General features: G+C 38.9%; 13 protein-coding genes, 1 long non-coding RNA gene and 1 other non-coding gene across 43 annotated transcripts in view; 7 read left to right on the forward strand and 8 right to left on the reverse strand.

Annotated features, from left to right (window-relative positions):
* The window catches only part of LOC113532988 (oocyte zinc finger protein XlCOF6), a 6,896-nt gene extending 1,879 nt beyond the window's left edge, over positions 1-5,017 (reverse strand). The window contains exons 1-2 of the mRNA XM_026924755.3: positions 3,464-5,017; positions 1-1,065 (exon numbers count right to left, since the gene is read on the reverse strand). The exon at positions 1-1,065 is cut by the window's left edge and continues 1,879 nt beyond it. Coding sequence (XP_026780556.2) covers positions 1-1,065; positions 3,464-3,938 — 1,540 coding nt within the window. The 5' untranslated portion in view covers positions 3,939-5,017. The remainder of the gene's footprint in view (positions 1,066-3,463) is intronic.
* Positions 5,018-8,806: 3,789 nt separating this feature from the next.
* megf8 (multiple EGF-like-domains 8) lies at positions 8,807-56,811 on the reverse strand. Of its 4 annotated transcripts, none has more exons than XM_026924131.3 (45): positions 56,365-56,811; positions 53,795-53,975; positions 51,756-51,919; positions 49,627-49,842; positions 49,057-49,237; positions 47,284-47,372; positions 46,969-47,182; positions 46,062-46,242; positions 45,391-45,536; positions 44,584-44,694; positions 44,013-44,164; positions 42,770-42,871; positions 42,486-42,633; positions 42,067-42,230; positions 41,593-41,796; positions 41,148-41,351; positions 40,607-40,849; positions 39,972-40,090; positions 38,661-38,792; positions 36,187-36,300; positions 35,582-35,665; positions 34,202-34,447; positions 32,404-32,588; positions 32,095-32,308; positions 31,654-31,894; positions 31,392-31,524; positions 31,012-31,265; positions 29,724-29,834; positions 29,232-29,350; positions 28,222-28,459; positions 27,952-28,123; positions 27,676-27,839; positions 27,436-27,571; positions 25,687-25,918; positions 25,404-25,530; positions 23,728-23,938; positions 22,435-22,485; positions 17,610-17,824; positions 15,462-15,657; positions 14,953-15,121; positions 13,900-14,092; positions 13,591-13,761; positions 13,373-13,503; positions 12,422-12,554; positions 8,807-12,071 (listed from the first exon to the last, which is right to left on the reverse strand). In XM_026924131.3, the coding sequence occupies exons 1-45, from the start codon at positions 56,386-56,388 to the stop codon at positions 10,611-10,613; spliced, it is 8,676 nt and encodes a 2,891-aa protein (XP_026779932.3). In that variant the 5' UTR covers positions 56,389-56,811; the 3' UTR covers positions 8,807-10,610. The 4 variants fall into 4 exon arrangements, with proteins under 4 accessions (XP_026779932.3, XP_026779931.3, XP_026779934.3 ...); XM_026924130.3 differs by having other exon boundaries at positions 42,456-42,633; XM_026924133.3 differs by lacking the exon at positions 22,435-22,485.
* A 3,402-nt stretch (positions 56,812-60,213) lies between these two features.
* On the reverse strand, positions 60,214-62,552 carry LOC128317200 (uncharacterized). Its single transcript, XR_008300732.1, has 2 exons — positions 61,541-62,552; positions 60,214-61,367 (listed from the first exon to the last, which is right to left on the reverse strand). It is a non-coding gene; the product is annotated as an uncharacterized LOC128317200 (long non-coding RNA).
* A 46-nt stretch (positions 62,553-62,598) lies between these two features.
* Positions 62,599-69,240, forward strand: trim35-28 (tripartite motif containing 35-28). Its single transcript, XM_026924762.3, has 6 exons — positions 62,599-63,290; positions 64,774-64,869; positions 64,983-65,213; positions 65,337-65,359; positions 65,449-65,567; positions 66,942-69,240. Exons 1-6 carry the CDS (start codon positions 62,868-62,870, stop codon positions 67,472-67,474), a joined length of 1,425 nt encoding a protein of 474 aa, XP_026780563.3. The 5' UTR covers positions 62,599-62,867; the 3' UTR covers positions 67,475-69,240.
* A 1,039-nt stretch (positions 69,241-70,279) lies between these two features.
* On the forward strand, positions 70,280-74,722 carry LOC113532663 (uncharacterized). Of its 4 annotated transcripts, none has more exons than XR_008300730.1 (10): positions 70,280-70,407; positions 70,803-71,188; positions 71,394-71,488; positions 71,592-71,707; positions 71,867-71,980; positions 72,295-72,421; positions 72,534-72,831; positions 73,013-73,075; positions 73,415-73,548; positions 73,751-74,722. It is a non-coding gene; the product is annotated as an uncharacterized LOC113532663 (transcript). The 4 variants fall into 4 exon arrangements; XR_008300729.1 differs by having other exon boundaries at positions 70,803-70,971; positions 71,139-71,188; positions 71,867-72,421; positions 73,751-74,720; XR_008300728.1 differs by having other exon boundaries at positions 71,867-72,421; positions 73,751-74,721.
* Positions 74,723-80,738: 6,016 nt separating this feature from the next.
* On the forward strand, positions 80,739-99,086 carry epb41b (erythrocyte membrane protein band 4.1b). Of its 6 annotated transcripts, none has more exons than XM_026924146.3 (25): positions 80,739-80,890; positions 82,904-82,976; positions 83,079-83,183; positions 83,366-83,408; positions 83,506-83,581; positions 85,277-85,495; positions 85,820-85,907; positions 86,031-86,183; positions 86,521-86,615; positions 86,836-86,990; positions 87,433-87,537; positions 87,665-87,802; positions 87,998-88,117; positions 88,731-89,492; positions 93,234-93,377; positions 94,160-94,357; positions 94,458-94,601; positions 95,526-95,753; positions 96,000-96,125; positions 96,218-96,310; positions 96,489-96,661; positions 96,896-96,925; positions 97,079-97,141; positions 98,046-98,228; positions 98,351-99,086. In XM_026924146.3, the coding sequence occupies exons 2-25, from the start codon at positions 82,914-82,916 to the stop codon at positions 98,378-98,380; spliced, it is 3,534 nt and encodes a 1,177-aa protein (XP_026779947.3). In that variant the 5' UTR covers positions 80,739-80,890; positions 82,904-82,913; the 3' UTR covers positions 98,381-99,086. The 6 variants fall into 6 exon arrangements, with proteins under 6 accessions (XP_026779947.3, XP_053083904.1, XP_053083901.1 ...); XM_053227926.1 differs by lacking the exon at positions 80,739-80,890 and adding an exon at positions 82,269-82,490; XM_053227928.1 differs by lacking the exon at positions 80,739-80,890 and adding an exon at positions 82,269-82,490 and having other exon boundaries at positions 93,237-93,377.
* Positions 99,087-102,669: 3,583 nt separating this feature from the next.
* Positions 102,670-107,235, reverse strand: LOC113532661 (uncharacterized). Of its 2 annotated transcripts, none has more exons than XM_053227931.1 (2): positions 105,811-107,235; positions 102,670-103,843 (listed from the first exon to the last, which is right to left on the reverse strand). In XM_053227931.1, the coding sequence occupies exon 2, from the start codon at positions 103,840-103,842 to the stop codon at positions 103,048-103,050; it is 795 nt and encodes a 264-aa protein (XP_053083906.1). In that variant the 5' UTR covers position 103,843; positions 105,811-107,235; the 3' UTR covers positions 102,670-103,047. The 2 variants fall into 2 exon arrangements, with proteins under 2 accessions (XP_053083906.1, XP_026779952.3); XM_026924151.3 differs by having other exon boundaries at positions 102,670-103,846; positions 105,811-107,234.
* A 2,276-nt stretch (positions 107,236-109,511) lies between these two features.
* l3mbtl1b (L3MBTL histone methyl-lysine binding protein 1b) lies at positions 109,512-125,654 on the reverse strand. Of its 6 annotated transcripts, none has more exons than XM_026924835.3 (21): positions 124,916-125,654; positions 122,780-122,896; positions 120,834-121,005; positions 120,504-120,681; positions 119,901-120,015; positions 119,755-119,806; positions 118,614-118,708; positions 118,402-118,506; positions 116,664-116,799; positions 116,280-116,371; positions 116,024-116,175; positions 115,863-115,939; positions 114,555-114,640; positions 114,367-114,477; positions 113,817-113,931; positions 113,570-113,669; positions 112,948-113,148; positions 112,783-112,844; positions 111,967-112,115; positions 110,791-110,853; positions 109,512-110,682 (listed from the first exon to the last, which is right to left on the reverse strand). In XM_026924835.3, exons 2-21 carry the CDS (start codon positions 122,888-122,890, stop codon positions 110,554-110,556), a joined length of 2,301 nt encoding a protein of 766 aa, XP_026780636.1. In that variant the 5' UTR covers positions 122,891-122,896; positions 124,916-125,654; the 3' UTR covers positions 109,512-110,553. The 6 variants fall into 6 exon arrangements, with proteins under 6 accessions (XP_026780636.1, XP_026780637.1, XP_034154132.1 ...); XM_026924836.3 differs by lacking the exon at positions 124,916-125,654 and adding an exon at positions 124,475-124,906; XM_034298241.2 differs by lacking the exon at positions 124,916-125,654 and adding an exon at positions 123,541-123,754.
* A 4,526-nt stretch (positions 125,655-130,180) lies between these two features.
* sgk2b (serum/glucocorticoid regulated kinase 2b) lies at positions 130,181-134,663 on the reverse strand. Of its 4 annotated transcripts, none has more exons than XM_053228072.1 (12): positions 134,432-134,663; positions 134,262-134,337; positions 133,608-133,671; positions 133,309-133,346; positions 133,143-133,200; positions 132,920-133,003; positions 132,704-132,835; positions 132,486-132,598; positions 131,310-131,529; positions 131,026-131,181; positions 130,850-130,939; positions 130,181-130,685 (listed from the first exon to the last, which is right to left on the reverse strand). In XM_053228072.1, exons 1-12 carry the CDS (start codon positions 134,496-134,498, stop codon positions 130,542-130,544), a joined length of 1,242 nt encoding a protein of 413 aa, XP_053084047.1. In that variant the 5' UTR covers positions 134,499-134,663; the 3' UTR covers positions 130,181-130,541. The 4 variants fall into 4 exon arrangements, with proteins under 4 accessions (XP_053084047.1, XP_026780383.3, XP_026780384.3 ...); XM_026924582.3 differs by having other exon boundaries at positions 133,608-133,674; XM_026924583.3 differs by having other exon boundaries at positions 133,309-133,349; positions 134,432-134,662.
* Positions 134,664-146,173: 11,510 nt separating this feature from the next.
* ptpn3 (protein tyrosine phosphatase non-receptor type 3) lies at positions 146,174-186,121 on the forward strand. 4 transcript variants are annotated; one of them, XM_053227766.1, is made up of 28 exons: positions 146,174-146,698; positions 155,970-156,013; positions 161,483-161,520; positions 162,354-162,516; positions 162,805-162,912; positions 163,413-163,455; positions 165,342-165,420; positions 165,587-165,631; positions 165,935-165,987; positions 166,361-166,478; positions 166,644-166,731; positions 166,872-166,960; positions 167,660-167,723; positions 167,833-167,963; positions 168,061-168,186; positions 168,283-168,396; positions 168,503-168,596; positions 169,734-169,811; positions 169,916-169,972; positions 170,057-170,213; positions 171,832-171,995; positions 172,119-172,209; positions 172,662-172,726; positions 180,162-180,302; positions 180,654-180,782; positions 182,453-182,598; positions 184,771-184,906; positions 185,029-186,121. In XM_053227766.1, exons 4-28 carry the CDS (start codon positions 162,373-162,375, stop codon positions 185,104-185,106), a joined length of 2,538 nt encoding a protein of 845 aa, XP_053083741.1. In that variant the 5' UTR covers positions 146,174-146,698; positions 155,970-156,013; positions 161,483-161,520; positions 162,354-162,372; the 3' UTR covers positions 185,107-186,121. The 4 variants fall into 4 exon arrangements, with proteins under 4 accessions (XP_053083741.1, XP_053083742.1, XP_053083740.1 ...); XM_053227767.1 differs by lacking the exon at positions 161,483-161,520; XM_053227765.1 differs by lacking the exon at positions 155,970-156,013 and having other exon boundaries at positions 146,175-146,698.
* A 44-nt stretch (positions 186,122-186,165) lies between these two features.
* On the forward strand, positions 186,166-221,861 carry epb41l4b (erythrocyte membrane protein band 4.1 like 4B). Of its 2 annotated transcripts, none has more exons than XM_026924476.3 (23): positions 186,166-187,142; positions 202,077-202,181; positions 202,399-202,441; positions 203,837-203,915; positions 204,555-204,599; positions 205,301-205,353; positions 205,504-205,624; positions 210,591-210,678; positions 210,905-210,993; positions 211,080-211,149; positions 211,611-211,780; positions 212,059-212,168; positions 213,591-213,621; positions 213,717-213,750; positions 213,919-214,031; positions 216,691-216,830; positions 216,919-217,034; positions 217,180-217,263; positions 220,169-220,239; positions 220,525-220,620; positions 220,818-220,941; positions 221,027-221,076; positions 221,341-221,861. In XM_026924476.3, exons 1-23 carry the CDS (start codon positions 186,891-186,893, stop codon positions 221,402-221,404), a joined length of 2,148 nt encoding a protein of 715 aa, XP_026780277.2. In that variant the 5' UTR covers positions 186,166-186,890; the 3' UTR covers positions 221,405-221,861. The 2 variants fall into 2 exon arrangements, with proteins under 2 accessions (XP_026780277.2, XP_026780278.2); XM_026924477.3 differs by having other exon boundaries at positions 186,171-187,142; positions 220,169-220,233.
* Positions 221,862-223,751: 1,890 nt separating this feature from the next.
* esrp1 (epithelial splicing regulatory protein 1) lies at positions 223,752-241,542 on the reverse strand. Of its 2 annotated transcripts, none has more exons than XM_026924724.3 (15): positions 241,173-241,542; positions 240,753-240,881; positions 239,604-239,717; positions 239,357-239,471; positions 238,506-238,601; positions 238,340-238,394; positions 238,111-238,221; positions 237,774-237,906; positions 236,622-236,664; positions 236,216-236,517; positions 232,863-233,099; positions 231,635-231,821; positions 230,147-230,351; positions 227,277-227,445; positions 223,752-225,276 (listed from the first exon to the last, which is right to left on the reverse strand). In XM_026924724.3, exons 1-15 carry the CDS (start codon positions 241,302-241,304, stop codon positions 225,166-225,168), a joined length of 2,139 nt encoding a protein of 712 aa, XP_026780525.1. In that variant the 5' UTR covers positions 241,305-241,542; the 3' UTR covers positions 223,752-225,165. The 2 variants fall into 2 exon arrangements, with proteins under 2 accessions (XP_026780525.1, XP_026780523.1); XM_026924722.3 differs by having other exon boundaries at positions 231,623-231,821.
* Positions 241,543-248,551: 7,009 nt separating this feature from the next.
* Positions 248,552-271,697, forward strand: virma (vir like m6A methyltransferase associated). Of its 2 annotated transcripts, none has more exons than XM_026924322.3 (23): positions 248,552-248,693; positions 250,994-251,106; positions 253,791-253,877; positions 254,124-254,172; positions 255,350-255,515; positions 255,702-255,821; positions 256,997-257,227; positions 257,651-258,839; positions 260,000-260,533; positions 260,626-260,780; positions 261,584-261,666; positions 263,638-263,731; positions 264,389-264,930; positions 266,109-266,344; positions 266,526-267,005; positions 267,122-267,254; positions 267,384-267,500; positions 268,676-268,836; positions 268,973-269,069; positions 269,307-269,473; positions 269,900-270,246; positions 270,347-270,490; positions 271,164-271,697. In XM_026924322.3, exons 1-23 carry the CDS (start codon positions 248,631-248,633, stop codon positions 271,349-271,351), a joined length of 5,496 nt encoding a protein of 1,831 aa, XP_026780123.1. In that variant the 5' UTR covers positions 248,552-248,630; the 3' UTR covers positions 271,352-271,697. The 2 variants fall into 2 exon arrangements, with proteins under 2 accessions (XP_026780123.1, XP_026780124.1); XM_026924323.3 differs by having other exon boundaries at positions 256,997-257,197.
* A 134-nt stretch (positions 271,698-271,831) lies between these two features.
* Positions 271,832-282,504, reverse strand: rnf41l (ring finger protein 41, like). 2 transcript variants are annotated; one of them, XM_026924324.3, is made up of 7 exons: positions 282,079-282,504; positions 281,528-281,759; positions 279,360-279,499; positions 277,552-277,578; positions 277,278-277,440; positions 272,313-272,433; positions 271,832-272,129 (listed from the first exon to the last, which is right to left on the reverse strand). In XM_026924324.3, the coding sequence occupies exons 1-7, from the start codon at positions 282,173-282,175 to the stop codon at positions 271,881-271,883; spliced, it is 1,029 nt and encodes a 342-aa protein (XP_026780125.2). In that variant the 5' UTR covers positions 282,176-282,504; the 3' UTR covers positions 271,832-271,880. The 2 variants fall into 2 exon arrangements, with proteins under 2 accessions (XP_026780125.2, XP_026780127.2); XM_026924326.3 differs by having other exon boundaries at positions 281,528-281,734; positions 282,079-282,166.
* A 5,188-nt stretch (positions 282,505-287,692) lies between these two features.
* rad54b (RAD54 homolog B) overlaps positions 287,693-288,358 on the forward strand; it is a 22,738-nt gene continuing 22,072 nt past the window's right edge. The window contains exon 1 of one of the 2 annotated variants that reach the window (XM_034298213.2): positions 287,693-288,163. The gene's annotated coding sequence lies outside the window, so the exon portion shown is untranslated. The remainder of the gene's footprint in view (positions 288,164-288,358) is intronic. The other variant, XM_026924866.3, reaches the window with a different exon arrangement.

Genomic DNA, 288,358 nt, shown 5'->3' on the forward strand with positions numbered 1-288,358 from the left:
CTGTGTGTGTGCGTTGGTGGTTGGTGAGGTGCTGGATGCGATTGAATCTCTTGCTGCAGACAGTGCACACATATGGCCTCTCGCCGTTGTGAATTCGGAGGTGCTTCTTCAGCACGTCGGGCCTGGAAAATGTCTTCCTGCACTCGGTACACTTGTGGATCCTCTCCTGGTTGTGTGTCAGGAGGTGCACTTTTAGGTTGCTCAATGTTGCAAAAGTTTTCTCGCAATCCACACAAGAGAATGGCTTTTCTCCAGAGTGAACGCGTCGATGTAGACGCAGCGTTGACCTGTGACTGAACCTCATACCGCACTCAGGACACGGGTACGGCCTCTCGCCTGTGTGTGTGCGCAGGTGCGTGCTCAGGTGGCTCATTCGAGCAAAGCTCTTGTCACACTCGGGGCACGAGTACGGCTTGACGCCAGTGTGGATGACCATGTGCTTGCGCAAGCTGCCCACCTCTTTGAAGCTATTCCCACAGTCCGTGCAGATATACGGCTTCTCGCCCGTATGTGTGCGAGTGTGTATGGTTAAACACTGCAGCGTAGCGCAGTTCTTTCCGCAGTGCTGACACAGATAACCGCGGTCTGTACAAAGCGGTTCCTTTCCATCTATTTTTGGTTTGTGATCTTCTTCTAGCTTGTTGCACTGATGTGGTCCGAGGCCCCACATTCCTGCAAAGTTTTCGCCACATGAAGCACAGCTCAGCTCTCCGTCAGTACACACAGTGGTCAAATTGTGGCACCGACGACAGTGGTTCTGCAGATTGCCGATGTAGTCAAAGCTGCGGTCGCACTGTGGACACGTGTAGCGTTTCCGGGTTGGTGCAGGCGTGGGAAGGTGGGCACGCCGCATATGCACCTTCAGCTGCTCCTGGGTGAAGAAGTGGTGGTTGCATGAAGAGCAGCTGAGCATCTGGGAGGATATTTTGATGCATTGTGGTGCTTTTTGTGTTTTTAGCCAAACAAGGTAATTACTCCGATGGGTCCATTTGAGGTGTTTCTCAAGGTAAGAAGCGTCAGTGAAGGACACAGCGCAGTAAGGGCACGAAAAGAAAGACTCTCGGCCTGGAGATGGATACAAATGAAATACAAAAAAATTTATATTTTAGGACTTGTTTAACATTGCATTGACAGAACTTTTAGCTTAATGTAGCTACAACTCATGATAATGTCAAAACAAAAAGAATAGACAATAGGTAAATAGACAACGGGTAAATAAACATTTACCTAAAATCAGACCGTAAGTAAGAATAAGACCATAAATAAGACCATAAATAAGCCAACACATATTTTTCTTTGGTAACCACTAAGCATGTGATTGTATTTGATGCAAGTCTTCAACTGCTTTTAAACACTATGGATCATTTCAGTTTTATTGTATAACACTTTTAACAATAGACAAATTTTTAATAATAAGGATCACTATTAAAAATTTAAGGGCTACCCCCAAACAAATGCCATGCTTGCAGTGGAAACATAGTTGTCAATGCAGAAATAAAACCACATTTAGGCTACATTTGTCAATAAAAAGTCATTATTTTCTAACTTGTATTTAACTTGTATTTAACTTGTATTATAACTTGTAGGAAATTGTATTATTTATAAGTGAGCATAAATAAAAAAGATGTTTTAGCTAGTCATATTTTATTCTTACAAGAGCATGGTAAAGGGACTCCTCTTTTCTTTAGTTAGTGTCATCACTGAACAAGATGCACACGTTATCATAACAGCACTGTCATGATTTTTGAAATTCTTTGTAAGTTCTTCATCGCCACAATGTTTTAGAACAGGGGCTCTCAAATGTTTTGCAGCCAGGAACACTTTTGGTTAAAAAAATTTCCCCTCAGCCTGGATTTATCTCAAAAACTATTCAATTATACTCATTACTCAAATGTGGATAATATATATATAATATAATATTCTGGCTATTTACTGGAGCTTTTTATTTCTAACTTTCCACCCACAGAACACGTTACAGAACATTTTGAAAACCAGGAGAGGATATGTGAATCATTAGTTATTAAATGTTATTAGTGTTCTCGTCAGTGGAACTTCTTGCTCGTGTTAGTGAATGGGCTGTGTGTTTCACCCACACACTCGAAGTGTAATAATGCTGCTTTGGTAGCCGACATAACAAGGAATCATCTTCATCTGCACTTCTACAGTCAGGGTACAAAATCAGGAAATATTTCACCACTTGGTTTTTAATTATTTTCCCATTTTATTGATTAATATTTATATTATTAATAAGTTAAACACAATCACTAATAAGGTAACCAATTGCTTTTATTACCTACCTATTTATCTATCTATCTATCTATCTATCTATCTATCTATCATTTTCATTCAGATGTTCAGATGACAGTTTGACATGCTACATAGTGTCTGCTGAAATAACCCTTTCAAGTCAACAGGTCTTGGTTGCTTTGGCTGGAATACAAACCCATGATCACACTGGTCCTTTGAGATTAAAACTGGATGCTGCCCTTGGTGTAGAAGCAGACAAGACAAAGCATTTCCAGCAGACACTGTAATCTTTAAATATTTAATCTTTTTCACTATTCAGGTAATACCAATACCATTCAATTAGTTGACAACTTTTTCTAATACTGGGGAAATGTGGAAAACAGGGTGTAAAATAACCATTGCTCAGTATTTTATTTTCAGCAAAATAGCTTTTAAGAGTCATATCACTGAACTGAAAAGACAACATAATATCGACATTACACAAATCCACATATTTTTTAACCACAACAATTATACTTAATTGTTAAAAGTGTAAAATGTTAGATTTTTTACAGACGTTTTTAGTGTTAAATAATAAATTTTTGTATACATGAAATAAAAGGATCATGAAAGTATCACTTATTGAAGGAGTCTCCAGTGTCAGCACTTTGTAATGGTCAGTTGTTTTACTTCAGGACTGAAGTTTACACTGTGTGGTTTCTCAGTAACATAAGCTGCGTTTTTTTTTTTTGTTTGTTTGTTTGTTTTGTTATTTTGTCTTATTAACTTCAAGCGAAAAAGAGGCTGAAGAGAAAACGACTGTTTATAACTTAAGTGATAACAGGAACAAACTTGTCTCATGGATGTTCCACAACATTAAATGCTACTATAAACGGATAAAAAGCACAGCATATCACTAAATATATTAAACAATTATATATTTCAATTGTTGACAAACTGGTGTCGTATAAAAGGTATAAAACACGGCAGGACATGCTGTTATAGAAAAATAACCAACTTCAGAGTGGTAAAAGTAGCACTTCAGGCCAAATTATAGCCTGTCATGGATTGTTTTTCTATAATAGCATGCCCCGTTGTGTTCCTTACAATTCCTTACATAATGTCTCACTGAAATTAAATACCATTTAAGTGATGGATCATTACTGGGAAAATGTGTCTGATTCCACTTTAACTAGGTCGATATTTTGTCCCTGTGACCTATGAAAAGTTATATTACCTGCTTCTTCATCCTGTCTGAGATCACTCTCCTCTTCTGCTGTCTCTAGCTTGATCTTCGTCACATCCTCTTCCTCCTCCTTCAAGGGGAAATATACCTCACCATTCACCACATCATGGATTTCAGACTCAGTTTTTAAACCGAAACTCAAATTTACTGGAACACAGTCCGGCTCTGTCTTCACGGATACGGTGGAGTCTGTAGATTGAGGCTGTCCATTTCTGTTCTCTGTTTGCATGCAGTCTGTTTCAGAGAGGCCTGGCTCTTGTTTTATGTGGAGAAGCTCTGAAGAGGTGTTATCAGAAACAAAGTCTTTAGCTCCATGACATGAATAAAGTAGCTGTTTGTCTGTGTTTGGTTCCAGGTTATTTAAAGCCCCTTGTATAAGACAGGGCTCAGTTTTGATGTGTGTGTCTGGTGCAGCCTTGGCCGTGGTGCAGGATGAGCTTGCACACTGTGAGCTGATCTTCACCATGACGTCACAATGCACCAGTAACACACTCTTACATTTCCGTGTATCAGAAACAACAACAACAACAACAACAACAACAACACTGATGATTACTTCATCACTGCATTTAAATCGCAAAGCTAATGCATTGCTTATTACACCCTATACAGCAGCGCTGGAAGTGCCCCTATCTCGAAATAGCCTTTAGCATTATGATGCTAAGTGAAAAAAAAAAGGCCTGTAACGTTAATTACTTCATTCCTCAATAGCTAACTTCTTCACATTAACTCTCCCATCATGTGTAACCATGAGAAGAATTAGCCTGTTCACAGCTAATTATGAAAAACATGCAGGAACGACTAAATAGCTGCCAGCAAGAAGGAGCGATATGTTTATATACATAAAAAGAAGTCTGTCATTCAGTTAGCTATTAGCACAACGTTAGCATAACTACACGAGAATATCTATTCCATTAAATTTAAACAGTCATTTGTTTCAGTGTTTCTCACACGGCTTATATTATAGCTAACAAACCGGCTTGTTTTGACAAAAACAAGGTGTACAAGATAAAAACCACAGAAACAGCTTGTGGTGAAGAAGGAATCAAGCAGACTGTGTCAATATGGCCGACGCTGGCCTGCTTTTCAAAATAACTGTAGCACGTCGATGTTTGCTTCAAGCTTCACTGAAAGCATACTTCTCATGAATAAACACTTAAAGCAGCCTAATACCTGGCGGTGGGGTCATGAAACCCCATAATACTGTCAAAGACTAAATGTCAAAGAGTTACAAGGCTTGTTTAGTGACATACTGCAGTGCTGAAAAATCCAGCTTGGAACAAAACACAGGTTGAGCTGGTCAAACTATACTGGTAGACCATCTTCACTGAGGTTCTGACAGATTGTCCTACACACTGAGATGTCCTATCAAGGGTTTCTGTGCACAAGCACATTCATATATTCATGCTATTCATGTCATATACACTACACAGATTAGCCATAACATTAAAACCACCTGCCTAATATTGTGTAGGTCCCTCTTGTGCCACCAAAACAGCTCTGACCCACTGAGGCATGGACTCCACAAGACCTCTGAAGGTGTGCTGTGGTATCTGGCACCAAGACTTTAGCAGCAAATCCTTTAAGTCCTGTAAGTTGCGAGGTGGAGACTCCATGGATCAGACTTGTTTGTCCAGCTCATCCCACAGATACTCAAACAGGTTGAGATCTGGGGAATTTGGAGGCCAAATCAGCACCTCAAACTCTTTGTCATGTTCCTCAAACCATTTTTGAACAATTTTTGCAGTGTGGCAGAGCACATTATCCTTCTGAAAGAAGCCACTGCCATTAGGGAATACCGTTGCCATGAAGTGGTGTACTTGGTCTGCAGCTATGTTTAGGTAGGTGGTAAGTGTCAAAGTAACATCCACATGAAGGCCAGGACCCAAAGTTTCCCAGCAGAACATTGCCCAGACCATCACACTGGTCACCAGGAACACTCCACAAGACCTGCCGTTTTGGAGATGCTCTGACCCAGTCATCTAGCCATCACAATTTGGCCCTTGTCAAAGTTCCTCAGACCCTTATGCTTGCCCATTTTTCCTGCTTCCAACACATCCACTTTGAGAATTGACCGTTCACTTGCTGCCTAATATATCCCACCCTTTGACAGATGCCATTGTAACAAGATGATCAATGTTATTCACTTCACCTCTCAGTGGTTTTAATGTTATGGCTGATGGACAAAACTTTGTGGAAATCTGACCATCAGGTCATGTGATCAAGCACTACTAATGGTTCTCAGATCTAGATTGAAGGTTAGAGGTGATTGTGCTATCGCTGTAGCCAGCCCCAAGCTTTGGAATAGCCTAGCTGTACACATTAGAACTGCTCCTACCCTAACTGTTTTCAAATCCAAGTTAAAACTTGACAGCCAGGATGTCTTTGTATGCTGTAGCATTACAATTTCCCTTCACTGGAACTAAGTGACCCAAACATGTTCCAGCATTACAATACCTGTGCACAAAACGAGCTCCATGAAGACATGGATTGCCAAGGTTGGTGTGGAAGAACTCAAGTGTCCTGCACAGAGCTCTGACCTCAACCCCATTGAATACCTTTAAGATGAACTGGAACGTGGACTGCACCCCAGGCCTCCTCTCTAGTGCTCTTTTGGCTGAATGAACAAATCCCAACAGCTATGCTCAAAAATCTAGTGGAAAGCCTTCCCAGAAGAGCAGAGTTTATTATAACAGCAAAGGGGGACTAAATCTGGGATGGCATGTTCAACAAGCACATATATGAGTGTTATGGTCAGGTATTCACAAGGTTTTGGCCTTATAGTGTATTTTATTGCTGGAAGCATTTTCTGATAATAAGATGCTATCTATAGTTTCATTTTCTAATGAAGTTACAATAATAGACAAAATAGCACAAAATACTTGCACTATTGTTGCATTATTTTCCAGCATCCTTATTAGTTGATTAAACTGATCAATAAACATTTGAGCTTTTCTGATTGTCTTACTATTCATATTATTAAAAAAAAAAAAAAAAAAAAAAAACTTGTCTGTGATGCTGCACTAGTAGCATTAATTCAGAAACTGTTCCCATTTACCAGTTTGACCAGTTCTGCCTGTGTTTTGGTAGCTGGTCAGACTATTTTTCAGCAGCGATATACCATATACTGTACAATTCATTGTACTAGTAATCAGCCTGGTATGCATATGCAAGAATTATCATTTGGAGGACTATGAAATCATGTGACTGGCAATCAGATTCACTTGTGGAAGCAGTTCCCTCAGACTTCAGACTGTTTTATTTTTGTGCAGTATTTTCTGTCACTGGAACCCAAAATGTGCTGCAACAAGACAGCAGATGAAACCGTTAATATATTAACATTCATTAACTGACAGCTACAATGAAATATTAGTTTGCTTGTTTAAAATAAGCTATTTATCAACTAGTGTTCACTGGTTGCCAAAAATTACCAGCTTATCTAAGGAACCTTTTTTGGTTAAATGCAAAACTTTTAAAGAAAACATACAATATGTTAGAGCCAGGATGTTGACATGTATGCTTGTGGCCTTTGTTACCTTCTTTGCCACTGATTTCAAGCTTTTATTTTGAAAATGAAATGAACACATTGCATTGTGGGAATGCAGCTATGATAGCTCTGGTTGCATACTTGGAAATCGGCCAAAGCAGGATATCATCAGGGTATACACTCACCTAGCAATTTATTAGGAACACCTGTACAGCTACTCATTCATGCAACTGCCTAATCAGTCAATTGTGTGGCAGCAGTGTAGTGCATAAAATCATGCAGATACGGGCCAGCAGCTTCAGGTAATGTTCACATCAGCCATCAGAATGGGGAAAAATGTGATCTCTGTGACTTTAACTGTGGCATGGTTGTTGGTGCCAGACAGGCAGGTTTGAGTATTTCTATAACTGCTGATCTCCTGGGACTTTACTCAGTATGGTGCAATAAAGAAAAAACATCCAGAGAGCGGTAATTCTGGAGACGGAAACGCCTTGTTGATGACAGAGGTCAACGGAGAATGACCAGACAGGCTCCAAGCTCCACTGACAGAAGGGCTACAGTAACCCAGATAACCACTCTGTACAATTGTGGTGAGCAGAAAAGCATCTCAGAATGCACGACACATAGATCCTTGAGGCAGATGGGCTACAACACCAGAAGACCACGTCGGGTTCCACTTCTGCCAGCCAAGAACAGAAAGCTGAGGCTGCAGTGGGCACAGGCTCACCAAAACTGGACAGTTGAAGACGGGAAAAATGTAGCTTAGTTTGATGAATCTGGATTTCTGCTGAGCCACACAGATGGTAGGGTCAGAATTAGGTGCCAACAGCATGAATCCATGGACCCAACGTGCCTTTTGTCAACAGTCCTGGCTGGTGGAGGTGGTGTAATGGTGTGGGGAATGTTTTCTTGGCACACTTTTGGCCCAACGATACCAACCAATCATCACTTGAATGCCACAGCCTATTTGAGTATTGTTGCTGACCATGTGCATCACTTCATGCCCACAATTTACACATCTTCTAATGGCTACATCGAGCATGATAATGCACCATATCACAAAGCAAAAGTCTTCTCAAACTGGTTTCATAAACATGACAGTGAGATCAATGTTCTTCAGTGGTCTTCCCATTCACCGGATCTGAATCCAATACAACACCTTTGGGATGTGGCAAAACGGGAGATTCGCAGCATGGAAGTGCACCTGAAAAATCTGCAGGAACTGTGTGATGCAGTCATGTCAACATGAAACAGATTCTCAAAGGAAAGTTTCCAACATCTTGTGGAATCCATACCACAAAGAATTGAGGCTGATTTGAGAGCAAAGGGAGGCCCTGCCCAGTATTAGTATAGTGTTCCTAATAAAGTGCTCAGTGAGTGTATGAACATGATTACATGGATGTCATAATTAGTACATAATTTACTTGTTGTCCCAAGTAAAATGATTAACAGTCTGTAATGCAGAACTTTACAGTCATGTGTTGGCCTTGGCTATGAGAGCACAAATTCTCTCACGTCAACTCTCAGTGCTCGTCAACAGAAGTATTCCCATGTGCAAATGTTTTGGTTTCTATGAAGCCCATATTCATAATTCCTTGTAACTGTGCTTATAATTATGACAACTGACTGCAATCCCCAAAGTTCAGGCATGCCCAAGTCTTGTTTGCTTTGGGTTCTGCTGTCTGGAAGAAAAAAAAACAACAACAAAAAAAAAAACATGTTCTGACTGAGAAGTAGTGATAAATTATTGAAATTTCTGTCCCAGTTGTTTGATGATTCCAGAATACCACATGAACATGCAAATTCATACAAAGATTCTGAAAATGAAAAAGAAATCAAACACAACATTACAGTATTAACCACTATTAGCTGAAGTTTAATAGGGTCAAACTGGTATATACACAGAATGATTGAGCATGAATCACGTAATATAAAAGCATATGTGCAGGACTGAACAGAATACATAGCATCCACATACTTCAGACATTTGTACACGTTTTGGTCGTCAACTCCTTCTAAATACTTTGCTCTGTTTTATAACAGCACCACAATAAATCCAGGACAGTTGTATCTTGACATTGGAATTGAACTGCCAACCCAGGCTGTTGCTGCTTGAGGTTTTTGTGGCATTTTTACAAGGTGCAAAACACTTTTCATCATTCAACATTCATTGACTCATTTACAGTAACCGCTTTATCCCAGTCAGGGTCACCATGAATCCGGAGCATATGCCAGAAACACTGGATATAAACGTCAGGGACAAACCCTGGATAGAATGCCAGTCCATCGCAGGACATCACACACAAACAAATTAATTCACAGCTAGGGCGAATTTAGTGTCACCAATGTTTTTGGACAGTGTGAGAGGGAATCCATGTGGACATCCAGTAGGACACTTATGACCTTGTAGAAAAAATGAACACAAACTTCAAACAAAGGAAATACTGACAAAGGCTTGTCATGGTCTTGTTCTTCCCTGTTACCTTATTTAGTAAAATCGTACTAAAATATACAATTTTTTCCACTCGACATTTTCATTGCATTACAATGGAGAATACAATTTGTATACAATTCAATACTTTCCACCAAGAAGCCCTTTTCTGACACAACTTTTAAACCATTAGAAATAAATACTGTTCAGTCAAAAAAAAAAATGTAGCTGGATTAAAATGCACAACTGCATCTCCCAATTCTTAAATAGCATTAAATATTAAAGCATTTCCATTATTGTACACTCCAACATTGCCCACTGTAACAGTGACCAGATAGCAGGTGATTCCTTCATTTGTAGGCCATGACTTAACATTATAGCACATCAGTCAACATAAATCCCGTTGCAATTAAAAGTCAAAATCTGCTAAAGATACTAAGCAAAATGACTACAGGAACAAACCATTTAAATACTGTGAGTGGGAAAACTGCAGAAACACTAAAATGCAATTTTTGCCAGGATAAATATGTGTAAAACTAACCACATGGTTCACCATTGTTTCTGTTAATTTTAGTATGGATTACGTATATTGTCTGTTGATGAACATATTACAAATATTTTCAGCCACAACTGCCCCATTTTAGTAGACGATCAATTTTTTTTAATTCAGTTGAACCAGTTGCAATGATCTTGTAAACGACAGTTCAGATTGTCCTTAGTGTTTTAAAGCATGTTTTGCTTCTGTAACCAGGCCATCATTCTCAATGGGCAATAATAAAATTCAATCCAAAGTCTTTCTCTGTGACAGTGTGTGCCACTTCAGCTTCAGTGGTGTATATAGGACAAAGGGAGGCTGCAGCAACAAAATATGTAGTGCATTTCCTAAATGCTTCTGCTGCCAAGCACACAGAAAGCTTTCCACAAAGGGCAGAAAATAAATCAATGAAAGATGCTTAATACTTAAGTGTGTGTATATGTACAAGAATAATCACATCTATTCCACAAAATCTGTTCCACTGTTTCAATAAATACAACCCTTATAAAACACCCACACACACTCTTCAAGTAGCTTGGCCCTTTCAAGAACATCCATTTCTGAGAGTTCAGAAATTGTCCGTCTTGTTTCACTCTCTTCTCTTACACATGGTATTAATTTAACCACCCCCCACTTGAAATTCCCATCTGCCCATCGCTCTCTCTTCCACCTTTCCTCCTGCTCCTCACATGGCCATTGTGGTAAGATGTTGGTGGCCCAGGATGCCCTTTCGGCCAACGCCAACCCCTGGATGTGTGCCTGCTCCACCGTGCCCACAGTACTCCTGCAGGTTCTGTCTCAGGGTGACCAGGGCAGAGCCCAGACAAGCTCGGTTAGGTGCCAGGATACCACCAGGCAGCTGAAAAAGGACAGTGGCAACTCCTGCCATGCCATCGTCAGTGGGCTCTAGGGTGATGGGTCCCACCTTGAAGGAGGAGTAGGAGAAGCCCAAGAGCTGTGACAGGAAGGGGTCAGAGCGGCAGAACTGCTGGTAGCTGCCATGCGAAGCTTGATGGTGGTGGTGGTGGTGTGATGTTGGATTGGTGGCAGAGCTGGGAACATACTGATGCGTATTCAGGTAGTGCAAAGAAAGGTGCTGCCCACTGTTGCCTCCTCCGAGGGCAGGGTGGTGGTGATGGTGGCGAGTCACACCAGGATCATGCTTGTAGGACGGAGCTCCAGGTCTTCCTCGACTGACCATGCCACCTATTTTGCCTGTCCTAACATGTGCCAGTGAGACAGCGCTTCCACCTCCAGCTGACGGCAAATAGATGAGCTGCGGCTCATCAGGCTCCAAGTAGACGGTGAGCTTGGCAAAGGGGCGTGATGCCATCTTGGTCATCTCTTGAATGTGACGCCGCTGTTCACGCCTGAAGTCCAGAAACTGTTTGACCTTCCAGAGCAGCACGCACACAGACAGGAAGAGGAAGAAGCAGGAAAAGAAGACTGAGAAGAAAACAAACAGGTCTATGTGTGCCTGGTCTTGGCGCAGGAACAGCAGGCCTTGCGACTCTCCGCCATGGCTGTCTGTACCAACACCACGCAGCGCAATGAAGAAACGGCTGGATTTGAGCGAGTGCACTTCATGGGGGAAGGTGATGACGACACGATCACGCACACCACGCACAATCAGCACCGTCTGTGGCTTCCACACTGTGATGTACGTGATGAGGCCCTCTGACCGCTCTTCACGCACTTCCCTTTCAGCAGTGTGTGGTTTAGTGTGCAGACCAAGAATGGCAGAGGAAGACGAATTTGCATTCACTTTTAACGGTGACAGCGCTAAAGGGACCTCTTTCTCTCCTCGAGTCATGGGCACGGAGGCAACATCGTCTGCGATTTTAATGGTGTGTACACCCGTATGGCGGTCAACATCCACAATGAAAGTGTCATGGGAATTAGACACATACACCTCCACCTCGCCGAAAGTAACGTCGATAGTGACGCGGATATCCACATTAGTGAACTTGGGCTGAGCTGCGAAAAACACTGTACGTCCCATAGGCAGATTGCGGATATTAGGCTCGTGGAAGCAGTTGACCTGTGATGTCGGATCAAAGCAGCACTCGTTGTCCACATTGAACTGCCGGTAGCACTGACGGCCATTGATTGGTGTGCCATTGAAGGCGTCTTTGCACTTGGCACACTAGGAAAACAACAGCATTGAAAAGAAAATGGTTTAAAATTTTTTTAATTCAACTACACTTCGTCCTCTGTATGTTAAGTGCTACTATGAGTTCTATCATATAACCAACATAATTAAACTGTTACTGTACAATCCTTTGAATATGATTCTGAATGTGTGAGAAATTACTCCAAATCATGTAGGATTTCAAAAAAGTTAACAAACCTACACATTAGACTGTGATTATATATTCATAATTGTGGAGAAAAGTGCAGGTTTACATCACTGGATGATTATCTCTATAAGTTTTCATTAAAATTAAATGTAAACATTATTAACAGTGTAAAACAAACCAATATAACTAATAATACCTGTTGTCTGTAACACTCCTTGCGATCATTCTGTGAGCTGCTAAGACAGGATGATGTTTCTGTGTTGTTCTGGCAGGGGCAGCCTGTTCCATCATGCTCATTACAAGTGTCTGCATGGCCATTACACTGACACCTACAGACACATACAAAGATTTGCACTGCAACAAAACCACTTCCAAGGCCTGAGGTATTTTGTGCCATAAATTAGATTAAAATTAAAAATGGAAAAATTAAAATCTGCCATTTGCCATTATTTTCTCATATTTGTGTATAAAATGGTACCAAATGAAACACAAAATCTTCATCCTGACAATCTGCTAAATCCATTAATTCCCTAGCCATTTCTTGCATGCTGCTATAAGCTGCACTCCCATCATCCATATTGTTTTAATTGTTTAATTCAGCATTCAGAGTATAAACGTGATTAAGTCTTAACCACATCCATAGCTACCTAGCATATTGGGTGAACTTGAAAATAAAAGTGGGAAAGGAAAAGTAAATAACCAGCAGCTGGTGCCAGTGATCATTTGCATTACCCTTTTCATTTTGCACATCCATGCTGAAAACAGAATAGCATACTTGCACTTTGCAATTGATTTAGAGTTTATTTATCCATTCTATTTTTAATTTGCATTTTGTCAGGTATGAAGCCTAACATTACGAAAAAGAAAGGACAAAGTACACACTGCATTTTCAGTTTAGCAGTCATTTTGCATTTTGTCCAGAAAATGAATTTTTTTCCTGTGAATTTTAATTATGCCACAAAATACTGACATGATGAAGAAAATGAAATGACAATGTTTTGATTTTATTTTTATTTCTGACTATAATGTTGCACGCTTACATGGAATGCAAATGGTGTTTAAATTTCAAACAGTTCTGAAATTGCAAACAGTAACTTTTGTTTTAGTCATTTATGTGTTTTAGCGTTTGTCACTCCAGCTCACTCACTTTTCACACTTGCCCTGCAGCAGAAAGTAGCCGCTAAGGCAGCTATCACACTTGTCCCCAAAACTGTTGTTCTGACAGTTCACACACACAGCATTATCCTCAGCAGGGCCCTCTGTTACCCAGTGGATGATCTGAAAGACACATGTAACAGAGTTATAGCAACATTAAGAAGAGTTGGAGATAAAAAAAAAAAAGGGGAAAAAAGACAGCAGACTTACACCCTCAGGATCTAGTGGATGGTCTTTTGGGTTATCCAGTGCCAACTTATGTTCATCTTTGGACAAACATACATCACTGTTTCCTCTACAGAACTCCCGACATGGACGACACACTCCGCCACCTACTGCAGAGCCTACATACAACGGCTTACACTTCTCACAGTGCTGACCCTAAGTGGAAGAGAGAAAGTATTGAATAAACTAGTGAATCACCATCTCACATTTCTCATGAAAAAAGGTTGTTTACAAATATTACATATGGGAACCAATTTTTAAAAAACTGGCAATAGATGAGAAGACTTCCAATACCTTAGTGTGGTTCTGGCACTCCAGACACGTATCCAGTTGAGTGACGCCCTTACAGTTGCTGTGCTTGTTACAACGGCACTGAGATGAGCAGTTCTCACCCACGAAGCCAAAGTGACACTTGCACACTCCCGGTGACACACATGTGCCGTTAACGCAGCCCTGCACACATACCGGTTCACACTGCCCGGATACACTGAGAAATAGAGAGAGACAATTTATTTATAAGCATATACATACAGTTGAGGTCAAAAGTTTACATCCCCCTTTCAGAATCTGCAAAATGTTAATTATTTTACCAAAATAAGAGGGATCATACAAAATGCATGTTATTGTTTATTTAGTGCTGACCTGAGTAAGATATTTCACATAAAAGATGTTTACATATAGCCCACAAGAGACTATAGAGAAATGACCCCGTTCAAAAGTTTACATACCCTTGATTCTTAATACTGTGTTGTTACCTGAATGATCCACAGCTGTGTTTTTTTGTTTACTGATAGTTGTTCATGAGTCCCGTGTTTGTCCTGAACAGTTAAACTGCCTGCTGTTCTTCTGAAAAATCCTTCAGATCCCACAAATTCTTTGGTTTTCCAGCATTTTTGTGTATTTGAACCCTTTCCAACAATGACTATATGATTTTGAGATCCATCTTTTCACATTGAGGACAACTGAGGGACTCATATGCAACTACTACAGAAGGTTCAAATGCTCACAGATGCTCCAGAAGGAAAAACCATGCATTAAGAGCCGGGGGGTAAAAACTTTTTGAATTTGAAGATCAGAGTAAATTTAACTTATTTTGTCTTCTGGGAAACATGTAACTATCTTCTGTAGCCTCTGAAGGGCAGTACTAAATGAAAAAATATGATATTTAGGCAAAATAGGAAAAATGTACACATCTCCATTCTGTTCAAAAGTTTTGAGTTGAAGAAATTACTGTCCCCATGTGACCATGAAAAATGTATTCAGTGTATAATATAAAAAACAAAAAAGGCTGTATATTACCAACACACACAAGCACATAAATGCAATGACCTAAGCCTTTGAGTTTACCTGCTGAGTATGTAGCCCTTTCTGCAGGTGCAGTGGTAGCCATCAGGTAAGTCATGGCAGTCCTGGGTAACATTGCAACGATGGTGCCCATTGGCACACTCATCCTCTTCTGGACAGTGCAGGAAGGACCAGCTGCTGTTCCAGTGGGGACAGAGAGATTCGCTAACGCCTACAAAAGAGGTCCAGCAGAAGCCTTATTGACTACACAGTGAAAACCTCGGCAGGTGACTACTACACTGTCTTTTTTTTTTTTTATAGGCACATATTTCAGAAAAAAAGTATTGTACTTAAAACACTGAAATGTGCAGAAAATATGTGTATATAATATGAATCTTTGTTATATTTAGCACTTTGAGGCTAATTTAAAGACAAAAAGGCATGCAGTAAAATTTTTACAAAAGTTCACACTAAATTTTATATTACAATTTTATTCAGTGTTTACACAGAACCATCATCAAGCGCAAAATGGCAATGGTATTATATTTGGGGTGTAAGTGGAGAATACATACCATCCAGCCCTCCCTGCAGGCAGTGTCCTGCACCGTTAGCCCCGCGGGTGGCACACCAGCCGCACTGTGGCCGGGCAATGCACTGAGAGCACTGGGTAAGCTGAGAGCACTGGGGAGAGCAAGAGTCCCCACCAGAGAGCAGACGACCACACTGACCAGCTTCACAGCGCAACGGAACAAACGAAGGACTCATACACTGACAAACAGAGACAGATGGTGTTGTGAGGGAAGCAAAATTTAAGTTATATATAAAAAGTTAAATTTTATGCAGCTTATGCTTTTCAAGGGCACATTGCTTTTAGGCAAGTCAATTAGGGCAACTACTTTGTTCACATCAGAGGTCACTTTCAAACACCTGATTAGAGACAGATTTATTTCAGCTTTAGTTTACTATATCAAAATTCCAGTGGGTCCAAAGCTTACATACACCAAGTTGATTGGCTCTTTAAACAGTCTGTCAGATTCCAGAAACTGATTTAATGACTTTTAAAAGCTTCTGATTGGTCAATTGTCATAATTAGGCATTAACTGTGAGTACACCTGTATTTGTAAATGGGCCTATCTTTAGAGACAGTCAAAGTACCACAAGTATCAGTGCAAACAAATGTATGCAAATATAAAAATCTTGGGACCACACTGCATCATTCAGGAACGAGGCACAAAATAACTCGCAGAGATGAACCAAAAGGTTCACCTGACCCCCAAGACAACAACAACAAAGAACTTTAATATTTACATCCATCATTAAGTCCTTCATTGCCATGGCATGCCAAAAAATCCAGACTGAAGTCTGCAGGTGATCCAAAGCCTTTTGCAGGAGTGTTCTCTGGTAGGAGAAACAAAATTATGGCCAAACAATTCAGCTTATCAGCGCTGTGTGTGGAGGAAAAAGGGCAAGGCTTTTAATCCAAAGAACCCCATCCCAACTGTGAAGCATGGGGGTGGCAGCATCATGTTGTGGGGTGTTTTTTTTCCTGGGAAAAGGGACTGGTGCACTTCAGAAAATCGATGGCATCATGAGGAAGGATGATTATCTAGAAATACTGAAGCAACACCTCAAGACATCTGCCAGAAAGTTAAAACTTGGTCACAACTGGGTCTTCCAGCTAGAAAGTGATCCTAAGCATACCTCCAAATTTGTAACAAAATGACAAAGACAACAAAGTGAAAGTATTGGAGTGGTCATCACAAAGTCCTGACCAGAGTCTCATAGAAAATTTGTGAACTGAACTGAAAAGCGTAACTGAGCAAGGAAGCCCACAAACCAGACTGAGTTATACCAGTTCTGTCAAGAGGAACAGGCAAAAATTTCACAAGAAGCTTATGGAAGGCTACTCCATGCTTTTTAATTAATTTCAAGCAATTAAAAGCCAAAGCCACCAAATACTAACAGTATATGTAAACTTTTGACCCACTGAAAATCTGAGAGAGTAAATAAAAGCTGAAAAATCTGTCTCTTAGCTATTATTTTGAAATGACCTCTTATAGAAACAAATTAGATACCCTAATTGACTTAACACAGGAAATGTATGGTAACATGAAATGTGTGGAGTTGTGAAAAATTGAGATTGAATGCCAAGGTGTATGTAAACTTTTGGCCTCAACTGTATGAGTAACCTTAGCTAGCTAGCAATTTTTCTTTAGGTATGTGCCAATGATGCATTAAAAAACAGTGAAGCTAAAGCGTCCATTTATTTTTACCGACCAAAGACACCACAGTCCAGTCTTGTTTTCTATTGGCTCACAAGAAAAAGATAAACCCAAATAAAGTCGGTCCAAAGCGAAAATAACCACTACCAGAAGTAAATGCGCATCTTCCTCATTCTGCCTGGCTATTCCACCAGGCAAATTTATTCATGTTTGGTCTGACAGCTGCTTTAGCTGAGTAAGCAGAAAAGCATCTTTCAGGTGTTGTAGCTGTAAATAATACTAAACCGTAGATGTTGGCACCTCTGGTGTATTAGAGAAGAATGATGTTACTCTGTTCAGAAATATAAATTTGCTCCTCAAAAGCACCATCAGCACATTTGATAAAATAAAATCATTTCTTTAAAGTGAACCCTTGACACTTAGACCTGACTGTAGCCACCTGGGAAAACAGCTGATGTGGTTGGTCTGATAAGTGGTTAATGTTGGTAATCCTCTCACCTGCTGCAGAGCCATGCTCCAAACACAGTGCTGCCAGCCCCCATCTGAACCATGGGAGCTGAGACATTGGGTGCACGTCTGGATTTGGTGGCAGGGCTCAGGGCAGGGCATAGGGGGAGATGATTCCACCTGCATGGGTGACACGTTCAGTAGCGCATAGCTAAAACACGTCCAGTCGTATGTCGGATTGACACTCAGAATGCGTCTGGTCTCCCCTGGGAAGAAAGTGAATTTTTTTTTTTTAAATAAATAAAGAAATAATAAAACATTGTGGTACATAAAATCAAGGATAAATAAAACTTATTAGTATTTGTTTTAAAAAATGGGTTAAATACATATCATTTGCATTTGGTACAATATAATGGCAATTTATATTTTGTAGCATAAGGAACTATACACAGGTACAGAATTTAAATTCACATTGCATCTCTTATTATTTCATTCACATTTTAATTAATTCAGCTCCTTCAAATTGTCATCAATAACCTGGTTAACACTGTAGCTGATGAGCTTGTCAGCAACAAAACAATTATAAGATTGTAAGTTAATTATAAGATTATGTATAGTATGAATAAGATAGTATGTGTTCGTTTTTATTACCATCATTGAAGAAAAAAAAAATTAAATTGTCAGAGTAAAAATGTTTTAACAGAAGTTCAGTGTGCTATGTCTAGATTGTAATATTGCAATGTCATATTAAAACTTCAAGTTCTAAATTCACTTGCCAGGATCCAATGATTTTCCTAAAACTTTAGAAAATCTATATGTAGCCCTGAATATCTGAGTGAGCAATTATGCGTGAATGCTTGAAAACAGCACAGTTCCATAAATATTCTAATTATTAACTTGCATTACATACCATGCATATTTTAATGTAAGTAATATGTGAAATGTAGATGCACTTACATACAGTCAGGTCAATAAGTATTTGGACAGTACCACAATTTTCGTAATTTTGCCTCTGTACACCACCACAATGAATTTGAAATGAAGCAATCGAGATGTGATTGAAGTGTGGATTTTAAGCTTTACTTCAAGGGCTTTAACAAAAATATTGCTTGAACTATTTAGGAATTACAGCCATTTTTTTTTTTTTACATAGTCCTTCCATTTTCACAGGCTCAAAAGTAATTGGAGAAAGTAACAATTATAAACATAAAGGATTATTTTTAATACTTGGATGCAAATCTTTTGCAGTCAATGACTGCCAGAAGTCTACAACCCATGGGCATCACCAAATGCGGAGTTTCCTCCCTTGAGATGCTTTGCCAGGCCTTTACTGCAGCTACCTTCGGTTGCTGCTGGTTTGTCCGTGCTCAGTTGGGTTGAGGTCAGGTGACTGACACGGCCATTTAAGAACATTCCATTTCTTTACCTTAAGAAGCTCTTGGGTTGCTTTCGCTGTATGTTTTGGGTCATTATCCATCTGTACCGTGAGGCGCTTTCTTATCAGTTTTGAGGCATTTGACTGAATCTGAGCAGAAAATATAGCTCTATACACTTCAGAATTCATCTTGTTACTTCTATCTGCAGTCACATCATCAATAAACACCAATGACCTAGTTCCACTGACAGCCATACATGCCCATGACATAACACTTCCTCCACCATGTTTGACAGATGATGTGATATGCTTTGGATCATGAGCCCTTTCTTTCCTTCTCCATACTCTTCTCTACTCATCATTCTGGTCCAAGTTAATCTTGGTTTCATCTGTCCAAAGAATCTTGTTCCAGAACCAGTTAGGTTTTTTTTTTTTTTTAGATGTTTTCTAGTCTAATCTTTTCAAAGTCTAATCTGGCCTTTCTGTTCTTGAGTTTTATCAGTGGTTTGCATCTTGAGGTAAATCCTCTGTATATACATTCATGAAGGCGTCTCTTGATTGTAGACTGACAATGATACGCCTATCTCCTCGAGAGTGCTCTTGATTTGGTTAGAGGGGTTAGGGTTAGCTGTGAAAGCGTTTTTCTTCACCAAGGAAAGAATTCTGCGACCATCCACTTCAGCTGTCTTCCGTGGTCTTCCAGGCCTTTTGGTGTGGCTGAGCTCACCAGTGCATTCCTTGTTTTTAAGAATGTACCAAATTGTTCATTAGGCCACTCCTAAAGTTTCTGTTACCTTTCTGATAGTTCCGTTTTGTTTTTTCAGCCTAATGATGGCCTCCTTCACTTGCATCGACACCTTTTAGGACAGCATATTGAGAGTTCCCATGAACGGCTACCAAATGCAAATTCAAAACATGGACTCAACTCCAGACCAATCTCCTTAATTTGTCACGAAGTAACGAGGAAACAGGTCACACTTGGCCATGAGTCTGCTTATCAGTCAATTGTCCAATTACTTTTGAGCCTGTGAAAATGGAGGTACCATGTAAAAATTGCTGTAATTCCCTAAATGGTTAATGCAATATTTTTGTTAAACCCCTTGAATTAAAGCTGAAAGGCTACACTTCAATCAGATTGCTTCATTTCAAATCCTTTGTGGTGGTGTACAGAGGCAAAATTACGAAAATCGTCAATTTCCAAATACTTATGGACCCAAATGTACATCCTAATAATTTGATGGTAATTTGAGTGATAGTACAATAAAAAACACCAGGTATACACCTAAATCAGATTAAAGTAAACTGAAAATTATTAACTAGAAATATCTATCCAAAAATATCTATCCAACCATCCAACTAGAGGAGAGAATAATGTACAGTAAGTTTAAGATGACAGTAAGACTACAAAAGCTTCTTAATGTTATGATAACATTAATACTAAATGCCTTTTGTTTCAAATTAAAAGCAACAAATATCTAAATAAAGATTTGCCATAAAATCCAAGTTTAGAAGTAGTTCAAGTCGTTGTTCAGTTCTTTGCATTAAAAACATTGCCTGAGGAAGGAGCCAATGAAACTGGTTACATTATTTAAAATCACATTACACTCTCTGACAATTATGAGTCAGATCAGGGGTGTCAAATAAATTTTAGGTAAAATGTCATGTGGGCTGGGCCAAAAAAAAAATTCAGTTCAGTAGACAGATATCAGATCAATAACTCATCTTAAATGTGTTCATTTATCAACATTTACCTGAAATGTACATATACACTCACTGAACACTTTATTAAGAACACCTGTACACCTACTCATGCAATTATCAGCCAATTACAAGCAATCTAACCAGACATTCACGTTGCAGCTGACCAATGCATAAAATCATAAAATATAGGCCAGCAGCTTTGGGTAATGTTCACATCAACCATCAGAATTGGGAAAAAATGTGATCCCAGTGATTTTGAGCATGGCATGATTGTTGGTGCCAGATGGGCTGATTTGAGTATTTCTATAACTGCTGATCTCCTGGGATTTTCAAGCAAAACAGTCTCTAGAGTTTACTCAGAATGGGGCAATAAAGAAAAAAACATCCAGTGAGCATCAGTTCTGAGGACAGAAGCACCTTGTTGAAGAGACGGAGAATTGCCAGATTGGCTTGAGCTGACAGAAATGCTACAGTAACTCAGATAACCACTCTGTACAATTGTGGTGAGCAGAAAAGCATCTCAGAATGCACAACAACTTGAACCTTGAGGCACATGGGTTACAACAGCAGAAGACCACTTCAGGTTCCACTTCTGCCAGCCAAGAACAGAAAGCTGAGGATGCAGTGGGCACAGGCTCACCAAAACTGGACAGGTGAAGACTGGAAAAATGTAGCTTAGTCTGATTAATCTGGATTTCTGCTGAGCCACACAGATGGTAGGGTCAGAATTTGGCACAGACAGCACGAATCAATGGACACAACCTGCCTCGTGTCAACAATCCTGGCTGGTGGAGGTGGTGTAATGGTGTAGGGAATGTTTCCGTGGCACAGCCTATTCGACTGTTGTTGCTGACCATGTGCATCCCTTCATTGCCTCAATTTACACATCTTCTAATGGCTACTTCCAGCATGATAGTGCACCATGTCACAAAGCAAATGACATCTCAATCTGGTTTCATAAACATAACAATGAGTTCACTGTTCGTCAGTGGCCTTCCCAGTCACCGGATCTGAATCCAATAGAACACCTTTGGGATGCGGCAGAACGGGAGATTCACAGCACGAACTTGCACCTGAAAAATCCGCAGGAACTGCATCATGCAATCATGTCAACATGAATGTTTCCAACGTCTTGTGGAATCCATGCCATGAAGAACTGAGGCTGTTTTGAGCGCAAAGGGAGGCCCTGCCCAGTATTAGTATAGTGTTCCTAATAAAGTGCTCTGTGAGTGTTTCACCTACAAAACGAATGAACAGATTTCAATTCATTACCAATTTTTGGTTTAGCTAGTGTGGTGTTACAACCTTTGTGTCATCAATCTACAAAAATAGCCCATGATACTGAAGTGCTGAATTAAAATAAACATCGTTTGCAAAATTATTTACAATTGAAAAACCTAAAAGTTTTGTTGTATCCAACCCATTTCTGTAAATACACTAAACTAGCTCTTTTGGAAAGAGACATGGTTACAGCGTCAAATTCTTACATGCTAATGAAGAATTACATCATTAGCACATTTTGCCTACTAGTTGAAGAACAGAGACTAGCTCTTTTTAGAATCTTTTAATTAAATTATGGCAGTGGCAAAGTTACGGGGGGGCCAGGGTGGGCCTGGGGCCTGGGGCCTGGGGCCACCCATTTAGAAGCCTGGCCTTTTGGAAGTCTTGTTAACATTATTCACAAAAACCAGTTCTCTCTCGCTAGGAGCTGCCGCATTGAGTGAGACTGCTCAGCAACTGGTCTAAGCTTTTCTGCGCGATGTGTAGCCGTGTAGCAGGCTAGTTCAATAAAGAGTTTACCTTCTCTGAAACGGACGCCACGCCGTGCCTTTTCCCCCTGCCACTCGTACGCTGTAATTAGAGGATATAATAACATGAAATGTATTTCAGTTTCTGTTAACACTGGAATGCGCTGTCAGAGTGGTGATCGGACTCATCCGAAAGTTGAAGAACAGAACTGTTGTTCGTTTGAGGAATATGCATGGTGCAACGCTAAAATAGTCATTTTTAACTGATGTAATAAAAATGCTTAAAATTACATCTGTGTACTGTACACAGCGATTGTCTTTAATCACAGGAATTAGAGTAGAACTGGTTTCCTTTTTTTTTCCCCAGTCGAAATCTGAAGGCTTGTGCTGTAGTTTTGTGTGTGAATGAAATAACTTAATACAAATCTGATGAGGCAGTGGGCCATTCTGCCTATTTCTTCTGTTAAAATCCTTGAATAAACTTACTTTAAATGTCACCACAACCAAAGATGGACTTTTATAATATTTCTCCTAACAGATTTAAAAGAAATCTTGGCTGAAATAATTTGTTTGAAAAAATATGCAGTCCTAATTTCTTTGGCTTTATGTTCACTCGCAATTTTAGGTCATAAGCCTATTTAGCCTGTAGAAAATACGTTCAAATTAAAAAAAAATAATAAAAATTACATTTGAACTGATAGGCCTGCAAATGGTAACAGTTAAGCTGTAGCTAGTAGGAGTTATTAAGAAGAGTTTTAGGAAATTAAATTCTAGTCTGACTTACTGAAATGTCCAAAATACCTGTAAAACACAGCAGTATGAACATCCCTAATTTTATTAGTGATTTACTACAACCAGTTGTCTTTCATTTTCTGAGTTTCTGTTCTGTTAGCTGTGATGTGTTCAGCTGCTGGATTTACTACTCAGTGCATTTTGTGCCAGCCCCTTTTTGTCTTCATGTTAAGCCTACAGATTGGCAACGGTGATAACAGTACTAGGCGTCACTGCTGTGAATTAGCCCACAAGTAGGTTTACCTAACTGGCAAAAAAAAAAAAACCTTTTGAGTCACAGCCTTTCAACTTGATGGCCACTTTCTGTAGTCATGCAAGTTCTTTTCAGTGACTGCTGGTATTTGAGTTTTCTTTTCAAACCCTTACCCACCCTGCTTTACCCTGGCCCAACCACTGTTCAATTTCTGGCCTCGCCACTGAATTAGGGTTCAGAAGAAGATTTTAATTTAGAACACATTTTCTAAATGAATTCGGTGGGCCATATTAGAACAGTATGTTTGACACCCCTGTATTAGACAGACTAATACAATCGGTATTATCAGGTCATACGTACCTGTTCGTTTAAACTGACGGGTCCACATACACTTCCCTGACGCTGTGCACTTGGGGCAGTCAGACGCCTCACAGCTGGTTTCAGTGCAGTTGCTGGAGAGGAAAATCTCCCTTTGGTTTATCCTGCAGTCATGTTCTGAAGTGCAACTCACAGAGCTGCTAATACATGCTCCTTCAGGACAGTTAGTGCACCACTTACACTGCAGAGTGTTCTATATATACAAGAGAAAGAGAGAAATAATGTGAATCAGAAAAAAAGTAACACTTATGCAGGCCTATGTAGTCCGATGTGTTGTCTTGTACAGTCCCATCCAAAAGCAAGGCCAATTCTATTGTTTTTGCTATACATTGAAAAGATTTGGGTTTGAGAGCAAAAGATGAATATGAGACAATGGATCAGAATTTCAGCTTTCATTTCCTGATATTTACATCTAGATGTGTTATACAATTTAGTGAGTTAAACAACTTAGAACATGGCACCGTTTGTTTGAACCCACCCATTTTTCAAGTGATCAAAAATACTGGAACACATAACTGACAGGTGTTTCTTGTTGCCCAGATGTGCCCTGTTAGATTGATTGTTTAAACAATTAAATACTCTTGGTTTGAGCCGTGGGTTTTGCATGTGAAGACAACATTTTGTAACATGATAAAAGAGGGAAAATCGATCAGAGCCATTGCACAGGCAATGAGGATAACCAATACATCAATTTGGATTATCCTGGAAAAATAAAGAAACCACTAGTGTACTAACAACCAGACATGGAGCAGGTCAGCCAAGGTATCAGGTATCACAATCCACTTCGGAGAAGACTTCGAGCCATACCACAAGATGCAAAACACTCATCAGAAGTAAGAATCGGAAGGCCAGAAGGGAATTCGCAAAGAAATACAGAGATGATCCAGAAAAGTTCCGGAACCAAGATTAACCTCTACCAAAATGATGCCAAAGTGTGTAGAAAGAAAGGACATGCTCATAATCCAAGAACATACAAGCCCATCAATCAAGAACGGTGGAGGTGATGTCATGGCTTGGGCTTGCATGGCTGCTTTTGAAACAGACTCACTAATCTTTATTGATGATGTAACTCATGATGGTAACAGCAGAATGAATTCAGAAGTCTACAGAAACATTTTGTCTACCAATTTACGGAGAAATGCATCCAATCTAATTGGTAGGAACTTAATCACACAGCAAGAGAATGACAATGAATTCAGCATGCATTTAACCTCCTGAAGAGAAGACTGAAGTAAGAAACCTGCCAAAACAAACAACAACTGAAAAAAGCTGCGGTACAAGCCTGGAACATCATCACAAAACAGTTTGGTGATGTCAGTGAGTCACTGTCTTGATGCAGTTATTTCAAGCAAGGGATATGCAACCAACTGTAGTAAGTGTTATTTACATTAGTTGACTAAGACCATCTGTTCTAATACTTTTGCTCACCACAAAAAATCAAGTGGTCTGCCACCAAACATTATATAGATGTAAATATCAAGAAATGAAAGCTGAAATCTGATCTATCAGCTCATATTCATAATTTGGTCTCTAACCCAAATGTATTCAGTGTATAGCAAAAATTGAATAATTGGCCTTGCTGTTCCATTACATTCAAAGGGGACTGTATGTTGGAATGCAGAGAACTACAGAACTGCTGTGAGCCACAACTCTGTTACCTGTCCAGGGCTGGAAAATGTTTTGGGGTGTCGGGCCAGACATTCACTGCATGTTTTCAACCTTCGACACTGATCAGGGACACGGGGAGTGGGAAAGCATGGGGAATGGCCAACAGGACAGCCAATTCTGAAAAAAGAAGTTAACAAGTTAACAAGTGAAATAGTAGAAAATAGTTACAACATAGGAATACTGATTGAAGGTTTTGACTCCCAATGGGTCTTAAAAATGAACTCATTCAGTATTCATTCAAAGTTTTCAACTTCTCTAATCCTCAAGCTGTACCTCTCTGCTGTGTCTGAGGAGGTGCAGGTACCCCTGCACCACACACAGCTGCCTGTGCTGTTGTTACAGGCCTCGGGTGTAGGCAGAAGAACGCAGGGGTCTGAGGGCACAGAGAGGGTAATCAAACGCCCCAGCATGACCCCATTAAATCCACCTAATATGAACAGGTGATTCCCCCAACTAGTCATGGCCAAGGAGACGGAGTGATTAACAGGTTCGCCGACTGAAGATACTGTAAGAAAAGAGTAAACAAAAAAATCTCAGAACAGTGAGAAGAATTATTTGCATTTGTCTGCAGGTAGTGTACGGTACAACTGATGCCAAAAAATATACTGATATCAGTTCTCATATTGTAAGTGCACTTCAAAAGGGTGGTGGCATTAGCAAGTGACTACTGGTTTCCAAAGTAAATATTTGTGAATGAGTGGATAGAGAGGCAAAGTGATTGCTACATGGACATTTTAACATTTGGTTTAATAAATACCATCTAGGACTTACTGCCACTGCAAAACTGAAAAGCATTTGCACTCACCAAATACTTTATTAGGAACACTATACTATTTCTGAGTAGGGCCTCCCTTTGCTCTCAAAACAGCCTCAATTTCCTCATGGATTCCACAAGATGTTGGAAACATTCCTTTGAGATTCGGTTTCATGTTGACATGACTGCATCATGCAGTTCCTGCAGATTTTTCAGGTGCACATTCATGCTGTGAATCCAGTGACAGATCCGGTGACTGGGAAGGCCACTTAAGAACACTGAACTCATTGTCATGTACATGAAACCAGTCTGAGAAGACTTTTACTTTTACTGTGACATGGTGCATTATCATGCTGGATGTAGCCATTAGAAGATGGGTTAACTGTGGCCATGAAGGGATGCACATGGTCAGCAACAATACTCATACAAGCGATGATTGGTTGGTATTGTCAGGCCCAGAGTGTGCCAAGAAAACATTCCCCACTCCATTACACCATCTCCACCAGCCTGGACTGTTGACACAAGGCACGTTGGGTTCATGGATTCATGCTGTTGGTGCCAAATTCTGACCCTACCATCTGTGTGGCTCAGCAGAAATCCAGATTCATCAGGCTAAGCTACATTTTTCCAGTCTTCAACTGTCCAGTTTTGGTGAGCCTGTGCCCACTGCAGCCTCAGCTTTCTGTTCTTGGCTGATAGAAGTGGAACCCGACGTGGTCCTCTGCTGTTGTAGCCCATCTGCCTCAAGGATCTATGTGCCGTGCATTCTGAGATGCTTTTCTGCTCACCACAATTGTATGGTCATCTGAGTTACTGTAGCCCTTCTGTCAGCACAAGCCAGTCTGGCCATTCTCCGCCAACCTCTCTCATCAACAAGGCGTTTCTGTCTTCAGGACTGCCGCTCACTGGATGTTTTTTCTTTATTGCCCCATTCTGAGTAAATTCTAGAGACTGTTGTGTGTGAAAATCCCAGGAGTTATAAAAATACTCATACCTGCCTGTCTGGTACCAACAATCATGCCACGATCAAAATCACTGAGATCACATTTTGTTCCCATGATGACGGTTGAAGCGAACATTACTCAAAGTTGCTGGCCCGTATCTGCATGATCTTATGCACTGCAGCCACACGATTGGATGATTAGATAATTTCATTAATGAGTAGGGGTACAGGTGTTCCTAATAAAGTGCTCAATGAGTATATGTATTAAAAGTAAAACAGCTGTATAGTGTATGTATATGTATAATGATGTTTGTGGTAGGGTTACCTGGCTGTATCCATGTGTTGCAATTGATCTGATAGAGGTACACACTGTTGCTGTAATCTTCTGCTCCTGTCCGTCCTCCAACAATCACCATGGTGTCTTTCAGAAGGGCTGCCGCATGGAAGAAATGCGAGAGAGGCTGTAGGGAGAAAAGCATGCTAATTAGGCACAGGAGGACCTTATTCACAAACATTGCTAATGGGAGGAAAAGGTAAATTTCTTTGGCCCTGTCTGTTCAATCACCTTGTTTCCCCGGGAGGGAACCAGTAAAGACCAGGTGAGGTTGGGGTAGTAAAGGGTATAGAGTTCTCCAGAAGGTTCTACTGCCTCCACATGGAAACGGTAACCTCCAAACACATATATAGCATCAGTCTGCTCATGATAGACTGCAGAATGTCCGTAAAGACCTGTGGAAAAAAAAAGAATTTACTCCAGATTAAAACTTTCAGATTCAAGACAAGATCTACACTAGCCTCAAATTCAGACATGATCTTTCAGTGTCCAGTGTCCAGATTGTACCTGTAGGTGGTGTACCGGTGTGTGGCAATACAGTCCAGTTCCCAGACTGTGGATTAAACTCTAGTAAGTGGTGATTGAAACCATTCTCTTGAGAGTATCCTCCAATCAGTAGCACAGAGGAAGTTCTGCGCACTGTCAGAGTGTGACCAGCCACAGGGGGCAGCACTGAGCTCTGAAAATAAAAGTAGTTATCAGTTCAAAACTGATTTTTTTTTTTAAATAATGCAAATGCTGGAAACCATTTAAAAAACCATATCTAGTATTCCATACCTTGTACTCTGTCCACATCAGACTGCTAAGATTGAGGCTCCATGTATCACTCATAACACTGTTTGGTGTTATCCCACCCACCACAAGCATTAAGTGGTGACTGTCTGTCAGAGTACTAGACATATGGTCATGAATGGCTACCACAACAGAGGCATGATGGTAGCGGGGCAAGGGGCTAGATCCTTCCTCCACTGAACTGGTAAGCATCTGAGTCCAGCGGCGCTCTTGCACAAAGTACCTAAAGTCAATCCAAACACAATTTAGAATATACATGCGAGGAGGATAAAGCAATGAGTAATCAGTATTATGCCACAGTGCTGCTGAATTCTCCAATCTGATTTATTGTTGATTAATTTTCAGTAACAGTCTGACAGTAGTGCCGGCTGTAATTCAAATCAGGTTTATTTTAATGTGTTAGCGTTTCTATAGTAAAAGCTCATTCACAGCGTTGCTCCACAATAACCAGATAAATAAACAGATTTTTAAAAATGTGCTGTATTACAAAGGAAAATGTATGACTGTTGATAGGGTGGAGCTTTCTCATATTTATTTAACATTTATGGATGGGGTCATGGGTGTCAGTGGAGGAGGAAAGGAGTCAGTTTTTTAGTAACATGATAAGCTGCATTTTTTTGTTGTTGTAGTTTTTTGGGTTTTTTTGTCTTAACTTCAAAAGAGAGGAAAAAAGAGAGGCTGGTGAGCAAATTACTGTGTATAGGAGGAAATAATTATTTCACGGACATTACAGAACATTATATGTAACAGTTAAAAGTATGAGTGTCTTTCATTATGAAATAAACAGACAAATTGTGGTATAAAAGGAATAAAACACTTCAGTATGTGCTGTCATTGGAAAATAATCAACTTTCAGGGTGGTAACAATAACATCACATCATGCTGTTGCTGATTATTTTCTTACAATTTTCTATCACACCGAGTCATGTTTTATTCCTTGCATATATCATATTGCTTAAATCTACTTAAAATTGCCATCTTAAAATTGTTCATACCTGTAAACGTTTCCCAGAATTCCCTCTGAGAGAGAGAGGCCACCATATAACCAGAGCGTGCCCTGGGGCCCAGAAACTAGTGAGTGCCCCATCCTCTGGAGAAACCTGTAAGACGGATTCTGTGGGCAGGAAAGAGGGGGAGAAAAAAAAAAAAACAGTCAGTGGGAGATGGGGGAATTATGTTAAAAGTCTATGCAGTTTTAGTACTGTTCATCATAACAAATATCAACTTACAGTAGAAAAATTAATTACCAAATCAATGAAATTACAGTTATTCATGTTTTTCATATTATACTTGTTAGTCTCTCTCTTGTCAAAGCAACCGAGTATGCAAATTCACACACCCTCTGTGTTTAGCTAACACTCAGGAATAGGTAAGCGGATCATCACAAATATGGCAATGCGCTTATGATGGAGTCATAGATAAATTGAGGGAATATATCAGGGTTCACTCCATCTCTTCATAGAAAGGGTTTGATGGAGATGTCTCACCACTGTGAGCTGTGTATCCAGCAGATTCCTCCACACCAGGCTGTTTGCATCTGCGACGGAGGAGCAGTCAGATCCAGCCCAGCCGAGAGTGCAAACACACACTCCTAGAGTCTGCAAGAACACAACAATACAGGAGTTAGGATAAGGTCACCTAAAATTATTAGCAGTGGCCTGACACAGTGTTGTCCCTCAAGAACACGCTGACAATGTTTATTTGCAAAATCTGCAAACGTACTTGGATTTTAAGATTCTTTAAAGATTTAAGACGGTTTTAAGATTTTTATGATTCTTAAGATTTTAAGATCTTTTTATAATATGCAATTACTTCATATACAGAGTTATATGTATGTTCCGTTCATGCATTCATCTTCAGTAACTGCTTTATCCTGGTCAGGGTTGATCCAGAGCCAGTTCCAGAAACACTGGGCACAAGGCTGGAATATACCCTTGACAAGATACACCACACACACAAACACACTCAGGCCTGATTAATACTTCTATACTTGCATATTTCTGTACATTTGAGTGTGTTGTATATAGGCAGTCACATATATGTGTGTCTTAAATTTCTGCATCTTATTAAGTAAATTTGCCTTTTTTATACACTCTACCTTATCGTGTAGAGTGTCTACAACTCTACCAATTTCAGGATACATTGTGCTTATTATAGCACTGTATCAGAGTGATGCCAGGCTTCTCTACAACCCTTGATAATACCCATGAGATAAATAAAACACCCAAAGATTGCACTGAAGGAGAGAAACAATCTAACTATCTTTTTAGGAGCAGTCCATTGTTTACTGATAAGGAAAATTGGCATATTCAATTGCAGTATATATAGCTCATGAACAACCAATGATCTGATGAGTAGAAATCAATAAGATCAGCAGAAAACAAAGATGGCATGGTAGTGCAGCAGGGAGTGGTGGTTTGATTCTGGATTCTGGTTACTCTCTGTGCAGCGCTGATTTAGCCAAAGGTGTGAATGAGTGTGTGAAGCCTGGTTTAAATTTTTGTTCTGAAGCACAGACTTTAAGTGTATTGACGGGTTGATGTGCTTCTGATTTTGTGTATCTACGGTGCTGTGCATCAATCTCTCAGGCAAATGTGTGCATAGAGATGCATAACTGGAAGCCTTGTGGCAAAACTTTGTGAAAAATTAAAGCTATCACAGAAAAGTAAAAATCTAAATGAAACAGTTCATTTTCCCGCAAGGACACACTTGCAAAATCCTGCAGTAGCTGTTTATCTAATGTAAAACAATGCACTTGTTAACATTCAATCTCACCGTGTTGCAGATGCCTCGGCCCTCTCGAGTGCCACAGTCCTCCGGGCAGATGGGCCAATCACAGAGTGGCCCACCGTAACCACTGGGACACTGGCAGATTCCATCGCGACACCGACCCAAGCCCTGGCATTCTGATGAGCCATCAAGGCCCTCTTCAGATCCTCCCTCAGTGCAACGCCGCACCCAGAAGGAGGCATTAAAACCCTGAGGATGAGCCGAAGACACATTCGCCTCAAAGTAGACGGAGATCACACCTGAAATGATATACGTATAATATTTTTAATATAGAAATTATAAAAAGCAAAATTAAAGCAGCTTCAACGACAAAAATAGATCTTCCATGCAACCTGAAGGTATGAAAATGTGGCAAAATTTATTACCAGATGTGGCCTCTACTGTGACTGGTTCATTACGAGTTGTGCCACAAAAAGCTCCAATCAGGTTGTGATCCGAATGCATCACACCATCGCTGAGAAAACGTGGCAGGCCATCAAATACATACACGTATGATTTCTGTGTAACGAAAAAAAAAACCAGACACATCATTTTGAACCCGTAACTTCAATAACAGATTCAATGTTTTATCTTTTTTAATGCAGCATTTAATTCACGTGTTGCTTTGATATAGGATATTGCACTTACTGTGCAATGTGTATAAGAGTCTGGATGCAGGGTCAATGCCACAGGTGGGCACATCTGGCCTGGCATGCATGGCGCCAGATCCTCAGAGACAGAGAGAACCCACAGGCAGTGTGAGAGACCATCCTGGCCTCCTGCTGATCCATGCCAACCAAGAGAGGACGAGAGGGGCAGTGAGGCAAGAGACGATGAAGAAAGGGCAACGGAGCGACCTTGACACTGCCTGAAACATGTGCCATTGCTCCTGAAAAAAAATTAAAGATGAAATTTTAAATATAGCTTTAAATTAATTTGTATTGAATTTACGACGCAGGAAACCCTAAGAAAAAATATTAATATTTTCCATTAGACTAATCTTACCACTTTTGTGTAACTGATAGCTTTTTATTTGTCTTGTGCAAACTCTCACAAATTGACAATCATAAGACAACGCTGGTGTCTCACCGGGGGTCTCCGTAGTAGCCAGGCAAGCAGAACTCGCAGTGTACTCCATGGGTATGGTGTGTACAGTAGCACTGGCCTGTCTGATTGTGGCAGAATCCCTGCAGTGGGTCACCATGTCCATTACACTCACAAGGCACACAGCCTCCACCACCAGCCACTGCTGAACCGAAGCTACCAGGCCGACAGTGCTCACAGTGCGGTCCTGTAGTCCAATCTGGCCAAAAAAAACAAAAACAATGCTCAAAGAAGGTACACAAATGCACGCACATGCTATAAGAAGACTGAGAGTGGAACAGAGGAGGTATTCACCCTGGCACTGGTCACAGATTCCTGGTGCTGTGATGCAGGTGCTGTGGAAGTTACAGCCGCAGTCGACGTCACACTCCACACCACTCAGCACCAGAGTGGCCGGGTCCGAAGTCCAACCCAGAGAGCACTCGCACTCAAAAAGCGGGCTGCCACTGCACTTGCCCTCACGGCATTCATTATAACATCTAAGAAGCAGGAAGACAACCAAGCATAGCCATAAACACATGAAGATATTATTCCCTTATTATATCTTGGAAGAGCTTAGCATTGTGACACGCCACACTAACATACCACACATCTGGGATACAAACAACTAGTTGGGGTTAAATAAATAAATAAATAAATAAATGACAGAGACATTTAGATCATTCAGAGACAGGAATGATCAGAGTGGATGTAAATGAGAGATACTTTTTCCATCAGAACAGCTCACATCCATTTTTGAGCTGGACACAGTCACACCTAATATAAAGTACATTTGTCATTTCCTTTCTTCCCTTAACAACTGTTAGGTAAGGAATCCACCTGTGCACTGAGATAGTTCACTTTATTTGTTCCAAATAATCCAAGTTTTCAGTAAAGTTTAAACTTAATGCGCTTTATGGTGATGCAATGTACCTCAATGCTGTAACCATAGTGCAAGCTATTCATTTCCAATCCCACGGCCTGCATTACTAGCTGATGATGGAATGATTTTTACTATGCGGTTTAATTAACTAACATCCCTCGTTTGGCACATCAGCTTTTAACAAAACTCAACTCAATCCCCAAGCAGTGGCTTTTACAATCATTTTAAATAAATAAATAAACAAAGGCCAGTTTTTTAAAATTACTTTTTAGCCCTGCTTGAGTTAATATGAACCCATGTTACATCTGGCTCTGTGTTTCTGCCATTTTTTCTGTGACTGAATACCAAATGGTGTGCACTACATGTAGACAATTATGCTATACCCAAGGTACAGCACAGGAAATGCAGGAAATTTTGTTTTTTAAATATTTTAAAATTGGTTTACATCACGTGCTGAGGTTTTCTTTATTTTTATTTTCTCTTTCTCTTTGTTTTTTTTTTTTTTTTTTAGCTGATCTTAAATTCTATTATTTTTATTAAATTGTCCTAATTTACTTCAGATCTCTACCAACTGAACAGTTATGGGAGATTTTTGGAGTGACACCAAATGGTGGTTGGAAGAATGGTGTTCATCCCTCCAGGTCAGCTCCAAAGACTTGCAGAATCTATGCCTTACTAACTAATTAACTAAAGTGCTTAATAAATAATTAACACATTCCGTTGATTTTTCCTTTTAATTTGGCACACATCTATATTTCACGACCTCTGATGTACTGTGTCTCAAATGTCTGATATTTTTCAAAAAATTTCAGTTCAACATCCATCCAAAAGAAAAAGAAGTCAAAGAAATTCAAATGCTCAGTGTAAAAATGACTAATTAAATAGCCATTCAATAAAGATAATGACATTTTAAAGACACTTTAAAATCATAACAAGTGTCTCCAAATGATCTCACACACATTTCATCAGAATTCCAATGAGTGAGAGCAATTTCATATAAAAATCAGTTGCATCCTTATCCAATCAGATCAGTTTCAGACTGAGACTGTGTACACACACATCAAATGCCATCATAAATATACCTTAGGTGGAAGTTTGGCTTTGCACAGAGCTGAATGTAGGGAGCTAGCCAAATAATGTTAGCTAAACGTCAGGCTGAAGAACATAAATCACATAAAATATACAGTGGTCATAATCAAACAGACAGTAAGTTACGTGATAATGACTCACGTCTGATTGCAGTAATGCTCTCCATCTCCGGTGAAACCCCTCTCACAGTGGCACTCATACGAGGTGGGTGTGTTCACGCATGTGGCTGAGGGATGGCAGGTGTGGAGGCCCAGCCTGCACTCCTCCACATCAGGGCATGACGCATAGGACCACACAGCCTCTCCATCAACATCCACCCCCTCCAGCAGCTCCATCTCCAACTCCAGCTCCATCGGCCGTGGTGGGGAAAGGGTGCGTGGCTCGGGGCTAACAGTGAAAAGATGGTGTGGATTTTTTACCGCTATTTTTAAAGGAGAAATCCACCCTGATACAGTCGGGTCTATAAGAATTTGGACAGTACCACAATTTTAATAAGTTTGCCTCTGTACACCACCACAATGGATTTGAAATGAAGCAATCAAGATGTGACTGAAGTGTAGACTTCAAGCTTTAATTCAAGAAGTTTAACAAAAATAGTGCATTAATTGTTTAGAAATTACAGCCACTTTTTTTTTTTTTTTTTACATAGTCCTTCCTTTTTTTTTTTTACTACATTTTAATTAAACCTCTACATCACAATCCCTCTTCTCCCATGTATGTGAACTCTCGCATTACATTACTGTGTTGTATGATGTCCCTGTTTGTTTGTTATATGCACTTTATGATTACTGTAAGATTGTGCCACTGCAGCACAAGAATTTCACTGTTTCTCATTTACTTCGTATTCTGAAAACATTTGACAATAAGGCAAAGTTGAATTTGAGCTTAATAAACATCTGGTCTTCAGTGGCATCCAAGATTTATTTTAAATGAAATTCATCAGAAACTCATCTGTACATGAGGACATGAGAGAGCTGAACAGACTAAAGGTGTATAAGCTGTGCTCATGTCCTCATGTACAGATGAGGACATGAGAGAGCTGAACAGACTAAAGGTGTATAAGCTGTGCTCATGTCCTCATGTACAGATAAGGACATGAGAGAGCTGAACAGACTAAAGGTGTATAAGCTGTGCTGCATTGCTCTCTTTAGGTAGAGATGCAGCACAGCTTACACCTTTAGCCAGTTCAGCTCTCTCATGTCCTCATCAGTACATTCTGCTCAAACTGATGTCTGCTTGTCATCGCATAGATTGCCAAGTAGCTGAGACGTGTCTCTGCCCCTAACTCAGCACACGTGTGTTACGCTGCATTCTGTGTTGCATTCTGGAACTACCTTTGCTATCTGGACTACTTCAACAACAGTGAAACCTGACTCTTATCACGTCTGTTTGAGATTCATGTTTGAGAAGTTTTTTCTTCTATTAAAACTCTGGAACTGGCAGAGCCATTCCCTGCTTGACATCAGCGTGGTGGACAATCGCAAACTCTGGCAGGAGCACAGAAATGTGTTGTAGCTTTACCTTGAGGCCTTCACTTCAGCAACGGCAATAGTGCAGTTAGTCACAGATGAGTCAATTATTCCTCCCCAGTCTCCTTTTAGACACCTGCCATAAAACAGGGTTTGATAAAGCAAAATAAAGCAATTGAAAAAAGGTAGACAAAATGGAAACATCATGGTTGTTTCCATGTCCACTTTCATTTCAAGAATTTATTTTTGCTGTTTTCTGTGCGTTGATTTACTGTTTAATTTATAATTATACAGGAAATACGTAAAATGCCATCATTAGCATGGGAGCAATCGCACTTATATTTATACAAATCACTAATGTTCATACAATTATTCTTAATAACCATATGGTCACAAACGCACAAAATTAATCAAACTTGTCCCTTTGTGTTTTACCCATGAAACATATGGATCAGAAATATCACTCTCATTTGATATGTAGGAAGGATGAAGTAGTTTAACACTTGATTACCAGCAGAACTAACAGTTTTGCTTGTTTCAAGTATCATGAATGATTCAAAATCTCACAGGTGTCTGATATTTCAAATGAAACCCTTATGAAGTGCGACAACAGTTATTTTAGAAATCAGTTTAGTGGTTAATGAAAATGTGTCCTACCTGCCAAAGGTAGGGTTGCTGTAATCCCCACACCAGCCACACTGAAAGGTCTGCAGGCATTCTGTACATGTGGCTAAAGCAGAGCACTGCTTACACTGGGGAACCGAGTGCACGCTATAAGTAGAAACAAAGAACTGTAACTTAATTTTGATTCCAGCCAACATATACATCTCACATTAAGAGCAAAATTTATTGTTTTGCATCATATTTTGTGGAATTGTTCACACTACTGTAAAAATAATACATATAGACTAACTAATTAACTTGGGCAACTCTTTTAGCTCAGGTTAAATCACTGGGACTGGGATCCTTATTTTGGTTTAATTTAATTAATTTGAATCTATTTACTTCTGTAAAGCTGCTTTGTGACAATGTCCATTGCTGAAAGCGCTATACAAATAAGACTGAATTGAATTGAGTTGAGTTGAATCCTGCCCGTCAGACTCCACACACTAGCTTCCCTCTCATTCACGTGGAAACAGACAATTATAGCACATGATAAAGATAAAGAAAGCAAATAGCCTAACTTTGCCAAAACTTTATATTTAGCAGCTCTTCTTTCCTTTTAAATGGAAGATAACACATATTTTGTTTGCTTTTTGTTGACTCATGCATTCAGAATTCACAAAGAAAAGCTAATCACTACTGGTTCTTTTTTCACATTCTTATCTCCTCTTCCATTCATGTGAACTGACTTTATTTTATTCCTGTTCTGTCTGAACACTCCTGACTTATGTAGCTTAAGAGGTAGCATAAATGTTGCTGTCACAGCAGGGGCATGGTCACAGCAATCCAGACTGAGTATGGAAACGCTACATTTGAAGACTTTCAGATTTTCCATTTTCTAATTTTTAATCTCTCTCACTCATATACATTCAGATGCCTAGAGCTCCACAGCGTCATGTAATTACACACAAAGAAATGATGGAATGTGATTATAAATTTAAATTCTTTTCATCATCTACACTGGTCTAAAGTAAAGTAGGCTAAAGTTAAAACAGGCACTGATCAATTGTCTATTGTTGATATGGTGTAGCCAAGCACTCTCTCACTTGCTCTCACTAGCTCACTTGCTCTGGTCGTCTTTAAAACTGATGAATTTCTGGCAATTCATTTTTCATTTTTTTTCTTTCACAGGGTTTAGGAGTGATCCTTGAGCCCACTGCTACCATTGCAATATTCACAGAAGTTCCAGAGGAACACATGCAATTCTGCTTAAGTCATGATAGTATTTGATACCCTCAAAAAAACATCTCCTCAACCCAAGATGATGTCAAGAAAATGCTTCAGAAACAAGTGACTTTTATTTGGGGTTAACCAGAGTGTAGATCACTTCGTTGATGCCCAGTGTATGATAACATATAATATATTTTTAAATATTGCTTTTACTTTTTTACATTCGGACAAGCCACATTTAAGTTAATATGTTCTAATAGGAAAACGCTAACCAGTTTTCCTATTACAGTTAATGTTTGGATTTTAAAAACCTCTCATTTCGCCTTTCTGTTCCGTTTCAATTACTTTTGAATTTTCGTACTTATTAAATACTTCTGAATGTGAGTTTTTGAATCGAGAACCGACATATGACAATAATTATGACAATAATTATGACGACAGCGACAGAAGTGACAGAGCTCATCAGTATGTTTAATATCGCTGTGCATAAAATTGCGTTTTGCAGTTGGACTTGAAAACCTGACAAACATGGATGTTTTGGCTCCAGTATGCAGTCTAGTAGATACTGCTTTTAAATCTTCAGGACTTATGTAAGATATGCAGCAAGGGTTTGAATAATAATGCTGCTTGCATTACCACTGCTTCTGCACAAGCAAGCAAAATCATGTGTCAAAGTATACCGATGGGCCGTATCACACCACCCTGGTGTGGATTTTCCTGTAACAGCACAACACTTCCCACTAGTCTAGTAAGACACTGCAAGGAATATTCCTTTGGTTTTCAGTCACTTGTGTTACGTGTATATATGTTACTGACATAATAAAATGTCATTGGGGTTGTTTGCTCAAAAAGTTTGGGAACCCCTGGCCTAAACTTTTTATATCCACTGTAAATGAACCAAAAGGCGGGAAAAAAAAAAAAAAAAAAAAAAAAAAAAAACATTGGTTGAGAGGTTAAAAACATACAAAAAAAAATGTCAACAAACATTTCCCACAGAAATCACAAAAACTACCCAAGCACAGTGAACACAGAACTGGCGCTTAATACATTATTAGAAAATTATATATAAATAACTAATTTAAAACCTTTTTTGCATGTATCCTGTATTTACTCTCTCTTCCTGTTCATTTGAATATTCCAAATATCCAGAACACATCACATTACATATGTGATAATACATATTTAAATGACTTATCTTGGCAAACTGGACCAACTGAATATTAGAAAATATTCCAAAAAAAATAATAATAATAAATACGTTTTTAAAGATGTATTAATTTGCAGATGCAGCAACTTACCTGTCATACCAGTCTCTGCACTCCCCATAGGGGAACTTGGTGAGATAGGCAGCAAAGTAAAAGCAGGTCTGAGCAGACTCGCACCACGCACACTGGCTCGAGTTTGACAGACACTCCGCGCATGTTGTCCTCCTTTTACACACAGAAAAGAGGAAGAAGAATGTTTAAAAAAAATTATATCATAGTTTATAGCAATCTGGCACTTCACAGTAATGAAATGGTCCATGGCAATGAGGCTTGGGAAATGATGTCTATGATCTGCCATATTTGTTGTAAACTCTTTGTGAATAGGAAGCAGATAATAATGGTAATGGTGTCAGGGAAGTCATCAAGTAGCCTATTAACTAATTTTAAACACTCGAACAGTTCATGTTGGTTGGTGTTTAGTAGACAATTATTAGTCGTAATAATTAGATAATTAATAGTAATTTATACATACTCTACAGACTATCACACTGTCCCCTTTTCTTCCACTTTATTTGGTTAGTTCAGCTTAGTTCATGATGATTAGTCAGTAATCACTTATATGATAATTATATAGATAAGATATAAATAGATAATTAACTTATCCACAGTCCTATCACAATTTTGAATTCAGTTCATGTTGATTCTATGGACACATTTTATATGATGTTTTGGTAAGGTAGTTAAACATCATTTCATATGCTGATGAGTATCAGGTGATAGGTTGCTTAATGACAGTCTATGGATGGTTTGTAGAGTGTCAATCCAACATATTAAATCTATCCACATCTGTTAAAAATCAGTCTAATTAAAGATGTCAACCTCTACCTAACACTGAGTGACCTAATGAAGTGTGACCTCTTTTTACCTTTTTCCTAAGGAAACATAAATAACTGACATTTTTAAGGGAAACAGAGGAAGTTAACACGAGAGAGAGAGAGAGAGAGAGAGGGGGGGGGGGGGTGCAGAGAGAGAAGGGGGGTGGTGATGGAAAGTCTTATGAGCTCACAAATGTAATTTGACCTTTAAATCTAGCTGTGGAGCATCAAGTAAATTTCCCAAAGTGAAAATACTGGGAGTATGCTGCAGAATAACGTTTTAATAATCAAACACAAACTTTTGCATTTCTGTCACTTCAGAGACTTTACTGCTCTCCTCTTTTTTTTCTCTATCCATGAAAAAAATGACATTTTTCACTGTCCAATTTTTTTTTTTAAAACCACAGTGACTGTACCTAGAGCAGAACATGTAACTCACTAGATAAGGTAGACTAGTGATCTTAGTTTACTGGACGGCATCACAGCCCTATAAAAGACCAATAAATTCAGGTGATCAATTCACACTCACTGGTTACAGACTTTAGGACACCCCAATGGATCCCGAATGGAGCCTTCCAGCCTCCCACGGCGACTGCATAAGTAATCCCCCTTCTTACTGGAGTTGATTTGCCACTCACAGTAAGGGTCCTATGGGGAAACAACAAAAATTATAATTTACTGCAGTGTCATTATACACTACATGGCCAAAAGTTTGTGGAAACCTGACCATCACACCCAAATGTGGGTCTTCCCCAAACTGTTGCCACAAAGTTTGAAGCACACAATTGAATAGCATGCATGCTGTGGCATTAAAACGCGCCTTGATCTGTGTAGGCCACTAGAGTCGTTCCACTCCAATCTTTGAGATGACGTGGAATGCCAACATCAGTACCTGACCTCACTATTGCTCTTGTGGCTGAACAGGCAAATCCCCACAGCCATAGCCTAAATCTAGTGGAAAGCCTTCTCAGAAGAGTGGAGGTTATTATAATCTGGAATAGGATGTTTAACAAGCACATATAGGTGTGATGACAAACTATTGTGTCCACAAACCTTTAGCCATACAGTTTAGTTCCATAGGCCTCCGTTTAGAAACAAGCAACTACATATCTCTTCTGATGAAACACCGGTGTAATCTTGCATCATATGCCACCTGTGCTGTACCTGAGTGCAGGCCCTGCAGTCTCTGTACTCCTCACACAGTGTGCAGTGCTGGGGGTTGAGCAACAGGTGGTGCTCTTCTCCCTGTGGCTCTAGGCAGCGCTCGTGGCTGATGTTGGAGCGCAGCATGCACACGTTTGTGGTAGGGCACCAGCCACAAGACTGATCAGACAGACAGGCCAAACAGGAGTGGTACGCTGAACACGAGCCTGAGCGATATGGCTCCAGGAACAGAAATGAGATCTCCTGATGAACAATAAAAAATAAGAAAATGGATAAGTAGACATGAGTCAAGGCAACTGGACTTCTGGTACTAAAGCCATGATGAAAATGTTTTGCCACTCATCAGCTAGACTGCCTTACTACTATATTTTAAAGTACTGTATGTGTTTCAATAACACACACATTTCTATTCAGAACTTCATTTGTACTATACTGAAGATGGGAGGCCTGTACATAATATGCTACAGTAAAAATCTTCCTAAATTATCATCAGTCCAGACCCTGGACTCAACTGCCAGAGTTATATTGAACAAGCCCTTACACTTCCTCCAGGTATGGCAGTTCGGTTCCAGGTAAGGGCCATCTCACTGGTCTGGCCTGAGGCAGAACTGTTCAGGTAGCCCTCAGCCTGCACCAGATAACGATTCCCCCGGGTGAGATTCTGAAACAGACGAGAACCATCTGGACGAGACAGCAGGCGGCTCTCCTTTTCCTCCTGAGCTGACCAGCGTCCAAGAACGTCAGTCTGTGAGCACAAAAGATTAAAGTAAAAAAAATAAAAACAATGTTATGTAGTTTTGACACTGATGCCTCCCATAATCATGTCTAGCAGATCTACTTTTTTTTAAACGCAGGACATATATTTGGTTTGGCATAGGTAGAAATAGGTACATGGGTACAAAGTATGACAAATGCTTATAATAATGGTATAGAATAGGTGCTATTGGACTTTTAACAAACACCAGTGCAAAGGACTGTCCTCTTACCAGGTGGACTGAGTTTGGCCCTGCAGCCATCTTCACCGTAAAGTGAAACTTCTGAATCCTGGCCCACATGGCCACAGTCTCTTGGGGAGGTGGTGCAGGAGGTGGAGCCCCTAACAGAGGGTGAATAAAACCACGAAACTGCAGAGTAACGTCCATCTCAGTGGAGGGATTGAGTATTATGGAGGCACTCCTCAGAATGGACACCTGTAGAAGAGACATGGAAATAGACAAGTAGATAAAAATCTAAGTTAATTTTCTTAAAAAAAAAAAAAAAAAAAAAGATGAAAAAATAAACACAACTTAAAATGAAAAATATCAATACAGCAAGAAAAGTATGAAAGAACATAAAACCAGAGAAATTAAACTACTGTAGAAAACACAAAAGAGCCAAGACATGGGTCCAGCATGACTGCTGAACATGGGTGAACATGGGCCTATGGGGAAGTCAGAGGTTACAGTTGAGTCCTGACATACCTTGTCGGGCTGCGAGTTGTTGCGCGGGTGCTGAAAGGTGAGCAGGTGCAGTCCTGGGACATAGTTCTCGGTGCGACAGGAGGGGAGGGAAGTCAGGAAACTCGTCCGCTCCCCCCACCAGCCGTACGCCCCCGAGATCTGGTCCACGCGGCATGCACTACGCTCTGCGAGGGGTCAGAATTTGTTGTTACACAGGACTCTGTGACTATTATATCACCTGACACATAGCTGACACACTGGGCTATATACAGAAATGATCATGAAAACCAAACTACAACCACAGAAAATTTAAACAAGCCAGTATTTCACAGACACAGGAAATTGGGCATGTCATGAGATACTGATTTGCTACAAAAACTGTGGTTGCACATTGTACAGTAATCACTTACTCATGCTGCTTTCTTCTCCCCTGTTCATACCTGAGACCGGTAAACAGGAATCGTTCTGGACACACCAGCCAAAATCACCGGGAGCACGAGGGAGAGAGTTGGGCACGCCACTGAATACTAGACATGACTGGCAGTCGGAAAGGAACCGTGCCAGACCCAAACAGCCAGTGCTGCCACACTGTGGGCACACACAAAGATAATACTGCACTTAGTCAACAAGATGTAACAAACTGATCATGAGAAACTCAGTTGAAAAAGAACAAACGAGAAATGAAAGTAAAGGAAAAGAAGCAAGTAGGTATTTGATTTGTTACCGGATTAGTTGGCTGGTATTCCCGACAGCGACCCTCACACCAACTGCATTCTGGGTTTTTTAGACACATTCTCTCATCTGGGGCCTCAGCACATACTGCATCCTGTCATATACGAACACACACAAGAAATCCGCATTTTCATCACTGACCAGATAGAAACAGTGTGACTGGTTTCAGATGACTCTCCCATAATTCTTTACTATCAGTGTATATTTATGCTGGTTAAACCACAAAAGTTTAATTCCTGTCCCACAAGAGGAGTCAGTGTAGCCTGCCTCAGACTGCACTGCCGATACAACTTCAATTGGATTGGACATGCTAAAACTGAGACATTTATAGCCCAAGCAGTGGCAGTTTGGCGGTGCTGGAGTTTGTACTCATGACTTTCCGATCAGTAGGCCAAAGTCGTAACTACTGAGCTACCACTGCTAACATCATGGGGAAGTTGTTCCAAGAAAATGACACAACCATAGGGCATTTAGAAAATCTAAAATCTCTTAAATTAATAAATTTAGGCAATAATAAGGAAACTGGAAAATAACAACCAAGTCAGCCTGTGTTTTGGCAGCTGGTAGCTGGATTGAGTATTTTAGAACAGTTAGTCTGAAAAGGTTTTCCAGATAATGTTGTTAGCTGACAACAGGCCAAATAAAAATGTTTATCAAATTTGAACTTGTTTATCGAGTGAACAATGCCTGTGCTCCTTCCAAAAAAAAGCTTACTGTGAAACTCTTCTCCATGACTACACTATATGTAAAACAATAAGCATTATTTTACAAGATTGCACTGAATAACTGCAAATCAATTGCAGTTGTGTGTGTGCGTGTATATATATATATATATAGACTGCAAATCAATTGCAGTTGTGTGTGTGTGTGTGTGTGTATATATATATATATATAAATAATATATATATATATAAAATGTGTGTGTGTGTGTGTGTGTGTGTGTATGTATATATATATATATATATATATATATATAGACTGCAAATCGATTGCAGTTGTGTGTGTGTGTGTGTGTGTGTATATACACATACACACACACACACATTTTATATATATATAAAATGTGTGTGTGTGTGTATGTGTATACACACACACACACACACACACATACACACACACAAAACTGCAATCGATTTGAAGTCATCCAATGCATAAAATCATGCAGATACAGGTCAAGAGCTTCAGTATATATACACTGCATATTTTATGTGTAAGATTTTCCTAAATCAACTCACTCTGTCACCAGGGTCACTGCTGACAAACAGTGGGACTTTGTATGCCACCAGGTCACCAAGGGCAACACCACTGTAACCGCCGGCAATGAGCAGCACACGGCCATCCATGACAGCAGCAACATGAGAGTAACGGCCTCTCACAGATCGGCTTCCTATTGGAGAATAAACTAAAGAGTTTGAGCGCTGACACACAAACTGTTCCCAGCAACAGTCAGTAGGGTCAAGAAATTTATACAGGACTATAGGAATAATCTCTTATGCAACTATTTTAGAAGCTCATTCACTAAACACAACAACTTTCACTGCAACTGGCAAATTGGTCAGAACTATAAAAAAAAAAATTTTAAATAGCCAATTTATAGCAAGTGAGACGAAGACTGCATTCTTCTCCTTTACTCATTCTCTCCTCAGCCATCTTTATTTGGCTGGTGGACCGTTTTTAGCACAGCAGTGACACCGACATTGTGATATGGTATTACCAGGTGCAACAGCATTCCTAATGTCCTAATGTCCATAGCATCCTGTGGTCAGAAAGGAACATTGATGGCTCTCTGGTTGTTAAAACACTTACGATGTGTGAGACTTTCTCCTGCAGAAACCCACTGGTGGCAACCCAGATGGTAGAAGAAGATCTCCTCATCATAACATTTCTCCTCCAGGTAATGGATGTGCACATTTCCACCTGTAAGAAAAAAATATTTAATCAAGTTAACAGAACATACACACAATCCATGGACTCCTTCTGTCTGATGTGATGCTGGTGTCTGATCGTGAAACACCGCTCCTGCTGTGGCTCCTCTTGCCCTCCAGGCCAGCCTAATTCATCCTGATGCTTCTTCTGCTTGGAGCTTCTGCCCTTGTAATTCATTCTCTGCTGTTGTGTATGGTCCCGTATGGATACCCTAAAGACTGCACTTCCCAAAGTCAGTTAATGCCTAAGTCTCGCTCTTGCTTCAGTGGATAATCTCTCCTGGATACTGTGTGTACACAAGACCTGTTGCTGTAATCATAAAGAATATGTTGCTCCTACTGAACATCCTTTCAACACTCTTAGAACTGTTTGCCTTTATAGAATATAGTTGAAGAAGAGTAATCACTTATAATCTGGTGTCGCCCGGAAGAGGATGGGTTCCTTTCTGAGGCTGGTTCCTCTCAAGGTTTCTTCCTGATGCGAGGTTAGTGAGATTTCCTTCCCATTGTGGCCACTGGTTTGCTAATTAAATCTACATCTGGATTTCTCTAATGCTGCTTGGTAACAATGTCAATTTAACTGAACAAAATTATATTCATTTAAATCACACCACATTCACAATATATGCCAACATATATTCCAATTCTTGTTATCGATCAGTTTTGAAATAATAAAACCAAGACTCACCATATACCACCATGTAATTGCCAATTATGGTGGCCGAATGAAAGGCTCTCTCCCGAGGTCCGTTAGCAGGGTAACGTGAGCGAAGGGAGGTCCAGAAACGCTTGTCCACATGGAAAATGTCTGTGGAGTTTACCCTCACACTGAACCTGCAAAAGAGATAAGGAAGATACAGGCATGGCATTAAAAAAGCACATGGGCATCTTGGACAACTCCAAATTCTATCCAGAATAAGTATTCCACCTAATGTTGTCTTTATCAAAAAAAAATAAACATCCATTGCTTCTGATCTAAAGCGCCTGGCTAGCTCAGTTTGTAGAGCATGGGACTCTTGATCCCAGGATTGTGGGTTTGAGCCCCATGCAGCCACTGGGGTTGAACAGATTAGTGCTCTCTCAGTTCTTGATAAATGGGAAGGGTTGCGTCAGGCATCCAACGTAAAAACCTGTGCCAAATCAATATGCGGACAATGGAAGGTGATCCGCTGTGGCTTCCTCTAATGGGAGCAGGCGAAAGAACAACAGCATCACTGCTTCTGATCTAGACCAGACGAGGCCTAATACAGGTTTTGGGATGTCCAAGTAGAAAGTGGATGGAGCAGCTGTCAGTGTCAACATCTCAAGCAAAAATTCTGTGATAAAATGGTTTAGTGACACATCACCCTGTTGTCATACCTGGCTGTAGTAGGTCTGTGCCCTCCATATACCAGCAGAGTCCTGGATGGAGAGTGGAAGACCATGCTGTGGCCTGCAGTGGCAGGTGGCTTTCCCCCATGAGGTTGTACTTCCTCCCAAACCCTGTCCCCCAGCCGAAAACGATACAGAGAGGAGGAGAACATGTCTTTCTCTGTGCGCCCTAAGGACAGAGATACACACATAGGAAACAAGAGAAGTGTTAGAGTTACAGGCAGGAAAAAACCCCTTGGCTTTGAATGAACCAGTCAGATCCAGCCAAAGGATACTACTATAGCCTCAGGATGCAAGTTCGTCATAGTACATAATTTGTAAGTTATAAGTAGTTCTTAGCTAAAGACATCAGATTTCGTGTCCAGGATGATTTTTTTAAATTTATTTTTATATCAAATTGTCCAGTGGACAAGGCACATCAAAAAACAGAAAAAGAAAAAACTCTACTTCTTATTGACTTTTGCAATACAAAGGTTTTCATTTGGTATGTATCCACCTGCTGCACTAAACACACTGGTAAAGCAATTTTTACTAGGTGGATCAATTAACGTGACCAGATGACGGATAATCCTTTCAGAAATAAAGACATGCGGAATGGAGAACATGTGGAAACACTGAAAAAACTGAAAAAAAAAATAACGTTTGATGCAAATCATATAACTCTCCTGCTTACTACATGTGGTCACCTTGCATTTGACCGTGTCAAAAGAAGATAAAGATGCTATACAGACTCAGATAATACATGCAAGAATAATCATATACTCATTCATATCGCTTAGTCTGTATTAATGCACTAATGAACTAACTAACTAACTAACTAGTGTGCCATACATTGTTATATTAAGTTAGCTTCCACTTTTTGGCCTAATCGATTTCAAGGCAAGCTGCTACTTACCCCCAAACACATACAGATCATTGTCCACCAGAGCTGCTGCATGATTTGCTAGCCTTGGAGCACCTGGAGCATCTGACTGGCCAAGCTGCTGCCAATCATTTTGCTGCGGGCGGTACAACCAGACATCACTAGCCAGTGAGTGGTTAGAAAGCTCACCACCGTATATGACCATATTTCCCTGCCATTCCACTGCTGTATGAGAGTGCCTTGGGGCCTTGAACAAGAAAAGACAGAGAGAAAACCCAAAGTAAATCAATAAACATGTATAAAAATCACTGCAACTGAAAACGGCTCATTGAACAGAAAGCGTCTTACGGGGGAAATAGAGTGTAACAACTTCTCCCACCGATTGGTTGAAAAATTGTATTCCACAAGGTCTCCTAGTGCTTTGTTTAAGTCAAAACCTGAAAGACAGAAAAAATTAGTAATAGTGTCAAAAAGCTCCAAAACTATTTTCCTCAATCATAGTCTCTTCACTTTTCCATGTCATCTTTCAACAGCTAATTTTTTGTAAAACAATTATGTTTCACTTCTTAGATTAGCAATAAATACATTCAGACTCAAAGACTAGTGAAAGTTCTACTGACAAACTCTCCATGATACTTTCTATAAATATTAAAATGTCATCTTGTGTTTCAACTGCAAAAAATAAAAAAATAAAAAAACAGATCTGGGGTATCATTTATCAAAGCACGCTTAAAACAAATACTAAATTGGTGAGAAAAAAAAAAAAAAAACTCACCTATGCACACAAGAAATTAGATATTTTTCACACAGCTGTACACAATGGCCACTGATAAATTCCACACATTCTAAATTGAAGTGCTCGTGCATGGCTACACTTATTTGCCTCATATATGGTAAACAACTTCTCTTTAAAAAGCACAATAGTCTGCTAATGGTGCTGCTCGTTTCAGATGACATGGAACATGCCAAAAGAAGATAAATTTCATCGACAATGAAGTAAAGATACTTTTGCATGAAGTAGAGCAAAACAAAAAATGTTTTATTTGGGACGTTTACGAGTGTCTAACTTGTTTGTCTAATAAATACATACAATTTAAAAATATATATTTTATGAGTGTGTGTGTGTATTCTATTTCCCCAAATACTTGTAACTCAGTGATGGCATGAAAATTAATTTTTGCCGGTGCTGGTTTTGGAAATGTAGTAAATGAGATAAACTTACATTTCTCTCATTTATACAACTGGGCAGTTGAAGATTAAGAGCCTTAACTTGGCGGTGCTAGCCTTTGAACTCATGACCTTCTGATCGGTAGTCCAACGTTTTAACCACTGAAAAGTGTAATAGCAATTCCAATTTCTCTGAAATGCACCTGTAGCTAAAAGCCCTAGAATAGAGATCAACTAAAACTGCACTGGACAAACAAAATCAACTGACGATCCACGTCTCACTCTCAGCAAAGAGTTTCCAGTGGTGCTAAAAACACATTCCCTCCGCAAATCTGCATGAGCCAAAGGCATCATCCCAATCGAACTTTAAATGTTCCTTTAATATGATTTTACTTTATATTCCGCCTGTGTCATCTGTGTGTATCTTGTGAGCACTGAAATCGGTAATTACTCTCTCAGTTATGCCGATATGATAGACTGTACGTGATATAGAAGCTCCACATAGTCAGTTTACCTGCTATTACACTTTTCTACCACTAGGGATTCTTGCATACGCATGGTCAGGAGAGTGCGGAAATATACGCACATCCTCACACCTACGCAAAACTTGACAAATCCCATTCAATGCATAGAAACGAGTGTACACACGGTTTACGCACATAGCCATGCGTACGCACGGTCAATAAATGAGGCCCCTGGTCACAAGCAATTGTTAACATGTGAAAGATTTTCTCATTGCTTAGCAATTGTTAGATTAGTAGATATAGATTATCTGGCAAAAAGCCACTACCCTGTTTTCTAAAGTCAATAGTCCTAGCCTCATATTGGAAGATTTGTCTTCAGCACCACAAAATTCATCTCATGGATAAGCATGTTATAACTCTTACAAAAATTCGCATATGTGAACTTAAATATAACATCTAAAAACAAACATCCCTGCTTACTTCTGCTTACCTCCGAACATGTAGAAGGTTCTGGTGGAGGACAGGTAGACACCACCTGATGCAGTCCGTGGAGAAAACCTCACGTCCCAGGTGTTCACCTCCCACCACTGTCCCACACCACTGTTATCACGCAGGCCCAGCTGACAGCTCTGTCCCACAAAGCCAGAACTGCATAAGCAATGGTCTCCCTTCTGAAAGGACAGCGAGAGAAAACTACCGTTACATGTTATTATAAAACAAAGGGATTCAGGAACTAGTCTTCCTCTTTCCTCCTTCCTTTCATTCTATATCAAGGACATCCTGATATATAATAAAAGTAATATTTGCTGCCTCTCTATACCAAGCCTAGACATCACTCAAGATATAATGCAATTTTAGGAAAGTTAATGTAATAGACAGAATTCATGAGGAAGACGGTTAAATGGGACACCTGTAACAGTATTCAATTTTCAGTTGCTGTAAAATAACTTTAAAAAATAATATAATAAATTAAAAGTCTTTCATCAAAACCTTAAAATTAAAACTGGAAATTGAAAATATCACTGCCTACAACACAAATTTGGGGAAAAAAAAAAAAAACCTTATCACAACGGCCATGTCCATGTTGTGTGCAGTCCGTGGAGCAGACAGGCAAGGAACAGTCTGCCCCTCCCCAACCCTGATGGCACTGACAGCGAGATGAAACTGCATCACAGCGCCCATGGCCTCCACAGTCCCCAGGGCACAGAGAGAATGTATAGGTGGCATTGAAGCCTAGCAGGTTGTAGTTGGCATCACTGAAAAGGTGGAGCAGCATCTGAAAGAAGATAATCAAAAGCAAGAAGCTGAAGCAAGAGCAGAAAATTGCATAATTTATTCATTCTTCTTCAGTAACTGCTTTATCTTAATCAGGATCATGATGTCCTAGAGACGGGGACACAGCTGTGACGGGACGCCAGTCCTTCACCCACATGAACACAGGGAGAACCAGCAAAACTCCACAAAGACTGAGCTCAGGATCAAACTGGGGACCTTGTTGCTGTGAGGTCACAACACTACCCACTGTGCCGTAAACTGTACTTGTATTATATAGTAACGTTAACAACATTTTCACTAACGCACAATAAACTGTGTGTGAGAACAGTCTAACAGATGGTCCAGACATCAGAAATACAACAGAGAGGCCATAAATACATACTTTAAAGCGATATAATTGTACTAATTGTATTCAGAACTTCAGGCTGCATCACAAGCCAAATCCTCACCCTTTTAATATTCAGTTATACTACAAGCAAAAACACACAGTCAGTGTTTTGGAAACAGGTCCAATATGAGTACAAGATCTTATTTTTTAAAAGCCATTTATACTGTGGTATAAGAGGAATAAAACTCTCCATGACATGCTGATTTTGGAAAATAATCAACTTCACACCAGCCCATCATTGATTATTTCCCTACAACAGCATGTTGTGTTTTATACCTTATATATTTTAAATAGCAGGAAAAGCAGACTGATTTAGGGGGAAAAAACATGTTTTCAATATGTTTTAGAATAGCACATGAATTTTATCCCTGAATAAAACAGCTACTTAACTGAGATACAACCAGGGAAAATAAAAGTTCTACATGCACTTCTTGTGTCCTCTAGAGGTTTTGAATAGAATTAGGCAAAGTGATAACGTTGTATAGTGATACGAGGACTGAGTTACTATATCCAGAATGCTTTCTTCACCATGTAATCTAATCTCAAGCACGCCTCTCCAATTCACATTTCCCTGATTGCAAATAAGGGAAGATCAGTGGTCACTGGTACCTCTGAAACATTTATCAATTGAGAAGGTACAAAATAAGAAATTCATGCTAATAAACAGCCAAGTTTTGGTCTCAGCCTTTGTACCAATGCCAGTGCCTCATAAAGCTGTAACAGCACTAACAATTTTCCTATGACCGAACACGAGCGATAACCTTTTTATAGGAATAACGAAAATAAAGCAGCAACCAACGAATTAGCACCAGACTCGCTAATCACATCACAAAATGTCAACAGACATTTAATGTGTTTCAGAGTGGACTTCACCTGAAGTTAAATCCAGGTGGCTAGATGATGTAGGACAAAACGGTTCCAGTGCTAGTTGTAAATAAAAGGTACGGGACTGAATTTTCACCAGCACTCTGTACAAGACAACTGGCCACCAATCAACAATGCTTTATCTGTATGGAATTAAATTTGTCCCAAAAGTATTGAAAGGAACTTTTCAAGAAACAAAAAAAAAATATACGACGAGAAAGAAGAAAAACACTCTGAAACTGAAAACAATGAACTCGTGAAAGTTTACATTCGCCATTCTGGCGCAAAAACCTCTCGTGTGGGCGGGCTTAACAGCAATTTACTCGCATTGGCTAGTGAGATTTGCATCGACAGCTCGAGTGGCTAGCTGAAGAGGGAGATAATGATAATGACAACGCTCTGTGCCGCTCTTGAGAGCTCATCTCGAAGAAATAGTCATATGAGACTACCCAAACCTGACATGACATGTTTTTTTGGTTTTTTTAACTACTTGGACATATTGTCAGCTTTGTGCACTGAGCAGTGAGACTGAGGTCAGAGACACATCTGTAAAGTGAAAAAAAATATAACAAGAGCATTCTTACAATTCCACAAAGGCCACCAAAAACATCAGTTCTTGGTGTAGTAAGAAATTCTGTATGTTGCTTATATTTTAAACTCACCTTGCCAGACCTTGCCTCTATCGGTTGGGGTAGGGTGTTGCCACTCAGACTTGCGAGGAGAGGACTTTGATAGGAGTCTCCATCATACACAAACAGGTAATCATAGGTGCACTCTGTGTCCATGAATGTGAAGTTGAGCACAATGCGATAATTGCTGCCAGGAGCTGAAAACAGAATAGTAGTGTTTTCAATAATTTCATGCCATCTGAAGGGAAGACACATCTCCATTCCCCTGGCACATCCTTAACAACTCAATGGTCAGCACTGTTACACCATTTGACTTCCTGGGTAGGGTTACAGTCTGAAATTTTCAGGGTATTACAACCTAGTCTAAAAAATATCACAGTGGTAAAAATTAAAGGAAAAACAAAACTCCACAAAGACTTTCACAAAGAGTTTAGAATCAAACTGGGGATCATGGAGCTGTGAGGTCACAACACTACCCACTGTGTCACCGTGCCATAAATTGTACTATTCTATAGTAACGTTAACAACATTTTCACTAACACACAATAAACTGTGTGTGAGAACAGTCTAACAGATGGTCCAGACATCAGAATTACAACAGAGAGGCCATAAATACATACTTTAAAGTGATATAATTGTACTAACTGTATTCAGAACTTTAAGCTGCATCACAAGCCAAATCCTCACCCTTTTAATATTCAGTTATACTACAAGCAAAAACACACAGTCGATGTTTTGGAAACAGGTCCAACAGGAGTACAAGATCTTATTCTTATTTTTAAAAGCCATTTATATTGTGGTATAAGAGGAATAAAACACTCCACAACATGCTGGTGTTGGAAAATAATCAACTTCACACCAGCCCATCATTGATTATTTCCCTACAACAGCATGTGGTGTTTTATACCTTATATATTTTAAATGTAAATATTCCTGTTTAAAAGCCTTTATGCTTGTCTGTGTTTTTAACTGCAGTTGCCAAATCACTAGTCTTATTTAAGTCAATAGACTGATTTAGGAAAACAACATGTTTTCAATATGTTTTAAAATAGCGCATGATTTTTATCCCAGTGTAACACAGCTACTTAACTGAGACAGAAACAGGGAAAATAAAAGTTCTATAATAACAAAAAACAACAACAAAATAAAAGCCAACTAAAAAAACAAAGCATATTGCTCTTCTAATACATCTGAACGACAAATCAACATGCTTCCTATTTTGATTCCAAACAGTCCAGGAAAATACCTTAATGATTCATTCTCTGAAGCTATAAATACACTGCTGTAAGAACCGGTGAGAAGCCATATATGTGACGTAATACATAATACAATATCTGCATCAACCAGACTCTTAATACTGCATGACTGATGAGTGTTAGTGTCAAAACTAAATATAGCATCATGATGATGTACCATAACAAGGAAAGCTGAAATACAAGGTGTCCCAAAAGTCTCCATTCATAAGAAAGTTAACACTTTTTTAGCAAAATGTCTTCCAAAATTTTTCATACTTAGTTTATATTATATATTTTTTTCTGATAGCCTTTAAGAATGCCTTTGAAAAGAAGACCGTATTGAAATATTCTCATGGCTGGATCGGGAAGCTGTCACAAGGTCGCGATGGACTTTAACAGGAAACATGGCAAGTGCATATCACATGACACTGTTGCCCAGCTTATTAACAAATTCAAAAAGACTGGAAGTCCTGCGGACCAACCGAGAAGCGGACGTCCACGAACATCCACTGACGAAGGCACAATGAGCATAGAATGGATTAACTTTACTTCAACAATGATAATGTAAAAGAAGTGTAGTAAGCAGTTTAGAAAGAAAACAGGGAAAAATTATGAGGAATATATACCACTTGTGAATATGTACCACTTGTTTTTATTTTTTATGAGATAATTGTATCGCTCTGGATAAGGGCGTCTGCCAAATGCCATAAATGTAAATGTAAGTAAAGTTGGTCCTTACTATGCCTTTTCTACTGTTTAACTATTATGCTAAATGCTCCAGTTGCTCCCCTGCTGGATACAAGCAGTTGATTCAATTCAGTTTCTTTTGACACTCACCTGTGATGAGCCATTCACAGTTGCCATTCACAGAGTAGTTTCCTGGGCCGTCTGTAACGTAGCCCGGAGGCCCTCGCAGAATCTGCCTATGGCCCTTACAATCCCCTGCCCAGCATCCAGGGGCCAGAAAGAGCAGCAACAGGAAAAGGCCAGGCACAGCCGAACCCATCCTCTCCTCCACCTGCATGAGACGCAAGAAAACAGTGGGAATTGGAGGTCTTTCTTGCTCACAGGTCAACGGGTTTGACAGAGAATGTGGAAAAGCCAAAACAAGCAATTTCTCTTGTGCAGGTGCCAAAACATATTGTAGGATTTGGAGTCCAAAATGCATATACAACACAATAAGATGTACGATAAACACTGAGTGGAGTTTCTAACATTATAACCACATTTCATACAGTTAAATATTACAACAGTGATACCAGTTTCCAGCTTTTCTGTTTTCTGCAATTAAGACATTTCTTGAGAACTCAATGCTTCAACATGCAGTGATGTTATATTCATAGAAATCAATGCATCATCATCAACGCATCAGACTCAGGAGGAAGAATTTGTGGAACATAAAAATGTATTGTACACCATCCTTCAGTCAATTACAGTCTAATACAGTTGAAAATAATACATATCCTTCCTCTTTCTCAAGAGAAACTACATAAATCATATAAATAACATTCTTATAAATTGTATAAATTAAGTATTTCACCGTTCTGTGTAAAGTTTTTCACAGAAATAGGGAGGTTATGCCATAATTTTCTTATATAATGCTTGTGTGAGCACTTTTGAAGTCTTTCATTTAATTATTTATCATGAATGAGATCCAAGTGCTGAGCTTCTGACTGCCTCATTCAGTAGATCTGAGGCAGCAGCTCACATTATGGGCTAGAAAACTGATTTTAGAACAGTGGAAATCAGAACTAGTCCCAACTTTTGAGATGTAGCTCAGAGAGCTACATACAAAAGATACATACAGTATGTGTCTTATGATGTACCTTTAATTAGCTTTTAGAGTAGAGCTTTAAAGTTGTGCTGTACTGACTGTCCTGCTTTACACCTACCCTGTACAACAGACCTTCACACCTCATTCCCTTTGTTGTGTGGGCAGATGTTTCATTTACATACACTGTTGTGTGTGCAGATGTTTTGATTATCTTGATTTACTTTTATAACTACCAACTGTTAAATAATTTGTCTAGTGAAAAGAATTAAAAAAAGGACAATGTAGGCTATTTAAAATGGATTTAGTGTGTATAGATGTCACATTTATACTGTATAAATCAAATGTGTGCAGATATTGCATTTATATACATTGTTGTGTGTTCAGATGTTGCATTTATATACATTGTTGTATGTGCAGATGTTGCATTTATACTGTATAAATCAGCTGTGTGCAGATGTTACAATGATATACATTGTTGTGTGTTCAGATTTTGCATTTATATACACTGTTTTGTGTGCAGATGTTGCATTTATGTACATTGTTGTGTGTTCAGATGTTACATTTATATACGTTGTTGTGTGTAGATGTTACATTTATATACACTGTTTTGTGTGTAGATGTTGCATTTATATACATTGTTGTGTGTTCAGATTTTGCATTTATATACATTGTTGTGTGTTCAGATGTTACATTTATATACGTTGTGTGTAGATGTTACATTTATATACACTGTTTTGTGTGCAGATGTTGCATTTATATACATTGTTGTGTGTAGATGTTACATTTATATACACTGTTTTGTGTGCAGATGTTGCATTTATATACATTGTTGTGTGTTCAGATGTTGCATTTATATACGTTGTTGTGTGTAGATGTTACATTTATATACACTGTTTTGTGTGCAGATGTTGCATTTATATACATTGTTGTGTGTTCAGATGTTGCATTTATACTGTATAAATCAGCTGTGTGCAGATGTTGCATTTATATACACTGTTTTGTGTGTAGATGTTGCATTTATATACATTGTTGTGTGTTCAGATGTTGCATTTATACTGTATAAATCAGCTGTGTGCAGATGTTGCATTTATATACACTGTTTTGTGTGCAGATGTTGCATTTATATACATTGCTGTGTGTTCAGATTTATATACATACTATCAGCTGTGCGTCCAGTTGTTTATTACAGATGTTAGCTTGTTAAAGATTCCTCCATCAAACCATATATAACCCACTCAAAAACGAGCTCAATATTTGGGGCTTTCTGTGAGTGAACTGGATGATGTTCTGGTTATTTAGTTAATGTGATAAACTGTGAGTGAGCAGAGAGAGGAGTTAGCGGTTGCTCAGGGAGGTTAGTTTACATTCAGACTGCTAGCTAGCTCGCTAACATGCGAGACGAATATAAAACCCTCGTCGTCATATTTTAGTCAATGTTTCATTAACTTAATTCCAAAAACTGAGTTTTTTTTTGTTTGTTTGTTTGTTTTTAAATCAAATAATCTCAGCTCTCCGCTTAGCATTAACAAACCAACACAACATGCTAGCATTGCACAGTATTATTATTATTATCATTAGCCAGCTAGCTACCTCTGCCCTAACAACATGAACACTGTTATTCCCGTTAACTTACCAGAACCCGGGGCTTTATCTCCATCTTTCATAAGTACACATAAGCTGATGGGTTACATTTTGAGAAAATATTAACACTGTACATCCACAGACTTGCTCCAGGAGCTGAGCTGTTATTGTTGAGGCTGAGTGTAGCTCCAGCAAGGCAAAGAGACACAGCGCTGCTGCCCAGGACAGCGGCCTTTAATAAAACACCTCCGCCTCCACCAACTTTAGCTTAGCTAGCCGCCGAGCAATTTCTCTACTTTTCGAGATTCAAGACGGAAAAATAGAGCGTAAATAAAAAAAATTCGTTGTCGAAGAGTGCACAAAATATTATCACAGTTTTCTGCACCCCTACTTGCTCACAAACGGCGTAAAAAAAGAAAAGAAAACCGTTCAGGCTTGAAAGCAATATTAGCAGCGTTAGCCTTGTTTGCGTTTCCAGAGACCCCCAACCACAGCATCACTGGGTCCATACAAGGACACACAAGAAGAGTCCCTCCATCACTGCTGCTCAGAAATATCAATATTAATAAAAGTACAATATTATCAACAAAAAGAGAGAGAGAGAGAGAGAGAAATTAATTAAATTGAATAATAAAATAAAATAAAATGATAGGTTTCATAGTCACAAGAACAGTCAGTTTCAAAATCTATCATTTTTTCCCAGATTAAAAAAGCCCCTAGCACCAAATTAATCAATTAATTATTTCCACAATAAATACATTTCTTTAAAATAGATTTTTTTTTAAAAATAACAATATTAACACACTTTGTAAATACAAGAATAATTTTCAGAATTGTTATGGGGAAATGGATGAACCTCAATAAGTGGCACATGGACTACAAATGTATAGCTTTTGTGTTGCTGTTGTTGTTGTTTTGGCTGCTCCTGTTAGGAGTCACCACAGCGGATCACCTTCCATTGTCCACATATTGATTCGGCACAGGTTTTTATGCCATATGTCCTGACGCAACTCTCCCCATTTATCCAGGCTTGGGATCGGCACTGAGAGTGCACCAGCCTGTCCACCCAGCGTGGGGCTCAAACCCACGATCCTGAGATCAAGAGCCCAAGGTCCCACTGTGATCGGGGGCCTCTGTTCAATGGTTTTTAATAATATTTTTAAACCACCTTATCAAACCCCACACATATTTGATTGATCCATAATTATTACTTCTACAGTAGTAGATTAATTACTAGTGTTACTGGACAGAGGTTTTAAAATAACATGTAATTGACGAGCAAGCTACGCAGGGCGACGGGTTAACATTGCCTCTCCCTATGTCAATTTCAATTGTAACCTCATTAAGCTACAAACAACAGATACAGGGCCATAACCACAATAGACATAGAGGGGCCACTGATGGCCAAATTGTCCCCCCAGGTATTAGATATTTTTGATGCTGATCTGCTGCACTCCATTATGCACCGCTATGTATGTTGGTAGGATGACAAAAGGTTAAAAAATTTGTTTTGTTTTTTTTTTAGAGTGGTCTGCCTCGGCAGGCTTTACTGTTCACAGAAGTCGTGCGACGCTTCAGTTTTAATGGTGAAAGAGTGCGAGATAAGATGTAAGCTAAGTAGCTAAAGTTTAATATTTGATACCTGTTTTACAATAGAAACATTAAATGACTGACAGTAATATCCAGGGATGCAAACGTTTACGTGATTCATGTAATGTAATGCATTACTGTCAATGTGACGAGACGAGAAACATTAACAGAGCTGTTTTCAGCATATTAGGCATAAGACTAAGAATGAATGTGTGCATATTGGGAATGAATTTAATATGGTTACCTAGCTTTCCTGGTAGCCTTTCAGTAAATTCATGTCTAAGAAAATGATTCATAAAACTCAAAGTGTTAGAGATATCATCCTCGGACTTAAACTAGAACGATGTATGACAAATGACAAAAAAAAAAAAAAAAAAATCCCAGAGCCTAGGGGCTTGTGTAGACCTTAATCTGCCCCTGCCCTTAATAATTATCATTATTATTATTATTATTTTTAGATTACGGGAAAAAGAACCAACCAAGTTTATATAAAACATTACAAGCACGTATAATCAAAAATAATAACTGTGGGTCGCACTTTCAGTGGGATTTTTTAAAAACCCATTCATCACTGCAAAAAAATATCACAGCATGATAACATATCTTGAATATAGTCAAAATGATCTATCATTTCCTATTAGAAGATTACAAGACACCAAATGTGAGATTATTAAACCTATTTCTAGACATTTTTACTCATTTCAAGCTTGAAATAGTCTTGTTCTAGTGGCGGATAATTTTGATAATTTTAAGCATTTATTTCTAGAAAGAAGCAAAATTATCTGCCAATAGAATAAGAAAATTTAAAGCTTAATATTAGTAAAAAAAAAATGTCTAGAAATAATCTTATGTTTGGTTTATTGTATAGGACAAGATATAAGATGAATAAGACATCTAAATCCAAAAAAGTTTCTGGAACACATACTATGCAATAAATGTCATTAAACTCTCATTAACTGCAATTAAAACTGTATATGAAAAAAGTTCACATGAAGAATCTCATTGTAAGTCCAAGATTTAATTTCTGATAATGGAAAATTAAAGGAATTTAAAATTACATTAAGTTTAATCAATTCCATTAAATTTCCGTTAACAGCAATAATAAAGTTTATACCAGAATATTAAGTATATTATGCATTTCATAAGTATTTCCTCCCTTGAATTTTTCCACACTTTGTACTTTGGCAGAACTTGGAACTGAAATGGAATTAATTAGTATTTCTACCACGTGATTTACACCATGTTTAACATTTGAAGCTGCATGTTTTATTATGAAGCCAAGGTTAATTCAACAAAAAAAGCAGTCATTTATTGGTTCTTGGTCAATACTTACAGCCGCAAGTCTCTTGGGATATATCACTATTAGCTTTGCACATCTAGATCCTGATATTTTTGTCAATTCTTTTTGTTAAGATTGCTTCAGCAGCTCCGTCAGGTTGGATGGAGGCTGTTGGTTCACAGCAATTTTCAAGTCTCGCCACAGATTCTCAGTCAGATTGAGGTCTGCAGTTTGACTGGGCCATTCTAACACACTCAGTTTCTTGATTTTGAACCACCGCCGTGTAGCTTTAGCAGTATAACTAGGGTTGTTTTCCTGTTGGAAGGTGAAACTCCACCCCAGTCTTTAGTCACTTACAGCCTGGAACAAGTTTTCTTCTAAGACAGCCTAGCAGGTTTGGCAGATATTTATTTATTTATTATTATTTTTTTTTTAATATGTAAAAATTTTCCAAAATATATTGATCTTCCTCCCTCCCCCCAGTATTACAGGCTATTTTGTGCAGATTCATGACATATAATCCAATTTCCTCAAGTGCATTTCAGTTCACTAAGCTTTAGAATTGAATAGCGTGTGATTTATTGAAGAGCTGAACCTTAATAATATGTTACTGATACTATTTATATATTTTTTGAGAGCCTGTGAGTTGGAAGAGGCAGATGATTGCGGGTGAACCCAGGACCATTTGAGAAAGAAGACAACTGATTGATGATGATTGATTGAGGAAGATAAGGAAAATTACCTGTTTCATTGTCCTCAGTTGGGAAACCTGTTTCTAATATAGACTTTCATTTATTATAGAAATATTTTTTCCTTCTTAACCTGAAATAGACACAAAAGCACAAAAGTAGATCATATTTAAACCAATGTTGTCCAATAGTCTGGGCTGCATTAAGTAAGGACTAAAACACGACAGGGCATGCTATTACAGGAAAATAATTAACGATAGAGTGGCGTGATATAGCCTGATGTGAGGTGGACCATTTACTCTCAAAGCCCCATTTGCTGTCCATTAAGGAAACACAGTCACTGTTCAGAAGCACACTGTTCTTTAGTGGATTTTAATCTTCCACACATTATTACATCAATGACAGCAACTTGCAATTAATAGGATTATACGATTGAGTTTGCGTTATTGTCAAATGTTACCAGAATAAAGAGTGAAATTGTTAACGTAAATGCATACAATAAATGAACAGGGACAACATACAAGACAGCAACTTAGGGAGAGATTTCACATGGGTGAGAGAAAAGGTATTGCACAATTCAGATTGCACATGGAATGAAGAGTGCAAATTGAGTGATACAATTTAAGAGGTAATAGTGCAAAAAACTGAAAGTTCATGTCTATGCTATGATACACTTTCGAGAATTCTCTTTGCTGTGGTGTCACCAAAAAGCAGTTTTATATGGTATACGAGCCTATATTTTTTTAACCACTGGAGGACTCTAGTGAACACCTGAAGCCTGGGAGAAATGACCCATTTTTCAACAAAGCTGGAAAAGCCATCACTAGTTAATTATATAGCTAGTCATCAATTCCCGAACAATAAAATTAATATTCACCTGTTTTTCAATCATTTTAACAAGTTTGAACTAGTTAACTATGCTGAAAATGATAAAACTCATTGTTGTAGTATTAGAGTAATGTCAGAGCTGCTAGCTTTTGTCTTGGACTAAAATTTGCTAATATTTTTGGATTAAACATATATAAGGCTGCATTTGAGTAGAAGTATTTGCTAATCTCTCAGATTTTCCTACACAGTTCCGTAGGTGTTACAGATGGGGGCTTGGTGTACCTCATTTCAGTTATGAGGCATTTCAGTTCATTTACATATAGCTTACAAATAGTCATAAAGCCACAGTAAAACAATTAGCCTGTTAATTCGGATGGATAAAGAAAGATTGGAAATGGCCATTCATTCATTCATCTCATCCTGGTCAGGGTTATGATGGATCCAGAGCCTTTTCCAGGAAGACTGAGTGTGAGGTGGAATTTACCCTGGATCAGACACCAGTCCATCACTGAGCACCATGCACAAACACATTCACACCCAGGGACGATTTAGCATAGCCAATGCACCTACCCGTATGCTTTTGGGAAGGGGGGAGGAAAGCGGAGAACCTGGTCACATGGTCAGGAGAAGAAAATGTGAAACTCCACACAGACAGTAGACTGCAGATATCTGGGCAAAAGATAAAATACAAATTGCAAAAAAAGTAAACCAACATCTAGAAACCAGGTGGGAAAAAAATAAGTACACCCTTCCTACTTCCACAATCATTAAGAGAGTAATTAGCAGCCAGATGTTACTAATGAAATGCACAAGATTAGTTAATCATCAAGAAGTGTGACTACCTCTATAAAAGCAGACCCTTTGTTAGTTTGGTGTTCTGGATCACTCAGGTGTGTGTCTACATCATGCCAAGAAGAAAGAACATCAGCCATGACCTCATAGAAGCAACTGTTGCTGCTCTTCAGTCTGGGAAGGGTTATAAGGCCATCTCCAAACAATTTGAAATTCTGTTTACAAATGGAGAGCCTTCAAGACAGTTGCCAAACTTCCCATAAAATTCAGTCCAAGGTCAGACTGTTTAATGCTCAGAGATATTAAAAAAAAAAAAGACTGACATCATGTGACCCACAGGCCTCTGTAAGTGCAATAAATGTTTATGTTCATGACAGCACAATCAGAAAAAATCCTCTTCTCTCCAAGAAGATTATGACAGCATGACTTAGGTTTGCAAAATTGCATCTGAACAAACTACAAAAGTTTTGGAACTATATCCTTTGGACTGTTGAGACCAAGGTGGAGATGTTTGGTCATCATGTACAGCATATCACAACAAACACCTCAGATTAACTGTCATGAATCTTGGTGGAGGGGTCATGAACCACAGCCACAGGACCTGGGAAACTTGCAGTCACTGAAACAACAATGAACTCCACTTTATACTAGAATATTCTTGAGACAAATGTGAAGCCATCTGTCAAACAGCTTAAGCTGGGCCCAAGATTTGGTCATCCAACAAGACAATGATCCCAAGCACACCAGCAAATCGACATCTGAATGGCTAAAGAAGACAAAAACCAAGGTGTTGGAATGACCAAGTCAAAGTCCAGACCTCAACCCCATTGAGATGCTGTGGCAGGATATTAAGAGAGCTGTACATAAAAGAATGCCCTTAAATATCAATGAACTGAAGCAATGTTGTAAAGAAGAGTGAACAGAAATTTCTCCAAAATGATGCTGTGGTAACTGATGCTGTAAATAACAGAAGTTACATACTTCTACATACGGTGTACAAGTTATTCCTAAATATCACAAAATGTGCTGTAATGTCGTGAAATGCCACACATGCGCAGTACACATCGGGTAGTGTCGCAAAGCATCGCGTAGTGTCGCTTGTGCGCATGCTCGGGCAGGGGACGCGGATTGGGTAAGCTGAACAGCAAAGGGACAGGAACTGGAAAACACGGAACTTCGAAACGCGGATATTTACCGAAATTAGAAAGGCGCTAACATTTAAAAATTAACAAATTTACTGAAACAAAAACTTACTGAGATTCAAAAGTCAAGACTGGGAGAGTAGTGGTGTGTGTGTAGGGGGGGAGAAACCCGTAAACGTCTCCGTTTATAGTTACAGGAGGTGAGAAAGTGAAAGTAAACGCAGGTCTTACCAACATGGCCTCCGCGATGGACGAGGATATTACCGACAGACCGTCTCTTCTCGAGTCTGACCTGAGCTGTCCGGTGTGTAGGGATCTTTTCCGCGACCCTGTGCTACTCTCATGCGGTCACAGCTTTTGTGAAGAGTGTCTGGAGAACAGCTGGAAGAACAAAAACACCAAGCTGTGTCCCGTGTGCCGGAAGAACTGCGACGGAGAGACGCCGATCCCGAACCGGGCCCTGAAGAACACGACCGAGTCTTTTCAGAAAGAGAAAGGATGGCGCATTACAGGAGCTCCACAAGTGATCTGCGGCTTACACCATCGCGATCTGCAGCTGTACTGCATTCATGATGAGGAGCCCATATGTGCGGAGTGTGTTGCACTGCATTCTGGCCATGATGTCAAACCTATAGACCATGGAGTTCAGTACTGCCAGGTTGACCAACTGCCTCTTATTTACACTAACCTACTGATTCCAGTGTATTATTGGAACCAATTGTGTCCTACATGCTGTATTATAAATATTTCCTCAAGTATTATCATATATATGTTTGACTCATATTACAAACTGGTGAGAAATTTGTGAAAACACAGGGCTTTGTGTCATTTTCCTGGCTTAGTTTAGGTACACTTGTCCCTTTAGTGCAAAGAGTCAATGCAAATTTATTTTGACTGCATCCTGTACAGTATTGCTTACTGTTTTTAGGGGAAAAAATGCTAATGCATGCTGAAAAGATCACTGGAAGTCACCAGATTACATCACTGACTAATTCGCCTATCAAAATGTGTTGCGTAAGGAAGGAATATTTTCTGAAAATGAAGAAAATAGAGTAGAATAGATATAATCGGCTCCCCATTTTTTTTAAAAAAAAAAAAGGGATTTGCCCTAACGTCAGGAGATTGCGAGTTCAATCCCAATGAAGCCACAGCCATCCATGGCTGGGCTTCATTTCCTTTAAGAGAGGACAATTGGCTGTGCTGTCTGGGTGGGAGGGATGGCATACTCTCTCTCTCTCTCTCTCTTCTGTCAGTCAGAGAGGCACTAGCCAATCGCGGACGTCTGTGACCTCATGTATGCGGAAGAGGGTAGATTGCGCCTTCCTCAGAGTGTGTTACATTGCCCTGTGACACAGCATGAGCAGCTGTTTGAAAACAGATGCAGAGGTTGATTGATCCTATGATGAAACATTTCTATCCTGATGGGAGTTGTCTCTTCCACGATGAAAATGACCCCATCCACAAAGTGCAGTGGCGCACTGAATCATTTTATGAGTATGAAAATCATATAAATCATATGCTACGGCCTTCACAGTAATCTTACATAAACACACATCTGTAATGCACGCTCATTTCTTTCATCTTTTTTTTTTTTTTTAATAAGCGCATTACAAATGTGTGTGTCAGTGCAATAGTAAGCTACATGAGCATAACATTTACAGTATATTCGCTATACCTATACTAGGATAACAATAACCTACCTAAATAACGTACCTAAAGTTGGCAGAAGTTTCAAGTCCTTTTGAACATTGTTTATGTCTTGTCTTAAGAAAAAGTGAGGAATTCTTTACCAACATGTCAGTTCAGATGGGATATACCATATATTACCTGGTCATTTTATAGAAGGTAAAATACATTAATGCACACAAAGTCCATACAAATTTACTGACATGACAGAATCAGATGGGACTAAAATCCCAGAGATACTCCGATAACAACTACATTACTCCACCTCCTCATTTACAACTAATCCAATCCTAATAGGGCTATTGATACTTTATCCTTTAATTTGTCACCCGTCTCTCAATGGATGGGATAAAAATAAGAGATTGACTTGAGTTGAGTTTCTGACTTTTCTTTCACAGCCCTGCAGTATGATATAGCAAGACCTGTAATGGTTTACCCATGTTGTTTTGTTCTAGGAGCTGCTCGAATTAAAAGTCAAGATCCTTGCTGACAAATTGGAGTCTTTTAAGAAGCTGAAGAAACGATGTAACGAGACAGTCAATTATATTCGGGTAACTGAGATTGGCCGTCAACTTTTACTCTCTTTGCTTTTCCACGCACAATCCTAATGCTGTTCATGGTTTATTAGAAGACTTTTGAGAATATAAAACGTATCACTTTACAGAGCCAGTCAGAGGAGGCAGAGAAGCAAATCAGACAGGAGTTTGAGAGGCTCCATCAGATTCTAAAAGAAGAAGAAGCCTCCAGAATTGTAGCCCTAAAGAAAGAAGAGGAGCAGAAGACAAAGATGCTGAAGGAGAAGATTGAAAGCATCAGCCGTGATATCACCACTCTCACTGAACTGATTCAGTCGTTGAGGAGGGAGATGACTGCAGAGGATTTGGTTGTCCTACAAGTATGAAATTTGTCTCTTTAAATGGAAATTAGTGTTAGTTAAGAACAGTGCATGACTTTTTAAAGTATGAGGAATTACATGTCTTTGTTACTGAATAATTAAAAAAAGTATTTTTACTTCCAGAACTACCAGAGTCTTAAACAAAGGTAGGTGTTGTGCTTATCCATCCTGCTTCAGAAGATGATTTGAACATGCAACATAGTGCTTTTTATTTATGCTGTCTAATGTGTCCCAGGGCTCAGTGGACAGATGAATCCCAGAAGTTTCCTCATGGAGTTCTCATCAATGTGGCCTTGCATGTTGGAGCACTGGATTACAAAGTTTGGGAGAGCATGCGGTCACAGGTCAAATGTTGTAAGTGTGCATTTTCGTGTCAGAAAGCATGCCCTTAAAAGGAAAAATCCACCCCGAATGACTTGCATATTAACTTTTATTATAACACATGATCTTTTAATGTTTTCAAGATTTATTTTGTAATGAAATCCTAGTTGACTTTTGCTGAGTTGTCTAAACTTCTTTCATGGACATGTTGGTCTATTTGCTTAATGGTTTCCTACATTACTCACAATACTTGCTGATAGAGGTGCCAGTGGCATTTAGCCCTCGCTTAATCTCTACCTAAAGAGAGCGATGCAGCAGCGCTTTAGTCCTTCAGTCTGTCCTGGTCTCCACATCTGTATACTCTGCTCAAACAGAAAAACTTCCAAAGCTTCAAATTTAATGCAAATACCTCCATGAATGCTATTGTGCTTGCCATCTCATAGATCGCTAACAAGCCAAGTCAATTCTCTGCCATGCATTGTATAGCTGCATTGCATTCTGGGACTTTGAGTCCAGCATTTGCTGTCTCCACTAGTTCTATTAATACGACATTGAATGTCACCAGAAAATGGTGAGTGAGGAAACCTTCTCACAGGAATAACAAAAAAATCAGCACCAACCGACAAATTAGCACTGAGATCGCCAAGCACATCGCAAATACATCACAATGGCCAAAAGTATGTGGACAATTAACCATCACACTCACAAAACAGTTGCCACAAAGCTGGAAGCACACAATTGTTTATAATGCTGTAGCATTAAGAGTTCAAAGAGGCTAAGAGGCTCAAACATGTTCCAGCATGTCAATGCCCTTGTGCAAAAATGAGGTCCAAGAAGACATGGTGTGCCAATGTTGGAGTGGAATAACTCGAGTGGCCTGCACAGAGCCCTGACCTCAACCCCACTGAACACTTTTGGGATGAACTGGAATGCTGACTGTGTGCCAGGCCTCCTCACTTCACATCAGGGCCTGACCTCACTAATACTCTTGTGGCTGAATGAGCAAATCCCCACAGCCACGCTCCAAAATCTAGTGGAAAGCCTTCCCAGAAGAGTGGAGGTTATTAGAACAGGAACAGGCCTAAAAATGGAATGGGATGTTCAACAAGCACATATTGTGTGCTTGATCAGGTGTCCATGTACTTTTGGCTATATAGTGTATTTCAATATAAACAAATTTAAACATATTTAATATATTTCGGGGTGGAGCAAAAGCTCTTTAACAAAAGCTAAAACTGATAACATCAGCTCTTTGATTATTGGTACATTCCTTCTTCTTTTTTTCTATTTACCCACCATTGCCTAAACGCTAGTCTCAGATATAAGAATAAATATATGCACTGATTTTAAAACAAGATAATTTAATTTGCATCTGTAGATATATTCAAATCTCTGTCTTCTCTGCAGTTCCAGTGCTGATGGATCCAAACTCCAGTTCGCCATGGCTCTCCATGTCCCCTAGCTACGCAAGTGTGAAAGAGAGCACAGAGAGGCAATCAGTCCCAGACAACCCTGAACGCTTTGACCCCTGCGTCTTTGTCCTGGGCTCGGAGGGTTTTATGTCGGGTCGCCATCGCTGGGAGGTCTACGTAGGTGATAACCCAAAGTGGGTCCTCGGAGTGTGTAAGGAGTCTGTGGCCCGCAAGAGGAAGTTCACAGTGACTACGTCAGGAGGCGTGTGGAGCATCGGCTTGAGTAAAGGAGCGTACAGCGGTCTGACTTCTCCTCGCACCCCACTAACCGTAGAGAAGAGGCCAGAGACAATCAGGGTGAAACTCAACATGGAAAAAGGAGAGGTGTCCTTCTGGGATGCAGACAGTGGGGCACACCTCATCACCTACAACGACAAATTCCCTGAGAAGCTCTTCCCTCTCTTCGGCCCTGGGCTCCACAAAACTCCTATGGCTATCCAGCCTGCTAAACTCACCATCCATAAGTAGCAATGATATGCATAGGGGTGTAACGATACAGTATGACATATCATATTGTTCAATACAAGGCTCTTGATTTGATATATTTTCGTATCAAAACACACATTCAACAGAATGCATAATGAAATGAATACCTTTGCGTCTGTGCCAACATCACGGAGATGAACACACACTTTCTCTCTCTCTCTCTCTCTCTGTCTATCTATCTATCACTCATTCTCTCTCTTTTTCTCTTTGGGAAGTTTGTAGCTGCAAATATAAGACTTGCTATAGTTCAGAACGCAGGACTCAAAAACAAGTTGCCAGGGTTGCCAGGTTTGAGGATTTTACACCAAACAGGGATAGTTTTGAAACGAGGTTGCAGGTTGAAAAATTAAGTCAGTGAAAGCGCAAAGAATGAGAAAAGGAAGAAATAGGGTGGAACTGGTAACCCAGCACACCGGTGAAAGCTTAGATCGCCACTGTTTAATGAGACATGTTTTAATTTTTTTTTTACATTCTAATTCACAGAGTCTGCTCACACAAGCGCCGTGTCATTATAAATTTTCAATGACTTTTATACTGTTGAATGTTCAAAAATATCAACTGTATCGAAAATGTATCATATCAAGATGCCACTGTTTCGTATCGTATTTGGATTTTGTGCATCACCCCCAGAGTAAACATATTATGCACATATGAGCATAAAAAAGTATGGAAATGGAAAGAGAACTCTGTGAAAGAAGGGGGAGTCGCTACAGTTTTGGATGAAATACTGAGGTTATGGTTTGAGTATATTGTAAGCTTGGGAACCAAATCCTAAAGCTAGATAGATTCTAATCTAGAAAATAAGTCTTGCTGCACATTAATTTATGAAAGAACTGTTCAAATATCATACTAATTTGTGTCAATGAGTTGGATTTATGAACATATAATGTTTATTCTTAAAATCCTTAAATTGTTGAAACTTTTATAGGTGATTATAGGCCATTTAGCAAGTTTGCAAATTTCTGTATTTTATTTTCTTTATTTTTTTGCTGGTAAATTTATTCCCATATATTGCTGTGCCACAAGTTCCTCCTATTACCACCCTAACATACATCTTTCTTTTTGCCTTTTCTGTCTTTCCTTTTATCTTTTATTTATTGTCTTTTCTCTCTCTCTCTCTCTCTCTTTGTTTCTTCTCCCCTTTTATTCTCTTATCTTACTCTTTCTCTTCCTTCCCTTAAATTAATTTCTTTACAGTATTCCACTCTGTCATGAATGTTAACAATTTCAAACTGCTGACTTTTAAAACTTAAAATATTTTTAACGTGTCGTTAAAAAAATCATTTTAGCTCCTTGCAAGCAATGAATTCTCTTCAGGAAAATACATACACAATTAAGAGGGCTTCAGATAGAGTAACATTTATTTTACACTTTGTCTATATTAAAAATGTAATTTACATTCCGTAATATAGAGCAAAACTGATGAGAGAGGCATAATATGATTTGACATGTCATAAAATTGATTAAAGTAGGTAAACTGATTTGCATTACCTAATGATCAAAAGAGTAAGCCAGAAATGTAATCATTCATAAATACCATGGCCTGGCTACCCTTGGACTACAGCCATAACCTACAGCCCTACACTACAGTCTAATGGAGAGAGAGGGAGAGTTTATTGTGTTGAAAATCATTGAGGCCCGACTGTATCTATAGTCTGTATTTGACTGTATTTATAGTGTTACATTTCACAGGGCAGTCATGAATGCAGCCTAAATCAGAACTGGCTAAATAAATCTGTTTTCAATTATTTGCTAGTTTGGATTCATTTGTTGTGATTACAATCTGCACGCAAGAATCTACAACAGGGGTGTCCAAAGTCCAGCCCCAGGGCCAAATGTGGCCCGCGGACAGATGTTAACTTAAATTATAATAATAACAACAATAATAATAATAATACATGTATACACAAAAATTAATGAATAAATGTGCTATACAGACATTTAAGGTGCAAGGTCACATACTGTCGAAACACTTTATATCCACTGAACATATGGTCATGAAAGTTTTGGGGTTTTCTGGGGATTTTTTGGGATTTTTTGGGATTTTGCAACTTGGCCTGTGTTGTATACAGACAGGATTAAATGTTTTTCTATATTAATATTTTAAGCTATTTTAAATGAAATTCATTTTTGGAGTGTGAGTCTATGCTTAATTTACCAAGCTCCTTAGGACTCTTCACCCAGATGGTCAAGTTTAGTTAGAAAATTTGGACAGAATTCAAAATGTGGTGACGCAAGCATAAAACACACAAACAAGCTCTTATTATTGCCCCACATTCCATCCCAGTATCTGTACTTGCAAAAGCTAAATCTCTTTAGACCATCAATAACCAGCGACACAGAGAGTAGCAGTGATTTAGCAGCGATAAACAGCACTTAATCATGTATTTTGTGAGATATCTCTGTGGTAAGTAGCCTTGTAATAATTTATTGATTAGGTTTCTTTTTTAAGTTTTAATACTTAATTAATACTACTACTACTACTTCTACTATTAGACATACTAATAGTATGACTTTATTATCATTAATTTTTCTTTAATAAGGATAAGTTTAAGAACTTTTAGGTCTTTACATTTTATGATTCCTCCAATTTCTGTGGAAAAAAGTATTTTTAGTGTATTTATATAAGGTTTGTCTGTATAAAACAGCATGTTGGTAGTTCAGTTGGGATTATTTTCCATGGTGCTTTCCTCCACCACTGAGAGTTTGATGAATTTTTTTTTCTTTAGGTGAAATGAACCCAAATTTTGTGTCCACACTGTATGTGGGTGATCTGCACCCCGACGTGATAGAGCCCATGCTTGTGGAGAAATTCAGCCCTGCAGGACACATACACTCCATCCGGCTCAGCAGGGACCAGAAGACCGGCTCCTCACTCCACTATGCTTCCATCAACTTCCAGCATCGAGCTGAGGGTAATACAACCCATACAGAACACAGGAGAGCACTGTTCCATACACTATTTCTACATTTTAATAGCAGTTTATAGCCTACTTAAGGCTCCACGTGTAATTTCTGTATTTTACTGCTTTATTACATGGATAAGGTCAAGTTCTGTACCTTGTATACGATGTGGTTTTGTCGAAAAAAATATTTTTGTAAGAGTTATTTATTTTCTTAGCATAAAAACTTCAAGTAAACCTTCACAGGTTTTTTTTTCTGTAAAATTACACTAATTAACCACTAAGACATGAACATTTTTACTGAAATTAACGAGCTGTAATTCATTTCCTTTTCCTCAGCTGTTGCGAGCATTGGAAATGCCTTTTTATTGAAATTAATGAGCAGTAATTCATTTTCGTTCCCTCAGCTGAAAGAGCATTGGAAATGCTCGCTTTTGAGCTCCTTCTGTGGTCTCGGAAGGATTCATCCCAGAGGAACACCAGCCTTGGAAACCTGTTCATCAAGAACCTGGAAATCGAGTGACAGCTTGGCCCTTTGACACGCCCTCCATCTTTGGGAAGGTCCTTTCGTGCAAGGTTCGGGCTTTGAACTCTTTGGACTCTTTGGTTGTGAATAGCATCTGTGTAGTATGATTAGCATTTTTAAATACATTTTTTAAAGCCCTGTATTAACTCAGTTTAACATAAATTCTGTGTGTTGACATGACATCACGGCTATGTCCACTTTGTGTCTCTTGAGGCAGCATATGGCTATGGAGAGGCTCAATGGCAAACTACTGAACGGCCGCAAAGTGTAAGCCACATGTAAATTACTACCCTAATAGAGAGTGTTATGAGTTCTACACATTCAGCTAAATATAATGAGTTACACAATTGAACATCATATGAACAAATCTTGTTAAAACATATTCTAGAGTTGAGACTGAGGCTTAAAATTCTGTGTGTGTGTGTGTGTATGTGTGTGTGTTTGTGTGTGTGTGTGTTTCTGTGTGTTCCAGGTCCTGCACTGAATGTCCGTGTCGTGACAGATGAGAACAGGAAGTCCAAAGGTTTAGGCTTTGTAAGATTTGAGAGGCATGAGGACGTGCAGAGGGTGAGTGTACACTGCAGTCAAGTGTGCTAGTGTACAACCTTGTGGAAAGTTTCCTTACAGCAGGAAAACCTCTGGTTAATGTGTGTGTGTGTGTTTGTGTCAGTGTGTCAGTGTGTGCAAGCTGTGGAGGAGATGAATGGAAAGGAGCTGAATGGCAAGCAGGTGTACGTGGGCTGAGCGCAGATTAAAGTAGAGAGACTCAATCACAAGTTTGAGCAGGTAAACACACACACACACGAGTAGTGATGACAGAGATGACGAGTGTATTACTGACTCTGAAGAGTGTATCTAGTATGAAAAGCTTCCTCAGTGCTAATTTTTTCTTCATGGTTAGCATGTTTGGCATCTCCTAATGTGTCTCCTCGTTGTCTCCACCAGGCGATGATGGAGAATGGCCACGCCAGGGGATTTGGCTTTGTGCACTTCTCTTCTTCCCAGGAAGCCACGAAGGCCAGGAGGGAGAGGAATGGCAGGATTTAGGGCAGGAAGCAGGTGTGTGTAGGTGTGGCTCAGTGCAAAGAGGAACAACCGGCTTGCCTTGCCCATCAGAACATCCAGAGGATGCCAAGCATGCAGGATAAAACTGTACAGAACATCTACCAACCTGTACCGCAGTGAAAGGGGTCCCTGGCTGCAAAAAGTTTGAGCACCCCCTCTAGCTACCCCAAGTTACCACAGGAGGCTACTGCTAGCTGGATAGCATAACTAACTGCCCCCTGTGATTCTGATCTGAAATAACTGAATGAAATAACGTGTCTTATGAAATAACATGTGTTATAACAGCTGTGTGTATGTGTGCGTTACAGGCTGCCAATTACACACCCAGCCAAATAGTCAAGCCCCGCCCGATTCTGCACTGGACGGTGCAGACCATCCAGCCGCAGCATGATTTACAGCTGTCTGATTGTATATCACTGTCACATTTGTTGCAAAGTGTGTGTGTGTGTGTGTGAGTTTCACCACAAATGTACTTGCATAGCAGGATATGGTTTAGGATGCAGCCTGTAACTATATGTCTTTTTTTGGTACTTTTTTCTGTTAGCAGATGTCCAGAATATACCCGATGTGGTTCAACCTGCACTGGTGCATCAGCAGACCAGTGGCACCGTCACACCATCAAGCAGTCAGGTGCCATGTATGACTGAAGAGTGCGCAAATATGACTACAACAATATCTGGAGATACTGTTCCAGTGGCAGACTCAGTGCCGGCTATAGAAAAATATCAGTTCTAGTTCCAGCTGCAGATGAGGTTCCAGCTCCAACTCAAGCTCCAGATGCAGATAAAGCGCCTTCTACATCAATGGCATCAGTGAGTGACGTGCAGCAAGACGAAGACACATCAGTAAGAACAGAATACAGAGCAACACGCACACACACACACACACACACACATGCACATAACAATATTCTGCATGATTGACATTACAGTATATCATATAAGTTAGTAATGATACTAATCTAATTGTGTGATTATAATTTTGAGCAATAATAATAATAATAATAATAATATCCTATGTTCCTAGGATGTACCCATGTGCCCACTAGCTGGGAAGCGTCTGACTATCTACACGCTGGAATCCACTCCGGTAGATGACCAGATCTAGATGGAGCATTAGTACACTCATATACCCACAAACACACACATACATATGGCACGTATACACTCCTTCTCTGCAGCGCAGTGGTTTAATCCAGCTTTTTTACTTCCCCATTACAGTTTAGGAAGTGTTTCCTTGTGTAGACTGAAAACTTCTTCAACCACCTGCTTTCAACTGCTCTTGCAGTCTGGTGCCTGAGCCCCGCCCATATTATGTGATTGGGTGGCTGGGACCATTCACTCTATCTCTATTCTCTCTCCCTCTCGCACACACCTCATACTCTCTCTCTCTCTCTCTCTCTCTCTCTCTCTCTGTCTCTCTGTGCAGATGATAATATGTTGCGACTGGTCGAGAAAATCCACCCAACTCTGACTAACAAGATCACCTGGATGCTTTTGGAGGGCGAGAACAACTACGAGATCATGAACATGATCAGAGATCCTGAACTCCTGCATGCCAGGGTGAGCGCATACACACACACACACACATTATTATTAACATTATTTTTAGGAATTATTTGTCAAGTGTGTATTCAAACATTACACCAAGTGTTTCATATCTGATTCTTAAAAATGTTTGACACTGAAATGATGAAATAGTTTTGTCCATGTGGAAGCAAAAACTCACCCACCAATCCCTCATCCCTCATGTGTGTGTTTGTAGGTGGATGAAATGGACGCTCTCCTGAAGGCAAGAGAGGCTGGTCACGAGCCGATGAGGATACTTAATGAAAACAGGACATGTGCTGATAATGATACACAACAATATTTTGTATTTGAATTTATCATTACATCACAGTTTAAACAGTTTACACAGGGATAAAAAAGTTCAACAGTCGTATGAAATTCTTAAGTTGTAGAGTTCCATCAACAAAGCAGACACACACACACACACACACACACACGCACGCTATGTAGTTGTGAAAGACACACAAACTGTGTAGACTAAAACCGCTCTGCATTTCTCTTTTAGGAAACCCTAAAGATGCTCAGCAACAACAAGAAGAACAAGAGGAAGAAGAAGAAGAAGAAGAAGAAGAAGAAGAAGAGAAAGAATAAATAAACATTGTACCCGACATTGCAAGTATTATAAAGTGGTCCGGGTCTTGATTATTGTCAAGTAGAATTTTTTAAATTCAAAAATTTAAAGAGACTTTTTTTAATTCAAAGAGAAATTGTAAATTTATTAACTCAAAAGTAATAAAATCTTAAGTATTCGCTGAGAAGAATATTAATATGGTTTATATGCATGAAAGAGGGAAATTTAAATGTCCATGAGGAATACTGTATTTTCCTGAAGACCAACAACATATTAACACCACAGAGTCAAAACTTCATTCTGTTAAGGAGATTAAGTTGTAAATTCCTGAGTTAAATGAAGAACGAAGATCCAGCTGTGGCCAGGTTTTCAATATTAACTGCTTTACTCCAGCCAGGCACAATCTCACTGGCATTGCTTGACTCATTTGCTGCTCATGACTGCTGAGGCTTCGTCAGAAAAAGGGGAATATTCTTTAAATAGTGTCTTGACGAATCTGAGAATTTCTCGAATAGACCATAAGCACCCTAGTTACCTCAGAATGATCTCAAATCTAACTCCACAAAAAAATGGATCATTATTAACTTTAAATCTGAGCATGACCTAGTTTGCTAGACAAATTAATTGAACAATTTTAAATGAAATAGCTCATTATTGTTTAGCTTGTGGAGTATTTTTTAGGAATTAATTAAATTTCTAGGAATAGCATTAAGCCAGGGGTGTCCAAAGTCTGGCCCCAGGGCAAATGTGGTCCATGGACAGATGTTAACTGGCCCTTAGCTTCTCTATTAGAATGTATGATAGGTGGTAGGTGATAGATGCTGTAATTCCTAGACCGTTTACATCAGATGTAACTATCCTCATATTAAAACTGAAAGTCTGCACTGTGAGCTCATTCATTATTTAATTTCAACTCCAATATACTGTCATAGACATACACTCACCATCCCTTTATGAGGAACACATGTACATCTGCACATTCATGCAGTTATCTAATCAGCCAAACATGTGGCAGCAGCGTCATGCATAAAATCTTGTAGATACAGGTCAAGAGCTTCAGTTAATGTTCAGAAAAAATGTGATCTCTGTGACTTTAACTGTGGCATGGTTGTTGGTACCAGATGGGCTGGTTTGAGTATTTCAGAAACTGCTGATCTCCTGGGATTTTCACACGCAACAGTCTCTAGAGTTTACACACAATGGTGCAAAAAAACATCCTGTGTGTGGAGGGTCTGCAGGCTGAAACACTTTGTTGATGAGAGAGATCAGAGGAGAAAGACCAGACTGGTCTGAGCTAACAGGAAGTCTGTAGTAACTTAAATAAGCACTCTTTACAACCGTGGTGAGCAGAACGGCATCTCAGAACGCACGACACATCGAACCTTGAGGTGGATGAGCTACAGCAGCAGAAGACTACATCAGGTTCCACTCCTGTCAGCCAAGAACAGGAATCTGAGGCTGTCATGGGCAAAGGCTTACCTAAATTGAACAGTTGAAGACTAGAAAAAGACCAGGTGATTTTTTTCCTGATCTTCAAACTGTCCAGTTTCGATGAGTCTGTGCTCATCGAAAAGCCTCCTGAGTGAAGCTCCATCATGAAGCTGGTTGAGAAGAGGACAAGAATGTGTAAACCTTCATCAGAGAATGATTTTTGTGAGACAGAAAAGTAGGTTGTTTTTCCAAGTATTTGAGTGGAAAAACACTGAATCATTGTGTGATGTTTATCTTATGCAATCATTTTTGCCCATTCTCTTAGTGGTTGCCAATTATTCTGGTGTGCACTGCATTTTAAATGAATTTAATAATTATCTTTAACACCTGCATGTAACCATGATGGATATTTGAATGTGTACAATAAGATATTTATTCTTTTTAATTTTAAAATGGTTGCACATTTAACTCTGCAAACATCATTCAAATGTATATAATTACATTACAGTATGACAGCTTGTATCTCTGTATTCAGTTCCTTGTAAACTGATATCTGTCTTTTTGCTGAAAAGCTTCCCTGAGGATTCATTTACATTTCTAAATGTTTGTAAATCATACAAATCCATTGCCTTCACACTTTATTCCCATAATTGGTCTCACACTGTTTAGCTCAGGAGTTCTCCTATTTTTCAGCCAGTGACCCCTTTAGATGTAGAAAAAATTCCATGGACCCCCTCAGAGCAGATTTATTTTTTTTAAATATTCAAATAGCAGGCTCATTATTCAGACTTGTACCATAATATTCTGGATATTTCTTAAAGCCATAGAGCATTCTATTCCTGAGCCTTCCACAGACAGGACATAGCAGGTCACTGTTGTTTTTCAAGTTGTGACGTAGTGATTCTAGCTCTGCCCGTTACCTTAAATCACACTTCACAGAACAGTACATTTTACAGTAAACAGTAAAAAAAAAAAATAACCGCACTCTTACAATTGCAAAAATGTTTTTCTTTTTAATTTAACCCAAAGTGGGGCTTGTTTCTTTTTCCACTATCTCTTGCTTATTCGAAGCATGTCAAAGTACACAACAAATAAACAACCAAAAATAAATCGTCATGAAATAAATTACCATATAAGTCAATAAATTACCATATACTCTCGCACACACCTCATACTCTCTCTCTCTCTCTCTCTCTCTCTCTCTCTCTATCTCTCTGTGCAGATGATAATATGTTGCGACTGGTCGAGAAAATCCACCCAACTCTGACTAACAAGATCACCTGGATGCTTTTGGAGGGCGAGAACAACTACGAGATCATGAACATGATCAGAGATCCTGAACTCCTGCATGCCAGGGTGAGCGCATACACACACACACACACATTATTATTAACATTATTTTTAGGAATTATTTGTCAAGTGTATATTCAAACATTACACCAAGTGTTTCATATCTGATTCTTAAAAATGTTTGACACTGAAATGATGAAATAGTTTTGTCCATGTGGAAGCAAAAACTCACCCACCAATCCCTCATCCCTCATGTGTGTGTTTGTAGGTGGATGAAATGGACGCTCTCCTGAAGGCAAGAGAGGCTGGTCACGAGCCGATGAGGATACTTAATGAAAACAGGACATGTGCTGATAATGATACACAACAATATTTTGTATTTGAATTTATCATTACATCACAGTTTAAACAGTTTACACAGGGATAAAAAAGTTCAACAGTCGTATGAAATTCTTAAGTTGTAGAGTTCCATCAACAAAGCAGACACACACACACACACACACACACACACGCACGCTATGTAGTTGTGAAAGACACACAAACTGTGTAGACTAAAACCGCTCTGCATTTCTCTTTTAGGAAACCCTAAAGATGCTCAGCAACAACAAGAAGAACAAGAGGAAGAAGAAGAAGAAGAAGAAGAAGAAGAAGAAGAGAAAGAATAAATAAACATTGTACCCGACATTGCAAATATTATAAAGTGGTCTGGGTCTTGATTATTGTCAAGTAGAATTTTTTAAATTCAAAAATTTAAAGAGACTTTTTTTAATTCAAAGAGAAATTGTAAATTTATTAACTCAAAAGTAATAAAATCTTAAGTATTCGCTGAGAAGAATATTAATATGGTTTATATGCATGAAAGAGGGAAATTTAAATGTCCATGAGGAATACTGTATTTTCCTGAAGACCAACAACATATTAACACCACAGAGTCAAAACTTCATTCTGTTAAGGAGATTAAGTTGTAAATTCCTGAGTTAAATGAAGAACGAAGATCCAGCTGTGGCCAGGTTTTCAATATTAACTGCTTTACTCCAGCCAGGCACAATCTCACTGGCATTGCTTGACTCATTTGCTGCTCATGACTGCTGAGGCTTCGTCAGAAAAAGGGGAATATTCTTTAAATAGTGTCTTGACGAATCTGAGAATTTCTCGAATAGACCATAAGCACCCTAGTTACCTCAGAATGATCTCAAATCTAACTCCACAAAAAAATGGATCATTATTAACTTTAAATCTGAGCATGACCTAGTTTGCTAGATAAATTAATTGAACAATTTTAAATGAAATAGCTCATTATTGTTTAGCTTGTGGAGTATTTTTTAGGAATTAATTAAATTTCTAGGAATAGCATTAAGCCAGGGGTGTCCAAAGTCTGGCCCCAGGGCAAATGTGGTCCATGGACAGATGTTAACTGGCCCTTAGCTTCTCTATTAGAATGTATGATAGGTGGTAGGTGATAGATGCTGTAATTCCTAGACCGTTTACATCAGATGTAACTATCCTCATATTAAAACTGAAAGTCTGCACTGTGAGCTCATTCATTATTTAATTTCAACTCCAATATACTGTCGTAGACATACACTCACCATCCCTTTATGAGGAACACATGTACATCTGCACATTCATGCAGTTATCTAATCAGCCAAACATGTGGCAGCAGCGTCATGCATAAAATCTTGTAGATACAGGTCAAGAGCTTCAGTTAATGTTCAGAAAAAATGTGATCTCTGTGACTTTAACTGTGGCATGGTTGTTGGTACCAGATGGGCTGGTTTGAGTATTTCAGAAACTGCTGATCTCCTGGGATTTTCACACGCAACAGTCTCTAGAGTTTACACACAATGGTGCAAAAAAACATCCTGTGTGTGGAGGGTCTGCAGGCTGAAACACTTTGTTGATGAGAGAGATCAGAGGAGAAAGACCAGACTGGTCTGAGCTAACAGGAAGTCTGTAGTAACTTAAATAAGCACTCTTTACAACCGTGGTGAGCAGAACGGCATCTCAGAACGCACGACACATCGAACCTTGAGGTGGATGAGCTACAGCAGCAGAAGACTACATCAGGTTCCACTCCTGTCAGCCAAGAACAGGAATCTGAGGCTGTCATGGGCAAAGGCTTACCTAAATTGAACAGTTGAAGACTAGAAAAAGACCAGGTGATTTTTTTCCTGATCTTCAAACTGTCCAGTTTCGATGAGTCTGTGCTCATCGAAAAGCCTCCTGAGTGAAGCTCCATCATGAAGCTGGTTGAGAAGAGGACAAGAATGTGTAAACCTTCATCAGAGAATGATTTTTGTGAGACAGAAAAGTAGGTTGTTTTTCCAAGTATTTGAGTGGAAAAACACTGAATCATTGTGTGATGTTTATCTTATGCAATCATTTTTGCCCATTCTCTTAGTGGTTGCCAATTATTCTGGTGTGCACTGCATTTTAAATGAATTTAATAATTATCTTTAACACCTGCATGTAACCATGATGGATATTTGAATGTGTACAATAAGATATTTATTCTTTTTAATTTTAAAATGGTTGCACATTTAACTCTGCAAACATCATTCAAATGTATATAATTACATTACAGTATGACAGCTTGTATCTCTGTATTCAGTTCCTTGTAAACTGATATCTGTCTTTTTGCTGAAAAGCTTCCCTGAGGATTCATTTACATTTCTAAATGTTTGTAAATCATACAAATCCATTGCCTTCACACTTTATTCCCATAATTGGTCTCACACTGTTTAGCTCAGGAGTTCTCCTATTTTTCAGCCAGTGACCCCTTTAGATGTAGAAAAAATTCCATGGACCCCCTCAGAGCAGATTTATTTTTTTTAAATATTCAAATAGCAGGCTCATTATTCAGACTTGTACCATAATATTCTGGATATTTCTTAAAGCCATAGAGCATTCTATTCCTGAGCCTTCCACAGACAGGACATAGCAGGTCACTGTTGTTTTTCAAGTTGTGACGTAGTGATTCTAGCTCTGCCCGTTACCTTAAATCACACTTCACAGAACAGTACATTTTACAGTAAACAGTAAAAAAAAAAAATAACCGCACTCTTACAATTGCAAAAATGTTTTTCTTTTTAATTTAACCCAAAGTGGGGCTTGTTTCTTTTTCCACTATCTCTTGCTTATTCGAAGCATGTCAAAGTACACAACAAATAAACAACCAAAAATAAATCGTCATGAAATAAATTACCATATAAGTCAGCATCAGTATATCACAGTCGTCTTTCAAAAGAGGGAGAAGAATACACAAGTCTACGAGTCATCAATAGTAAATCGATAGATATCATAACTACATCTGTAAATATTCCGACATAGTACTTGTCAATGCATCAAGTCTTTTATTAAAGTATGGATTAAACGCATTCAATAGAACTCAATAACAACGTATCTGGTGATGGTGGGTTCTATCACTGTAACAGTAACAACAACAAAAAAATAAAAGCATGGACCCCCCCTGGAGATCCCCAGAGCCCATGCTAAGAAAGCACTGGTTTAGCTAACTGCAGCATACTTGACAGGTATTATACAACCAAGGACTTTCCAGTGAGTTGGAAAACTAGTGCTAAAAGAAGATCTATAATAATCATACAATTTATTTGTATAGAACTTTTTATAACCCATAGATGGATACAATGATTAAAAAGCAAAATAAATAAATAAAAGCACCTTTTTGGAGGAGATTATCAGTTGGCAAGATTATAAACTTGAGACAACGGGTTTTAAATTAAGTGTGTGAGTTTTTCTCACATTTATTGGAAAACAGTTTTAGTGGCGAAATTGTCTAATTGTTCTGACATTATCTTTATCAGACTATGTGAAATGATATCTGATGAGAAATAGTGGAACAGAATGTACCTGCAGAAATGCCCTGTACTCACTGTAGTGGTTAGTGTATGCATACTCAAAGATAGTTCAGTTTTTTGAAGCTCTCTTCACCCTTATCTCATGAAAGCTTGAGTTGCGTCCTGCCTCGCTGGTTTCTGAAGCAAGCGAATGAAGTGAGAGCTAACGAACATTTCACTTGATCAGGTAAGCTTATTGTTTCATTGGTTTCAGTGATTTTGCTTAGAGAAATAGTCTTGTTTGTTAAAAAAAAAAAAAGTAATGTAAGTAAAAATAAGTAAGTACAAATAATGGACATGTCCAAACTATACAGACAATAATGTGATTGCTTTTATAACACAGTAACTATAAAGTAAATATAAGTAAATATAACTCATTTTTTGTATCACTGTAAAGCTAAATAATGTACATTATAGATTATGTATAATATAAGGATATGTTATTCATTCTTGCTTTTATTTGGATGTTCTGCAGATAATCTACAGATTATTATTAATTTTTTTTTAATTGAATAGCTGATTGATTTAAAATTGTGTTACGGTTGAGATTAAGGTTTTGGAAACTGAGGATTTGGAGAGATGGAAGTGATAGTTTTAAAAATCATTTAAATATTTTAGTAAACATTTGAACATTCAAAGAAATATTACTTCAGCATCTACAGAAGACACTTGACAGAAGACAGTTAAAGAAAAATACTGCTTCATTTTATTTTAATTAAATTACATGGCAAACAGGTTTAATTCTGAGGAAAACAGCAGGCTCTATGAGGCATTTTGCTTTTTTAGCAGGACATATTCATGTCTTTAATGTATTAACCTGCCAATATTGATCAGAAAAGAGCAGGAAAAGCTTTATCAGGCAAATTTCAGTTTTTTAATTCGTGAGTGTATTTTGTTTGATGGAATGGTTTATGTATTTATATACAATATTCCAATATTACTGGAGATTTAGTGCTATTTTGTGTGTATATGTGTGTTTACGTGTGTGTTTATTCTTGCATGTACGTGTGTGTGGCCTTGTTTGGGGGGTGGTATGCTTATCTCCTTAAAACACCCATAGCCCTATCTTTCCACAGAACAGTGCAGTGTGGGCAGGGCAACTTTCCATCCCTCACACGTAGATACAATTACAAATGCACTTGCTGAAAATTATACACTGCATCCTCTTAGTAAATTAAGGTTTTGTACAACAGTCCTGTAGTTTTAAGATACTGAGCCATAAAGCTTGGACTCTCAATAAAGTTAGAAAAAATAAAAAGAGATATCCTGATTTTTCCCTAGTGTTTTCTTCTAGAAACTAGATGATTATTTCCCAGACCTTCGTTGATGGAGTAAAGGTCGTTCTCTATAGTTTCTAAATAAACATGCATTCACATAATAATAATAATAATAATAATAATATACAGTGTATATATATATATATATATATATATATATATATATATATATATATATATATATATATATATATATTATATATACATGTATAGGCTTAGTGGCATATACATATAGTGGCTTAGTGGTTAGCATGTTTTCCTCTCACCTCCAGGGTTCGATTTCTACCTCCACCCTGTGTGCATGAAGCTTGCATGTTCTCCTTGTGCTTCAGGGGTTTCCTCTGGGTACACTGGTTTCCTCCCCCAATCCAACACATGCGCTGTAGGCTTCTCGACACTTCCAAATTGTGTGCGATTGTGCCCTGCGATGGGTTGGCATCCAATCCAGGGTGTCCCCTGCCTTGTGCCCTTTGTCCTCTGGGATAAGAGCCAGGCTCCCTGCAACCCTGTGTAGGATAAGCAGTACAGAAAATTGATGGATGGAGATATATACTATATATGCTTATTAAATATGCTTGGGGTGTCAAATAATTTTTTATTTTTTTTTTTAAAGTTGTTTTAAGGCAACCTTTTTGCTAGAATAAAGATAAATAGTTTCTCCTGTTGATTGAGTGGAAATTTGAATTGAATTATTGTATGTAATGTTTATGTTATACAGTCATTTTTCTCTTTTGTTTCTTCACTAGAATCAGAGATTATACTGAAATATAATAAATGTATAAGTCTTATTTTTAATCGTAGGTAATATTTTGGTGTAAAATGTCTCATATATTTAGTAGCATGTAAATAACATTTTTAGAATTGCTAATCTTTTGAAGTGTGACAATTCATTTCAGTTATGCTTATAAAATTCTGTGTTGAAGGAGAGTAAAGATGACAACGTTCCGTTGCCGAGTTATACTTTTGGATGACACTGTCGTTGAGCGGGACCTGGAGGTCAGTTCCCAGTCCCTGTATTTACCTTCTAATATTTCTATCAACAGTCTGTCTTACAAAAATCTCCAATGATGAGAGCATTTTATGTATCTGTGATCATAGAAAAAAGCCTTGGGCCAGGTTCTGTTTGATAAAGTCTGTGAGCATCTCAACCTGCTGGAGAAGGACTATTTTGGCCTGGCAGCATGGGATTCATCCAATAACAAGGTGAATGATTTCATTCTAGATACTATGATATGCATGTTAGAGAGTATAAAATTTAATTACACATGCTAGCATCATACTCAGTTAGTTATCTGATCTAAATACAGCTCTACAGTAGTTAAAGTAGAGCCATATTTATTACTTACAGTATAGTAAATTTCTGACTTTTTATTTTCCTTCTTCAGGTGTGGCTGGACGTTTCTAAACAGGTTCACAAGCAGATTATACGTGCGTAATATTGCTCTGTTCTGTGGTGTATAGAACACATCAGATCTGTGTGTTTATGTGCAGTTATGTTTATTTTCGCTGATGATTGTGGTTTTAGGTCAAGATGCTACATTTACATTCAGTGTCAAGTTTTACCCACCTGACCCTTCTGTACTGGCTGAGGACATCACAAGGTAAAATCCCTCTCTCTCTCTTACTCTCTCGCTCTTTCTCTCTCTCCTTCTATTGACATAGGTACACTATATGGCCAAAAGTTTGTGGAGACCTGACCATCACACCTATGGCTTGTTTTCTGCAAAGATGTCAAGTACCAGATATCAGCCAATTATCACAGCTCTGATAACGGTATAATTGGATAAAGAGGTATAGAAATGTCTATATGACATGCATCCATTAATTGTCATATTCCTATGTCTACAAAATAATCAAAACAATACATACAATATCAATAATCAAAGAGCTGGTGTTATCAGTTTGAGCTTTTTGTTAAAGAAAAGCTCCGCCCTGAATTACATTAAATATGTTCATATTTGTTTATATGTTGTTTATTGTTGAAATACACTATATGGCCAAAAGTACATGGACACCTGATCAAGCACACAATATGTGCTTGTTGAACATCCCATTCCATTTTTAGGCCCCCTTTGCTGTTCTAATAACCTCCACTCTTCTGGGAAGGCTTTCCACTAGATTTTGGAGCGTGGCTGTGGGAATTTGCTCATTCGGCCACAAGAGTATTAGTGAAGTCAGGCACTATTGTAGGGTGAGGAGGTCTGGGGTGCAGTCAGTGTTCCAGTTCATCTCAAAGGTGTTCAGTGGGGTTGAGGTCAGGGGTCTGTGTAGGCCACTAGAGTTCTTCCACTCCAACCTTGGCACACCATGTCTTCATTGAGCTCGCTTTGTGCACAGGGGTATTTCTGTAATGCTACAGCCTACAAAGACGTCCTATACAATTGTCTGCTTCCAACTTTGTGACAGCAGTTTGGGGAAGAACCAGATATGGGTGTGATGGTCATTTGTAGTGTGTTACTCCTAACCTTAACCTCAATAACCAAGAGGAAATCTTTCGGCTCTTTTAGTTTTTGGAGTTTTTATGAAAAAGCAATCAAAATTGTCAGATATTCCTATGCTTCGTGGCACATTTGGTCCCCACCAAGATATAATAACCTGCCCACACACAGGTACACTTAACACCATTAGCTTTTCTGCTGACCTACAGTGAGGTCCAAAAGTCTCAGACCACATTGAAAATCAGGATTTTTTTTTTTTTTATTAAAAGTTGGAAATAAACAGAAGGTTTTAGAATTTAGATTTTTTTTAAAAATTAAACAAATAAAGTAAATGTTCAATATCAAGATTCTGCACTATTTCTAGTCCGTATTTAAATGTAAGCAAACTTTTGATAGTGAACATGTTAACTGCTTTGTACAAAAGGTCAGATGTTCCTCATGCCTAATCTCTTCTATTGAAGCATGTGTTCAGATGACACTCTGATGGATTTGATCTAAAATGGAACATAAGGTTTTGCACAAACTTGTGGAGTCCATGCCAGCTCGAGTACACACTCTCATTAAAGCAAAAAGGGCTTTGTTTTAAAGCCGCCTTTTCTGTCCAGTAAAACGACACCAGTAAAATGCATTTACAGTGTCAATATGCCTGTTTTGTATAATTCTCTGAATATTTGGCCCCTGTATAGAGAGAGACACTATAAACACATCACACACTCATCAAGCTTCAACAAAAGTTGTTCAAGCTGTTTAAACATGTTTCAGTTCCTGAGAATGTTTGCCCATTGTTAATGTGTGTGTATAAGCAATGTGCTCCATGTATTTATTTACTTCCTTATTCATTATTATTTTTTTCCTCAGATACTTACTGTGTCTTCAGCTAAGGGCAGACATCCTGACTAGCCGTCTGCCCTGTCCGTCAGATGTGTTGGCAGTTCTGGGATCCTACACAGTCCAGTCGGAATTTGGAGATTATAATCCTGAACTACATGGGAAAGAGTTCTTCAGTAACATTCCCCTTGCACCCAATCAGACTCCAGAGCTGGAAGAGAAAGTGACAGAGCTGCATCGCACACTCAGGTATTTTGGTTATCCGCAAACATACCATATATAATCATCATCCTCATGATCAGTGTTATCATGTGCAAAAAGGATATAATACAAAGAAAATGACAAAGAAAGAAAAAGAAATGATATGTTTGAGTTCTGTTGCTTTTAAAGGAAAATACAAAAGCATATTTCAGTCAGTATAATTTCTTAAATCTAAATGAAAAGTAATAAAATTTTATAAAAACGTAGAAAATGAGTTTTAGGATTCTTCTTAAAAAACAATACATGTGCACACACTCACATACGGATCCATATAAAAACACAGAAATCAATTTTCTGTATGTGTCGATGCAGATCCATGAGTCCTGCTGAAGCAGATCAGCTTTTCCTGCAGAATGTCAAGACGCTCGACATGTACGGAGTACACCTGCATCCTGCTAAGGTAGCATGAGGAAAATTGCTTGTGTAATATGTCATGCTGGTATAAGTTCCCCTCTGTGTTTCTATGTGTCAATATGTAAATATATTATTTGATTTGTTTGTGCTTATCGGTCTGTGTGTACAGGATGCCAGTGGAGCAGATGTGATGCTGGGGGTATGTGCTGATGGTCTAGCGGTGTATGAAGGTGAGGAAAAGACACAGACTTTCATCTGGCCTAACGTTCTGAATATGTCTTACAAGCGCAGCAACTTCCATGCCAGGATTATACACTCAGAGGTAAGCTTGTGTATCACATGCCTAACATGCTAGCTCAAGATGTGATTACAAAAAAATATATATTATTTTTTTTTACATATTGTTTAGGAAAATCAAACAATCCTGGCTAATAACATGACTTTTTCCTAAGAACTCTTGAGGAACAATTTTTTCTAAGATTGTATTTATTTAGCAGTATATAATCGAGTATAAGATATTTAATGATGATGATGATGATGATGGGGAAACCAGCAGAATTAGAGTCTACTGAGCTATTTCACTAATAATAAATTAATAGATATTAATCTTGAATATGAAACTGTGAATATTTAAGCAAGTCTCTTTGGATCTTATTCAGGATGCAACTGAGAATACCATCAAATTCAGTTTGCCCAGCTACCGTGCCTGCAAATGCCTGTGGAGAAATGCTGTGGAGCATCATGCCTTCTTCAGGTAGCAGTTTATAGCTGATTATATACAGTTATACACTGCCATAAGTATCATAATGTGTAGTAGTCCGCAAAGGAACCCTAATCACAACGTAGCAAGTAATTCGTCTGAATCAAGCATCTGCATGCAGTGTAAATGAGAGAAACCATGAAATATTATACACTTCTAGACATATTAACCAGTAATTCAATATTTAACACGTGCACATATCCTCATATCTTAGGAACCTTGAGGAGCAAGACAAGGTCAAAGAGGGGCTGCTACATTTGGGTTCTAAGTTTCGCTTCCACGGGAGCACTCATGCAGAATCTCTCAAGGCCAGCTCCACCATCGAGCGACCAGCTCCACACTTTTCACGCTCAGGCATCAAGAGAAAAGGTACATATGCTTGTGTATCTGTGTTTTCAGGGATCTATCATAATGAGGTGTATTCAGAGTGGAGTTAGAGAGAGTGAGCAGTGAAATTTAATACTGAAATTGTGCACTGAACCCTTTTTGGTCTTAAAGGCAAGTACTTTTGTTTAAAGGCATTGGTCTAGATTCTATTGAAAAACCCTGCCTTGGATGTTCTACTCAAGAAAGAATCTGGCAAACACAAAGCCCTGAACTACATGCAGGTGGTTTTTCAATAATCTGAATGGTGCACCCAGAATATCGATTTAAGGCTAAGGGGCTTAACCCACCTCTGAATACGCACAACCTTCCCTGCATAAATATCCCTGTGTAACATTTGGACTGAAGTCTCCAACACTGAATACAGCTCAGTGTTTATAAGAGTATATGTATGTGTGCCAACTACTGTTAATAATTATTCTTCCAGCAAAAGAAAGCTATCTTATGGCTTTGAAGCGCCCATACCAAACCGAGGTTGACGACTGGTTCCAAGTGCTTGGCTCTGATGAATCATGGCCCACTTATGGCCCAGGTAGAGTCCAGCGAAACTATCTATAACTTGTTCAGACCCTAAATATGATATGTGTGTGTGTATATAGCATACACTGATTGAGAATTTTGTAAGATACAATCACTTATTAAGCCTGATGTGCACACAGACAAGGGCGAACTGACAGGTGGAGAGACCCTTGCTTATAAAGAAAGAGAGGAAGTGGATAAGCTGGATGACGAGTGGTTTCAGCTATTGGGTGGGCGCTACTTTCCCACTCAGCATTCTTTGTCATCCTTAAGTTCAGGTAAATTTAATCTTCCTCCCTCTGTTCACATAGTTCCTCTGTGCTTGCATTTTTATCTCCCCTTTTCAACATTTCCTTTCTACCTTAATCATGGTTATTCTCAGTTGTTTCCAGTGTTATGAAAAAAAATAATACAGTAGGCCTGAATTAAGTTTGACTACATTTAAAATTTCCCCATATAAATGTTTTGCACAGATACTGATATTTTAGAAAGTGCTACATTCCAGCTTTGGAAACTACAAGCTGATGACTGGTTTGTCCTCCTCAAACCCCACACTTATCAACCCACTTTTTGGCACTGGAAGACCATACCATGTGAGTTCTGATTTTGCAGATTGTTCCTAAGGAGGTTTTCAGGGAGTAAATTTCAGAGCAAGTAGCTAAAAATTGTATCACCATCTTTTCATAATAAAGAAATGGGTTGCCAGGTCTGTCTGACAAAACTAGCCCAAAAGGCCGTCCCAAAATTGGAGTCAAATGATCAATGAAACCAGACTGATACTAAAGCTCAAAATCAAATCCTTCCAAACCTTATTTTACAGCCCAAAATCATGGCTACCACCACAATCATATGGTAATATTTACAAAATCAAAGTAATAGCATCCAATATGTTTTCAAATAAAGCCATATTATAGCCAAACTGTTCTTTCATTGAGGTACTGAAATGTGAATGAGCAGACCAATTCACTGACACACAGTCATACAGTAAAAGGAATGTACCAGTTTTACTGATGCGTTTACTGGTTGCATTAAAAAAAACTTCAGCTCATATATTTGGCCTGTAAAGCATTTGATATAATTAATGTAATTAATGCAGAAAGTCCACCTCCAGACCTGATGACAAAAAAGTCCTAATTCTGCTGGAAATCTGCTGACCTGGCAACACTGGTAGAGATCAGGCATTAATATTTCTGCTTTTATCCTCAGCGTCTCTACAGTCCTCTCAAGCTGAAGAGCAGAGAGAAGAGCTGGAATGGATAGAAAGAACCTCAGAGATGGGTATAAAGGATGACAAAATAAGAAAAGAGGTTGAGGCTGTGACAGAACGTCATGAGGAACTGGAAATGGAAAGAAACCTAATGAGACCAGACGTTGCTGAAGAAAATCTAAAGCTGGATATTGAAGCCAGTGAGCAAATACTGAAAGTTATGAGGAAAAAGATAGAACAAGAGGGGGATGGAGAGGAATTACAAACAGTAGTAATGTATGAACAGAGAACACAGGAAGTAGAACCTCATACTGGACAATTTCAGGAGTTTTTTGTTGAGCAAAGTATGAGAGGGATGGAGGTAGTAGACACAGTACATGAATTGATGTTAAAGACAGGTCAAGTAGTGTCTGAGGAAAATATAGAGGAATTAGAGGAAACATTACTAGAAGTGGAAAGTATTGAACAAAGACTGGAGGACATACAAAGGCTGAAAGTCAGATTACAGGAAGTAGACATTTTGCAGCAAAAACTAGAAGAAGTGCAGCAGGCAAGAAGACAACGAGGGGAGAGCGACGACTGGTACGTTCTGCTGGAGCACAAACTGATGGAATCTTTAGCACCTACAAGAATACTAGTAGTGGAAACCTCTGAACAAAAGCTGCAGGACATAGAAAAGAAAAGACAAGAACAAAGACAGAGAGGTGATTGGTACCTTTTGCTGGATCGCAAACCCTTGGTGATATCTTCAGCAAGTGCAGGTATGCAACTTCTTTCAGCTCTGTAAGGGTTATTACATATATATACACAGTACCATTCAAAAGTTTGGACACACCTTCTTATTCAATGGTTTTAATTTATTTTTATTGTTTTCAACATTGTATATTAATACTGAAGACATCCAAACTACGAAAGAACACGATTTGATGACAGCTTGGCACACTCTTGGCATTCTCTCAGTCAGCCTCATGAGGTAGTCACCTGAAATGGTTTTCCAACAATCTTGAAGGAGTTCCCAGAGGTGTTGAGTACTTGTTGGCTGCTTTTCCTTCACTCTCCGGTCCAACTCATCCCAAACCATCTCAATTGGATTTAGATCGGGTGATTGTGGAGGCTAGGTCATCTGATGCAGCACTCCATGACTCTCCTTCTTGGACAAATAGCTCTTACATAACCTAGAGGTGTGTTTGGGGTCATTGTCCTGTTGGAAAACAAATGATGGCCCCACTATGTGCAAACCAGATGGGATGGCATGTCTCTGCAAAATGCTGTGGTAGCCATGCTGGCTAAGTATGCCCTCAATTTCGACTAAGTCACCAACAGTGTCATCAGCAAAGCACCCCCACACCATCACATATCCTCCTCCATGCTTCACAGTGGGAACCAGACATTCAGGAACCGTCCGTTCACCTTCTCTACGTCTAACAAAGACGTGGCGGTTAGAACCAAAAATCTCAAATTTGGACTCATCAGACCAGAGGACAGTTTTCCACTGATCTAATGTCGATTTCTTGTGTTTCTTGGCCCAAGCAAGTTTCTTCTGCTTGTTGTTCTTCTGAAGTAATGGTTTCTTTGCCTGCAATTCGACCATGAAGGCCTGACTCACACAGTCTCCTCTGAACAGTGAATGTTGAATTATGTCTGCCACTTGAACTCCGAGAAGCATTTATGTGGGCTGTAATCTGAGGAGATGTAAATTGGTAAAATGTAAACTTATCCTCTGCAGCAGAGGTAGCTCTTGGTCTTCCTTTCCCGGGACGGTCCTCATGAGAGCCAGTTTCATCATAGCGTTTGATGGTTTTGGCGACTGCACTTGGGGATACATTCAAAGTTCTTGAGATTTTTCGGATTGACTGACCTTCATTTCTTAAAGTAATGATGGACTGTCTTTTGTCTTTACTTAACTGAGTGTTTCTTGCCATAATATGGATTTGTACAGTAGCTGTAGTAGCACTAATGGGGCTTCTGCCTTCCGCTGCACAAAACAATTGATGGTCTAAAGCACATTAAGATGGCAAGAAATGTCACAGATTAACTCTTGACAAGGCACACCTGTGAATTGAAAACCATTCCAGGTGACTACCTCATGAATCTGATGAGAGAATGCCATGAGTGTGCCAAGCTGTCATCAAAGCTAAATATAGCTACGTTGGACAATCTAAAATATAAAACACATTCTGGGTTGTTTAACACTATTTTGTTTACTACATAATTCCATACGTGTTCTTTCATAGTTTGGATGTCTTCAGTATTAATGTACAATGTTGAAAATAATAAAAATAAAGAAAAACCATTGAAGGAGAAGGTGTGTCCAAACTTTTGACTGGTACTGTATATATACATATATAAGCAATTATAATATCACAAAAAACTTTCTTTAAGATCAGTGTTATCAAGGTGTCTTGAGTCAAAAAGCACTACATACAATAAGCAATAGTCTAATGAATTGTTAGTTTATACAATAATTAGAAACACGTTTCTAAAATGTACCTTTATTGGGCCTTCATAACACATTCATATACATTGCATAAATGTTATACAGTAGTACTGGAGGATTTATGTTAGACTTATGCAGAAAGTGACAGTTAAGTTTTTTTACACAGTATGCATCTTACTTTATGACATAAAGGGAAAATAAAATCCAGACTATTTTTACTAAGGTAAAAAGGTAAAAAATATCCAAGACTATATCTTGGCTATAGCGCAATCTGTATTTTTCAATTACCGCTTTAATAGGAACACCTGTACCACTGCTAATTCATGAAATTATCCAATCACAGGAATCTGAGGCTATACTGAGCATAGGTTCATTGACACTGAACTGTTGAAGAAAAGGAAAAAAACAGGCAAAACAGTTCAGTTTTGGTGAACCTGAGCTCAGTATAGCCTTGGATTCATGTTCTTGGCTGACATCAGTGGAACCCAGTGTGAACCCAATGTGCTCTTTTGCTGTTGTAATTCATTCTCCTCAAGGTTTGGCATGTTTTTGTGTTCTGAGATGCTTTTCTGCTCACCACGCTGTGTACAAGAGTGGTTATTTGAGCTACCGTATTTGTGTTTCCTGTCACGCTGAACCAGTCTGGCCATTCTCCTCTGACATCTTTCATCAACAATGTGTTTCACCCACAGAACTAACTCTCACTGGATTTTTTTTTCAACATTCTGTGTAAAATAATATTATGCATTGTGTTGCTGCCACATGATTGGCTGTTTTGATTATTGCATAAATGAGCAGGATCACATGTGTTCCTACTAAAGTTGCCAGTAAGAGTATATAAATAGTTATATAAAATAGTCTAAGCACATTCATGAAGCTATGAGGCTTTGCCTCTTACTGTCATCTTACTTTCTGGGAGGTGTATTTACAGCATGTAGTTATCAGAGCATGGAATTGGATGCAGATCAACTAACGTGGTGGTTGTCCATCTGCATCCAAAGCTATTTCGATGCCACATTATTTATAAGAATATTGAACATCAGCAGAATAAATTATTTTCAATCAATTTTGGTAATCAATTTTGCACTTACAATGCCGTTATGAAGCACTAATATGTAGCTGTAGTATTATTTAAGTTGCCTGTATATCAGTTAAATGAATAGGAATGGAGTGGATCCATCACAAAGGAAGTTTTAAAGCTTCATGAATGTGCAGTTAGTAAAAACAAACTAATAACATGCATGACAAGAATAAATACAGTAAAAATAGTATAAAAATGAAAATTGAGGGCTCTTTTGTCTTTATATTATACAAAGCTTGTACTGTCACAACACAAGTTTTGAAATTATTCTTTCATCAATATAAAGGATTAATGCAATGTTTTTGAATGTGTTATGGAGACCCAATGTAGGTACCTGTTAGTAAAGTGTTACCCAATATATACAGCGGTGTGCAAAATTCCTAGGCACGTGTTAAGAAATATGGTAAAGCAAAGATGCCTTTAAAAATAATGAATTTAAACATTTTCTACATAAAATAAAACTTCAATCAAGAGAATTAGGAGCAAAACTAAACAAAGCAAATAACCCTTTATGATGTCTTTACATCATAATGTACATCAGTAGTTTCAGATACATTTTGTGCAGTTTTATAAGGAAATTTGAGTATTTTGGAGAATCTGACACAGTTCTTTAGGAGATTTTGACTGTCACACTTGCTTCTGTTTTTGTAGCTAATCTCTGACAGCCAGCATTCGCTTTTTTGTTGTTACATAATGTAACCTTTTCTACTGACATACCAACCTTTTTTTTTTTTTTACATTTAATTTTTGTTGGAAAAGTAATGTTTGGAAATGTTTTTTTTTTTTTACTGACCCAATAATTCAGAAGTCATAAAATAACTAAGACAAAATTAGTATTAAAATATTTACAGTGCCCAAGACTTTTGCACAGTACTGTATATAGAAAATCTATAGTGGTAATTTGCTCTATAACCCCATATACAACAGTATAAATTCCATCCACTTCATCACTTCTGTATTTTTATGGTCCTATCATGGACACAGCAGAGCAAAAAGCAGAGATTAGACAGTGGATAGAGGCGGAACTCCAGAGAGCAAACACTATAACACCTGTCCAGATGAAAGATGACTGGTACATTTTGCTGGAATTGCTTCCACAGACCATTCAACCTACACTGCCTCCATCAGGTACAACTAAAACCGCATATATACACAGTAGCTACTACTTTAGTAGTATTCCAAATCAGTATTTCCTTTGTGGAATATTTATGAATAAAATAATGACATACGGATGAGTATAGAATGATAGAATAGATTCATATAACCTACTCGTAGTTTTCTTATCTACATTCATATGACTATAGTTTGCCTTGAGTGATCATTTTAGATTCTAACTTTGGATAAGATTCTAGTTTGTTGTTAACCACATAGTGAAATGATTACAAATTGAGCATTTTAAAATTCAGAAAAAGGCTTATAGAAAGCTTGATATGCATGGGAGATCAAAATATCAAGATAGGAACCCTTTGCTCAAAGGGTGACACACACACTGATTTAAGTCTCAAGTTCAAGTAATTCAGTATTTTTATGCAGAAAGGTTACGCAGGTGCTTAATTTGATTTTCATCTGAAGTTGCATCTGAGGTCTGAATGTGTGGTGTCGTGGATATGATCCTTGTTGATGTGTTTGGCATTGCAATAAGCAAATAAACCTACCTGTTTGACAATGCACACAGTCATTGATGGAGCCCAGTGATCATATTGCAAGGGCACACCTCAAGAAGGAAATCATGAACTTTATTATTTGTGCCATAAATCCTAGAGGCAATTGCTGAAGCCATGATTCCACTTACTTGCATTAATTACAATCAAAATGTTATTTGTTACGTTAGGTAACTTCAATTATTTAATGGCATCAGACATCCATGTATATACAGTATATGTGTATTTTTCTCCCTTTTACATTAATAGAGATTGATATCCAGTCATCTCGGGTACGTGTGGTAGAGGAGCACAAAAACTTGGGCGAGGAAAAGGAATGGAGAGAGGAGAGAGTCATTAATGTGAGAGAAACACAACCAACGTTACCAGCACAAAGAGAAGAACAGACACAGAAACAGAAGGATGATGACTGGTTTATCCAGCAGGATGTTTCTCCTAAAGAAGGTGGTAAATATAGAGATACGTGAACACTCAAACACATGTAGGTATATGCAAAATCACGTGTATTGTTGCATCTTGTTTATTTCTGTGCTTGCTACACCTGTAGGTGTTTACAAAGAGACCAGAGAGGAGGAAGCACAGCTAGTCAAAAAGGAAGGAAAGAAGATAATATTTGAGGAGAAGAGAAGAGAAATGATAGAAACATCTCATGAAATGGTTCAGATGAATCCAATACCTTTCACTCCTTCAGGTGAGGAATATATTAGTAAAGTTTGCTGTGTTACTTACATCTCACCTACATACACCTTCATCTTCTCTTTTTACCTCTGATAGTAAGTAGGGAAATTGTATGGATAGGGTTAATTTATGGATTCTTGATATGACTGACCAATTCGCTGTCTGTAAAATTAGATCCATCTGAGGCGTGTACTTATATAACTATGTTTTTACAGCATAACTTTTCTGTAAATTTCACATAATTTATTTTTGATTACAACCAGCACCTTAAGCGGTCAACTTAACTAACCAGCTAGCTAACATTAACCAAAAAAAACTGTTAGACAACTGACTTTATATAATGTAAAATGTAATTACGTGAGTACATACACTCACTGACCACTTTAATAGGAACATCTGATCCATCAGACAATCACGTAGCAGCAGCATAATGCAGAAAATCATGCAAATACAGGTCAAGAGCTTTGGTTAATGTTCACGTGAAATATCAGAACGGGGATTAAAATGTGATCTCAGTTACTTTGAGCATGGATGGTTGTGCCAGATGGGCTGGTTTGAGTATTCCAGCCTGATCTGAATCCTATCAGCCTGAAATTTGGTCTGCTCTAAGTGGATTACTAATGATGAATTGATTATTTAAAAAATGTTTGCCATTAGCCAATCACCTTTCAGCAGGCATTTTACAGTGTTTGCATTGAGCTACAATCATAAAACTTGAACAGTATGTTCATCTACCCATCATCTATTGTGTTTTGTGTAACTTGGCAAGAACTGGCCAATGCAGGCACCATGTCTGAAAGGTGATTGGACCCTACAGATTGCTGCTTGCATTTATATTTTCTTTTTTTATCACCAAGAAAAAATATGATTGTCTGAGAAAGTTATGAAGATTTCACACAAACACAGCTAGAAAGAGGAATATATTTCTTGGTTATAGTGCCTATGACACTGATCTCTGAAGATACAGCAGGCCTGAGACCTCATCAAACAGTCAAGATCGAGGAAAAGGAAGTAATCTTTGACAAGAAGCCAATGATCATCAGAAAGGAGCAAGTGATAGTAGGAGAAGTGGAAAAGAAAAATCCTGCTATAAGGCGTGAGGATGAAGACGACTGGTTTGTGTTTTTTTCACCAGCACAGTTTGTGAAGATGGCCGTTGCCACAGGTATTGTTTACTAATTATAATTTGTGGTTAAATTAAATCTCTCTTTTTGATTGGATCAGGTAAATTATAGATTTATAGTATAGTTTTGCTAATGAGCAAACCATTATTGAATGCAGATGAATCTATTCATCCTTACTTTTTTAGTTGAGAGATAAACATAAATTGTAAAGCCCTCCTGTATGCGGAAAATGGGACAGTGGTTTAAATTAATAGGCTTTGTCGATTTGTATATTGCTTGTACTACAGCAAGAGGCCATGTGGTAGAGGACAGAAGACTTTATCCATATGTGCCTGGACCAAAAGCAGCAGCGTATCATAGAGAGGTGATTGATGACTGGTTCATCATGTTTGAGCCTGTTTCTAAAAAATCAGGTAAAAATAAAAACTTTCTAGGCTTTGAGTCATCTTTCTCTCTTGCTCTCAGATCTTATTCTTATCTCATCTCTTTCAATATCGCTTGCCAGTGAGCGTGGACAGGAGAGCTGAGGAGGACCAGGCTAGGAAGGAGGAGTTGTTTAAGAAGAAAGCCATGGCAGAAGACAGACGAAAAGTGACAGGTAAAACATAGAATGGGTGAACATACAGTATATTTGTCTTTATAAAAGGAAACTGGTTAATAAGAAAGCTTTTAAAGGACCTGATAAGTGAAAGTGGCGTGACTGTGTCTGGAAACCAGTGTGATAAACAATGTTCAATGATTGAATTTCTACTTCTCTTTTTTCCTTCTTTTGTTAGGATTCAAACCTCCTTCAGTTCCTGTCATTCCACTGACTCCAGCTGACCAGCCAATGACATCGACTCCCACTGCACAGTCTGTTCGCATCACAAGACCCACCTATGAAGAAGAGAGTCTAAAGAGACTCGACATCACACAGGAGATCACACAAGACATAACGCAAGAATCTAAGGTCCAAAACATGTACTTACAACACACTAATAACAAACTTTATGGTTATAACATGTTCTGTATTGTATATTCCTCCTGTATGTGCAGGATAAATTGTAAACAGTGAACGTTATGTGTCCATATTGCATTGACATGCACATTTTGGGGGATCCTTTGTTTGAAAAGGCATAGGAATAGGTTTAAACTATAACGGATAAACCGTTCCAGTGAACATCACCTTTCTTTGCCTCTACAGGTGGAAACAGAGTCCATCATAAAGAGAAAGGTTGGCCAATCAATCTTTGAATTTGTCTGTATTGTTTCTTATTGTACACTCTAAAATGCATATAAACACAAGATAAATGCACATATTTGTACATACTGTATATGATATTTACATGCTCCACTTGTTGCCTTTTTGTTTTTTCTTCTATTACAGAGAAGAGAGAAGAGAATTGAGGGTGAATCCATTTATATCCGTCACAGCATTCTAATGTTAGAGGTGTGTAAACATTTAACATGCACATCCATGCAATTTTCAAACAGTCAATCATGTGGCAGCAGCACAATGCATAAAGTCATGCAGGTACAGATCAAGTGCTTCAGTTAATGCTTTAATCAAACATCAGAATGGGGAAAAAATTCGACCTCAATGACTTTGATTGTGGGCTACAACAGCAGGGGACCACACCGGGTTTCACTCCAGTCAGCCAGGAACAGGAATCCGAAGCTACAGTGGGCATAAGCTCAGCAGAAAAATACCAGGTGATGTTTCAAACCAGCCCTTCTAGTGCCAGCTTCCATGCCATGGTCAAAGTGAATGAGATCACATCTTTTTTACATTTACATTTACATTTATGGCATTTGGCAGACACCCTTATCCGGAGCGATTTACAAAAGTCCTTTGAAGTCTATCAAAAATACATTCTAATACTGGCTCGCTAGGTCACAAGCTAGGAATACCATCAGTCCAAAAACTCTTTTGGGGAGGCAGTAGACAAGCACTCAGACAATACCTTTTTTTTTTTTTGTTTAATTTGTAAGTGCTAACTTAAGTACTTTAGGAAGAGGTAAGTCTTTAGATGTCATTTGAAGACTGCCAGTGACTCAGACATCTAGGGGAAGTTCATTCCACCACCTTGGTGCCAGAACAGAGAAGAGTCTCGATGCATGCCTTCCTTGTACCCTGACAGATGGTGGGACCAGTCGAGCAGTGCTATTTTTCCCATTCTGATGTTTGATGTGAACATTAACTGAAGCTCTTGACCTGTATCTGTATGCCTTTAAGATTGGATCATTGCACGAATGCGCAAGTCTACAGTTGTTCCTAATAAAGTGATCGATGAATCTGTGTGTTATATTAGTAAGTCTTATGGACTCTTTTTTCTTCTCTCTCTCTTACTCAGGATTCTGATGTGATTCAGGATGTGGTGTTGAGGCATCATGCCAGCATCAGCGAGTTAAAGCGCATCTTTATGGAGGATATGCCTGTGTCTGGCCCCACTGAGTGGGACAGGCGTCTCTCAACATACATTCCTGTTGTCTACCCCCAATTATCCAATGGCGAGCTATTTACTGGCATAGACATAGTGAGTCTCACACACCACAAATATTGGATCACATTACTGTGTGAAATTGATGGTTCTATTTGTCCAAAGCAGAACGAGGGTTTGTCTCTCATCCATCACTGACAGATGATTTTATTTTCCAGATGGGAGCAGATGAATTGGTGGCCGTGTGATGTCTCTCCACCCTGTAATACAGAGCGAATCCTCTGTCATATTAACAGATAGGCAGCCAGAACCCCTTTTTTTCTCCATTTCATCAATGATACATTGCTATTATTACTTGGTAATATAACCTGTATACAGTTTTTATTTTTATGTGCAGTAAATACTATAGAGCATATATATTGTAATACTTCCCGTTTCAGTGGTTTGTTGGTCTAATGCAGCTTTCTAATGTCTGGTAATGGATATGAGGCTATCACTGTCTATGTAGGCTTGTCAGTATTCAGTAGCCACATTTTGAAAGTTGTGGAAGATCAAAAATCAAAATCAAAAATGTGTGTAGGATTGTTTGGGTAATTTTAGCATTATGTCAGTCATCAGTGAAGAAATAAAATGATCAGAATTAAACCCCAAACTCAGACAAGATGATTTTTGAGATTGCAGGTGTCATCAGGATCTTGGACTGGTTGCTGAACTGCTTTTATTGTCATTATGTGTATAGGTGTGGTTATTAAAAAAAATAATAAAATAAAATAAATTAAAAATTAGACTTAGATTCATTTTGAAAGTACCAAGTTATAGTTTGTTTATTAGGTTTAGAGCCTGTATATGGAGATAACACAAAATTCCACTTACAGTTTGTTTGTACTTACATGTTTTGTTGATTTATTCTTGTCATGACTATTTTATTTGGCATAAAGTCTGTTAAAACACTAAGACATTGTATTGATTCAATATATATGTTTCAAAAGAAATTGCTGACGTAACTTCTGAGCTTTGATAAATATGGCCCAGGATGTGACGGGGGAGGTACTAAAAATGTTCTTTCTCGGGGGTTGGTCCCCTTTTATACACTGTCTGACATTTCTTCAAAGTCATCTCTTTGAACAAATGTGTATGCAGACACACAAACGCAGCAGTCTGCTATAAATACGTTTGTAAAGACAGTATAACAGGCAAGAAATGATCTTTGGCAGTCATGTGGAGATACAACATGAACAGTAAAAATAATACATTATTTTTGAAACATGGAAATCTATTTCATAAAGAATCAATCCTTCTGCAAATTCATTTCTTTTGGCAGCTCTCCAAAATGCACACAAAAAAGAAGCATGAACATTTTGTCAACAATGATTACTGTTTTATGAATTAAATATATTGTAAAAGTAAGTTTCATGTAACAGTAATGAGTATTCAGCGTTACTGTAGTGTGGAGTTAATACTGAAACTGTGCACGTTGCTATTCAGATCTCAGACGTAACTACAGACTTGCTTGCTCTCGGACAGTTGTGTGGGAGTTATGCACAATTCTGACTCTTATGGATGATCGCATACATTTTACATGTGATTATGTGAATAATATGTGATCACATGTGAAAAACCTTTCACTAAGTTATGGCCTGAAAGTGCACATGTGAACGCAAGTAAACATGTGACATCTTGTGAACACGTGGCAACGGATTATTCGTATGAGAAAATCACATCTGGAAAATGAAACCACACACCCTACATTTGATGAATTGTGAAAAATGAATGAATCCTGTGCAAACATCATATGCGAAAATGAATAAATCTTGTGAAAAATGAACACAAATAAATGAATACTGTGTAAAAAAATATCACATGTGAAAATAAAAACTCTACATGTAGAATGTTGTAAATGTTGTAAAAGTCTTGTAAATGTCACATGTGAATCATGAGATTATTCCCATATCAAGTTCATGTGACTTTTTTTAATTAGACCTTGAACTTAAATTGATTTTTAATTTTTTTTTTTACTTAAAGTTGATGAGTGCTTGGTCAGTTTATCCTTTCAGCCAAAGGCACATTTTATCATGAGAGCACATCATTTTATTGAACAGACAACTCAAAATAGATAATTAAAAGTGTTATAAAATAGCCTACATCACACACACACATATTATAGTTTCATTATCTCAATTTAGTGTCATTTAGTGTAAATTTTGCACAAAATTAACTGTATTTGTGCATGATATATAAAATAAATATTTTCGTGGCCTGTCCAGTTTCAACAGTGGATAATGTATTTTTCACCTAAGCTTGACGTATTCTGCCACTGTACTGGATTGTGCTATTATATAAACTGACAAATATTGAGGGTGGAAGGCATTATAACAAATTTGCTGTGATGAACATGATAAATAATAATGCAAAAATATATTGGCAACATACTACACTCCTATTAGATCTGGCAACCTTGGAGGCATGAACTGCACACGGGTCATTTTACAAAGCTTTCCTCTGCATAAATCATAAACATTGACATAATTATTGGACTTAAGTCACCAACTCTGAGTGTATATTCAGTGCCTCCAGAATGTATTCACCCCCCCAATGATTACGTCTCTTTTTCCTGTATTGCAACATCAAGTTGAAGTATATTAGAATGGGATTATGTTCTGCTCATTTTGAAGTGTCTCTCTACAGAAATAAAATTAAATTATTTCTGTAGAGAGACATTTCTTTTTGCAGTCTAAATTAGGAATAGTATTTAATTTTCGAGAACTCGCCACGCTAAATATGTTAACCAGGATAAACCTGTGTTAATTTTTGTGTCCAATTATATGCTTGCACAATAAATATCTCTGACTTTGGCAGGTATCATCTAATTAATGATCAGAACTTCTGTCATGAAGACCAAAGAACTGCCCATGAAGCTTCAAGATGAAGTCGTTAGAAGGGAAAAAAAACGATGGGAATAAATTGTTACACCTGCATATTATAATATATAATATATAAACATCTGCAAAGCTTTGAACCTTCTTAGGAGCACTGTGTAATCCATTATAACAAAGTGGAAAAAAAACATGGCACAGCCCAGACACTACCCAGATCAGTCCAATCTGAGTGCTTGGGCAAGAAGGGCAACTGTCAGAGAAGTGTCCAGGAGTGTAGCTACAACACTGAAGGGGTTACAGAGCTCACTGGCTGAAATATGAGAACCTGTGCAGACTTCAACAATATCATCAGACCTTCCCAGATCTGGCCTCTATGGGAGAGTGGCCAGAAGCAAGCCACTTCTGAGAAAGGCCATGTTAGAAAATCTGAGAGTTTTTGGAAAAAGATTTTGTGGTCTGATGAAACTAAAATTGAGTCATTTGATCTAAAGCCAAAGCATAATATTTGGCGTAAACCAAATACAGGTAACACCATTTCTGTGATCAAGGATGCTGGTGGTAGCATAATGCTCTAGGGTAGATTTTCAGCAGGAGGAACTGGAAACCATCACAGGCAGTATGGATGGAGCCAAAAATAACAAATTGAGAATCTGTTCCAATCAGCCAGATATACGCATTTAGGGTGAAAATATATGTTCCAGCAGGACACTGAGCCAAAGCACAGAGCCAAGGAACGGCTTAAAAAAAAAGGTTTGTGTTTTGGCCAAGTTAAATGGCCGAGTCAAAGATCAGACTTAAATCCAATTGAAAATCTGTAGCATGATCTGAAAATTGCTGTCCACCAACATTCTTCATCTAATTTGGAATGGAAGACAATGCCAAAATCAAAATGTGCAAAGCTCATAGAGAGAGATCCGAGACAATGCAAATTTGTAACTGCTGTAAAAGGGTAATTCACACTGAGGGGGTGAATACATATGAATTAAATGGTTTTTTTTATCAGTTAAGCCATTTATTCATTTTCAAATATTTCAAGGAAGGAAGGAAAGAAACAACATAAGGAGCTGAAATGATCTGATGCCTCAAACTGACATGTTAAACTCCATGATATGGGGTATCTTGCCAAATCTGTTACAAATCTGTGACAGGAGCACAGACAGTGACACTGAACAGGTTTTATTTATATCTCTTTAGATCCAAGGGTCAAATTCTACAAATTATAAGAATAGTCTGGAAAAAATAGCAGTCTGAATGCCAGCCTTAATGTTGCCTAATGCTTTGAGAGCACAAAAATGAATGTGGAATACACATTAATGTGACATTAACATTAATAAACATTAACATTACATTCAACATTAGCATTAATGTGCATTTAAACCATAAACTCTTAGTAAAAATGGTTCCTCAAGGCTTATTTTAATGTTATCTTCCAAAACGAGTTCTACTTCATTTGTAGGGTTACAGACAACCTTTAAAGGTTCTTCCAGGCAACTAGAGAACCCTAAAGGGTTCTAGAGTTAACCTATTTTTATCCAATCTTAGAAAAATCCAGTTCCTCAAGTGTTCTTTGGATAGTTCATGGTTCTCCCAGAGGGACAAACAAAGAACCACTTAAGGTACTAGATCTAATTTCATTTTTTTAAAGAATGTACACACTTAGATAAAAGAGCTTTTCAATCATTTTAATGGATTCTTTGGATAGTTAAAGGTTCTTAGCTCCTAAATGGATTCTACTTGGAATCCTTTCTGATAGGGAAAGACTCCGTTATAAGGTTCAAAACTGCACCTTTTATGGTTTCCCTAGACAGAGAACTGAAGTGTTCTAGATTTGAACTTATTTATAAAGGGGTCTTCAGGGGGTCTTTGGATATTTAAGATATTAAGATTCTTAGCTGATTGAGAAACACTTTGTTGTAGGCTACTACATAGATCCCTTAAGGGTTTCTGCAGAGGCACAAACCAGAGAACCCCAGGCTGCTTTAGGGAGTTTTTTCTAGTTTAAATATGATAGCAACATGAATCATAGGGCGACTTTGTGGCTACTTATCCACAGTCTGTGTATACTTTATTGATCCACACTGTCCCATACTCATTTCCTCCCCGCTTTCTCTCGTTAGAGATAAACTTGAATGTTCTGTTATTATTGGCCCCGCCCTTTTACACTGGTCCTTCTCGCCATGGGCCGGTAAGTGCTGCAGAAGGGGCGGGGCATCTGGGCACGTTGTAAGGCAGTTGTTCAGCTTGATGACTGGAGGAATCAACATGACAGCATCCCTGCTCTCTGCAAGGTCAAAGTTCATCTGACTGGAGTTTAAAGAGGCAGAGGAAGGGGAAGAGCACTTAAGGGCCGGAACAGCGATCCCTCCTTGCAGGCAATGAATGTTGAGTTCAGATAAGGCCAGAGCATGTGTGTTGGTGTCTGTTTCAGGTTGTGAGCAGCCTTTCGAATTTCGCCGTCCCCCTAGTGTATCATTCTTTTGGCTGGCTTGCTTCAGCCTGTGGTCCCTGTTCTCATAGAGAAGTGTGTTTGCACAAATGAAGATGAAAAGGCCCACTCCCATTATAATAGGGCCAACCAATTTCAGTTTTTCTGAGGGTGTGCGGCCAGATGGTGCATGATGTGGCACTGGTCTCCGATTGCGATGGGGCCAGTATCCACCGACGGCCACTCCAATGCCTACAAGCAGCAAAACACCAGCGAAGAGCACACAAGCTCCAGGAGCAGATCGAAGACGCAAACCACCAATAACAGGCCCTTTCTCCTTCTGATGGAGTGAATTGTCTGATTCTAAAACACTCACACCTGTTACAGTGGGTCCATCCATCTCTGACATTCTGCTGATAAAAAAAAGAGGTCAAATGAAGATTGCAAGGTAGATTATCATATGTCCACAAGAGCCCCATTCTGTAAACGTACTGGTGTCCCACTGTAGGTCCGTGACTAAAAAAGATGCTTTGACAGGCTTCTTGCTTGCTGTATTATTAACATAATGCATCAAACAACCAATAATAACTAAGACCACTTCCCTAAACATTTCAGTTCATCAAACACACTATATGGCCAAAAGTTTGTAGACATCTGACCAACACATCCATATGTAGGCATTCCCCAAACTGTTGCCATAAAATTGAAGCAAACATTTATATATGATGTCTTTGTATGCTGTAGCATTAAATTTCCCTTGAAAACATCCTTGAAAACATGGTGTGTCAAGGTTGATGTGGAAGAATATGTGTCTCTTACACAGAGCCCTGACCTCAACCCCACTGAACACCTTTGGGATGAATTGGAAAGCTGAATATGCCCCAGGCCTCCTCACCCAAAATCAGTGCCTGACCTCACTAATGCTCCTGTGGCAAATCCCCACAGCAACGTTCCAAAATCTAGTGGAAAGCCTTCCCAGAAGAGTGGAGGTTATTATAACAGCAAAGGGGGACTAAATCTAGAATAGGATGTTCAACAAGCACATATCACATAGGTGTCATGGTCAGTATCCACAAACTTTTGGCCATATAGTGTACTTTGAGTTTTGGTACTGGGTGGATTTTAGGCTAGTTTTGATTGGCCATGCCTTTGTCACTCACAACCCTGGCAACCCTGACCCATACTGTCCGCTTATCTGACCTTTCTATTCAGGCTTGAATCCTTGAAATCATCTGGGCATCCCAAGATCTTGGCTAAACATAGTAGCCTATGAGAGGGTACATTTGTTTGTTACAGTAAAAATTAATTTCCCTTCTGAGTTTATCCTTCATAGGGTAATTGTTTTTGGGAGAAAAATTTTATCCCCACTCGATACATAATGTAGGCGTACTCAGCTTTGAGCCGAATTTGAACTGAGGCGACATTCAGTTAAAATTTCTATGAGTTTTACAGATTGTGAATGAAAAGTAATATTGGATCAATTCTTGACTAGTTTATGACTTCGATTGGATAATCACCCAGCTAACCTCAGAACCGCACTCGCCTAACAGTTCTCAGAGACCCCTTTAACTGTAAAATAAATTACCCAGACTCCCTTAGTACAGATTTCTTTCACAAACACACTAACTTCATTCACAGTAGTTGGTTAGGTGCATTATTTAAATTATTTAAATAACATTTTGGCTATTTATTGGTGCCATAAAGCTTTTTAGACAGAAACTTTCCAGAAACAGAACACATTAAGTCCAAGCTGACATTAAAACTACTTGCTTATGAATTAAATTCAAGTGACCAGTCAAACAGGTAAATAACTATAAGAATTCCACAATATAATAATAATGATAATGGTGGGCTGAGATTTCCATCACTGTGCCAAAACATAAAAATCACAAACCCCTATTTGAGAACCACTGGTCTTTAATGGTTATGAGATAAATGCTGGTATTCAGACTAAATCGAATCAGGAATTCATAGATCGCCCCTAGGTGTGAAGGAGTGTATGAATGTGTGTGTGTGTGTGTGCGTGGTGTCCTGTCATGGACTGGCGTCCCATCCAGGATATATTCCTGTCTCGCGCCCTGGGTTGCCAGGATAAGCTCCTGATCCACCGCGACCCTGACCAGGACAAAGCACTTACTCAAGGTGAAGTCATGAATGAATATTGATATATGCGCTTGGTTTGGTGTTTGCAATTTTGCAATAGCCTGTGACGCATATGTACACGTTTATTAATATATCTCTAGCCCTATGTCTGTCTGTCTCTCTCTCCACACACACACACACACACACACACGCAAGCAAACACGCGCCGAGGACGCATACATTCAGTAGTTCTGAATGCTCATTTCTCCCCACCACCTGATTTAGTGATTCTTACCTCCTGAGCCTCTGAGCTTCCGCGTCCTGATGTCGCTTTACTTTCGGTCTTTGGTGTCCAGATGAACCCGAGAGCCAGATCCGATTTCCATTTAGTGAAGCTGAGCGGATCCTTGACCCTGCGCTTCTGCACTGTGTCTCCACTATTCCTAGTATGAGAGCTCAGAGTTTGTGGCTGACAGTTTAATTATCCAGTGACGCAGAGACAGGATTGGGAGGGGTGTAGTGAAAAAGAGAGAGGAGGAACAGAGAGAGAGAGAGAGAGAGAGAGAGAGACTGTGGTTAAGGGGTCATGGGAAGATTAGCGCGAGCCTGTCTGCTCCCACGGTGGGCTACTGACTTATTCTTAGACTCACTTGGGATTCAGGCTTATTTTACCCACCAGGTCTTCCTGGTCACTGTTTATTAAATTACCCCTGAATTCAAAAAAATGAGATGTCTAGAGTTAGGGTTAGCTTCTTGGATGGCTGTTCCAAATATTTAAGATTGGTGTATAGATTAGTGTAAAACCTACCTTTTTTCATTTAAAAAGACTTTCTCAGTAAAAATGCTGATTCAGGCAGGGTTACTAATGGGCTTAGTTTGGGATTTTACCAATCACGTTGGATATCAATCATATTTTTAAAAGAATCACTTCAGCGTTACATTAAGCAAGCTAAGTAAAGGTCACTTTGCATCTTTGGGCATCTTTGCATCTGTTCCTTAATAGACCTCCGTTGTTTGCCACTCAAAGATTGCTGTACGTTTCTGTTAAGGTTGACCTCTCATCTCATTCAGAAGTCATTGGTAAGCTCTTTTGTTTTTTTTTTGTTTTTTTTATTTACATCTTTACTTTTGACTCTGGAATTACTCATGGAGTTATCTGCTTGGCAGCTTGTGCCTATAGTTGGAGTTACAGGTTCCTGTCTTCCAAAGCTGGGGGATAAACTCCTCTAATCTAATCTCTTCTGAACAGTGAGTGTATTTTTTATGCATTACTAGTGCCCTTTTTGGTAGAATTCTACAGAACTCCATGGTGCTTATTAGCTTCATGCAGGCTTTCAGTTGTCAGCATTGCTTGCCTTAATAGGTATCACTCAAAACACTGTGTAGCCTTTTTCCCCTCCTCGCAGTGCTTTACTCTCATTCTCCAAACCAAGTAATTTTTCCTCCTCTAAGTATTCCTCCATTGCCATCTAAGTGACACCAAGTATTTAGTCTAAAGAACTATGCTGCAAAACTCAGCCAGAATTCCAAAGATTTTTGACAGCTGGTGAAGCCGAAGTTGGGCAGTAGTAATGGGCTCACTGGCTTGGCACTGACCCTCTAATGCAGGGGTCTTCAATCTTATCCACAAAGGGCTCATGTGGCTGCAGGTTTTCATGCCAACCAAGCAAGAGCCACACCTGATTCCACTAATGATTTGGCAGCAGACATGATGGTACAGCCAAAATCGTTGCTTCAGGAGCTGAGACTGCACAACTTCTTCAAAAGAACCTTTCTTAGAACCCAATATCTAGTCATTATCCTTGCTTCTCCTCACATTTTTCCAAGCTGCCAATCATCTAGCACTTGGACATGTTCAAATCTGGCCTCAGTAATATCTAGAAATTGGTATCAGTTAGTCCCCAATAGGCTCTAATTTAGCTGTGGCAGCCACTCATTATAACCCAGTTGGGTGGTGCTAGGCTACCCACTGCACCAAATGTGCTTTTTCACACAACGCTGGTTGCAGCAGTATTAATTACGCCACATATGCCATATGTTTTTTTTCTTATTTTTAAAGGAGAATTTGGACAGACTGCCCATCCATGCTTGAACTCCATGATCTGTGTTCGAGCTGATGACTCACAAACAGGTCAGGCCAGGCCACATGCCTACCAGTGATGCCTGTATTGCATTGCTGGCGGTCTCACCAGAAAAAACACTATGTTCAGATGTGCACTGCCTGTTGAATCTATTGAGAGCATATGATATTACATTACATGAGGCAGGCACTGTCAATGTGTTACTATTACTGTCTTATTGTTAGCATTGGCACTCGTGCAATCACTCCAATCTACAGCAGCCGATCTCTGTGTGAGGGAGCACCTCACTCCTAGCGACAGAACACCTAGAACAGGATAGGGGGGACTCTCTGGTAAGCTGGTTTATGCATGGCGTCAGGTGTGGTCATGTTTGGTTTGGGCCTCTTAGTTCCAGAGTTCTAGTGAAGGGAAATCTTAATGCTACAGCATTCAAAGTCATTCTAGACAATAGGGTGCTTCCATCTTTGTGGCAACAGTTTGGGGAAGGCCCACATACGGGTGTGATGGTCAGGTGTCCACAAACCTTTGGCTATATAGTGTACTTGCTGGAGTTACAAGCTCTTCAGAAGTGGGTTATCAGTCTACAGCTGGCCCAACGAACAGAAACATATCCTTATCTCAGCAAGAGGAGCCCAGACTCTAGTTTGCTGGAGAGGCAAAGCTTTTCTAATGATAGGGGTACATTCTGGGGTGGTGCCCCATCAAAGAAAGATAGTCACCATCAATGCTTCTCTTACAGGTTGGGAACCAGCATGGTGCCACAGGGGCACAGTAGGTATGTGGCACCCTTATGTGAGTTCATACCACATGAAACAGCTAAAACTGAGGACAGCCCATTTGGCCATCAGGGTCTCTTCAAGCCCAGTGTTGGTTTGTTCAAACATTGTGATAGCTACATCAACACTGGGGCCACAAGACCAAGCAGCTCTCTCCACCTTACACTGGCCCACTTTGCACTGACCCATGACAGGTCTCATTATCTACTGCATGGTTTTCCCCTTTACCACTGACACTTCCCACATGACCCCTAGATGGCCAGCAAGACTTTTGTTTTCGCTATTGTTTTGCCTTGCAGCTTCCTCCCTGAGCAAATCTGCAGTTCCAAACAGATGGATATGTGTAGCATTCTCAGCCAGGTCACATGTGCCTGTAGGTTTGGTGGAAGCAGTTTTATGAATGGAGTGCGTAGGCTAGATCCAATGCCTGATTTCTAAAATACTAACTTTACTCCAGGGACTACAGCAAATACCCATCTATGCTAAAGGTGTACATGGCTGTCATGTCAATACTCCATAGCACCACTGAGGTGATCTCTCTGGGGTCTCATGAACTTGACAACCTTTTTGAAAGAAGGCAAGGTGCCTCCATCCGCCATGTTTCCGTAAGAATTTGGGATCTCCCTCTGTGTGTCCTTTTAAGTTTATGCACTGCCTATATGCTAGTGATCATGTCAGCAAAAAGAGTTAGGTAATACCCAATTTTGCAAATCAGTCAATTTACCAGAATTCCATGAAGGTGAACCTGCAGAACATTCATTGTACATAACTAGTGATAGTAAAGCTATTTTGTGGCAATTACCATTGTTAAAAGTGCTAAATAAAATTGATTATATACATATAGGCATGTAGTTTTCATAAGATGAGTATTTATATGCAGATACAATTATGCCTATTTATATTCCTTTTCTTGCTCTTTGGTATTTTGTACATCTGATATATCTGCTTGAACATAAAAGAAAAAATACCAAAATATATGATTAGAGTAAAAAAACATTATTTGCAAGTTAAATAGATACTTAAAAAAAAAACATTGTCCCATTTTTATGCAAAAAAAAAAAAAAAAAACCAGAAGACACAATCCTTCTCCTTAATCCGTTTTGCAACACAGCTAAATGAAGCTGACAGACTGCCTTGCGTTAGGCTGTAACTCAGATCTTATTTTATTTCATCAGTTAAGACTCTCGAGCATTACAGCTTACATTTCATCTTATTTTCAACGGAATCTACCTTTAAGTCAAGTTAGTCTCTCTCTCTCTCTCACACATACACACACCCTCAAGGATCAAAATACACCCACATCAGTATCACTGTACAATTTACAAAATTTTAAATGGATTTCACAAAGCACAATTTCGACACTACTACATAGCAAATTAGACATTCATTTTAAGATCTGACTGAACTAAGAGATTCCCTGATGCAAAGTAAAACATGTACAGTCTCTTTCTCTCTGGGTTACACACACACCCACAAGCATATCCCTCATCCTAGTGGTCTTACATACACCCATCCTGACCGTTGTGGATGTGATGTGGGTTCATATACAAAAGTCTGTTTTTTTGCATCAATTTAAAAATTACTTTGTACATTTCAAGTAAAAGGTCCACCAATGTGTAATTTGTTCACATTTCATAAACCAATTATTTATACAATTAGTAACCATAAAAATCATAAATAATAATAATGCATTGATATTGCAGTGCCTCAAAACCATGCACTTTTGAGTCCAAAAAGTTAATTAAAAATCAAAATAGCAATAAGTTAATAAGAATCAAATCATCAAATAACTTTTGAATAAAGTAGCAGATTTCAGTTAGGACTACATACAGATGATACAAGAAAAATACAGGAAAAGACAAGAAATTTTGTGCCTGTTTAGCAGCATAGTCCTCCAAAGACCTTTATATTTATACCCAACTTGTACATTCTGATGCCCAGTTGTATAACAGGACAATCACATAAAACTGCTTTTAAGCAGATAAAATTCCAGTCTGTTCAATTTTCTGAAGTACTTGTTCATCATAGGGCAACCTCAGTGACTACACAGAATGTGAACTTATCACCATTGCAAGGATGAGTCACAAAGTTGGGAGATAAAAAAAGATGAGGAAAAATGATTGCCTTGTGGTTACTGATAAGTACAGAAGCACTAAGACAGGTTTTCATGGTGTGGGGATGCTATTCTTCATCCACACTCCTCAGCATAAGAATGCAGTTATAGATTTTCAGAGCAGGGCCCAGCTTGATACTTAGGATCTTTACAATGTCAGACTGGGTGAGAAGGAGGAAGGCTTCACCATCAATTTGCTATAAGAACGACAAACATCAGAATGGATCAAAATCAACATTACAAGAAATCAAAATATCACATAATAGTAAAATTACTGAAAAAAAAAAAAAGTCATCTTATTTTACCTCATTCCTGAAAATGGCAGCATGTTCCCTGCAGCCTGGTAGCTTTCTCACAAAACTTGCAACCTGACAAAATTTTGCACATAAAATATCAACAGTAACAACTGAATTTCATCTGTGCACAGTAGGGTGGAAAAACCATAAACTGATTAGCTAGCTCACCAGATAAGTATAAGCACAGTCTCATGGAAACCTAATAGATTAGACTAAAATGTGGTAGCTAACATATCAACGTATGGCAAGCAAGTTAGCTAGTGAATTAATGAGTGAATTAAAACAGAATAAGAAAAACAAATGCGTTTGTGATTCTTATCCTGTTCTAACAAAGTTTCTAATGTAGCATATTGTGCCTTAGGCATTAGCATTAGGCTATAAGATTTGGTGTTCTGTCCTTACATCACATTTAAGTTGATATCTGATTCTAACCACAAGATGACTACGGGTAGTAAGCTCTCTTCAATGACAGTTTTGTGTCAAACTTTATTTCAACTTTGTTTCGTCAGTGTTTCCACATACACTATATGGCCAAGGGTTTGTGGACACCTGACCACAACAATCATAGGTTCCAATTCATCCCAAAGGTGTTCAGTGAGGTTGAGGTCAGGGTTCTGTGCAGGCCACCCAAGTTCTTCCACACCAACCTTAGCAAACCATGTCTTCATGGCCTTGCTTTGTGCACAAGGGCATTGTCATGCTGGAACACATCTGGATCCCTTAGGTCCAATGAAGTTGAATGGTAATGCTAAACAAAGACATCTTATTCAATTGTGTGCTTCCAACTTTGTGGCAACAGTTTGGGGAAGACTCACATATGGGTGTGATGGTCAGGTGTCCACAAACTTTTGGCCATATGGTGTTACCTGCATGTTCCTGATTCTGAAAACATGTCATCCATGCACGCTAATTAATCCACCTAGTAAAAAAATCTACCATCAGCCAGACCAGTCCTCAGCCAATGTGTATAATGCAGCAAGAGGTGGGATTTGTGCTATAGTTACAGCATCGAGGTTTGAAACCACTGAGCAGCTACGCATAAAAAAAATAAATAGCCCAGACATGAAATCCAGTTGTCCCAGTCACCGGGGTTAGTGATTTGTCCACCCATAGCATAATAACAACACCACATCAGTGGGCAAGCATACAAAACTGAGCATCATCAATCATAAAGTGCATTTTTACCTCTTCTGTGCTCCACTTGGCCACTGTCTTTGCACTGAGACCCAGGGCTTCAGGTAACAGTTTGCCATGTTTCTCCCAGCAGTGCTGAAACTTGGGTGGCTCCCAGCCACAGAACACAGAGTCATGCAAGAACTGCTGCAGAGAATCTACTGAGAGAACAACACCAACTGGGGGCTCAGGAGATGTATACATCTTATAATTACACTTAACCAGAATGAATTTTTGACAGATGTCACATACACTCATCAACCACTTATTGGGAACACCTGTACACCTGCACATTCATGTAATTATCCAATTTGCCAGTCATGTGGCAGCAATGCAATGCATAAAATCATGCAGTTACAAGAGCTTCAGTTCATGTTCACATCAAACATCAGAATGGGGAGAAGATGCAATCTTAGTGACTTTGATCATGGTGCCAGAACAGTCTCTAGAGTTTACACAGTGCAAAAAAAGCATGCAGTGAGCAGAAATTCCATGTTGATGAGAGCGGTCAGAGGAGGCCAGACTGGCTCAAGCTGGCAGGAAGGCTATAGTAACTCAAATAACCCCTTTTCTCTATCGTGGCCAGCAGAAAAGCACATCAAGGGACAGAATACTTCAAACGTTGAAGCGGGTGGGCTAAAACAGCAGAACCAGCCAATTTGGCACCAACAACCAAGCCATGGTCAAAGTCACTGAGATCACATTTTTCCCCCCATTCTTCTGCAGACACATAATTAGCTCATTGAATAACTGCATAAATGAGCAGGTGTAATAAATAAAGTGGCTGGTGGAGTGTAAATCAAATCAAACCAGCATTTCTTGGATTACCTTTTCCATTTCCTTCATGCTTCACCTGATTCGGCTTTGTGCACTTGGCTGCAGTGGCAGTCCTGCAAAGAAAGTATAGACAAAGAAGTATGAGTCACACTTACACAAAGCACCAGGCACGTTTTTAACTGGCACTCTTTTCAGTATGAATATACAACCCCTTACTTGGCTGGTGAGGAGTTGTCCATGTTGTCATTGGTTTCAGGATTGCTGCCTGTGGGTGTGGTAGAGGGAGTCTGTGCGACTGATTCTGTGCGCCTGTGCCGTGAAGGGCCACTCAGTGTCACCGGCCTCTCTCCACTCAGCCTGTCAGGCAGCAGCCCCTCCTTATTCAGATTCAGCTCAGAGTAGGGACAGCTGACGGCCCTAAGAAGGACAGAAGTTTTTTTTAATGTATTACTAGTCTAATGTATATGAAGTATAAAGAATGACTATGAAACTGTTTTCCAGTTTTAAGGCCTACTAAGACTTGCTGTGGGAAACTTTCTATTAGATCAACACATGATGGACCATTTAACACTGTATTGGCACAATGAAGTATTCAGAGACAAGTTACATTTGTTAAGGCATTATGACAACACCATGCTACTGCCGACTTGTGTGGTAATTGTGTGGTAATATAATTATCTTATAACACAGAGTAATAATCACAGTCCCATACATCACACTGCTCCATTTTGTCCAATCCAATTGATTGCATGAGTTTCAACAAGGGTAAACATGAATTAAACAAACCTGGCACCTTCAGTGTTCAATATGTAAAAGTGTCTCCATGTCAGTTACTAACGTGTAATGTGTTCCATAGCGAGGTCCTTTGATGTGTCCAACCCCGTTGCATCCTGGAGTAGGGCAGCCTTGTCCTGGTGGGACCTGGGGATCACTAGAACCTGAAAACAACTAAATACAATTAGTGTTTAACTTAAAACACACACAGATGTATACATGATACATACAGCATTGGACAGCAGGTACAAGCAAGAAGAAGGATGTGTATGCTTATACTGTGTGTTCAATTATGAATGTGAATGTATTACAATTGGGGTTCTGCAAAGGATGACCAGTCTTTTGACACCATCCTACGGGATGCAGATCGGGGCTATCAGCATCCACCCAGTAATCATATTCATCGCTCCAACCATCAAAATGGATCTGAAATAAAAACACACAAGAATATTATACAACAATATAAAAAAATTATAATTTGTGTGAAAGTGTAAGTCTACCATGTGCAACTATATGATGTGTGCTTTGTGGCTGTTTCCTGTTTTCCAACTAACAGAGACAAAAAAAAAAAATAACTTCAGAGACAAAAAAAAATTTTTTTTAAAAAGACTGAAATTCTTTTAATTAAGGATTTAATATAATACAGATACAAAAAGACAGTGTTAGGGGACAAATTAATTTGGACATGTTCAGTATTAAAACCATAATTCAGATATATAGCCAGCTTGAAGTAATTTCAAACTTCACTTGGAGGTAAAAGTTTACAATTACATTAAGTGACGATACAATTCCCTAAAACTATTAAATACGTTTCGGGGAATGAAGTAACTGTAACGTGTCAAAGTGGTGTAGGGTGTACACCTTGACCCTGTGGTCCTCTGTGGCTGCTATAGTGGCAACGCGGATGAGCATGGGGTTGCGTTTGTCCACTGCCTCCAACTTCATTGCCACCTGGAAGCCATGTGGAGGTCTCTGAAAAGCAAGAACATGTGGATGTTTTGCCAGAGATTCATCAATTCATGGATCTGAGCACACTCAGTTACACTCACCTGTTTGAAGGCTCTAGCAGGTGCTGCTTGGGTTCCAGTCTCTTCCAGGTATTTCTCCCATGAGAAAGTTTTTGGTTGTTTGTACTCTGATAAACACAGCCAACATTAGATATACACTGTTGTATGTACAACTAAATCTGATCAATTCCATAAAACTGATCAATTCCAAAATCTAGTCAGTTGATCTGTTTATTACAATGATAATTCCATATAAAACTATACATTTGACCAGCTGTTCTTGAGATATCAGGTAACTAGAGCCGACCAAGGAAATACTCACCACAGTTAAACCGTACTTGCTTTACTCAATATGTGTAAAATGTGCAATATTAGTGCTGTTTAGACTGCCCACTAAACAGAGAAGTCTTAATAGACCGATTCTCCTAAGCCTGATGTGTGGATCAATGGATCGTCCATGAACATATATTAGAAACAAGAAAAAGTGTGATCTCTGTGACCTTGATCGCATCATGGATGTTGGTGGCAGAAGGGTACTCTCCTGGGAACAGTCTCTAGAGTTTACACAGAATGGTGAGAAAAAAGAAAAAAAAAAAACCACAGAGTGAGCGACAGTTCTGCGGGTGGAAACGCCTTGCTGAAATGTCAGAGGAAAATGGGCAGACTGGTTCAAGCTGTCAGGAAGGGTATAGGATCTCAAATAAGCACTCTTTACAACCATGGAGAGCAGAAATGCACAAAACATCGAACTTGAGGTGGATGGGCTACAAAAGCAGAAGACCACACTGGGTTCCACTCCTGTCAGCCAAGAACAGGAATCTGAGGCTATCATGGGCAAAGGCTTACCCAGATTGGACAGCTGAAGATCACCTGGTTTGATGTGTTGTGCGTTCTGAGATGCCGTTCTGCTCACCACAGTCAAAGAGTGATTATTTGAGTTACTATAGACTTCCTGTCAGTTTAAACCAGTCTGGTCATTCTTCTCTGATCTCTCTCATCAACAAGGAGTTTCAGCCTGCACACCCTCTGCACACAAAATGTTTTTTTGTTTTTCGCACCATTCTGTGTAAACTCTAGAGAATGATGTATGCAAAAATCACAGGAGAACAGCAGTTTCTGAAATACTCAAACCAGCCCATCTGGTACCAACAACCATGCCACAGTTAAAGTCACAGAGATCACGTTTTTCCCCCCATTCTGATCTTTGATGTGAAGCTCTTGACCTGTATCTGCATTATTTTTGGCATTGTGCTGCTGCCACATGATTGGCTGATTAGATGAATGTGATGAAAGTGCACTTGTACAGGTGTTCCTAATAAAGTAGGTGGTGAGTGTACATATTTTGTTTACCTGCAGGTGTGGTCAGTGTTAACTCTGCTTCCTCACAATATCCAACTGGATGAATATACGGGCTGCTGGCATCACACCTGGTAACCAATACACAAAGTTTTAAAAGTCTGTACATGCATGTATAGATGAGTAGAAAGACAAACACACACACTCGTTCTTACCAGTAATCATATGCATCATCCCAGTTATCAAAGTGGATGAGGAGGCGGTTATCCACAACAGCGGAAATGGTGGCTACGCAGATGAGTGATGGGTTTTTCCTGTCAATAGCCTCTAGCTTCATCCCAGTACGAAAGCCTGAGGGGGTCACTGACTGCAAGGTGCCATTAGAGAATTGTTATAATATGCACTCTATACACACTGAAGGAGAAGGATACATGCTGTGTGAGGAGGAGTGCATGGTTCACAGCAACTTACGGTATTAAGACTTTTAAATAAATGTTTGGGTGCCAGCTGGCCTCTACAATTCTTTACGTAAGTGTTCCAATTAAATTCTCCATCTCTGCAACCTACAAGGAAAACATACACATTGAAATTAAAATGAATTCTGCATTAGTTGCTTTTGAAAATTTTGAAGGCATGAACTCAGGGAGCATCTAACCACTAATCACAACTGTTTTATATTTGCATCATATTTACCTACTAATTACAAAATTCATAACATAAAACACTGAAAAAATAATTTAAAAAGCTATGCTTTAAGGTAAAAGACCAGAGGTCTCTAACATTCGCCTGTCACTGAAATGGCTCCAGGAAATTATGCTAATTTCCCTTTGGGACACTGCCTATTTTATTAAGCACCTTTAGGCAGCAGCAGCTTGAGGCCCATCTTCTCACACCAGCCTGGTGGTTTCACATCCCATGAGTCTGCATTCACCCAGAAGTCATAGCACTCAGGGTAACCATCGAAATGAAGTCTTATTCTGTAACCCTGGACCTGAGAAGGAGAAAACACAAATCACAGTCTCTTTGGGGATTGACTACCTAAATTAAGTGATTTTTGTTTTCAATTCCATTCACTTCACTAAACAGTTATTAGATTCACGAAATACTATAATGCATTAAATGTGTTTATTCATCTAAAATTTCCCAGGCATATTTCTGCATTTCTGATGTCACTCTGAAAATAGAATCTTCGGCTACCCTGCACAAATCCTTTGGCATTAGTTTTGCTGCTTTTTCAGGTTATTCCCAAAAAAAAACCCTCAAGAATTTCCTGTGACCTATTTCACCTGGTGCAAATGGTTTCTGTGCAACCAACCACAGTAGCTGATGTTACTCTAAGAAAATGCACTTAGTAATCAAGCTACAGTGAAAAAACCTGCCTCATGCCCCAATAATCATTCAGGGCCATTTAACCCCTTTTCCTTTGGTGTGATGTCGGGAGTAATACTATCAGTTAGACCAACGATAAGCATGTTTCTAGTATAGTCTGTGATATGGGCTGTATTTGTAACTAAAACATTTCTGTCTGAACAAGCCTCTCACAGTAATGTTTCAACATATTTCTCTATGAACTGCCCCCTCTTCAGGTCGCAACACGTCATCACGCTTGGGTTAAGGCCTTGACTCTGACTTTGCCATTCCAAGACATGAATCTTCTTTTTGAACCATTCTGTTTATTTGCTTGTGTGTGTGGGTTTTTTTTTTTCTGAGTCATTGGCTTGTCACATCAGCCAGCATTTGTTAAACTTAAGGTGACTGACTGCAGTCAAGGTGACTGACTGAAAAAGATGTTATGTACAGCTATTAGTAAGAAAGTGTGCATGTAAACTTTTCATAGAGTCTACTTCTTAACTAAAACAGACATGCACTAACCCCCCCTTCCAAGCACAGCCATCATCACCATTGAAATTATTTGTAAAGTTTTAGATTAGACACTTCGCTGTATAAATATTTAATCTTTTTTTTTTTTTTTTCGTGTTTATTCATCACTGGATCGAAAATTGCATTTTTTTTGTGGCATCTCTAATAAATATAGTTAACTGATGTTACAGTGAATTTAGCAAGTTGTAGAGATTTGTGCATGTCTTTTCTTGTAGCCCTTAGGTCCTTTCTCGCCTGCTTTAGCATGGCACCATGTGCTCATTAGTAGCGACAGTTTCCTCCATTTGTAGACAGTTTGAACAACATGAACAGGTATTTCTTGAGAAGAGCACACACTGTCAGTCACCAGACTGCCTTTTTTATAGGGCGGGCACCTCTATAACCAACAATCTCTTCTCCTTAATAGGAACACCTGACTACAGTTTTTTTGGGGATTTTTAAAACTAGACTGCAAACAATGACAAGAACAAGTACAATTACTGGTACATCATTGATGAAGTTTTGTCTATAAATCTGACTGAATTTGAGGAAGATAAAGCATCAACAGACAGATGCTTTATTATGAGCAAGTTTTTATGTCTTGTACCTACAACAACTGTTACTTTATCAGGGGGTTGTATATAGTTGCATTGTGTAGGTGTACAATTACTGACTAAACAGTCAACACCCAATATTAACACACAGCATGCAGTGACTGTTGATCATGTGTTACCTCTGCCACAGTGAGCACACAGAAGAAAGCAGGATGGCAGGGGTCCAAGCCCTCCAACTTCATTCCAACCTTAAAGGCATTCCTGCTCTGAGGAAAGGCCTGGTGCTGCAAATCACACACCCCAGCACTTAAACAATCCATCTTGGATAGGATGTTTATCATGTGGAACTTTAGAACATATTTTACTTGAACTCATAATTTAGACAGCCTACCTCTTTAAATAATTTTAAGGGAGCAGGCACAGCTTTCTCTTCCTCCAGATAGGCCGGCCAGCTCCAAGCCTTCTTCTTTGCGGGCGCAGCTGTTACTATGGCAATAGTATTAGACCACACATTAGACACAGTAATTTTTTTGTAATTTTTTAGACACATCTTGATGGAACGGCCAATGAATATTTCAGCTTAAACTCTTTAAAAAAAAAAAATAAAATCACAAGATGTCCTAGGTGTGTAGGACCTGCTTATTGTCCCCATGAAATGGCTTGACAGTGGTTTTGATTCTCTATGTTGACATATTTCCTTCTGAAACAGGATGTCAAAGTGATGGCATATTTACGTGCTTGACTGATTTACAAAACAGCCAATAGTGTTCGAGATACACCACACTGCACTGCGCTTAAAGAAATTCAATAGTAATGTAGCAAACAAGCTAAATATGCTAAATATGCAGAACAGTAAAGAGGTTAGGGACAGAGTTTTTTCAACTGTATAGGATTTCTTACTGCCTATACCTACGCCTGTGGACAATAACAAGCATTATATCCTATTAGAGACTATTAATAGATAAAATATTTCATACTCTTACTAATGGAGAAGCTCCAACAATGTATAAAGACAAACTCAACAGAATCTAAATTCTCAATTATTCTAAGGTAAGAAGATATTCTCACACTGAACAGCTTGCAAAACACTCCACTGAAATGTGCCTGTCACATAACCACAAACATACACACATTCCACCCTTTTTGAAATTAACAAAACAAAACAAAAAAAAAAAGGGGGTGGTCGGAAAAGGGAAGTGTGTGTGCAGACACATAGTCAAGAACACACAGATGAACCATCTTTGCTGTTAATTAGCTGTTACCGTAGAGCAAAACCCACCCCAACAGGGAAGGGACATTCACTTTACAGAGCATTTTATTAGAAAAACAATACTAGTAAAGGATGACTCATCAAAATGGTTTTGTCTTTGTCCTGGAAGTGATGAACTGTAAAACTAAAACTAATTTTTGTATTTTTATTAAGATAGACTATTATATTGTTATACATAACTCTAAGGCACACAAACAAAAAGCTGTGAAACACATATTTTGATCTGACGTTAAGTGGGTGTGCATGCACGATGGAGAATTACCCAATCTGGCAAGTTTGGCTGCTTTTCTGCCTTTTGAGACTCTAAACTTCTCCTACAAAGTAAAGAATTGTTTATTAGCCACAGTACAGCCAAACACACATTATGTGGACTGTGTGAGCATGTGTTAATGTGTGAATGCACATTACCTCCTCTTCCTCAATGTTGTCCTCCTCATCATCCTCAGACTCCATGAACATCTTCTTCTTCTTCCGAATTCGTTTACCTAAACGTTCACCTTCTCCGGTATCACCTGGAGTTGATCTTCACAGCCCAACAAGCATGCACGCACACACACACACACACACACACACACACACACACACAAACACGCAATTAAACAATCACTGAAAAACACTCTCACTGTCTTGCTGACAGAGTTACCTATTCCCTACTTATGAAAGCTCTGGTTAATCTAGGAGACTTCCCTGTAACAAATATTTTCCTTTGGTGACAAGTTTGTGTAACACCCACAAGAGCAATGTGAAAGTTGTGAGGTACTAATTACGAATTTACAAGAAGTTTTGATAGAAATCAAAGTATAATATATATATATATATATATATATATATATATATATATATAAATATATAAAATTCCGTCTTAATAATATGCATGCCTTTATTTCAAAATGCACCCAAACTATTTACTCTTAATTTGAAGTAAATGACATATGAACCAACAACACAGTCCATCTGATTAATATGTGTTCCGACTACAAGTGATTGTCTCACACTCGCATTTGCGTTTACCTTCCACTGCTGGGTTGTACACAGCCTGAACTGCAGAATTTTCCCTGGAGAAAGGTCTCCCGTGAACCAGCGTGGCCACAGGACTTACAGCTGGCCACCTCCACATTGGAGCGATCCTCTCTGCTGGTGCTCATTGTGCTTGAGCTACCTGTCTGCGTCTGCAGCCCTGACGGAGCTGCTGAAACAAAAACAACGACAACAAAAAAAAAAAGAAAGAACAAAACACTATTTTGAATGCAGTTTACAATGTTAAAGCATGCAAAGAAATTTCTGGGATTTTCTACATGTTAAACAGTTTCATTGTATGTGACTTCCTATGTGTATACTCACCCCCATCACATGCACGTAGTGTTGCCGTTTCTGACTGGGTTGAACGGTTGGGTGGCTCTGATGAGCCGTTAGAGGGTGTAGTCTCTGACTGTGGGCATGAAGACTCCTCTTCTTTGTCTTTAGGCTCTGGATCAGTTACAATCTCAAGTGTCCCAAATTCTGTCATCCGGAACTGAGAAAAAAAAAAGTTCTTATACTTTCACACAATCCTAGGTGCAGTGAATATGCCTCAAGTCATGGTTAAAGTGTGCTGAGAGCTGGCTGGGAGAACGTCAGAATTTAGTAGTCTAGAGTGCTGTAGCAGTCAGCTAGCTTGTGGGGGTGTAACGATACGGCGTATTGTATCATTCAATACAATGCTCTTGATTAGTTACATCAGTGTACACAACTACAAATTATTAGAGCAGTTGTTAGTGCTTGTGAAAAGCAATCACCACAGCAACTGGGAAGTTCATAGCTGCAGATATGAGACTCTACTCAATATCGTACAGAACACAGGGTTCAAAAACACATTTGAGCTAGACAGAGACGCGTGAGTTTCTGAGCACAACTAGCTAACGGAATAGGAACAAATCACCCTGTGCTTTGGACATGCCCCCTTGAGGCATGGCAACTGGGTTGCCAGGGTGTTTAACAACAAATCAGAAATGTGTGCATGCCATGGTGAATTGGTTTCCCATGCAAAGGCTTAGGGGGGGAGATAATCACGTCTCCCTTTCCAAAGTCCAAACATTCTGGGCTAGTTTCAGTTGTGAATTTCCCTCTGGAATTAATAAAGTCAGCTATCTATCTTTTTGTGCCCTTTTTGAGATGTATATGGGATGGATTTTTTCCCGAGACATGGCAACCATGAACACCAGTGAAAGCTTGGCCAGATACATATATATATATATATATATATATATATATATATATATATATATATATTTATATATTAGCCATGATTAATTTTGTTGCTTTCTAATGCACAGCTTTTTTTGTGTTACATGCTACTAAGGGTCTGAATGGATCACACAAACACTGTCATTATTAAGTCTCAATGTACTTTTATTCTTTAATTGTATTTTACTTGTATATTGCTGAATGTTTTAATCAGCTGAAAATGGAATGGACATATTCAGACAATGCCTATTTTTGCATTAAAAAATATATAAAAATGTATTGAAAATGTACTGTATCAAGACATCATATTATATTGATTTTTTTTACTGTTACATCCCTACTAGCCTCACAATAATTTACCATGAAATGAAAACAGTGGCCATTGATGCATTTCCAGCATTCACCAATTGAATGAAAAATCATCTGGACTTATAGGAGATGTTCAGAAACATAGCTTATACAGCAGCAATAAAAACATGTTATTTGCTGTTGTAAAGTTTGAACATTACTTTTCTGGACATTAAGTCTCTGGATAAGTTAAGCTGGTTATGCTCATTATCTGTACCAGCTATGCGGGCCATTTGTTTGTTTTTTCCTTCTTTACGCTCATCAAAATTTGGAAAGGGCTTGTACGTTACCTGGGACTTATTTCTCTAAGCTTTGCGTACATACCAAAGGCTGGAATGCCCAAGCTCTGCGCTGTCTAGCATTATTATCATACAATAAATTACAAAGATACTGCTTTAATAAATATACCAATAAATACTAAATTCATAATTAATACCCAAGCCATCTATTTCCCTATAACTGTTAACTGCATCTATATGTAGAGATGCACCAATTCGATACCTGTGTCAATACCAGATCGTATTTGATATATTCAGATTTCAGTTTTTGTATGTGAACAGAGTACCCAAATTGTTTTAAAGCATACTGCCGTCTTTGACTTAAAAGAGTTTGGCTTAGTTACTGCAGGGATGTCACTTCTTTGATATTGGTATTGTCCTGAAAATGAAAAATAATAGGATTAGTGCATCCCTATCTGTATCACTGAGCATCTGTACCCTGATGTTACTGCCAGGCAGCGTAGCGATGCCGTCCTTCCAATCAAGAGCAGCCATCATATCAAAATCTGCTCCTGGGGCTGAGCTATTGCTGGCAGGTGTGTCTGTCATTTTTCCCTGAGAGAGAAAGAAAGAGAGAGAGAGAGAGAGAGAGAGAGAGAGAGATCAGTGCAATCCAAAACTTCATAGCTGATAAGGAACAGTTAAATATGACTTCCTTCCTTCCTAGTGTTCTTCCCTACGCAAATCATTTAACTCTCTCTGTGCGTTCAAGTGCTCCTGGGAAGTTCGTATTTACGAGTTGGGAAGTCGTAATTACGACGTCAGGTGCGTTCAAGTCGCTTTAGTTGGAGCAAGATTGCGTTGTACTTTCTCTTAACTACAAATCGTTTACATGTTATATCGTAATTGTACAGTGCTATTGTATTTTGTGTGGGCAATTAGCTTGTTTTATTGTGTTTAAAAAAAAATCCAGACAAAGACATGTCACTGCTAAACACCCATTCAGTTCCAACTAATTTACCCTCAACTCCAGATGTTGCATCCTTTGAATCCACCATGTTTTCTTACTGACACGCCCCCAACTCGAAAACTCACAGCTCAGAGACAACCCCGAGTTTTCCACTCGTAATTACGACTTTGTAGGGGCGTTCAACTCGTAAATACGATCATTCCGACCTGACTTGAACGCATCATCTGTTTATCTTTTTTTTATAACCAAGGATCACTCGATAGAAATACGAGTTTAATTCCAGGCCTACCAATCAGCGCTCTGCACCACCGCGAGCACAGTCTCTGTCGACACTTTACGAAGTGACGGATTAACCATTTGTCAATCTGTAGGTCTGTAAAGACTCCAACATACACAAGACCCTGTTCCTAAATCAGAGACAGCCACCGAAACACCCGCAACTCGGCTTACGAAAGAAGCTGCGCGTTATCTGCTGTGCAGCGCTTTTCCGCCAGGGGGCGACTCGCGGCCGGGACTGACTGCACCAAGCACTTAAACACGGATAAAACATGGATTTCTAATTGTTTACAAAGCAATTTATCCCGAAACACGAGTGAAAACAAACTCATCCCGCTGTCCCTGGGGCGTTCAGGCCATCCAAACCTGAAGGAAGCGAGGGAAATAAAAGTTAGAGGAACAAGTTCAGCTTTCCGTTGTTTTAAAATAATCTCGTGGAAATCCACGCTTCAGTCATGTCCACATAGTTGTGCGGGTTTAAGAGAAAGGAAAATTCTAGACGCTTATGTTTTCTACCAGAAAACTAGCCGTTTGCGCGTGTTAACATTCGTATACTGTGGGGAACACTGTAATAACGTTCTTCACCCATCGTTTATTTTAAATCAAATCCGACTCCAGTAAGCTGTCTACACAGTGACAGCACAGCCGTGTACAACCCGAGGAGGCGTCAAACTTGCGCAAAAGGTTTGTTTCTCGAGTCCAAGTGTTAAATGAATTTTATTCCAACCATAAATAAAGTGCAATGCGCGAGCGCCCATTATTAGCATTCGCCTGATACAAAATGGCGGAGGATAGCAAAGGGCGGCCGACACGTTTAAACTACTGAAATTATCCGAGTTATTTGGTCTAAGTAATTCCGCACGACCTTTAATTGCTATATGAAGGTCGAGTGTATAACTTGTTCTGTTGCAATGAAATGTTTTTCTCTCAGCAAACAAACTCCTTACTTTCCCCTTGTCACGGAATGTCGTTAGCTAGCCCGGTTAGCCTCCGCTACCTAAACCCGACTGTGGTCCAATTCAAAAAGCACAGCCGGCTAGGTGAGGCTAGTAATGCTAGCAAGCGGACCACAATACGCGAAATATACACTTTCTTTTAGCTTTGAAAAAGGAGAAAACACTCATGCAGGTGGTTTAATGGAGTTCTTCAGTAATAACCAAAACAAAGGAACTCTAGTGCGTCAGGTCCAGCAAAAACAGCGAAACGTTTGCTTTTAATTTCTTCTCCACAAACTTGTCACTTCAATTTATCTTTATCGTTTTAAGCATCGTTGTAAATAGTTACGGTCGCCGCAACCTGTTAAACAAACATTTCCCTGGGCACTAGTGTCATTGTTTCTGTCATTAAGCTTTGCATTACGGTGGTATTTTAAGAAAACTGCAACTCACCTCGTTTCTCTTTTAACTCTTATTTTGAGCAGGATGGTTAGTCGGCACTGCGCATGCGCAAGGTATTGCTTCTCGCCAACTTCGGGGCTCGATAAACTTCAACGCGATCAATGGGGAGGAAGAGTGATAACAACACACCATGAAGGCGGTGATCTCTGCCGAAAGCAAAGCTTTAGTGCGAGATAAACTCTTATAGCCCAAAGCAGATGGCAGTCTTGTTGAATATGAGTATGCTGTGTGTTTGTTCCGAAAATGAATCGATTTCTGATCAGAAGGCGATCAGATGTAACGACACATGCTGCAGTGCGCCCTGGGTGATCTTCACTTTATCCCCAACTTTGTCTTACTTTGCCTGAGCTTACAGTGGCTTTGTGCTATGCACGACGCTCTTCACACTTGGGCTTGTGCTCTGCTCGTTTCACTAGCTCAACTTTACTGTCTTTAGACCGTTTCAAAGCGAAAGCATCTGTAAGTCGGGTGGTTGTGGGGAATCCACTGATTTTGGTTTCCTGTCTCTATCACGTGTTCGGCTATACTCTGTCTAGCTCTGATCAGATCTGCTCACTAACACCGAGCAGGCCCTCAGAATCCATGTCGCTGTTTAGGTGTTTGAGTCGTAGGCTTTAGTTTGTAACGTATAACTGAGATTCAGTGCCATTTTCTGCCGTTATCAGTCCACACTGCAGCAACGTTTTGAGGCTCCACGCTTTATGGCGCTTGACAGCTGCAGTCGGCGCAGTGCGAAGGTGGAAATGTGCAGTGCGACAGAACCACCACTAGATGGCGACCCGAGCACACAAATATGTGATTCCTGCTTCTGTTCAGGTCATTGTGTGTAACTTGCATAATGCCGTTTAAATCGTTTGACGAAGTGAGTCATGCTCATAGGAACTAAAATCTGGTTACTTCAGATTTTATTCTTACTGCAGTTCATGCAAGCATTACCCTGAATTTATGGTGGGTGTTTGTGCTATTTCTACAGTCCAGGATTGTGAAACTCAGAAAATTCACCCAAGGAGCCATTGGTAATTTCCAAATGAGCTGAATCATGTGTACAAATGAAGTAGAAAGCTATATATATATATATATATATATATATATATATATATATATATATATATATATATATATATATATATATATATATATATTTTCAGCCATAACATTAAAACCCATTGCCTAATATTGTGTAGGTCCGCCTTGAGCTCTGACTCATCGAGGCATGGACTCCACAAGACCTCTGAAGGTGTGCTGTGGTATCTGGCACCAAGATGGGAGCAACAGATTCTTTGCCTGTAAGTTGCAAGGTGGGCCTCCATGGATCGGACTTGTTTATAGAGCACGTCCTACAGATGGTCGTTCGGATTGAGATCTGGGGAATTTGGAGGCCAATCAACACCTTGAACGCTTTGTCATGTTCCTCAAACTATTCCTGAACAATTTTTGCAATGTGGCAGGGTGCATTATCCTGCTGAAAAAGGCCACTGCCATTAGGGAATACCGTTGCCATGAAGTGGTGTACTTGGCCAGGACTCAAGGTTTCCCAGCTGAAAATTTTTCTTCCCGTAGTGCATCCTGGTGCCATCTCTTACCAGGTAAGCGACGCACACCCACCCGCCTGTCCACATAATGTAAAAGAAAATGTGATTCAGCAGACCAGGCCACCTTCTTCGATTGTTCCATGGTCCAGTTCGGATGCTCACATGCCCATGTGAGGGGCTTTCGGCAGTGGACAGGAGACAGCATGAGCACTCTGACCGGTCTGCGGCTACTCAGCCCCACGCAGGCCCTTGTCAAAGTCGCTCAGATCCTTACACTTGCCAATTTTTCCTGCTTCTAAAACACACAAACTTTGAGAACTGACTGTTCACTTGCTGCCTAATATATCCCACCCATTGACAGGTGCCACTGTAATGAGATAATCAATGTTATTCACTTCACCTGTCAGGTGTTTATAATGTTATGGCTGATCGGTGTATATATAGTCAGATCCATAAGTATTTGGACAGTGACACAATTTTTGTAATTTTGTATCTGTACACCACAATGGATTTGAAATGAAGCAATCAAGATGTGATTTGTATCCAAGGATTAAAAATAATCCTAATATTTATTATTACATTAGTTTGACCAATTACTTTTGAGCCTGAGAAAATGGAGGGACTGTAAAAAAAATGGCAATGCAATAGTTTTGTTAAACCCCTTGAATTAAAGTGAAAGTCTGCACTTCAGTCACATCTTCAATGCTTCATTTCAAATCCATTGTGGTGGTGTACAGATGCAAAATTGTGAAAATTGGGTCACTGTCCAAATACTTATGGACCTGACTATATATGGCCTCAACCCCACTGAACACCTTTGGATTAATTGGAGCACTGACTGCATGCCAGGCCTCTTCACCCAACATCACTGCCTGACTTCACTACAACTGTTGTGTCTGAATGGGCAAATCCCCACAGTCAGACTCCAAAATCTATTAGAAAGCCTTCCCAGAAGGTTATTATAAATGCAAAGGGAAATAAATCTGGAATGGGACTGGTCAGGTGTCATACGTATGGCCATATAGTGTAGTTAAATGATAGGTAGATGTACTTTTCTGATCCCCATGGGGAAATCTGTGCACTACAGTGAATTTGGAAAAGATATTTTTTTGAATGGTCATGTTTTTAGCTATGTATTTTTTAAAGATTCAAAGCACAGTGAGGAAAACCAAGTTTCCCTGTACAATGAAATTCTTTGCTGTCCACATTGAATGCCAAGACAAATAAATAATAAAGTGTAGCTATGTTGCAGAAGTAGAAATATAGATTATGTATACAGAAATATAGACTATGTACATCTGTATGTGTGAGTGTGCAATGTTGACTTGTGCAAAACAATATTACAGTACATGTAGTAACAGTAATGTGTTCACATGTAGCAGTTATATGAAGTATATCTCTATGTGCAATATTGACTTATGTACAAAACAATAACAAATACAAAAAAAATAGTACAGTAGCCTGTAGCAAATTGAGTGCAACTACACAATAACAATAGCAGCTGTCACATTGAACAGTGTGCAAATCGAAATGAAGCTACTTGATAAGAAATAGCAGCAGTAACATTTACAAATGTGCAAATTGAGTGTAGCGTTTCCACTTCACAGTTCCAGGTTACTCGGTTCGATTCTGAGCTTAGGTTACTGTCTGTGTGGTTACTGTCTCACTGGGTCCACATGGGATTTGTCCAGGTTCTCAGCTTTCCTCCTACCACCACAAAACATGCCTGTAGATGGATTAGCTACACTAAATTGTCCTAAAGTGTGAAAGAGTGTGTGTGTGTGTGTGTGTGTGTGTGTGTGTGTGTGTGTGGTACCTTGTGATGGACTGGCAATCCTTCTGTGGTGTATTCCTGACTTATGGATAGTGTTCACAGGATAGGCCCCAGAGCCACTGCAACCCTGAGCAGGATAAAGCGGATACTGAAGAGTAAATAATTATTTTTATAATGAGATTCTGTCCAGTTGTTTGTTCTGAGAGACAGGGGGCAGGATAGCACATTGTGGAGTCTGATAACAGTGGGCAGAAAAGATTCCTCCAAACTTCTTCTTTCAGCACTATACTGGAATGTGTGGCTAACGGTGCTCCTGGATATTAGACCATGGACATGACAGCCAGAATTGTTCAGAATGTTGTCTAAAACTGCTATCATCCTCTTCTCTGTCACTGAGTAAGTAAACTTTTCAGGACTGTGGCCCTCCAGGCAGAGGTGTTGCAAAGGACGAATACAAGGAGACTGAGTAGACAGGGGCCACAAAGTGACTTTAGGCTGCAGCACAAGCCAGGAATCACACTTAGCCATGCTCGATGGAGGAGCAGAGGACAGGACAGTTAATGGGGTTACCCGATTGGGCTTTTTTAAAATACTCCGCAGCTGCTGTGATCTTTTTTACAGCAAGTAATCGGATTGAAATCTAATACATTTTCGCAAATAGCCACACTTGCTGTATCAAACACAGTCGAACAAAGGTCTAAAACCACTCAAAATAAGCTGCATGACTGTACGCTGGATGACGTTTTCAACTCTCAACAGCTTATTACAGAGTTATTCTAAAAATTCACAGTAGCCTCTAGCATAAGTCATGTGTGATAGCCTCTTGAATTAATTTTGTTTGAGACTAAGTCGTCCTGGCTATTGTCAGATTAAAATTATTTGCTTGTCATGTCAATATCCTGTGTATGCAGTAGAGGGAGCCCAGATGAAGACCCCACAAATGGCCTTTCCTTCACTTACAATGGGAGGGACCAGGAATTAGTCACAGTCTAATTTTTCCTTCCTTATATTTATTTTCCAGCGAACACCATATGCCCAAGGGACTTAGGGAACAAACCTTGACCAGAAAAACAAAACAGAGCTAATACAAACAATAGCCTACACTTTCATTCTAATTTAACAATTAATTTGCTTTGCTTTTTTTCTTTGATTTGGGTTCCTGGGTTTGTCTGGGACTCCACTGATGATGATTTTATTTTGTACACAACATCATGAAGCCACTTGGCCTCCATATTGGTACTTCCTATCTGTGCTATAAAGTGTTTGAAAGTTGTCTTTGAATATAATGTAAACCTAAAGCAAAAAACATTATGTTAACTTGCTAAGGCAATTTAATCATTATTTTCTGTCACTCGCCTAAAAAGTCAAATGATTCTATCATATTAAATAAGAAAATACATTTTAGATTAGGGTCTGTGCAATCAGTGCAAGTCTAGGATGACACCTAAGTCCAGGGCTTCAGCTGTCTAGGTTTTGATGAAAAACATAACATTCTCATTAAAAAATTTGGTTGAATAGGGTACAGGATAGCACACTGGGGGAGGCATTGTGGAGTGTCACACCAGTAGGCTCTTTCAAATACATAGTATATAGTAAAATAAAAAGGCAAGAATGCTGAAATGTCAAGACTTCGTGCTGCCCCATGTGCCCAGTGAAAATGACAAAGGGATGACGATTACAATAATCATAGTTAATTTTATTTGCAAGTAAATGTTAAATCACTAAACTGTTTGTAGGCTACGCATGAAAAAACAAGCCCAGTGGAAGATATATTTCCACGATCTTTAATACCAACTTGGAACGCTGATTTTTTTTTTTTTTTTTTTCAGTTTTACATAATATTTTAAAGAGTATTCAGTTTAGGAATTGTGTCATAGTTGCCAAGTGCACAACATTAGGATATTAAAAATAAATAAATTGATGAATAAATAAATTAAAAGATGCAACAAATAATTGCAGAATTTATGTACAAATCTGTGAATACAGTTTCACTGTAAATATATCACTTGATAGAATCATCCAAAAAGTATGCAAGATAAAATACACAAATACAAAAATGTAAATTAAATTAACATAGTTGATTCACTGATTTCAGGACTGACAACAGTGCAGCAGCAACGCAATGGTCCAAATGGCATCCAGAAAATAATAAATAAATGAAAATAATAAGAAACGTTGCATTTGAACTTTTAGGTAAACATCTATATCCACTCTGAGAGGTATAATCATGGTCAGTTTTCCAGGAGGCAGGCTTGATTTCAGTTTGTTGATCACATGTCTGAGCATTGTGATTTGATTATTTCAGTATTATCTACGTGGACACTGATGAGATGTTTTCACTCACGTAGCTGAAGCCAGGGAAGGTTACCCCAGCCTCCTCACACACACCCAGAGACTCTGGGACAGGAAGTCTTGTGAACGCAGGATTAATGTTTGTCAAGTCATCAGGGCCAGACTTAATAGGATAAAGAGAAATACACAAACTTGCATAACTTTTCCTTAAAGGGTTTTAAGAGAATTTTGGGAAATTTTTAAATTTTGCTTAAATGGGCTTATATTTATTTTGATTATACACATAAGCACATACACCACTCAGTTTAGAGTTTTCATTGGACTCACCAGTGAGGGAACGAAGGGGGGTGGGATTTTCTTTGCCACAAGGTCATCCCACTGGATAGAGGAAAAGAATGAGTGCTGCTTCAGCTCGTCCTAAAAGGAGACGTGAACTATGTTACTAGGCCATCAAGGAAATGTGTAGCTATTATTGTTGTTGCTGTGTGTGTGTGTGAATTTACCATGTCATGTTTGGCTCCTAGTCTCTTAGATCTGTCTTTGTGTAGCAGGCTTTTGAGAAAATCTCTTCCAGCCTTGGACACTCCAGCCTTAAGGTCCAGTGGTTGATAAATTATATTGCCTAACATCTTTATGCGGTCTGCACTGTAAAAAGGTGGCTAAACAGAGAGACAGATATCCATTAGTTACGCTTCTCTGTAGACAAATTTATCTTTAATATCCAGTTCAGGCATCTCGTTTCCTGCACAGCATGTGGTTTATTCACTTGCTGTGTTTTTTAACTCACCAGACCATAAAGCATTTCGTGCAGAACAGCTCCAAGCCCCCACCAGTCCACAGTACGGTCGTACTCGTGCTGTTGGAGAACCTCGGGCGCCAGGTATTCAGGAGTTCCACAAAAGGTTTTGGTGGTTGCACGTCCCACTATGCCCTCTTTACACAAGCCAAAGTCTGTTAGGACCACATGGCCTTCAGAGTCGAGCAAGATGTTCTCTGGTTTCAGGTCCCTTTAGCATGCAAGAACAGGTATGTGAACTCATTGTGGGTGTAGGCAAATCTAATTTATTTTGAATTTATTTGCCTATATGTGTATCTACTTTGTGCACACGTAAGTGCTTCTCAACATTTATGTAACTGTGTGTATTTGTTATGGTATCACAGTGTTTATGACAGTGCAACTGTCCTCAAAACGGCCCACATTCAGAGTTGGCAACTTAAGTCCAAAAGTTATGTCAATTTTTGCATGGGAAAATTTGTGCATCTCCAGAGATGGACTAAGCATGTGCTTAAGTCGATTTTCTCTGTGCTCCATTCGGATTATGCAAATTCAACAGCGTTTTTTTCAACAGCGTCTAGACCACTGCTTTTAAACACAAGCACCTTCTTATAAAGGGATAGAAAATGCGGACTGAAGAAAAAAAGTGTTTTTTTCCCTTTGCGGTCAAATGTATTACAAAGTAATCTTAAAGTGAGAGACAATTTAAAAATGAAAAATAAAAGACTTATATGGTGATATATGACTAAGAATACGGCAATACGGCAAGTACTGAAATAAATCTGATAATCTAGTATATTGCCTATACATTGCTACATAAAAGGTCCTAATTGCAATTTCCTCATTAAAAACTACAAATCTGGTTTATAACTTCACCTTATAAAATAGCACTTGATCCAGCACATTCTATTATTTTGCTGTGTGCTGATGCCTCAACTCTGAATACGGTCCAGTGACAGGAAAACATGAAGATTCAAAGATGAACACTGTGAGGAACGTCTGCTGATCTCCATGAGGGCTCATACATTTTAGACAAAATGCATCTTGAATTTGAAAAACTAAAGCCATTAAAAGATTAATGTGAGATTTTAGTTCAGGCATCAAAGGATTTAGGGAGCATAATGTACTTCATTTAACCCCCCACACAGTAATACAAGTATATATGTGTGTGTGTGTGTGTGTGTTTACCTGTAAATAATATGCAGTGAATGTAAGTATCCTAGTGCACTGGCCATTTCTGCAGCGTAGAATCTGGCTCTGGGCTCCCTGAACACACGCTCATTTTGGAGGTGGTAAAAGAGCTGTAAGCATACACATACACATATCAGCATCATAACACAACCTTCCATCACTTAGTTTCAATAAATACAATCATCTATTCATAAACTGTGTGTGTGTGTGTATACCTCTCCACCACTTGCATAGTCCAACACTAGACAGAGTCTCTCTTTGGTCTGAAAGCTGAAGTGAAGTCTCACCAAGAAAGGATGATTCAGAGTTTTCACTAGCACATTACGCTCACACATGATGTTTCCTTCCTGTTAGGAACAACAGAGTCAGACTACACACACGACCATCACCAGCACATCGCATGTGTAGGACACACACGTTTTGAAACTCACTGCCTCTTTGTTCAGGATGATGTGCTTCTGTAAAACTTTGACTGCATAGTATCTGTTGTTCTCCTTATATTTTGCTAAAAGAACCTAGACATGGAGAAAGACACAAAACTGTTAAAAATCTACTAAAACTAAAAATAAGACATTATAAAAATAAGACATTTATTATTTATTGTGCATGGAACTCAATTTATAATCGATATGCATTAAAAGAAGGATGTTGTACCTCGCCAAAACTGCCTGTCCCAATCACCTTCAAGTAGTCAAAATCTGCTGCTGAAACCCTGCACCCATAGAAATAAATATAAATGAGTGTATATGTGTATTTGTGATACTATGTGTAGCCTATATATGTCCTCCATGCACAAATACACAGTATATAGCTTACTTACCGAGACCTTCGCAGCTCCTGTGCTGTACTGGTGAAGCACTGCTATTAGAGAACCGAACAGAACGAGCTAATATGAGGATCATTTCAAATGGAAGACGTTATGTTGTGCATTGTATAGGAAGTAGTGATTCCATTTGAGATTTCAGCACTCCCAGCATTCCCAGATTTCCACCTACATGTCTGCAATACTATACATACAGTAACTCTCGTATGTAAAATTGCACCTCATAGGTGTCCTGTCTACAGTAACTGCAACTCAAATTTGATCTGTACTGAGGGGATCCTGTGAGTCTCACTTACTGCAGCTGCTGCAGACTCATCAGACAACCTGGCTTCTGGTCTCAGAAAACCCTCTGAATCTGTACTGCTGGGAGAGACAGAAACCCACCATTAGTGCAAGCCGCAAGACATTATACTTTAACTGGTGTAGGTAATGTCATTGTTTAAGAATTACCCTGCATAGCATATTTATAGCCTTTAAATATACATGCAAAAAGAACTAAATACTTTATCTCTCCATATGCCTGTGGCACAGTACAGCAACTTTCTTAGTATGAATTAAAACTCAAATGGCTCCCTACTGGCATATAGTGCCCTAGGGTGTGTAAAAGCCCTAGTTAGTGACTAGGCAGCCACACTGAAGTTGGCCATACAGGTCATACTCTCATAGCACAATTTGTAGTAGTCATTAAGCAGCAGCACATTCAAAACCATACTGCTCACTACACAGACTGTGTAAGCAATTATTTCACTCCCTATGTAGTGCACTTTTAGGGAGCAGCAACCCATTTGGGACTGAACCCAGGTCATGTTCTTTAAAGCTAAGGAGTCTGACCTCGAAAGGCAAGTTAGGGAAAAGGCAAGTTCACACGCCCATATTGTATCGTGATATTCAACATTACCTAATCAAAATGAAAGTTTTCTTAATAATAAGAGTATTAAAATAAAACTTACTGCTGATAGACTGGAATTTGGGTCCCAAGCTTCTGTAGCAGGTCAGCGGAACCATGTTTTCTCTCTCTGATTAAAGCTATAAATATGATGAAGTTGTTAAAGTTAATATTAAATAAATGTAATAAAACGTTTTAGAAGGTTAAAAAAAAAACCCGGGTTGTCTAACCTACCAGCGAAGTATGAGATTATGCCCTTCATTTTAGCGTATGTGACAGGACCCCTGCTCTTTTTCACCATACTGAGGCTCAGCTGAAGCGAGTGCGGTGTGTGGAGGAGCTCGCTCGCGCTACACGGCTCGCGCTGCCCGGCTCGCGCTGGACCGGTCTGCTCTGGTTCAACTCAGCGGCTCCTGATCAAGCGGTTATTTTCTGCAGGGCGCGTGGACATTCGATGAACTCATGACGTCAAATGGGGTCATGTAGTTACTATGAACTCCATACTCTCTCTCTCTCTCTCTCTCTCTCTCTCTCTCTCTCTCTTTTCAGTTCAATTTAAAAAGTACTTTATTGGCACGGCTGTTTACATACCATACATACATACAGTAAAGTTAATTAGAAATAGAGTAAATAAAATGTATGTTGAGTGTGTACAATTGTCCAATGAAATGTGATATATGAGCTCCATAATCTCTCTCTTGCTCTCTCTCTCTCTCTTATGTAATTATTTATAATTTTTATATAATATAAAATTTTATATAATTATTTTATATATTTTCTATTATTTCATATTATTATTATTATTATTATTATTATTATTATTATTATTAATAATAATAATAATAATAATATAAAATGCAAGGTGCCAGTGTAGGACAAAAGTATAAGGGTTACAATAATTATGTACATATACACCATGAAATAAAATAAAAATAAATAAAATACAGTAACGTTAATTAGAAACAGAGTAAATAAAATGTTGAGTGTGTTGAGTGTGTACAATTGTCCAGTGTAATCAGTGATTCTCTCTCTCTCTCTGTCTCTCTCTCATCATTTACTCCATGGTCATGACAAACACATGGTACATTTGCATTAACAATGCACTTGTTATGGTGTGTAAATATGATGGGGGAAAGAAATAATACTAATAAAGAGAAATTACAACAACAACAACTACTACAACTATTATTATTATTATTAATAATAATAATAATGAAGTGACAAAATGCAAGGTGCCAGTATAGGACATAAGTATACTAAAGTATAATAAAAGTATAATAATGCATCTTCAGTAAGTGCTTTATCCTAGCGATGGCGGCGTTGGATCTGTAACTCATCCCTGAAATCTGGGAAACCAGCCCACACCATGCACACACCCAGTCACACACCTGTTCACACTTAGTGGCAATTTAGAGCCACCAGTTCACCTACTGGCATGTTTTTGTAGGTGGGAGGAAACCAGAGAACCCAGAGGAAACTCAAACTCCACACAGTAACCTGAGCTCAGGATCTGACTGGGGGCGCTGGAGCTGTGAGGCAGCACTACCCTCTGTGCCACCATGACAGCAATAAGGCATTAGTGCTGTGCATATTTTGACTGTATGTCTGTGTGTGCAGAGGGACATATTTTTAATACATGAGAATTTGGAGAATATTGCCCCATTCGAAACAGTGCACTTGCAGTCTCATGGTCCTCGTCTTACTACAACTGTTAGTGAGAACCAATTACTGTGAATGGGTTTGTTAAGAGCAGAAAGCAGCAAAGCAGATGACATGAGTCCTACAGTGTCTATTGTTATTAATTTAATTTGTTCTTAAAGAGTATTGCATTTGGGTTACATCTTGTGTGAAACAAACCCAGCAGAATAATCGGCTAAACTGAGTATAACCACTTACCTAATTTAGAACATTTAATTTAATCTAATTTAGACAATTTTATGCAGACTGCTTGTAGTAAGCTTATGTGACCACAGAACATCATTTTAATTTGATCTGTGTGATCTGTGTGCATGTTTTTGTTGTTGTTTTTTATTATTTTGTATTTTTGTGAGGGGATTGATGAAATTATAAACATATCCTAATTTAAAAAAAATGAAGTTTACGCTGGTCGTTTGTTCCAGAATTTTATTTATGATTTGATTTGATTTTCATGTGTGTATGATTCATTGATTATAGCCTACTTCTGCCACTGATCAACGTATACCTTTAGGATGTGCTCACAGAACTTTGCACCCAGGGACTCTGTTGAATGTTTGACCTTTTTGCCAAATAGGCTACTGTGCCATTTTGGGAAACACACTTTGTCACCAGTGCTTTTCTCTGCTTATGCCAAATTTTCATGGTCTGCTAGAGTTTTGCTCGTACATTATGAAGTTGATGAAGAATGTTATTCTTTTTCCTCTTATTGCAGCTTCATTGTGTTGTTTTAAATTAACCGGATAAAAAAGTTATCCCTTATACTCCTTCCCGGTAATGGATTTGTTTCAAATCCACAGCAAGTTTTCTAGTTCTTTTACAGTTCTTATTTTCTTCCTGGGATTCCGACTCTGACGTGCATTCACACTTAACTCAATGGTGTGCAATTGACATTAAAATCCTGTGATAAAGTGAAAGCGAACCCTGTGTAACAGCAGCTTCATGACAGTGTGAATGTGTGTAAAATGGGAGACTACTGTTTAAAGCCTGCAAGTCTGACACAAAGCCCAAACATTTCTGGTCAAGGTATGCTGAAAATGATCCAGAAAACAACAAATAACCCTAAACTAGTAGTCACACTGACACAACTATTGCAATTATAGCTGTTATTATACAATCTTCTCCAAAAGTATTGGAATGGCAAGGTCAATTCATTTGTTTTTGCTATACACTGAAGACATTTGGGATGGAGAGAACAAAAGGCAAATATGAGACAATAGAACAAAATGTCAGCTTTCATTTCCTGATATTTACATCTAGATGTGTTAATCAACTTAGAACATGGCACCGTTGTTTTGCATGTAATATAATGTAATATAATGTTGCATGTATTGTAATATTTGGTTGCATAACCATTGCTTGCAATAACTGCATCAAGCCGGCAACCCACTGCCATCACCAAACTGTTGCATTCTTCTTTTGTGATGCTTTTTCTGGCTTGTACCGCAGCTTCTTTCAATTGTTATGTGTTTTATGGGGTTTCTCCCTTCAGTCTCCTCTTCAGGAGGTAGAAATGCATGCTTGGTTGGGTTAAGGTCTAGTGTTTGACTTGGCCAGTCTAAAACCACTTCCACTTTTTTCCCCTGATGAAGTCCTTTGTTGTGCTGGCAGTGTGTTGGGCCACTACCTTCCTCCCAGTTAGATTGGATGCATTTCTCTGTAAATTGGCTGACAATGTTTCTGCAGACTTCTGAATTCATTCTGCTGCTACCATCATGAGTTACATCATCAATAAGATTAGTGAGCCCGTTCAAGAAGCAGCCCAAATCATGACACTACCTCCACCATGCTTGCATGAGCTCATATGTTTTGGCTCATGAGCAGATCCTTTCATAGTCATATGTTCCAATATTTTGATCACTTGAAAAAAAGTCTTCAGTGTATAGCTAAAACAAATGAATTGGCCTTACTGTTTCAACACTTTCAGAGGAAACTATGTATTATACCTAATTATAACAAGTTTTTTTTTTGTGCCACTCAGTGTAAACCACATTAACTAAAAATTTGTGGACACCTGACCATCACACCCACATGTTGGCCTTCTCCCAAACTTTGCCACAAGGTTGGAAGCACATAATTGTTAGGATGTCTTTGTATGCTGTAGCTTTAAGATTTCCTTTCACTGGAACTAAGGGATCCAAACATATTCCACCATGACAATGCCCCTGTGCACAAAGTGAGGTCCATAAAGACATGGTTTACCAAGGTTGGTGTCGAAGAACTTGAGTGGCCTGCACAGATCCCTGACTTCAACTCCACTGAACATCTGGGATGTTGGAATGAACTGGAATGCCAAATGCACCCCAGGCCTCCTCTCCTGACATCAGTGCCTGAAGTCACTAATGCTCTTGAGATGAATGGGCACAAATCCCCAACACCACATTACAGAAGTTAGTGGAAAGGCTTCCTGGAAGAGTGGAGTTTATTATAACAGCAAAATGGAGGACTAAATCTGGAATGGGATGTTCAAAAAGCACATATGGGTGTGATGGCCAGGTGTCCATATAGTTGGCCATATAGTGTACGTATGAATGTATCAACTGGTGAAGTTGTGCAGAGAGTGCCAACAATGAACAAGACATTGGTCCATTTGGTAGATTTAAGCTAGCACAGGGAAATAACATCCACTTGATGTAACAGTCCACTTGATGTAACAGGTCGTGTTCATAGAAGTTCTTAATCTTTGTTTTATAACTCAGGCCTTTTATTCATTATGGTCAAGCCCATATATTAAGAGCATATTTATAGCTATTATGTGAACAAGGGAAACAAAAAAAAACTTGATTGGACTTGATCTGCAATAGCCTCACCCATGAGACAGTAGTTTGGGCCATTATTTGGGCATCCAAACTATTCAAGGTGTAATAATTCCAAGTTCTTGGTCTAAAGGGTCTCCTGAAGAAACCCAATCTAGATCCCTCTGTCATCAGCAACTACCGACCGGTATCACTTCTCTCTTTTCTTTCTAAAACCCTTGAACGGACTGTCTATAATCAGCTGTCTTGCTATCTCTCACAGAACAACCTCCAAGATCCCAATCAGTCTGGCTTCAAACCGGCACACTCCACAGAGACTGCCCTTTTGGCCATCACTGAGAAGCTACATGCTGCTAGATCAGCCAAACTGTCTTCAGTCTCATCCTCCTTGACCTTTCAGCAGCGTTTGACACGGTGAACCACAAGACTCTCCTATCCACCCTCATGAGCCTAGGAATTCGTGGTGCAGCATGGCAATGGTTTGCTTCCTACCTGGAAGATCGGTCATATCAGGTGACATGGAGGGGATCCACATCTGCTCCTCGCAGACTCTCCACTGGTGTTCCACAAGGCTCAGTACTTGGTCCTCTCCTGTTCTCCCTCTATACTCAATCTCTTGGTGCGGTCATATCCTCACATGGGTTTTCATACCACTGCTATGCAGACGACACTCAACTCATCCTCTCCTTCCCTCCCTCAGACTCTCATGTTTCTGCTCAGATATCAGCTTGTCTGACTGACATCATCATGGATGATAGCTCATCAGCTGAAACTCAATCCCACCAAAACTGAACTGCTGTTCATCCCAGGTGATTCATCCCTATCTCAGGATCTTGCAATTTCCCTAGACAATTCTCTGATCTCGCCTTCGGTTACCGCACGCAACCTTGGGGTAACCATGGACAATCAACTGTCCTTCTTCCCTCACATTGCTAATCTAACATGCTCATGTCGATTTCTCCTTTATAACATCAGAAGAATTCGTCCGTTTCTTTCCTCACAGACCACACAGGTGCTTGTTCAGTCCCTTGTCATTTCAAGACTGGACTACTGCAACTCACTCCTGGCAGGTCTGCCTCTGAGCGCCATTCGTCCTCTGCAACTGATCCAGAATGCAGCTGCACGATTGGTTTTCAACCTTCCTAAATTTTCCCACACCACCCCATTGCTGCGCTCCCTCCACTGGCTTCCTGTAGCTGCCCGCATCAGATTTAAAACACTGATGCTCGCCTACAAAGCCAAAAACGGACCAGCACCCACTTATCTCAAAGCACTTATCACACCTCGAGCGCCACCACGCACTCTCCGATCCTCTAGCACTGCTTGACTGGTCCCACCATCTCTCAGGGTACAAGGAAGGCATGCATCGAGACTCTTCTCTGTTCTGGCACCAAGGTGGTGGAATGAACTTCCCCTAGATGTCCGAACAGCTGAGTCACTGGCAGTCTTCAAACGACGTCTAAGGACTTACCTCTTCATAAAATACTTAAATTAGCACTTTCATTTAAAAAAAAAAAATCACCTTTCCCAACAGAGTTTTGGACTGATGGTATTCCTAGTTGGTGACCTAGCGAGCCAATATCAGAATGTATTTTTGATAGACTTCAAAGCACTATTGTAAGTCGCTCTGGATAAGGGCGTCTGCCAAATGCCATAAATGTAAAATGTAAATGTAAAGGCTGCTAAATACTCCTCTCTCAATGAACTTTTAAAGCCCATAGAAAGTCAGAAAAGTGCTTTGAAGACAGAAGAGAGAAGTGACTCACCAGTATGACAGGGTTGTATCAATTGGCAAACTCTACGGTTTGTCTGCTGTGTGGAGGTGAATATTTTTGAGGAGAGGACATTCATGGTATTTCTTCTCAGAAGCACTTCTTGTGAATTTCTTGGAAATATATATTTTTTTGTTTTCACAAAAGTACTTGTTTGTCCAGTAGGACCATGGGACTTCTACAACCATTTGTAGTAGCTCTTCAAGCAACATCTGTTAAAAACTTTACCAGGGTCATGTCGGCTTCTGTGGCATGTTCTCTACTTGGAGGCCTAAATCGGCAAGATTGCTGTCAGCAAGAGCCTTGGTTCCTGAATTACTACTGCTAGGATATGGCCAGAGCAGTGTCAGGGTTGGGCTTGTGATTAAATGAGCAATCTGGTTGCTTTTTTACAGGTCCTGACAGGTCCATATTCTCATCAATGATGCTGAGCAACATCGCGTTTTGGTTTTATAAAAAAAATGCCTAGCTTTTTCAAAAGCTTTTCTTGTATGCTGTTCAATCTGAAGGCTTCATTTAGGAAACCCGCTTTCAGCTTTTCGGTTTGACACCAAGGCAGAGTTAGAATAAAATATACACAAGTTAAATTTGACTGACGGTAGCTAGCTATGTATTGTATGCAAGTTATAAAGGTGACATTAGATTCATTGTAAAAACAAAACTCTATGAGAAACTATGGGTAATTTAAAATATAGTTTCCAGTTGTTTATACTATTAACCTATCCATTGCACTTGTTCTCATGGTGCCATGGTAGCCGGGGCTACTGGGCTGCATCCCCCAAAGTCTGTTGGAGTAATAGGAACTCAAATATTTGTATTTCCTTTTACGTGCTTACCTGTAACCTGTCTGTTTCTGGATTAACTGTGGTAAAACTACTTTCACAGTATAAAAAGTTTATTTTTATAAACCACCCCCATTTACTAATAATTTCATAGTTGCATAAAGTACGTTATGCTCTTTTAAAAATAAAAGTATGTCAAATTATATAGTCCCCCCCTCCCAATTCCTAATCATGTTATGGCATCATATAAACTTGGGATATGTTGCCATAATATGATTATAGTGGGCTATATATTGGGTTAATGAAATGAAAACTGGGAATTATATTACTTATTATTTCCAAACCTTATTTGTTTTGCATATGTTTGAGACAAAATAAGTAAATTAAAGTAGAAATATGACCTGCTACAATAAACAGCAGTGCATGATCTTCTGGAATGATGCTTTCAGCATTTTTTGTTTTGTTTGCGTGACGTTTCTGAGCTCCTGGCAATTTAGTTCCCTTAAAACTTTCAGTATGAGTGTAGAATAAAGTCAAAGTCAAAGTAAGAAAAAATACAGAACTAAATGAAAAGAACTAAATACAAAGTTGGATATAGTAATTAATAACTATGGAAGATGTTTTTCAGAAAAACAAAAAGTTTTATACCTTGATTTAGGCTTTATTTTTCATACTTGTTGAAAAAAGGTAAGATCCTCCTGAGTATTGTCAGAAGATCATGAGTTCGAATCGATACCACAGTCATCCATGACAAATCATGGGTTTCTGAGAATTCGTGTATACAAAAGAGGGCAGATAATGCTTTCCTTGTGTCTGTTACGCTGCCCTGTGATACAAATAGGAGAGAAAATGGGTGGGGGAAGTACGCTCAAGCTGTTAAAAATGTATGACATTTATCTTGTTCTATTCTTATGAATTATGTCTATAGGACAACTACGTGTTATCAAACTATTGACCATCTCCCTCACCCAAAGAAATCTCCCTAGCATGGTAACCATACTTCAATGTAATTTTATAGGTTACATAACAGTCATGCTTGCCTGTCACCACAGTCTCACACACACACACACACACACACACAGAGCCATGCCAATGAGTAAAGTCAGGTTTTCCTCTTCCTTTTTCCTCAGAAATACTGGAGAATCAAACAAAAAGACAGTTAAAAAAAGAGTTTAGTGCCAGGTTTCTAGACGAGACACCATTGCTTTAAAAGAAAAAAGAAGAGTAAAGAAAGAGGCAGTTCAATACCACAAATATAATTTTAATCTGGTCATTAACCAAGAATGTATGAAGTATAAATTTATCTTATATGCTTACAGGCCACCTGATAGATACTTGCTTACTTACCTGCTCTCCTACTCACTTATTTTTACTTTATTTATGCCTACTTCCATATTTAATGTTGGGGAACTCTATGTTCCTATTCTAAAATGAGAGATGCTAGATGATAGAGTCTATATTTGACCTGAGGAGTGGAGGTTGTAGTACAGTCAGAATTGATTTATGTCTAAATCAGAAAGATGATACCCAGTTACACAAATTCTCACGCAAAAGCAGCTATCATATTAATAAAATGCAAGCTACAGCTTAGGTAAGATATGAGTGGTCGTATGTAGTCGCTGCAAGTCAAGTGGTTTTATTGTCATTTCGACCATATAGAGGCTAGTACAGTACACAGTGAAACGAAACACTGTTCCTCCAGGATCATGGTGCTCCATAAAACAACACAGAACTATATGAGACTACACATTACTACATACAGTGCACGTGCAAACAGCACAAGACAGTACGATAACTACTAAAACAGGACAATAGGCACAGTAAGAGACAGTGCAGTACACAGTTCTAGTTCTCTTTTCTCAGCCTTCGCAGAAAGTAGAGATGCTCAGTTCTCTTAGTTAATGATCAAGTCTAGTTAGGCAGAACATCAGCCACTGAATGAAATGTTCCAAATGCTGGAAAGCATGAGGCATGTCTTAAAAATGAGTATGCCTTTATTCTTGCATTGTTGTGTACTTGTGTTTTGTCTTCCTCTGCATGTATTAAATTCAAAGAAGGAAGAACATAAATACTGAAAACAGAGTAAATAAATATTACTAAATATGTTTGAATATGTTTAAATATATTACTAAATATGATTGATTCATTCCAAATATCCAGGGTATATCATTTCCAACAAGAACAAACTGACCCAACTTCACAATGTTGGACAAGGCTTCTCAAAACTGTAAACAAATGGTTTCATTTGGTAAAAGAAACACCTAATATGGAAATTTTGGTCTTTTTTTCAGGAGAACGCTCTGTTTTCAATTTATTAACGAATGATATATTATGCATTTGCTATACAACGAAGACATGAATATGAAAAGATGAATATGAGACGATAGATCAAAATTTCAGCCTTCATTTCCTGATATTTAGATCTAGATCTATTAAACAGCTTAGAACATGGCACCTTTTATTTGAACTCACCCATTTTCCAAGTGCTCAAAAATATTGGAACATGTCACTGACATGTGTTTCTTTTTGCCCAGGTGTGCCCTTCTGTTCTACCATGACAGTGCCCTTGTGCACAAAGCGAGTTCCATGAAGACATGGTTCACCAAGGTTGGAGTGGAAGAACTCTAGCTGCCTGCACAGAGCCCTGACCTCAACCCCAGTGAACACCTCAGAGATGAACTGGAAAGCTGAGTGAGCGCTAGACCTCCTCCCTCCACATCAGTGCCTGACCTTAATAATGCCTTTGTGGCTGAATGGGCAAAGCCCCACAGCCATGCTCCAAAAGCAACTAAATCTGGAATGGGATGTTCAAAAAAGAACACACGGGTGTACTGGTCAGGTGTCCACAAACTTTCGGCCATATGGTGTATTTTTGATGCAGTACCTATATTCAAACAACGTTATTTAAATGCTTTTTGACAGTTACACACTTACAGTTAACATTTATCTCATCCTTCTCTCACACACCCCACGCAGCTTACTTATTTGTTATTTATATTGCTTTGTCATAGATGACCTCTATCCCAAATTTAAAAAAAGACCTACCCACCTGCAGTATCTGTTATGAACTCTAGAGGCGCTGTTACACTCTTATTTAAAAGGGATGATTAATGCTTCTTGCTTTCTATAGGGACTCCACTTGATACCTTTTTTTCTGAAGGGGAACCCTGGGTTTTTCATAGGACTTTGATCAGTTCCCTCAGAGGGAAAACTAAAGATCCCTTAGGGTGAGAGATGGAACTTTTTTAAGACTGTAATGTATATTATGTTAAGAAATGGCTGAAACTTGAAAGAAGGAACTGCAGGGATTACTTCCATTACTCTTTTATGTGAATTTGCTCAGTATAAAATGTTATTATTGCAACAGTTGAGTGGTTCTTTTGAATTGTGTTGTCTTGTGCACTTTTATAATATTTACCTGTAAACATAGTATAGACATAGTGTACGTCATAAGTACTCAACCTAGCCTGAGATGCTGATGGGGTCTCAGGAGATTTTTACCTTGTGCACATAAATTGCATTTATGGAGATTATCTACATCTGGATTATCTACAGCTGTAAAGCTGCTTTGTCATGCCCATTGTTAAAACCACTATGTAAATAAAATTGAATTGAATCTTAAGCCCATTTTACACCAGACTGCAGTGGAGCTCGGTTAATCAAAGTGGCCTTTATACCAGACATTGGCAACGTGCTATTTACAATTTTAAAAAATTGCTTATCTTTGGGTGGCATGGTCATGGTTTCTTGCTAGAACCACTACAAAATACAATATTTATGCTATATAAACAGCACATGGATGATATTCCAGTTTGAAGCCTACTGCAGCAGTATGCTCTGGTGTTGGAGTTTTAACTGACACTGAGTGCAGTGAAAATGAGTGTGACTGTATGTGATCATACTGTATATGTTTATAATGTTTACATATATTTCCACATTATATTTACTAACCCATGTGCAAGCAAATAGTGCTTTCGGTGTAAAATGGGCTCCTGAAAATGTTAAATGAAATGCAATATGTGAGCCCGGCTAAAAGGAGGAACTCAACCATTTGCTAGCACGTATTTATAGGATGCACGGTTCAGTGCACTTGTGTGCATCAAACACAAATAGTGATCTAGGCTGGATATAACATCTGAAATGAAATGAAAAGAAATCTCCTGACTGATAAACTGCAGTGTTACGCACTGTCCAGACACGGTGTGTGCAGAGCGCCTGCACTTGTTGGCTCTCACATACATAACAGCGGTTCATAGAAACATTGTTAAATGTGTAAATATAAGAAACCTATGCGATATATTTGCCTCTTTGGTGTAGAACAATTTAATGTGATGTTGATTTATGTGTTTTTATCATTTTGCACGCACTTACAGTGAGGCGCTGTGAATTTTTAAAACTGTAGGTGTATAATCTCTACTAATTGCCACTATAGTAGGGTGTAGGTGTAGCTCATGAGAAGTTTGGGTCAGAACCAGTCCTCTATGTCCAAGTAAATCCATCCATCCATTCTCTGGGTCACAGGGAGCCTGGAGCCTATCCCAGGGAACTTGGGGCACAAGGCGGGGGACACTCTGAACAGGGTGCCAACACACACACTACGGACAATTTGGAAATGCCACTAAGCCTACAATGCATGTGTTTGGACTGGTGGAGGAGACAGGAGTACCTGGAGGAAACCCCCGAAGCACGGGGAGAAGATGCAAGCTCCATGCACACAAGGCGGAGGCAGGATTCGAACCCCCAACCCCACAAGTGCAAGGCAGCAGTGCCATGAAAATATTCAGAATTCCTAACCAGCATCAAGCTCTGCCTTGTAGCCTAAAGAAACAAACTTAGCATGTCAGCTACACCCTTAACTTAAATAAGGAGAACTGGGAAAGGCAAATCCAATTCAACATAGTGTGTTTAAAAAACACAGGCTGTATTACTGGGGGAAAAAATGATAACTGAATAATACATTAAGCATGTTGCACATAAACACCACAGTGCTGCTGTTGCTAGTGTTTATCTTCAGGTAGACATGGGCGTGGTTTGTTGACTCGAAGGAGCCAGCGCCCTGAGTCGAGCACGCGCACCTCAAATTCCTTCTTCTCTAGAACCTGAACTTCAATTTTTTTAACGACAGTGTAACCTAATAAGGTACAAAATGTCACCCTTTAAGTAAGCGTTAAAGTAGGCTCGCTGTAGCAAGAAGCGCGAGAGCAGGGCTCCAGAACCGCACTCGCAGTCAAGCTCTGTGTGTGTGTGTGTGTAAGTGTAAGTAACTCTGAGCGCACGCGAGGCAGGTCAGATATCAATGAATCGAGCGCGCGCGCCGTGACGACTACACCGACTCCACTCCCGAAGGAAGCCGTAAAAAAACAGACCCAGCGCTTTCCGGAAGTTTACCAACACCTGCGACGACGCTTGTAGAAACATGGAAACAGTTGGCTTTTCGCGGAGGGTGTCGATACAGCACAAAGCAGAGTGAGGAAGCGGACTTCAGACAATACTCAGGTAAGTCGTTTTAAACACACTAATCCGAAATAGTCCTTCTGTGCGCTCGCTGTAGCTTCATGCTAACAGTTAACAACTTTTTCTGACAGAAGTCAGCTCACAGAAGGTGCAGTAAACGCTTCCAAATGGCGTCTGTCAAACCGAGCTAGGGCTTTCAGCTCTTACTGAACACAAGTGTCGACAAGAGTCAGCGGATTAAAAACACATATATATATATATATACACACACACACACACACACACACACACACACAAACGTATTTCGTTACTATTCTCCGCGTTGTTAAACGGCTCAGGCATGTCAAACTCTTCGCCATGGACCAGAACATGAAGGCGTGGTTGGTTCATTCCAATTAGAAACGGTGAAGAAAGGGTTGATCTTCAAACGGCTCTCATTTCCAACCGTAGTGCGCTACACAGGGCGTAACAACTCAGCATTTAATACCTGATGTAGTGCACGGATATAGGCGGCAGGGAGTCATTTGGGATTCAGCCATAGTCACGACTTGTTCTTATGAAATTCACGAGGAGCCTGTTAGAAAAATATTTTGTTTGGCAAGTTATTAATCGTCTTTAGAGAACTGAAGTTCTTTATGCTTAGTTGAGTAGAGTTTAAATAAAATGTTTCACAATTTTTTTTTTTAAAGTAAAAGCTGAATGTCGCTGGTTATTTGGCCAGGATCAGTGAGGGTCAGCAGTGAACAAACTGTGTAGGATAAGCTGTACAGAAAATGGATAGAATTTCTTTTTGTCATAAGGACACGCACCCTAGATAACTTATTACCTAGACAAAGGAGGTTATCGCACACAATGTCTTTCATAAATGAAAAAAATCCTAACTTGAGGGACTTTTTCCGTATCATTATCATGTGACACTAAGCTGGACTCCTTTATGACTCTAAAAGGTGTGTTGAATCATCATTAAAACCCCTTCTTCCTTTTTATTCCTGTTACAGCATAACATTAGAGGAACGGGTAACATGAAGGAAAAATCTACTGTCAATGACTTTTCATTTAAAGTCTAGACTACATTCCTTGATAGGTTGTTCTATTTTCACTTTGGTTAACAGTTCCCTAGATTACCCACAATGCTGTTTGACTACCCGCTGACAGTGGTACCAGTGGTATTTAGCCCTCACTTTATCTCTACCTAAAGAAGAACGATGCAGCAGAGCTTTAGCCCTTTAAGTTTGTTCAGCTCTCTCACCTCCTCATCTGTACACTCTGCTCCTACTTTCATGCTAATACAATCGAGCAGTCGAGTTCTTCCACGCCAACCGTGGCAAGCCATGTGTTCATGGAGCTTGCTTTGTTAACAGGGGCATTGTCATGCTGGAACCTAGTTACATAGCATACAAAGACGTCCTATACAATTCTGTGCTTCCAACTTTGTGGTGGCGGTTTGGGGAAAAACCACATGAGTGTGATGGTCAGGTGTCCACATACTGCCTTCTGGAGCTTTGAGTCGATTGTTTGCTGTCTCTGCTACTTCTGCATTGGATTTCTCATTAATATCATTAATATGATGTTGAACATCATATTAATGAGCGAATAAAAACACTCTTTTGTATTTAGGAGGCAACAGTGAAACCTGCCCACTATCCCTTTAAGATTGCCTAAAATTTTTCTCCCATTAAACACCATTGTGACTGCACTAGAAATATGCACCTATGACATCAGCTTGCCACGCAACTGCTAACTTCTCTCAGGAATAACAAAAATACAGCATCAACCACCAGATTAGTACCAGAATCGCTTAACACATCGCAAACATTTCAGTCTACACATATTCAGTATGTTTAACAGAAGCCTGTGTTCATATACACATTACAGAAATTGAGAAGTGAAAACACCGGAGAGCATTACTTCCGCTATGATTTTTAACCAACCCTCAAAGCTTCATTAACTCACACATGCACACAAACCCTACACACAAACCACGAACAACATATGGTCTGAGTCTTGCATGCAATTTCAAAAATCTCTGTCTTGCACACACCATATTAAATCCGAAAACAGTTATTTCACAGCTATATAGAAGCAAGGGATCCAGTAAAAACTCTCATTATTTCATATCAGGGTGTTAAGATCAGTTATGGTCATAGAAATATGGTCTCGGTATTCAGTAAGGCGTAGTTGGCTGCACATAGTTGTTAAGTCTTTGTTGAGCTGTTCTAGGAGGAGGAGAGAAACAGGAAAGGGAGAAGAGAGTGGGTGTATTATTAAGAAAACATTTCATTTGAATTTATGACTAGATTTATGAGAAATTAGATACACGTGGATATATGCCAGTATGCAAAAAGCTGGTCTTAGATTACGGCAGTCTTTTAAGATTATTACTTGTCACGCTGTACAAGATAATCCCACTCAAATCTTCACCGAATTCTATAACAGACCGTGTAATTACTGCTTACATCATCAATCCGCACGATCCAGGCTTTTACAGAAAACAGGGTCACATAAACAGAATGTTTCTGTTTTAACATTTCACCATTAACTCTAATGTACACTATGTGGACATCACATCACACCATGTGTGCTTCTTGAACATGCCATTTCAGATTTAGTCCCCTTTTGCTGTTTTAATAACTTCCACTCTTCTGGGAAGGCTTTCCACTAGATTTTGGAACTTGGCTGTGGGGGCTCAGTCGCAGTTACAATTTATCCCAGGACTCTGTGTAGACCGCTTGAGTTCTTCCTCTCCAACCTCGGCAAGCCATGTCTTCATGGAGCTCGCTTTGTGCACAGGGGCACTGTCATGCTGGAACAGGATTGAGCCCCTTAGTTCCAGTGAAGGCAAGTTTTACAAAAACATCCTATACAATTGTGTGCTTCTAACTTTGTGGCAACAGTTTGGGGAAGAATCACATATGGGTATGATGGTCAGGTGTCCACAGACTTTTGGCCATATAGTGTATTTGTAGCTGTCCTGTGAGTTTGGAGTCATCCTATTCTGTCCTCCTAGTGATGGATATCAGTCACACTCTGAGATTTTAATATAACTTTGTTGTCAGCTGTCCTTGGTCACAGTGGCACTAAATCAGCCACTGGTGAGAATGTTATATTATGTTTTCATAACGTATAAGACTACCAACCTCAACCCGGAAACAGAATTCTTTTACGATGAGCGATTTACATCTATCATGGATTATGATTTTCCAAAATGATAGTGTTTATATAATTACAGTTTTACATTTACTTGTGGGCAGCATTTTAAGCAAAATGAACCTCAAGCATCTCATTGTATATTATGTGATTAAGTGTCTGTAATAATATCATCATCATCATCATCATCATGTGCCTGTCCAGACTGTCTGTGAACGTAAACCTTTCCTCCTGACTCGCACAGTGTTTCAAGCATGACTCCTAGTTTAGTTGTATGAGTGCATTTTCCCTCCTTGTAGGATGGAAAAAAAAAAACAAGAAAATATATTTCTGTGGTAATCTTATATCGCCAAAGTATTTTGTTTTCTCCTACAAAAAAGAGGAAATATTGAGTTTGGATAGTTGGGATGAGTGCATTTTTCTCCCATGTTCCCCATTTCTGCTTCATCAACAGTAGTACTCTGTCAGTGTTTAATACATATGGTTTTCAAGACATTTCTCCTGGCCTCTTGTTCAAGCAGGCTTTTGGATGCTACAGACACAACATTGTCAAGGATCACTAAGGCATCAGGGTTCACCTGCATGTGATTGTCATGAAGATTAGAGCTGAAAATGTTCAGTGCCCTAGTACTAAGACTGAATATGGCAAAAGTAAGTGAAGGCAGATTCAGCAAGGGTTCCTTGGCCATGAAGTACTGGAGCACTAAGTCATCTTTTATGGTAAAAGATGTGCTAATGGCATGTCTCGGCTTTGATGCGGTCAGCCTCCTTCTTTTCCCAAGAATCATGTTGTGGTATGCAAAATATTTCCAGAGTATTCCTTAGTGGCGGGATCCTGTGTGTGCTCTGTTTCTAACTGAACTTTAAGCCCTGCAAACAAATAGACTTGATATGACCTTGAGATAATTGTCTCTACATGAATATACACACAGTTCTGAGAGTTCAGCGAGAGCAATAGTATTTATATTTTCTGAAATGTCGTCACAATGAGAAGGTGACTCTGGCTGTGGGAATTACAGAGGAGTGTTCAGTGATGGCCGCTGCTTTCTCCACTGAGCACAGTCGCTTATGCTCCCAGTATCTAATTTAGCCAGAGCCACATTAAACTACTTAACACACTGTACAGAAGGAATCCTTCGTTTTGACCAACACATAGCTAACACAAACAGCAGAGTAGCAAATGATTGGTGTACATGGACCAACCTCCGTTGCTTGTCTTATATTCACCATTATACAGTCAGGTCTATAAATATTGGGACAGTGACACAGTTTTGGTAATTTTGCCTCTGTACACCACCACAGTGGATTTGAAATGAAGCAGTCAAGATGTGACTGAAGCGTAGACTTTCAGCTTTAATTCAAGGGGTTTAACAAAAATATTGCATTAACCGTTTAGGAATTACAGCCATTTTTTACAGAGTTCCTCCATTTTCACAGGCTCAAAAGTAATGGGACAAACTAATATAATCATAAATATTAGGATTATTTTTATTACTTGGAGGTAAATCCTTTGCAGTCAATGACTACCTGAAGTCTGGACCCCATGGACATCACCAAATGCTGAGTTTCCTCCCTTGAGATGATTTGCCAGGTCCTTACTGCAGCCATCTTCAGTTGCTGCTTGTTTGTGGGTCATTCTGCCTTCAGATTTGTCTTCAGTAAGTGAAAAGCAGCTCAGTTGGGTTGAGGTCAGGTGACTGACTCGGCCATTTAAGAACATTTAATTTCCAAGCTCTTGGGCTGCTTTCACAGTATGTTTTGGGTTGTTATCCATCTGTACTGTGAAGCGCTGTCCTATCAGTTTTGCAGCATTGGACTGAATCTGAGCAGAAAGTATAGCTCTGTACACTTCAGAATTCATCCTGCTACTTCTATCAACAGTCACATTATCAATAAACCCCAGTGACCCAGTTCCTTTGGCAGCCAAACATGCCCATGCCATAACACTGCCTCCACATGTTTGACGGATGATGTGGTATGCTTTGGATCATGAGACCTTCCTTTCCTTCTCCATACTTTTCTGTTCCCATCATTCTGGTACAAGTTAATCTTGCATCAGAACTGGTCAGGCTTTTTTTTAGAGGTTTTTTAGCAAAGTCTAATCTGGCCTTTGTGTTCTTGAGTGTTACCAGCGGTTTGCATCTTGAATTAAACCGTCTGTATTTACATTCATGAAGGTGGCTCTTGATTGTAGACTTTGACAATGATAGGCCTACCTCCTCCAGAGTGTTCCTGACTTGGCTAGATGTTGTGAAGGGGTTATTCTTCAATAAGAAAAGAATTCTGCAATCATCCACTTTAGTTGTTTTCTGTGGTCTCCCAGGCCTTTTGGTGTTGCTGAGCTCGCTAGTGCATTCCTTCTTTTTAAGAATGTACCAAATTGTTGATTTGGCCCTCCTAAAGTTTCTGCTATCTCTCTGATAGGTCTGTTTTGGTTTTTCAGCCTAATGATGGCCTCCTTCACTTGCATCAACACCTCTTTGGACGGCATATTGAGAATTCCCATGAACAGCTACCAAATGCAAATTCAACACTTGGAATCAGCTCCAGACCTTTTATCTCCTTAATTTATCATGATATAAGGAGGAAACAGGCCACAGCTGGCCATGAAACTGCTTATCAGTCAATTGTCCCATTACTTTTGAGCCTGTGAAAATGGAGGAACTCTGTAAAAAATGGCTGTAATTCCTAAACGGTTAATGCAATATTTTTGTTAAACCCCTTGAATTAAAGCTGAAAGTCTACACTTCAATCACATCTTGACTGCTTCATTTCAAATCCACTGTGGTGGTGTACAGAGGCAAAATTACCAAAACTGTGTCACTGTCCCAATATTTATGGACCTGACTGTATATCCATCTGTAGTACAAATAACCTGGAAAATATGTTGAACATGGGGGGGGGGAAAGCAATGGTGTCATTATATGGCTGAGAAAATCTGTTTGGAAAACTGAGCCTCAGGACGGAAACTTGTATCTTCTATCTATATCTTATAGACACGCCCCTTAACTCAACTCCCATCTCGGTTGGGATCAGAAGGGAAATCATGACAAAATCCTGTAAGCACCCAGCGTAACCACATACTTTTAATGTAAGCAAAAAAAAGTTTCCGAAAATCCATAATACCAAGAAATGTAATAAAACTAGAATAAATGTCGGTAGCAAGTTGGATCCAGAATTAGCTGGAATCTGTAAAAAGTGCTGATTGAAAGGCTGTTTTTATGTAATGAATCGATACCTTCTTTATCGCTTACCGAGCCAGGTATGGTCTAAAAAGGCAGCTGAGGAGAAAAAGTACTTGGATAACATTAGACAATACATTGTTCTTGAAAAGTGAAATGTAATGGTATGTCACAAATAAATAAATCCCCAGCTGCTGAGGGGAGAGCAGTACTGTAGTGCTTTGTTGAAGCTAATCTTCAAGCTAGATTTCTGTAATCAAGCACAGCCTCACTGATATTAACTAGCTAATTGCCATGCTATTCACTGTAACAACTTGTGTAATTGTTGTTTTGTTTGTGAAAGAGGGCTGCAGATGTAATCTCCGCTAATGAGATGTAGGCTATATTATTTGAGTATTTGGGTCTCTTGTGAAGTAACGTTATCATAATGCTAGCTAGGTATGTTATCTTCCCTAATGTGGTAGAAACAAACGTTAGGTGCTTTTACCATCTATATCTAAATGAGAAAGTAAGGCAATGCCCTTAATAAACTGCTTTCTTCAAAGTGGTCACAATAATCCTTCATTCTAACTAAACTCTGCTGGCCATAGATTTATGATTTAAATTATTTAAGCATGTTTCACTGCAATTTTTAAACCACATTATATTTCTTTACCTATTTGGTTAAAATTTCTATCATTTATGTTGATGATATATGTTATGTAGTTATGGATTTGTCCCCTTGAGAGTTGTTAGCTCTAGCTATAGCTTAATCTGGCTCTGCATTTAGGTGTCCTTTATTTATGACATGGAACATGTGACACTCTTGGAATGTTTAACTTGTAATTGTCTCTTCTTGCTACCACTATATACAGAGCACTAATTGTGAGTGACAGTGAGTGACAATGAGTCCTGTCATTGGTTGTCTTAGAATCAATGAAGACGATGAGTTTAAATAGTACTAGTCTATCTCAAATTTGGTGTTGTTTAAATTTGAACTGAATATTGAGGATCATATATCTCCTCTTGATGATCTCTTATCAAGGATGTCTCCTATCTGTAAACATGCACCAGAATAACATTTAAATATCCACAGCAGAATCGTTGGACTACCTCTTCTAGAGAAAGAGACCTTGTGTAATATAAATATTAACTTCCACTGATTGGCTCCGAGCATGTGCAAGTGTAAGAGTAAATGGAAAAACCCAAGAGTGCAATGTGTTTGACATTAATATGTGCACACACACAGAAGGGTTATGTGTTAAAGGTTAGGGAATGTTACAGCAGTATGCAAAAATATTTGCATCCTACCCCAACTGACATCTTTTCTGCAAACATTAGTGCACAGTTACTTTATATTTGATGAACTAAAAAAAAAGAAAACAAAACAGTAATTGTGGCATGTGCAAAAGTTTGGACACCCTGCTAAGTCAATACTTAGCAACACCCCCTTTGTCACAGTCTTTCTATTCTTGTTTAAGGATATTTCAACCACTGTCCCTTGCAGAATGTTTCTGGTTCTAGAGATATTCTTGTGCCATCTTGTATGTACAGCATGTTTACAAGCTACACACAGATTTTCATTGATGTTTCAGGGAACTGTGAGGGCCATTCCAAAAGCTTCAGCTTGCATTCTTTCTTGGATTTTGAGGTATGCTTTGGATCATTGTTCTGTTGTGGATGCCAGCATCTTTTTAGCTTCAGTTTCTTGACTGGCTGTGTCACATTTGCTTCCAGCATTTGCTGATATTTAGTGGAATCTATTATTCCATCTACCAGTGCAATGTTTCATGTGCCACTGGCTGCCGTGCAACCCCAAAGCATTATAGATCCACCCCATGTTTAACACTGGAAATATGTTCTTTTCATCAAATGTTACTCCTGTTTTCTCCAAACGTACCTTTGGAGATTGTGGCAAAATAGTTTCATTTTATCCCAGTTTATTTCAAAATGACTCTGGCTTATCTAGATGTTGTTTTGCATACCTCACACATTCACAGGTAAGGTTTTCTTCTGATGACTCTTCCATGCAGATCATGTTTGTGTGAACAATGCTGCACAGTAGAAGAGTGCACCACCACTCCTGTGTCATCTGAACCTTCCTGCAGATTCTTGCTGTCATTTGAGGGTTTTTTCCTTTGCCTTTCTGGCCAGCATACAGGCAGTGTTATCTGAGTTTCCTTGGTCTTCCAGATCTTGCGTTTACTTCAACGGTTTTCCTTAACTGCCATTTCTTAATGACATTTCAGACAGTGGAAATTGAGGTGAGCTGGAAGCGCTTTGATATCTTTTTAAAGACTTTCCCTGCTTTGTAGGCATCAATTAGATTCATTTTCAGATCCCCAGACAGCTGCTTAGAGAAGCCCATGGTTGTTAAGTGGTAGCATAAGGTTTGAAGATTCTTGATCTGAGTAATGAGTTCTAACAAGTCAGTTAAGGCCTAACAAGTTAATTAAGTTCTGAGACTTTACAATTGTAAGGGTGTCCACACTTTTGCACATGCCATGATTACATAATTTGTTGAAGTTCATCAATTTTATAGTAACTGTGCTGCAAATTAACATTTGCAGATTTTTTTTAAATAGTTTGCTGAAGAGAGTATTTACTTCTTTTCACTTAAAAAAAAAAAAAAAAAAAAAAAAACAACAAAACCTTGTGTCCAACACTCCACCACTTCAAGGATGAATGCCATGAAATTTAGTTTAGGCTTTCTATTCATTTACTATGCCAAACGCACATTATTTTACATTTAAAAGGTGTAAAGCTGGAACAATAATGTTTCTTATGTCTTGGATTTCACAGTAGTAACAGAAAAGATATTGCGAGTGATTTCCTGTTACAATCACACCAGTGCATAGCAATTTCTTTCAGGATGGATATCAGAGCATTTGGCCTTGTATATGAATGTAAATGAAAGATGTTTTTTAATGACCACTGACAGCCAACAGGTACTTAGTGGTGTATTTAATGCATTAATTAATTCTTCCTTATTTTTGTTGTTTCAGTTCACCAGGTAGTTTTTAACGTTCAGGGGGGTGTTTCCTGAAAGGTTTGTAGTGCTACTTTGTTACTTGGTTTATTTCATCGTAAGAATGTTCTTTAGTTAAAGTGTATTTATCGATACTTGATTAAATTCATTTTAAGCATGTTCTTTAATTAATGAATGTTTCCTGAAACTAGGGGTGGGTGATATGACAAAAAAGCATATCACAATACTTGAAAGCAACTGCCAGCAATATAGTAGTTTTGCATTACAAAATTATAGTTATATATAATTATAAATAATTATTTGTTTTCATAAATAAATGAAAAGCATGAAATATAAATAAATTAATTTTTTATATTAAAAAAGCATTTTTATATATAAAAATTAAAAAGGAAAAAGTTACAATTTTACAGTTGTAAAGAATAAATATAAATTTTTTTTTAAATGTGCAGGTTTGATAAAAAGATGTATAAAAACGATTGATAAAAATTATAATAGCCAGAATATCTCAGAAAAGTGTATTGTGACATATATGTATTGTGACATACTTCTTAGCTGACGTCACATGTAAACTCGTTTGTAAATTAAAGGAATGATTTTTTTTATTTGAATCTCACATGTACAGTCATGGGGGAAAAAGAAAGTAATCCTCCTTCAATTCAAAGTTTTTATTTATCAGGCCTAAATAACAATTGTGTGGTCCTCACCAGCTCCTATAAACAAGCAAATAACCTCAGGTGACAAAAACAAAAAAACAGATTTCAATATGTAGTCATTTTTTCCCAAAATGTAAAACTACGTTCAGAAAAACACTACGTGGTGGGAAAATATTAAAAAAAATACACCCTATAATTCTGTAACATGTAGAACCATCTTTAGCAACAATAACTTGTAGTAAACGATTTCTGTAGGAGTTTCAGTCTCTCACATCTGTTTGGAGAAATTTTGGCCCACTCTTCTTTACAACATTGCTTCAGTTCGTTCACGTTTGCATTTCTTTATGCACATTTTTTTTCTTTTTTAGCCACAAGCTCAGATTATCATCCACCACCATGCTTGACCCTTGGTATGAGGTGTTTTTTGGCGATATGCTGTGTTTGGTTTTCACCAAACATGGCACTGTGCAACCATCTCTACCTTGGTGTCATCAGTCAATCAGTGGTTTGTTCAGATGCATTGTTGCAGTCCTAACTCATGCTACCATATTCTTTTTGGAGAGAAGGGGCTTTATCCTAGCCACCCTTCCATGAAAGCCATACTCGTTCAGTGTTTTTCTGATTGTGCTGTCATCAACATAAACATGTAATGCGCTTACAGAGGCCTGTAGCTTATATGATGTAGCGCTTGGGTTTTTCTTTATATCTCTGAGCATTAAATGGTCTGACCCTGGACTGAATTTGCTGAGATGCCCACTCCTGGGAAGACTGGCAACTGTCTTGAAGGCTTTCCATTTGTAAATGATCCTTCTCACTGTAAAATGGTGAATTTCAAATTGTTTGGAGATGGCCTTATAACCCTTCCCAGAATGATAAGCAGCAACAATTGCTTCTCTGAGGTCATGGCTGATGTCCTTTCTTCTTGGCATGATGTAGACACACACCTGAGTGCTCCAGAACACCAAACTGCCAAAAGTTCTGCTTTTGTAGAGGTAATCACAGTTCTTGATGATTAACTAATCTTGTACATTTCATAAGTGGCACATGGCTGCTAATATGTATTGTAATCTGTTGTGCGTTGTGTTTTTTTGTTGTCATCTGAGGTTGTTTGTTTGTGTATAGAAGTTGGATAGGACCACACATTTGTTATTTAGGCTTGATACTAATGCTGTTGTTCATTTTGTTTTGTACTCCTTTTGTAATTTGATCGTTGTATGCTTTTTAATTCACTCTTCACCTGCTGAAAATGATTAGGCCCTGTTACAAGAGACTGTGCTTTCCACCAAGCAGAGCCGTTTATCTTGTGTTAATGTTGTGGTCTGAGCAGATATAAACCTAATAGACAGTCTCAGTGATGGCGAGCAGTGGTGTGCCCATCTTACTAATATTATTACAATAGTTGATTTGTTTCTTGGTGCACAATATATGGCCACATAACATTTATTACTGTATTACGTTCCAAAGTTCTAAAATACCTACTTCATGACAATGATTATTTAAATCAGCGTGAGATAGATATGATTTATTAGGTGTGTGTATTGTACAGGAGTAATAGATCTCTCAGAGCCCTGAACTCAGATAACATGTTAGAGAGAAACACACTATCTAGGGGAGAAATGTTGACCGTACTTGGATGGGTATGGGAGAAGCCCGCGGAAATGTTGCTATGACAGTGCTATGCCTCTGGTGAATTGAGTGATACAGTACTGCTGTTCTGTATACACAGCTACATACAGTTTACAACAAGCTTTTGGGGAAAACTAACACGCATGTGGAAGGAGATGAGGACGTGGACAGGGCAGGGCTTTGCACTTCCTGACCAGGAGAGAGAGGGATAACACCAGGCTAACCTGGGAGCACAATATATTTTAAAATTAGACTTTCTTTGCACAGGCTTTTTTTTGTTACACATTCTGAGTGAGACATGGTTGTGTGGATATTTTATCTTGGTTTTCTCTTGGTTTGTCCTTAAATTTGGCAGCTGTTGAAGGACTTTTTTTCAAGAGGTTCTGTTTATATTTTTGTTTGTATTTTTGTTATTAACACTCATCACGTGTCAATTTAAAAACACAATAAAGCAAGATAATATCCACACACATTTAACAAAATAAGTCTGTGGATGCTAAATGACAGGCTAATTAGTTTTATCACCTCAAGTTATGTGAACATGAGCAATGCAGGTTCCTGTGAATGAGTTGTTACTACAGAAATGATAGTGTTAGAACAACTGGTTTTATTACATACCTGTAAGTGCCTTACAGTCAACCATGCACCAAGCTCTAATTATAGGAAATTAATTAAACACCTTCTGACCAGCCAGATCCAAGATCAGAACAAGAGCATATCCTTTGTGAAGTTATTCATTATTCAGTGAGATTCATTGTCATCAGGACCCCTGATTGTTGATGTGATGGTGTTATCTTAGTTTTGTATACATTTTATTCATATACAGTATTGGGAAATCTGAGCTGGCAGGAGCAATATGAATACAACAGGGCTGGGATTCCTGGAAAATATGGTCAGTTACAGTGCTAAAGCATTATAGGCTTAACTGGTGTCCAGTTTGATGTTAGCTGTGCTATTTAACAATGATGTGTGTGCTGCGACCATATGGCTGTGCTATAACGTTCTGCTATATTTATCTACATTTTCACATCATAGCAAAATTTACGTTTTATGTATCTTAGGCTGCCTTCTGAATAAAGCCTTTATCTTGCGATGAAATGTAAACAAAATGTATTGTCTTTTTAATAATAGTCTAATAGGGTGGCTGCAGACTTTGTTTATTAGCTTTATTGTGATGACACAACTTGGGTAAAATTTTACTTGGGTAAAATAAATATGTGTAAGCCAATTTTGTTTTTCTGGAAAAATTCTGTAGCCTTTGTAGTTGCACTTTGATTAGGACTTTTCTTCACAACTTACATGATTTCTCTGTCATTTTCTTTGTCCTTATATCATTAATATCTTTAATATTCCAAATAGATACTGGTGGAGCCAATTGTTGATCGTTTTGAGAAAAAAAAGTCTTTGGTGTTGTGTCCTTTGCAAACTAAACATTGCGATACCTTTTGTGTATCTTGAAAATCAACTCATTTTGTGATGTTTTTTGCCTGAGGAGACTAACTGTTGCAGTCATGTAGCCTATATCACCAAAGATCTTCTCCTCATCTGTGTTGTACTATAAAAGATGTCTGTTAGCTGCTTCACGGACTCGGTAGTAAAATGTTTCACATTCCTAAGCTGTACTGGGTGAGGAGGGGAGAAGAGAATTAAAAACAATGTAGAGACATGTTTAGGCTCAAAAAGTAGGCGTGTGTGTGTTTGTGTTAAGGTTGCGCAATCAGGACAAATACACTCTTATTCTGTGTTGTACTGTGAAATTAATTCCCAAGGAATGTTATATGTGCTTGTAATGCATATTAAAGAGTTGGTACACATGAACCATTTAGAAAGAAGATTAAAAGTAGGAAAGCACAGTGCTAAAGGCCAGAGGTTTACTCCTATATAGTGAGGAAAATATTAAAGGAAAAATTGTGTTACCCAGATTGGATTGCATATTGTGAGTCAGACCTTTGAAATTACTGAAGTTTCTCCAAGTTTTATATTTGCCCTCAGCATAGTCATGTTGCTGTGTAACATGAACACACCTTTGATTATCTAAAGCAATTTTAAATGAAGAAAGTCCTCATCTATTCCTGTTATTACAGCACTCAGACAGGAAACTGTGATGTGATCTAGAGAGTTAGTGTACTGATTGAATTTTATTACTTAAACATGCTGTGAGCAAGAAAGTGTATAAAGTGTTAGTGTTTGCTGGCTAATTATCACTTAAGTGAAAATTGGTATCACTAATGTTGGTATGTATACCTTAGCTAGCCAAGTTAAATTTGGAAAACTATCAAACTGTCTAACAATTCAGGTAACATTAGGGATGAAAAGATCCAAAACGTATTATATTCTTTGATACAAGGCACTCAATTTGATACATCTGCGTTTTTAGCAATAAATTCAACAGACTGCATAATAAGGCTATTCGCCTTAAAATTACGCTTATTACGTGATTGTAAATAAACATTTAACTGTAATCTAGCCCACAAGCTCACCATGATGCTACCACCACCATTCTTTAACCAAATCTTTAACCACGTGTTTGCTGAGTCTCCAACATGTCTTTTGACAGACTCCAAATGGGATTTCATAAGGCTTGCCACTATTTCATAAAGCCGTGTGCAGTGAACAGCTTATCTTATGTGAGCTGTGGGTCTCTACAGCTCATTCAGTCTTAGCTCTGGCCATGTGATTGTGTCCATCACTAAAGCCATCCTTAAACAGTTATTGACTATTAGTGGATGGCCGGCTCTAGGCAGAGTTGTGGTTGTGCCATATTCTTTTCAATTTTAATAATGGATTTACATCTGCAGGATGTTCAAAGTTTGGGATATTTTAAATAATTGATGTTGTCCCAGACTTGTTTGGATAGCTCCTTGGTCTTCATGATGCTGTTTGTTAAGGTTCTCTAACCAACTCTGGTGTCTTCCAGGAACAGGTTTATTTATTTATTTATATAGAGATCACGTGACGTTTTAACTGCTCACAGGTTAACATCATTCAACTAATTCTGTGATTTCTGATTGCAGCTGGTTGCGCTAGAACTAATTTAGGGGATTTGTTTGGGTGTGAATACTTATGCAACTTTTAAACTTTTTATTTCTAAATAATTTGGCAAACTATATTAATACTACAAAATGTGGAAACATTAAAGGGAGGTGAATACTTATGCAGCACACTGTAGTTATAGTGTAATGACATGACTCAGTAAACCATATTATTGCTTGTTTTTACCCTGCATGTTTTATTTCATTTCCGTTCTTAGATTTGGTGTCATCCATCAGGAGCAGTACGCTTGGCAAGGTAGCAGCAAGAAATGATGGAATCATTTCTTTATTTTTATATTTAAGAGATTTCAGTTAGTTGTGATCACATACAAAATAATTCATACTTAGAAAAAAATATTTACCAGATTGACAATACAAATTGAACAACAAATCACATAAGTTTCACTTCATGGGAATTGCCCTGCCACCTAGCTGAAATGTGTTTTATTTAGATGTGCCAGTAAGTCAGACTTTCTGTCCATGCACTTGGGATTTTTTAAATTTATTTATTTATTTTTATCCGAAATCAATCTAAAAGTGTTAGACTCTGAAAATTGCTCTGGCAGCCTTGAACGTTATGCACAGCATTCTTATGGGAGATTACTTGGACTTGTGGACTGAGGGAGAAAAAAAAAACAGAAGAATCACTCAATAATACGACAATTTGAAAAACAGTTCATGCTTGCTAATGCAAATCTTTCTTGGAGAAAAAAAGGTTTGGCTGAAAAAATTATATTTATGTTATGAAGGGCAGGTACTGTATGTTGAATTACTTGTCACCTGTTTTCCAGGCATCATACCTCTCCATCATATGCAAATAAATTAGCTATTTATAGAAAATGGAAATTACAATGAATATTTCATAATACAGGCAAATTACATCATTAAAATACCAATTTTGAAGAATATCTTAAGGGAAATTTAAATTAAGGTTATAAAGTGCAATTTAGGTTGAGGCTTTCTCATAGTTTTTGAGAACCTTTATAAAAGCAAATCCATTGAACATTGTAGGTTGTATGACGGTATTTGTTTGTGTGTGCGTTGTATGTAATAAGCCATAAACCATGTTTTTTTCTTGTGTTCTGGCAGGTCTGTTTGAGTGTAGAAGATGACTTCGCCATGGTGTACACTTGGAAACAAAATCACCTCTCTGGGTCTGGTTGACCTCTCCAAGCGCACACATATGTCAAACTCTGGCATATCTTGTGTAGTGATATTCCCTGACAGCACAACACACACTTTCACAGTCAGTGTAAGTACAAACGAGTGTGCGACCATGGATGTGTCTAAGACAGGAGTGCAGTGTAATTAAAGAATGAGAGCAGACCTTTACTGGCAGTCGGAGTGTTGTGAACATTATATTCAACTGCAATGATGCACTCTTGGCTTTATTGTCTGAGAGCACATACACACACACAAGAACAGCACACAGGGACACCTGCTTTGCCAAAATGCAATTATAAAGTTCCGATATGTTTCCGCAAATGCTGTTTTAAACAGATGTTGTCTGTGTTGTTGTATGTGTGTTTTTTATGTACAGAAACATGATGCTGGGCTTTTGTTATTCGACCTTGCTTTTGAACACCTGGGCATAATAGAGAAGCAGTACTTCGGTCTCCAGATCACTGAAGACACCTCTAGTTCACCTGTGAGTATATGTGTATGTGATATACTGTAGACACTGGGAGCTTTAAAGTCTTTATTCATTCAGTTTTATAGTATAGATTAGACATGTGCTGACAATCACTTATAGGTTGTACTTTGATACTCGACAGTATTGCTACCAGCATACCATTCAGGTGGCTGAGGAGGCAGCATTTATGTGCAGTATTTTTTGCACTCCAAGGAAGTTACCTTCTAAGGTTTTATAGCCGATCCCCTAATTCTGATAACTATGTGAGAATTTTCAGAACAGAGGTTGGAATAGTCACTGTGGCTATTTCAATTTCTTTTTGGTTAAAATGCTGCATAGTCAGAGCAGATAAATGCAAAGGGGTAGTATTGTCTTTAAACAGAATATGATGTGCTATAATAAAAGGTTAGGTAAGGTAAGGTGATATGAAAATTTCATATCAGCACATACCTATAATGAGTATCAATATTACTATAGTAGTAAATTGTGGTTACATTTCACATCTTGGATTTCAGAGGTGGCTGGATCCCAGCAAACCTTTCAAAAAGCAGCTTAAAGGTAAGAACAAACCAATCTCAGTAAAACAGACACAGGCATAGTGTTCGATAATATGTTGACTTTAAAGTGTGAAAAAATGTCTTTTATGTAATTTTTAAAAAGTAACAATTTCCATCCAGATATCTGAAGGCCCAGTGATGTCATTGGGTCGCCAGCTTGAGGAAGATATTAAGTGTTACTTATTAACTTTAATTTACTTTAAGATTATCCAATACTTTTGCACACCAAAAATTGGGTGGTCTGCCACCAAAGGTGTCATGTTCTAAGTTGTTTAAAACATCTAGGTGTAAATATCAGCAAACTGTGTTTACTAAAAAAAAGTAAATATGAATCATCTTTTGTGTCTAAAATATTTAATACATACACTCTCCATCCACTTTATTAGGAGCATCTGTACACCTGCACAGTCATGCAGTTATCTAATCAGCCAAACTTGTGGCAGCAGCACAATGCAAAAAAACATGCAGATACAGGTCAAGAGCTTTGGTTAATGTTCACATCAAACATCAGAATGAAGAAAAATTTTGATCTCTGTGACTTCGATTGTGGCATGGAAGTTGGGACCAGAAGGGCTGGTTTGAATATTTCAGAAACTGCTGATCTTCTGCGGGTGTCACACACAACAGTCTCCAGAGTTTACACAAAATGGTGCGAAAAAACAAAAAACATTGAGTGAGCGACGGTTCTGTGGGTGGACATGCCTTGTTGATAACAGAAGTCAGAGGAAAATGGCCAGTTTTGTTCGATCTGCCAGGAAGGATATAGTAACTCAAACAAGCATTCTTTACAACTGTTATGAGCAGAAAAGCATCTCAGCATGCACAGCACATAGAACCTTGAGGTGGATGGGCTACAACAGCAGAAAGCCACATCAGCTTCCACTCTTGTCAGCCAAGAACAGGAATCTGAGGCTGTCATGGGCACAGACTCATCAAAATTGGACAGTTGAAGATTAGAAAAAAAAAATTGTCTTTTTCCAGTCTTCAGCTGTTTAGTTTGGGTGAGTCTGTGCCCATGATAGCCTCAGATTCCTGTTCTTGCTGTCTTATTGTTTTTTTGTTTTTCGCAAAATTCTGTGTAAACTCTAGAGATTGTTGTGTGTGAAAATCCCAGGAGATCAGTAGTTTCTGAAATACTCAAACCAGCTAATCTTGTACCAACAACCATGCCACGGTTAAAGTCACAGAGATCACATTTTTTCCACATTCTGATATTTTATGTGAACATTAACTGAAGCGATTGACCTGTATCTGCATGATTTTATGCAATGTGCTGCTGGCACATGATTGGCTGATTTAGATAACTGCATAAATGAGCAGTTGTACAGGTGTTCCTGTTAAGGTGATCAGTGAGTCAAATCCAAATCCCTAGTTCTGTCTACTGGTACCACAGCAGTTTTTTCCCATTAATAATACCTGACCAGAAAGCAGTTATTTGCATTAATGGAACACCACATCCTCTGGATCATAAGTAACTCATAACATGAATGGTGTTTCAGACTTTCTGGTATATTTGAAAGCTGTTAGTACATCAGAAACCTATGTTACCTAATATTTTGTTAATTCAAGGATTAAATATTAACCCACAGCCTCCTACAATCTTTCTAATTTGACAAAAAAATTGAAGCAGCTCCTTGTGTAAGCACGACCAAACTAAGTAATATCTAGCACACCTTTTGGAAGTAAGGTTAACGTGAACACGACAGCATAAATTACCTCACATCACAGCATAGATACAATAAGCTGTAAAGAATAATGTGTAATCTGGGTTAGGTCCACCAGAATCTCTTTTAGTTAATCAATACTAAAATTAATAGCCAGGTATAAATGTCATCACAGTTGAGTCATTTTCTTCTCATAGGCCTTTCTTATCTCTCATTCTCTCAGGTTCTGCCCCATTCTATTTAATATTTCGAGTGCGATTCTTCATCTCTGACCCTAACTCTCTTCAGCATGAACAGACCAGGTGTGTGTGTCTGTGCATATATGTGTGTGTTTGTGTGTGCCTGCATACATATGTGTGGGTGTATGTGTGCACGTACGTGTGTGTATGTATATTTGCACATGTTGCTCAGTTTGTTGGAGTCTTCATCTAAAGACACTAATTATAACCCTATACATCTTCTTTGCAGGCACTTTTATTTTTTGCAAATTAAGAAAGACATTCGGGAGGGCAGGTAATGTAGTTCTAGTAGTTTTACTGTCATGTTAGTCAATGTGTACTGTCAAATTAAAATATGACCCATACAGCATGATTCAGTTCAGGCTGTTCCTTCTATGTGATCATAGCTGATTTTTATCTAATACATTTTCCATAGTTAAAAAATGGATTTACTTTAAGCTCTTTAGCAATAATAGTGAGTACCCAAAAGAGAAAGTAAAGGCTGCACTGCACATCCACCATTCATACAGTCCTGGCAAGTGTCAGTGATTTGAATATTTATATTTTTAAATGTATTTTTAATGTCTTTTACATGCAGGTTAAAGTGTCCACTAAGCTCTGCTGTGGTGCTGGCATCCTATGCTGTTCAGTGTAAGTATGATATCTCAAACATGCTCATTGAATGAACAGTTGTAGGACTTCCGAGTTTTAAACCTAGACAGCGTTGGCATGGTGGTGCAGTGGGTAGTGTTGCCACCTCAGCTGGAGGGTCCCCGGTTTGATCCTGAGCTTGGGTTAATGACTGTGCAGAGTTTTGCATGTTCTCCCCATGTCCACATTTGATTCCTCCGGAATCCTTCCAACTCATAAAAACATGCATGTGGGAGGATTAGCTGTGCTAAATTGCCCTAGGTGTGAATAAGTGTGTGAATGTGTGTACATGGTGTCCAGCGATGAATGATGAACAATAGATGAGAAATAACAACGAATTGTATTTATAGCAATTTTTCCGTTTCATAAACAGCTGAATTTGGAGACCATGTTCCTGAAACCCCTCCTGGATATCTTGGCCATGTCCACTTTATTCCTGATCAGGACAAGGACTTCCTTTTTAAAGTGGAGTCATTGCATCCTCAGCACAAGTATGTACATGTATACGTATACAGAATACCTACTATAGTGATAATGCATTTGTGTGCATGTACCATATGTGGGTGTGTATTCACCTGTACGTGGCTCAGAGTGTGTGTGTGTCAGAGGAGTGGAAAGAGCGAGAGTGACTAACTATATGCTTATGTGCATTCCAGAGGCCTGTCTCAGAGTGAGGCAGAGTTGTGTTATCTGAACACAGCTAGAACCTTAGATCTCTATGGAGTAGAGCTTCATAGTGCACGGGTAACATATCAAAGCATCTGATTAACCTTTTTTTTTCAATGCTTTCATTATACAATAAGAAGAGAAAAAGAGAGTAGAATACTAGAATAAAATACTTAAAAGTGACTAACTGTTACCAAAATGATTATTCTCTTTCTTAGGATGCTAGTAACCCATCTCTCTGGGTTGGGATTGCATCAGGAGGCGTGGCTATGTTTTGCAATATGGTTTGTTCCAATTTCTTTCCTTGGTGAGTTATAATCAAGCAGCCTCTTTTCTGACCATTTGATAACACTATTTTAGCCTGCTCATGATTGCGATAAATCAGTATTAATATTTTTAGAAACAGTATAATAAAACAGTATTTTATTAGAGTGTGTTTTTGCAACAGTTTGGTGCTATTACCTATAGTTTACTGTTATAAATAAATATAACCAACATCAGCCTACCTGTTTTTCTAAAGATTGAATCACCTTTTAACTGTGGTTGTATTTAATATTCAGCTGCTTTTCTTCAGGGTGTTTTCCCAAAAGAAAAGCTTTACTGTGAATACACAGCTCATTGTGTACTCTGACACAATGCAGAACGATTAATGTTTCAAATGTTTACTTGCAATCGTAACAGCTGATTTCACATGACTAGAAGATTTGCAACACAATCCTTGGTCCTCTGAAACTGGACCTGGTCCAAGATGTTAAAGCTTTCTAAAATAATCAGTGAATTTTGACTGCGCAGTTTATTGTACAGAACAAACTTTAACCATCATTTATTCACCAAGTTCATATTAATAGGCATATTGCAATTGCAGTATTTAGCAATATAATCATATCATTCTGTCCATATAGTGCAGTCACTAGTATGAATCATGAAATGCTATTAACTCCTATTTTGAGAAACCATTTACTAATCATTAAGGTACACCCTTCTTGCTAATCTCTTTTACTCTCAGGATCAATATAATCAAGATTTCATTCAAAAGAAAGAGATTCTTCATCCACCTTCGGCAGAAGCATGTAAGTTTGTAGAAGAATAGGTGAAGTACAGCACAGTTGGTTTACTTAACAGCTTTGTTTTTGACATTCACGCAGAAAGAGTTGTTAAAGTGTTTTTGCTTTTATGTAGGGGGAGGTTGGACAACAAGTGGTGTCCCTGTCCATGCCCAGCTCTCGTTCCTGTAAAAACCTTTGGCGATCCTGCGTGGACCATCACACATTCTACAACAGAAAAAACTCTCATGCAGTCTCCAAAACTAGGTACATTTTCACACTGGCAATCCACCTATGATTTCTGATTTCATTTTGCTTTTGGGTTCCACCAGTGACTGTGTTTCTGAATGTGGGTGTGTTGAAGGTCTGTCCCTCTGTATCGGAAACTAGTAGGTGAGGTGATGTGGAATCCTTTAATAAAGTCTCTTTCCACTGAACATCTGGAAACCAAAAGTCTCCCCTCAAGATCTCCGCCCAGTACACCTAACTGGTACTGTGTTTATACAGATACTGATTATAAGTACTGATTATTAATAGGATACAGTAGTTGTTGGTTTGATGATTGAATAGATATTGTCCATTTTAGGCGCAGCCCTCGTTTGCGTCATGATTTTCGTAAGCCACGTCCATCTTCTGTAGACAATCTTACCAACGACATGAGTTATGTGACTGAGAGTGAAGATGTGTTCTATACTTACAGGTAAACAATGGCCCTTGTCTGCTGTCTCTGTACATTATTTACTATAAACTCCCAATGGTAATTCAGCTGCTCAAGTCAGTAAACAGTACAAATTTGTTTAATGAAGGAAAGCTCAGGAAGATGAGAAGCCCAGCAGTGTCCAGTCCCCACTTGACGACAACACTTTGGATGAGGAAGACTGGCAAAGTCTCTGGGATAAGGTGAGTGGAAACTTCAGGGAGTATATAAGGTCAGCTTTTGGATCAAGAAATTTGACAGGAGATTCACACACAAACACACACACACACACACACGCACTTAAGGAAACCCGACAACAATTCTGGAATTGGTTTAATCTCGCCTTGAACGTAGCCACAATGGTTTTTTTTAATGCTTAAAATATCATGGCAAGTGTGACTCACAGTTAAGCGTAGCCAAGGAAGTGTGGCGAACAAGAACACTAAATCCTTCAAATGACGTTAATGCTCGTGTTAATGTTCATTCCCTTATTGTACTATGATACACATACTAGTTAACCCAGAATATCAGATCCATGTGTGCTGTCATTGTTCATAGTGTTGCAAATAAAACTAATGGCACTTTCACATCTGACTTGTTTAAAACTGAAATGCATTTATTTAGAGCACACACAAATAAGTGTAGGCACATTTATTGATGGCCTTAATACATTTTGTATGGAAATGATTAGAGATGCTACTGATCCGATAACCCAGGGTCAGTATTAGGCCGATACCAGCAAAAATTGGTGGATTGGGGAAAAAAAATTATCCAGTCCTGTAACAAATAGAAAAGATTAGAATTGGATTTGGAAAACTTTTTTTTGGAACTGGAAATGTTTGCATATAAATCCTTTTGTAAGGATTGGTTTTATCATATTTATACTTTATGCTTTTTTTAAGCTTAGTAGTTTTTAAAGAAGAAAATATTGGAAGGGTATCAATATCAGCTGATACTCAAGGTTTTATTATCAGGAATGGTGTAGGGAAAAAAATGGTCTCGTGCCATTTCTAGAAACAGTAATAGCTCCATAAATATGTGCAGAAATGTCAGGTAAATTGATTTATTGACCTCAAACTATAAGGGTAAAATTTGCACATTATTAGCTAACTGGTAATGCCCATCAAATCCAAATTGTTGACCAATTAAGAACACCCATACATGTTATTATTTTAGTGTGCTTGAAAATCATTGCAATGTGAAATGAAATCAAAAGAAAAGGATATAGTCACAGATTTTAGCATACACGCTAGGTGTGAAAACAGCCTAAATGAACCAGTGATGTGAATTCTGGTTTTGATTTTGAAGAACTTATTATTCTCTTCTTTTTATTGTTGCAGGATATGGCAGCTGATGGGGAGCTACTGCTAATCAGAATCAGCCCTGACAAAGATGGCAAGTTTGGATTCAATGTCAAAGTGAGTGTATTCTGTTATTCTTATGTGTGCTTGTGTGTAATGACCAAGTTTGTTTTGCTGAATGCATTACACATTATTTATTATTGAATGGTTGTTTATTTTAGGGAGGTGTGGATCAGAAGATGCCATTGGCAATCTCTCATGTAAACCCTAATTCTCCGGTAAGGAGTATGAATAGATTGGGTTTGCATTTTCTCGCACAGCAACAGGTAATACTACATTGTAGCTCTGCCTCTTTATTGCAGGCTGGTCGCTGTGTGCCTGCATTGCTGGAGGGAGATCAAGTGCTTTTGATAAATGGGCGTGACATTTCAGAGCACACACATCAACAAGTGGTCATGTTCATCAAAGCCAGCAGAGAGTCCCACAGCAAGGAGCTTGCCCTACTTGTACGCAGAAAAGGTTTGTTGATCTACTGTGAAAGTGAATATTGGGCTTTGGCAAATGTGCTAAGTAGATCATTCAGCTCAGCTAGCGTTTTGTTTGATCAGGCCTTACCTTAGTTCAGAACAGTTGGCTTGTATTGCTCATCTCTAATGACCAATATTTTCCAGTCACTAACTAGACCAGGATCACTTGTTACATATGTAACTGTGGTTCGATGAATCCCAGAGAACTGTCAGGAGTGGTGAGAATCACTTCTCCACCTTCATGTGAGCAAGCTTCCTGAGACCTTCTAAGAAAGTCACAAAGTGACATATGATGCAGTGTTTGCAATTAATACTGCTCTTATACAGTAGACCCAGGAGGTCAATTGTGGAAACTTTGCTGAGTTCTCGCTGGTTTGGCTCTGATTCAAAATGACAAGGAACCCTGGCGGTTATCCAGGGTTCACGGAACTACAGTCACATAAGTAAGTAGTGTTCTGTGCACCTTTCCTAACCACCAAGGGTGGTGAGAATAACCTGGATGCCAAAATTGTCATTAGGAACCAACTGAAACCACTTTGAGAAAGGTCGTAATAAGTTTATGAATCTCCAGTGAGATGCTGTCCACGATGATGTGATGTGCACCCGAGAGTGCCACATATAGCTTCAGTGAAGATGAGACTTGCTATTGTCTAGCAGTCCCTAAACAAAGATTTTTCGAAATGGACAGTGCACAGGATTCAGTGGATGAGGTGCAGTAGATGGAGAGGCCAGTTGTGGACTAGTGCATCCTGTTACAGAGACTTGACTGTAAACCTTTGAATTTGAATTCCTGTCCATAGAAGGCAATATTAAAAAGCATCTGTCTTTTTGGGTGATGGGAGCATTGGCACCATGCAGATATATAGAAGTGAACCAGTTCTGTGGCTGCAAAGCATAAATTACATCTGATAACTTTAGCATACAAAAAAGGGTGGGGGGAACTGCCTTCCACCTTCTGACCAAGAAAGAATGTTGAGTAGAACACTGTTCTGAACCAAGGGATAGACCTTTTTGATTGTGCCTCTGAGTTGTTGGGGTCTGATATCAATGAGGCCCTGAGGACAGAGAAAGTTGGGAGCCACAGGTCCACTACCTGGTTAAAGGCCAGGGAGTGTAGAAATTTCAACCAGGTGGGGGGAATAGAAGCACACCCAGCTTCAATCCCAGTATGCGTGTCAGTGTAGTCCAGCTAATTCAGCGAGGTCAGTTATAAAAGCATGCAGTATGCTGAGGGATATCCACTAAGCCAGTCTAGCAGCTTGTCCTGACAGGCAAGCTGGTTGATGACTGCTTGGGATGGGAATGATCAATAGGTGGCAGAAGAAATTATGAGATTCCTTTTGTATATATGTATGGTCTGACATGTACATGTACATTTACAATACATGTACATTTACATGTATGAGGCCAGAAGTAGAAAGAGAGAGATAGCTGTATGACCGTGGTATTTATCGCAAATACTGTGTCATACATCATTTTGTGACTTTGTTGGAAGGTCTTGGCATATGCACAGGTAGTGACTGTTACCATTCCTGACAGTTCAGAGGTGTAAAATAGAAGCAGCTTGCCTAATACTGATTTTGAAAAAAAAGGATGCTGTGTGTTTACAGGCATCTCTTTGCGAGCTGAAAACCCACTACAATTTCCAGGCAGTTTTAACCTACAGGAAGAAATTCCTCCATCTCCTGGTCACCCATCTGGAGAGACACTGCAAGAGTCGATGTCCCGTCTGGAAAGGGGACTGACTTCTGGCACTTTGCTCATGCAATTTGAGGTCAGGATATACAAGCATGTGCATGTGTAAATGTGTGTTTTTGCCCTAGGTATGTCTGCCTGAAGTATGTATGCAAAATGGTTGATGATCCGTGTGTGTGTGTGTGTGTTTTGATACTCACAGAAGTTATACAGGAAGAAAGCAGGACTGTTAATGTCTTGTGCAAAGCTGTCTGAGAACATGGAAAAGAATCGGTACAAAGATGTATTACCGTGTAAGTTTCTTCTGATGATGTCAAAAAAAAATGACACATTTGTTTCTTCCTGAAAGGCCAAATTATGTGAGTATTGAACTGATTCAAAATTCTGGAAAAGCCATTAGCACAATAATTATGGTTTGTGATTTTTTTTCCCCCTGCATGTGTCAGCAGTCAGTGCTTCAGTTATTTTCAGATTCTTTTTGTTCAGTATGTCTAAAAGGGTTTTTGAATCTGAACCTGAATGTCTTCATTGTTTTGTGATTATGATAGAGCTATGTTATGATTACAGATGCAAAGCTCTGAGACGTGAGTGGATTACAGTTATAGTCAAATGTATCGTTTTATTTTATTGTGTTTCGGTTCAGTCAAAATGCTCTTTAGAAACTAGTTAGATGAGGCATTTTCAGATAATCCCTAAATCCTCATTTCCTCATTCTTTACTCTGTCTCGCCCTCTGCTCCCTTTAGATGACATCACCAGGGTGGTGTTACAGACGGAGGAGGATAATTACATCAATGCAAGTCATGTGAAGGCTAGTACACACAAACACACATGTACACCAACACAAATACATATACAATTAAATACTTGTTAGTCACCTATAGTACCTGGAGTTACACATATTTGTGGTCTGTTTTTGAAGCATGTTTTAGTCTTTACATTTCAGAATGTAATACATGTAATGGTTTTAGAGCCAGTTACTTATTTTCTGGAAATATATTTCGCTTGGGTTTCCAAAAGAGGTCTACCACAAAGATTATAGTAACTTTGCATTCACACTAGCAAGCAACAATAAGCTTGTGTCACTCCCAGTTTGTCCTTTGTGTTACCATGCTATCGATATCATTTCCTCCCACATGCTAAAAGTTAGTGAAAATTTAAAAAAAAAAAAAAAAAAAAGCATTATTTGGGAAACTGCAAATGGCCTTATCCTCAGTGGGGTGCACCTGGTTCCACCCCACCACTTTGCCAAAATATGTCACAGTGGCATAAGTTTGCCAGATTAATAGTTAGATTTGCCTTAACTAGATGTGTGAAAAGTTTCTTAATTTGGTCAAGGTGTTCTGACCATGTGGAAATGTAAAACATCATCAGCATGCCGGTACCCTTTAAGATGATCAGATTTACTCACAAATGTGCAAGATCCATCCCTATCTATGCAATTCATGGCAGAGGGAAACAACTGGGCTTATTAAGAGAATTGAGAATATGAGTAATCAGATTTATTAACTAACAGACATTAAGTGCTTCATGCACAAAGCAAGGCTCAGCAAAATCATGATCTGAGAAGGCAAAAAGTACACCTCTGTTCTTAATAGTTCTTTTTTTCTGGGTTTGAAAGGATATACACCATTGCTAGCTTTCTCGTTGTCTGACAAGTGTCATAGCACGCGTCTCAGCATCTTTAAGGCACACTTCTATTACTCCATGAGAAGGCATGTTCAGGCCATCATCAAGGCCCGCTGAGAGTAAACTGCACCAGCTAAGCACTTCTCTATAGGTGCTGAAATGGCAGGTGTCCCTGAAGCCCCTTGAGAACCCTGTGTGAGTGGCAAGTCATAACACTAACAGGCACAGATGGCACAGAAGAAACTACTAATGGCAGGCAACAAAGCTAACACCAAAGCTTTAAGATTCAGCCATGCAATCAAACAAACGCTGCATTTCCCACAGCCTCGTCTGGACTGCAGCTTTTATGCAGAATTACGTGATGCATCACGATGCAAAAAGTTGATATTGTGCATGATGGGAATGTGGGATTCACACTGTGGGAGTCAGCTTTCTATTAATTATGCATCTAATGCAATTGCACTGTTTGAACACCCATAGAGTTAAAATATAATGAGCGTGCATTGGGCCCGATAGCTCTGGATCACAATGACTGACATGCATATACGGTATATGGTTACACAACCACGCTATAGTTAAAAAGAGCTCTTCATTAGTTTCAAATGACACTAGAATGGCACCACGCCGCTGCGATGTCCGGAAGACGGACATTTTAGCCGACTCTAAAGCTCTGTTTCTGGTTACAATGACACCTCAGGCGCTGCTATGGAGCTCATTATATTACAGTCAGTCATTTTCCCAAGATCAGAGACTTTGTTTATTCAATCAAAATCTTGGGAGAATTAATTAATTAATTAATTAATTAATTTTTAAGATATGGTGAACCTGTAGTACACGTTGTTTACAATATTAAACATCTATTTGTATCAATTTTTTATTTATTCAGTTTTATACAGACAAAAATGCACAGTTTTGCATTGTTTATGATTCAGAAATAACAAAGGAGTCTTTTCAGTCATAATTTTTCTTCATTTAAATTTTGTTAAAAACATTTTGAGAATCGGATTAAATCAAATTGTGAAGCCAGCATTGTGAATCGAAATGAATCTCGACCGGAGTGTATTGCACATCTAATAGTCCAGCATATTCTCTAGGGGCTCTGTAGTAGACCATTCATCCACTAAAATGGTGGTTGTTCCTCATGACTGAACAACATGACTGAACATTAATTCATTATTTGTAAACCCTGTGCTCCTCTGAACAACTTCACATTTAGCCAACAGCAAGCATGGAAAGCCCTCTACCTCTTCACAACAAAGCTGTATGCAGTAAAACCATATAAGGGACTTCAAAGTTTGTTTTTTTTTAAAGCATTAAGCTGCTGCGAAGCCTTGGAGAACAAGACTAGAAACAAAATTTCGCTGAAGGATTGACCTAAAAGTAGATATAAATGCTGTTAATGGTTAATGCACAATCAACAAGTAGATGTTCAAAAGGGTTAGATTACAGGCAGGCTGAGATAGGCTGCAAAGCAGTGACGGACACTTTCTAGTTTGGTTTGTCTGTTAGCTGACAAGTCATAATTAGCTACATCCCTCTTTAACCTAGGCCAAGCATTCCTAAACTTTTTGGGCAAACAACCAATTTTATGTGACCCCAAGTCTTGACCACGCTACATTTGTTTTTTTTTTTTTTTTTTAATAAGTCCAGATTTATAATTTGGGACTACTATAACATTTGAACATGTTAATATGTCAGTCATGTGCAACGTATGTGACTAAAAGCCAAATTTCTTGCACTGACTTACCAGTGTAGTGGGAAAGGTGAGCTTGCGTTGCTTTTCAAAAAAAACACCTTTTCAAAAAGTCAGTAAGTATGTTTGATAGGGCACATCGCCTTCTGCTGCTACAACTTTGAAAGATATATAAGGAATAATCCACACTACGTGAAGCAGAGGGGCCTTGACAATGCAAGCAGCATTTTTCACATACTCGTCCGCAAACTGTATGTACATCTGGAGGATTAAAAGTGGCATCCATTATAGTTGGTATGTCAGAGCCAAAACATCCATGTTCATCTGGTTTCCAAGTCTGTAAAATGTTTAGCGATTATGCACACCAACACACTGACAAGCTCTGTTTCATTTTATAACTTTTCCTCCATTCGCATGAATGCTGCATCTCAGATTGACATATTACATTCAAAAGTATTTACAAATCTAAAAGGCCCATAGACTGGTATGCAAAACTGACCTTTCAGTAGGTTTGAAGGCTACATGTGGGGTTTTTAAAATTCAAGCACTAACCATAATAGGAAGAATGGATGGGGTTTAGTACATGGTAACTGTCCAGGACAGTACACAAGTATGTGATTTGAGACATAATGCTAGTTTCTTTCAGAGATAGATGAACATGGAAATGTGTGTATTTTTGCTGAACTCCTACAATAGTGCAGCATGTCAGGACAGTGAAAAAGACTAAAATAGCACATACACTCTTTAATGTAAATGTGGCCTGATTGAATATGACTCCCACTAACACTTCAGAATAGTAGCGCACACACTCCATTTTAATAATATTATTTTCATTTATTTTTATTGCAAAATAAATGTATAAAACAAAAGAGGTGATTGAGAGTTCCTCTCATAACCCCATTTGTAAATCAAGTGACCCTATGTGAAGTCACAACCCCTAGTTTGGGAAACCCTGACCCCTTGGGAGCCCACTTCCTACACAGCAAGCCATCCTGCATAAAAAATAATGTGAAAGTGTCTCTTTATCAGAGCTTCCCTCAGGAGCCACCAGTGGCAACACTTCCTTCAACATAATTTCAGATAATTCTTCCTTAATCAGTTCACTTTCAGAGTCAGCTTTAGCTCTGATAACTACATTTTCAAGTGTACTAGAACAGACAAACTGTGGAACAGAAACATTTTCAATACCAGCTGTTCCATATGAACCTGATGAAACTCAATTTTCTCAAGTGTCTGTATCAACAGTGGTAAAGACTGTCATTCACATAGACCTAATCTCCCCAGTCACCTGCTTTTAGCTATTTGGCTATAGCACAAGTTACGGTGCATCCGGAAATCACCTCAGGGGACTTTTGAGCACACTCATCTGGTCCATCTGGAACTCCAGGCTCAGAAACTATAGGTGGTGTCACCACAGTGAAGTTTCCTTAAGCAAGCTGTCCCAGTCCAAAACAAAAGTAATGCCAGGCACTGGGAAAACAGCACTGGATGGAAACAATGTAAGGGCACTTCAGTAAAACCCATTTCAAAACCCCTGACCCTTGTTTCCCTGTTGTCTTTGGTAGACAGGTAAAACTAACTATAAAAGGAAAGACGGAGTAGTTCCAGTGTCACTGAGAAAGCACAAAGGCACACACACTCCTGACCAGACAAAGACATAGTTTCCTCTGTAAGAAAGAGAATATAGTCTGTTGAATTGAAATAATGCTTGAATAGTTAAGAACAAAGAGTATAAGCAACTCCAGTGTGCTGTTCACAGACTCAGTAATGGACTGAAAAGTGACTAATCCAACTGGTTTAGCTAACTTTCCTTATTAATAAGGTACACTCAGAAGTTTTATGTTTTATGCTTTTTACAATAAAGGCAAACCATGTCAAATGTACTGTCAGAGCTAGGCTCTACCACTGCGAACTTCCAATTACCCTTGAAGAGATTTTTCTTTCTTAGCCTGCGTGACTTGATCTCAAGGTTGCTTTACCGGGGTTTGAAAAGTTTCTGTTAATTTAAATAGGTAACCATAGCCTCTGGAACATATTTTTTGAATTCTTCTAGAAGAAATAGTTTATAAATCTGCTCTTTTTTTCCTCTACATTCTCCTCATCATCACACCACCTATCAAACATGTCCACTTTTTCCTGAGTAAGCTCTACATAAATATTTTTAAGAAGTACCTCTGAAATGTTGACAGTGTGCCTAAAGGACCAGCTCATAAGCATTAAAAATGGCAGTTTTAACGGCCTCATTTAGGGCTTTGGTCAACTGTAAGAGATGCATACACACCCTGTGCCTTCTTTGTCAACAAACGTTGCAATAGCAGAGTCCAAATCTCTTTAGGCCACTTAAGAGAAGTAGCTACACATTCAACGTAGGAGAAACCTCTACCTCTTTTCAGAAAATGGTGGAGCCGTTATGTTTTCCTACTAATATCAAAAGCTGAACTGAGGGTCAGGAGAAGAAACTGGTGGAGAAGATGCAGGCTAAGGAAGTTGCCTTACAGTCGATTCCATTTCTAGTTTCTTTAACTCAAGTTCTCTGGCCTCACACTAACATTCCTGTTCTTTTTTTTTTTTTTTTAAATACCTGATTTTAATAATTCGAATTTTCTCCCTTAACTATTTTTTTAAGAGTTTAGCCTTGAATTCAGTTCATGGTAGCTTGGCAGCTTAAAGCCTGCATTTGTTTCTCCTGCAAAGCTATTTTCATTTGAATTCACATGCTATGCTTGCAGAACAAGACAGTAAGGCCTCAAGAGTACCGGTCTCCTGTGCCTTTGCCGCAATAACTCCCTTTTCCACTAAAGAATCTGTCAGAGTCTTTAAGAGTCTCTTTTAGTTTATTATCAGTGCACCTCTAGTAGCTCTTCTGAAGGATCTTGAATAAATTCATCTGCTATGAAAGCAATATACTCATGCCAACCTAGCAAAGGCATTTAAGGTCTACAAAACTAACTAGTTTAGCATAAGTGATAAATCACAAACACTAAATGAAATACAGTAGTATTTCTGAACACCCTCTTTCTTCAACCTGCTCATCAGGATCCACACTTAGAAAATACACACACAATGGCACAACTCAAAAGATTACCCCAGATCAAAATACATTACTACAAATGAAAACTTATTCAAATAAGATTTAGAGCAGTCTTTCTACAAAGCAAGTACTATTGCTCACAAGAGTCAGCAAAGGTTTATAATAAGCCATAGTTTCCATGAAGGAACACAAATCTCCTTGCAGTATACCAATAATTAGACCTACACCAGGGTATTACACAAAACCACTAAACAAACACCAGATTGTACAATTGATGTACGTAGACGCTGATTCAACACCACTAAAATAATAGCATACAAGGAATGAAACCACAAATTGCCAGTACAAATAAGTAGGAGTTACCTGTCGCCCTTATGCTGTAGCCTTATGGGACTGGACATGTTACTATGTTAAAACCCAGATGTTTAGGGTAGCATATAATAATACTATACTATAGTTTTAACACAAATGAAGCATATTATTAATGCCACAAGCAAAGTATGCTGTTATTTCACTGGACAACAGTGGCAGATCATCCATAGGGGCAGGTGGAGCAGAACCCCACCCTATACAATATATTGGCCTTTCAGCAAAGGTTAGTCTTCATTACTCATTCACCACTCCATGCTTTTTACATACTATTGAAATACTAATGACCTCTTTTGAGTGACCAGTGATTTAAAGAAATTAAAATATTTAACAGATATGCCAAAGTTCCATTGATTGCTCATCTTTTCTAGATGCAGTCATGCCTCATTTATCACCATGGAGTTATTATTGCACCTAGTGGTCAAAAATATGTATGGCAACATGTGCTAAAAGAGGCCAACTGGGGAAAGTATCACACTGCCCCATGCTCGCTTTATGAACATTTCAGTGGAGGAGGAGCAGCAGAAAAGACAGTTAATGAATAAGATTGCCAGGGTCATGGCTTTTATGCCAAATTAGACTAGTTTTAAAATAGGCCAAGTATTCAACACAAATAGGCCAAGTGTTCAATATGAATCCCTATGAGGAGTACATTTCCACCCAGAATTCCCTCTTTAAAAAAAAAAAAAGAAAGGAAAAAGAACAAACCAAAGCAACAGTGTCCCTATGGAGTTTTATGGTGAAAAAAGGAGCACTGGGCAAAATGATGAGAAGCAGTGCACCTGTGGTAGGCTTGGTCAAAGAGTTATTGTTTGACTGGGAATGAAAGCACACTATAAATTTGTACTTGTTTAAGAGTTGTATTATAAGAGTTTGTTATTCTTTTGTTTTAAAGTTAAGAAATAGAATAATCTAGTTTGACCTGCTGCTCACGTAAATTTTGAAGGTAAAGGCATCCATGATGTCACACCACAGGAATGTTGAGTCTTGTCCTTCTCTTGTTTTTTTTTTTTTTTTGTTTCGTTTTTTTTTTCCCCAACCGTTTTGTATTACTCTCTGTTTCACTTTTCCCTAACCAGTTTGATATCCTGCCTTTTCTAAGCATCTTAATTTCCTGTTCACTCCTTCACATTGTCTGTTGGCTGTCTGTGTCATTGCCATTCCAACGTTGTGTAATGTATCTTTGTTTTCAATTTTTGATGATAGATACTGGGCAAAATATTAAGTGCATTGCTAAGTCAATAGAAGTAAAAGACATTTAAAAAGCAAGGGCTTAGAGTTTAGCTCTGACTGTTGGAGAAGGCTCATTCTGGGGCTTGTGTTCTTGATTAAGCCCTGTTCAAACCTAGCCTAGACCAGTGAAGTGGGGATTCCTGCAGCCAAATTTTTACAGGGACAACGATCCTCTCACAGTGGTATGGGGGACTTAAAGTTTTATGTAGATTCAGAATCAAGGATCAGGTTTCGAAGATGGAAAGTGTTCTAATGTGTGTGTGTGTGTGTGTGTGTGTGTGTGTGATTTAGACTGAGCCAGCAGGTACCACCTTACAGTATATGGCAGGACAGGGGCCATTGCCCCACACATGTACTCACTTCTGGAGGAGTGTATGGGAGCAGGGAGTCAGTGTGATCATCATGCTGACCACACTGACTGAGAGAGGACGGGTAGGTTCCACAAACAAGCTCTGAGAATCATTATGAAACGTATGTTGTATATATTAACATACACTGCAAGCATACACACAGCTCCATTGAAATAAATGAAGAGAACTGTATTTGCACATTACACACAGAAGGAACCTATTCAGATGCCATAACACACACATACACACACAGTTTAATTGTGACTGCTGTATTCTTGAGCTCAGCTTGACTGTTGCTTGGTAACCATTTGGTCTAAATTTTTTCCTAGGGTGATTTATTTTGTGTATGTGTATGTGCATGTGTGTGTGTGTGTGTGTGTGTGTGTGTGTGTGTGTGTGCGCGCTTTGCTTAATAATCTTGGCACTGTTTTAGACCAAATGCCACCAATACTGGCCTCATCCTCCTGAAGTGAAGGACTATGACTACCTTCAAGTGTGCTGTCATTCTGAAGAGTGTAACCTGGCCTATGTCACCAGAGAGCTAACGCTCACACATACTCAGGTAACATACACACAGTTGTGTAAAGCTGTGTAAAGAGGGAATACCTGATTTCCCCAGGTCCCTGGTTAGTACTATAAAAATATCTGTATTGATTTTGAGAAGAAAAATACCTAAAAGTTAACTTTTTGCTAGTACACTCATTTAATACAGTTACAGTATGCCTAAATAGTAAAGCAGATTTCTCTGCTTGGTTATTGTTTTTGTGACAGTGCAATTCCTCTTTCCTTCTTTTCATTTCATTGAACCTGTGTTAAATAAAACCAAAAAACCTTTAGCCCTTCAGCCAGAAACTGTTACTATTTATCTGTGTAAGCGTGTGTATACATGAGCATTTCTTTGCATGTGTGGTCACACATTTTCACAGGCAACACCACAGGGCCACACACACATACATGCGCACATGCATGATGATTGCTGGAGAACAGAGACCCATCTGCTGTAGCTGTTGGTGGGAGTTAATCTCAGCACAGGCAGCAGACGGAGGTTATATCACACATTCATCGGCCATACACCATGTGTGTTTGTTTGTTTATGCCTGTATGTGAGTGGAGATGGAAAGGTAGATTAGTGCATGATACCACTGATACCTGATACAATTGATTGACTCGTTCTTTCTTCTGTGACCTTGTTGCAGCATTTATTCTGGACCTCACATTGAAGCAAGGCATATACTGCACCTGTATTTGCAGCATCTAGCACATCTTACCAGTAATATTATATTATAATATAAATTCCTTAGCTCATTGTTACAGTGTTGCTGTTGTGTTAAGGTAAATTTAGCATGATGTTATCTGAAATTGTGTACAGTATAGCATTTTCTTTGATGGTCTTTATAATTAGATAATACAATTGGATCAGCTGTAAGAAAACACAATGGCAAGCAGGCCCTATTTGTTGTCTTATAAATCAACTTGTAGCAGATTCAGTGGTGTCATCAAATATCGAATTGCTGCCTTAAGAATCGAAATCATATGGTATTGTGTGGAAGCCTGAGGTTTAGACCCATAGTGGATCAAGTCATAAATTGTCAATTTATTCTTACAGGTTATTGTTATTCAAATGTGGATTAAGTCATTGTTAATACTTGTTTAGTCTGTATTAATAAATTGCACTGCAACTCCATTGTACTCCTGTCAGCATGAAATTAAAATTTGTAAGGCATTCTGTTTTGAAAATTACTCTGCTATAAAATGATCATGCTAATTAACCAAGATGAATTTGTCACTGTAGCGAGGTTTAATTGCTTCCGTTCTTCCTAAGAGTGCTTGAATGTGTTATTAATTATAAAACTGCTTGAGCATATACTTTTTTGCAGCTTGTATTAGGAACCAATAAATGATTAGAAATGGGTAATATTGACTGTCACATTTAATCATAGCCATGTGTATGGAGGAGATACTCACAGGACGTGCTGGAAAACTCAGGTCAGTTAAGCGTGTGTAGGGGTGTGTCTGTATGTACCTGTTTTTATGTTCTTGTTTTCCGCTTCAGTATCTTTGCAGTCTAGTAGGGAAAAAGAAACGTGCCCAGACATGTATTTTCCTTTCAGCAAACACTTGCGCTCTCTCTTTCTCTCTCTCTCTCTCTCTCTCTCACACACATTCTTTTTCTCTCCTCCATTCTCTTCTCCATTCTCTCCACTATTTTCTCTCTCTCTCTCTCTCTCTCAGCTGGGTGAACAGCGCTCCATCACGCACCTACAGTATGTGGCCTGGCCAGATCATGGGGTCCCAGATGAGGCTTCAGACTTCTTGGACTTTGTCCAGGCTGTGAGAAGCAAACGAAGGGACACTGAGCCACTTATGGTCCACTGCAGGTAGGCATGAACTTTGGAATTACTGGCACCCATCACGAGGATGGGCAAAAAATATTTCATAAATAAACAATACAAACGATTTAAATTTTCCACTCAAACTATTGGAGAATACATTTACCTTTAATAAACATCATTCTTAATTCTTAAAACATATAGTGACATTATTGGCACCCAAAATGAATGTTTAAATTCATATAAATGACATCAATTAGATGATATACAGTCATGGGAAAAAGAAAGTACACCCTCCTTCAATTCTCTGCTTTTATTTATCAGGGCATAAATAACAATTGTGTGGTCTTAACAAGCTTCTCTAAACAAACAAATAACCTTAGGTGACCAAAAAAAACCCACGACAGATTTTAATATATAGTCATTTTTACCAAAAAAAAGTAGACAAACATTCAGAAACCAGGTGTGAAAAAATAAGTATTGGGATCAAGTAAAAATAAGCTTGGGATCATTGTCCTGTTGCATGAACAAATTTTGGGCCCAGCTTAAGCTGTTGGACAGATGGCTTCACATTTGTCTCAAGAATATTCTGGTATAAAGTGGGGTTCATTATTGTTTCAATGACTGCAAGTTTCCCAGGTCCTGTGGCTGCAGAAAAAGCCCGATTCATGACCCCTCCACCACCATTCTTGGCAGTTGGTATGAGGTGTTTGTGGTGATACCCTGTGTTTGATTTTCACCAAACATAGCACTTTGTATGATGACTAAACATCTCCACCTTGGTCTCATCAGTCCAAAGGATATTGTTCCAGATCTTTTGTGGTTTGGTCAGATGCAACTTTGCAACCCTGAATTATGCTGATATATTCTTTTTGGAGAGAAGGGAATTTCTCATAGCCACCCTTCCATGTTCCATGAAAGCCATACTTGTTTAGTGTTTTTCTGATTGTGCATAAATATTTAGTGTGCTTACAAAGGCCTGTAGGTTATATGATGTAGTGCTTAGATTTTTCTTTATATCTCTGTGCATTACATGGTCTGACCTTGGACTGAATTTGCTGAGACGCCCACTCCTGGGAAGACTGGCAACAGTCTTGAAGGCTCTCCATTTGTAAACAGTACTTCTAACTGTACAATGGTGAATTTCAATTGTTTGGAGATGGCCTTATAACCCTTCCCAGATTGATAACCAGCAACAGTTGCTTCTCTGGTGTCATGGCTGACATTCTTTCTTCTTGGCATGATGTAGACACACACCTGAGTGCTCCAGAACACCAAACTAACAAAGGGTCTGCTTTTATAGGGGTAGTCACACTTCTTGATGATTAACTAATCTTGTACATTTCATTAGTAACACATGGCTGCTAATACAAATTGTAATCTGTTGTGTTTTTTTGTTGTCATCTGAGGTTATTTGTTTATAGAAGTTGGATAGGACCACACATTTGTTATTTAGGCCCTGATAAATAAAAACATAGAATTGAATGGAAATTCTTTTTCCCATGACTGTATTTCTATTGATTGACTGATTGACCGATTGACTGGTTTTTGTAACTGCATCTCTATCTTAGGATTTGAACCCTGTTCAAATGTTCCTTATACCTACCTCATCGCTCCTATCTTACAAGGAAAGGATCCCACCAGAGAGGTGGTAGTGTGCCATCCAGGTCATCAGGGGCACCAAGTTGTTAGAAATTTCAGTATTGAGTCAGGAAACTGGTTTGATCTTCATATTCTTGATGTTTACAAACAATTTTGAAGAATCTTCAGATCAGCTTTTTGACCACCAGAAGTATAACTTCAGAAAGGCTACACCAATTCAATTTAACAATCTCACATAAGGAATAAGAAATACAGCATAAAACCTTAGAAAACCTTCATAGAATCAGAGGCAAATAACTAAAGGAAATAATTCTTTCAATATAAAGGAGCTTGAAAAGGGGTGAGTGATCCAAGATCCCTCTACAAAGGTTCTGTAGACTTGTTAGATGTTACAGGAAGAGGCTCAGTGCTGTTATTCTCTCCAGGGCAGGCATCACAAAATATTAATTGTGGGGTTCTGATCATTTTGAAATGAGTGTTTGGCATGAAAAATTGTTTTGCATGAGACAACAACAAAATATCACTTGTTGCATGCACTTTTCACTTTCTACATGATTTTTTTAAAAATCATTTTTTATGAACTACACCATAAAAAATGTGAGCATATGCTTTCTTCAGCGCTGGGATTGGACGGACAGGTGTGCTCATCACCATGGAGACGGCCCTGATCTTGATGGAGGGGGCACAACCAGTGTATCCTCTTGAGATTGTTGCTTCGCTGAGGGAGCAAAGAGCCATGATGGTCCAAACCTCGGTACACACAGTGCTTTCAGTTCCAGTGCTTTAATATCTTGCGTAGGATTTACACATTCACATGGCATTGCAGACTATTGTTCATCTTTGTGTGTGTGTGTGTGTGTGTGTGTTATTTTTCAGTGCCAATTCAGCTTTGTATGTCAAGCCATCCTGCATGTGTACCGAGAGAGATTCAAACACAGCCAAACTAGCAGCTGACAGGAGGAGGACAGGAGGAATGGATATGAATATAGATATCATAAAGAGATAAAAGCCAATTGGTTGTTAGGCATGATGGATGATAGGTTGTAAGAGGGAGATTTAACCATCTTCCATCAGATCGTCTGCTTTCACAGGGGCAGAGATAAGGACTGATGCAAAAGAAAAGCAGTAAAAAGTAATGAAAAATAATTAATAGAAATAAGTATAGTAAAGAAAATTTGGGATCAGCTCAAATACACTATTGCATCTAACTGTTGTAGTGCTGCAGCTTCGATTTGCAGGTCACAGTTCCATCTGGATCTGTTGCATCACTGACATGGAATCAGCTCTCTCATTTTGGGGTGGGAGGAATTTTGAAAATGAAATTGTTTTCATAGGGTTTAAAGAATGTAAACTGACATATAAAAGAAATTATACACATCTTTAACAAGATTCAAAGTTTTAGTCCACTAGTTAAAGATAAGTATGCAGTAGTACTGCATAGGAGTCATCCAAGCACTTACTGACACTGATGCACTGCCATGCTGCTAATAACCAAACATTCCTCTCCACAAAATTTTACAGTCAAGAGACCAAAAACACAAGACTAATGGTGCTTTCAGAACTGTGTCTTCATTCATTCATTCATTCATTGATTCATTCACTCATATTCTGTAACTGCATCATCCTGGTCGCAGTGTCGCAGGGGATCTGGAGCCTCTCGTGGGAACACTGTGCATGAGGTGGATGAGGTGCTTGTCCATCACTATACACATACGTTCACCCTTAAGGCAGTTTAGCCTAATCCATCCACCTTCTGGGAGGAGGGAAGAAACCGGACAACCTGGAGGAAACCATGGACACAGGGAAAAGCTGCACCGAAACTTGTGTGGATCTTAAGAAGACAAAAAGCACTTTGCCACTTTTAGATCTGTATAATTCTATAGAATACACACAAATACACAGTCTAAATAGAAATACTACTACAACAATCAATTATCGATTTATTAATAAAGAAAGAAATAAAATGTGACTTATTTTGGCTTCCCTGGTTTTTGAGTGGTGTGAGTTATGATAGTTGGTTCAGGCAATTTGCTGACACGAATGCTTTTGAAAACGCGCTCGACGGAGCCATGAGGGTTAAAAGAAAATGGAGGTTTTCTTCTTTGTAATGTGTCTGAAGCGAGTTTCGTAGCCCAGGTACCGCTGAGGATTGCGCAATGCCAGACATCTCACAACCAGCAGGTAGCGCTACCTCGCGCGCTCGCAGGAAAAAAAGTTTGAGTATTTCTCCGTGATTCGAGCATGCGCAGTAAAAGCTGCCTGGCCAGTTTCTCTGGATTACTTACCTGGAAGGTGCATCAGTTTCGGTCAGTAGAGAAAGCGGTAAAAATACCGCGAGCGGAAAAATTACAAGAAAAATACAAGCTGGTCTCAGCCACGAGGCGAAACGAAACCGCAGCCACAGTAACCGAGGTTTCAGGCGCTTAGTCTCTTTATTGAAATAAACATTACGCAGTGGGGAGACACTGAAAACGTCTGAGCAGCTCCGAGGCAGGAGTGTGTGCATGTGTGTGTGTGTTCGTTCTCCCCACGATTGGCCGTCCTGCGTGACAAGTCCTCTACAGGTCTGCGTCGTAGCAGATCTCTCCAGTGTCGCCAGACTTGTGTGATCGTGATCTCCATAATCATCTGGCAAAACAGCTGGAGCTCGTTTTCTGTCGGAGCGCGTACACGGACCTCGCACGTCACTTTCCGCGGTTCGCCGCGTCGCTTTGCCCGCTTTCTCTTTCACTTGAAAGATGATGGGCTTTCTGCGCAGGACGTTCAGCCTCCGCTCGCGGAGACGCTTTCGGCCGTCCGATGAGCTCGACGGTGGCGGTCGAGGCGTAAACCAGGCGCTTCAGGCGCTCCAGCAGCAGCAGCAGATGCCCGCTCCCGCCGTGGTGACCGGAGGCACTGTGGTGCACATCCCCGCCGCGGGCAACAGCAAAGCGGCCATCACGTGCAGAGTTCTGCTGTTAGACGGCTCGGATGTCAGCGTTGAGTTACCGGTGAGTGAGTACACTTTAACATTGTGCTTTGGAAGGTAAGTAGTGACAGATCTACAAGTTTTACTACAAGTCCCTCCAGCCCTTGGAGTTAATACTATAATAACCCGGATGACTGAAATCGTGACTAGTAGCTAGCACGATTTGATCGCTGATTTGCCGCGCTGTTTTGTAATTGGCCCCGGAGCATGTCTTGCTGTCAGCTAAGCCAGGAAAGATAGAGGGTTTGAGAAGTGCACTATCACCGAGCGTCCGGTTTGCTGCGCTGTTTTTGTTTACTCCGGTGTAAAACTTTGGCTGAGCGCTTGCTGTGCCACTGAGGTTCCCTCTGGGCTTCCCTTCCGCTGACAGATGGTGCTCGGGTTTGCTTCCTACCATCGCAGCGAACTCCCTCTGTCACTAATCAACATGTTTATACAGGACCTAGCCTGCTCTTTACACAGGCGCTGCTGATACATCAACACCAAAGCTCAGAGATTTTACAATGATTTGCTCAGTGAGGTCAAAGTGCGTGCTTTACCTTTCAACTTCCGCCTGTCAGGCTGCACCTGACTTAGCTAAATGAGTCAAACAGTCCAAGGCTTGTGTCGTCCATAGAGCCAGAGTAGCTGTGGTTCTGTAGCTTTAGCCTTCCTTTCAGGTCCAGCTTTTCCCTTGTGTGTCTCAGTAAGATTACAAAAGTGAGCTTGAGAGGGTGTCCTTGGTTTTGATAAACACACAAAGTCAAAAACTCTTTGGTTTTCTCTCAGCAAGTGACATAAATATATAGTATACTTTTAAAAGTAAGTTAAGCTACACAATTTAACCTTAAGACCACTAATATAGCTTTTAAAGCTTTATTCTTAAAGCCAAATACACCACATGCACCTTCCCAGGTACACACACACTAAAAAAGACGTACCCTTGATGGTGCCACCCCAGCAACAAGGAAAAGTACAGCTTGGTGCCTTTATTTCTGCGTGTTTACCCATGGATAAACATTTGATTCAAGCATTTACTTTAAACACAAAATTGTCTCTCACAACAAAGCTGGTTTTGTTGGTGGCTACATTGGTAAGTGCTGGCCTAAGTGCAGGGATCATGTGTCTTGCTTGTATCATGTTACAGCAGAGCTTGTGTATTTTATCATGAAATATTCGAGACAGAAAACACAAGTCATTAGCCTTTAGTCTACACTGGGTGGCACATTGCTGAAAGGCCAGAGAGGAGCTTTATTTTTCTGCCAACTGGCCTAATTCACACACAGGCTTCTAGAAATGTTTAAAAAAAAAACAGTTTGAGAGATTAAAGAGATTCAAATTCATTTGTCAAACATGTGGAGAGACTTATCCCACGAGCACATGAACTCACAAAGCATTTGTAGGATATTAAAACACTGACCTGTAGTCTACACGTTATGTGTATTTATAAAGCACTTCAAAAAAACATAAGAAATGCAGTCAAGCTTAAAATAAGTAACATGAATAAAATGACAGTAAATTCAAATACAAGCAAAAGCTCAGAGTAATAATAAGGGTAAACATATGACAGGAACACAAAGCACAAGAAAGCAGGTGAAAGTGAAACAAACTGACAGGCAGAAGTTATTCATAGGCTGAAGAAAAGAAGATGGGTGTCTTCCAAAGTATCGTTATCTGTGTTGCCGACTCCTTCAGGGGAAAGTAGCACGCTCAGAAAGTCGCCAGATGACATCATAGACTGTTGTGCTCACACTTCTATGACGAGATTTTTCAGACTTTTTCATTATTATTGTGGTACGAGCCACCATGTAAAATATGCACATTCACTAAATTTGGAGTTTGAGAAATTATTTTTGAGAGATTTTTTTCAAATAATGTTATGCAATCAATTTTCATTTAAAGAAATTGCAAAAGTAATATACAGCAGTGGGGGTGTGGTCAAGCGTCAGCGGTGGACAGAGAGGAGGCGGGTTGAATTGGCAGGTAATGCATGATGATTTTCACCTGTGTCTTATTACCACCAGTCTACGTATTTGTGTCTCTTTGTGTGTTCAGTAACTGCCGTAACCAGTGAGAGAGAATGCGATACAGTTGGCAGAGCTTGCGAGACACACACAAATGCACGAACACACCCACACACCGTGAACCATGAACTTGGACTTGTCAGAGCGAAAGCTGCGAGTCTAGGACGGAGCCGTGTCAGTTGAGTTGTTTTGGGTTTGTTGAGTATTTGAAAGTGCGCTAAAAAGCGTGGATGAAATAAACGTGAGCCCAGAGCTCAGCTAAAATTCCGCCTGTCTGCCAGCAAAAGTCTTCCTCCACACTCTCACACACCAGGTTCTACACTGACCTATTAAGAAGATCAACCAGTGGTTGTCTTGCGTTCGACTGGTCGATTGCGATCGACATAATGAGTACCCCTGTCATAGACCATTTACATATTCACTGAATCTTCATGATCATTTACGTAGCAAAACGTGTTATGTGAAGAAGGAAGATTTTCAGAAGACACATAGAATAGAATAGGGTTTTATCAGAGTGTGTGTATATATATATAGTAGGTATATAACACTTCTTGCTCAAAGAATTTCTTATAAATAGAAATCTGTTTCACCACAAACTAACTTTTCACATATTTACAAAATACTAGTTTCTATCAAGAACGCAGACAAAATGAAGCACTGGTAGTGAGTAGGCAGGAAATAGACAGGAAGAAATGATTACAAATGGAATAACTTGCTTTTGGTACTTGTAAATATAGCCAAGAAGAGAGTTAAAATGAAGAACCAATAATTCAATTCAATTCAATTCAATTTTATTTGTATAGCGCTTTTAACAATGGACATTGTCACAAAGCAGCTTTACAGAAATAAATGGATTCACAAAAATATATTGTAAATATTTAAATTTATCACTGTGAATTTATCCCTATATAAGTGTGGGTGGGACAAACGGTGGTCAGTGATTGGTTGTTTGTGAAACCATGATGATCAGTGATTGATCATTGGGAATATAGGTTCACACAAATGCAACTCAGTTAAATGTTACACAACTTGCATAACAAGCATCTGTGATGTGAGCTATAGAGCCGTATTGCGTGTAGGACAGTCGCTGATGTCTTCTCAAAAGTTGCTAGATTTGTCGTAAATGCCCTTCTAGTATTCCTCTGTGTTTATTTTCTTGATGAGTGCCAATAGTTATCACCTTGTGACCATGACCCCACATGGTTATCCTGTGAAAGTTCCACAATACATCATGGTCATCCTCTTTATCATTCTTGTCTTGCCGAGGATTTCAGGAAATGGATTAAAGGGATGCTGAATACAGCAGATTAGTCTTTTGTTTCTTGTTAAATTTGCATTTTTGCATGAACATGTGTTGATGCACAGCTTGGAAGATGTTATTTGCATTATTTGACATATTACTATTCTCACCATGTTCGACTGTGTCGTAGAAACCGATACATGGCCTATTGTTTGTTTCAGTGTGTGTCAGTGTGAGCACTTCAGATACAGGGTGTCTAATTACATATTTTCATAATTTATTGTGAATTGTTTAACTTTTCTTCCGCTTTCAAGCCTCTTGTATATCAGGGCATGATAGTGCGCTGTTTGTTCTGCAAGGCCCTTGGTTGATGGACGTTATCTATGCCCAAATACTTTAGGGCCGCAGCATGTATATCAAGCACTTTCTTTTACTGTGGCATAATGCTGATATTGACGCATGGAGCACATCTCACTTTGTGGAAATACTGCTGATTATTCATTATCAGGCTGCAATGTCATAGCAGGGAGTGAAGCAAACAGAGGGCTGCAGAGCCCTTTAGGAAGAAAAAAGTAAGCTCCTTTGCTGTGTTGTCTCGGCAGGAATAGATATAGGCAGTAGAGCTGTATAGCTGCTTTGCATGCAGAGAAAGACCCTGATGTACTTTTAATGGCTGCATCTCATTCTCTAAACTTCTGACGATCAGAGTGTAATGGAATATAGCGCAACAGCAGCAGCGAATACACTCCAAGCTGGAATTAAGGCTGCCTTAACAAAACTAAAACTGAATCTTCTAAATCAGCTGATCAAATGCCTAATCCACTGCCACATGCTGCTAGTACTCAGGCAGGTCTTTGGTGCACAGACCCAGAAAGCACTAGATAATCTGCCTCCTTCTGTCTGAAACATGAAATAAACACTCGAGGCAGCAGGATTTCTTTAGGTGCCCTTGCCAGCCATCATGTAATTTCTACAATGTTGGGTTTTAACAGCAGATGGGGTATGTTTTGCAGGGTTTATTCTGCCACTACAACCCAAAACCTAAATATGGTTTTGTGCCAAAGCAGGCTGTGACCAAACCTCCAGAACATGCTACACAGAAAGTGTTGGGGGATCCCAGGGTCTTCTCTGAAAATATACGGCCAACAGTGAGCCAGTTTTCTCCTCTGCAAATCAGGCAGTTCTGTGTGTTATGCATAGCAGATATGATGCAAGAGGTGAACACACAATTGGTTTGTGCCCATAGATTGAACAAGAAGCTCTTGAAGTGGGAAGATGTCTTAAAGCCGCTTACTTGCTGTACCATTGTTGCAAGGATGTAGCAATGCTGTGCCAGTGAATTGAGAAATTCACAGATAATTAGTTTAGCTCCTTTGGAACATGTATATCAGAGTGGAGGTTGCTCTGCGAAAGGACAACTTGGTTCACAGGACAGAGACAGAGGCCTTAGTCCAGAATGCATTGGGGCATGATTGGCCAAATTTATGGCTTTATGATTTTCTGCTGCTGTCTCTTTTATGGATAACACTGCAGCATATCAGACACACTACACAACCAGTGTTGTTGATAGTCAGATTCTGGCCAAACAGGTCATAGTTCAGTCTGTTGTTGATGTTGTTACCAAAGGGCCCCCGTAGCATAAGGTTTCTATTTATGAGTGCTGTTTGTGGTGGTGTGCTCTGTCAGAATGTATTATGAACCCCAGTTATGACTTTGATAAACAGCTTTCACCCTACCTTCCCCGCCTGGGTCACTCAGGTTGATGAGAATAGCCAGATTACCAGGGTGATATGGTGGAGACCTTTTACAGGCTAGAAATATGGGGTCACGGTCACAAGGTGACAGTTTCACTATTTGTATTCAGCAAGGAAACAAACACACAGAAATGTTCCACTAGAACTAAAGGAAACCTCCCTGGAGGGTCTTCACTTAGTATTAGGACCATGGCTACATGCATAACCATCTGTCTTCTGTTTCCTCACAGATGCTTTAGCATTCTGTGCACTCAGACTCCTGTATCTTGATAATTAGCATGATGTACAGCACTTTCAGAGCCTCATAAAAATCTACTGCATTTGTATGAGAGCAGAAAATAACAAATGTCAGGTTTACTGTCATTCATTTTCCAAAAAAATTAAATGCCAACAGCTAAATTGCTTGAAAATGTGTGTGTGCCAATTTTATTTATTTTTTTTTTACTTTTTATTTATTTGGTTTTGAAAAGACAAAACTCACAGCAGTCTCATGACCACTGAAGATTAAAAGTTTCCATAACTATACTACATGTTTCTGCATTCCATGTTCAGGAACAGACATGCTCATCTTGAATGAAGTTATATAGTATTTTCCATCTTCATTATTTAGGCAAACCTCTGGCTAGATCTTAGACTTCATCTATATAGCCTGTGTCATCTAGTTATAATAGTATAAATACAACAATTTTTTTTTTATTATGAAGAATATTACCCCTGGCGCTCCTTTGACATAGGAGAGGAATGGTAATGCGGGCTCATGTATGGGCATGTAATTGTTGGGAACATGCCATATCAAAGCTTGAAGGTCAAATGCGGCAGCAATCAGCCACAAAGCAGAGAACAGTAGCCACTCCCCCCGATAGTGTTCCAAAACCTCCTGACGCAATCACTTCAGCTATTTTTCTACAGCTTACGACTAGCAACTGCATATATCATGATTTCATAATACAAGGTATATATATATAAACCAAGTATGAAAAATACTAAAGATATATATATATATATAATCAGATAGCTTTTAAGAATACCTTTGACAAAAGAAGACCGTATTGAAGTCATTCTCATGGCTGGATCGGGAAGCTGTCGCAAGGTTGCAATGGACTTTAACAGGAAACATGGCAAGCACATCACTCATGACACTGTTGCCCAACTTATTAACAAATTCAGAAAGATTGGAAGTCCTGCGGACCTACCGAGAAGTGGACTTCCACGAACATCCACTGACGAAGACACAACCAACGTGATGCTGGCAAACATAGTCCCCTATGTATGGAAACATTTGGGACACTTTGTATAAGTAATGTTTTGCTTTAACATGATACAGCTATTTATGTTTTACTATTTTAAACAGAAGCACGCACATTAGATTTACGTCCCTTTATCCCTTTATATTAGGTATTAGATATTTTTATCTGATTGGCGTTGTGCCTGTGATCATTTGAGAGGCAGAAATCAATGTAGACACTGATAATTATTCTTGCATAATGCGAAACTTCCATCATCAGTACTGCAAAACACACTTGCCATCTGCCTTCAAGCAGACGTGTCCTCAACCAAATATGACACATGATAAAGGACACCGATCAATATTCAGCAGTACTGTCTGCCTTTATTTATGTTTCTAATCCTAGCAAAATGAAATTCCATCATGTCACATCCCACAGTGTCGACATACTGTCATTAGAGGCAGTTTGTTTGGGCAACACATTACAATGCTAAATATGTATGCAGTTTTATTTCCAAAACAGTTTTTCTATTTAGCCAATGTTGCACATTACAAATAAGGTACCCTACTTGTATTTGAAACAGTAGATCATTAGATACTCTGACCAATTAATATAGAAGTTCAGGACTTGATATGTGAAGATAAATGGAAATGCTACAGCCAGTGACTTCACATCTTTACCACATCTACTGAAGATTGGACTAGTAGGGAAAAAAGGCTTTCATGCTTATTAATACAGATGATGACCGCTTAGCAGATCTATACTTCTGCTCTCAGATTATAGTCTAATATTTAAAGCATGATGTGGCAAAACCTTATTGTGGCAGTTACTGGAAACATAATACCTTGTTACTGAATACTGGGACTTTCTGCTTATCTATTTGGCAAGCGTGATCTCAGCATTTATAGGACAATAAGCGCGCACCTGTCTCGTCTGCAACTAAAAGGCTGCGGCCAAAGCTATTTCACATATCTCATTTCATACGCACCTTGCCAAAAAAATTCCCAAAAGGGAAGAAGTTATTTGCCAACATATTTTCTTAAAACTTAAACATGAAAAATCATAAACTCAGGACTGGACTGGATTTGACCAAACCAAGGTTAAGGCTTCATTGTGCCTGTACAAAAATACTTTTCATATTAAAAATGTATAAATAAGTCTGGCCTTTTCAGTCTTTTCAAAAGAGCAGTGTGAAAGAACTATAAAAGCAATATACTGTAGGCTTTAATTGATAACATTTAACACTTCTAGGAAATAAAAGAGGCTTTTATGAATCCCATCATACCTCTGAATGCCTGGACTCCACCACTGCTGTGTCCCATTATTGGAATGGAATATCTCTTATCTCAGAGGGAGATGTTAAATTTACCCTTTACTCCTGGGAGGCTGTTAAATGCCCTCAGGGGCTTAGGGAAAACTCCGGCACTCACCAGAATTTTACAAAAATTCCAGTTTAAGACATGCCCCGTTTTCATGTTGATAATAATATTTCAAAATTTTTCAAAATGTCATCCATCAGCCTACTTTAAAAAAAAAAAAAAGGATAACATTTCTACAGATGCATTTTTTTTCCTGCCAGATTATTTTTACTTAATATGGATTGCAGGATAACCAAAGCATTGGCCCATAGACTATAATATTCTTTCCATTCTGTCCAGGCTGATAAAAGACCAAAGGATCTGTCAATTAAAGACATGGTACTGATAACACACACACACACAAACACACTCTTTTCAAATTGGAGACTTTCTCAGCAAAAGCAGAGATCCTGTATTAATTCTCCACTTGGACACAGAATTAAATGGAGGTTTATATTTTTAGTCAGTAAAAAAGTCTATATAGTCTACAAATTAAACAATTTAAACAAACTATTCAAACCCAGTGGTAGTTGTCAGCACCAATAACAATTTGTTTATCAATTTCTCAGGTCACAAACCTGAGATTGCTGACACAGCAAATTATTCCCCCTTGGTTAGAATATTCCCTCTTGGCTGCTGTGTCAGTGTTATTTGTGTGCCAGGTTTTTCAAGGAACTTATTAGGGCATATTCTGGCTTTTTATTGAGGACATTGTGTGCAGGAAGCTGCATATGTGTCTGTCATCATATTTGTCCACTAGGCTCATGGTTCTCACAATGGGGTCGGGGGTCCCTTAAAATCCTGACTATGGTGGAGATTACTATCAACTGCTATCAAGGTTGTTACGGTTATTGTTTAGCTATCATGGCTGATCAAAGCGGTTAACCCAAAATTCAGTAACCAGTTCTTGGAAATTCTTTTACTCTGGAAGGAGTCTCAGGCTGCAAAAGGTTTGAAAAACCCTGAACTAAGGGATACGAAATGGAAAAAGTAAATGAAAGTCTTGCTTTTTACTGTAGGATGAATGGAGAAAAACTAAGGATTGGATGCAGGAACACTGAGAAGCACTACCTATGTCTGGATTGTGAATCACAGATGCCGCACTCTCACAGCTTTAACTTTGCATGTTAACTACTCCAACTCTTTAGCTTGCTATATATTTATAGCACACACACACTCTATACAGCCAAAAGTATGTGGACACCTGTCCATCACACCTAAATGTGGTTCTTCCCCAAACTGTTGCCACAAAGTTGAAAGCACACAATTGTATAGGATGTCTTTGTGTGCTGTAACATTACAATTTCCCTTCACTGGAACTATAAGAGGCTCAAACCTGTTCCAGCATTACAGTTCCCCTGTGCACAAAGTGAGGTCCATGAAGACATGGTTTACCAAGGTTGGAGTGGAAGAGCTCAAGTGATCTGCACAGAGCCCTGACCTCAACCCCACTGAACACCATCAGGATGAATTGTAATGCAGACTGCACCCCAGGCCTCCTCACCCAACATCAATACCTCACCTCATTTATGCTTTTGAGGCTGAACAGGCAAATCTCCACAGCCACACTCCAAAATGTAGTGGAAAGCCTGTCCAGAGGTGTGGAGGTTATTATAACAGCAAAGGAAAACTAAATCTGGAATGGGATGTTCAAAAAGCACAACTGAGTGTGATGGTCAGGTGTCCACAAACTTTTGACCATATTGCGTGTTTGTGTGTGTGTGTGTATATATATATGTATATATATGTGTATATATATATATATATATATTATATCGGAATTAATATCAGAATACAGCTCAATATCCACTAACATACATCTTACCTTACTGGCTCTTGTTGTGTACATTGTTTGCTTGGAGACATAAGGAAAAATACGAAAGTACAATCATTTTGGTCCTACTGGCTCTAAACTCTGACATCTTTTCACATATTAGGAGCATGAGAATTAAATGAACATCACTCTTTACATTGAGAGTTTGAGCATTGAGATCATTTGGACAGACTAAAGGGAAATTAGGTGTCCAGTGATGTATGTTAGCTTTCACAAATAAGCTACTTGGTTATATAATAAAAGAATAGCCTAATAAAACCATAAAACCATTTTGCTAGCTTAAGAAACAATTCGCATCTCCGGCTCACACCTAGTCTTCCTGGAAAAGGCTCTGGATCCACCATGACCAGGATAAAGCAGTTACTGAAAATTAATGAATGAGTTAATAAATGAAACACTTAGGAATTTCAAACCTATGTGGCATTTTTTTTTTCAAATATAGCCATATTGAGTTATCATACTTTAAATTGTACTTGGGAGAAAGAGGCTGGATTTAAATTTTTTCATGGTGATTGGTTGAAAATGTGTGCTCTGAAAATATGTACCTCTGATAACGTACACAAGCAGAATGTCAGATTCTTCCACAGATTCAATCTGAGATCAGATTTCCTTAATAGGATTCTTTCAAAATGCAGGCTTACTGGTACTGGATTCATTTCACTGTACAAGATGTAATTACCAACATTACATGTCTTCTTGACAACAGAGCCACTCCAAGTAGCAAAGCTATTAGTTTAACTACATTTCCTTGTAGCAAGGAGGAGCATTTCTATTCTTTTTAAAATTATGTGATTTCTGGGTACATGGCGTATGGAAGTTTTCAGATAAGAAGAAGGAGGTCACTGGCATTCATTTCTTGTATTATCCCGTATTTTGGTAGCCAGGCAGGATTTTGAGAGGATTTTAAATCAGATTTATAAATTATATATTTTCTCTGCTAACATTGGCCATCTCACTAACAGGAGCTAGCCTGAGAGGATTTTTTAAAAGTCACTGCTAGTGCAAGACAGCTAGCTAACTGGAACTAGCTAACATTAGACAATATGCTAACATACGGTAATCTGACAAGATATCTGAGAGGATTTTTTTTAGTCTTATTCGTAATTTTTATAATATTAGCTGCTAATATAAGCTGTATTTAGAAGCTAACTTGACAGGATATCTGGAAAAATCTCCACTGCTCAAAAAATCCAACTTAGACTGACCATCTGTCAAAACACAGGCAAGCTGGTCAAATTCGTAGACCATCTTTGCTTCTAAGTTCTTTTCAAGTTTCCTTATTACTTGTCTAATTTGTCTTAATTGTGTTATTTTCTTAAAAATAACTTGTCTACGATGTTTAATTGTTAGTGTTAATTCAGAAATTGTTTCCTTTCTACCAACACTTCAGCTAGCAATGATGGTCTGCCAGCTTGACCAGTTTGGCCTGTGTTATGGTAGCTGGGAGCTGGTCAGATACCCGTCAGGTGGATTTTTCAGCAGGGAAGGTACCCTAACACGATTTCTGAGAGAATATTTAAAGCTGCTATTTACTGCTAATGGAAATTAGGTAACTAAGCTAATTTGACAATTTGAGAAAACCAAAATACTTGAAGCGTGCATCTTTGGGTTCGTATGCCCTCAAACGCACCCACTAGTCTTTTCCTATAGATGTGTCTGAAGCTCAGTTGACTCAAAGATACAGGCTGCTAGTGAATCCACCTGCTCTGGCACTCATCACTGACGGAAAAGTGGACTGTACTATAATGTTTTCTGGTTCCTTTAAAGTACTTGAATGAGTGCCACGGCCAGTATGGCTTATCTACATCTGATTCAGCTGACATTTTTTATATAATCAACTCAACTTGCCCAGGTTACCTTCGTGTGCCTTGCCGTTTCATAATGTCAGCATGCTGGAGTGAGCTGAGGACCCACAATCAGTCAGGGACTATTGGTCAGATATTTAATTCTGCTTGAAATTAAAACTATTGAATAAAATGATCATTGGTTAGGCAGATTAGTTTTAATTATTATTGATATTAAGCAGGAAAAGCATGTAGGTAGATGACTGTATTAGTGTTGCTGTGATAGTGGAGCAGCTACGAATTGGTTGAAAAGGCAGATACAAGGGCAGATTGGTGTTTATTAGAGTGAAGCACATGAAAACAAAGACTGTGAATATGAAACAAAACAAACTAGATACACATATCAAGAACATGAACACAGCATGGACTAAGTGACGTACAACACGACTACAAAAGTCAAAATCTAGACAATGAGGCATATAGAATCCAGAGCTTAAATAGTGACTCTAATTAGGTGAAACAGGAAACAGGTGCGGGTGATCAGTGAAGCATGTGACTTGATCATGTGATGTTCTGAAGAGAAGTGTAGTTCTGTGCCGTATTCGGTGCTACCATGACACATTCCTCTGATGTAGCTTTAATGTAGCCATGCTACATTTTTTGTATATCTTATCTAGCGACATTTTCAGAGTAGTTTTCATGACATTGTCTCCTGCTCTGTACCTGCTTTCATTCTTGGATCTACTCACTTTAAAAATCATGTTAAAAATGAAACAATCCATGATGATCAAGTCAGGGGAGAAAAAATCCTTCCTGCTTTGCATCATCCTCACAATCCTGTAAGAGTAATTCACAGTCAGAGTTGTGTCGGGTCGTCAGGTCAGTATTGCCAATAACTTTGTACACCAGCTCAGATATGTTAAAGGTCATCACGCCCCAGCTTCAGACACGAAAGAAGTTCAACTACACTGTGACTGGCAGGAGCCGCAGCCAATCAGGTGAGAGATATTGAGAAAGCATAAGCAAGCAGGAGAGACAGAGTGAGAGTTCACTTTCTAATACACTACATTATTGGAAGAAAAGGGACAGATGGAGTTTGTTTGGCACAACAAGATTGGCATGTTAAGGAAACCCAACAAATTTGTTTAACCGACAGAAAAGCACCTCAAATAGTATGCTGAAATCCAGATAACACAGGGATCGCACATAAGTGTAATAGCACTGCAGACAGAAGCAGCCTTAAGTAAACAAATGAATGAACAAGGCACTCCTTATGAGAAAACAAGTGCTGGAAAGACATCACTGACATTTTACGTGGCCATAATATCCATCAAAACAGTTGAGCACGAGGGTTTTAAAGACTTCAAAAAAAATAGTTGATAGTCGTCACGACTTACCAAGTCGCAAATATTTTTCTAACACCGCTGTCCCTGTACACAAAATGCTGAAAAATGTGAAATAAATACCAAAACAATGAAACATGAGTAGCTGATTTTAAAATGTTAAATAAAACTTATGTTAATGTATTGAGTATTTCAACATATTTAAATACTCACTCGCCTGTCAATCATACCTGCATTTATTGTATTTTTAAATACTGAAGACATTAGTTGAGGTGAAGTACTTTATATAAAACATTTTTAAATTCACTATCCATGCTTGATTTTTTTTTAATTATTATTTATTTATTTTTTTTTTTTTTTAAGAAATAATTGCTTCCACTTTGTTGGGAAGTACACTTTATTAAAATTTGTTTGAAAAGAAACTTAGGCTTAAGATGTCTCTGTTATTCTTTTTTTTTTTTTGTTATGTTTCCTTGTAGAGCTATATTTTCATTAGTAAGGAAACTAGTTTGGTTGGTGTGTTCAGTAACTTGTAAAATGATCTTTAAAAAACCTTCTTGAAAAATAATTGTGATAAAATCGTGGATTGTGATTCAGCTTGAACAATTCGTGATGTGATATTTTTGTCAGATCGCCCACCTTGGGGAGAGCCCCTACATTCAGCACACAGTCTGATGCAAGCAGTGTGCTGTGAGATTACAGCGGAGCAGCCCTTTTCCCTTCAACCAGAGCTTACATTTTAGCTAGCTAGCTTTGGCTAACTAGCTAGCTCGAACTTTAGGTGTCTGATTTGTTCTGTGGGTTATGCGCTGTTTATGTTGCCACAGAATGAGCACAGTTACACCACAGTATCAGTGATGCATGAGCACTGCTGCTTGATCAAGCAGTCACAGTGAGAGTTAACCTGCTGATGGGAGCTAAAAGTCAAGCTCTTGAGAGGTTGAGAGGTTTTGCGCTTTCATCAGGTACTCAGTGTCTCTGACGATCACACTGATGTGTACAATAAAATAATTTTATTCACATAACACTTCTGTAATACTGAGTAATCGTGAGTTGTCTATACTTGGGGTATGTTTCAAACTGTTTACAACCAAACTAAATAGTATATCACTACACCATCGGTGTCACTGCAGTTGAGGTTTAATACTTAGTGTGTATTGTGCAGTTTGGGTCACAGCCTTGAATTCTATGTAAATGAAGTACATTATGAAGTACGATGTTCTTCCAGAAGTAACTAATTCCAAAATCGTAAATCCTGTAGTGTTAAGATTCATTTCTTTACTTCATTTTATGCCTCTGCCTCTAAGTGGTGGAGGCATTATATTTTTGGATCGTCCATCCATCCGTTCATCCGTCTATCCGTCCAAGATTCTCATTAGTGCTATAGCTCAATAACGAGTGTTTGAATGTTTGTAGGATTATATGGAATTATGATTGTAACCAGCAGATGTACTGATTTAATTCAAGGGTCAAGGTCACAGCAAGGTCAAATGTCTGAAATACTTTTTCTTAAAGAGCTTCCTTCCTGTTTGAAATATATTTTAGGAGCGTTTAAGGCATAAAAATTTGTGACAAGAAGGACCAGATTTCTTGGTGGCAGATCCCAACTGATGCTGCTGTCTTCAGGTTCTACCTGTTTATCAATTTGTGTAAACAGTGTCGAGGCAGGCTTGTAACTACTGGTAATGTAACTACTATCATGGTCCTCAAACATTGCATCTACCCCATTGTGCAGCAGAAATAAAAATATAATCCTGAAACTAAAATCCAAATGAAAAAGATTGTAAAGCTTAGCTTATTCCATACTTCAGTGCACTGCGTGAGGTGAGTCATAGGGTGTTTTATACAGATCCAGGATGTGACATGTTTTATTAGATCACTTTTATGATTTGATTATACAAGGACGCCATGAAAAGGCAATTTAAATGAATAATCAAGCCAAGAAAGGAGGACTTTTTGAGATCAGAACTTAGCCTTTGATAACAATGCAGTGTAAGGTCACATAAAACTTAGTCATGAGTCATAGAACACAAAGTATTTAATTAACAAATAACGTTGAGCCATAAGCATACATCCATGATTTTAAGTCCATCCTGAATCTCAATTTTTGATTGATGATTGATTTTTTTTTTTTTTATTGCATCCTTGTGGTGCAACTTTGTGATGGATTAGTGTGAATAACAAACTCCTCGTCATATTTTTGTGCTTTAGTTCATTTGAATACTGCCTCATTTGTTAGTCCCTGAATGGTGCGTCATGAAGGTGTCATCATGCAGTCATGTAAATGTGTGTGGCTTATGCAAGCAGGTTATGCCAGGCCCCAAAAAAGCCTGCTGAACCTATTGAAGGCCATGTCATACTCCAGATCCATGCTTAGCTTTCTGTAATATTTTGTGTGTGTGTTTTTGTCTCAGAAAAATGCAAGGGGGCAGGACCTGTTTGATCAAATCATGTATCATTTGGATCTTGTGGAGGCTGATTATTTTGGACTGCAGTTCATGGACCCGGAGCAGGTTGCGGTGAGTGCTAATCTATAAATAGGCTTGTGTGTGTGTGCGAGTGTGAGTGTGGAAGAGAAGGAGGTACTGAACTTGAGTCTAAAAGTGTGTGTGATGGAGCTACACCACATCAATCAGAGCCACAGCACTTTACTTCTTCACTGCTATTGTGCTAACTTGTGCTATCTCTCTCTCTCTCTTTCTCTGTCTCTCTCTCCTTCTCATTTTTTTTCTTTAGCACTGGCTGGATGCCGGCAAACCCATAAAAAAGCAGATTAGATGTAAGTCCTCCACACACACACACACACACACACACACACACACACACACACACACACACACCGTACACAGGTATTATAGCATTGAATGGTTGGGTCATAGCAGGTGTCTGATGTCCTTTTGCTCGTTATCTGCAGTTGCCATGGTGATGTGGGTGTAAGAGTGTTTACTTTGTGGACGGGGCAGAAGCCAGTCCCTGTAGCTCAGGCAAAGACACGCCCACTGCAGGTAGCTGGAGTGAAATTGAAATGACTGGCATGTAAAACACAAAGTTGCCTTTAACATATGTGTAAAGCATGTACGACAAAGGCTTTACATTTATGTGTATTTTAATAAATCAAGCCCGTGGATCAAATCTGTGATTTGAGCTGAACCAGACTAGAGTTGCCACCTTTGATTGTTGAATTATTGCACTTATACATACTTTACACACACATATATATATGTGTGTGTGTGTGTGTGTGTGTGTGTGTGTGTATACAGGTAGATTGTTAGAACAAGCCGGTCTGGTTTGCATAAATGTATTTAAAAAAGAAAAAAGTCTGGTTGTACAGATACAGCCTTGCCAACCTTCAAGCATTTTGCAAAGGAACTCTGCGGTTTAACATTGTACACTGCTACGAGTTCTCACACGAAAAAAATGCAAAAAGAGCAGTCTTCTAAATGAGTAAATCGACATGAGTTTATAGTGACTGGCAATTTTACAGGTGTTTTGAATTCTCAAATATTAACTGACACCCTGGAGGACCTGCGCCCTTCGAATCTATAGTCTCCTCTAGACATTCCCTGTTTGGAATATGTGCATCCTTGCTTTCCGTGACGGTAAATGGTGAATGTTGTTTACAGAAGCCGCCAGGTTTGTATACTGAAAATTTTTTGGAGATGTTATACCTTCACACAAGATCCCCTTGGGCTACGCATTGGATGTACACATATACCTCTGACCACCTGCCTACCCCACCCCCCAGAATGCACATTGTTCCTCTTCAAGGTTGGCAGTTCTTCATATCCTTTAGTTATTAACATTTGGGTAACGAAACTATGAACATGCATCATCTCGCATCAAGAACTCACTGGTGCACCTTTTTTTATTCTTACACACTTCTTTTCTATACTGGCTTCTGATTGCTCTTGAGTCATACTGAAAGAGTCAGCGAACTGACGTGTGTCTCTATGACAACTTAGTGTGGCCTTGGGTTTTGATTTTTTTTTTTGTTTGTTTTGTTTCTTTTATTTCCTTCAGTCTCTGTATACAGATGTCTGTCTTTGGATGAAAATCTCATTTCAGTCATTTTTTCTGTGCATGTCTACACTGTATTTGTACACTAATTAAACCCTGTTCTCTTCCTCTTCTGCTTCGCTCTCTCTCGCTCTCTCTCGCTCTCTCTCTCTTTCAGATGGCCCACCATACAGGCTGTTTTTCAGGGTGAAGTTCTACTCCTCAGAACCCAATAACCTTCATGAGGAGTTCACGAGGTAAAAAGTAGAGCAGGGTTGATTTGATACAGTATAATATATTATTTGTAGCAAAAGCTGTTTATTTGAATATTTGCTATGTGTGAAAAAGCTTGGATACAGGCAAACTGATCTAATATTTCATGATTTCATTCATATAGTTTTGTTTGTTTTAAGAAATAAAATGAAAGAATGAAGGAAAATGAGGTGCAAAGGAATAAGACAATTTCACAGAAATCTGGATTTAGATCTAGTAATTAGTAAAATGTCTACAAATAAATGGAAACTACTTATACTTTCACTGATTATAAAATTGTCTGTATTCAGGATTTTTTTTCTTTATATCATTTTGCAGTAAATATTATTATATTAAATATAAATATAATAATAAAATATATTATTTACTAACTATAAATATAATAATAAAATTAGAAAATATATTATTTACTAACTACTATGGATTATACAGTAACTATAATGAAACTATATATATATAATTATGAGGTGTGTAATAAGCGTTAATGAGCTCTAAAGTACAACTATACCCATGTACAATCACACTGACAATCAAGAACTATAACCAAGTAAAATGACGTGGAATCTGAGTGTAATAATTTGGCGGTTGCTCCGTGATCTTCTAACTGACTGTATTTTTCTTAGGTACCTCTTTGTGCTGCAGCTCAGACAAGACATTCTGTCTGGCAAGTAAGAATTGCTTTCACACACTATAGAAATAAACCCAAACTGTTTAGTAACCTTTTCGCTTTCTGAATATCTTTGGAAAATTCCACAAGAGTTCTGTGCAGTATTTTGCAGTCTCTCCTCATGCAGCCATCAATAATATTTAATGCTTAAGTGTGATCTTAATTCTGGGAAGTGTGACTCAGGCTGTGGCAGTGGAATAGTAATAAGCTACTCCATATTTATGCGATGTTCCGAAGTTGTGGTGAAGGTGTAATATGGAATAAATGTCGTTCTTCGTGCTGATTGTTTCCAGAATCGTGTAAGAGTACACACACACCCATAAGGTCTTGCTTTCCGCTACAGTCCAGTAGAATCTCTGTTTCGGTGTCTTAATGTGGGTCTGATCCCCCGGGAGCTGTTCTGCTCTTTTAATAAAAGAAACTGTGATGAGAACCAACACTAGTTTCTAATTTAAGAGCATTGACACACTTTTCCACACAGGGGATACACTCTTTCTTATTCTCATTCTTTCTCCAGCGGCATCTCTGTCTCACATACATACAGAGAAATACTGTATGTCTACTGGGTCTTAATCACACACTCTCTCTGGTCTTGGTTTAAAGAATAGAGCACAAAATTGCCTCATATTCATAAATTCTGGTTTAATAACACATTTACGAGCCATTTGATGCATCAATAAGCCTTTCCTTTTCCCTGAGCAGATTAAAGTGTCCATATGATGTATCTGTGGATCTTGGGGCTTATTGCCTACAGAGTGAGTCCTTATATGTGTGTTAGTGTGTGTATATGTACATGTATGTGGGTGTGGGTATTAGGTGTGTACTATTTCTCTTTGCATTTGTGTATTTACACTATAGCGTCTTCTGTTGTTACAAACACTCTGTCCTGTGTGTGCCTTGTGCAGGTGAGTTGGGAGATTGCGACCCATTGGAACACACTCCGCTGTTGGTGTCAGAGTTCCGTTTCTCACCTAACCAGACAGAGATCATGGAGGCGGACATTTACCGCAAATGGGCCGATTGCAGGTGAGCTAAAAAGTGTGCATTTCGGGACAGTCTGTCAGCCACTACATTATCATTAGAGCTCTGAAACGTGTGTGTATGACTTGTCTGTTTGTCTCGGGCTCTGTGTGTGTGTGGGTGGGTGTCCCTGGCATTGATTAAAGCGTGGCAGAGTCATTCACACAGTGTCAGATTAAAACCTCCCTATTGACCCCATGATAATCCTGCTGACAGAAACAAGCCAAAAAGATTTCCCTAAAAAGATTTTCGGTGTAGTTTTGATTATACTGCTGAAATGAGTACATATTTAATTCTCTGTTCATCCATCTCTGAAATGATTACATGTTTAATCTCCCAAATTTTTGCTGAACGAAAGTATTGGAACAGATAGTCTTAAAGTAAATAACACTTAATATTTGGTTGCATATCCCTTGCTTGCAAAAAAAAAATAAAAAAATACATCAAGCTGATGACCCACAGTCATCACCAAACTGTTGCATGCTTCTTTTGTGGATGCGCCCTTCAGACTCCTCTTCACTGCCAACACAACAGATGACTTTGTCAGGGGAAACATATATATATATATATATATATATATATATATATATATATATATATATATATATATATATATATATATATATATATATATATATATACACTCACTGGCCATTTTATTAGGAATACTGGTTCACCTGCCCATTCATGCAATTATCCAATCAGCCATCATGTGGCAGCTGTGTAAGTGTGACTTTGACAGTGGCATGGTTGTTAGTGCCAGATGGGCTGGTTTGAGTATTTCAGAAACTTCTGATGAGCTGGGACTTTCACACACAACAGTCTTTAACGTTTACACGGAATGGTGCGAAAAACAAAAACCATCCAATTATGCTGGCAGAGGAGACTGGCCAGACTGGTTTGAGCTTACAGGAAGGCTATGATAAATCAGATAGCCGGGTTGAGCAGAAAAACATCTCTGAACGCACAACACACACATACCTTGAAGCAGATGGTCTACAGCATCTGAGTATTGTTACTGACAATGTGCATTCCTTTATGACCACAATTTTATCTTATAATGTCCACTTCCAGCATGATAATGCACCAAGTCACAAAGCACTCTCAAACTAGTTCCATGAACTTGACAATAGGTTCATTGTTCTATAATGGCCTCCCTGGTCACCAGATCTGAATAGAGAGCACCTTTGGGATGTGGTAGAATGGGACTTTCACAACATGAATGTGCAGCTGACAAGTTCTCAGCAATTATGTGATGCAGTCATGAAACATGGACCAGAATTTCAAAGGAATGTTTCCAACATCTTGTGGAATCCATGCCTTTTGAATTGAGGCTTTTCTGAGAGAAAGCGAGGTCCTATCCAGTATTAGTGTAGCGTTCTTAATAAAGAGGCTGGTGAGTGTAAATACTGTATGTATGTGTGTATAAGCATTTGGGGATTATTTTCTCATGATTTATAAATACTAATTGTAATAAATAATTCACTCATTTTGTCCTTGTCTACATAAGCTAATAAAGCTATTTAGCTATGGCCATTGCAGCCTTTTTTAATATGCAGGTCAAAGCACTGAGCACCATACTAACAATATAAAGGCTGCTACATTCGATTCGAACCTCAGTCAATGGCTCTGTTAGAACAGGTATTGTTGCTTTTACCGACTTGCCATTATTTTAATGACTTTTTAAAGATTTGTCTTTATCATTCTTTTGATCTCTCCAGAATCCCATTTGATTGTTATAGTTTATATACGCTAATATCAGTACTCAGAAATTCTGTCTTCATTTTTGTGGGCTTCAGTGGCTGTCTAATTGCAATTACTTGAGCTGATTGTGGTTAACCATTACATTCCACATTTTTGTGTGTCATATTTAGTCAGTTAAGCACAATTTGCCAGCAAACATGAGGTACATTCTCAATTACTCCATGGCCCTGTCCCAAACAGCACATTAGCAACCTCACAGATAAGTACAAAGGAGGATGCAGGGTGTCCCATTTCTTGTATTGGGCTTCCAAGATGTGCGCACAATTGCCCTCTGTGAGTCCTTCCTGCACTCTTTGCAAAGCCCGCATCTGATGCAGACTCTTAGCCAAAACCCCTTGCAACCATGAGGACCAATCAGAGGATGGGCAGGAAACAATAATGAGAATTAAACAAGTATATGATCTTCAAATAAAGTCCTACAGCATCTTTCTCTATTAATTTAACTAATTGATCTTCTCATTAAGCAGCATTAGGGTTATAAGCTATGTAAAGCAAACCCTGTGAAATTATTGATTGAACCAGGTAAGATCAATGTGTGATTATTATGTAGTTTTCATAGGACATCTGAAACAATTACTTCAAGTTATTTCCTCACTCCTAAGTCATAAAAGCAATCAGCAAAAGGGTTTGAGTAAGTAATGAGACAATAAGTTATAAACTCTCACAGTGTATCGCTGAATGGTGAGCCATCATGTAAGTATCATGCTGAATACTGAAAACAGTCAACATTCGGGAACGCGATAAAGTCTTGAGGACTGTCCCAAATGGTTGCTTTTATACCCTCGAGCCCTTGATCACTTGTACACCACAGGTCTGCTACTTAATGACATCATCATAGAGTGAGTTGGAGGAGGACTGCAGGACTTTGAATCGTTGTGCCCTCATGTGTCAAATGTTCTCAGTCAAAGGCTTTGATATGTGAACTGTTTGTAACTATGTTTAGTTGTGTTACAGTAATATTAAGTGGAGTTGTAGATGACAAGCAAATGGCCTGCATTTGTTTTAGTACAATATTTATTTACATAGTTGACTAGTTGACACTACATCTAGATGTGTTAAACAACTTAGAACATGGCACCTTTTGTTTGAACCCATCCATTTTTCTAGTGATCAAAAATATTGGAACATTTGACAGGTGTTCCTTGTTGCCCAGGTGTGCCCTGTTAGATTGACTGGTTAAACAATGAACAGCTCTGAATGTGTCCTCTTGGTCTGAGCCCTGCGTTTCACCTGTGAAGACTGCATTTGCTTGTTAAATCAGCATGAAGACCAGAGAGCTGTCTATGGGAGAAAAGCAAGAAATTTTGACAAACCTTGGTGAAGGTGATGAGCTGGTGGGGTACTGCGCCATAGGCATTTGCGAGGTCCAGACTACATGGAGGTCAGACTTCTCTTGTCCGGCAATCTGGATCTGTTCCTAAATCATCGTGACATGCTCCACGTATCTGGGAAACCTGGGACTCCTGCCTTCTAGCAGCTGGTGTCGATGTACTTGTTTTCCAGGGGTAGTTGGTCAGTCACTTTGCTGACAGAGAGAAGAAAATTTTCCCTTCTGCATTCAGTAGTGCAATGCTTCTGTATTGGGTGATGTTCTAAGAAGCTTGCTCTTTGAGTATAAAGATGGTAACAGCTCTTTGCCACTCTGATGAAACGGTGTGTTTCTTCCAGGCCACCCTCATTAGCTACCACAACAGCTTTCTTTCCCTGGGGCAGTTTTTGCAAACCTTATTTAGTAACCTTATTCCGTTTCGCCCTGGACCTGAGGAATCCTATGCTGTGGTCACCACCTGAGTAATCTCACTCCATGTAGGTGGTGTGGTGTCAAAAGGGAAGTTAGGTTTTCTAGGGTGGGGTACATGCTCTGGGGAGCCAAGTGGAGTTTTCTTGCTTGGGGCCCCTAGTTGGTTCCAGACAAGCTCCTTGAGCTCCTCCTCTATGATCTCCAGCTTGCCACTCTTCTGCTCCAGAAGGCCCTGAGCATACTTGAATAGTTTTGGCAAAACCTCAGTCTTTCTTTCCTACTCCTGTGTATTCTCTCTGCCCACCTCAAGACCGCAAGCCTGCTCTTGATTTGATTCCAGAGAGCTTTCAACCCTTCTTAGGAGTTCCTCCTCAGGAGTACTCTGTAGAATCTTCCTACAGCTGCATTATTCATAGATGCCTGTAACAAAGAGGTTCAGCTTGGTCTCCGTGCTGACCTGCAGAGAATGCAGTGTTGCAGGTGGAGGTACTGGTCAAGGCTTGCCCAGATCTCTTTCTCATTGGACTTTGGCCTTTCTAGAAGCTTTCTCTACCTGTCTTGTTTGTCTTCCTGACTCGCTGCAAGGTGTAGTCTCCTGACGCTTCTGGTTGGGACTCTGCTCTTGCAGGGAAAGCTTTGCTTCGTCCTGGACATCTGCAAATCATGGATCAGTAGCACTGTGGTGCTTAACCAGGTTTCGAAGCCTACTTGTCTAATATATGGGTTTTCACCAGTATATATTCCCACGATATTTGCCACTCAAGATCACCACCACAGAGAGTGAACATGCCTCTTTTTTTCCGAGGATACAGAGCTCAAAATTGAAATAGAATCCATATGTTATTCCATAAATGAAAAAGAAAAGCTATACATGTTGATAGTTGTGTGCTTGGATAATAAGTTTCTGTAGATACAATCACATTGCAAAAAATGGCATCTTAGCAAGTGAAAATATCTTGAATATAGTCAAATTTATCTAGTATTTTCCATTACAAGATTATAGCAAACCAAATATAAGGTTATTAATACCTATTTCTAGACATTTTTACTAATTCCAAGCTTGAAGTAGTCTGGTTCTATTGGCAGGTCATTCTGTTAATTTTGAGCATTTATTTCTAGAAAGAAGCAAAATGATCTGCCAATAGAACAAGAAAATGTAAAGTTTGAAATGAGTAAAAATGTCTGGAAATAGCCTTTAATAATCTTATATTTGGTTAATTGTAATCTTATAATTACAATCTTATAATTATTTTTCCCAATACTCAAATGTGATTTAAAAAAAAAAAAAAAAAAAAAAACACCACACATTTCAAGTAGAAATGAAAAAAAAAAATTTTATTACATGCAGTCCTGGAAGGAAATGGCTCATTTAGACTATCTCACATGGGGCTGATTACAGGTGTATATCCAGTACATGCAAGTATTTATGTGTGTGTGATTGTTATTCTATGCTCATGTGTTTGGCAGGGGAATGAGTCCATCACAAGCAGAGCTGAGCTTTCTAAATAAGTGTAAGTGGCTGGAGATGTATGGAGTCGACATGCACTTTGTGAAGGTGAGAACATATACCTGCTAGCACTACATTTGTAATGGTGCAACAAATGGCGTAACAATGCACTTCCATGGTGCTATAAAAATTTTTACATTTAAAAAGTTTAACGTTTGTTCGAGAGAGTAAGTGTTACCGTAACAGTGGCTATAAGCAGGTAACAGTTCTAAACGTGTGTGTGTGTGTGTGTGTGTGTGTGTGTGTGTGTGTGTGTGTGTGTGTGGGTTTTCAGGGTCGTGATGGAGGAGAATATGCTCTGGGTCTTACCCCAACAGGAATTCTGGTGTTTGAAAGATCCAACAAAATTGGCCTCTTCTTTTGGTAAGGCCCCCTCTCATGTAATGTGTGTTAGGTTTAATGATATTGCATGTCTTTGTAAAAAAGTTGTTTTTAATGTTCCTTTTAAGGCCCAAAATCACACGTCTGGACTTCAAGAAGAACAGGCTGACGCTAATGGTGGTGGAAGATGATGAACAGGTAAGGCTGGCATCATCACTTGTATGGAGCTTTGTACATTGGGACTGGGAGCTATCAAAAAGCTGGGGGAGCAGTTGGTTTTTATACTTCTGTGGACGGGGCAGTCAGATATGAAACTTGTGGGAGAAAGAAAGGCCACATTCATTAACATAAGAGCATATGTGGTGCTCGCACAGCTTTTATTCATTCACCATTAGTAACCTGGTCAGGGTCACTGTAGTTTAAATTACAAATTTGTTGAGAAACAGAACCAACTATAGGTTCTAATAGAGGCTTTCCATTTTATTGAGGTTAAATAGAACCCAATACAGAAGCCAAGAACCATTAACTATCCAAAAAAGCTGCTTTAATACATAGAGTTTATAGGTTCACACAAAGAATTTACTCATTTCACATAAATACTTTTCAAACACTTTTGTGTGTGTGTGTGTGTGTGTGTGTGTGTGTGTGCGCGCGCACAGCGTCGTGAGCAGGAGCACACATTCGTGTTTCAGCTCTCCAGCTCAGCAGTGTGTAAGCAGCTGTGGAAGTGTGCCGTCGAGAGCCATGCGTTCTTCCGCCTCAGACAGCCAGCCCAGAACAAAGCAAGTCGCAATGACTTCACACGCCTTGGCTCACGCTTCCGCTTCAGGTATACACACTAGTGTTGTGTTACATAGAAATAAACTAGACTGCTGTGCTAACAGGGATTATTCAGAATATATTGATCTGTGCAGTAACATTGAAACCAAACCACAGTATGAAGAATTATTCATGCTCTGGATGAATTATTCATCCAGAGGATTTGGAGGCAAACTATTCATTTGTCAACTGTTTGATACATGTTTCATGTACACAAATTCATCAACTTTAATGTGGCCAGCTCTGACATTCAAAGTCAGGCCTAAGTATTGATTTGTGGAATTTTAGTGGAAGGACCGAGTATCAAGCGACTCACTCAGGCAGGATCAGGAGGGCAAGCACTTTCGAGAGACGACCGAGCAAAAGATATCCATCCCGAACCCAATCACTAGGCAAAGGTGAGTGAAATTAACCTTATACATTACACATGTCCATACTAGCCACCCCGTAACCTTCCTAGTAACTGAAGTTCCCCACTTGGTGCAATTAAATGTATTCAGTATATTGTAGTGAATAACATAACTATACTAAGCTCCAGATGTCTCTGGTTTTATTTAATCTTGTGTTAAAAACTAACACACCATTTTACTCAGCTGCAGTATTCATATTGCACCAATACTGCATGGTCATTTCTTGGTATCACCATCATAATTTCTGCTTCTGAATATAAATGTGCTTTAAAAATGTCTTTTAAATAGAAGCAAGGAACTTCATTTCCATGTTTTCTCACTGTGGCTGAGGAAAATAAAACTAGAAAATAAAAAGAGGTGTTACTCCCGGCCATAAGCTCAGCAAATTGTTTTTCTTGGACAGCCACTGTATTTTATCTAATGTTTATTACCCCCAAAGAAATAAGGTTAGTAAAGAAAGAAAGAAAGAACTGTGTGACTGCAGTGAAGCTCTCTTCCACACATGGCTGGCTTAGAAGCACTTAATATCATAGCTGTTGTCACTTCTTACCTTCAAAGTAAACAACAGTTTAGTGTAGCTTGTTAGGTTTTTAATACAAAAACAGACTTGAATGTCAAAGAGCATAGATGACTTCTCTTTCTCTTCTTTTATCAAGAAAATACCCTCCCTTTACATTTGCCAAGCCAGTGTAGATAAACTACCCATGTTCAGAAGTTAGCAATAACATTTCTACTTTACTTTTGTCCAGTCTTGTCCAGAAAAGGCCTTTGTAGCTGCAGGTTTTTTTTGTCCTAACCAGCCTATAATATAATTCCTGACCTGCCCAGAGCACTCATCCTTCAAAAAGGACTTAAACAGTGCTCAGTATCAGCTGATGCTGCAAGATAAAGTAGGTATTTGGGACAGTCTTTAAACGTTTGTATTGGTGTATCCTCAGAGAAATGAAAACTGTTGTCTGTAAAGGGTACAGACTTTACACTGCATAGAACTAACTCAAAAATAGTGAGCTGTTTTGAACTGAGGTGTTGGTTGCAGTTAGTATTTTACATTTACGGCATTTGGCACACACCCCTATCCAGAGCGATTTACATTTATCTCATTTATACAACTGAGCAGTTGAAGGTTAAGGGCTTTGCTTAAGGGCCCAACAGTAGCAGCTTGGCCATGATGGTGTGAGAACTAACGACCTTCCGATCAGTAGTCCAGCATCCTAACCACTGAGCTAGCACTGCCTCAAGGTTTAATGTGTTGTCTCTTCTGGGATGCGTTTTTGCTCGCCACTGTAGTAAAGAGTGGTTACTTTAGTTAGTGTACTTCTCCTGCCAGCTCACCCGAGTCTAGCCATGCATAAATATGCATGTGTTCCTATTAAAGTGGTAAGTGTGTTTCTTACTGTTTCTTTCTTACAGCCATTACTCCAGCAAAACATCACCATCCAAGGTTAGTGTTGCTTGCAAATGGAATTACATTATCACCATTTCAGCAGAGCTTTAATGTTTCTGTGTTGCGCTAAGTGTTTTGTGTCTCTCCTCCAGTGCCCAGCCTAGTCCTGATCCCAGCTTAAAACCGGTACACTTCAGTTCCTTTCCTACCTTGAAGGATTCTAAGATTGTAAAAATATAAACCGTCAGTGGGTGTAGTTTTAAACTGAAAAGATAAACTGATATGTATTTTTTTGTATAACAGCCGTTGATATGAAGTTGATAAATGATTACTCAGTCAGTGATTTCTTTGAAGTATCAGCACAACATTCCGATTGGTCAGGAGCCTTGGTCCAGGACACACCCACCCAGTTTGACTCCACCCCTTTATATCCAGCCCAGTGAAATGGGACACAATCCACCTCACAGGTAAACACACATTGACCTACTGATAATTGCTCGGTTCTGTATTTAATGCTTGTGTTATTTGCATGTTTTATTTGAAGGAAGGCTTGTGTTTGCATGTTCAGCAGAGTGCAAAAGTTTGTATGCATTTAGGACAAAATCAAGAAGACAGTTTTAATTTATAGCAAGATATGTAGTGTGAGTTGGTGTCACAGATCATCCTTCAGTGTTAGTGATAGTTTGCATCTACCTTTCTGATACTCTAATAACCTTTGGGATCTTGGGTGGATTGCATGAGGGAGTCACACTTTTGCACTCAACCTACATACATTAAATGTGCCTTAATGAGTCATTTGAAAAAGTTGTTCATTTTTGCATGTATCAGTTTCAACATTACTTGTGTGTCTTGCATGTATGTCTGGTCCAGACCACCCCATGCAGGCAGACCCTCTTTCAGCGATGTAGTATTGGAGGCTGCATATGACCACACAGGCAGGAGTGTGTCTGTCAAGTACAAAGACAAAGTTATGACTGCACTCTGAGTGTGTAGGAGTCACACACCCTAATAAGAAGGACAGCACTGAACAGCTAACGAAATCCACTGCTCATCCTGTCATCCCAGCTTGTTCAAAATCTGCATCTCATCCTGCACATTGGATACTAACACTGTGTGTTTTAACTCATCCATCCACCCATCCATCCACCCATCCATCCATCCATCCATCATTTCTCATGTGACTGGACTCAGCCCCATAACTGTCCTCTTATTGGACAAAAGCAAATTTCACTAAGGATTCGATGGAAAAAATTGTTTGTCCAAGACTTGTTTGGCCTTCTGCTAGTCTACTTAGTTACTTTCTCAGTGATTGTAAGAAAGCATCATTGATGAGACTTAGAAGTGCAGCATGTATCAGTCGCTTCACTTGATCTGTTAAGCAAAGCTTGTCTTAATGTTTTAATTTCATTAGAATTTTACATGTTTTGGGGCTTATGGGATTTACCGTTGGTCTGTGTGAACAACTTGTACGCCAAAGTTTACTCTGTTTTAGAATAAGTATGGCATCATCACCACCCTGTTGTTTACAAGAACTGACATCATATATGCCGGGGCTCCATAATTTTTTAGCGCAAAGTTCTCTCTTCAAGCATTAAATGCAATTACCGCATATTATGTAAACGTCTTTCTTGCCTTTACAGCTGCAACTTCACAGACACTTGCAGTAGTGACTGTGTTTTGACATTTTGACTATAGTTTCACTATAGCAGCATTAAAGGGTGGGCAATTTGTGGCTGTCACTGATTAGCAATTGTTGCAATGGAAACTGCTTCAGTGAATAAATGCACAGTTTACACTATAACATGCTAGTTGTAGTATTTTTTAAATCTAAGTGACTTCATACACTAATGTCTGACCTGGCCCAGATAATAATGCTTTTAGACTGAAATATATATTTCATAACAATGTCCAGGGTTCACCTTTTAACTTTCATTTGCATACTTTTACTTTGTGTGTGTGTGTGTGTGTGTGTGTGTGTGTGTGTGTGTGTAAAATAGTACACAAAATGTTTCTACTGTGCTAGAAAATATTTATCTGGGAAAAAAATATTTGGCTGTCTGAGAAATTGGACTGTATGTTTCACAAGGTAATGCATGGATGATCCCTACACAGCGATATTTGATTTTTAACAACCCTTTGGTTTGGTTCTCTAAACTATGCCTATACTATGCTATATTGACGATTGACAATTTGACAAATGTTTTACTTTCTCATGGCTGGTAGAATAAAAGCAGTTCTTGCTAGTGAACAAATACTGCGTACCAGGGATTCCCAACCAGGGATGTGTGAACCCCTAGGGGTTTGTAGTGGCATTGCAGGGGATTCATAAGACTGCTAGAAATGTCAATGTTACATTAAATTAAAATTAAAAAAATATTGTTAAAATAATGTTACAATATAAGTTGTAATACAAATTATAATAATAAAAATACAAAAAACGTAATTAAGTAAAAGTGAAGTTAATATATTTGACAAACTGGAAAAAAGTAACAAGTCTTACCATTTATTAGAAAAGGTTTGCTTAATGTCAGCCTATTTAAAGTACCCATGGAGTACTTAAGGCGAATAAGTTAGGTTGAAGAGGTTTAGCTGACAAAAAATTTTGGGACCCCTGTTGTACATCGTCAGTCAAAGTTTGGATACATTAGAGTGAGTATATAATTTTCATTGTCAAGACATTTTTTTTACAAGGCTTGTAATTTGTTTATAAGAAAAAGTCATTTCTGAATCAAAATGTGCTTTATAAAATATAGATTTACTAAGCAAGTAATTTTTTCTTAAATAGTTCCCCAAACAAGTAGCTTAAATGTAGAACCTGGGAGAAGTAGGCAACAACTGCACAGCCTATTGGAGAGCTTTAAGACAAGCACCTTGAGTGAAACTGCCTCATACAGCTGTACCTGGTTGAGAAGATGCCGAGAGCATGAAAACCCTTCTATGAACAGGTGTATCCACATTTTGGTTGGTACATAGTGCATATAGGTATGAATTTATGATTGACCTGGAAATCATGGCTATGCACTAATGAATACTCTCTTGTACTGAGTTGATGAGTAAATCCATACCCATATTCAGATGGTCACAATGTTTACTAGTTCTCTACACACTATGTAATATGTTTTTTAGTTTCCCACTGAGCAGTGCAGATACCCAAAGGTTCAGTATGGAGGAGAATGAGACTCTGCTTTCTGCAACACTCCACTACTGCTATCGTTGGCATGGATATGAGAAACAGGAAGTCCCATGCCTCACTTTAACCAAGCCTAGTAAGAATTAAAGAATGAACCATTCATTTAATCTAAATGAATCAATTGAATCTGTCTGTGCAGTGTTTGCAGCTTTCTTTTGTTTCAGAGCCATGGGATGTTCCAGCAGGACACACAGAAAATCTCGACCGAACTTTGCGGAGTCCGAAACAGTTACAGCCAGATACAATACCCTGGCCGACACTTCACATCAACATTGATACAGTCAGTGTAGTACTAGTTTTGGAGAGAAAGAGATTTGATAATATTTGAGACTGTCTAAATGACATGATCATTGCTTTAAAAACTCTTTTTAATTCACAGTTGCTAAAGCAGTAGTCTCCCGTCTTCCCTATTTTACTCTACACAGGCAGAAGAAAAACTACTGTCGGAGAAAAGTCTCCCTTCTTCTCCGGTTGGCATACAGGATCAGCGCAAGAGCAATATTCTCAGAGTGAGTCATCTGTAGCATACCCATTACAAACTGCATTAAGATTAGTGTATACATTTAGTTTAGTCTTGCTGAATGGCTTGTTAGTCACTCTTAAAAATGTGCAAATGTGCAGAACTCTGATAACTTGGCAGCTAACCAAGAGAAACGTGTGTTATGGTGGGGATGAAGACCGCTCAGAAACACTAATATGTAGCCACAGGCCTGCTAGTCTGTCAGACAGCGGGGGATGTGGAGAAAAAACACAGAAACAGCCCAGTGGGGAGAATCAGGGGTTAATGGTGCACAAAGGCAATTTGTTAGCCATTTTGCTGCTTGGATTGGAACAATCACTCCCATCTGCAGCTATCAATCCCTCCTTGGCAAAGCTGATTGAAATCTCACTCCTAGCTACTTGACTGGGCACCTAGGTCAGGACATGTTGCAGTTCTCCACCAGTCTGGTTTATGTACAGTGTTTCCCGACACATGCAAATCAACCCTGTGAAATTTGCCCTGTGTTCCTCTTTGGATTTATTGCCAAAAAGCCTTGGAGAGGAGAATGCAGGCTTCAGAATCTAGAAACCAGCACCAATATGTGAACGCAGCCCTATTCTGTGTTCCATTGATCACATTCTGTCCTGAACAGGCAGAGTAACACTCTCAGGCCCCTAGCAGTCACCTGAATGACCCTACTCACCCTATGGGTCAGGCCCAACACCCCCCACTACCAAAGGGTCCTGCACAGCACAGACTTAAAGGGTGGAAGTTCCCAATGGGATGTTTTACAGCTGAAAACATCACTGGGCCCTGATGACAGATGTCATGGGGGTACAAATTTCAGTTCCACAGTTTGCCTTTCAAGGACAGGCATTCTACCCTTCAGCCTCTCTATGGGTAGAATGGTGCAATGGGTATTCTTGATATGCACTGGTCCAAAACTAGCCACACTGCCTATTACCACTGATTGTTGCGTCTGATGACCAGAGGCAACAGGATATATCTGGCCCTCAAGTACTTCTTACCGGTTTGGAGACATTGCCATGGGTTGGTTCATTGTTCAAACAATGTGACAGTCAGAAACATCTATCACCAGGGGAGCCCAAGGTTGGATGTGCCCCCACAGTTAGCCTCAATGAGAACAATTTGCCAACAGGGACTGCACAGTTGTGCAGCGGCTGCACTGTTGAGGCAGCATAAATGCCTGGTAGAGGGGTGTCTTCGTCCAGAAGTGGTGTTCCAGATCTGGGCAAGGTTTGTCAAGGTGCAGGTGAATGCCATATCAACTCATTGCTGATCATGGTTCTCCCTGGTAAAGCCAGACAGTCTGCTGGGACAGAACGCACTGGTCCAAAACTGGCCACACTGCCTATTACCACTGATTCTGCCCATGCCCCAAGATAGTGAGGAACACCTTGGTTTTGGTCATTAGTGATAGGAACAGTCTTGCATATTCCTCCCTGAGTAGATTTGTTGTCCCAAATGAATATAATAAATGGACATATTTGGCACCCTCAGCCAGGTCATTCACTGCACTCCCTCAGGAGCCTGGTATGGGATCTCTCCTTGTGCTGCAGTCCCTAAGGCCTCTTCTTATGAGCCCATGTTGTTTACAAAATGTCAAAGTGAAACGAGTTTCTTTAAAGACTGTAAAGAAAAAAAAAAAGTCTTTAAAGATTTTTTTTCGCTAGTGGTGGGAGAACTGCATGCCTTGGTTGGTGGCCAGATGATTCTGTAGTGTTAAACCTGGGGTTCCTGCCCAAGGTCAAATCATCCAGTTATGTTACCCAATCAATTAACCTTGCAGCATTCCATGATGGTGAATCTGTAGAGCATTTTTTTTCTTATGCCCGGTACATGCCCTACAGTAATATCTGGACCAGATGGTGGCTATTCAATCATCAGATCACCTGATCTGTCATGAAGGAAAGATGCAGGGAGCTCCCCATATCTGTCTAAACAGATACTGGGCCACTGGGTGATGGATATCATCACCTTGGCCTACCAGCAGGCAGGATGCCCAGCCCCTATCATGACTGTCACTATACAAGGAGCATCTCCTCTTGTTTTCCAGTTAGTCCAAAGGTGGGTTGGTTTTTGATGGCATTGTGGCATACGTTATCCAGGTGATTCTCAGCGCCAATGGTGGTTAAGAGAGGTTCATAAATGTTAGTCACATATGTACCTGTGGTTCTATGAACCCTGGATAACCACCAGGGTTCCCTGTCATGTCCAGAGAAAGATGGCTTTATGACAGTAGTATTTATTGCAAATACTAAATCATAAAACACTTGTGACTTTATTGGAAATTTCTAGCAGTGTTCCCACCAGATTGGTACTAGTTCTGAATGACATGGAACCCTGGTGCATATCTGGTGTTTGCAGAACCACAGTTACATATGTTACTAGCGTTTAAGTGTCCCTGAAACACAAAACTCAATAGATTCTCTTAGAAATAAACAAGAAAACTATAAAACTAGAGTAACAAGAAGAATTGCTGCAAAGGTGCCACTGAACTTGGCAAGTCCATTACTATCTCAATCAGTGTGTCTGCTCATAATACGTAGGCATGCTACTCCCTAACTGGACAGAAGAATCAAAGCAGTAATGCTTTTTTGCTTTAGAAATTGTAGCATAAAGAATTAACTGATTATTTCCAGCCTGTAACATAGTTTTCTTATGATACTGTACAGTATAGGAATGACTTACACTGTACACAAGATCCTAATATGCATCATATGCAATATGTACTAATCAATTTATTTACTATTTACTATTTAATCTATTTATTTACTAGTATACTTTGTACAGTAAGATAGTATGATATAAACAACATTGTGTATATGCATATATTGGTAGTGTATATGTGGTGAATATGTGTGTCTATATGTCAAGGTCCATAAAAGCTGTGTTTATTTCTTTTTCCACAGCACGTGATGCACAGTGAGAGTGCAAATTCAAAGGGGAATTGTTCCAGTGGAGAGCAGAACAACAGGTGTGTGTATGTGTAATTGGTTCTTTCTCTTTAGCTTTCTTTTTATCTCATGGGTGTTAAATTCAAGCCCCACAGAGCTACAGCATTGCAGAATTTCGTGTTTATCCTACTCTAACACAATCAAGCCCACTCATAATGAGCTTGATAATTAAGTGAAGAGCTAAATTGGGTGTATTTAATCAAGGAAAATGCAACTCTGTGGCCTTGCTGGAGTTTAACAAGCCTGGTAAGATTGAGTCAGCCATTTCTCACACTCCTTTTAATTTTGTGTTTGTGGCTGGGTTTTCACAGAATCCCCAGCTCCTCTCAGGATTCAGCCTCCAGCAGCGTGACCACGGAAAGGCCGCGGGTGGAACGCCGCAAACGCCTTGTTAGGCAGTTCAGCTTGTGAGTCTTTCAAGATAACTCTGTTGGTATGACTGTACATAAGGAGTAAGGAGAACATTTTAGTCACAAAGACACTCAAGTCTGCCAAGAGGAATTTCCAAGCTCTTGTGTGTTACTTTTTATTTCCAAGGAACATTTTTCATTGCTCTCTATGAGGATGTTATATATGGGAATAAACCCACAGCTTTGTCCTGTAGTAACCACAGTGATGAAGATGACCTCCCAGACGCGCTCGCGGCCATATCTTCTCAGAGCAACATGAGAAAATCCACATCTAACAGCTCACTGGACAAACAGGTCCAACCACCAATCTACCCCCCGGTAAAGTTTATTCCACCATTCCTTTACAGTGATCTTAAGCTGTCATTATAAATAAAAATGACTAACTTTGGCATTCTTTCATTAGAAAAAAGTCTCACCATTGGAGCACAGCAACAAATCTCCATTCTATCCAGGGTCAGTCCTTCATCTCCTCCCTTTCAGTGCACACTCAGCCAGACAGCACAAACATACACACTCTTAGGTCTTTTTAATGGTTCTTTAAGGGTTCTTTAAGTCCTAAAAGGGTTTTTGTACCCTTAAAGATTGTAACTGTTCTAAGAGTTTACAATACAATACTCTGCCTCTAATTTATTTTACCATTATTTAATCTGACATGATTATATGAGGTGTTTAATGCTTCTTTTGTGTTTTTTGTTTGTGTTTTTTGTTTGTGTTTAGCAATGAAGACCCGAGAATGGATAGAGAAAAACTGCTGAGAGCATTACTAATGACAGAACTCTGAGTCCATGCACACATTCATACATACGCATAATCAGTTGCGCTGTAGTAATTTTCTACATTTACGTGATATTAAGTCTATTTTTAATTGTAAAGCTTATCACTCGTACAGCGCACGTGCAAATTCATGCTTCTGAAAATGTCCAGTATTATGTTATTTGAAACCATGTTTATTTGCCGCACCCCCCCCCCAACTACTTTTAAAGGGTACTTTGTTTAGCCTTGATGCTTGATTCATACCATATTTAGAGCGCCTTGTATGTGATTTATTGTAAATAACGCACTACACATGCCTACTGTACATACACTGTAAAAAAGTGATCTTTCACACTGTCATTTGTTTCAATCTAAGTTTTCTAACATTTTGAGGAAACGCTTTGCACATACACTATACAGTATTTAAATTTATATTCATTGCTACAGTATCTCACAATATAATAAACACAGAATTACTGAATGAATCAGTTCTCATGTTAATCATAACTGGGTGGTCCAAGTTTCAAAGGTCATTCTTGGCAGAATGGATGATTTCATGGATGATGGATGTACCATCAACTGCAGAATTAATGGAATTAATGTAATAAAAATGAGTGTTTCAAATGAACATTACATAAATTTTCACAAATGATTCAATGAAAATGATTTTCCTTTTAAACAACCGGGCAGACTACGTTCCTCTAAAAAATCACTCATTAGAACGTTATTAAAATAGTATTTTCTTTAAAAAACCTATGTCACAACTTAGGGAAAAAAATACTACTACTCCATTCTGTCAGTGTGGAGAAACTGTATTACTGCCTAATATTTCTTTTTTGCCCTGGGGCATAAACATGAAGTTGCATATCTTTCTAAAATGTCATCTATCACCATGAGGAAAACCAGTAGTTGCTGATCTTTCAGTGATGGATATAAGAATACACAAGCATTTCAAAATACCATCATAACCACAGCCATGACAGTTAAAAAATTTTGCCAGGAATCTGGATGTCGTGATGATTGCTGTGGATGGTCCCACATGGACACGCAAAAGATTTGCATTTCCCAAAAACAGTTTATTCCCAAGTGTCACCCTTTCATCGATGGACAATAATCTCACCTGGATACTGTAGATTTAGTACCTAAGAATTGCTGCTGTAATCATAAAGACTGTGATGCTCATCCTTTTTTCAACACACATAGTAAAGTATACAGTTGTACGAGAGTTGTACAGTGACATATAATCACACTATCTGGTGTCATCCGGAAGAGGATGGGTTCCCTTTAGAGTCTGGTTCCTCTCAAAGTTTCTTCCTCATGTTGTCTCAGTGATTTTTTTCTTGCCATTGCCGCCTCTGGCGTGATCATTAGGGATCTAAATATAAATCCACTTCCGGATTTCTGCAAGCTGCTTTGTAACACTGTCTATTGTTAAAAGTGCTATACAAATTGAATTGAATTGAAGATGCCAACCCACCAACTGTTTTAAAAGAACAATAAAGGACCTTTTAAATGAGACCAAGCCAAAAAAAATGCAGCTTCTGATCTTAACCAAGTAAGCAGGCTGTATACAAGGAAGAGCACCTGATATCCACTGTAAAATATGGCAGCAGGTCATTGATGTTTTGGGGCTGTTTTGTGGCGGGTGGTTCACGGGGTCTTATGAACACTGTTGGCATCATGAATTCTGTACTAGAATATTTTATGCCTCAATAACCCCAAACATATATAGTCAATAATTGCAGGGGGGAAAAAATTATTTTTACAATGATCATGTCAGTATCAGTCTCAATCCCTAATGATAACCTGTGGTCTCAATTTAAGAGGGAAGAAATGGTCCAAGATCCCTCTACAATTAGTTCCAGTCTTGTTAGATATTACAGGACGTGACTCAATGCTGTGATTCTCTCCAGGAAAGAATTCAGCAAATATTAATTGTGCGTGAAAACAGCATTTAGCAGAAAAAATGCACTCCTTAAAAAGAACCCTCATTATTTAAAAAAAAAAAAAGTTAAAATATGACTAGGAGAGTCGCCATCTTTATTTAAACCTCATTTAACCTCAAAATAGTTTCATTTTAGCAGTTTGAAAACATGTTCATTCCATAACTGGGAAAATTGCTCTCTAAAGTAAAATTAAAGTGCACATCTCAAACATTTGAAATATTCAGTAAACCATGAATGTTCTTGCAGCCCACTAGATGGCAATTATGTGCTTTATTGAAGGGCCAAGGTTTGCAATGATGCAGAATCAGATGGGAAATAAGTGCTCGTTTAAAACCGTTTGCCCTTATTGCATTTTGATGAATCACATATCAAGAGTGTTAAAGAAATGAAACCAATAAAGTCAAATGTTAATTCAATAATGCAATTCCGTACAGCTGTTAACTTTTTCTTTATTTTTTTCTTTTTAAGTTAACATAAAATACCAAAATAAAATAACACTTTCTCCATAACATTATAGCCAAACAAATATCTGACATCTGATGTGGCATAAATTGAGATTTTCCTGCTATAATTAAAGTAGTGCTTTCTGTACTACTTCCTGTTGGCACGTCTGGGAAGGAACTCAGTGGAGCTAAAATGTTGCATCATCTTAGTGAAAAATATTTTAATCCTATATCTTATAAAAGTCTAGGCATACTCAAAAATTCTTTACTAAAAAAAGCAGTGAGTACAAGCTGTGAGAATCATGGCCATTAAAAAAAAAAAAACCTGTGCGTTGAAACAGGCTTGTAATTCAAATCACATTACATGCACAAACAAACTTGCTAATTTGAAATACATTTGTGTGTATGTCTGTTCCAGTAGGCCCAAAACACTCGTTGAGCACAGTAAGTACACACACTGATTATTGCACCCACTCATACACACATACATAAAAAAAAGTCAATAGATTTACATCAATTAAAACTAAATGGTACAAGTATTCCTCCATCAAATGATTGAGGATGACACTTGTGTATTTAAATGATGAGGCACAACAGCTACACACACACACGCACACACACACACACACACACACACACATTGAGTACAGTAAGTACTGGTTGTTCCTGTTTCTGACCCTGAACGGTTTTTGGCGAAATGATTAAAGCAACTTCTGTGAGTGACGACACCTATGCTCCAAACCTACTGCACTCTGCCACGCATAAAGATGTGGCATACCTTGTAAACATTTCATGTTACATAGCTCTTTGAACTTCATCATGGAAGCTTAAAAAAAAAAAAAAAGTCGAGTCAAGCTTGAGGATATGCAATCTAATATGCATTGCCACATACTAACTGTAGAGTCACATCGGCTGGGATAAAGGCACAAACACTCGTACATGCAGGCAAACATTCACATCAGCGTGTGTGAAGACTGTAAAGACAGGGCCAAACACACACAAACACACTCACTCCTAGAGATCTCTGCAGAAAGATATCCTCTTTTTCTAACAATTTGGCTGAAAAATGAATAATAGAAAGTTTGATTCAATGCAGATGGCAAAAAAGCTCATTCTGGTTTAACATTTTCCTGAGCGATTATTCTTTCCAACATGTACACACACATATACACATACACACTCAAAACAAAGGCACAAATATCTCAGACAGAAACTACTACTTGTCTAAGAGCAGAATATTACTCAACTCATACTACTGCAGTAAAAGTGTGCAATATATACAAAAATTCAAATATATTCTTTTTATATGTTCACATAAATAGCTAGAATGACAAAACATGCTATGTTTCTGAGGGCCGAACGTTTACAATAAAGGGATGTGGCTTCACGACTGGCACAGTCTATATCAACTGCAAGTCCAGATAGGCTCCTCCTCCGAGGCTCTGATCTGCAATAGGTTGTTTGGCTGAGAGCAGGGGGGGCAGAGTAACCAAGGCTTCACTGTTGCTGGGCTGTGAGAGAGAAAGAAAGAAATATTACTATTTATAACTTGCACAGCTAGTTTAACCTCAGGACCATTCTGTAGCACGACACTGAAAAGCTCATTAACAGATAAGTGTCCTTTACATGCATATTACAAAAGCAGGTATTCTCTATAAATTCAGTGTGCAATGTAAGTCACTTAATAACTTTCCCTTTAAATGTGACCATTAAAGCGATACATTCTAAATTCATGTTTTTGAATATATGGGTGCATAGGACACAGTACAGTCCCACTGTAGATCATTTGGTGAATCGGTAAATTGTATTTAAAATTTTTCTGCTTCCAGGTGATACTGCTGCAAAACTATACAAACTATACAATTTGTCACAAAAAAAAAAGGTATTTCAGCTCCAAGTTTTTAAAAAATTTTTAGACAGTGTAATTCTATTCAATTTTATTTGTGCAGTGGTTACGGCTCTGGGTCACTGATCATAAAGGTCTTTTAACACAGACAATGAGCAAGCCAGAGGTGACAGGGGCAAGCAAAAACCCCCTGAGGTGGGTGACATGAGGAATGACATGAATGACATTCAATATTATGTTGCAATCTAATAAGAGCTAATTAACTGAGAAATTAATGAATGAATTAAAAGTCATCTGGATTGCAGATACATGCAAAATCCCCAAAACCTTCCCACTTTTACGCTTCTGAGTGTTCATAAGCCTGAAACCTACTTTACATACAACAGCCAAGTGTGGTCCAGTTTCAACTCAGCGAGGTTGAAATCTTATGTACATTAATGCTGGTTGGCTTAAAGGACAGGTATTGCTGTGTTTTTGAAATCTTTTCATGCTTCTGCATCTATCACTTGGGTTAACATTTTTTGCCATCTTGTATTATGTCCAATATCCTGGAGTTCCACTGAGAGATCGCAAACTAACGCTCTTCCTAGAGAGGATACTCCAGAAATCATTTCAATAATTTTATTGTTGACATGCTTTCAGTAACAAACTGGCCAGACATCATCACTGGCAAGTTATTAAATCCTATTTATAAGAATGCCTGTAGAGCATCAGACATGCACAGAGAGTGTGAATATGCATTTGAATGAATTAGCAAATTTAAAAAATAACTAACTCTGACCCATTTCAAACTGTAAACTAATATGTTACACTGAAACGTCATACGTTTGTGAGTGTGTATGCTGTTATGACTGATTAAAAGTGCTTTTTTTTATGTTGAGCTCATTCACAATTTCATTCTCATTTGCATATAAATGTGTTAAATTTAGTTTTGAGATCAGTACTCCCTACTAATAACTATCTACTACTTTCGCTGTTCCAAAATATGAGAGAAGTCTGAGGACGAACAGAGATAATAAAACAGCAGAATCGTGTTACTGCAGGCCAACGTACCACACCCTGTGTAATGTATGTGAGGGAATCCAGACAAGATGAACCTGTTCAGCTCACTGCAGAAGAGAAGTATGCAAGTTTTCCACAGATCCACTGAAACGATTTACTCTCTAATGCTCAACACCGCAGGACATATGACACACCCAAATACTCTCTACAACCAAGCCCTACCCAAAAACACCCAACCACACACACACACCTTTCATTTTCCACTTTTAACGTTTGGGATAAAAAGCAGAATAAGGACAGCACTAGCTCACCTTGAATGACACGAATGACAATGTGGGCCTATGATTTCACATTTCCATAATGAATGTTTAGTGGTCAAAGCTTTCCTTCTGACTTGCAATTGCTCAGATTCGGAAAAGTTCCTAGATACTGGAATTGGTAACAACATCATACTGGAGGAAACTTTGATTTAAAAAATAATAGAGAATTCCTACATGCTTTGTTGAAAATTGTGTTGAATACTGAGCCACAGTGCTCTTGATCAGAAGGCTGTGACTTTGAATCTGAGTACTCCATGATGCAACCCCTGCAAGAGTTAGGGTGTAAACCAGTTTGTAAGGGTGTAGGTATAAGCTCCTGACTGATGTGCACTGTTCCACCCACCTGATAAGCCTGCACCATGCTGAGGATTTCCTTTACTCCGGTGCTATAGGTATGAGTGGAGGTGTGGCCCTGCATCCTGATCAGTGCTGCATGTGGGCTGGAGAGGACAGAGCCAGGTGTGTGTGTGCTTGCCGGGAAGTAGCCCACATTGGGTGGAGAGCCTGGTGGGCTAAAGACAAGGTCATTTTAAAGCAAGGAGTACAAGTATCACAATACTATACTATATATTTTCATATTTATTTTTGTAGCATTAGAACTGACAAAAGACAATGACCAACACAAACCATTAATTTTTTTAACAAACTCATAACCATTAAATAACGAAAAATCCTGAAGTAACCTTTTAGAGGTTTGGTCAACACAGGGCTCAATTTATGACATTTTAGTATGTTTTCACTTTGATTAACGGTTTCTTACATTACCCTCAATGTCGTTCAACTACCTGCTGAACTACCTGCAGTGGCCTTTTCATTAATATGATGTTAATTGTTGCTTATTTCGCATATGATATTCTGCACGCCACTAGAACATGGTGCGTGAGAAAAGAAAAGCTATTGTAACTGTGCAATGACCCCCTGTGATATCTGAGTGGCAGACAACCACAAACTTCGCAAAGAAAGTGAAAATACACCAGCAACCAATAAATTAGTACCAGGATCACTACATACTTCAAAAATATTTCTATATAAACCTATTTGAAGTGTTTCCTTTTACTCACAACGGCAGCTAGGAAGATTTAGCTATTGGTAGCTACAGTAATGTAAGAATTTAGTAAATATACATATTGTTCCTTATATAATTTGTCAATTTTGTGTGAGAATCATCATCATCTCAATTCCATGCTAAAAAAAATCATGATTCCTATTTCATCATGAATCGCGCAGGCCCAGGTCAATCTTACTCTCATTTGATTTATTCAAATATACAGCAGGTAACCCATCCAGTCCTCCCACACACATTTCCTTACAGGGGTTATAGGAGCTGGGTGTTGAAAAACACACACACACGGAACACAGTAACACACCCAGCTAATGCATGCTGTTCTGGTTGCGCAAGTCTTTCTTGAAGGCTGTTACAGGGTCATTATGTTCAGCATTTTCAGAGCTCTGTGAAGCTGCCTCAAGCAAAGTCACACTTTTGTTGATTTAAAGGAAAGGTATTTTAATAAGAATTACTGAAATAAAAGTAATAAACCTTTCCTCCAACATTATACTCAAAATCACATTCATTAGTAAAACTAAACTACATTATTATAACTGCTGGGTTTAACTAGCCATGTATTTTAGAAACAGAACAAGTTTCTACAATTTAATTCAAGGTGACTGATAACACAGTCATGCACATATGATAAGAATATTATGTAACATTATGTTAATATCAAATGTTATATCATCCATGAATGAAAATAAGCATCAGCCAAGTAAGTATGCAAGAGATGTCAGCATTATTTTTCCAACTACTTTTAACAAAATTTAAATAATTTACCTGCTCTTCTGGAAAGCCAATAAAAAATAACTCATACCAAGTCAAAAGGTCTCATCAGAATTCATTATGTCTTGAGACTACTACAGTAACTCACAGGCTGCACTACAATAATACACCTGACTCCTCTCATCAAGCCCTTTAGTAGCATCTTCATATCAGAGACATGTTTGTTGGAACTAGGAATGAAATATAGGATGAAAAATTCTCTATTTGAAAAATTAGTATTAGTTGCATCTATGAAAAGGTATGTATATTTGCAGATATTTAGTATATGAAGTAAGCTTCCCAAAGAGTTTTTTGCTCTTGAAATGTAAAAAAAAAAAAAAAAAGTAAACATTGGATATTTCTTTCAAAATACAGAGACGCCAAACCAAAACAACCAGTAAGAATTCTATTCACTGCAAAAAAAAAACCAAACAAAAAAAAAAACATTAGTCACAAGTCAGGAGACAAATAGCATGTACAGTTGTACATACCTTTAAAAAATCTTTAAAAATATAAGATAATACCTGTGCTAAACTGTACACAACTTTTTGGTATGCAAAGTTTTTTAGACACCTGGAGTTTCCTACGTTTTATTCCTGTTTAATCATTATTATTGCCACAGATTAAACAAAGAATGGTTCTGAGCCTTTTCCAAATAGTAATTTCTAACATTCCTCAATTAGATTAAATGTAATAAATAATAAATAAAATAATGTAAATAATAAATAAAATGTAATAATAAAAATTAAACTAAACTAAACATGTTTGTAAAACATTTCTCCATTCACTTACACCTATAATTTTGTATTTAAATAAGGTCATTTAAATAAGGTCTTATATATATATATATATATATATAAAATATTCAAGTAAAGTAGAGGAAAGCTCTCTGCCTTTTTTCAGATACTTTTAAATTCTACATTCTACCCAGGATTCATTTACTATATACAAAAATGAAAGTGAGTATACTACCAAGAACTTCATTTATAAAAACTTCTAAACAATGTACCCAGTCTATATCAGTTAATATTATTTTAAAAATTCTTTACATTAATTAAAAAGTTAATTAATTAATAAGACATTATTTAAAACTATCCTGTGTATACAGCATTTGTTTCATTTGTAAAAAACACTGTTATGACATCACATTATTTTCATATAATGTATATTTTTAAACAACAGCACCATGATTTTTTTTAACCCTGATTTGTGGATTTCTGAACCCTATTGAACAGCATTTTATTTAACCTGTCTTGCAATAAATTCCTTTGAAAATGTTTCACTGTTTTTCTGTATCAGGATCCGGCCCACGACTTCCAGAAACGGAACTTGATTTATAAGAAAGGATGCATGTGTTTGTGTGTCTCTCAATATTGTAATGGTTGTGTATTTGATATTACCTTGGATAGTAGGCTGTGTAGTTTACGTACATCTGGTTGTTAGCTGGGTAGAACGTAGCTGGTGCTATTGGGCGGGGACTCAACAGGAACTGGGAGGGGTAGAGAGCTGCTGCCTCCACAGGAAGGACTGCCCCTGCAGGAAGCACTGCTCCAGCAGGAAGTACAGCCCCCGCAGGAGGGAAAGAGTAAGATGCAGGAGAGAGACCTGCAATTGCAGAACATGAATGAAAGAGTTTAGGTAGAACAATCTAAAACTTATACCCCACGCATCTAGTCAAAGTGACTAGGTAACTCCCGTAGTTAGTATTTTGTTTAAATTGTGTTTTGGACCATATCAAATCATGCCCGTTCACACTTCAGTTTAAGGATTCTGTTAATGCACCAGTTACTGATTAATCATCAGTGTGAAGTGGCTCCAGAGAACCACTGCAAACCAGAGTTCTTCAAGGAGAAGCCATGCAAAGAACTGTGATAGGGCATGATAAAGGTCTGCTTTAAAACACCTCAGCCCAGCCTACACCACCCCATTTATCCACTTATCAATCTATAGTCTTCAATTCAGTGTCTGAAATCCATTGTAACTCATAACCTCTGTTTATGACCCTGTTCATTGTTTGTTGTCAGAAGATCATGCAGTCACCCATGCACACAAACAATGAACTACTCATTGCAAAACACTCAGTGTTCCAAACTTCAAACCAGCCTGTTCTACTGGCCAGTACTGTTTCATGTTCTCACTGAGTCTAAAATCCTATTGTTATATAGCTCAACATTCAAAATTCTCTCTGCTTCACAAAAGCGTGCAGCTTGATATAAACTTCCCTCAACAATCAGTGACTGCCACCATCATTCAGCAGCTAGTCAGGTGTGCTACCCTCCTCCACCGACCTTCCCAACGACATTACACTACAGAGCCCAAAGCATGAGTGGCATCTGTGGGACTTTCAAATGATCTGGCTTATACAGGTCTGAGTGCTGGATGTTGGGTATTTTGGGGTCAAAAGGTGAGCAACCTGACAATCTAGTCTAGATTAGAAGGGAGGCAAGGAGAAATCTATACTGCACCAAAACAAAAAGTCACTCCACATGTTTTGTCCGTGTCACATCTTGTGCTTGAGAGGTTGTGCATCATGCGAACAGAGTGCCATACAATTTTCAAAACAAGTGAACCTTAATCACAAGATTCATTCACAAATCAAAGACTTACAATAATCCCAAATCAGTCCCAAATTAGAGCCCCACTCTCCACAGCTGGAAAATGAGTGAATGTGGAATCAGTCACCGCAAATAATCACAAAAAAGGTACATCCACCCAGATGATTTCACTCCTGCCTGTTCCCACTTCCTGTCTTCTTCCAGTGCCTTGGACTTCTGAGTGAGAGGGAAGAAGGGAGCAAGGAAAGGAGGAAGAGGAAGGTGTGAAGCGCCACCTACCCGCAGCTGAGAAAAGCAGCCCCGCAGCCCATTAGCACTTACGTCGTAACTTACATGGTGGCGGCGAAAGGCCGCTCCTTGAGAGCGAGCCACCCATCAGCACCACGTTCATCTCCTGTGCTGAGCAGGCGAATACCTCCACATAGCGTTCCTTCATGCTGCGCTTGTGGCAGCGCTGAGCCGCGGCATGCGCCCTTTCCGCCGACCGCATCTGGATGAACGCATCACCTGATGGACGGCCCTACAAACACACACACAAATGCACTGAAATTAAACATAGGCCTACGCCTAACCTCCATTTTCTTCCCTAATGCTGCATTTTATATATATGTATAATAAAGTGGGAACACCTGACACATAGAAAAAGTAAAAAAAAAATCAGGATGTAGATTTGTTTGAATGACATCATGAACCCTCTGAACCTTTTGGCTTATTCATTTTATTTTTGATGGAGAACATCAGTTATTAGCCACGTAAGCCATAGGAAACAAAAAGGGAACCTGCACACTGAAAAGGAAAAACAAACCCATATAAGTTTTATTTACAAAACATGACACTCATAATAACTGTCATAAGGGGGCTGGGCTGAATTATTTTGGACCTCAGTTTTAGAAATTGAGTTTTACCTTTTTTTTTTTTTTTTTTTGAATTTTAAACCTTATGGTGAAATGCACTTTTGTCATTTGAGTTTTTTTCATATATACTGTATTTGTCTGGAGCACACATGATCAATAGTTTAAGACTGGACTGGTCTGAAGCTATATATACCTGTAAAGAGGTTTATGAAGATTTATGAGACATTCCACAACACATCTAACCACATAATCTGAATGCAGGAATGAAAAAAAACACAGGTCCTGAGAAACCTTCAGAAAAAATCGTGAGTGCATTATATACGCTTTCTTACTCTCATTTTGCAAAATATGGTTTTCACAGCTTCACAGTGACAGAAGAACCAGCTGCCCAATCTTCTTTCTGTAGTTGTGGAAACTGTCATGTACTGGAGTACTTGTACACAACAACCAATATGAAACTGCAGAGAGTATGAATTTTGTAAGCTCGCTAAGGTAGCTTTGTCTTCACACGACCTTTGCAGATGTTGTCTCTGCATTTAATATGCTGAGACCTTAACAATAAGCACAATTTGTGTGATTTGTGTGTGTGTGTGTGTGTGTGTGTGTGTTAAAGAAACCATTCATTAACTGAGACATTAACAATAAGAACAATATTGCATGTGAGACCTAAGATGTCAGTGTATACACTGTGTAGGTAAGTGTGTTACCTGCTGATTGAGAACCATGTGTACTCCATGTGGTTTAATATCAGCTGTGTATTCGCCTAGGAACAGCAGGATGTCTTGAACAGTAGCGTCATATGGCAGACCTCTCAGTCTCAGACAGTCCCTCGTTCCAGGTATGGCAGCAACTGTTGATGGCACAAACGCAGGCTGGGCCACTATGGGCAGGATAGGTGAGGGCGCCACCGGAATCAGTGGAGCTGAAGAATATCTGTTCAAAACCTACAGACACATACAGATGTCCATACAATGAAACAAAAACTTTTCCACACATTACAACATATTTGAACAATACACAGCACAGCACACTGCAGTTATGGATCTGGGCCAAGAGGATGTTTGCTTTCTGCTGAGTGGTAATAAAATAACAACACGTTGATACACACCCTGTGTGTGTGTGTTCTAGATGGTAGAACCTAACTGGGTGAATACAACACTTCTATTAAATAAGCAAAAATGTTTTAAGTAACATATACAAGTATAAGTACATATATATATGCATAAGAACATATAAATAAATATAGCTCTTAAATACCATATATACATATATATAATAAGAAAATACATTTGAGTGACATTTACCACTGATCACTAATACAACAACAATTTTGGGAAAATTGCATACAGTTTGACTGAAATCTTTTTTCAGTGCATTGGCAGCTAATGTTTTTCACGGATTGCAGTGGTGTGCAATTGTTCAATAAGTAAAACCATTTAGTTGGAGAACACACACATTTTAAGCATCATTTACCAGGATTGCAAACTGCCAAAGGCAAGATTTCTGCGCTTTTCTTTTCCTTCTCTTAAACAAAAACATCAGGATAAGATTCACAGTTTTTTGCATTTTTAATATTCCAAATTAAAACATCAGTAACCAAATGCTTTATTTCAAAATAATTACTGTAGTTTCATGATTATTCCTTTTGCCAAAATTGTTGACAGGAAATGTTTAGGATAATTCAGAGCAGAACCTCTATAATCTATGTTGCTAATCAGGGGATATAAAAAGGAATGGAGGTGTTCACTGTTTCCTCAGCCTAGGTACTAAATGTTTCAGGTAGCTGAATGTTTCAGCTTCATTGTTTCATTAAAATTCCTTCATGCAAAATTCCTGCATATAATTCCTTGACATAATTCAATGACTGTATCGAATAAACAAGTATTCCTTTTGACTGTACTTTAGAAAGCTTTTAATTTAGCCCAGAAATGACAGAAGCAGTGGTGCCATCTTAGTGACTCTGTGGCTAGAGTGTCTAGCTACTTTTTGAGCAGGCGTTAGTGATTGTCCAGTGAGTGACTGTCCAGTGAGTGACTGTATGGCTATCCAGCTCACACCACAGCTGCTACTTATTCAAGTAGAGATAGCAGGTTTGCTCACCACCAGTGTGTAAACCCTGACTGAGTTGTGCTTGCATGAGCCTGTTTCAGACGACCAATTGTTTGCCCCATCCACACACTTCTTTGTTCTTCATTTTAAACTCTTTCTTGGCTATATTTACAAGTAATAAAACCCATTTATACCATTTCCAACCTTGTCCTTAATGTCTATCTACCAAATATTTACTATCACTCTTTGATATTGTCTATGTTCTTGATAGAATTGATATAAATACATAAATAGTTCTTCTAAATAAGTTACAATTTATTATTTTCCATTCTGATAAATGTCTATTCTATTCTATTCTAAGACTTTTCAGACTCTTCAGAGTCTTCATGTCACATGTTCTGATATGCAAATAACAATGATGATTCAACCAATATGAAAATTAATCTATATCATCATCTAGTGAGCTGTAGTGACTTCTTTGAGCATGCCTTATTTATTTTCCACCGAAAAGATTTGGCAACAATGTGGAGAAGTGAGGTGTAGCTGCCTTTCTATGAGATTAAACTGTTTAATTTCTAAATATACCTGTATTAGAGCATGAAATCGTGACACCCATGTAAGAGTAAAACAGGTTGGTAAACACAAAACTAATAATTTATCACTAACTCAATCACCCTGATAAAGAGGATTGCTTGCACCTGAACTTTTCCTGATTAGCTACTAGCCACTCATGCAAGTCACAAATATAAATGGTGAACAAAATGTTCAAGGTTTTGGTACATACTGACAACAAGAAACTGATTTGGATTTGAATTCATCGGTTGCATTCTGCCTCATATAAAATGTGTTGCCTGACTACATTTCCCTGGTGGATAAATAAGCAGCATAAGTTGTATTTGTATTTTATTGGGTTCCACCAAACTCATAGGCTAAATAATGTTTAATCACCAATAAGAAAGAAGAATGTTTACCAGCTTCACCAGGTACTTTTTTTTTACTCATTACTGCTGCTCTGTCTCTCTCTCTTGTTCCCAGAGCTGCCCTAATGTCACTGCCAAATTGGAAACAAGGAACTGATTTCTCAGAACAGATTAATAAATAAAGCATGTTTGTATGAGAATAAATATACTTGGGTGCTAGTCAATACACCTGGGTGCAAGCACCAAAATATCACCTAAGTATGGGAAACACTTCACCAGGAATGTTTCTTGCTACAATCCCAGGTTAATTGGCAAGTTAGGCAAGAAACAGTGCTGACAGTACAGGTGTGTCAAAATGCAGAGCTGGATTACCACGGTCCTACAAGTTTACGTAACATCCCTGCTGCAACACACTCGGATCAGCCAGTCAGTTAGACTGACATGTAGCTGCCGAGTCAAATCAAGCAAGAACAGGAAAAGCACTGCACTGTGCTTGCTTGGGGCACTGAGCTGTCTAAACAAGAGGTTCTCAAACTTTTTATAGCCAGGGACCGCTTTAAAAATAAATTAAAAATTACTCCAAAGACCCCCTCAGTACCGATGTAGTGGATTAGCATTATTTAGAAGTGAGCAATAATATTTTGTCTATTTAATAGCGCCATAGAGATTATTGTTTACACTAACAGAACACATTAGGCCGAAGTTGACATTATTTGTATCTTGTTTTTGAGTTACTGACATTTGAAATAATTTAAGTGATCAGTCTAATAAGTATAAGAAATCAATAATAAAAATAATAGCTTTACTAATGGAGGGATGAGATTTCCACTACTGTAACAAAATTAAAATCAATCACATGTAGACCCCCTGGCTATGCTTTATTGGACCACTTTGAGAACCACTGGTCTTTACAATTTCTAGGGTATAATGATTCTAATGTTCATATCCTTTTTAACGAATTATACCGTTAATAAATATCAGTAAAGCCCACTTAAGCACATTTTGCTTAGAAGTCCAATATCGAATAACTCATTCTAAGTCGTGCTGCGTGCTCACCATACATCACAGATAGTATGAATATTTGTACAAACCTGCTGCACCTCTGCCGCTGTGCTCCTGAACAGCTCGATGTACCTCTTGCCCAGGATTTCCTTGTGCTTCTTCAGAGCATTCTCTGCATACTCGTCACAGGAGAACAAGACAAATGCGTCCCCGGTGGGCCTGCCATCAGGGAAGCGCACAAACAGTATACCCTCTGTGCCATCCGTCACTGGGCATGATGGAGAGAAGAACTGCAGCACCTGCTCAGCTGTGGCAGTAAACGGTAATCCCCGCATGCGGATGATCACCTGGTTCTCTCGTGACAGGAATTTTGCAACTTCATTAGAGGTGCCTGTTATTGAAATACAAACGTAATGGATTTGTATTACATACAGTATTACTGATGACAAAAGTGCACAAGAAGCTGTGAGAGGACTGTTTTTTTTTTTTTTTTACCTCCTGCAATCTTTAAGAAGTCTTCACCAGTTGCTTTATAAACCTGGAACACAAAATTACAATATTTTCTCTCTGTATTGAAGAAATATTTTACAGTATAATAACTATTATATTAGAGTGCATGTAGATACAGACCATACTCAGGGTTAGCGATTTAAGTTCAAAGGTACTTCAACATTTATGACAAGAAAGTTCAGAGTTGGTTTATGTCAAATAATTGCAATAATTACCTGTGTGTAGTTCATTTTTTTTATATTGTTTGCTGACAGTAATTTGTGATCATAATTTAATGCAGACACGGGATCCTAAATCGAGGACATGAAATTGCAATGTGTCGGCAGAATGTAGGCTATTTTATCACGCTTTTAATTCACTATTTTTTTTTATTTGAGTGGTCGAATGAATAAAATAATGGCAATTTTTGTTAATACAATGTGCTCTCCTGTAAAGAAAACATGTCACCAGTTTGAAGGATAAGCTGACAAGCACTCATCTGCTACACTTTAAAGCTCTATTTAAGTAAGTGTTATTCAAGATTTTATCCATACATAATTCAGTCCTTGAGATGTCTTTGATTAATAAGCTGTCTCTTGCTTTTCATGGGCTTTATATAAACAAAACAATTAATTAACTGTCATATTTATGTATTTAATATTGCCCTCAAATGGCATTTCATGGTTATTTGAATGTATTTACAGCACAAAACAAAAATTTTTGCATGACCTATTGTGGTGACAACAATGACCAACTGTGATGACAACAACTTATCAGACAAAGGCATTGGATTTAATACACCGCCTCACTCGAGCTCATATCACGCAAGAAAAATCTAAATTAAATTCAAGATCAGAATCGTGCATAACTAAGACACACCTCTGTTTTTGCAAACTGTACCCCACACACACAGCTCCTGCACAACTGTCTGAGAACCACATAAGTATTAAATCAATACTACGCATTTTAACGCAACTCCAAATCTGCTTCTAAATAACTAAAGACAGCCACACATATTAGGATGACAAACTTCACATAGGTCAACAACAGGACAATGTAACACATTTCTTATTAACAGGATGGGATAACATACAGTATATTAACACTAGCATGGGTATAATTAATTTGCATAAAGATTGGTGTACTAATAAAATGCACCTCAATGTATCTTGAGCCCATGTGATGTTTGTGTCTCTGCAGTGCCAGGTCCCGGTGTTCTTCACTCTCAAACCGCACGAGTGCCTCACCATTCCTTCTGCCTTGAGCATTCAGGCACAGAGCAGCACCCCCTCTACACACACGCACACACACAGCCCTATGATTATCTGGTCCCATTTGGAAGATTTGTATAAATGTTATAAATCAATAATGGCTAAGCCTTGTGCTTTGGCATTGTTAGGTATACTCAATGGATGCTTTTAAGACAGCTTTGAAATGCACTGTATAATACAGAGTATATTATTATTAATAAATGATTTAAAATTGCTTTTAATACTTGGCAATGTTGAGACCCCTGAAGAAGCGTGCAACATCCTGGTCTGAGGATTGCCAGGGAAGACCTCGAGCCCTGATCACAGTATTGTCATCTATCCGCTCCATCTTGCTGCTGCACACACACAGCATAATATGCAACAATATGATCAACAATCGAGTATTATATGAAGTATTACAGTTTATAACACTGAGAAACACTACAGAAACTTAGTTCGAATAAAAACTCTTACCAGGTACCAGTTTCAAACTTCTCATTCACTTTCTCAGGGCACGAGAACATTTGACCTGTGATGATATTTTAAAGCTTAAAATTAAACTGTCAAAAATTTGGCTGATTGCATTTCAGTTGCTGTGTGTATGTGAATGTGCCTGTGTGTGTATAAGTGTATCACTTACAGACAGGCTCAGAGATGAGTGCTAGAGCAATGCTGGACATCTGATGAACCTTGAGCGCAGTAAAGTTATTACCAGAATCCACCTTCACATTCAGGTCTGACCAGAGATGCAGTTAAGGAAAGCTACCAAACCCTATACTCCAGACACCATAATTAATGATAATACTGTGATAAAAAGAGCAGGATTATCACATATAACACAGTACAACCATTAATGTATAACCTATTGCAAACACAGTCCACTGAAAAGGAAAGTTTATGATTCACCTTTGTGTATACGGTTATACATACTCAAGCGTGCATGTGTGTGCGTGTGCGCATGCGTGTGTGTGTGTGATGTCATTAGGTGGGTGTGGCAGTTTAAGCTTGTTGGCTAAACATTCTTTGCTTTCTCTTGCAGGCTTATTGGGCACACACTATTGTCCCTCTATTTGCATTTCAAAACCTTAGGCTCCTGCAGCCAACACCCTTTTCCACACACACATACACACACCCTTTAGCATGCTATCTCTCACACAGCCTGTCAACTGACTTCTGACTTCCTTCTGAGTGCACTTCTAGATATATAAAATACAGCCTCTGCCTTGGAGCATCGACTAGAAACATGGTGTAACTTTCATTATAATGTTAATAAACAAAGGTGCTTTTTATACAATATGTTTATATATTCCTCTGTCCATGGTAGGAGCAATGCACCCATTAACCCTGCTCTAAAATCTGCAAACACCCATGCTGCATAGCTGTTCATCTTGTGCATATTAGTGTATGTCAACAGATTAGCTATTTAGATTCCTGTATTCCGATGATGGTTTTGATGCTAAACAGTAAATAACAAAAAAAGTTGAAGGATACAATCTGCCATAAACTTAAGATCCAAGTCCTTCAGATCAGCCGCAGATGGGAAATGCTTCTTGAACTCTTTCCGCAGATCAAAAAATGAGAAAAAACATTCAGGTAGTGGGATGTTCTGCAACAAAGAGTGCAACTTCATTTAGATTCAGAGATCTCAGTAACATTAACAACTGTACATGATTCTGACAATATAATATAATGTAATGACAGAATTCTAACATTAGGTTACAGAAGTAGACCTTCATACCTTGCTGGAAGCCTCCGGATGCAAAACCTGACGCAGGTGAAGCTGACCATCCGTGCAGAGGCAGAAGGAATTCCCTGAACTTGTGCTTATTTCTGAGTGCAACCTTTGGTTAAACTACACACACAACACACAGACACATACAGTTAATTAAACAATTACTCTCCTGATTACATTTCAGCTGCAATTTACCGCAGGGTAAAGGAGTCCCCCACACATTTCCTAGTATAAGTTTCACAAAAGTTATGGCTAATAGCAGCATGTCAATGTTTTGAAGTAAATCAAATGTCAGTAAAGTACCATAGTGAACTTTATGTTCTTAAACTATCATTTTTAAGTTGTTATACTACAGCGTGCCCGTAAAGTCACAAACCAATGACAGCAAAACTACATATACTTAATTTTGTACTTATTGTGTACAACATATGCTCTACATTTTCATCCTTAATCTCTACGCATGTTCTCAGTCGCTGTATCAGGTTTTTATGGATAAAATATATATTTGCTCAATATATTCCCATTGGTTTTTCTGACTTTTCAGACGCAGTGTATATTTGTGGACATGCCCTATGTCACGCCATGTGATATTCTCTGAAAAAAAAAAAAAAAAATCCTTGATGTTCATCTCCACTTTTAACCCTGTCAAAAAATAAAATCAAATCCATGTCAAATAGATATAATCTGACTCGGGGTGACAGTTACACGAGATGAAAGCATAGGCTCAGCATAAGCAATCAACGCCCTGAAGAAAATTCCACCTGAAACTACACGGCAAAATCCGAACCAAATGGAAATCGATTTCAGCTGCTCATGAGCCCAAACTGTTTTTCTCTAAATATTGCTTTTGTTTGTTTGAAGACTTCAGCTGAAACCTAGAGAAACTATTAGTAAACATTCCTGGTGTCAATCTTGTAGATTCTTTTACCTGCAATGCCAACTGGAATTTATCTCTGAGTTCAAATATGCAAGCAACTAATAAATAACTAAAACTGCAAATATAAATATAAATATGGAATATGGAGTATGGTTTACAAACTACTTAGTGTTGATCAGTGGTATCATATTAATCAGTGAAGCAGAATATAAAATCAAATGTCTGCATGTGAGAGTGTGTTTTTTTTTTTACTAGCTCCCTGCTGTTTAGTTGCGCACCTGATTGAGGGCTTGTTCCAGAGGAGCAGCAGCTGAAAGGGCCTCCTCAGTGAGGCCGCTCTCCTCCCTGCACTCTTCCGTCAGCTCCACACTCTCCGGCTTCACCAGCACTTCATTCACTGCACCGGTCTTCACAACAGCAACAACAACAAAAACCCCAACACACATTCACGTACAAAAAATAAACTCAAATTCATAAATAATTCGTCTAAACATGGCTGTTCTATAAAGCCCAAATGTCGGTGTGTGGTTTTGACTAGTTTGTCGGCGAGCTAGCTACATAGTCGACGTCGTCGAGCTTTTCAGCAAAAAATATGACATAAAATGAAAAGTGACGAAAAGAAACTTTACTCAAAATGTATATTATTGTGAATAGTCATACTTTTTCTCACTTAACCTGACAAAAAGGATGATATTTACCTTTTTAGTGCTTAAATTCAAGACCTGCCACACCAGCTGAACGATTTCCTTCTCGTCTGAACCTAACAGCTCTCCGCTCGCGCCAGACGTCGTGGTGAATAGCAGCACCAGGTATTCAGGATTAACCGTCATTTTTTAAAAAAAAATTAAAATAAAATACAGAAGTAAAAGTTAAAAAAAAGAAAAGAAAAGAAATAAAGCAACAACCCGATACCCTGATACCAAAGAAAACCCCAGGTGACAGTGAAGTAAGGGCCCCCAGTCACCCCCACACCTAAGAGCAGGTAAGCAGTGCTCTGAGTTCCTTTATGTCTCCGTGGCCTTTCGATCGCGTGTGAAACTCTATGCAAAAAAAAAAAAAAAAAAAAAACAGTCGCGCGAGCCCCGTAATGGCTGCTCGCTCGTGCTTGCTTTTGTGCGCGCCTCTTACCTGGCCATCGCCCACGTGACCCACAGGTAACGCGTTACCTGGCCAGCGCGAGCGCTCTCTCATTGGTGCTCAGAAACAGGGACGTGGCAATGGACCAGGAAAACACACACACACACACACACAACGAAGTGAGGCTAATCTAGCTCAGTAAATTAGTAAACTCATCACTACACTCTCAGAAGAAAGAAGAAACTAAACTGTATTCTTGTAGCTTTAGTATGCACCTTATATCAGTGTTTAAAGGTACAATATATCCACGTTTCCAGGTGAAAAGCTAGACAATGAAGGTACAAAAGTACAAAAAAAAACATCTACCACCATGCTGCCTGACACCCTTCACAGAAATGAGAAAAAAAAATTGTGTGTGTATATATATATATATATATATATATATATATATATATATATATATATATATATATATATATATATATATATATATATATATATATATATATAATAAAGCCTATAACACCTGCAATAAATAATATTTGGGCTCAAACATATGGGCCATTGTACAGTTTTATTTAAACATGTTTTCAAAATGATATGCACCCTTACAATATTTTCTGATGCCTTCCCTGTGGAGAGAATAACAGCACTGATTCGACAACTAATGTCTAACAATGTAGGAGACACTTATAGCAGGATCTAGGTCCACTCCTCCATGCAGTAAATTCATCACTACACTCTCAGAAGAAAGTGTACTAAACTGTATTCTTGTAGCTTTAATATGTACCTTATATCAGTGTTTAAAGGTACACTACATCCACGTTTCCAGGTGAAAAGCTAGACATCGAAGATACAAAAGATAGGTACCTCAGTGCTGGAAAAAAACATCTACCACCATGCTGCCTGGTATCCTTCACAGAAATGAGAAAAAATATAATATATAAAAAGAATAAAGCCTATAACACATGCAGTAAGTGATATTTGGGCTCAAACATAGAGGGGCATTGTACAGTTTTATTTAAACATGTTTTCAAAATGATTTGCACCCTTACAATATTTTCTGATGCCTTCCCTGGGGAGAGAATAACAGCACTGATTCGACGACTAATGTCTAACAATGTAAGAGACACTTATAGAAGGAGCTCGGTTCACTCCTCCATGTGTGTAAATTCATCACTACACTCTCAGAAGAAAGTTTACTAAGTTGTATTCTTGTAGCTGCCATGATACCTTCAAGCATACACCATTTGTACCCTTAGTTTTCACCTTAAGTCAGTGTTTAAATATATCCAGGTTTCTAGGTGAAAGTTAGACATTGAAAGAACAAAAGATGTACCTCAGTGCTGGAAAAAAAAAAAAAAAAAAAGCTACCAGCTCCCAGAACACAAGCTGAACTGGTCAAGCTGGTAGGCAGTCATTAGCAAGCTGTTAGCTACACCATAGACAAATCATTTATAAGAAAATAACAAAATGGTCTACCAGATTTACCAGTTTGGCTTGTGTTTGGAGAGCTGGGCAGAAGAAGCTAGATTTTTCAGCAGGAAGGTACATCATTTGTACCTTTAATATCTAGCTTTCACCTTTCACATGGATATAGTGTGCCTTTAAAAATGATTTAAGGCTGATCCTTGCTGAAAAATCAGCTTCTGATTTAAAGTTAGTGTACAGCATTTGGCAGACACTATTATCCAGAGGCACTTACATTTATACAACTGAGCAGTTGAGGGTTAAGAGCCTTGCTCAAAGGCCCAGCAGTGGCAGCTTGGCAGTGAGGGGTTTGAACTCACAACCTTCCACTCAGTAGGCCAACAACTTGGTTCAACCAATGAGCTACTACTGTCCCAGTGGTTTATATTTAAAGCTTTAAAGGCACACTGCATACACATTTCTAAGTATGGTACTAAAGTAAGGTACTATGTACTAGGTACTACAGTACTAAGGTACATTTCTAAGTAAAGGTACTAAAGACATATGCTTGTGGCTACCACTTCATCAACAAGGAATGCTACAGTTCAGTACCCTTTTTTCTGAAAGTGCACTGAAACTGAAATCATAGCCCACTCAAGTAATCCTCAAATAAAATAAATAAGTGATCTGCACCAAATCGGCCATACCAAATTAGAAACCTAAACTGGAGCATGTTGCAGTGTTTATGTTGTCCCAGGAAATGATCTTTCCCCATGTTCCTTTGTTTGTGGCTTTAAGTTTGGTACCATCAAGCATCAAACTTTTGCACCTATAGTATAAATCGTTTACCTAGAAAAAGATATATCTTTAACAGTGTACCTTTAAAGCTTTATTCGAAATAATTACTGTCTAATTATATCTTACATCTTTCATAAAGATACACTATATCTACATTTCCAAGTTAAAGAGACATATTGAAGGTACAAAAGATAAAGATACCATCCCATCAACAAAGAAAGGTACAGTTTAAATACTGTTTTTTTTTTTTTTTCTGAGAGTGTAGGCGAATGCTTATCTATGGTAAGACCACAGTACAGTGAACTCTTCATTAATTCTGTCATTAGCAGTCCTGCTATCTAGGTGCACACGGTACACATCCACTGATTGCAGACAGGCTTCTGCACAATGCCACTGCCCTAAAATGATGCACAATCCATCACATGATGGTCAGAATAGCGGGTCTGGGTTGCAATCACACAAATGAGCTTGTGATATGCAGAAGTCTGAAATGCAAGGGCTGGAATATTATGCAGGTAAAGACTTTTCAGTGTTATTAATGAAGCATTGCGATGCCTGTAGTTCACTGCACACCTCAATACTGTACAGTGGAATGCTGTTGCACTTGTTTTGAACAATTTCTAATGAGAAATTAAGACATTCTTCCAAAACAGCAACCTGACTGTGAGGCTGAAAAGTTGAACATGTGGCTTGAATGAATTAATCACTACCTCTCTTAAAATAAAATAGTAAAAATATGATGAAAAGTGGTTATTATGTATTATGTAGAGCACCTTCCAGAAATACTGGCACCCTTCATTCAATCATAGTATCTTCAGTAATGGCTTTATTCATTCACACCTAGGGCAATTAACATAGCCAGTCCATCTACTTGCAGGTTTTTGGGAGGTAGGAGAACACTGGAGAACCTGGAAGACACCCACATGGACACAGGCAGAACTTGCCAAACTCTACACAGACAGTAACCCAAGCTTTGGATTGAACCCTGGACCTGTGAGGCTGTAATGCTACCCACTGCACCACCATGCTGCCTGGCACCCTTCACGATAATGAGAAAAAATAATATATAAAAAGAAAATATAACACATGCAATAAGTAATATTTGGGCTCAAATATACAGGGACATTGTACAGTTTTATTTAAACATGTTTTCAGAATGATATGCAACCTTACAACATTTTGTGATGCCTTCTCTGGGGAGAGAATAACTGCACTGATTCGACAACTAAAGTCTAACAATGTAAGAGACACTTATAGAAGGATCTCGGTCCACTCCTCCATTTTAAGCATTCTAAATACATGTGAATGACCAATGTGGCTCAGAGTTGTATTGTAGTAAACAAGATGCGCTGATTAATTTCCAATCATTAGGAATGTAGACCTTCAGGCTTTGTAATCTCAGGCACTAAGACGTTAGCAACTTAAGACTTCTAGCCAAAAGTGGCTAGAAAGTGTTTAGTGGATTCTTCTCCTTCTGTTTAGGTTGATTAGGGACTGGCTGGCCACTTTCAGGAAGATTTACTCTTATCTGCCATTTGAGGACATCCAATCAGAGAAATTGTCCAGTCAGATCACAAAAGCGCTATTATTACTGAAGTGCAAATGGCCACAGCTGATGTTTTTTTTTTATCTTTTTCTTCTTGAAATGCTGTATGATTAACAAGATTGTCAAAATACATACACATGCCATGAAAATTTTAATAATAATGTCATTATTATATAATAATAATAATAATAATAATAATAATAATAATGTCAGGTAAATAAATCCAAAAAGGTTTGATTAAGCTTTTCATAATTAGGTGTGTTAAATTGTAAATAATGAAAAATGGTCACTAAGACTTGGAAGGCTTTTTCCCATATTATATATTTCTCCACAGAAACATGTATAATTCCTATTAAGAGGTGGAATTTATTGGTTGTTTTTTTTTTAACCAATTATATAACTCAAAAGACTTTACTACTCAAAATATAAACTGAGTTGGAAAACTGACTTGACCAAGCTGACAAACTGTGGAAGGATCAAATAAATTTCCAACACTATAATGCATTTATATGCCTGTTGTCAGATTTGATCCTAACTGATCCCTGAGGGTTCAGGTAACTCAATCCAAGAGATTTCTAAATATCACTGTGGACGTTTTAAAAGCTCCCCCTAATTACTTGTAACTTAACTGCTCTTAGCATCAATGTCATAGAATTGGTTGTGTTTCTATAAACAAGTTAAGAAGCACCAAACATTTCTTAAATCCAAGATAATTAAATATAAATGCATACTACTGTAGGCTACAGTGAATGAATCTAAATGTTCAAATAGGATTTTTTTGATGAGCCTAAGTTCAATCTCTGATACATTTAGTTATTTGGGATTTATACAACATTGTTATCAGAGGAACATAAATGTGCTGCTTTAAGGCATACAATATTTCCAGCTCAAAAACTGAACAGAAATACCAGAAACTAGCCCAGAAATGTTGGCAGGATATGACAGAACAGTGACAAGAAATTTTACATTCACTGATATGAAAAAAAGCACAAGTAATTGTTTTAGTCACCTTGAAACTTGAAAATGAATATCCTTATTTTTCCTTGTGGCCTACTGTCTTGAACTTCTTTATTTACAAAAAAAAAAGACACTTAACATAACTATGCACAGTCTCTGATTCTTGTTTTAGACTAGAGTGTGATCCTCATCGTGATGACCCATTTCCGCCTGTATCACTGTAATATCTGTTCATCTACAAACAGAAATGAGTCTGTACATCGTAGATACACTGTCTGCACTTACACTTTCTCTTTGTTTGCCACAGACTATTTTTGCAGTTCGATTTTTTCTTATTTCGATTTATTTTGATTACTCACTTTAAACCAAGATTTTGGTGACACCCAAAAAAAAAAACCCCATTCACTCCCAGAACCCTACAGCCCAAACTGGCATACAAGCCATGACCCTGACAACCACAGATGTTTAGTATGAACAGTTGAGTGAAGAAAGAGGCTCATGTTTAAATGCGTTGAGTGATTTATTTTGCCTCAGGTGATGAGACAGAGACTGATATGGATGATAACAATGTGAGAACAAATTTCACATTGTAAAGTTACTATCCTTTAACCCTCTAGTGCACACTGTTGCCAATTGGCAACATGCCATTTATCTGGATTTTTTTTTTTTTAGCATTAAAAGAAAACTTTAAAGAAATTTAAATGTAAAGATTGGTTACACTAAATTGTGAATGAGAGTGTGTGTGTGTGTGTGGTGCCCTGTGTTGGACTGTTTTTTTTTTTTATTTGGGGTGAATTCACCCACTTTGTGCCCAGTGTTACCGGGTTTGATTTCAGATCCACCACGACCCTCACCAGAATAAAGCGCTTATTGAAGATGAATGTGTGCAGTAGAGGGTTAAAATTTGCCAGTAATGTTGTTTTTCCCTATAGGTTATTCTATAACTAGGTTATAAATCGGCACAGCACCTTTCAGTGGAACTGGAATGAAACCTTTAAATGCAGTTTTCTTCCTTTTTAATTTTTATTTGGGGTAACCCGCCTGTAAAATGCATAAAAGTGTGTGTGTGTGTGTGTGTATATACATATATATATATTCTCTGTACTGCTTATCCTACACAGGGTCACAGGGGAGCCTGGCCTGGAGCCTATCGCAGGGGACTCTGTGAACAAGGAGGGGGTGCCAACCAATCGCTGGGCTTAATCGCACACATGCTCGCACCTCCTCGACAATTTGGAAATGCCAATCAAGCAGAGGCGGGATTTGAACCTTGCAGGCAAACCACTAAGCTACTGTGCCCCCACTTATATATATATATATATATATATATATATATATATATATATATATATATATATATATATATATACATATATATGTGTGTGTGTGTGTGTGTGTGTACACACAGTCGGGGTCATAAGATTACATATGCCTTGCAAAATCTGCAAAATGTTAATAAAATAAGATAAAATAAGAGGGATCATAAAAATTGCATTTTGTTTTTTATTTAGTACTGCCCTGAATAAGTTATTTCACATAACAGATGGTTACATATAGTCCACAAGACAAAATAATAACTGAACTTACAGAAATAAACCAGTTCAAAAGTTTTGTTACCTGGATGATCAATGACTATTTTTGTTTTGTGATAGTTGTTCTTGAGTCCCTTGTTTTCCTGAGCAGTTAAACAGCCCACTGTTATTCAGAAAAATCCTCCAGGTCCTGCACATTGTTTGCTTTTCCAGCTTCTTCTGCATATTTGACCCCTTTCCAACAGTGGTTATGTGATGTTGAGATCCATCTCTTCACACTGAGGACATCTGAGGGACTCGTACACAACTATTACAAAAGGTGCAAACATTCACTGATGCTCAAGAAAGCAAAACACTACATTAAGAGCCAGGGGGTGTAAACTTTTGAACAGGATGATCAGTGTAAATCGTTATTATTTTGTCTTCTTAGAAACATGTAAATATCTTATGTAGCTTCTGCATGGCAGTACTAAATGAAAAAAATAAAATCTAAGAAAAATAAAATAATAGAAAACTACACCTTTTTATGAACTACACCTACAAATTCTGCCCTGAATTTGACCATGGAACGGCATTTCCCAGGCCGACACACATTAATTATTAATTATTAATTACTAAAAACTAATCTTATATGAAAATATGAAGATTTTGTGGAAGTTTGGTTATAACACAGTATAAACATTAATAATAAACTCGTCAGAGACTGTGCCAGAAGCACAGAGTTTCTCTGAGCTGTGTCATGGTTGCTGTTGTTGTTGTTGTTTTTCTCTGGCGCACTCTGCAGTGACCTGGAAGTGAAATGTTTAGCAGGAAGTACAAATGACCGAGAAACAAAGATGGCGGGGGATTCCTCAATGGAGCTTCTGTTTTTAGACACGTTTAAGCATCAAAGTGCAGAGGTAAATAATAGAATTCTGTATATTACATTATTTGGAAGACGAGTCAATAAAAATATTATCTGCAGCGTTCCCGAGCTTATTTTTTTGTCGATGTGCTTTGTACACAAAGCAAGTTAGTTAGCAGCCTGGCTAAATGCACTAGCATGTCGGGACGTGCAGAAGCGAACACTACAGTAATAAGTAGCATGTTAAAGGAGGAACAGTACTCCTTCCGGTGACCTGTTATTATCCTGAAGTAAACATTACTACTGTGCGTAGAGCTCATGGACATTTATTCTGTGCATAAATCTGTAAATGGCTAGAAACTAACGGCTAGAAACACCAGGGGACTGCACAGTGGGCTAGAAAACTGGCTCTAGCTTTGATTATTATTATGATTATGATTATTATTATTATTATAATCAAATGCTATAATGTGCAGTGTGAATACAAACAAGGATTTGATTAATGATCCTGCAAGGCTTTCTATCTTCTAAACCCTTTAAAACACGCTCATCCTAATACCTGCATGCAGACATACAGCTCTGCAAATCGTCTATCAGTTAGCTGTGTTCACTCCTTTCACATGTTTTATTGAAGAAACTAGTTTGAAAGTAATGCAGTAATGCTCTGTCCTCATCATGTAAGCTTTGACTAGCTGGTGTGTTGTATAAAGAATAAACCACATGCTGTTTTTGGAAATAATCACAGGAGTTACTGTTACTACCCCGAAGATGATTAATTTCAGAAACCAGCGCATCCCATAGTGGTTTATTCCTTTTATACTACAGCAGTTTGTCCATGATTATAATCTTGATTGTATATAATCGTTATTAATGAATAACGTTTTTTTTTAGCACTATTCCCTCGCACCTCCGGGGTTGGGGGTTCGAGTCTCGCCTCCGCCCTGTGTGTGTGGCGTTTGCATGTTCTCCCCGTGCTTCAGGGGTTTTCTCTGGGTACTCCGGTTGTAACTTGCGTTGTGATTAGCATCTCTAAATTGTTCGGAGTGTGTGAATGGGTGTGTGAGTGTGTGTGTGCGATTGTGTCCATCCAGGGTGTCCCCACCTTTCCCCCCGAGTCCCCTGGGATAAGCTCCAGGATCCCTGCGACCCTATATATGATAAGCGGTACAGAAGATGGATGGATGGATTTTTTTTTAACAGTTTATATTTACATTTAATGTTGTTGAATGTCTACGTGAGAAGTTATTTCCTGTTCTCACTTACGTTGTAAAAGCTAAAAACAGTTATCCCCTCACAAGACTCTTTTTCCTCTTTCTTGAATGTAATAAAATAAAATGAATAGCAAAATTGTAGTATCCCAAACCCCTTTCCTGCAGCGAAAAACGTTCTGACTGTAAAAAAAAAAAAAAAAATTTAATCAACACCAACTGACTGATCAGATTAGAGAACTGAGCAGTGCTGTGGTATGAAGTTCTTCCTGCTGTAAAGATATTGAGCTACTGTTTCATTGTTTAGGGATGCTCCAATCCTACTTATTCCATTTTTTTGTTACAGTTGATATCAGTGCTCTGTGTTTTGGATGATATTGATCTAGAACTACCAGTAAACTAACCATTTTTCAGCCAGTTTCTGTTGTCAAGTTATGCAGAACTTCAGAGGCGTGAGGTCAGGTTACTTTAGGAGAATTTCGACTAACAGCAATACCAGCTGATTTTCACCTTTCTCTCTCTCTCTCTCTCTCTCTCTCTCTCTCTCTCGGTTGTGAAGATGTTCCCTATACCAGAAAATTAAAGGAACAACACTAGCGTGACATTTGTCTGTTACAGAGGAATATTGATATTGGAATTCTTTTCTGATAAACCGTGAAATGGTCTTATGGAGGTTTTGACCATAACAGCTATAACATTTTTCTTAAAGAGCATCTGTTTGTTTCAAGCTCTGTTTATTCTTAGGCTATTTTAAATTCTGCACAGCATGTGCTGTATGCTTACTTGTGAATTAGTTGTTAAAAAAAGAAATCCTAGTGAGTGCATTAATATAAACCTGTGACTTACCTTGTAACTGTCTCTAGTTTTTCTGCTAATGTTGTTAGAGAAAATTGACACCTTCTGAACAGTAAGAATTTTACCGTGGTATCAAAAGTAGTTAAACCAGCCAGTTGCTGAAGTACATTTATAGAAACGGATTTCCTCACTATCAATATAATCGTCCCTTAGAGAAAAAGAAAATGGAGAAACACTAGACAGTTTATTTAATAGAAGATAACCAATGTCTTTTCTATGTCCATATTGTAGTTGGTTGAAATTTGTCTCTCGTGTAAATGTCATTTTTCTGGGTATGTTTTTTCTGCTGTAGTTCACAAATGTGGATGTGGTGCGGTTTCCGTATGGTGTAATGATCACAGAAGTCAGAGTCATCCCTCCTGGTATCAAAGCCCACAGCAGCCTCCCGGACAGCAGAGCTTTTGGGTGAGAACACAACATATTATCCACATAGAAGCCTCGCTTGTGTGGCGTTTTTATTGCTGATTATCTCTCTCTGCAGAACTGATGGTTATTAACGTCTTGGAAGACAAAAAAAAAAATCAAATCAAAGATAAACTAACCATAAAAATACAATTACTAATTTGCACAGCACAGCTTTATTAAACCTGTTTGGTTAGATAACCAGTGTCAATTAATTAAGTGGATTGAATAAATGGGTGCCATATAAATAAATAAATAAATAAATTTATGTAACACATGTCTAAATAAAAATATGCTTAGTGGCATTTGATTTAACAGACACTTATTGGATTTGCTTTTTTTCCCGTGGCTGAATCCCACGAGTTCCTTTGAGCCTAAAGTCAGACCTGACATTTGTTGTTGTTGTTGTTGTTGTTGTTGATTTGGGTCGTTATCATGCTGGAAGGTGGAAATTTTTTTTTATCTTCAGCTGTCTAACAGAGGCCTGCAGGTTCTATGCCAAAATATACTGGTATTTAGAGCTAGCCATGATTCCCTCTATCTTGACCAGAGCCCCAGTCTCAGCTGAAGAGAAGCAGCTCTTAGCATGATGCTGCCACCACCATGCTTCACCGTGGGTATGGTGTTCTTTGGGCGATAAGTTGTTTACTTTTGTGCCAAAAAGATCTTTTAGACTTATGCCCAAAAAGTTCCACGATGGTCTCAGCAGACCATAACACATTTTGCCACATGCTTTGCGGTGATTGTATGTAGGTTTTGGCAAAATTTTGCCAGGCTTAGAGGTTTTTCTTTGTGAAAAAGGGTTTCCATCTAGCCACCCTTATATTCATCTATGTTTATGCCCAAACATGTCAAGAATAGAATAGATGGTTGTGAAGGGCAGGATACTTGTCAGATATTCCAGCAGCTCCTTTATTGTTGCCGTGGGTCTCTTGGCAGTTTTTTTGTCCTTTTGTCAATTTTTTAGGGACGTTCTGTTCTTGGTGATGACACTGTGGTGCCCCGTTTGTTCCATGGTACCTCTAATGTTTTGGAAATTCTTTTGTAACCCTCTCCTGATTAATACCTTTCAACAGTGAGATCCCATTCATGCTTTTTTGTGAACCAGGGTTTCAGCAGTGATGTGAAACCAAGATGATGTCAAGAAAACGTACAGAAACAGCTGATCTTTATTTGGAGTTAATCAGAATCACGTCGTTGATGACAGGTTGATGATAATTACTTTTGAACATGAGTCTGAATGTGTTCGGTTCATTCTGAGCACAGTCACATCCCCAGTATAAAAGTGTGTGCACACTTCTGCAGCCAGGTTATTGTAAATTTTTTCTTTTTTTCTTCCTTAAATGTTTTTATTTGTTTTCACTTGAATTTTGTTGGTTGCTATATCACATTACAGGCGGAAAAACATCTGACCTGATTTATCTTGGTTTCTTTTTTTTTTTTACATTGCAAAAACTTGCAGCTTTAACTGGAGTGTGTAGACTTTTTTTTTTTTAAATCCACTAGTGACAAGAAAGTACTGTAGGTAAATAAAAGGTTTCTGGTACAATTCTGTTTTTGCCTTTTTTTGCTTAAGTAGGTCATAATTCACCTTTCATAATTTGTGCTACAAATCATAGTGTCTAAAATTCTAATGCATTCAAACTAATTAAAATAAAATCCTAAAAGAACTGGAACCATTACTTCACCATCACTGACATTTACATTGTATTTTTTTTTTTTTTGAGTTTATAAAGTACATAATCGTTCAGACCCGAGTCGTTATCACACGCAGATTTATTTTCCTGTCAAATATAGCCATGGAAACAATGAAATCTTAGATTAATCTGACTATGATCGTGTTTTTTTTTTTTTTTTTTTTTTTTTTTTTTAATATGTCATAACATATAATAAGTCACATCACAGACATGTAAACTGCAGTGTATCCACTGAGACCAGGAATTTGATGCAGGCTTGATAATTAAAGTTAGTCTGTAAGTAAACATTGTGGTTACTTTAACAGTTTTAGCTGAAGGACACAGTGAAGGAACAGGACTGGGCTTTTTGTGTGTCTTGGTTTCTACTGTTCTCACTCGTCTTAGGTATCACATGCACCACACCCCCTATTCTCCTGCTTTCAGTTATGACTCACCTATCTGTGTGTTTGTCTTCTCAATTGCTTGTTCTACTTACTGTGCCTACTTTTCCTAATAAACTATTTAGAATTAGGAATGATAAAACTTCAGCTCAAGTCATTTTACTGTCTGTAGGACCAGATTGTTTCTGGTTATATATTTGGTTATGTTGTTTATATATTGTTCATGAAGTGATTGTTTTTGTTCTGTTTGTGAATTGAAACAATGCCACATATTGTGCTCTCATTGTTTGGTGTTATGTGGGTTGAGAGAAGCACTGCACTTCTTTCAAACATGTTTTAAATGGAATACATTTAGTTATTCTTTGCTCATCTGAGGAAGAAATTGGATAGGGTTTAAAGGGAATTAGCTCTAAGGTCATTGTCAGTGTAGCTATGTTGTATTGTATTGGTGTGTGAGTAGAATGTATGCTGTTCAGTGTCTTTGTTGGTTGTTTTTTTGTGTTTTTTCCAAACCATTGGAAAGTGCATGTGTAGGCTGGGGCGTCGTCAAGCTTGGATTTGAGTTCTGATGTGCTTGTGTGTGTGTGTTGTTTTTTTTGTTTTTTTCCAGAGAAACTGCTCCTCATGCTTTCCAGTTAGACCTGTTCTTTAACAATGTGTCCAAACCCAGCACCCCAGTGTTTGACCGGTTGGGCAGGTACTACACACACACACACACACACACACACACACACACACACACACACCCAACACACCCAACACACCAGTGCGCGCACACACACATGAATGCCGACAGTCATCACTATTATACACTTATTTAATAGTTGTGACTTTCCACTTAAAAATGAAAATGATATTTTTCTCTACTTTAATCTCTTTATACACTTTCCTGAATGCACTCGTCATATCCTGAAAGTTATACATATCATTTATTTTTCCCTAGCTTGGAGTACGACGAGAACAAATCAATTGTCTTCAGGCCCAGTGGAAAGGTGAGATACTTGTACACTACTTTTTTTTTTGTCTAATATTCTCTCCCAGAAGTATATTTTTTTATAATCTCCCTATAAAAAAAATTATTAAAGCACGAAGGCTTTTTTTCACACGGCGGTTTACAGGGCTGCGTGTTTGTGTGTGTGTGTGTGTGTGTGTGTGAAAAAAGCCTTCGTGCTTTAATAATTGTCGCTCATGACATCCTTCATCTACTCCAATTCAGCATGTGCTACACTGACCGGACTTTCCAGCTCTAGAATGTCTATGCAAACCATCAGTTGTTTGCATGCTTGAAATAATTCCCTTTACCTCTCCTCCCCACCACAGGAAAGTGTTTCTCAAGTAGTAAATCAGACATCTTATCTTTTCAAGTGATCCAACAGCACTGAATCAGACATGCTCCTTTGTAGATCTGACATATTTCAGTTAACAGAAGAACAATAATTCTGTGTTGTTAGACATGTTGTGTATGAGGAGAGCTACATGTTTGCATATTAGACAACCCCTTTGCCCATCCTCTCCGCACGAGAGTGTTTCTGAAATAGCTCAGACGTCTTCCCTTTTAGAGACGGAAAGTGATCTTAAGGCATACGGTTATATTTTCCTCTTTTGAGCGTGGCGCTGATCCACAGAGTATTCGGTCTGACATGTTCTCACTCTGCCTTCATACTGGAAATATTCAGAATGGGAAATAAATGAAACAACAAAAAGAAATGTGACCTGTGATACAGACGAAAGAATACAAGAAAATAGAGCAAATGTTGTCAGAATTTCTGAGTCGACAAAATTACCTCACATCTGGTCAGGGACTGATGTAACTGATTTTATGTAGTGATAAACGTCAAAGGTACCCCAGTACACGGCGCATTAGAGTTAAGTTTTTTCCCTTTTCCAGCTTTTAACTCCTGTCTGTCTGTGATCAGTGTTTTCTTGCTGGTTCCTTGTATGATTTCATGCCATAATTGTCACCGAGCAGCAGCATAGAGATGTTTCTGCTCTTCTTGTGATATTCATGAGCTCACCTTAAAAAAGGATTTACTAGTCTTGAAGATCCAGATGATTGGTGTGCAAGACAGACTTTTGTGACCCAAATTTAGACCTTTGGAATAAGCAGTGTAAATGTGTAAATCGTGAGATGTTTAATGAGACGTGACCTTGCTTGATTGTTTTGTCTAGATAAATACAGACGGGTTGGTGCTGCGGGGCTGGTATACATGCCTAACGTTGGCAGTGTATGGTACGGCCGAACGCTCACACAGCCACGACCGCGATTCTCCACCCCCACCCCCTCCACCTCCACCGCAACAGCAGACACCTGCCTCCAAGAGGAATGTCAAGCATGGTCAGTATATCTGTTATTTACACACATGAGCAGTATTAGAAATAAACACTACTTCTGTCATTAGAGGCTCTATGTCTTTAAAGGAATGTAAATGGAATGGAATGTACAGTTGAAAAAGCTGTCGTAATTGTTTTTATTTTAACATTGTGTATTTGTTGTGCTTGTGTGTGTGTGTGTGTGTGTCAGAGTGGGATAATGAGGAGCAGTTTAACGGCAGCCCACCCAGACCACAACCCAGAGGCCCTCGAACCCCACCAGGGCCTCCACCCCCGGACGACGATGATGAGGATGCGCTGCCTGTGCCAGGTGTGTGTGAAATTTCCACCGTGAAGATTCTGCCTCCGAACAGTTTCTTATTCCTCATATATTCCTCATATTTTTTTATTCCAAGTGCAACATTTATCTAAAAAAAACCTGAAAGCGCAAAAGAGCACGAAGTGACATGAAGTTCGTATATTGCTTAGGTAGAGATGTTAGGTGTGTTAAGTATAGGTGTAGCCTTAACCTGCCAAAAAAATTTGTATAACATGACTGCTTGGATCCTACTGAATCACCTAAAATCCACCATCCAGCTGAGTTTTCATGATTGCCACTGCAGCTCCCGTCTGCACAGCTGGTAACATTATTACACCCTCTCATACTCTACTTAAACTTGCAAATTTTCCTGCCTTTTTTTTTTTTTTTTTTTTTTTTTTTTTTTTTTTTTTTAGGCTCTGGATGACTAAATAATTTATTCAGATTTTTTTAAATGGTAAATCTCCAGCAGGGAATTGCACAAACCTGTTGGCTACAATCGTGCTGTAATAGAATAGAATTACCCCATAAATATTGTATGTACACAGGTACAGTACTGTGCAAAAGACTTAGGCACATGCAAAGAAATGCTGTAGAGCAAAGATGCCTTCAAAAATAATGAAATTAAATGTATCTACATTAAATAAATACTATAAAGAGCAGTAAACAGTAATAAATGAAACAAAGTCAATATTTGGTGTGACGATGTTTTGCTTTAAAAAAAAAAAAAAGTAGTCTCAGGTACAGTGTGTGCAGTTTTCTAAGGAAATGAGCTGTAAGTGTTACTGAGCATCTTGCAGAAGCAGCCACAGTTCTTCTGGAGACTGTGACTGTCACACTCGCTTCTTATTTTTGCAGCAAAATCCAGCAGCCTTCATTATGTTTTTTTGTCTGAAAAGTGGTCTCTTATGTAATATGCTGCTTTCTTTACTGACATACAAAAATTTTTTTCTGTAACATTTAATTTTGTGCTGGAAAACTAATGTTTGGAAATCTAAAAAGTCTTTGTACTGAATCAATAATGTAGAAGTTACAAAATAAAAATCTATAACAAAGTTTGTACTAAAAAAAATAGGGTGCCTAAGACTTTTGCACAGTACTGTATATGCACGAATACAATTTATTTAAATTTTATTTATTTTCAATAAATCATTTGACACACAACACACTCAACACATATGCTGTAGGCCCGGTGAAGGAGGAGAGCGTGGAGCGCGGAGACGATGATTTGGAGCCTGTTTCTCCTGAACGAAACTCCCTCCCTCCTGATGATGCATACTCAGACCAGCAACAGGAGGAAGATGAAGGAGCAGGGGAGGATGAAGACGATGATGCCCGCTCTGAGGGAAGTGAGCCAGAGGAGGAGGAGGAGGAGGATGAGGAAGAGGGTGAGGAGGAGATGGAGGATGATGGTGAAGGTAGGGGAGGCACAGCGCGGTGTGTGTCCCTCAGGCGTGTGTGCGGTTGTGTTTCTCCCAGCATGCTCACACATTAACCTGAGAGCAGAGAGGAAGTAACTAAAATCACACTGCATGTTAAACAGCCTCCCCCTGAGCTACAGCGTCGACATTGAACTTGTTTTTATGGGTTTTAGTATGTCCCTGTCTCAAGCTCATATTCATACTCATTCTGCTTTATGTAGTCGAAAATTAGAAGTATGGTTGGATAGTTAGATCCATAATGAGAGCAAGCAGACACTGAGATGTCGCATGCGGGCTGGGCATACTTTATTTTCCTTATTAGTTTATCTTGTTTTCTGTTTCACCGTAATGAACTAGTAGTTTATTCTGTGTGTACTCTCGCTTTCCAGTTTTAGATGTTAACTTTTTTCCCTACTTTAGGTGATGATGGCTATGAGCAGATTTCCAGTGACGAGGAGGATCTCGAGAGTGGGGCATTTAAACTGCCAGCCTTCGACCTTGACTGCACCCCTGAGGACCTCGCATCACTCCCTACCGTCCAATACGATCCGTACGAACGGGAACTCCGCCCCCTCCAGCACTTCACTGCACCCCATATCACGCGCTACGAGGCAGAATTGAATTGTCTTAAGGCTACAGAACTTCAGGACCAAACGTCGCCATGGGCCGAGTCTGCATCTAAGTTGGTAGAACTGTTGGAGTCCCGGGGGGAGGGGCCAGACTCAGAGCACAGTGCAGGCTGGGTAACGGCATTAGAAGAAGTTTCTGGTTTGCTAGTGAAAGGATTGAGCTTCTTGGCGGTTAAGGATCCAGAGGGCCAGAAGGAGCAGCTGAAGCTGCTGGTCGAATGGACATCCACAGCTTTGAATCTCGACTCAGCCCTGGCACAACCCATCGCCCTGAACCTGCGCCAACTGAAAGCAGGTGCCAAACTAGCGTCTTCTCTGGCTGACTGTGGTACTCAGACTGTGCAGGGTCTGCTGGAGAAGGGAATCGTGGGTCTTCTGCTGGGCCTCCTGTTTGCCGATCACGTGTCATCCACGCTGAAGCTCAGCGTTCTGCGCTCCCTCGACAGCATCATAAGCGAACCAATTGGCATGGAGGCACTGATTAGAGTGGACCAACAAGACAGCGAAGGGACCAGTGGCTACCAGCGTCTGCTCGAGCTCTTTCTTTTGGACCAGACTGTCCGAGTGGCGACAGCAGGTGCTGCCATCATGCAGAAGGGACATTTTTACGAAGTGCTGACTGACCTTCAGAAAACAGCGGGTGTGTGGGCTGAGCACCATCCTGCAGAAGGTGAGGCTGGAGAGAGAGAAAGAGAAGGAGGTGAGAGGGAGAGAGAAAGCACTGACAGAGAGGGAGAAGAGGGAGACAGGGAAAACATCGAGGCAGAGCCAGAGAGCCCGATGGACATGGACACGCTGCTGGAATCCAATTCTCTGTCAGAGGCTGATCTGGAGAGGCTGCAAGGTTTGCTAGAAGAGTTGCTCCACCTGCTGGAAACAGCGCCTCACTGCATGGTGCAGCCGCCTGGCAAGGCTTTTCCCACTACTGCACGTATTACCGGACCTCCGGAGCGAGATGATCCTTATCCAACACTCTATAGGTGATTCACACACCCACACACCCCTGGGGTTATAGTCAGGCTCATGCTAGCTAAATCTAGCTAAGTGTAGTAAACCTAGCCACACTTTTTTTTTTTTTTTTTTTTTTACGACTTTTAAAATGTGGTATATCTCCCGTTACCTGTTTAATGAAGCACTGTTTTAACTCTTAGTCATTTTTGTGATCATTTTGGACCATGTTAGCCAAAGCTATTGGACACACTTTTGCAAGACACACAAGGTCTGGTATGTCCCCCGATTGCTGGTAATGAAAGCAGTGTGTAGATTATTAGTCTAGTATTTGTTGTAACCAAAGGTACTCAGTGTAAGATTACTTTTTGTAAGACCTAGAAGGTTTGATGTCCTCCATTTTGTTAATCGAGGACATGCACACCTGTTGCAAGACCAGGAAGGTCTGGTATGTTCTGTAATAAATGCAGTGGGCCTCATTTATCAATCTGGATACAAACTAATTTATCTGTACATTGTTTATATACGTGCATTTATATATATAAGAATTGTATTATTTGTGAAAATCCAGTTAGTTCTGAACAAATATTTGTATCTTATCAGAGCTCTTGAGTTTGTGTAAATTTACGTATAAGATGATTCACTCATGTGAACCTTGATCAGTCGGCTTTGGTTTTATATACTGCAATTTTTTATACGGATTAATTTAAATTAAAAAAAAGTTTATTTCAATTACAAACACGAATTTAGAGAAAATTGTGCAAAACTCAACTTGAAATTGAAGTGCAAAATAAGTCCTTAAATTAAAACAAATAAGACTAAATGTTCAATTAGTCAAAAGTAATGGCGTCCTATAAAAGGAAGAGGTTAGTGTGTGCCTGTGGTAGTCGATGCACTGCACTGCTATGGCTGAGAGATTTGTGAGCATCACTAAATGTAAACCAGACATGATATGAATACACTTGGTAATTTATGGGTGATTGGCATTTAACAACATACACGTATGTGTATGAAGCAATTTTATAAAAAGCTGGTGAAATTCTTAGTTCAGTTTGGCTTCTGAAATCATTTGCACACAATTTTATTGAAAGTTTGATAAACAAGGCCCAGTGTTTTCATTGTCATTTGTGTGATCATATTAGCCAGATATTGGTCATATACGAAGTCTGTAATAAATCTCTTCTTCTTACAGGTATATGCATGCTACCCACTTCTTGGAGTCGCTGGCGGTTGTCTTGACCTCTCCGGCCACTTGCAGCCACGTGGGAGTACTGCAGGCCGTGCGAGAGCTGCTGCGCTTCTTATCCCAATCCCAGCAGGGCCTCTTATTCCTCCTGAGCCAGCACGAGCCCACCAACATCCTGTTACGTCTGCTCACACCTCTCACACACGTGGCTCCCCTCACACACCTAGCTCACCTGGCCCCACTGACCCCTCTGTTGGAGGCAGAGGGCGAGGAAGCTGCCACTGGCACTGAGAGCTCATTGGACGATGGCTTTTGGGTGTGGTTAATGCAGGCCTTGCACGCCCTGCAAGCTGTCGCAGAGCTCAACGGCCTGGAGCTTGAGGAAGGTGACAATCCAGAAGTGTTGTCCACGCTCCACAGCTTGTATCTGATTAGTTTTAACAGCACGGGACGAAACGCAGTCTCACACGTATTCAGCCTGGACCTTAATCTCAGCTGCCTGGTCAACCTGCTCGAGCATCACGCCAAAGAGGGACAGGGGTGAGCACATACACACCGCACAATAGACGCAAGCAAAACAAGCTAGGGTTTATCCTGCATATATGTGCTTCAATGTATTGATTCATTTTTAGGGAGGGAAAAGCCAGAAAGTCTGTGACATACAACTATGCCTGTATGCTCGTGCTGCTGGTGGTCCAGACCTCTGCTGAGCTGAGAATGATGGAGCATTATGCTGCTCCATTACTCAGTATATGCAAAGCCGACGAGAACAACGCAAAACTTCAAGGTGAGATGTAAATCTGCTTCCCAAAGCCATTCGTGATTCTATGCTATGGACACACTGAACATGAAAGTTGTGAAATAATAAATGTTGAAGTACTGTGTTATTAGAGTTTCAGGTGTTATACTGTATATTAAATCAAAATAATGTGTTTGTCAAAACATCCAGTTATTAAGTAGAAGTTCACCAAGGTATGTCAAAGTAAGGAAATAATATGTTGAAATAAGTCATTAGGCTGAAATAATTGTACTTCAAATTTTTTCCATAATTTGTAGTCGAAATAATGAGATAATATGTAAAGAATAATGTGATATTGAGTCAAAATAACGACAAAATAATGACAAAACAATTCAACGTTTTTTCCACGTTTTTTCCATAACATACCTTGTTATGTTAAGTCAAAATAACAAGGTATGTTGAAACAATGACGTAACTTGAAATAATATTTTATTAAGTCAAAATAATGAGATAATGACGATTCAGTTGAAATAATAAGTTATCAAGTCGAAATAACAAAATAATATGTCGAGGTAACAACAGCACATTCCACAACTTGTGTTCAAAATAACGAGTTCAGTCAAAATAACAAGATAAATATGGTGATATAATGAATCAAGTTGAAATAAGAGATGTGTATTAATTCTAAATAACAGTGTAGTATTTGAACATTTTTTCACAATATGCACTTCAGGACTTCTGTACTATACAGTAAAGAAAACCATCTATAAATCTCATGTTAACTTTGTAAGCAATCTATGATTTCTATTTTTACTTGGTTAATTTGGTGATGTGTGTGTCTTCTGTTTCAGAGCTGAGTAAATGGCTGGAGCCACTGGAGAAGCTACGTTTTGATATGAGTGGCATACCAGCGCTTATTGATTACATCAAACAGGTCTGTTTCACCACTACAGTACAACAAAATGGTTCGATTTATAATTATTTGTTGAAAGAGAGGAAAGTTGGATATGAGAGCAGCAACGTATTTTCAGCATAGAGTTAGGTTGTCTTTATTTTATTTATTTATTTATTTATTTATTTTATTTACCCTGAACCTGTCCTTAACTACACAACTGTACACTCACTGCCCACTTTATTAGGAACATCTGTATGCAATATGTATAGAGGTTCCTGCAATTATCCAATCAGCCAATCATGTGGCAGCTTCGCAATACATAAAATCATGCAGATACAGCTGAAGAGCTTCAGTTAAGGTTCTCATCAAACATAGGAATCGGGGCAAAAGTAGGTGTTTCAAATGTCTCGAAGACTTTAACCATGGCATTTTTGTTGGTGCCAGATGGGCTGGATTAAGTATTTAAGATCTACTGGGATTTTCATGCACAACAATCTGTAGCGTTTACACAGAATGGTGGGGAAAAAGCATCCAGTAAACGGCAGTTCTACGGGCAGAAACGCCTTGTTGATGAGAGAGGTCAGAGGGGGCCAGACTGGGTTGAGGTGACAGAAAGGCTATGGTAACTCAAATAACCACTCTTTTCAATCATGGTGAGCAGAAAAGCATATTAAAATACACAAAACAGCAAACGGTCAGACTAGAACAAGCAGATTACATCAGTTTCCGGTCCTGTCAGCCATGAACAGGAGTCTGAGGCTACAGTGGCCACAGGCTGGACAGTTGAAGATGACAGTTCAATCTTGAACTGTTGAATCTTCAGCTGTTCATATTTTTCCTCATTCTAATGTTTTGGGTTTGATGTTAATGTTTGTTCTGAACATTAACTGAAGCTTTTGACCTGTATCTGCATGAATTTATGCATTGCGCTGCTGCCACGTGATTGGCTGATTTGGAAAAGTGCATGAATTCGTAGGTGTTCAGGTGGTGCTCTTAAACAAGTGGTCAGTCAGTGTAGACTATATGGCCAAAAGTTTGCAGACACCTGACCATCACATTATATTTGCTTTTCGAACATCCCATTTCAGTTGTAAAAACCTCCACTCTCCTAGAAAGGCTTTCCATTAGATTCAAGAGCGTGGCTGTTGCCCATTCAGCCACAAGAGCGTTAGTGAAGTCAGGCGCTGATATCAGGTGAGAAGGCCTGGGGCACATACAGCATTCCAGTTAATCCAAAAGGTGATCAGTGGGGTTGAGGTCAGGGCTCTGTGTAGGCCACTCACGTTCCTCCACACCAACCTTGGCAAACCATGTCTTGATGGAGCTCGGTTTGTGCACAGGGGCACTGTCATGCTGGAACATGTTTGGACCTCTTAGTTCCAGTGAAAGGAAATTGTAATGCTACAGCATACAGAGACATCCTATATACTTGTGTGCTTCTAACTTTGTGGCAACAGTTTGGGGAAGACCCACATATGGGTGTGATGGTCAGGTGTCCACAAACTTTTGGCCATATAGCATATCTTGGCTATTGTAACAGTATATTTGCTCTCTTGGATTTAAAAGGGAAGAATAATTACATTTATACAAGCTTGTGGTTTTCCATTAAGGTTTTATTTCTGAAGTGTATGTACACACTGTAATTGTCCACTTATTATAAATGTATTCTAAAGTCTAACACTATGATTATAATTTACCAGTTCTTGTGTAGTATGCAGATTACAACACAAATATGCTACAGGAGTTATGTAAGAGTTATTTTAAATGGTCGTGTTATACCACTGATGCAGGTCTATTTATATAAAATGTACTGCTATAATCCATTTTTGCATTCATCTGTATAGTTTATGTGTAACCAAACAGTTATTAGAGATAAAGTAGTGCCAGTGTTTGTGTATAATTAGGACTAATGCATGCATTTGTACAGTGAAATGACCCAGTAGTAATATATTGTGGGTAAGCTACTTAATGATTAGCCATGCATAACTGAGATTTTGTTCCTTGTGTCAGAATCTGGAGAATGTAATGACGCCAGATGGAGTGGGGCTTGTCACTGCCCTCAGAGTGCTTTGTCACATTGCCTGTCCACCGGCTACAGTGCCAGGTGTGTACACACACACACACACACACACACACACACACGCACACAAGCACACACGCGCACACACACACACGCACACGCACAAAGGCATGCATACATCAGCTGTTTTTGAAACAGTATGAAAGCTTTATGAAAACTGTACACTGTAGTATTGTATGTGTATGTGTGTGTGTGTGTATATATATATATATATATATATATATATATATACACGCACATATATATACATGTATATATAAATACATACATATACACACACACACACATATATATAATCAAATGTATAAGACTGTCTGTTCCAATATTTTGCTCACCTAAAAATTGGGTGGTCTGAACCCAAAGGTGCCATGTTCTAAGTTGTTTAACACATCTAGATGTAAATATCAGGAAATGAAAGCTGTAATTCTGATCTTTCGTCTCATATTCACCTTTTGAACCCAATCTTTCAAACCCAAGTGTCTTCAGTGTATAGGAAATACAAATGATTTGGCCTTGCCGTTCCTATACTTTTGGAGGGGACTGTATGTATATACGCAGAGTATGTATTGTTCGATACATATCATTATGGCCCTACTTTCTTCAAAGCTATATTCTTTAAAATATAGCAGTCTGTATGCAGGGCTAGTGAACATTTATCATAGATCTGTTTTGTGTTTATAGGTCAGCAGAAGGATCTGAAGTGGAACCAGGCAGTGATCACACTGTTCAGCGCTGAAGGAATGGACACCTTTATTAAAGTCCTCCAGAAGTTGACCTCGGTGTTACTACCCCCCTGGCGACTGCATGGACCTTTGGGCCCCACGCCACAGCGGCTGATGATGATGTCACTGGCGTCCTGCGCGCTGAGGCTGATGCGAGCAATGCTAAGCGAGCTGCTGCAAGGCGGCGCGTGTGAGTTCAGGGACGTGCGTGTCCCGGCCGTGTGTGTTACCCTACACACGATTGCATGCTCCACGCCGTTGGGACGCCTGGATGCCGAGGAGCTGCGCCTGCAGAGTGACATCACTGACGTTTTACTGACTTTCACACACGCTGTGAGTGAGCAGGAGACAGGATCTGAGGAAACTGTGGCAGCGAACAGCTGGTCTCTCATGCTGAAAGAGGTGCTCAACTCCATTACGGCTGCACCACAGAACATTTACAGCAGCCTCAGTCTGTTATCGGAGCTGCTGCCTTTACCGCTGCCCATGCAGACCACACAGGTACTACACACACACACAACTGGACTCGACTGATAAGAGAAATACATACAGGCGTATTAATGAACATAAACGGATGCTAAACAATCGAGTAAAACTTAGTAGCCGTGATAAAATCACTGTAACACACACCCAAGTCAAGTGGCTTCCAGAGGCTTATTGTGTTTATAAGCCTCTTTAAACATAATAAAATCCATTGTTAAATACATAATTTAATTTACTATTCATTATATTTGCAACAAACAATTTTCAGGCATGTAGTATAGTCTATTAACAGTAAGCTTTGGTTGCTAAGCAACGTAACAGGCAAATATTATGGCATTCTACAAAACAACAATGGCTAAGTGTAACAGTTTTATTTGTTTAAAACTTGGCACGTTATTACGAAACTGGATTATTGTGATGCGGTCATAGTATGTACAGTACATCAAAGATATAACAACGGCTTCGAATACAGCTCAGCCAATCAGATTTTAGAATCGAAACTATCCATTTTACGAAAAGTGTTGTATAGTCCACTAATGTCTTTACATGCAATGAGAGAACACTACAGCTCATAGCCAAAAATGTTAGCCAGAGACTTTCTGACAGGTTGTCAAGGGCACAAACATGATGCTTCAGGACAGGATAAAGATTACGGCTACATAACATGTAGTCTCTTATATAACCCATTTTCCATAGTCTGTATTAATGAAGTCAATTAGCTCATCATACTTTTGAATTAAATTACATTAGTTGCCGCATTTTAGCCTAGTTAATTGGACTTCTGGGAAATCATAATATGGAACTGGACAAACCATTGGATCTTTCACTTGCCCAGTGGGCTAGCTAATGAATTTTGAAAATTGAAATATATTGATACACTTCTCTCATTCTCTCAATAATTTTTTCCTCATTAAAAATCCTTTTCTCATAAATGGTTTGTAAATTGTAGCTGAAACGTCTACAATTATGAAATCTTTCATAATATTGCTCTATTGTTGGCACTCTGTTAGCAAATCCAGAGTAAAACTAAATATTGAGATACACAGGAGGTTTTCTCACATAATACAAAAGGTACGCTCTTTTATCCCTTTCGATCTTACGCTTTTACACACCCTTGATTGTAGGAGTTGGAGTATAGTAAGCTCACAAGGCTTTGCTGTTTAAAGATGACACACATTGTTCTCTCGTCATGGCAGGCTTTGTCAGTCCAAGACATTGGCGTGGCGATGAACACACGTAAGCTGTGGAGCATGCATCTGCACGCTCAGGCACGCACGTTACAGGAGCTGCTGCGTTGTGTGTGTGTGAGCAGCTGCCCACCTCTCCAGTCTGTGCTCCGGCGAGTGTGTGTGCAGCTCTGCGACCTTGCAGCACCAACTGCCACCCTTGTCGTGAGGACCCTGCTGGAGCAGCTGCATGAAGAGATGCAACTGTAAGATGTGTCTCAGGATTGCACATGCATGACTGAAAAGTGCTCACATGTGACATTTACTGTGATTCACTGCTACTCCATTTAGGAAAGTTTTCCTGTGTGTTTATATTTAATGTTCTAAGATTTGTGTGATCTCAGCCGATGTTGGTTTACTCACATTATTTTTTTATTTTCCGTTTAGGGAAGCCGTGACTTCGCAGTTGACAAGGTTACTAGCCCTAATAGACTCACTGGTGTCTCAGCGCTCCTGTAAGGCAGCCATGTTGGCTCTGCTGGGCGGAGCCGTGCGCAGCGAGGTGCGGACCGAGGGGCGGCCTGAAGACAAATCCTCAGAGATGCTATCGATGCTGCTTGCGATGCTCCTCCCACCGGTGGACGCCAGCCTATCGGTGCAACAGAACTCTGAACTGATAGCCTCAATTATCCAATCACTGTGTGACCAGGACATTTCACTGATTGTGAGTGGCTCAGGGGAGGTGTGTGTGTCTGAGGCAGAGCAGTTGGCTAACGCCTTGCCTTCAAAGGAAATGATGCCGGGTATATGTGACAGAATGTTGGAGGTGCTCAGACACACCCACAGCAGCTACACTCTTCAGCTCACTTGCCTCAGAACAATGATGTTCCTGACCGAACATGACTATGGGCTCTATCACTTGAAGAGGTAACGATATGCTTTTAATTGAATAACCAGTGTGTGTATGTGTGTATATGCAGCAGTTCACTGATTGCTGACTTTGGTTTCGCTGTATATGCTTTAACATGCTGTTTATGTTACAGCTCACTAAAGAAGCACAATTCTGCCGTGTCATCACTGCTCCGGAGAGAAATCGCGTCTTTTAACAAAGAATCGGCTGAACTGCTTTCTGCTCTGTTGGACTTCCTGCGGCAGATCCTCAACAATGACTCAGTGGTGAACAACAAAATCACTTCCTGCTGTTTCTTAATGAAGCCAGAATCGCGTGTTAACATAAGCTTCGTGCATGTGAAAGAGAGGAAGAGTGTAGTATGTGTTTATGTGAGCCTGTTTGTACTGTAACAGGATGAAGATATGGACTCCCGCTCTTTGGCTTTGAACATGAGTGATATGAAACAGCTGCTCCAGTGGAAAGATGATTCCACTGAACATCCGCTTGCAGAGTTGGAGAAACACATCACGGTATGAAGTGCGTCGGTATAAGAGCCGATTTTACATGCATTTTCCGATCCAGAAATAAATGTGTTCGAATCTCGACAATGTCACAGCCGTCCATGTCCGGGAGCCATGCTCTCTGACGGCATACTCTCTCTTCCCTGACAATCAGAGTGACGCTAACTAATTGCAAGCATCTGTGAAATCTTGTATGCAGAAGAGGGCAGATAGCACTTTCCTCACTGTGTGTTACGCTGCCCTGTGATGCTGAGCAGCAATTCAAAAGATGTGGTTGCCTGGCTTCACGTGTCTCACAGGAAGCACGTGTTAGCCTTTACCCACCCTGGTTGATAGCTGTTGTATGATAGGAGAAAGCTGGACAGGTGGGTGGGAATGTGTTTGGTCAGGTGACCAAATTGGAGAGAAAATGGGGGGAAGAATAAGGACATTTTACACTAGATGTGGTGAATACACAATGCAGGCACCGAGACACTCGTACTTTAATAAACGTGGCCCATTTACATCAGAAGAGACAAGACGTGTGTCACGTTGTGAGTGCTCTACATGTCAGTGTAGGCAGAGTGTGGAGTATTTAGTTCTTCTACTGAGTTAGTAAATACACCATGGAAATAGCAGTATTAATGTACTATGATAAATAATTAAGTAAGGCATATTAGGGTTTTCTCTGCTCATGATCCAGTTTATCAGCCATTTAGCAGCCCTTCCTGAGTTGAAGTGTGTGTGTTAGAGCAGTTAAAACACTATTTTTTCATATATGTTATAATACTTCTAGTACTCATAATGTTATATTTGACACAAACATATCTTATATGTTTCGATATGAACTATTAACTGTTATAGCTCCTTAACATATTTAATACCATTTTTGGTCATAAATTATTCTTTGTTGTAAAGTACTTCGTCATTTTCTATCAAATGTATAGCGTGCCGATGTATTGCTTGGACGTGGACAAACAAATCATTATTGAAATTCGTTGGCAACTATTTTTATCATCAAAGTTTATCGCTTCTGTTGATTAGTTGTACAGTATGCTGAAAGATCGGCCTCGATCTTGCGTACGTGTATGCGTGCTTTAAAGCAAGTGTAAATCTGGCGTAATAAAGAAGTGCTGACTGGCTGAGTATGAACTTTTTTGGTGTATCTCACATCTAGTACTTGTTTTATGACCAAACTATCGTAGGAACTTCTTAAAGAGGATGATTCTTTGGAAGCTCTGCTGGAGAATGTGGTGGGTCTCCGGCAGATTGTGGAAAGTACTGGAGAGACAATGGGCCAAGCAGAACCTGAAACAGAGCCAACTCTGCCTTCTCCAGAGCCACTCCAGACCCAGTTTAACAACAGGTATCAGAGGGAGTCTGCTTCACCTGCTTGTTGAGTTCTCATTATTACGCTAGTAATTTATTTGGTGATGTTTAACGTAACGCTCAGCGATGGTTCTTAGTATGCCTGTGTGATTGTGTGTGTTCTTTCCCCAAAGAACCGTATATATTCTCTCTGATCTGTTGGATGATCAGCTGAGAGCTCTTTGGTATTCTCCATTCCAGTCAGACGACATGGAGACAGACCAAGACATGGTGAGTGTGTGTATTTTATTATTATTTTTTTTTTATTTACCTCATTTTCTCCCAGTTTAGTTATTACCAGTTTCCAGTTATTTTGCATTTCTTTTCTATCAAACAATCCTGCTGCATCTGTGTGGCCAGTAGTGGATAAAACAGATTTCATACTGATTTACTTCAAGATGAGTGAGGTACTATGCTCTGTATTTATACTGAAATATCATGTGGAGTTTTTGTTTTGTTGCCTTGCAGGTTAAAGTGGACCTGGTCGCGCTGGCGCAGCAGTGCTGCCCTGACCTGAACCTGAAGGCAGAGTTAGACCGTTCGTTCCTGAGCGAGCCTACTTCACCAGGCCACAGCAAACCAGCAAAGGGCTTTAGACTGGGAAAGCACAAACATGAAACCTTCATCACCTCTAGGTACACACAAAACACATTCATATGCACTTCATTCATTGGTCAGAAATACAGGGATGGAAAAAGCTTTGCAAAGTACATGTAGAAATCACAAAACTCACCCAAGCATGAGAAACACAGAGCTGGAGTTATATAAATAATTAAATAATTATACAAATAATTAGTTTTAAATTCTTTGTCCATCACATTTCTCTTTTTGTTCATTGGTCCAGAGAACGCATTGAATTTCTGCAGCGCTGCAGTTCAGTCTTTTGGCTCAGTTTAGAGTGATTGCAGTGATCACCTGTTTGAAGAAGCACACCAAGGGGGGAAAACACACCAGGATTCAATTCAAACAGACTGAACACTGCATATGTGAAAGCCCCCTTCGTGTGCATAGAATAACCCTCAATAATTACTCAAAATTATTCCGTATGTATCTCTCGGCAGCGGCAAATCAGAGTATGTGGAGCCGGCTAAGCGTGCTCACATCATGGTAGCGCCTCGCGGACGTGGTCGCGGTGCTTTCAACCAGCTCAGCCGCCCGCACGACATCTTCAGGCAGCGTAAGCAGAACACGAGCCGGCCGCCCTCCATGCACGTAGATGACTTCTTGGCTGCAGAGTTCAAGGAAGTTAACCTACCTGCAGGCTTGGCTCCACCCAAACGCCCTCTCAAAGGGGGAGGGGCCAAGCCACCCACTAGAGGCCTGTTTACTGGTGGAACCAGGGGACGGGGCTTCCAGAGCCACACCCGCTTCTTCACTCCACCTGCACCCAAGAGCGCACTGCTTGCCAGTATGTACAGCTGATAATACTCACACACATATACAGATCTTGTTGTTGCTGCGGTTTGGTAGCTATTGAAAATTGACGTTTGCTTTTTTTTGCGCCTAAGGTAATTATCCTCGTCGTGAAGGTGGGCGGGGCTCGACGTGGAGTGCTCCAGTGACTGCAGTAACTCACAGAGGGACATACAGTGAACCCCGAGGAGCACAAAGTAACTTTACACGGCCTTTGCCATCGAGGCAGCCACCAACAGGTACACTCATGTGATACTCATGCAGACATGCAGGTATTTAATAGCAAGATGGATAGGTAGATTCATAATCATTTGATTATGACTTATTTAATTTTTTTTTAATCAGGCCACAAATTTATGCATGTATCTCTCGCTTGGCTAGAGGGAATTAGTGTCAGTCTTGTTAAAGATTAGCAACTCCTACACCACCTGCAAGTAGAGGGTCAGAGTAAGAGCAAGTACTGTGTACACCATGTCATTCAGTGGAAGCTAGCTTTAGCATGGTTACTCTGAGATGTACTGTAGTCTAGTACATTGGTTTTCAAAGTGGCGTCCAGGAACTCATGAAGCATAGGGGGTCCCTGGTTGCAAAATGTTTGAGAATCCCTGATCTAGTAGACTGAATATCAGTCATAGGTTAACGTACTTCCAGTCACGATATCTGGAAAGTGACGAAAGACACATGAAAACTCAAGGACTAGGCAAGGGAACGGAAACAAAGTAGGAAAATAAAATCTGTGTTGCTTGGCTTTAATCAACTTGTATATACAAAAACAGTCTGCTGACTTTTTTTTTTTTTTTTTACATGAGACTAATGCCTTTGAGGTTCATTTGCAGTTGGTCAGTAAACTAAAATAACAGTGGTATAGAGTTTTTTGTTTTTTTTAAACTGGTTCTTCTGTACTTTCCTCAGGTGCACACCGGTTGGCTCCGCGAGACCGTGCCCCCAGAGGAAGAGGCACTGGGCTTTCCTGGCTAAGCGGAGGAGGACTTAGTGTAGGAGGTGGTGGAGTAAGTAACAGTGGGCGTGGTCAAGGCAAATTCAGCAGCAGCGGGAGTGGAGGTGGACGAGGCCGGCACGTACGCTCGTTCACTCGCTAATAACGATAAACTATCCAGGACTCAGCCACAGGGCTCTAAAGGACCAATCAGGACGTGGACTTGGAGAATCAGTGGATGCATTTATTGTAATGTTATATCTGTTGTTTTTTTTTTCTGTCAAAAGCTGATTAAAATTCTGTGAATATCCACTTGTGTTTAATATCTTTTAAACCTGACATTTGAATTTCAGCAGTTTAAAAGCGTACATTTTTATATGCAGCTGTTTGCTAGGAAGTGCCGTTTTCCAAGAAAGACATTGTGATAGATACTTTGCAAAGTATTTTATTGTGAGCCAGTTAGAGAAAATAGTTGCACAATTAATGTGAAATAAATCATTTTGAAAATATGTGAAGGTCTGTAATCATTTAATCTGTTTTGGAAAATCCCTAGCCATTTATAAAACTTCATATTTTTGTGAAAAATGCTACTATAGTGTTGAACCGTAGTTGGTTAGCACCATGTATCTGCACCAGGAGGATTTGGCAGTTAGCAGGCCCATGAACAGTTATGCAGTGGTGTGTGCTGGTTTTCAGAGAACCGTGACGTCTCTGCTCTTCTTCTTGAGGCAGTCTAATGTTAGGCTATGTGGGTTTTGCTTGCGATGCTCCTCATCATGACGCATGGCTGTTTGAGTGGCTGTGCCTGGTTTAAGAACCTCATTCTTCAGACGTTCCAGAAGCTCTGCTTTCTCAAGCTCTGCCCTCTCCAGCTCTTGCCTGCGAGTTCGCTCTGCTCCCAATAATGCACACACGTCAGACACCACACGGGACAGCTTTCCCTGAACACAAAATTTGAATGGCTGTTACAAAAATTACAAAGATGAAAAAAATGCAAATTACAGATTTACAAAAAGATCTCCTACAGTGACCTGGTCACAGATTATTAAGTGAGCACACTTCAGCAGAAGAACCAATGAAAGTGATATACTTTGTGTGTGTGTGTGTGTGTGTGTGTGGAATACCTTGAGCTCATCCACCTCGTTTTTTAGTAGGCTCTCCTTTTGTACCATGTGTCTCCTCTGAGAATCCAGCCGGGACTCCATCTCACGTCTCACTTCCTCAACCTTACAATCCATTTCAGTCCTATAAAACACACACCCCTTTTAAAAGTGTCATATTCTATATAACAATTTGTTTTTACAATTATGATGATGATGATAATGGTAAATCTGAAATGGTGAACAGCTAGTTGATCTGGGAGTTGATCTGGCTTACAATGTATTTTTTCCTTTTTCACAATAAACTGATCAATTGTAAAGGTTTATTATTATTATGGCTATATATATTAAATGAGGAAAATCACCATGTGGGTATTACAAGGAAAAATTTTGATTTTCTCCTTTGAAACTTTGAAACTCCTTTAGTCATGTTTGCACTTTTTTTAATATATTTATTCCAGGCATTCTTCAATTCTACTTTTAATTTTTCAAAATTCATCACATGGCAGAACACTATGCGATGTGGACAAAACAGTAAAATATTTTTTTCATTGCGTTGACACAAAAATGCAGCTTGCGTTCATTTCTTATTTATTTTTAGGATAGTGATGTATTTCTATAGTCCAATTTATAAATGTTTGCATATTGTAAAGCTGATGAGCTTCAAGTTCAAACTGTAGCAGCTTGAATGTTAAAAAAAGGATAAATAAAGCATATTAAATGGATAGTACCTGGCAAAAACACTATGAAATTCTGAACAACACGACAAGGCAACAACAAGGCAACAAGTGGATATTGTGGACCAGTGGGATGCGGCAATATCATCAATCAGCAATATCAGATGGATTGTTGTAACACAAATCCTAGATAGGCCAAATATTACAGAACGAATTCCTACAATACTGATGTTATTTAAGTTTTGAATGAAATCCAATGAAGGTATAGGCCTGAGGAAAGGAAACAGCTCGTACACTTGTTTTCATTCAGAAACATTGCATTTCACCATCTCTGCAGTGCCACACACTAACTACCACCCACCTGAAGATGTAGTCAAATTCCCCACAGAAACCCCACAGAGGACATGATCATAATAATAGACAAGTTTATTACTATCTACATGATCAGATGTCCTTGCTGGATGCAATGGATACCTGCAATAAAGCTTGGCAGGGATGGGGCTCCTAATGGCTGACATATGACTGGGGAGAGGTGGCTGGTGGGTGGGAACTGGCAGGTGATGAAATTGGGAAGAGATTAAAAAACAGAAAAGATTGGCAAGGATTGATCAAACACAGTGGCGACTGGTATAAATGGGCTAGCAGGGTTAAGCCTCTGCTGCCTTTTAAAGATAAAAAGACATCAGTATAACGTTTCATTTTTGGCACCAGATTATTTGCAGTTAACAAATGTTCTTAAAGTGGACTTTTTGAAAGTGCAACACCAATGATCATAAGAAAAATACACAGCATCATATGAGGAAGTGAGGCTTGGGCTGATTTCTTTCTAGCCCAGAGTGTAGATTCATGAAGCCTGTCAGTGACAGCTGTGTTAGGAGATTACCAGATGGGCTGATATTTTTCAGCCAGCTCTGCTGACACATCCCTAACACGTCATTAGCACTGATTAAGAAGACGCATGTGAAATACAGTCACGGGTGTTATGAATGCAAATGAGGTGGATTATTTACGTCCTTTTTCCCTACAAAATGCTTGGACGAAAAACTGACAGTAGATCGACTAAGCACACATTGTCTTTTCTGGTTTGAATTAAAGGTTTACAATTTTTCTGTTTATCGTGTTTGGTGTTTACAGAAAATACAGCATGAACGCAATAGGACATTACAATAGGGATAAATTCACATATTTACAATATATTTTTTGAATCCATTTATTTGTGTAAAGCTGCTTTGTGACAATGTCCATTGTTAAAAGCGCTATACAAGTAAAATTGAATTGAATTACAGACAGAAATCACAGTTGTAGCTGTCTATCAGCCTTTAAGTGTGTGTCACATCATTCTTATTATCCCATTAATGAGACATTTTTGATATAATGCATTGCTCAACTCTAATAGTTTCCTTGTCGCACTGTTGATAGATAAGAGATTTTAGCCACAACTAGCCATCACTCATGATACATGCAGCTTTTTTGCCATGTAAAGCAAATTCAGTAAAAAGAAGGAAATAAACTAATTACTAAGTGGGCTAGGTACTCTTTATTTCAAAAGTACATGTATACATTGTGATGTACTACAGTATTAGTTGCAGTTTGCAGTTTTGTTTTGTTTAACACTTCATTTTTTATTAACTGGGTCATATTGAGTATATCATGGTCTGTTCCACACAGTGAGCATGTGTTATTCTGTTTGCAATGAATATATATTTTTTTTTATAGAAAAAGAAAACCTCAAACACTGACATAAAATGTTAGTGTTTTTTTAACAACATTGTTCTCTAGACAATGTTCTCCTTCTATTTCAAGGAAAAACTACACTGGGATCCACATAGTCTTATTTGCTGTAAACAAATGGCTTAAATTGCTTAACTTTTGTGAAACCAAGAACAACAGCAACACCAACAGATGTAAAAATAGACAGAATGGTATGAATTAGATGCTGGGGCTGATGTCTTTTTAGCCCAGACTGTAGACTTAGCTATGTCAAGTGATTATACAGTCTGACACACCCCTTAGATTTAGTGTCCAATTTCCAATAATCCAATTAATGGCTAATTTATTTCAGCCTGCTTTACTTTACACATTGTGAATCGATCATTGTTTTTTTTCAAAATGCCTTTGGAGAAGAAACTACAGTGGATATAAAAAGTCTACACACTCCTGTTAAAATGGCTGGTTTTAGTGATGTAAAAAAAATTAAACCAATATAAATCATGTCAGAACTTTTTCCACCCTCGAAGTGAAATTTACAGCATGAAAAACAATCAGAAACATTTTAGGGAAAAATAGCAAAAATAAAAAAGTTGCAGTAACCAGGTTGCATAAGTATGCACACCCTTGTATAATTGGGGATGTGGTTGTGTTCAGAATGAACCAATCACATTTAATCTCATGTTCAAAAGTAATTATCATACAGCTGCCATCAATGAAATTATTCTGATTAACCCCAAATAAAGACCAGCTGTTTCTGTAGGATTTCCTTCACATCTTCTTGGTTTCATCTGACTTCTGAAGCCACGGTCCACAAAGAGCTTACAAAGCCTATATGGTATCTCATTTAGATATTGATCAGGAGAGGAGTATAAAAGAATTTCCAAAACATTAGATGTTCCATGGAACACTGTGAAGGCCATCATCAACAAGTGGAGAAAATGGAGCACCACAGTGACATCACCAAGAACAGGACGTCCCTCCAAAATTTATAAAAGGACAAGAAAAAAACTTACCAGGGAGGCTTCCAAGAGACCTCCGGCAACATTAAAGGAAGATCTGACGAGTACTGATTACTCTTGGCATGTGACAACAATCTCTCTTGTTCTTCACATGTCTGGGCTATGGGGTATGGTGGCTAGACAGAAGCCCTTTCTCACAGAAAACATCCAAGTTGAAACCAATTCCAAAATGTATCATAATTCCATAATTCCTAAAGATATTTTTGGTGCAAAAAAGCACATCACCAAAGAACACCATACCCATGGTGAAGCATGGTGGTGGCAGCATCATGCTTTAGGGCTGCTTTTCTTCAGCCAGAACTGGCGCTTTTTCCCTCCAAGGTGGAGGGAATCATGAATAGCTACAAATACCAGTCGATTTTAGTGTAAAACCTTCAGGTATCTGCTAGCAAGCTGAAGATAAAAAAGCGTTTCACCTTTTAGTACGACAACGACCCAAAGCATACATCCAAATTAACAAAGGAATGGCTTAACCAAAAGACGTGCAAAGTTTTTGAAAGGCCTAGCTAGAGCCCAGACCTGAATCCAACCAAAAGTCTGTGGGGAGACCTGAATTTGATGGATCTAGAATGTTTTTGCAAGAAAGAGTGGGAAAATATTGCCAAGTCAAGATGTGCCATGCTGATAGACTCTTAGCCAAAAAGACTGAGTGGTGTAATAAAATCAAAAGATCCTTCAAAATGTATTAGTTTAGCGGTGTGCACACTTCTGCAACTAAGTTATTGTAAGTTTCTTATTTTTCTTAAGGTTTCTGATTGTTTTTCACTTTGTTTATTTGTATACTCTGCCATTATACATTAAAGGTGGGATTTATCTTAGTGTAATTCTTTCACTTCACAAAAAACAGGTGAAGTGAAGTGACTTGTGGCCAAGTATAGTGAACCATACTCGGAATTTGTGCTCTGCATTTAACCCATCCAAGTGCACACACACAGTAGTGAACACACACACACCGTGAACACACACCCGGAGCAGTGGGCAGCCTTTTTTGGGGGTTCGGTGCCTTGCTCAAGGGTCTCACCTCAGTCGTGGTATTGAGGGTGGAAGAGAGCACTGGTCATTCACTCCCTCCACCTACAATCCCTGCCGGACCTGAGACTCAAACCCACGACCTTCAGGTTCACCTTTGGATTGCAAGTCCAACCCTCTAGCCATTAGGCCACAACTGCCCCAGGTGTGTAGGGTATGTTTAACAGGGGTGTGTAGACTTTTTATATCCACTGTAGAATAAATAGACTGAACAACCGTTGTCCAATCAAAGTACAAATGAGAGAACTGTTAGTTTTTGTGTGGTTAGAATAGCTGGTTAATGGCAATTGCAGCTTTTCTGTTTAATATGCTTGCTATTCGGAAGAGAAACAGCATGATTACTGATATGAATTAAAAGAACAGCAATCACGAATAGTGATACCGATCTATTTTTCAGTGAGGGTGTTCCTATATGTATGTGTAATAGTTATGCCTATGATGAGACCCTGTGCTCTAAGGCTCAAAAATAATAGTTTTATAATAGTAAAGTGATATGAAAATGTAAACTTGGGTGTAAATAATACTTGTCAGAGAGACCACCTATGAGCCTCTACCTCAGCAAGTCCAGCTCAGCTCGGAGTTCAGAGATGCAGTTGTGCTGAGCCTCGTCTGTGTTTGATAGTGTGTATCCGCACCCACTTGCACACACTCTGTTGCGATACTCACACACACACAAGTGTGCTTCCAGAGAATGCTGAGACACTTGCACTGGACAACCTGTGAGAAGCAATGAGCAGAAAGAAGCAGTGTATGGACTTGGCTTTGAAATTCTTAAATTTCATACATGAAGACAAATTAGAGCATTTTAACATTTATGTGTAAACCTACCACAGCGGTAACACAAGTACTCCTCACCTGCACATACAAACAACAAATATTTAGATGGTTAGAGTTTTGTTCTAGCCTGTATGTGATACAAGATATGAAATTTACTGTAAATCTCTGGATGAACTCAAAAGATGTGTTGATTTATCCATTTTCTTCAGACATGATCATTAAAAGTGAATGCACAATTACCATCCACTTTGTTAACACCTGTACACCTGTACATTTATGCAATTATTCAATTAGCCAATCATGTGGTAGCAGCATAATGTATGAAATTTTGCAGATACAGGTCAAGATCTTCAGTTTATGTTTACATCAAACATAAGAATGGGCAAAAAATGGGATCTCAGTGACGTTGATTGTGGCATGGTTATTGATGCCAGACAGGCTGGTTTGAGTATTTCAGAAACTGCTGATCAGGGATTTTCATGCACAGCAGTCTCTAGACTGCTTTCACACCGAAAGCCGTGAAAAAGAAAACCCATCCAGTGATCCATCTAGTTTGCTGGTGCAAACCCCTTGTTGATGAGAGAGATCAGAGGAAAATGGCCAGGCTGGTTCAAGCTGACAGGAAGTCTATAGTAACTCAAATAACCACTCTTTACAACCATGGTGAGCAGAAAAGTATCTCAGAAGGCTCAACACGTCAAACCAAGAGGTGGATGGGCTACAACAGCAGAAGACCACGTCGGGTACCACTCCTGTCAGGAACAGTAATTGGAGGCTACAGAGGGCACAGACTCATGGAAACTGGGCAGTTGAAGATGTTCTCTTGACCCATTATTTATGAATTATGCTACTACCATATGATTAGCTGATTGGATAATTGCATGAATAAGCAGGTGTGGTCTATCTATCATTTATCTAATCTTAATCTTATACATCTTATAATCTTACATTTCTTATTATGAGATTACGATAAAAACAAATATAACAAATAGAAGCTTATTAAGCATATTAAGCATATTTCTAGGTAATCTCAATCTTGTAATTGTCTTGTTTTGTTGCCAGAGCATAAGCTTTATTTATCCACTCATTCATCTTCAGTCACAGTTTTATCCTGGTCAGGGTTGTTGTTTTTGAGTCCGAGCAAATCCCAGGAACACTGGGAGCAACATGAGAGAATTCACCGTGGTGTGATGCCATCACAGGGCACCATGCACACACATTCACGCACTCATTCACACTGTGGCCAATTTAGCATAGTCAATCAATATACAGGCATGATTTTAGAAAGAAGGAAGAAACCAGAGGACCAAGAGGAAACTCATGCAAACACTTGAACTATGTAAAACGCCACACAGACTATAACCTGAGCTCAGGATTGAACCCGTGACTCTGGACTAAATTAGTTTAATTTAGTATTAGTAGCTTTTATTTATAAAAAAAGAAGCTAAATTAATTGCCAATCAAACATGTCTAAATTGAATTGTCTAGAATTAGGCTCAGTAATCATATATTTGTTTATTCCTAATCACATAATGAGAAAGATTACATTTTTACTACATTCAATATATTTTCATTAGATATCACATTTGCAATGGGGTCTGTTTACTGGTTGAGCTAAATGCTATACTACACTGACTATTCAGGGGGCCTCTTCATTAATAATTAAAAGTATGATTGCTCTGGTAGTTACACTCTGTGGTCACTTCATTCTATAGTAATCATCTGGCACTATTTTGTGTGTGTGTGTGTGTGTGTGTGTGTCAGTAAGAGGCAATAGCCCATCATCTGGCACTTGCTATCTGACATTAAATATTGTATCTACCTGATGTTATGTATATATGCTCGATATGTATACGTACCACCGTTGCTACAATTAAACAGAGCAAAGTCACACTGTTCCTCATGCCGATGTATGGACTCCAGCGCACAGATGATCTCACATCCTTGTGAGCGATACATACACTTCACCTGGAGCCTTGCCAAGTCATTCCGCATGTATCTGTAACATAAATTATGCTGTGCAATAAATATAATAAATATTATAGACATTATACAATGAACATAACACCTTTTTTAAGCTCTGTTGTGCCCAAATTAATGATGTAATGATCACGCATATCTGGCCAAGTAACAACTGAGCAGCCAATTGTGCAGTGACTTATGGTCTCATAAAATGGGTGGCTCAAATATCCCTCATTGGTGGACACATCAACAGTCCTGGCACCTTGGACAAGATGAGTACATGTCTGAGCTATTCTTTTACTCGTAGTTGTCCAGCAGATATAATAATCCTCCTAGTAAAAGTGGATGTATTTAGTGCAGCAGGTGGTGATATTCCGAACAAGTTGGCTAGCGGTCACTGACCTTTTTTTTTCTCTCGTCCTAGTTGCAGTCAAAGAAAAAGTCTTACCTCAGTGCTGTAACTATAGTTGCAGTTGCATTTGCAGCACTGTACTACTCTGAATACCACCACCTGCTGCACTACATACATCCGCTTTTACTAGGAGGATTATTTCTCATGCATGGATGGCATATATCCTTTTCTGAATCAGGAACACATAGGTATGACGATAGCGCACGCTATTTGTTCTGTATACCACCACCTGCTGCACTACATACATCAGCTTAGGCGGATTAATTAGTGCTCATGGATGACAGACAGCTTTTTCTGAATTAGGAACACACAGGTATGTGGAAACACTGACCAAACTGAGCAAAAAAGTGCAGCGCTATGCTATCATATAACTCTCCTGGTAAAGGCAAGTCATCTGATGGCTAAACATTTAAAGAAAAAATTAAGACTGTAGTCAGACATGAATAATATCTTTTATATATCTGTGATGTGAAGGGAAAATATCACACCTCATAGCCAACATCTTGCTGACTTTTGGTCAAACATGAAGTGCTGCTTCAGGTGCTTTCTTTAGATGATTAATTAAATGATTAAATAATTATTGCCTTATCCCCAACACATGAATTTATATATTTGTTTGTGTCTGTTTGAATGCATTTAACTAGCACTTGCTTCATTTTCTACTTCAGCACAGCTCTGTCAGTAGTTCAGACTGTAACATAAATGATACGTTTATTTTAATGCAATAGTTCTAATACATTATCTTTCCTGTAGTACCAGCCCATTCACAGGAACTTGTGTGGCTCCATAATCTAATAATATAAAACCATTTATAATCTAATATTAAATTGATTTAAAGAATAAACATGTTGTTAATTAACAAGGTAATGTAGAATCTTTGATGTGGTGAAGCTTTTTGTAAGATGTATATTTAGCATTTATGGAAGGAGTCTCCAGTGTCAGCATTTTGGAACAGTCAGTAGGTTTCCTGACACGGGAGAGTCAGAGGAGTTTGCACAAAGCAAGCTGTGTTTTGTCTTGTTAACTTCAAGAGAGAGAATGCAGGAGATTCTGGTGAGGACATGATTATCATCGATGTTCCATATCATTCAATGTAACTATAAATGGTTAAAAAGTGCAACGTGTCATTCAAATAAAAAATTTTAAATTGTAATCGTGGCCAAGTCACTGTGGTATAAGCAGAATAACACACTTCGCTTTTAGATGAAAATTATTTTCCTACAACGGCATGGTGTGTTACATGTTACATGTTAGCTACCACTTTAGCCTAGTCAGTTAGGTTTCCTGGCAACCAGAATATGGTCTGGACTCAAGTACATTTGAGCTTTCATTTGCCTGATGGGCTAGTTAATGGATTTCTAATTTGTCCACCCTGATCCCTGATTTAAAGTTGATGATTTGAACCTCAAAGTTGTTGTTTAATCTCAAATCCAATGTGCTAATGCCAAACCATATATATATATATATATATATATATATATATATATATATATATATATATATATATATATATATATATATATATATCATGCACAAGAATGGAGAAGGCACAGGCATGCATATTCTTATTGTACTAAAAACGTGTTGTGTGTTCTAGTCATTACTGATACCATGTTAGCCATGACGATGGGCATGTTCTCAGTTAGATGGTACCTATAGAGCGGCCGCAGGTTTGCGATGCTAAGGGGGAGCCGATCCTCAGGGCAGTTCTGATGGTTCACAAGCCAGGCATGAATGCAGGTACTGCAGAAAGCATGCTCACATGGAGCCTGCAGAGGATCCTCCAACACGTCACGACACACACAGCACAGCAAACCTTCGTTCACGTAGCCCACAAAACGCTCCACGTCATAACCCATGCTGCACACAGACAGACATACAAGTACTGTGCAAATATATGGAATAAACCCAATGCAAAGGTATTTTAGAAACCACACACAAAGACACTAAGACAAATAGTATGAAAATCATATGGCCTGGATGCCTAAGGGCACATCATCTATTTCTTTAACTGTTAATCTATTATTGTGCTTTAACCAACTTTAAATTTCACCCAGAGATATGGCTTAATCAATAACATGAGCCATGACAAGTCAAAGATCCAGGACTACAGTATAATGCGAAGAAGAATAATCTTTGTGAATGTCACCACATGAAATGTGATGATTTGCAAAGCTTAAAAATGGAAAGAAAAACCTTCTTACCTGTCAGACCAGGTGATCCCCCCTGTCTTTCTGTTTCACGCTCTGTTCTTTTACGAGCCCAATGAGGGTAAGCTTTGGGTTGCCTTAGGAACAACATGGCTGCCAGCTGTTGAATGGAGACCCTGAGGTATCAGGGTCAAAATTCACAGGAGGAGGAGCTTCTACAAAGTGAGCTGATCTCACCTTATTTTATAATGCATCAACAAATTCTAACGACAAGCTATTCGTAAAATAGAAAGTGCCTGTAAACCACATATGCCTGTAAGGTTTTTTTTTTGCATTAAAATGATTATCCTATCTCCGCTATGCAAACACACAAACATCCATAATACACAGTGCAGCAACCCCTCTGGGAGTCTCTCTCCCATGCTGGGATCACATGACCCAAGAAGGGCTGCTGTAGTCCTGGTGATCTTGAGTATATATCCCAAAGACAAAGATAACAATATGCATCATGGGACAGAGCAATTCCCAGAAAAACAGTGTCTAGCATGCCCCAGGGAAAACAAGGGCATAAGGCATGAAGAGAACACCCTTACTCCTTAACCTCTCTTTCTGACTAATAATCTTCAAGGTGAGCCTGACCTAAAACATACATTTAGCCAATCAGCTGTTTCATACCTCTGAGAGAAAAGTAGAACAGTGACTATCTGCATGTATGTATGTTTGGTTCATCTAAAAGAGAGAAAGGGAGGGAGTTGTCTGGTATGAGTAATTAGTGCAGTTCAAACTTCACATTCATAGATGTGACGTCATTATCCTAAGCATCAGGGCTGAACTGAAGCACAACACAGCACCACGCATAGTTCTGGACAAACCTGATGCTTTACTTCTTCTTGGAGATTCTGTCTGGAGTGGAACCCGATGTGGTTTTCTGCTGTTGTAGCACATTCGCCTCAAGGTTCAACATGTTGTGCATTCTGAGATGCTTTTCTGCTCACCACAGCTGTATAGAGTGCTTATTTAAGTTACTGTATCCTTCCTGTCATCCAAAAGCAGTCTAGTCTTCTTCCTCTGACCCATGTCATGAGAGAGGTTTTAGACATGTTTACCTAGATTGATCACGTTTGTTAAATTGGCTCCTCACCCAATATGGTCTTTGCAGTAAGATAGATGTGGCAAGATTAAATAGAGAGTAAAAAAACATTTCCATATAATTTTGGTGAAATATATGTTATATATTTTTTTTCTATATATCAATCTTATTATATTTATATATATATATTTATATATATATATATATATATATATATATATATATATATATATATTATCTATTTCAATATATTTCTTGTTATATATATTTCAATATATCAAACACCCAATCTTTTGTCTTTTTGCCTGTCATAATTCAGACACAGCGACATCCTAATGAGCTAATGATCACACATTGATCATGGAAATTACACAGATGCTGGACTGAACATGATGAAAATATCTGAACATGACTAGAAAGAGGCAGCAGAAGGATTACAAGCAGCAGTGAAACATACCACCAGCTAAATAATGCTAGAATTAAATAATTATTAAATGTCAAATATATTTAAATCCCAGTATTTAAAGCCTGACATTTAGACTATTGTGTTTAATCATTCAGTGAGATTCAAACTAACTGAAGGACTACAAAAAACTAAACACTGTGCAAGCAGAGCTATTAGATAAGTAGTTACAGATCAGTATTAAAATATACTGTAATATAAAATATGTGTAAATTTAAGCAAAATTGTAGAATTCCTTTAATTATTTTTGTTGTTATTTGATGAGAAATTATAATGACCTACGTATTAGTTTTATATTATTTCTGCTGTATGTAGTTCTTGTTATCAATTTTTTTTTTAAAAATGTTCTAGACCTAAAACAATGTACTGTAATTCTAAAAGTAACAATTTTAGTTCAGGATTGCAGTGGAACTGGAGTCTATCCCAGGAACACTGAGACAATTTAGTCTATCCCAGGGCAATTTATCATAGCCAGTCCACCTACCAGCATGAGAACCTGAAGGAGATCCATGAGAACATGGGGAGAACCTGAGTAACCTGAGCTCAGGGTTGAACCTCAGACCGTGAAGCTGTCAGACAGCAACACTACCCGCTACAGCACCATGACGCCCATAATTAATTCATCAATTCAAATGTTAAATGTTTACTTGTTTATTTCAACACTTATTCAATCATATATGCATTTAATTATTTATTTTACTATTCATTTATTTCATGCTGAGGCCTTGATGTGAAATAATTAAATCTGTCAACATCATCCATCAAAACTAAATAGGGGGCTAATTATAGTGAGCTTTTAGACTATGCAGTGTTATCTGAAGTTGGATAAAATTGGTTATGATTTTTAATTTATGTTCTGTCAGAACTGTTCAAAAGGCTCATAGTGTTGCAGAACGGCAAGGTATGATATGTAAAGGGGTTTTTTTTTGTTTTCTTTTTTTTAAATCAATGGTGGCACTTTCTCAAATGTTGCCAGTTTTGCCTTCTGGTAAACAGCTGAAAAAAGAAGTCCACCCCTCCTTTCAGTCCCATGGCCTCCATCCAACCCTGTGTCCAAAGTGCACACGCGGGGTGAAATGATGTAGCGTCATGATCCATCCATGATCCAGGGCTGTAGAATTTTGTAGCATTAGCTTGATGGTTTGATATTACAGTGGTGGTTCTGTAACCCACTCCAGGCAAACAAGACTCACAGCAACACACAAACAATTTTTTTTGTCTAGCTACAGTATATGGTGTAAAGAATAGATCAACTTAGATCTGGTTACTTTTTAGACCAATTTACTGACTATTTATAAAAAGAAATTAGTGACAAATCAAGTGAGTTGAGAGAGTGTGTGTGTAAAACCTGACTGAGTTGTGCTTGTGCAAACATATGTTCTCAATAACCAAATATTGCTCATCATTGTTCCCTCCGACCAATCACTGATCATCATTGTTCTTTTCAACCAATCACTGATCATCATCCTTGTTCTTTCCAACCAATCACTGATCATCATCCTTGTTCTTTCCGACCAATCACTGATCATCGGTGTTCCCTCCGACCAATCACTGATCATCATTGTTCCCTCTGACCAATCACTGATCACCATTGTTCCCTCCGACCAATCACTGATCACCATTGTTCCCTCCGACCAATCACTGATCAGCATTGTTCCCTCTGACCAATCACTGATCATCACTGTTCTTTCTGAACAGTCACTGATCATCATTGTTCCCTATGACCAATCACTGATCACCATTGTTCCATCCAACCAATCACTGATCATCATTGTTCCCTCCCACCAATCACTGATCATCATTGTTCCCTCCCACCAATCACTGATCAGCATTGTTCCATCCGACCAATCACTGATCATCATTGTTCCCTATGACCAATCACTGATCACCATTGTTCCATCCAACCAATCACTGATCATCATTGTTCCCTCCCACCAATCACTGATCATCATTGTTCCCTCCCACCAATCACTGATCAGCATTGTTCCATCCGACCAATCACTGATCATCATTGTTCCCTCCCACCAATCACTGATCATCACTGTTCTTTCCGACCAATCACTGATCATCACTGTTCTTTCCGAACAATCACTGATCATCATTGTTCCCTCCGACCAATCACTGATCATCATTGTTCCCTCCGACCAATCACTGACCATCATTGTTCCTTCCGACCAATCACTGATCATCACTGTTCCTTCCGACTAATCACTGATCATCATTGTTCCCTCCGACCAATCACTGATCTGTCCCACCCTCACACTTCTTTGTTCTTCATTTTAAACTCTATTTACTTGTAATAAAAGCAAGTTATTTCCCATCACTATCTTCAGAAAATCTTCCTCCTTCAAGTAACACGCTTCAATATGCAAATGATAATGACAATTCAATGACTATCTAAATTAGTCCATGGCATCCTCTGGCGACTTCTAGTGACTTTGTGAGCACGCTGTAGCTACTTTCCCCTGACAAGACTTGGCAGCACTGCCTACCAGACAAAATAATTACTTCTCAGCCAGCAAGGTGAGCTAGGCATCAGTTTTCAAGCCCTCTCAGGTGTCTCGGTGGTTAAAAGCCACAGTCTTGTCTTTCGTCATGCCTTTTACGCCGCACTCTTCATTTTCATCAATATTAACTCCATGTTAATAGCACACAGAGGTGTAGAGGTGTACATTTACTTAAGGCAAAGTTAAAACTGTCACTTGGTGAAAGTGTTTCAGACGTGGCATCTATCATAAACTATACTGTGAGAAACAGATCAGACACAAAGCTGACAAAAATCCACAATCTTCATCTGTACTAACAAATATTCAGATTTACTGTATTACTGTTTACCTGAACTAGACCAAATACACTGTAAACTCGCTCCACACCAAGAACCTCATTTTAATGTGAATCTTATAGTGATGTCACCTTCGATACTGAAGCTCTGAGGCATGTGTGTGAAAAAACGAAACAAATCAAAACCCCGGTACATTTTATTTCACATGTGGCTAATGACGAAGCTCTGACTACTTTAGAAACTGATCCAAAAGAACCATAAAAGATATTTTAGAAATATTTTGTAGTTATTGAGATGGCTAAGAAGCAAGGAAAAGAGAAACAAAGGGAAAACTCATATCACCAACTGAAGTTGTCTGTATATAAGAAACTCGTATTGATAATCTCGTTGGCAAAATCAAAGCCACTCATGTTTTACAATTTATTTAAACCCACATGAGTTTTATGAGTTCTATGAAGTAATGGGTTAAATGTAATGAATATGTTTGTGTGTTTGTCAGTAGGTTCACTATAACTAATGAATAAAACACTTGAGGGTGAGAAGTTATAGGAAAATAATCAACGCCAGGGTGGTGTGATGCGGCCCCATGTGAAGCAGAGTGGATTAGTTTCCTATAACAGCATGTCCCAAAGTGTTGTACTCCTCTTGTACCTCAGCAGTGAATGACAGCTCGTGTTTTTTAAATGACCATGGACTGATGATGTCTGAGAGACACATTAGTTCCTGTTATCAGCAATAAACAGTCATACCATCATAAGCCTCTCTTCTCTCTCTCTCACTCTCTCTCCCGAACAAAAATGCAGCTTGTCGTGTTACCAAGAAACCAAAAGACCTTCTTGTGGTGGAAAACATTCTGACCATTAAAAGGCACTGACATCATTCCATAAATGTTAAACAAACTGTAATGAGCTGTTACTATACAAACGCTAACGTATTCGATGGATGGCATTAATAGAAAAAAATCTATCATTTGCTTTAGGGCTGCAATTACAGTCAAAGCTGCTGTTGTAGAAAATTAATCAACATCTTCTGACCAATCGGATTTGAGAATTCAACAGCGCTGTTCAATGGTGTGAACAGATATATCCTGTTCTAGAAATATGCTATTTGTTTATGCATTGTCTTTATACAGGATTATAATAGTGTTACCAGTTGACATAGTTTTATTTATTTATTTATTTATTTAAGAAAAGCACCCTAAACCCCTCTTCCATTAGCACCCAGTAAATTACTATCTGCACTTCATCGTTTTGGCCACGTGATGGCAGTAACGTGCATTTTGTTGAAAAGCTTCGAATAAAGAACTCTTTTGGAGAAACAGAAAAGCGTCACTGATTCAGAAAGCTTCGTTTCGCCATCACTCGATTCTCCCATACAGTAGGGTACGGTAGTACAATGCGTCGGCATTTTGGAGAAAACATGGTTACTTGGCTTCGTTTGATAGGAATAAAATCAATGAACGCAACATTGCCCTCTCCAAGATGTGAGCACGCTTGACGTATCTGTTATTTCAACCTACGGAAACGGCATTAAAATATATTTCAGGGTCTGTGAAGATTCCCTTTTCACTTGTTCATTCATATCTTATATATGTACTATTCTAGCGGTGTTACTTGAACTAAAAAAAAAAAAATTCTCTCCGCGGTTTTTTTTCCTTCAACCAATCAAAACCATACACGTCATTTCCGGGGGAAACTGCGCGCATTTTGAGAGGGACGCGGCGGCTGTACAGTGGCTAACAAACTAGTTACAAAATAAATAATGACTGAATCAACGTAAATACAGACAAAACCCAACAAAACAGGCAAGTTATTAGTTACAGGCGTTAGTTTTATGAAAATGCTAATAACTAATGTTTCTAATTATCATGTTAAATGTTTGTAATGTTTCTAATTGTCATGTTAGATGTTTGTAGTGGAAACAGGAAGTTATATTTCTGTTCACGCGCCTCTCAGTTCTGCAGCTGTTCATGTGTGAGTGAAACAGCTGGGCTTTTCCA

The sequence above is a fragment of the Pangasianodon hypophthalmus genome, chromosome 22 (assembly GCF_027358585.1).
Source record: "Pangasianodon hypophthalmus isolate fPanHyp1 chromosome 22, fPanHyp1.pri, whole genome shotgun sequence".
NCBI classification, from domain to species: Eukaryota; Metazoa; Chordata; class Actinopteri; order Siluriformes; family Pangasiidae; genus Pangasianodon; species Pangasianodon hypophthalmus.

Excerpts from the sequence above, each read along its gene's own strand:
- esrp1 (XM_026924722.3), bottom strand. The coding sequence starts at position 241,304 with ATGACGGTTAATCCTGAATACCTGGTGCTGCTATTCACCACGACGTCT. Across the intron at positions 239,472-239,603 it reads ATCCGGAGGCTTCCAGCAAG|AACATCCCACTACCTGAATG; the intron begins GTATGAAGGTCT and ends TCTTTGTTGCAG. Across the intron at positions 233,100-236,215 it reads CAGCGGCAGAGGTGCAGCAG|GTTTTGAACAGATATTCTTC; the intron begins GTTTGTACAAAT and ends ATGTGTCTGTAG.
- epb41b (XM_053227926.1), top strand. The coding sequence starts at position 82,282 with ATGAAGCTTGCATGTTCTCCTTGTGCTTCAGGGGTTTCCTCTGGGTAC. Across the intron at positions 86,616-86,835 it reads GAGCATCATGCCTTCTTCAG|GAACCTTGAGGAGCAAGACA; the intron begins GTAGCAGTTTAT and ends CTCATATCTTAG. Across the intron at positions 97,142-98,045 it reads ACAGCATTCTAATGTTAGAG|GATTCTGATGTGATTCAGGA; the intron begins GTGTGTAAACAT and ends TCTCTTACTCAG.
- ptpn3 (XM_053227766.1), top strand. The coding sequence starts at position 162,373 with ATGACTTCGCCATGGTGTACACTTGGAAACAAAATCACCTCTCTGGGT. Across the intron at positions 163,456-165,341 it reads TTTCAAAAAGCAGCTTAAAG|GTTCTGCCCCATTCTATTTA; the intron begins GTAAGAACAAAC and ends TCATTCTCTCAG. Across the intron at positions 168,397-168,502 it reads GATGTGTTCTATACTTACAG|GAAAGCTCAGGAAGATGAGA; the intron begins GTAAACAATGGC and ends TGTTTAATGAAG.
- l3mbtl1b (XM_053228068.1), bottom strand. The coding sequence starts at position 123,323 with ATGCAACATCTGGAGTTGAGG. Across the intron at positions 120,682-120,833 it reads ACTACGTGCATGTGATGGGG|CAGCTCCGTCAGGGCTGCAG; the intron begins GTGAGTATACAC and ends TTTTTGTTTCAG. Across the intron at positions 116,372-116,663 it reads CAAGCTGCTGCTGCCTAAAG|GTTGCAGAGATGGAGAATTT; the intron begins GTGCTTAATAAA and ends TTTTCCTTGTAG.
- sgk2b (XM_026924581.3), bottom strand. The coding sequence starts at position 134,498 with ATGGTGAAAAAGAGCAGGGGTCCTGTCACATACGCTAAAATGAAGGGC. Across the intron at positions 133,675-134,261 it reads CAAATTCCAGTCTATCAGCA|CAGTACAGATTCAGAGGGTT; the intron begins GTAAGTTTTATT and ends TGTCTCTCCCAG. Across the intron at positions 133,201-133,308 it reads CAGGAGCTGCGAAGGTCTCG|GGTTTCAGCAGCAGATTTTG; the intron begins GTAAGTAAGCTA and ends CTATGGGTGCAG.
- rnf41l (XM_026924324.3), bottom strand. The coding sequence starts at position 282,175 with ATGTTGTTCCTAAGGCAACCCAAAGCTTACCCTCATTGGGCTCGTAAA. Across the intron at positions 272,434-277,277 it reads GCTGAGCTGGACTTGCTGAG|GACTGAAATGGATTGTAAGG; the intron begins GTAGAGGCTCAT and ends TGTGTTTTATAG. Across the intron at positions 272,130-272,312 it reads ACGAGGTGGATGAGCTCAAG|GGAAAGCTGTCCCGTGTGGT; the intron begins GTATTCCACACA and ends TTTTGTGTTCAG.
- trim35-28 (XM_026924762.3), top strand. The coding sequence starts at position 62,868 with ATGGCCTCCGCGATGGACGAGGATATTACCGACAGACCGTCTCTTCTC. Across the intron at positions 64,870-64,982 it reads AGACAGTCAATTATATTCGG|AGCCAGTCAGAGGAGGCAGA; the intron begins GTAACTGAGATT and ends ATCACTTTACAG. Across the intron at positions 65,568-66,941 it reads GCGGTCACAGGTCAAATGTT|TTCCAGTGCTGATGGATCCA; the intron begins GTAAGTGTGCAT and ends TCTTCTCTGCAG.
- megf8 (XM_026924130.3), bottom strand. The coding sequence starts at position 56,388 with ATGGAGATAAAGCCCCGGGTTCTG. Across the intron at positions 36,301-38,660 it reads TGCAGAGACTGGTATGACAG|CGTGCACTCGGTTCCCCAGT; the intron begins GTAAGTTGCTGC and ends TTCTACTTATAG. Across the intron at positions 29,351-29,723 it reads TGGATACACAGCTCACAGTG|AATCCGTCTTACAGGTTTCT; the intron begins GTGAGACATCTC and ends TCCTGCCCACAG.
- epb41l4b (XM_026924476.3), top strand. The coding sequence starts at position 186,891 with ATGATGGGCTTTCTGCGCAGGACGTTCAGCCTCCGCTCGCGGAGACGC. Across the intron at positions 187,143-202,076 it reads ATGTCAGCGTTGAGTTACCG|AAAAATGCAAGGGGGCAGGA; the intron begins GTGAGTGAGTAC and ends TTTTTGTCTCAG. Across the intron at positions 205,354-205,503 it reads TGGGGCTTATTGCCTACAGA|GTGAGTTGGGAGATTGCGAC; the intron begins GTGAGTCCTTAT and ends TGCCTTGTGCAG.
- virma (XM_026924322.3), top strand. The coding sequence starts at position 248,631 with ATGGCGGGGGATTCCTCAATGGAGCTTCTGTTTTTAGACACGTTTAAG. Across the intron at positions 255,516-255,701 it reads CAAGAGGAATGTCAAGCATG|AGTGGGATAATGAGGAGCAG; the intron begins GTCAGTATATCT and ends TGTGTGTGTCAG. Across the intron at positions 269,474-269,899 it reads GAAACCTTCATCACCTCTAG|CGGCAAATCAGAGTATGTGG; the intron begins GTACACACAAAA and ends ATCTCTCGGCAG.
- LOC113532661 (XM_053227931.1), bottom strand. The coding sequence starts at position 103,842 with ATGTCAGAGATGGATGGACCCACTGTAACAGGTGTGAGTGTTTTAGAA.